Here is a 288358-nt window from a genome sequence, read left to right as displayed (position 1 = left end):
GCACTTTTCCAATGTGATTGTTCTCACTCAGTCTGCCAGTGACCTACTCTACTGCCTTCCCCAGGAACACGCAAGTGAATGCATTTCCTTTCCTAGGACAAAATCCACTGCAACTTTTCCGAAGAACCTACACCTCCCATTATATAAGTTGACCTCCACACCTGCCCATCCTGTCAGCTCTAAGATAGAAGAACCAGAGGTCTCTCCCCTCCTTGCTTGCAACCCTTCATTGTCACTACTGGTTTTTCTTTTTTTCCCCTTCGTATTCACCACCGACAGTCAGTGAAATCTGCCTCTTCCATCTCCTTGAGCTACAGCACAATGCAAGTTCAGAAAGTCAGTATGTACATTCTGTCCATACAATAGGTAATTACTTCCTTTTTTCGTCCTTTTCTTCCCACTCCTGCTATATCCTTCCATACCAGCTTTCTAGCCCTGTGTCTGGTGCTGGTCTTTGTCAGAAACAGCAGGGCAGACTAGATTAATCATGGCTGATCCCTAGCTGAGGCAATTTCATGTTTCTTTTGAATTTTTTTTTTGTTGCTTTTTTTGTTAGAAGACTACATTTCTTCCAGTGGAGGTGCTCCTACCAGGTGAACTTGGACTTAACTGATAATAGTTTTGCTGTTCATAGTTAGAGATGGCTTAGAAACAACTCCAGAATGAAAGAGTTTGCAGAAAATTTGAGAACCAAAGGCACAAAAAATACATTTGTGTTTGTGCCTAATCCTAGAGAAAACTCCCATTAAGCTCACCTGATTGGAAGATTATCCCCCATCAAATTTTATAGGAAGTCTAACCCCACCCAGAAATAGAAAGTGTTTCCAGTCTTTGTTTCATATAATTATTTCTATCTGTCCTCTAGAACATGTGTGCTTCTTATGACTACAGTATATTCAGTCTTAGTTTAAACAGTGATAAGTATATTTATAGATCTGTGTAAAACAAAATATTACTAGCATGTCAGCATTTGGTTGATCTTCACATTCTTGGCTTCAGAATGGTTTAAAATAAAACATACACTCAAAGCAGGGATGTTTTTTTGGCTCTGGTTTCCTCGTTTTTGCCCACAACAGACCTGGCAGATGTGGGATAGCTGGAATGTGCATATCTAACAATTCTCTTCTGTGCCATCATTTGAAGCTGTAGGAGTGCAGCTATTTGGCTGTAGCACGGAACAGAGTGATGAACGTGATGAAATACAGATTTCATTTATGACCAGGGGATAAATGCTGTTCAGGTCACGAAAACAGATTAGTGCATGGGGACAAAAAGTTCATGAAGAATTCCTTTTTGGAGGTGGAAGGATGGGTACTAAAGAACTGCAGCAATTATACTGAAATTACTAGGTAGTTACTGGGAGTATATAAAAATAAATACAAAACAGGAACCACAAATGGATGCAAGTTTCTTAATTGCTCTGGCCTTGGGGTGGCCTTGCTGGAGAATCATAATCTGATTAATCACAGTAACAGAGAAAATTGATTACTTCACAGAAAATTTACATTAATAGTTTTGTGGAGAAGTTTAAAATTATTTCAGGAGCCTCATACCCTAGATAAACCCCAAATAAATGAAATCAGATAGCTGTAAAAATGAGTTATGAATGAAGACTTTTTCAGATAACTATTAAGCCTTGATCAGTTTATAACAGATCAAAGGAAGTCCTTCCCAGTGTAGGCAGGACTATTATAACAGAAACTTTACTCTTATGAGCCAAACCCTTATCCTGAATTCAGATGTAGATGCAAGCTTGATAAATGAATCCGTTTTTAAAGCTGACTGCTCACAAATATAAACGTGAGCATAGGTGTTTTAAAGATGGATCCTTGGCATATAATGTCCTGCATCTGTGTGCTGGATCAACTTTAAAAATAAGACTAAAAAGATACAGGCCTATATAAGGTTCAAAAAACCAGAAAAACTCCCTACTATTTTAGGAATAGTGGGGTATTCTGCATTTTTCATGAAAGTAAATTTATGACAGTTTTTCTTTGGTAAGAGTAAAGAAAAGTCTGATAGAGCAGTTATAAACACTCATTACCACTGAGGTTTTTATTTAAAAACAAACTTCTCTTCTAGTCTGTGTTTTGTGGGTGGGTTTTTTTGTTTGGTCGGTTGGGTTATTTTAAATCTTGGCTATTTCTTCCAGTAAGATATATCCATACAGCATTTTCCATAGAACAGGCCTCAGTGGCTAGCAAGTCAATGAAATTACAACTATCCAAGTCAGAAGAAGGAAAAGAGGAAATACTTTCCAAAAAAAAACCCCTTTACGGTATCCCACATAGTTCCAAAAGGGTGTGTCTGACCAAAAAGTCTTTCATATGAGTGAGCAACCTGATTGTGTGAGGTCCTTCTCACAGATACCCAGGTGGAGAATAGGCTTGTCAGTTAATACTGTAATGATATGACCCAGTAAAACTGGGAGACAGAGATTTTCCTTCCACACTGGAAAGTTTAAATATTGTTTTGCTTCTAGTAAAAAATGTAGTTGATCTGGGAGGGAAAGAGAGCAAACCTGCAGTTATTGCAGGCATGTGGATGTGCGTGCGAAGAAGAGAGCAGAGGACAAGTAGAAGTGGAGGACTTTCAGCCTGTTCTGAACTTGCTTCCTACTTTGTCCTGCCTTGGGGGATGCTATGTTTATCCCTATGATATTCAGAGCACTCTAGCAACTTCTCTGGTCTCACTGGTCCCCTTCCCTGAGACAGCTCTTCTATCAGGACCACTAGCCATAGGCCACCATTCTGAGAGCGGAGCACTTTAGACAGGGAATATTGTCCAGTGACAGGTCTCACTAGTATTATGGCCACACCTAGTATTATTTCCACACCTCCAGAGACCATCAGAGTGTGCAGAAATCACTCAAGTCATAAAAAGACAGTTTTTCAAAGCATAGAGATGTGCTATCTTGCTATTTCAGTGTCACCTAATGTACCAGAAGGCCATGACTCTGGACCAAAGGAACTCCATTAGCTCCTAATTTCTCCACTGGTTTTGATGGAGTTAGTCCAGTTTTAAACTGACCAGTGTTCAGTATCTGGCACAGGTTGCAGATCTTGCCTAATCAGATCCACTCAGATTTGCTGTTTTCAACAGCTGAGACCTTAAAGCATTTCACCACAGTCACTAGTTCCAGGACTCATAAATAGGGAGTGAAGACATCACTAGTTCTATAAGGTCACATTTCCCATGGGGAAATATAAGCCTTTCTCTCTTTTTCCCTCAGTTCCTTAAACTGTCCTATGACCTGCACTCTGTAGTCAAAGAGTTTGGCATGTATTTGTTGCACCACTTCTGAGCCTCAGCTTTTTTAATCATCTAATGATGATGGTTGTCCTCCTCCAAAAACCCTTAAATACAATCTGATCCAATTGGTTGGCTTCATTGCAGTGCTGAGGCAGCATGTTGTTTGAGTGCCAAGAGTCAATGAAGCCAAAAATCAGGGTCAAAAGTTGCTATTAGTTGGCACATACCTCTGGCAGGCTTTATAGAATATCCTGATTAAAGCACTTGTTAAGCCTTAACTGAATTCTTTTTCCTCTTATAAATACAGTTTTGTCAGATTCCATTTTTTACTCTCCACATGCTTTTGTGAAGAGGCCTGTGAGCAGGATGATGGAGTAGCAACCTGAAGCAAAAAGCAGGATTTCTGCCGTACCAGAGGGATTTGTGTCATTCTAGATTATTAACTATTCTGGTGACAGGTGCTACCTTCTGCCTTATCCCAAGATCATTTGCAAGGCAAGCTGTGAGCTGCTGCGATCACCGCTGCATCACTGAGTGAGGCAATTTTGGAAACTCCTGTTGCACTTAGTCTAAAGCACCACCAGATGGTGCAAAGAAATAAATCACCCTCAGATGTAAACCTTACAGCCCACCCCTTCCAGCCTGGTCCAGGTCTCAGCCACCGCGAGGTGCAGCTTCCCCTCAGTTTTCGTGGAGATAGAAGAGAGCTCTGAGAGAACCCAGATGTGTTTTTGTGGGCTTTTAAGGTAATTTACCTATTTTTAAGGTATTTTTCCAACCACTACAATTCTGGGATTCTGTGGTCATCCCAGGTAGATTGGTAGCTAAGATTAGTTTTCAGGGGTTTAGATACAAAATTCAGGTACAGATACAAAAATGAGCAATTGCTTCAAATTTCTGCAGAATTCTGGAGTTCATTGCATGTTGAAATGTGGGAGGCAGGGAAATAAATGCACAATCCAGCCATGTTTGGTTATCTTTCAAAGTTCAAATCTATGGTGAATCCAGGGTTAATTGGTGGGTGAACTTTCTGTATCCCAATGGTGAAAATCCTGCTGGTTATTCAGGTCTTGTGGAGTTTCTGTTTCCTTGGGTTGGTTCTGGAAAAAATCTGGCAACTTCATTTTTTTCTTGCTTGTGTTTGGCCCAGAATCAAAAGTTTGGAGTGAAGTTTCAGTCCTTAGGTGCAAATCTAACCTCTCATCTAGGCATTTGGCATTTGGCTTTTAAGAGTTATTTGGACTCATTGCTAATACAAATATGATACAGTACAGCTGAGCATGTGCCATTCCATCACAAGAGGAGGTAATCCAACCGTATGTGCCTTCAGAATCCTCCCAGTGAACCAGAACACCATTAAAAGTATCATTGATATGGCCTGTCTTCTCAGAAAGAGGCTTAATAAATAACAATGTATTCATTGTTATTTGCCTCGTGTGTTTTACATTTGGATTTTTTACCTGTGGGATGAACTAGGACTGCAGTTCATTATACAGCCTTGGCTTAGGAATGTTCTCCTTGTGCACAGGAACTCTGAAGTATGGTATTGTGAATGCTTATTATCACAGGAGAGGGAAGTAAGCGGAATCCACTCACTGCCTGTGACAAAATCTAAACTTCATAAACTTATTGAACATCCTTTTAATACTCACATTTTGGAATTTGTAAGGTCCTACCACAGAGCACAACTCTTTCTATATAAAGAAGACAAATCCCTGTACAGATTTTGATAGTTATCTTTTACTATTTGTGTAATGTTTGGCCTGTTGTGGTTGCTCCTTCATAATGGATTTTTGGTATAGTTACAGTTAATGCAATGGCAGCAGCATTAGTAGTAGTAATAGTACATTTTGGTGCCACAGGACGCAGAAACTAGGACTGTAGCCTGACAAACCTGCCCACAATCACATTTGTCCACCTGACCAAAACAGATATCTCTAGAATGGAGCAGCAACACAACCTGTAGCGAGGATTAGAACTAGCTATGAAAACTCTGTGTTATCATAATTCAGGCTTTTATGGACCGAGGTCCAATTCAGGAAAAAGACAAACAAGAAGCCAGGGAGCACACGTTCACCAACATGCAGGCAGCTAATACTGCACTCTTTCTTCACCAAATGGAGAAATAAAGGACCTGCAGGGATTTGGACTGCTTTAGCCAGACCCTTCTTAAGGATGGCTCCCACAGGGTTCCTACCTCTGCCTGACTCTCCTGGATCTCAAAGATTTGCCTCTTCTTTTAGGCACCCTGGTAAGGTCTCCTGTATGACTAGCATGAATACCTCCTATGATACACATTTTCTTCCAATGGTTTGAACTTTTCCATATTCTGTGTAATGTAATAAAAGGGAATACAAGCTATTTTCTTTTGGGAAGAGTCCTTCTTGATAGAAAGAAGAAATGTTGAATTACAGTGACTAGGATTTTTGGTTTTCTATAGAAATTTGGAGGGTAAAAATATTCATACAGTAACCAACTAAGGATGTATTGCTCCCTCTTTCAGGACAGTTCATCCCAGATAAGAATAATTTTTATATTCCATCTTTCCTTTGATGCTTTGTTCAGATACATATTTGCGTGCCTCCTTTGGAAGAACCAAAGGGCAATCAGCACTGCCTGGCCTTTTCCTGTTCCAGCAGCATTTTACTGATTTATACTCTTCCTAAGAATTAAGCTCACTTCCCACAAACACTGACTGCAGTAGTCTTGAAAATTCACGAGTTTAAAAGTCTGGGCATTTATCTGACTAGTGATATTTAAAGGACACAATTTAAATGTCATCATTTCCAAAGCAAATTACAGATGTAAAAGTGCCTGTGTAATTAAAAGTACAAGAAAACAAGCCGTCTGCTTGTGCAGACTCTGCATTTAGGAAGAAGAGGTGAAATTTGTGGTAAAATAATCTCTTTAGCCCTAGTCTTTAGAAAGTTTTTGTCCACTTAGATATTTGAATAGGCTCAGCCCTGGGTAGAAACTCCAACAATCCTGGATGTAAAACTCCTCTTTTCATTCTTTCCTGGGAAGAATTAATTCAGAACTGCATTCTTAATGCCAAGAAAAAATCAGAAAATATTTGCTGATCAACATTTCAGTTCTCTCTAAATATATTTATTAAATATGTCTTACTGTAGCAGGGGGGGAAAAAAGAAAGAAAAAAAAAGAAAGAAAGAAGTAAGCACTTTGAGTCAACAACATATCTGAATGCTATTGAACCTGATTCTGAAAACCAGAAAAATACAAACACTTACAAATGAGAATATGAAACAAGTCTGATGAGAGATGATGTCACTTCTGGCATAACTGCATCATATGAAATGCAAATGGGTCATGTTCTCTGGACCCAAATGAATGACAGGAGAGCAAGAGTGGATAAGCAAATCGCTTATGATGCTACTGGGAAGCAATTAGTCTCACAAACTGTGAGACTGTGTTTCTGTCATGAATGTGAGAAAATTCATTCCTCATCAGGAGGCAACTGCAAGTCGACATTGAATTCAACTTAGACCTCAGTTTGTGAATTACTTGTGCATACAAGCAGTACCAGGCAATGAAAATATTTCATGAGTTTATTATTTGTCAAGGGAAAATGAAGAAAGGAATATATGTGATGGGGTCACTCAAGTTCTGTTACTATGTTACTGAAAAATTTTCCTGAAGTCTCTTCATTCTATCATGGAGCAGCCAAAGATCTGAAGCCCTAGTGTCCTGCTTATGTCCCACCTGACAAAAGTCTCAGAAAGGAAGACTTAGGTTTTGCACAAGAACTATATTCAAAAGAGTGAGATGAAAGGCACTTGAAAAATTACTTTTAACTCCATTATTTACTGGAGACCGTAAGGAGAACCAGAAAGACAGCATCATGCCAGGCTCTGATCCAAAGTTTCTTACTAAATTAATAACAAACAGGTGTTTTACCGTGAACATCCTTGTTTACTTACTCTGTGGAAGTTAAATTTCCAGGGAGTGTCTTGGATCAAGACCAGTTTCATAAAAAAATGAAGTTATTGCAGCAATATAGCCACACTGGGTTTTAGAGGAGTCTCAAGCTAAGCAAATGCTCAAACCTTAAGGTGATTGTGAGGGTCAGTATTTTATACACTCTGTCCCTAAATCTGTATGGAAGCAGAAGAGCTTAGTCACACAAGGAGTTCCTTTACTCTACTTTCCAGTGAGAACCTGCCTAAATGTCTCAGCCCTGCTTGCCAGGTGGCTCCAAAGTGCCATGGGTGAGAATACCCATCTGGTGCCCACCCCAAAACTCTAGCTGTCTGAAGCATCACATTTTTTTCTAAACCCAGAGGGTACGTCTGAACAGAGGGAGCACTCTGATGGACTGGAATGGATATTAGGCTCTTAAATGGTATCTTGAATGGATCTTAGGCTCACTGTGCAAAATGCTGAGTCCAAACAAAGGATTAACCACTCTAAAATTCCAATGCCATTATTTATTTTTCACTATCAAAGTGCAAACACTCCCCCTGTAAAAGAAAGACAGAGGGAACTCCATTATCATACGGCAATCACTCTCTCAGCCCTTTGGCTGAAATTAATGCCTCCCAGTGCTCAAGGGCTGTGATGATCTCACGGAATCTGTACTTTTATGTTTCCTGCTTCTTCTACATCATTTAATAAGTGGCAAAGATCTATTTCAAGATTTTGTTTATATGCCACATGATCAGCACTTAAAGACTACAGGACAGGTTCTCAGCTGGTACAGCACCTTACAGACTTCTGCAGTACCACGGTGATTCATATTTCGTGGGGATACAGCCTGCTTACTGGAAACATTTTGCAGAAGGAAGCCTTATTTCCCTAAGGTTCTAAGTTTAAATTATTCAGCCAGAAGAATCCTTTGACTGTACTGTATTATCTTGTAGAAAGGTATACTCTTATTAAAAAAATATGTGTAATCTAATTAAAAGTGATCTTCTGTAGCTCCACCCAGCTGGGATGTACATCCTCAGAAGGACTGGTGAACCACTGTCAGTATCTACCAAAACCACAAATGATGTGCTAAAGGAAAGTAACTGGTGAAAATGTACAAAGAACTGACTTCAAATTATAAACAGAGAAATACACAAAACTACAGATGACTCCAGGGCTTAGGGCCCAGCTCAGCTCCTATTGGTGAATGCAACAAAATTACAAAAGCACCAGGATTGTGTTCCTAAATTTCTAGCTTTTAAATAAGCTGTTCCCACTCCCCACTATGTATTACATACATCTGGAGAGTTCATATGGTATAACATGATTTAATGAAGTGGTGACTACCCATGCATATAACAGAAAAATTCTGAGCAGGTTCTCAGCAGAGAAATGGTGTTTGCAAAGGAACTTCCCTGGCTGCTCAATTGCCTAAGTAATACTGTGGCTTCCTGTAAATTGTTTGGCCTGCTAGAAACTTCCTCAGCTTAGTAAGAATGGATATGTGCTCTGATTGCAGAATGGAGGGAAATTTTTTGTATATGGTATTAAAGAGCTACAATCTGTAGGATCTGGCTGAAAAACAATGGTTTTGTGAACATCCAGCTAGTCCAACCCTCAGCATAACATAAGAGGAAGAGGTACAGGAGACAGCTGGTCTCACACAGGATTGATGTTAATAGGATTAAGAAAAATGTATGCCATTGATAAGACCAAGAAAGAGCAGTGCCACTGAAGTAAAAGTTGGGTCAAGATAGATAATTCTTCAAAGACCAGAGACTGTAATCCGAAAGATAAAGGACACTTGGTGTTCTCCACATGATAATGAAAGAAGTACACAATTGCTCAGGAGAGCAGTCTGGCTCCACTGCCAGTGACTTGGTTAGCCACCAGACAGCATGGTGGGCAGCTGAGACTGGTGAGTTGTAGAGACTAAGGGAGCATATGCTTGTTCCTGCAAGCAGTTTTAGCTAAAAAGAGGCTCTTCCCCTTGTGATCTTGCTTAATTAGGACACAATGACTACTTATCCTAAGAACTGTTGGCACCTGTCATTGTATTCAAAAGTGATTGTGTAATTTGGCACTGTGCATGCACCTCTCTTCTTCATGGTCAAACTCCCTTCATTCCAGATACTTTCAGAATTTTTGCCTATGGAACTGCAATAAAAATTACAACCTGATCTGAGTGTTTTATTTTTGCCAAATGCTAACCATTATTCATTTCAACTAAAGACAATATTTGACACATTTGCATTTTGTGATCTGACTGGAAAACTATTAAACATATATTAAGTTATATTCATGGAAGTGTAGTCTGGAGAAAGGATGCCAAAATCAATTGTTTGTTTCTCTTACTGTGACAATAGCCATCTGTAGCTACCACTATTTACAAAGTCTTTTGCAAACAAATAGGAGCTTTTTCTCCATGTCCCCTCAAGGCTGCATTAGTGTGGCACTGAACCCCAGCTAATAGGCAGGGTATTTTAGTATTGGCTTAGGGATACATTTAGTATGGCTACATAATTCTTGGTCAGTAGGCAGCGTGAGTTCATGTCTGTCCTCAAATGATTGTGCAGACATCCTTCCTGTTTTTCTGTTGTCCTTTTCAGATAAGCATTTTGGCAGTTAGTGTTTGATTTAATAATTTTTATTATTAGCACGGAATGAATCCCTCAACACACTTAAACAAGTAAATGAGAAACAAATAATTCAGCACATCTGTGCAATTAGTTACCCTGATATGTTGCAATAAAAATAAAACAAATGAAGTCTTGTTTCCTATGGATTCATTTACTACATGCCTTAACTTACTCAGCCCTCTCTCTGTACTGCAACTCCTTTGCTACAAGAACTCGCAGGATGCCTTGGTCAAATGGATGCTGCACCACAGAGCAAAAACACAGCTATGTTAAAAATTACTTTAATTGGTAGAAGAAATACTTTGGTCTTTCTATACCCCTTCAGATTTTCATAAGTTTACAAAGACTAAATGTGTTGAAAGTTTCTCTTTCTCTGATAAAAATACTTGAAGTATTTATCCTTTTTTTTTTTTTCAATTCTCCACCTTTTGGTCAAAAAAAACACAAGGCATGGACTAACAGGCAAGGTGTGCAAGTCTTGCTTCTTTGAAAAGCCTGACAAAATGCACCCATTTTCACAGGAAACTGCATTAATATTTCTCCTAGGTTCTCATGCATTTTGTTTAAACTGTCTTCCAAATATACCTTGGACTTGTCAGAAAAGTTCTCTTCATTTATTTGTGCAATGCTGGACAAACACATATCAACATTTAACACCTCAGTCTGAATCACTCGGGAGACTTCTGTCCACTTGTTATTTCCAAATCAAAACTGGCACAAATATATTCCTACTGTTCAGTGTAAAAAAGGCAATTCAAATTAAATGCAGTGCCAGTGAAAGATGTTCCATAATTTATGACAACAAAATTATTTGCTAATATTTTTGGCCACAGTCTTGTGATTATGTTCAGCTTCAGCCTGGCCAAATCCTGGAGGACTGCCTCATAAAAGTTAGCCCAGGACTGCAGTAGGAAAACCCTCAGTGGTTCCATGTCATTTTCAAATATTAAATTAAGAAGTTTGTGCTGTCAGTTTTCTAGTAATTGATTTTCCAGAATTAGGGGAGAGCCTTCTGCTGCTGGCAAAGCAGTACAGAAATTGACATATTTTGAGGAAAAAGAACACAACTGTCTGCTATGTTGCTCTGGGAAGGAGTGGGGCTATAGAAAATCTTCTAAGAAAAAAGTGGACTATTGCTAAGCCCACACTTACCTTGACTGAGCACTTCTTTCCAAAGGTACCACTAGAATCAAACATGGTGGAAATGTTTTGCCCTTTTCTAAGACTTGCAGGAACCATTCACTGTTGCCGGAAGGCATTTGCCTCTGGGCTAAGAGCATTCATGCATATCAGCTGGGTCCAGGACACTTTGTAACAAAAGAATATGCTAAAATAAGGTTGAAGAAAAGATGTTAATTGCTATCCAGCAGACAAAAAGTGACACTACTGGCACAGAAAAGCATATTTCAGGAGGTGGTCTGGCATCTGATTTGCAGTCTACTTGAATGCCATTTCTTTGTGAGAAGGGATCATGTTGGATTTTTTCTTCATATGAAGGGCATGTGTTAAATATAACATGAACTCTCAGCTTCAAATTCCTTCATACGAATGGAAGCCTAGAGTTAACTCCTCAGCCTTCTGAATCTGCTTTGTAGAGCTTAGTGAAGAGAGCTCCATAGCTCTTCTCATGTATTTAAGAGGATTGCAGCAGAAATGAAGGAAAAAGTGGGTCACAACTTTGGCAACCCTTTTTCCTTTCCTCTATTTTTGGTCTCAGAGTTAAAGCCTTCAACATTTCCTTGTACGGATGAAACAATTAATAGAAAAACAAACCTTGCCGAGGAGGCAACCATACAACTAAAATGGCTTTACCAGTGAGGAAAATACATAAAATGTGCAACAGCCTTTAAAAGCCCCAATATCATACCACATATGGTGTGAACTGATAAAATTAGCCTAGGTGATCTGCAGATAATGTCTGGGAAATGTTAACAGTAAAACTGTATGTGTTGAAGGCCTCCAAAGTTTAAATAAATATTCCAAGTAAATGTTATGAAAACCTCTAGTCCTTCCATGAGAACCTGTTCCAAAAAGGCTAAATGAGATATAGTTTATTTACATGAATCCCATTTTGATCTTCAATAAAAATAAAGTACAGGCTGTGTTGGACAGGATGGTATTGGACACCAGGATAGGCACAAATCCCGTTCATCTTTTAGATATGTCCAGCCTGTGGAAACAGGAGATACCGTTCTCCTAGGAAAGCAGGCAAAATTTTGTTTTATACATGCTCTAGTTTTGCAGCTTCTACAGTGCTTAAAATGCAGATTCAGTTGAACCTCCTGTAAGAGGGAATCCAATTCACTTTATTCCCTTTAGGATAGCTCTAAAAAGCTAAAAGGAAAGGAACCTGTTCTGAAGTGCTGTGTCCACACCCTAGGCAAATAACACTACTGGGTCAGTGGGATGGCCGAAGAGTTGCCCTGATCCTAACTCAGTAGGGCATTGCTCTTTGCTTTGCAGACCTAATGCTTGCCTTGGGTTAAGCAGAGCCTGGCTTAGAAGCAAGAGCAGAGGTTTAGTGGGATGAAGAGAAGGTGGAGTTGGGACTCTGAATCAGGTCCATGATGTTTCTGGGGCTGATGGACCAAACAAAGCTTTGGGGATAGGGATAAGAAGAGGTTTCAGGCACTAGAAATGGGAAAATGTTTTTTGAGAAACAACAGGAACAAGGTTTCTTTCTTCTTCTCCCATCTTCCCAGGAACTCTCTCCATCACACAAATTGCCCTGCCACCCTCTTGCACCTTCACACTTTCACAGCATGTGCAGCCAAAGAAAAGGGCAGGGTTAAGGACAATTTTCCCTCATCAAGGAAGGGACAGAAATGCAACTGGGGTAGAGAGCCAGCAGGAGAGCCCCAGGAGGATGTGCTTGCTGCTCTCCCTGTGCTGGTGAACTACTTACAGAGGGCAAAACCAGCTGGAAGAGGGAGAGGCAGAGAAGAAGGCTTGTTGCCAGGCTGGGGTGGGCTGCCTGGAGGTTGGCATGGCAGTGCCTCTGTAAGCAGGGTGGCACGGCCAACCTTGATGAGTGAGAAGTCCTACTGGGACATCAGCTTGGGAGATGCCAGAAGACTTCAGCAAGATGAACCCAAAGGCTGGCTGAAGGATTGTTTCCACTTGAAAGTCAGGAATTACTGAAACTTTGGTTCAGAACCTACAAGGAATTTGTTGCAAAAGGAATTTTTGAAGTAACAGTAAAACATGTTCAGAATACCAGTGTTTCACTTATGGCTTCTGGCTTGTGCTCATGCCTGTTGTGTGCCTAATCCAGTTTTTAAAACTCGAATGCTAAAGAGAACACAAACTGTACATTGTGTCCACACACATCAATATATGGTAATATAATTCTGAGGATTTTTCTTTCAATATTAACATACCAGTGGCTTTATTTTCTATAAGTAGGGTAATATTTTATTTATCTGCATTGTTACATTTTGTATTCCCAGATGATTCACTGAATATGGAAATTTTACTATCACATTATCTTTGTATTTTTGCATCAGATTATCAGTATCTTTGACAGAACAAACAGCAACATTTAACTTTTGGAAAGTTGGTAGTTGCCAAACAGTCCTTTGTAGTACTTACACATTGCCAACCTCAATGACCTAGGGTTAAAACAATATTAAGCTGGAATAAACTAAAAATAACAACAAGTTGGGTATTACTCAAACATCATGCTTCCCTTGACACAAAAGCAATTTAATTCATCTGCACCATTTCCTTTCATTTTTATCAGCTGTCCAAATCTTGGAGGCAGCTCTGCAAATCCCAGTCCTACTTTTTTCAATTTGATAGGTCGCACTGAAAACTGATAAAAGATGTTTATGTTTTTTCCTGCTACATTTGCAGTGCTGCCAACCACAAACGTAAAGAAAACAAGAATATAATCCCCATAGTGTTGAAATGGCATAAAAGTCATGGAGAAGTAAAAGAAAAGTGGGTTATAAATATCTGACTTGTAATTCTTCAGCTCTGAAACTATAAATGTCTCACAACCTTCATACTTTGTCTGCAAGCAAAAAAGATAGAAGCTTTGCTTTTAATGCATGGGGAGACTCTTATGAAAAAGAAAAGTTTTAGCTTTCTCTTAGCCAGAATCTTGAAGCTTTAAGAAAAAATGTAAGTAGTAAGACTTGTGATGAAATTGAGAGAGCTGGCAACACCTCAATCAAGCTTGTTCTCTATTTCCATTGAAGTTAAAAGGAAAACTGCAAAAAACATTCTTCTGGCGAAAAAAAGAAAAAAAAAAAAAGAAAAAAAGAAAAAAAGTGATAAACCAGCAGGAAACAGTCTTGCCCAGACAGCTCTTCCCCTGAAATGAAAGATGAACATCTTGTAAAAGGTCTGCTCAGAGTTCCAATGAAGTAAAATTGCAAAATCAGCTCTCATGGACTCCAGCATTGAAGTAGGGTGCTCAGTTAAGGGGTTGTTTAAGGGAAGAGAGGATGCTCTGATACTAAATTGAAATTCAGACATTCTTGGACTCGATAAGCCCACAGCTCTTTAGAAGTCAGCTGACATAGACGTATCTTTTTCTTATTGCCTCCTTACTGAGATGAACTTCTGCTACTGGCTTTGCTGTGAAATATTCAAATGTGACACTGAATAATCTGCTTCTATTTATGTTTAAGAGAAGCTGAATTTATTGAGCTAAACTAGATGTTTAACAGAAGTTAAAATTAGAGAGCTAAATCAATTTTTTGCAACTTATTCAGGGAAGTGAGTTTATTGAGTAAGGGTTACAAACCTAATAGGATGAGGTAAGGTAAAATAGTTAGGTTTAATGGTAGATACCTGATGAGTAGCACATAGGGCTGTATCCTCATCATCTTTAAAACGTGATGGCACTGCTAGCACGAAGTTGTATTCAACATGTCAGTATCCTTTCTACAGATGGTGTCTTAATACAATGCAAGGTCCTGTTGCCTTCAAAGATGCCTGTGCTATATGGTCTGTGCTCCAGTTGTGTGTGCCCACCACAGCTTTCTCATTAGCACTGGCCATTATGCAATCTGAGAGCTGTTGGATCAGTTTGCACAGGAGCCTGAAGATCAGCTTGACAAAAAAAAAGACCAAAAAAAGGAAAAAAAAATAAAGGAAAAAAAGTTGGTGTTTAGCTGAATCAGTAAGCTGATCTGGCTTTCTCTTCATCCCAGTGTCAGACATGGGTGGTAGCAGAAATACCCATGAAGTGACAAAGGTACGACTACCCATTCTGCAGAAATATGTTGTTCGCAAAGCCTTTCCACATCCTTTCACTTTAGGAAGCCCTTCCAACCTGTGCAAATTTGGCTTTAAAAAGAATGTAGATGAACTGACAGTTCTCTGTTGGCACAGCTTTCTATCTGCTTCCTGCACGTGTAAATCACTCCACCAGATGCTAAGCAAAAAGCCCAAAGGCTGGATTAGTTTTTCTTCCTTAAGAATGCTCTGTACTACTGTAGTAAAAATGAATGTGATTGTAGCAAAAACTGTTTGCAAGGCATGATAGTATCTAGCTCAGCATCAGCTTCTTGATGCTACTGGAGTGCAGAATTTAAATTTGCATTTATACCTACAGATATTTAAGGTGTTCTTTTAGTCTTATTTCCACCTGCCTAAAAATTCTGAATTTTACGTTAAAGACAAGATTTCCATTAGAATGAAATTAACAGGCTGAAATAGCTACCAACACAAGGTTTTGTTACTGTAACAGAGAGTTGTATATACTTCACTGAAAATCTTAAGCCATCGATCTAAGAGCTTATATGACACAAAGCAAATTCCTTGCTACCTTCCTTGAAAAGCAAGAAAAGAATCAGTGCTTCAAAAATTAAGGAACAAGAAAATCAAGGTTTTCACAGTACAACATGAAAATATATCGTGGGACAGAAAGGGCATTGATCTGTTAGTGTGGACAAATGCCTAATGAGTTTTACTGTGTCTTTTACTTTGGCACTCTAAAGGAACAAAATGGGAGCAGTGAAGTCAAAATTAACTGTTTATTGTGTGTAAGTGATTTTTCAAGTTCAGTTACACCACTGCCTGTTGATGGGAGCATTGTTTTTTACTGTCAATAATAATTCAGTCCTATTAAGAAAAAAACTATCTACACTACATTGTGGCGTCAGGGCGCAACCAGAAGGTGAGACTGCCTTGTGCCATGTTTTCTCAGTGTGTACTGCAGGGTACCAGTCTTAGTCCCACTGCTTTAACTGAGCTGGGTAGGTCAGGACTGATCTCATAAATCTGATGATGTATAAAGAAGCAGAATAAACTTTTGTCATTTTGGGGGATCAAATTCCTAGCTGAGAGGGCCTCTTAATTTTAGTGGAGTCATAGAAGTTATTCATCTGCTTTTTGTGTACAGTAAGTCCTGTACTGTAGACAAATGAAAACCTATTAAAAGGAAGTGTTCAAAATCTTACCAAGACATTTCCAGAGGGGATGGGAGTCAATTTGTAAGAAGGTCAAGAAACCAAGTAAGACAGCTAAGAAACATTCTTTATTTTTCCCTTAGCTACCTGCAGAAAAGAGGACAGAGGCTCTCTTAGGCACGTCAGGCTGAAAAATCCCCATTTAAAAAATATATTTTTTGTCTAGAAAAACTGTAGAAAAATCTGCTTAAAGCCTCATGTTTTGCAGCACAATCATCTGCTGTCTGTGACATCACTTCCAAGACACTTTTCTTTTCCGCATAAATAATCAAGTCCATTTTGTTTGAAGTATTTTACATCCTGTGCTAAGGTGCTCATCTCATACACACATTTAAACATGCACACAGAGGAATACACTTTTTCTTTTCTCCAATGCCAAGACAGGGAAGTGGTGGAGGCCAAGTCTGAAGTCTCTTGCTGTCAGTGGTAGAGATCCAAAGATTACTGGATAAGCTTTGAGCCTCTGTGTGAACATCTTAGATCAACTGAGAAAATGTCAAGGTCTATAATGTTACCTAGAAACTTTTAAACCTCTGTGGATTAGGAAAACCTTTCCCACAGTTTCCTTTGCACTTTGGGCAAACATTTTCATCACAAAATGGGATAACTTATGGGACATTACAAGACTAGGAACATGAGGCTATTTTCTTTTGACAATGCAGTTTGGTCCTCATGAGGTATTAGATTATTTTTTTTATTTCATTCCTAGCTTCACCTTCATCATCAGTCTTGCAAAATAAGAAAATGAGACAGATCAGTTTTGTTATACTTGTCTGCTGGTGCCCCAATAATTCTAGAAGATAGAGTTAATTTGGGCAGAAGACATACTCTTTTCCAGCAATTGCACTCCATGTGCAAAACATGGATTTCCTTTAAGCCTGAGCAGAAATAAGTAAGAGAGAAAAGAGGGGTAATTCTGTTAACAGTTAGAATTTTTTTTCCCAGTAGTTTGGAATGTGGGAGAAATAAAAATGGGAATAGATAATCCTGATACAGCAGTGATTGCAAACATAGCCAGTGTTGAACTTCAGGTCAAGTGGGATTACAGAAATGAAGGAAAAAGCAAGTAGGTTAAGAAACACAGAACAAAATATACAGACATAAGATATACCTAAGTTGGAAAAAGCCTTTTTGTATGAGCTCTTTTGTAAAGTTGATGCACTACCCATCTCAGACAAACTGCTGATTATTTTTCCAATTCCAGACTCTCTGATCACTTACCCTGGGAGAAAACCTTTGCTGGAACTTGCTGCATTTCTTCCAGACAACTTTTAATTATTCCACTGGGATGCTACAGCATTTTAGGGCGAGTCTTGGAGGTGCAGTTCCCATTAACATTAATGATGTGAGCATGCTGTGAAGATAACTATAATCCCTTTGTAGATTAAACACTCGATGCTGTCAAACTTTTCCCTAACACTGTAAATCTGAAGGCATTCAAAATGGATGTAGGGCTTTTATTATTTTTATTTTTATTTTTCTCAATAGGAGTGATTGCAGTATTTTTGTCTGCTTTGGATGTCTCCAAGACTGATGTTGTCTGCCAGAAAGCATAGTTATGAATGGGTGGCCTGGTTAGCGTAGGTGTTCAGGATCTTCAAAAGTCACATGAAAGATTCTCGACAGTATACTCTTCTTGGAGCTAATGCAGTTAGAGTGTATAGAAACTTATGAATTTTAATTCTTTAATTTAATTTAAATCCACTGTCAGATTGCTGGCAGCCCATTCTGCATTGATATACATGCAGTGCAGCAGGAGGACAGTTCTGAGAATTTCATGAGTTGTGGATAAAACCAGGATGTGATCCCATAAGAAAAGTAATTACTCTTCTTTCGGAAATATAAGCTTCTACATGCACTAAGTGCAGCATATCTTGTTTTGATGTCCACGGATATGTTCTAGTTTTAGCAGAACACAAAACTGCTGCAAGCCATTTCAACACCAAACTTGTAGACACATTGTACTGGACTGCAATCAAATTAATGTGTAGATAATTGTAGTAGGAATTGATAAACATGCTTCAGACAGAGGCCTAGCTTCTGGTATCCTCTGCCCTGGAGACCTCTGCTTTGTAACTATGTTGATATGGGAATCCAGAGAGCGACAGAAATACAGCTGAAGGACTCACATCTTCAATCTAGATAGTAAAACAAGGCATTTAAGAGAAAGTTATAAACAAACTGAGACACAATGTAGCACTAAAATCAATTACCTCTTTAATGTTATGCAGTTGCACATATAATATCTACATTTAAAGACAGATACTGAAATTCAGGCCCATGGATAACTGGGTTTCCTGGCTGGGAAAAGACATTGCACTTGTTGGCACTAGCTAAGGAGATGTCTCTTCTGCTTCATCTGCTACAGGCAAAGCTGAACTGGCTCCTGTTGACTTCAGGACTCTACCTGCCTTTGCCATCTATTCATCTCTCACGGAATGTAAAGCCAAGCCACATTTCTCGCCTGCATGGACATTGCCTCTTTCTGCTTCCACCCATGCAGTGGTAGCAAATATTTAACTAATCCTTACGGGTAATAAAAAGATTTATCTCATTAAAACAGCCCCAAATTCCTTGTAGTTATTCAGGGAGGTTATCTGGCCTACCCAATGTCTCAAGAAAAATTCAGTGGGCATGGAAAGGAAATGTACCGGGAGAGTCTAGGAGTTACTTACTACCATTTTAGATCCCATCTGAAGTACCCTTGAAGGAAATGATGTGTCACCCATTCACATCCAAATTACAATCTGCAGTTGTGTGACATTAAGGACAGAAGTTTCAAAAATGGCACAATAGTAAATTCGTGTTAGGCAGAGTATGTCTCAGGCTGCAAAAGTTGCTCATGCTCTTCAACACTGTTCAATACTTTAGGAACCTGTTGTACACTCTAGCTAGTCTCCATTTTAGGAATGTGTAGGACAAGGGTAAAAAAGATGTGCCCAGGCTTCATGTGTGTGGGCTAGGCTGGGTGCTGTTACTAATGAAGCTGCGGTCAAAAGTGCTTCCATTCTGTGTCCAGAGTCTGGACTGGGAGAAAACTCAGCAGATTATTTCTCACTGGTTGTCTCGAGTCATTGCCCTCATTCCTTCACTGCTTGCAGCTGCACCATCTGGAAAGAAGGGTCCTCCAAACCTCTTCAATAGTATTTGAAAATGCCTACTGAAAAGGGGAGAGGAAATACAGGTATTAGACATCAGGAAGAACACCAGCAAAAAACCCAAATTCATTCAGAGCCATTCTGTGAAATGCAGAGCACTCTGAGAATTTCTGAGTACATGAACTGGGAGAAACAAGGAAGGGCAGATCTATGTGTAATGCTACGTATTTCCAAGTATGTCATGTGGGGTAATGCCAGATTAGAGTAGGGATTGACCTCTTCTTTAAAGTTTACATTATTTATCTTTAAAACAATACACAGATTTATTAAGTGGAACTGCAAAGCACTCAAAAATATTTACACTGCAGCAAGAGGGACTTTTGACTCTGTGACCATAGCTTCTGCCTGCAGTTCTAGTTAGTGTTTCTATAAATAAGGAAGTATCCGTTACTGATAGTCCGAAAAAGGAAGTCCATAATGGTCCTCTCAGCAGGGTAAGTGCTAAAAAAACACCAATGCTCTCCCAGGCCTCTCACATGCACACCTCTGCAAGTTCAAGAGAGGCCACTTACCTCCTCAAGGAAGGACTTCAAACCTGGAGGTGGGGGTATACGAGGCAATAAGTCATTCAGAGTCTCTGTGGAAAATTTTGCCTAATTCAGCAGGCTGCCTGCACCTGTGTGGCACAAACTTTCAGGTACTGCAAGTGCAGTGAGCACAAAGGGCACTGGGCAGCACCTGGCCATGCTGCAGACAGAAAGTGCAATGTGGAAAAGGTGGCAGGAGGGAGAAGCAAGTCATGTTTGGTGGGTGATGCAGTCCTCAAGACACCTGAGAGGCCTTGAAGGTCATGGTGGCAAAGGAGTGATCTTCCTAGACTAGATCCTCCACTTCATGTAAGTCTGCAAGGTTAATTGGTTTCTTTGCTTTAGATGATGGGGCTCATTTTCTACCACATGCATGTATTGTGGTTCTCTAGCAGCTTAGTCAAAGGATATTGCTATCAAGACAGATTTTAAACACAAGAAGAAAGTGATAACCATTGGACTAACTGCATGCTTCTGAGCTTCCCTCCCCTGCAGAGCTGGAAGGAAGCTACCTATTCCCTGAGGACTGTGATACTTTCAGGTAGAAGAATATACTCAAAATACTGTGGTGTTGAAAGACCAGAGTGGGCCATGGTGGGCCTAAAGCAGACACTCCAACAAAGCCAAGCACCAGGGCTCACCCCTCAACCTCTCTTCTGTTTGACATCCAGCTGTGTTCCATACTGGCTAAAAGTCACTAGTAGGTTACAGCAGTTTGGTAGTTACCTTGCTGGCAGGATCCAGGGGAGGGAGACTGAACACATATGAAAACATGGCTGTTTGGTTTACTTTAGGATCTGGTGACTTATCCATTATTTACAGTCTCTAAACCAATGCCTGATTTCTTCCTGAAAGTGATTGTCTGCTTCAGTGGTTATCAGCTTGTGATCTCTGAGGCTCTTCTATGGGTTAGTTAGGAAACTAATTTTTGTATGCTAGATATTTTAGGTTTTCTGTGGAGGTCAGTGCATCTCATGAAACATTTTAGGGACCTATAACCTGGAAAAGGTTAAAAATGCCTGTTGCTTTAAAACAGAGCTACTTTAAACGTAAGTCAACTGCCTCTGCATGGGAATTACCTGGTGAAGTGTTAAAAGCCTGCATTGCACTGGCAGATGCCAGAGGACTGGAGAGAATATTTTTTTCTCTCTTTTTGAAATACTTAATTTCTTTTCCTGAAAATAATACCAGGACCCATTTAATATATGCAGCTGGGAACTGCCCTAAACTTGACATGTGTTGCTTTTCTTGTCACCCTAGTATTGGATAACCCTCCACAGGTTTAACAGCATGAGTGATATTTGTGGTGTTGTTTTTGTTTTAACAGGAAAAGTGTACACATTGGAGTGACTTGTTTTGATAGGTTTTGGTAAACACATACACTTCTTTTCATTTAGGCAAGAACAAAGAATGAGGCAATACCCAGCGTACAGAAGGTGCTTGGTTCTTTGGGAGAGCTCTTAATCTCTGGGAAATTCCTCCATGGGTTTCCATTATAGATACTATTTCCACGCAGATAAGCTCTTCCTTGGTAATGAAGCCCTCACTGTGTTGGAGGAATTTAATGCTTGACTAGAGGAGAGGCACAGTGTGGAACTGAACTTTGGGCAACCATGAAGAAAAGGATCAAGACTCTGAGCTGGATTTGAAATTCTACAGGAAATGGGTATGACAGGACTCCATGTCTTGCCTCTCTGCTGAGGCTGTTACATATGGAAAAGCCTTTTCTGTTTCCTTCAGGCTGAACTAGGGCTCACAAAATCTCACTGCACCTTTATCTGCATGGTGCACACACAGGCACGTACACTCAGGGGTAGAACTCAAGGTAGTGTCCAGTCTGCCTACGATGCAGGGACTCTTAAGATCTCCACAGGGTTGATTAGATGAATTATAAAGAGGAGCCTTACAAAAAATCACGTGCCTAAGTCCATCATCTGACTGAAAAGCTTTGTTCACTGTTCTGCTCTTAAACAGCACGATATGTATGGAATTTGGATGGACAAAATAATTCAGAATATTCTAGATGCTGCAGGTGCTAGCTGTTTGTGGTTCTCAATACTTCTCTGCAGCCTGAGTGCCAAAATCTGCCCTGCACACTGACACAATTACACTTACTTACTCCAAGTGACATGGCTGTACCTAATTGGGCTAAGCACGCAAACTTTCACTTCACATAGCCAAAGACAAACTCTGTCTCAAAATGTTTTTCTCTGAGTGCATTTTCATGGTACCTAGCCTTGTTTTAGGCTGAACAATACGTTTTTGTCTACAGGGACTAAAAATAGTTCATGTACTAATTAAAAAAAAACACATGCTGTGACAGAAAACAATAAAGGCAAGGAAATGGAAAAGCATTTTTCCATAGCCAGCAGCTTCCCTGGCACCATTACTAGCTATGAAGAGGGTTATTAGCAAGAGTAGAATTATATAAACAGTTTCCTCTGCCAGCCAGCATACACCAGAATTGTCATTTACTTTCTAATTATTCAAGTCAGCAAAATCCACCTTTTCATCAGACCAGTGGAAAGATTGGCAGAGGTTTTTAGAAGTGGGATTATGATTAGAAAAATTACTCTCTTTCTTAACAGCTCAGTGCACTAATTTCATAAACTCATTGTTATTCCTGCTTTCTTCATTGACAAAAAAAAACGGTGTTTATTCCTGCTAGCACAGTGTGCTCATCGGCTGCAGGAGGGGGAGTTGCATTCTTCTCTGCAAAATGCACTATCATCAAAATCATCCACTAACTCCAAGATGCTGAAACTTTGCTACTGGACATGGTATCTGAGAAACACATAAACAGACTGAGTTTTGGGCTATGATAATACTAGTTATAGTTTGAAACAGCAGGGCAGATCTGATCTGGAGTTAATGAGAAGTAAACAGTGTTAAAGAGTTTTTGCACAAATTTAAATGACAAATTTGAGGATAAGCTATTCATCTCTTTGGCTTTATATCCTGATGAAAAAAGCAGCTGACTAGACCTAAATCAGTGCTAATGTTTGCTCTAGATCTGGCAGAATAGTGTGGATGCTCTGAGGCTGTGCAAGGAGAGTCTGGTGGCCGCAGCGCAGCTCAGAGTGAGGGAGCTGTGTCTCAGGGAGCCCTCAAGCACAGCAGGAGGCTCCGGTTGGATAAAACCTCCAAGGTTGCATAACTTGGAACAGGTGAACAGTCCTACAGTGGGGTTATTATGTGCCTTGGGTTATGCAAGTTCTTAAGTGTTTTGCTGGATGGGGGCCCTAATCTCTCAGTATCATTTTCTCCTATATTTAGAAAGGTAATAATTATTCCTCCATCAGGAAGGGAAGTAATTGATTTAGTAAAGATTACAGATAGAAGGGGGTCTGTAACTACCAAACAAAATAATCCAAAAGCATGAGAAACAAGCAAGTATGTGGAATAATATCCTGGGATGCTTATTTTATAAGAGGCAGTTCTGTTTTGGAAAGTGCTTATGTTAGACTGCCACCTTCTCTTACACAGGCCAATCATATGCATTTAAATAAACACTGCAGGAAGATAGCTAACAAACATGAGTCAAGTGGATTGCGTTCCTCCCACATCACGAATAGATGCCTTCACATCTGAGCAAAGCCTCTGAAATCACGAATGTCCTTGAAAACCCATCACTTTACACATCACTGGTTATGCTATAAATGTTCTTCGTCAAACACTGCCAGGTGCTCAACACGCTTCCTTTTGAGTGATGCTTGGGGAATATTGCTCTCAATGTTGCTAAGACAAATGTAAATTGGAAAGACATAATAATGACATTTCTAGATTCTAATTACATTTAAAATTAAAATAAAATAAGAACTAACATGATAAAATGTACTTCTGACTGTGATACTATTATTCCATAAACCATAAGCTGTTTATTCAGACAAAAAAAGTAGTTGCAGCCTGATCAACTAAGAGGGATCTTCCACCATGTTCACTGGCTGAGCCAGTCTCCCTGTTAATTGCTGCTGCTGGAGGCAGTGCTTCTGCCCTCTGCTCCCCTGCCCTGGGCTACCTCCCCTTCTGCTTGCTAGTTCAGGAGTGTCATTTCAGTTCAGCTCCCCGAATCTGTAAAAAAGAAACTCAGGGAAAATCTGATCTGCTTAGGTCAGGCATACAGATTTGCCTGATTTTTTTCTGCATGGAAGCTTGACAGCAGCTCTGTGTTCATCTTGGTGCTTTGACATTACTTCATTAACTTACAGGGAGGGTGAAGGACTTTAAAAATAATATAAAAATATCCTGATAGATAGCTCTGCTATATTTCCACTAACCCCTAGAATTCAAGCAATTTCATGCATCATTACCAACTGCAACCAAAATCAATGGCTGTAATTGAGACACAGCAAGCCAATGTGTCTCCCATGGCAGGGTTGCACCCAACAGGACTGCCAGGCCAACGTGGGTGGAGAGGGAACAGCAAATGACCTCTCTCAAATATAGCCACGTACTCAGAATGCTCTCTTATCATCATGAGCAATTCAATGTAGCTCGAGCTATTCTTTATGCTTTCTGAATAACAGCACAGGCTGTGAACCTACAGAAATCTTATTTTATGTATCATCTACTGTGTTCATATACAGGCTGATCTTTAGTGAAGACAAATTAGTCCCCATTTTTCTTACATACAAAATGCTGCTATTGCTTTAGGCTGTCAGCTACACTAGCAAACACCCTGGTTTGGCTATTCACCTTAGTAGGGATTATTTCTTATCAGGAGAATGTCTACTTTTTCAGAACAAAGGAAACCAGGGACTCCTAGGGCAAAGTCAAGTGGACTGTGGTGCTCCCAGGAAGTGTGATCGTGTGTAGCAGGATGGAGACAGCCTATAGCCTTTGTAGTCACATCAGTCACCATGTTGTCTCAGTATAAAAAGTAAGCAGGTTGCTTTCAGAGGGGTATTTATGTAAAATAAATATAGCTGTGTGCAAACATAGGTCTAAAAGAAAAAGAAATGCCCTGCAGGATCTTTGAAGTCTTCTCATTTTGTTGCCATTGGATTAACCTCCTAGCAGCAAACAAAAATGAGCTCTATTTGTGCAGGTTAGGGCCTTCCAGAGAGTTTGCTCATGAGGAGATGTGGGCATGTGGAATGCTGTAGGCTGATGGATAATGTATTTGAAAAAAGACTTTGAAGTGGAGCTGAATAGTCCTTGTATCAGGTCCACAAAGTCACTGTGGCTGCAAGATAAACTAGAAAAATAAAAGGGAGGTATTTTACTATAAAACATGTATTTTCTTTCCAGACAGAAGCATTTCCCAGTTATAGATGTTTTCAGTCTTCTGCCTGATATTGTGGGTAGATGAGCACCACAGGAATGGACAGAGAGAGATTTTTGCTCAGCTTTACATGCTTTGTGGAGAACATAAATAACCATGGTAAATAATAGAGTTGGCAGCCATGGTAAAGAATACAGACTAGTTCTCTTTCTAATTTACTTTTGGGGCTCATTTGGCTCAGATTTGTCTTTGTTGTATTAAAAACGAAGGAAAACTCCATGTAAGGCAACAGACACTTTGGTTGGAAATAGGAAAACAATGGAACAAGACTCATTGGAACTATTTACATGTTGGAGACATTAGCTGAAAAACATGTTTCACAGTCTTGGTTTCTTATTCCCTCCTACCATATTATAAAGCAGTTATGTTCTAGTTTGGGAATTGGAGTTTTGAGTACCTAAAGCTAAAATAGGGCAGGAATGGCACAAAAGTATAAAAATGGCTGGCAACTTGAGCTAGACTGGTTTTCAAAATCTGAGCCAGGAACAACACCTGCTTTTTAGAGGATTATTACAACACAATCCTGAGATTCCTTCTCACCTCTGGGATTAAGGTATTTTGGCACTGAGGACACATGTGAAACAGATTAATAATGACCTCTGTTCCATGCAGTGCTTCTCCACGGTTTATGAGGAAGATGGAGCAAGGTCTCTGCCCATTCCCTAAGCTTACTTACACATGCCTTTCATAGCAACCTTGCCCAAAGCCTCTTTTCCTCATGAAGTTATCTGCATGACAAAAAGACAACCAGTAGCAGGGCCTGAGAAACACCTACTTCCTGTGAACCATCTCATGTCAAACGAGAAGGAAATCTCTGCCTATTTTGCTGGAATTGCCTGTGAGGGTTTCAGTGCTGCCTCATTGCCTGAGAACCCATTATGTTTCCTTGTCCTTCTTCCTCACAAGTTACCTAGTGCTACTCCTAATAGTGATGAACTAACCTAAAAGGGAAAAAAACAAAGTATTTTCTGGAACAATACTAGGTGAGCTTGTTCTCTCCTTTAACTAAGATTGTTTTTTTCTGGTGAAGAATCTGCTTTACTGCATCTTATTGAAATGTTAACATGTTTCATTTGTATTATGTTTTTCTTTTACTAGACCATTGCAGACATAGTTTCTTGTTCTGTAAACATAACCACTAAGAGAAAGGCACTCTTTAATCTGCTCCAAACTCATCCAAGTTTTACAGGCTTGTCCCTTTATTGTAAGTCATCCGCACATGATTTAGCTACTTAAAAAAGTAGTTTCTGCATTGATTTGCTAATATTTTGCCTTTCAGGTGAACCACAGGAATCCAATAAAGGAAAGGAAAACATAAAGAGGCATTCCTGTTCTCACATTGCCTTTCACCAAGACGGGCTGGAAGTCCTGTTCACCTCTGTCCCAACACAGGAACTCCCCTGATGTTTGCTATTCATGGGTTCAAGTTTTAGGCTGGCAAAGTGCCAGTAAATTCATTAGTGGCACACTGGATAACAGCACAGACCCAGTCATCTGGGATTGAAACAACATTTTAACAGCCACGTTGTGATGGCTAGAAGAAATAAAACTCTGGCTAGCCTGAGCTGTCTCAGGAGGTCAGAGTACCCACATGTAGCAGATAATACAATAGACTGTTACCTCCCATCTGTAGGCAGCTTTGGGAAACCATCCTGCCTTAGTAGCTAACTAGCTGCAAATTGAAGTCTGCAAAGCTAACATATTTTTGCAGTCACCTCACTACTTTTGGGATTTGATTTTTGGCTAAAATGATTGGGTCTCATTAATCCTGAAAACTTCTTAGGACTGGAGATAACTGGAAAAACACACTCTAAATCTTACTTGAGGATCCATCCTGCTTTCCTTGTGCACCTGCAAGTGCAGGTTCTTTTGTTTGTTCTGGAAACAAAGACCAAAAAAAACAAACCAAAACAAAAAAATAAAAGAAAGAAAATGAAAAGCATGACACAAGCAAATGCTCCTGGCTGTGTGGGATGTGCCCTGAAATGAGAAAGTGCCTGTACCAATAAAACCATGTCCGGTGGCCCGAGGCTCTCCCTACCCGCTGGGCTGTGTGGAGGTGGATGGGGATGCTCTGGGACACCTGTGTGGGTCACTGCTATGTGAGTCACTGCTGGTCGGAGTACAGCTGTGCAGGGCACTGCTGCGTGGGGCATTGCCATGCAGATCAGTCCTGTGAGGATCACTGCTGTGCAACACATGGCTGTGTGGCACTGTTCTGTGGCTCACCACTGTCTGAGACACTGCTGAGCAGGACATTGTTATGTGGGAGGGACATCACTGTGGGGGACATTGCTGTGAGGATCATGACTATGTCAGACTTTACTGTGAGGAGTCATAACCATGATAGACACTGCTGTCAGGGACAACACAGGCCACTGGGACACTACTGTGTGGGTTATTGCTCTGTGGGACATGGCTGTGTGGGTCACTGCCGTGCAAGACATCACTGCATGGAACATGGATATGTGGGGCATAGCAGAGCAGGACATCCTTGTGCAGGACATCACTGTGTGGGTCATGGCTGGGCAGGATATCACTGTACAGGACATCACTGGGTGGGCTGTGGCTGTGTCAGTCACTGATGTGAGGGACATCCCTGTGTAGGTCACCACTGTGCAGTACATCCCTGTAAAACACATGATTGGGTGGGACATCACTGAGGGGACACTACCATGTGGATCCTGCGTTCCATGTGGAACACCCCTGTGGAGGACACCGCCTTGCAGGATTTTCCCAGGCACACACCCTTTCCTCATCTCCCCCCCCAAGCTTTTCCATGACAGCTTTCCTACACAATCATAGAAATGTCTGGGTTGGAAGGAACCTTAAAGATCACGTAGTCCCAACCCCCCTGCCATAGGCAGGGACACCTCCCACTAGACCAGGTCACTCAAAGCCCCATCTAACCTTATTCTGAACACTTCCAGGAAGGGATATCCACAACTTCCCGAGGAAACCTGTTCCAGTGTCTCACCACCCTCACAGTAAATAATTTATTCCTAATAGCTAATCTGAATCTGCTCTCTTTCATCTTAAAACCATCCCCCTTTGTCCTATCGTGACACGCCTTTGTAAAAGTCCCTCCCCGGCTTTCTTGTAGCCCCTTCAGGTACTGGAAGGCGGCTGTAAAGTCTCCCCAGAGCCTTCTCTTCTCCAGGCTGAACAACCCCACCCCTCAGCCTGTCTCCAGAGGAGAGGTGCTCCCGCCCTGTGATCATCTTCATAGCCCTCCTCTGGAGTTTCCCCAGGAGCTCCGTGTCCTTCCTCTGTTGGGGGCTCCAGAACTGGACACGAGACTCCAGGTGGGGTTCCACGAGAAGGGAGCAGAGGGGCAGAATCACTTCCTTTGACCTGCTGGTGTCCCGTTTACCGCTGCCAGGGGCCGCTCGGGTTAGGGAGCGGCCGAGGGGTGGTGGCCGGCGCGGTCCTGCCCTGTCCTCCCTGCTGGGCCGGGCAGGGCTGTGTCCACCCGCCCCCCGCCCCCGCTCTCTGCCCGCCCCGCTCCGCCGGGTGCCGGTGTCGGCGGGAGCGCGGAGGGGTGTGGGGATCCTCCCGTCGGGGCAGCGCGGTGATGGGCGGCGCGGCACTGTCGGGAGCGCTGTGGCTGGGGCTGCTGTGGGCCGGGAGCGGGGCCGGAGGGAGCTGCTCGGGGAAGTGCTGCGAGGGCCGGGACGCCGCCTGTGTCGGCGAAGGATGGAGGGAGGGAGGGGGCTACGGCACTTGCTACTGCGACGGAGGATGCCGGCGAGCCGGGGACTGCTGCCACGACCACAGCCAGGCGTGCCCGGGTAGGTGCGTCCCCCGCCTCGGCCCCCTCCCGGCCGAGCCCACCAGGAGGGGCGTGGGTGGGGGGCAGGCTGATCCCCTGGGCACCCCTGACCCTTTCTTCAGGTGTAGTTCGCTGGATGGTTGCCGGTGCTTCGCAGGCTGGAGATTTTCCTGGGGTTTGGAGATGAGGCGTGCGGTAAGGGTCGCAGGTGTGAGGGGGGTTCTGCAAGGCCGAATTCTGCCCGGGTATCAGCATCCTCGGTGCGAGGGCATGAGGAGGGACCAGGCTGGGGCTGTGTGAGGGGAGCAGCAGGCACGGGAGTGGGAAGAGGAGCGACTTTTCCCACACTAGGCATTTGCTAGGTTTCTGGATCAGGTTTGCCTATCTGCAGTTATTTTCCTTCTAAAACATGCTGTTACTTACTTTTCACTCACGCTTATCCCAAATACACATCAATCACTCTGGGAATGTAGGATTACAGACACAACAGGGAGATTAATTTAGCACTGTCTGTGTCCCTGAGCTGGTTCCTCACGTCTTGCCTAATATCAGTGAAGTAATTTGGTACATCACCGGGCTGAGGTTTTGTCCTCATTTCTAGGGGAAGGAATCAGCAAGGACCCATTGTGAGGGCAAGGACTTCAAAATGAGCATAGGGGAATGAGTGAGAGGGTCCTTTGCCAGGATGCAGGGAAAGGCAGGGAGCAGTGCAAGGAGGGAAAAGTGGCCTGGTTCTACCAAACTAGACCCAGCAGCCTTGAAAGTGTTGTCACTCCCTCTTGCTGTGGTATTTTTACCCATTGTGGTCTTCACAGTTTGTCCCCCCTCTCTCTGTCTGTGATGTGGGACGCTGGCGTTGCTTTACAGGTACTAGCACTCAGCCTCATCCCAGTTGCCTGGATGCAGGCCAGCTTACGGCCAAAAAGTCATGAGTCCCCACTGTACAGTCCTGCTAATTAGGGCGTATTTAGCAGGCTCAGCGCCGTGCTGACATAGCCACATAGCTTTGGGACCCAAGTTGGCTTGCGCTTGCCTGGTTTGGGAATGGGGGGTATGACTGTCAGACAGTGTGAACCTGTCCTAGGAATTGTAAAGCTGCACAGAAACATTCAGCAGAGCAGAACTCTGACACAAGGCCTCCAGAGCAAACACTGTCAGTTGTCTGACTGCTAAATAATCTCTCCAGAAGAACAGATGGGAAAAAAACATGCACCACGAGGTCTGACAGAAGGCAGCATCTTTAAAATTAGCATTTTTTAATATATTTATCTTTCATTCAGGAAAATGAAGAGAAGGAGAACTGACAAGATACTTGCTTATCATATCATTACAGCCTACTGACCCTTCAGTAAATACATTTTTTAAAAAAAAATATTCAACAGGAGACAGCTAATAAAGGTGCATAGTGTTAGCATTAAAACAGAGTTGTGATCTGTTAAAAATGTCTATGGTCTTCAGAAAGAAGGGCAAATTTGTGCTTGAAAAGTTCTATTTTAGACACTTTTCTTATAATGACTTCTGGCACCTGATGATACGTTATTGTTATCAAGACGGTATTCTTGGTCTCAGGCTCAGTGGTAGTTGGCTGGAAAGGTATGGTATGTTTGTGCTGTCTGGCCTGTACCCTGGTGAACTATGGGTGTGCTTGATCCAGGCAGAAAGGTGGAATTTTAGTGAAGTCTCTCTCTCTTCTCTCCTGCACCAGAGCTGGAATTTTACAGTCTCTGGTTGCCCACTGCAGGGAGCTAAACCCTGTTTCTGTGTCCTGTATTGCCCATTTCTGCCTGGTTTGACTCCCTGCAGTGCCTCACTGCCCAGTTGTGTGAGCACCAATGTTAGTGCAAGCAAAGAGAGCAGAACATTTTGCATGGGTGTAGCACGGGCGGACAGGACTTTGGCAGTCTGGCAGGCGAGGTGGCCCTATAGCTCATAGATCCAAAACTACAAAATACATCACAAGAAGTCATTCTTTTAAAGGCAAAAGATATATGTACTTTCTATATGCAAGCAGCCATATTTTGCATAAGCAGTAATTCTAAACAGTTCCAGTGGGAGTTTGTATCAACTTTGATGGCAGTTTTGAAAGTTGGTGTTGTTCCTTTTGGACGTTGAAGTCTCACTATTGAATGTTTCTAAATTCTGCCCATGAGTTTAATGACACCAAGGGTGTTTATTGCACGATTCACTCTGAAATACTGTTTTGAATGTAGAGTTCAAAAACTGATGACAAACATGTTAAGAAAGGTGACCAATGGTTCTTGTGGTACATCCTGTTCACCACTCATTATTTCAGCACCAACTTAGATGCTATTTCATCCTTTTATAAATATTTAACAAATCAAAGTATTTGGGGAACTTGTAAAGTACCTCAAGTATATGTAATCAAGAAATGTGTTAGGAATAATATGAAAACAATCACAGAATCACATAATCTTAGGGGTCGGAAGGGACCTCAAAAGATCATCTAGTCCAACCCCCCTGCCAGAGCAGGATCACCTACAGTACACATAGAGAGCATATAGAGTACAGTACTCCAATATAACAGAAACCACTGAAAGGAGGGGTGTCCTAAAGCTGCTAATGCCATGGTTAAATTCTGTCCTGCCTAACAATCACAGTAGCTTTGGCACTTCATGAAAAGATGGCTCAGTGGTAAGACTACGGTTTGTTTTTTTTTTTAAATCCCTACAGATCTTTAAAAATAAATGTCCTTATAGTTCTAACAATTAAGAATATTTTTGTACTTAGAGAACATTTTAAATAGAAACTATTGTACAATGAGGAAGCCTGGAAAAAGAATGACTTTGTCATTTGAATAGAAGTGTTTGCTCTGAAAAAATCTGCAGATCCTTATACATTACAACATACATTGTGCAGTAATTCAGTTAAGATACTGTGATCCTCTTTTTTCAGGGATGGAAAAAAAAATTAAGTAGTGTGACTCAGAAAGAAATCTATGATTCACAGTCCTGTAAATGGAAAAAAAAAATAGTTCTGACGACTCAAGTTGTGTTTCATAGGATAACAATGTAATTTTTCTGCGTATTTTTGAATTTCCAAGTGTCTCATTAGCTTCCACATTTTGGTAGGTACGTGTGTACAAATCCTGTTCTTCAGGTTCCTTTGACTTGCATGCTTCTCATTGTTTCAATGAATTGTCATCTACTATCATTGTGTTAAATAATCTGGACCAAGAGCAACATAGGCAGAGACCATGAAGATGTAGCTATGGGTCCCTGATACTTCTTTTTGTATTTCAAGAGATGGCACCATTCCCTTTATGTCAGCTCTGAGACCCATTCTCTGTCCTGCTGGGGAATTTGACATCTTTCCAATGAGGCACAAAACTGTTGCACTGTCCCTTAGTAGTCGCTGGGTATTGACTGCAAGAGCGACATTATTATCCCACTAGCTAAATTCCATTCTAGCAACCCAATATTCTTATTATTCCACATGACTAAGGCAATTCATACTTCTTGTTCTAAGTCTTGATGACCATAAAATTGCCATGTATTTCTGCAGATGACCAATATTTAACTGTCAGTTTGGTTTAGTTCCAGTAAGATGTGAAGTAATCGCTTCAATTTGTGTGCAGCTGCTGTCTCTTGCAGTTTTCTGTATGGAAAATGTGAGGTTAGACATTGTGTTGTCTGCATATCAAAGTGCTAACAGGAGATATAAATGATGTAGAAATTCTTACTTTTGCAGGTCATTCATACAGCCAACTTGGAAGAGAGTCAACAGATAAGGAAACTGGTCTAGATGACATTTTCTGTCTTTTGTGTACTTCAGATGGAACTAAGATGTGTGATCAGGCATTGATGTCTATGTCTGTATTATTAAATAAAGTGGGGCCAATAACTGTTTTCTGGCCCTGCAGCCAGGCTGGAAAGACTTTTATGTTCATACTGCATTTAGCACTTGTCAGCTGTCTCATGGTGGGATCTAAGACATCTTTGCTATTACTGGTTTTCTTTTTTTCTAGTTCACAATGCTTGAAACAAATGTTTGAGGTTTGTGCTGCAGCATATTAGAGTGGTGCCTTTACAGCCACCACTTCACAGAGACTGTGTCATGTCCCCTGGGTGCCCCTACGTGTCTGAAGGCAGTGCCTGGTGATGCAGTGTCAAACCATGTGCTTTTTCCGTGCTGTTTTCCAGTGCTGTTCTACAAATCATACCCAGGAGCTGTCTGGGAAGATGTGTTTAGGTAGAAGAAAATGCAAGAGAATGCTAACTGGTAAGCACGATGGAAAGTCAGTGACCCAATGCCCAGGGCTGCTCTGTGGTTCTGTTGCACTGGAGTTCCTTAGGGTGTGGGATGTGGCATCGTTGGCCACATGTACGCCTGGTGCTGTTGGGCCACTCAAAAGTGAGCAAGTTTGGTCAGAACAGGTGCAAAGTGAGAGGAAAGGAGGAGAATTGTAATAGTGCGATAAGGACATCTGCCAGGCAGCCTCTGTCAGGGGTTTTATCTGCTTTATGATGTCTGCAGTGCTCCAAGACCTTAGAGATACAGCGACACGGCAAACCCAGCAATTTCTGTCTTATGAAGTGTTACAAACAGAAGTTGTCACATTCTAGTCCCAATGTCTTGTATTGGCAGAATCCTAGAAGGCAAAAAGTATTTTCCTGAAAGACTAGTTTGTTCCCATCACTTTTCTTCAACATTGATACAAGTACTTAATTAGTGGCTATGCTATAAAACTTCCTGTGGATTTAAATTGTAATCAGGAAATACAGAACAAAAAAAAATAATCAAAACCTTGTATCTTCCATTACAAGCTAACGGGAAACAGCATCCATGGGAAAGGGAAAAGCTTCATTTAGCTTTTTTTTTTTTTTTTTTGTAAGACACTATGTGCTAGTATTTCAGTTACATGACATTAATTATAACTTTACTGAAAAAGCAAACCCATCAAGGACTAAAAGCAGATAAAGTGCTGCAGTGCTTTGATTGCATGTCTCATTTTTTGGTGAAGGACAGCTGCAGACGTGGCCATTCACTGCTTCCCCAGCAGCAAACCATGGGTGCATGTGAAGGATGGTCCTGCTCCTGGTGTCCAGGCAGAGGACATTCTCTCTAGACACACAGCTGTAGAGAGGGGAGGTGGCCCAGAGGAATATGGCTACCCAACCAAGAACACCTGCCAGGTGGCCTCCAGGAGAAGATGCTGGTGGGGAATGGACCACTAATCAAATAAAATGTCCTTGTAGACCACAGGTTGAAGACTATTCATGAAAGGAAATGATTATTCCTCTTGATGGATGCCTGTGTGTGAGCCATTTTTCTTACCTGTTCTTTCACTGCTCTGCCTGCTGAGACTGAAGTTCCTTGTTGGAGGGGTTGTGTTTGTTCCATCAGTAAGCACCCAGAGACGATCCTCATGACCTCTTAGAGGTCAGCACTCAGTGCAGTTTTGAAGAGCTGTGAACTTGCTGGGCCACAGAGTTTTCAAAACCTGAGGCTTGGTGCTCCTGTAGATGAGGCTAAGGAAAGTTCAGTTTCATGGAGACGTGAAATAGTTGTGTGTTTTTTCCTGTTGTGTATTGTGTTAATGGACAAATAAAGTGAAGAGCAATGCATTATGTATCTTCCTACTCAGAGATAATGTGTCCATCCTCTGTTTCTGTATTCTGGGAACCCAGCAGCTAAACCTTTTTATCCCAGCGTAGATTATTTGTATCCACCTGGAAGATATCTGGCAGAGTATGCATGAGGAATGCAAGAGAAGGGACAATTACAGATCAGAAAAATGCTTATCATGCTTCATATGAGAACTATAAGGAACATGCCAGTTAGATGCACTATAGAGAATAAAACAAGGAAGGAAGTGGCCAGTGGATAGCAGATATGGTAGAACCGAGCATTTCTGAGTTTCAAGACAACAGATGTTTATAGTCTATCATTTACATCTCTCCTGGAAAGGTTACAAAAAGTGACAAACACAAAATAAGGGCTCATTCTTGATGATTTAGTTTTTTTCTAAAGAACTTGCATGTTAATCAAAAAAGGTGCCAAAGGCCATAAAATAGGCTAAAAGTTTCAACAGTTACCAGAAAAATACCATAGAATACAAAACAAAGGATTTCTTTTTCTTCATCTGATACCTTTATTTGAGACCCTCACCTAATATATATTAATTTAACAGATAAAGGGGGAAGTTCCTTGCACCTGAATATTAGGCTGGGTTAGGAGAAACCAAAAGTAGAAGTGTATGGTACCTGTGCTATTGATCCTCTGCCTGAGGGAAATTCAGTTTCTTATGATTCAAAGTTTACTCTCAAAATAATTGCACTTTCCCCAGAATGTTCTGGTCGAGTTCAGAGGAAGTTTGTGATCCATGAGAACTGGAAGTCGAATATCCAGTGGACTATTCTGTAGATGGGAATAGGCAGAACAGGGATTTTAAATGACATTTTTACATTTTATGTAGTATGTTTAAAGATCTGCATTGTTGTAAAGCTTTATCTGTATCAGTAGCTGTACAGACACAGACACACAGCTCTACACACATCCCCTGTTGTGAGACTAAACAAAGCCAAAATTGTGACCAAAAATTGTCTTTGCAGTGAGGACTGAAGGGCAGGATGTCCTGTGCAAAGCTGTGGCAGTGGAACTTCCTTCAGTGTTGAAGAAAAGGGGTTAGGAATCAGTCTGAGGGGAACCAAGAAGGCTGAAAGGCTTCCTGATTTCTGCTACTTTATTTTTTTGTCTCTTAAGAAAATCTAGTGGTGTAGGAACTGCCAAGGTAGGTTAGACCATTCACTGGTCTGGATAATCCATGAGCTGGTGTCCTTTGGGGCTAATGCTTCAGAAGAGGGTACAGAAGAACCCCACAGCTGTAGTCAAAGGCTTCCATGAGGAGCTCTTTCTTTCTGGACAAGGGATGGAATAGGGAGGCAAGCACTGCAGCCAGGTTTGAATGCTAAATCTGAAGATGCAAACTCCTAGAAGAGCATTTAAAACCCAATAAATAGAAGTATGTAAGAAAGAAAAAAACAGACACAGTCTTATTACTCAAGCTTCTGAGAGTAATTAGGATAAAACAGAAGCCTTGACTACCAGTAATATTTTAATGCTGCTTTGCAGCTCTTCCATGCGTTGTGGGGGAGTGGAGTCACTGGAGTGGCTGTGCAGAACAGTGTCAACCCAATCTGCGGATACGCAGGCGCTACGTACAACAGGAACCGAAAAATGGTGGGGAACCTTGTCCTGCTGTAGAGGAGAAGGCTGGCTGCCTGGAATACCTGACTTACCAGGGAGAGGACTGCGGCCATGAACACGGTATTCTCCCTTTGCTTTATCTGTACATTGTGCCCATTAGAGCCTTCATAAATTTTACTGATGTCAATAAGCATAAAAAGTAAATCTATCTGCAGCTAGCTGGTTAAAAATACAATTTAAAACCTTAGTTTCTATCATTGTATCATATATATATATAAAAATAACATCCTATTTCCTCACTGACTAGATGGCATGGATTTGTAGATATATTTCTTCTGAGTAAGTAGAGAGCTTAGCTGTAAGGAATGGAGTTGAGGTCTGATGTTGCCAACATTTTATCAGTTTTTCAGTAGTCAGCATCACCATCCACAAGCTCCTGATTCATTCACCCACTGTTACAGGAATTGAAATATGACTCAGCTGTGTCTTGCTGCCTTATTGTAACTGTTTTCTTCCTCAGTCCCTGCTTTCATAACTACCTCTGAATACGGTAAACAAAGAAAACGACAAGCAGCATCTTCTCTCTGGCCTTCAGATAAAGAAGACACTGGGTAAACTATTTATCATAAGCATGTGTGTCACCTTGTTCAATAGAACATAGCCTGCTACAGGGAAAAATGTAATTGAATTTGCAATAATTAAACAATAAGCTATAGCTTGTGCTGTTTTTTCTCTCCTGCAGTTCATTTGCACGCTCTAGATGTTTTTTATTACTTGCTAATTGTCCTGAATTAGACATTGGGGTCATGGCAAACGTGAGGATAGCTGCTTTTGAAACCAAACAGTAAATAATGCTAAACCAAGGCTGAATAAATGTAAGTCTGAGAAACCAGGTCTCTGAAAAAACAAAATGGACTGAACATGATCAGTCTCAAGAGACCTTTTTTTTTCTTTAATTGACACAAGCAGTAAAAAAAAATTTTTAGTTACCAGTACAGATGGTTATGGTGTTTAAATTAGCCTATTATTTGGTCTGTAATGCTCATAATGATTTGCCCAATGCTACTTTCACCAGAACAATAAAGCCCATTGGTATTCTTGAAGCTTCTTTTCCATTTTCTTTTAGCAGCATATGAGAAAAAATACAGAATCATAGAATGGTTAGGGTTAGAAGGAACTTTAAAGATCATCTAGTTCCACCCCCCCCTGCGTCAGTAGGGACATCTCCGACTAGACCAGGTTACTCAAAGCCCCATCCAACCTGGTCATGAACACTTCCAGGGAGGGGGCATTCACAGCTTCCCTGGGCAACCTGTTCCAGTGTCTCATCACCTTCACAGTACCCTCTTTCAGTTTTAAACCATTCCCCTTTGTCCTATCACTACATGCCCTTGTAAAATGTCCTTTCCCAGCTTTCCGGTAGGCCCCTTCAGAAGGGAAGGTCACTATAACATCTCTCTGGAGCCTTCTCCAGGCCGAACAACCCCAGCTTTCTCAGCCTTTGACACAATTTGTTTTTCAACATAATTTAAGAATACAGAACACATCCAGAAAGTGAGATTATACATAAGACACAGGACTGAGGCATGGAATGAGAAACAGTTTGTGTAATGCTTTTAGGGTTAGTCAGAAACAGACTTGCTAGCAATGATGATGTCTAACTTGAACTTGACAAATACCACCCACATTTAAAGTTTATACCTAGCTTGTGCTTCATCTGTTGTAACTAATTAAATTATTTTCCTGCTGAGCAGATATTGTGTGGAATTCAAAACAGAATCACTTTCACACCACTGTGCTTTGGAAAATCGGCCATACGCTCGATGGATGCAGTACCTACGAGAAGGACATACTGTGTGTGTGGCTTGCCAGCCTCCAGCTATGAACGCTGACACGCATCGTTGCTCTGGAGATGGCCATAATGCAGAGGGGTAAGGAAAGCCATTTTTCTGCTGTCACTTCTGTAGCAAAATCCAGTACAGAAGGTAAAGACTTCTCCAGGCCTCATTAAAAGCTGCATTATTACACCTAAAAAGGAAGTGGCTCATATCGCTCTAGAGCTCGGAAGATGTACCCTTTCAATTTTCACATAAATTTCTTCTAAAACTTAGGTAAAATTGTGAAATAATTCCTATATAAGAGTTCAGTGAGTGCTTTATTTACTATTATGAATGGATGATGCAGTGTCTGTAGTGCAAGAGGTCTTCTTACAGCTACGGACACTTTCACTTAAGAACAGTATTCCCTGGCTACTCCAAATCTGATTTCAGGTTTAAAATAGTGTATCAGTACTCTTAAACCTAGACACCTGGTTTCTAGAACAGTAGTGTTGAAAGTAAACATTTAATATTGGGAACAGATTTTTATTTGATCTATACATTTAATAATATGCATACTACTTAATACCTGTACAACCAGCTACTCAATCCATCACCCTGTATGCTATACTTAGGAAAGCATTTTAAGAGCCAGATGAGCTAATTAAACTCTTACATTAATAAGCAAATATAATCTTGACATGTTATACAATACAACCTTGTAACACAAAACACAGTTTTCAGTGTTTTAATTCCTCATTTACTGTCACATTTCAGTGGTAAAATCTTACACTGGGAAGCAGTTGGCAACTCTCAGTGCCAAGGAACCTGGAAGAAGATTCGGCAGCTGGAGCACTGTTCATGTCCCCTTGTGCATAGCTTTATTTTTACATAAAAGTTTAGAAGACCTTTAAAACAGCAAAACCAAAAGGATTATGAAAATTAATGCCAATGCTAAGAAACCTACATATTCCTACTGCATTTTCTGGAGCCTAAACAAATTTTGAAGGAGTCAGAAGCCTTTTGTGAAATTCTCTCTGCCTCAATACAAAACCCTAAACCCGATCATTTTATTAGAACACTAGAAGCACATTCCTGTATTTCTCTTTTGTAATTAAAGAGTTAATGTTTCTAATTGTAATAGCTTCTTTTCCTAAAGTTCTTGTTCTTTCCTGGCTGCAGTCCTGTCTACAGGCACTGCTCCTAATCAGCAGTAAGCCAACCAAACATTCTCAAGTGAGAATAGTTGTCATAATTAAATAGCAAGGGTGAATAAAAATGAAAGTTGGAGAGTTAAAACCACATTTCAGTTTAGATCCTTTGTTCATACTACAAGTGGGTATTCTTCCACATGGCAGTTTTCATGTTCAGCCACCTTCATCAAGACATAAAGCTAGCCAGCATCGTTCAGGAAGTAGCCCTGCTCAGATCTTCATGTCACTAATACAAAGTGTGAACTTCGTGACAGATGAACCTAAACAAGACTTTGTTACTAAAGCTTTGGCTAACATTAAAAAAGTTACTTATTACTAGTTAAAACTGCTCATGTACAATGATTAACAGAGAAGCCTGCAATATTAGAGCACTGGCAAGACTGTTACGCAGGTAGGTCAAATCCTTGTTTTGTTACCTATTACTTACCTTGAATTATTGTCACAGCATTAAAGAGGCTGCATACTGCACTTGATCATTTACCAGATACCTGCTATAGTACAGTTAACAGCTCCTTAGCATTCCTTGCTAAAGGAAAAAGCCTGTATTTTATCAAGATCCTGAAACTTGCACTGTTTGCTGAGAAGAAATTATGCCTTAAGGTTGAGAAAATTTACTGCTAAGACAGGCAGCATCTCCGTGGAACCTGAAGACTACTGCTTGGTGCTGTTTCTAGCAGCTGCAAGAAGAAACTGTAGTGTCTGGTGGCAAGAATGAGGAAGGTGACCTGGCTGAAGTTCTGTCCACAGTAAGAGTGTGAAACAAACCTTTGTAACTGTACTTTACTATTTTATCTTAATGGAAGCAGGCCTTAAATACAGAAAGCAGAGAGATTATCTTAATTCTTCCTAAACATTTCATCTTTCAAGAATATGTATCTTCCTTTGTAGACAGGAAAAATATCGCAGAGGGGTTTATTTTATTATGACCAGTTTGGACAGATGCTTTTCCTTGTCAGGTTCTAGTAAATTAAAAACCTTATCCAAGGACAAAAGGTACAGAAAACATCTGAATTTAAGAGCTTTCACTTCACAAGAGTGCTGTGATATATTAGTTCAAGTCACTAGATTCACATGAATATGACAGTGGAAAGTATGGGTTTTCTGAGGATGAGGAACTCCTTTCCACACAATTTGAACCAAGAGAGAAAGAGTAGTACATCATTAATCTTTTACAGTCTCTCATGAGCAGGGCATTTACAGTGACCAACTGACACCCTGACAGATGGTTACCCCCATCAGAGATTATCTTTGCTTGCAATCACTGCAGACAGAGACAGAGGAGAGCATAGATGAAACATGTCTCATGAGCTGTGCTCTCTGTCAGAGCCCCATTTTGGCCATATGATTTTGAGCTTTCCCTTTCCTGCCCCTCTAGGAGAAGCCACTTCTCAAGACAAGGTAGGTAGCACAATATAATAGATGCTAAGACCTAGTATCATACTGTTATTTTCCATGTTTTCCATCTCTTCCTTGAGATAAAAAGTGCTATTATGCCAATATATAATATGGTTCAACTTAATCTGCCACCTAGAATTTAACCCTTTAAAAAAAACCCCAAACAACAAAACCCAGCAGCATTACTACTTATAAGTACAAAATTACATGGAGCATCACTTTTTTAACTGAAAAAAATAAAGGAACCTGACTGTATAATTAGCTATACTAATACATACATATTTTTTTGAATAGCTTACTGACAAAGATGACAAGTCTGACCAAAATTTCAAATAAAAGCAAACCACATTCGAATGGATTATACGGAAGGAAATAATGTGATAAAAAAGCTCAATCTGACTCGAGATACAACCCTTTAAAAATGGAGAACACATGACTCTGTATTAGCCTTTATCAAGTTAAACATGTTTACAGTAATTTAATACCCCTGTGTATAAAACTGATCTTTCTTAAATCACTGCAGGCATTTTCCCATTTCAGAAATTAGATCATGCCATGCGAGTCAAGAAAAGGCCAGGCTTCACATTTAAGTCATCATTACGCAAACAACTGAGCTTACATGAATGTTTTACAACTACTACTGTTCTGTTTCATGTTTTAGGACAGACACACTGCTAGACATTCTGAGACTAAGATAAGCTATTATACCAAAAATGCTAAACTAGATCCTTACGTAGGAAAAGGTCAAGCTGAGCTGATTCCTGTAGTCCAAATTAGCCTTGGTCATTCCTGCACAGTGTTCTCCATCGGTCCTTTAACATGACACTAGTTCTGTTGTTAAAGTCACCATGAACCAAAATTTTAGCCCAGTTACCCACTCCAAACTCCTTTACTCCTGATTTCAGTTCCAAGTCTTCTTTGTAAGTCCATCTCTAGGGGAAGAACAGAGAAAATACTGGATATATGAAAAGAGAAAGATACTAATGTAAAAGCTAAGTTTATAGCAAATATAATGTTTTTATACAGCTCTTCAGTTACTACAGAGCTCAGATATCCGAGGGCCAGTAGGGTCATTCTGATTTCTTTTAAGCACCAAAACTTGACATTAAATACTACAACACATGTTACCAACTCAAGTGTTACAACACAGTAGCAGAAATCACCTGGAACCAGACCCATGTGCTTTGAATTTCACAAGTTACAAGAGGAAAAAAAAAGCCATTGGATAAAGACTGGCTTCATTCAAAACATGCTTTCCAAAAATCTACTTCATTAACTGAGCCAAGACAAACCTTGATTGATCCTAGTGTGAATCACTAAAGAGAAAGCATTTTGTGACACATTAACGTAGGGACTGAGAATCAAGACACCATTTACCAACAACAAAGGAATTTCAGTGCACCGAGGAAAACCAAATCCCAATATTTAAAATGCTGAAAGAAGGAAAATTATACATACTGCATTTGAAAGTGAGATTAGCCATATCCTCAGGTAACAGCTATGCATTTTTTAGCCATTTGTTGAGCCCACTACTTAAGTTTCCTTTTCATGACGTACAAGCTTTTTGATCTTTAAGGGATGACATTTCTCTCATAAAAGGAGAGAAAATTACTTGCAGCTATACATCTGTAAGCAATCCCTTCCAAAGTTCTCCAGTGTACCAGTTCTTCCTTAGCTCCTTCTCAATTCAAATATCTCAAAACGATTTTAAGACTGCACATGAAGTGAAACAAAACTTAATTTTTTTAAAAAAATCAAATAGTTGATTTTTTAAAACTTACCTTTACAGTATAGTGTGAGGAGGAACTGAGTACCAACTTTCTTTTATTGTAACTTTACAGATATATGTATGAAATATGTATACATAAAAGTTTACAGATCCTATATATTCCATCATGCCTACTTTTTGATCACTGCATTTTTAATACAGGTGTATTACATATGGTCATTTTTTCACTTTGGAATAGCAATTGGCAACTTTAATGAGAAATTATTTAAAAAAAAATTATTCTGCTAGAATCTGATGCTCCACAAAGGTCTTAAAATCCTTGCTTCTTAATACACAACTAATCATACTAATCTACAACCAGTACCCCTCTTTAGGCAAACTAAACAGCTTATCTATGCAAATACAAGACAGGATTGTCAGTTGAAACAATTGTGTAGGAAAACTTATTTCTAAAATGTAACAGTTTCTATTTCAAATAGCAGTTTGATAACATGTTCTTTCTAAATTTATTCCCCAAAATCTGAAGTGTAAAGACTTAACTTCAAGAAAAAATGTAAACTTAAAAATGTTGATGAAATTTAAGATGTACAGAGAATTGTACTGTGTAGCTGTTCCATTTGTGTTAATTTCCGCTTCTTGCCCTGGGGATGTCCTGCTGCTTCTGATGGTCTCATGGACCACAGTGAAGTTATGAAAGGAGAAAAACAGTCAACTTGCTCTGGTCTTTGGAGGTCTCAGGAGTTAAGAAGCACTTAAACAGAATAAATTAATTGTATTGAACCTGGATGTGTTCAAGGCCAGGTTGGATTGGACATTTGAGCAACCTGGTCTAGTGGGAGGGGTCCCTGCCCGTGCAGGGGGAATGGAACTAAATGATCTTTAAGGTCCCTTCCAATCCTAGCCATTCTATGATTCTATAAAAGAACGTACTGCCTAGAGCTGTCTGATGAATTTCATTCACTGTTACATATCATATGCTGCTTATCTGACATAGTTTTTTTGAAAAATGGGTTGTAGAAGTTACAGAAACTCTGTAGCTGCCCCCGCTGGGCAGAGTTCGCATCAGCAGAGGCTGTCCCTCTGCTGCTCCCTATCATCTCCTTTAGCCATAGAAATAAATTGCTTGTGCTCTGACCTAAATTGCAATTCAGATTATTTCCACAACAACATCTGGTGCTGTGACTGGGATTCCCACATCCTTTCACACAGGAGGACCATGGGCTGTTCCCTGCCAAACTCCTGGTGCTGCCCAAAAAAGTACAGGACCTTCCGAAATCCCTGCGGTGGCTTCAGCCAAGGGTTGTTTCTAGGCTCCTATGGAGTGCAGAGACTGCTGAATACAGGTCAGTCCAGCACCCCACTGCTAGCTAAAAGATGGAAAGGTAACTGTAATTCTGGTCTGGTGAAGGCAATTGTACTTCTGGTATCTGGCAAAATTTAGGAGAGGTTGGTCAGGGAAGTCTAGGCTGGTTTCAGGTATTCACATGGTACAAACATGGGATGAAAAAAGTGGGTTCAGGACAGGGCTGAAGCCACATGCAGCTACGCTGGCAAGAACTTGTGTTAGACCAATTGCAAGGGCAAGGGGTGGAGGTTTGATCCTGCATTGCCAGTTACCCCCTCCCCTTCCCCATCTCCAGTACAAGCTTCCTCAGGACCTGATGTTAACAGTCCCAACCAGCACAGTGGGCTCAGGATAGACTTTGTGACCAGAAGCCTTTGTATGTCTTGTTGCTTTTCCTTTGAGTCTCTAGTTATCCATGGGCTGGAGAATCAGCCCAGGAGCAGAGTCTGCAACATGACACGGCTGCACAGGCCCCCTCTGCCTTTCCTTTGTCTCCTTGAACGAGTGAAAATTTTCCCTTTTGTCCAAAAGGGAGACATCTTGCAAATGGACTCTGGAGTACAAGAAAAACAGAGTGCCCATGGGCTGCATGTGTGAGAGCTTGTGTTTGGTGCATTCAGCTGCACCAGCTGGCAATTAAAGGAGCCTTGAAGCAGGTGTGAGGGCCAGGACAGAGGCAGGAGTACCAGGCAGGCAGAGCACCTGTGCCCATACTTAGGCACCTGCAAACATTGAAAGATTCTGCACTTAACAGCAACAGCAGTTGAGGCACCAGGGATAAGCCAGGTGACAATATTGAATGCCTTTCTGCACGGTTCCTTTTTCCCTTAAATTTAAGCTGCTAAAAGTGGCAGCAGCATTCAAAGGTGAATGGGTGGCAGGGGTGCATGTGTGTGTGACTCTGGGTGGGGAGGGAGCTTGGATAACATTTAGCCTGATCAAAATTGTATTCTGGTTATTCTGCAACAAGGAAAAGTTTGGCATCTACACAAAGTGCAATCTGAGGTATGTGAAGATCAAACTTCACAGCTGAAAGTTGGACTTACTCCAGCTTAATGCAAACTATCAATGCCTCTTCAAAAAACCATGATCACTGATAAACCTCACTAAGCAGAGTAAGACTTAGTAGTAGTTCAGCTGTGTTTAAAAACAGCTAGAAAGCTAAAACTTCGCTAAAGTAGCCTACCTTTTATTAAAAATACTTCATTTTCCTGTGCTGCCTGTTCCACAGATTTTTGCAACATTAGCAGTGAATGGCGGCTTTTTACTATTATTAAAAGGTCAGAGATTCCATTGGAACCATCTAGTTCACCTCCTTTCAGGGCATGCCAGAAAACTTACCTAAATTAAATCTTTATTCAAGTAACAGTTATACTTGACCTACAACACCAGATAATTCAAATACTTCCAGGAGCACAGACAATTACAACTCTAGCAATGATTTATTACACTTGCTGTTAAAAGCTTTTTTTGTTTTTTTGGTCACTTTGATTTTAAATTGCTTATACTGAGCTTTTTTAAGGAAAAAAAAATGTTCTCAGTTTCACATATAAATGAGGAGTCTGCCTTATAGGTAAACCAGAGTTTGGGCTCATTTTCTTTTCACTGAGGAACTGCATAGAGCAGTAACCTGCTCTCCCCCACCAAACCACCATCCCAGAGGGCCCAGGCAGTTATGTAGCCATCAGCACTGCACTGGTACAAGCGAGTAAGACTGGTTGAGAGAGTGGACATAATACCCCCTATGCTTCAGCTAATACAATCAGTGCCTAGTCCACAGCAATATGACATTTGGCTGGCTCAGAACATTGGCAGACCAATCTGAGTTTGCCAGACAGACTCTGCGGACATACCATCATATCTAAAGATCTTGTTATTCCTTAGAGCCATTTCTTCTCTACACTAAAGTGCCTTCCTTTGGCTGTGTTCTGGGACTCTGCTCAGATATTTTTTTCTCCTCCAAATTTAAATATGGATTTTTTTCCATATAAATCTGACTCAATTGTTAGCACCGAATTTTTGGGCACATTCTTTTACATTCAGTAAAAAGCAATCAGATTTTAGACAATTCATAGAACTTGCCATACACACAGGATATAAAGTTGAGTACAGTTCTCTAAATTCTGTGACACTTGCATCCCCTAATTTAGGGATGAGAAAATAAAGTACACTTCCTTTCAATAGCACTGCAGACTGTTGCATGCAGCTAACTGAAAACACAGCAATGAAAGGCTGAAAATGGGCACTGAACCATTGCAATTGAAATGCCATTTACAAAACAAGAGCAAACAATGCCAACATTGAAAGAAGAACTACATAGAAAAGGAAGTTCTAGAAGTCAACAGCTCTGACATTCACTGCATTCTTTCATGCATGCAGACAATTTTATAACCCAGATTATTATAAGCAGAGGAGCAGATTTAATGTTTTAGAGTCCAGTATAACTTGCTTTTCAGGCAGTATGAGAGGTCTCACTGTCAGGCAGTATCACAAGTATCACACAGAGAGCAAATACCTAGTTTTCCAAGTGTTTAAATAAACATGGTTCTGAATTTTAATTTCTTTCAAGTTTATAAAATTTTCAATTAGTTCTTTGCTATGTAGTTTTCTATAACTTTAGTCTCTACATTTCAATTCAGGTTGAACTATAAGAGGATTAAGAAAGACATCTATTTTTTTCTAGCAAACTGTGTGCACAAGCCCTAGATCTGGGCATTGTGCTTGTAGCTGACCCCATAACAGAAAATAGGTCAATGTAAAACTGTCAATAGCTCTATCAGTTGTGGTACAACTAGTTTAAATCGATGTTGAAAAGATTTATGGAAGTGTACATGCTAACCAACAACTGGCTGACAAAGTACCTATCCAGTATAAGTTGGAATAAAGTAATTTATTATGTTTTTGAAGGCAACAGGCCTTCAAATCCAGGAAGTGCTGATTTATTAAAGCTTGTATTTGCATCTTTTAAGGAAGCTCTCAATTATTTGACTATTCCTGAGATTTGTGAGAAAGTGAAAAACCGTTTATATGTAGCGGGGGGCTTCGCCTCCAAGGACAGATGGTGGTATGCTGTCTCAACAACAACTCTCATTAGGACCCTAACTGATTTGAGGACAGCATGTAACTGGACATTCAACCAGTACTTCAAATTCCATAAAAATGCTTACAGAACTAGGAATAAGTTAACTGCTTCTCAAGAACAGTCTGAGAAAACAGAGGCAGGTTTGTCTTTCCCTGTTATACAAAAATTAAATTGTCAAAATGATCAGAAAAATGGATGTAAGTTGATAACTTGCACTGTTATCCAAACAGAAAGACTACATATTGCTTCATAATAGATATTTGTAATAGGAGTTCAACATTGGGAATGCATTTAATTTCATTCAGAAATGTTTTATCATTTTATCATAACTGAAGAAAAATTGTCACCACACAAAAATCAGCTCACCCCAACATATCAAATTCTCTTCTATTAAGGCATAACCTTCTGTACTTCCCACCAATAGAGAATTCTAATATTAGTGAACACAGTAGAATTATTTAAAAATAATTCAAGATAGTAAGTAGGCTTACTCATGAGGAGAATGTAGCATTATAAAAAGACCCTATTATTTATAAAAACTAGAATAGTTTTTCAAGTAAATATATATGTTTTCACCTCATATGAACTAAGTATTGAATTATAAAATTGCTAAATCTCTAGCCTTCTAAGTGGGAAAACAAGAAGTCTTTGATGCCTAAAACTCTTAGGGGCAAATGACAACCTGAATTCTTTAATCCAAACAGTAGCAAGGGTTTTTTTTAATGTTTTAAAAAGACTCAGACTAAGCTTTATTAAACAGTTTTTTCAACAAATTAAATGCTCGTGAGCATTAGCAACAATACTTGAGACAGGAATTGGAACTTAAAAGCCAGTCTCAGGGCAGTGGAGAATCTTAAACCCAGGCATCTTGGAGGCAGGGTCAAGTGAGTTGGGGGTAAAAAGAAATATCTATGCAGTGAAAACTATTTTCATTTAGAGTAGACAACGGGCACAAACCTGTCTTTTTCGGGCACAAGCCGAAGCATCTCCCTGTTTCTCCACATTTTGCAAGTTGTTCAGACCTAGAAGACAATCAATATATATCCAAGGAGTCAACATGAAGGCAGTAGTTTTGCATTTTACCATTTACATGAGAGAAGAACGTACATGATTTTTATATGCTTTGGCAGACTGGGAAGATGTCAGTGTCTGATTATCTATTTATATACTTTTATATCCATATACATGTGAATTTCACCTTAATCCAAGGACTCATAGAATCCAAGGATTCTATGCTGTAGAGCTCACAGAAAACTTGTATTTTTAAAAAAATTAGGTAAAAATTGGTACATAGTAATAAAGTATTGTTATTTCATGTTGATAAAAATATTTTTACTACACATACTGCTCTCATTTTTCCATTCTCACAGTGTAACTAACCAGCTATCAGAGCTATGATACTTTTTACACAGGTTCCATCATTTCCACAGAACATGTGTCAGGTCCTAATTGTGGCAAGCATCCAGGCCATCTTAAGAGTTTGTCCACAGCATGGCCACCTGCAGAGGCTATAATGCCATCTCTTTGTGGTGAGAGTAAGAGGGTGCTAATGGTTTTCAGAATAATACATATTTTATAACTCATGCTGTACATTTTAAAGAAGTACTATCAGGAAGATGTATGAACATCTTAATTTTACACAATGATTGATTTTCCTATCAGCCAATCTCTGCAGTTCCTCTCTCCTGCAGTTATCTAGGTCTGAAGCCAGAAAGAGACAAGTTTCAGTACTCACAAAAACACAAGCAAAGCAGAAAATAGCGAATGATTTTGCAAAATGAGTTGCCAGGGAACCTTATGCCATTTCATAGTTTCCTAAATGCAGCAAACCACAAATCTGCATTTGTGCAGAAACTACACACAATCAGCAGGGTTTTTTAATCGTAATAATTTTTATATTAATCCAATCACATCGAATAGCAGTTATCAAACCACCAACCAATTTATTGGGTGAGAGGGTGAATTGTTTGATGTGAAATTGTTTTGAAAGTATAAAAATAGCTAATACTCACTCTGTAGAACACAACGTGCTCTGTGTTTCCATCCTGAACGAGGCCTGCAAGGAGCACAGAACTTAAGTAAAAAACCACAGAACTTCATGAAGCGCCTATGACCAAAAGCAACAAAAAATAATGTTTACCTTACTGAAGGTTTTTTTATGTCTCCAGGTGACTCACTCTGTTCCTTTGTCATTGATCTTAAAAAAAAAAAGCAAAAAAATAATCCATAAACCTAGAATATTAGAATTTTTCAAAATAAAGTCAAAGGAGGGGGGAAGGAACTGGGCTTCAAGTTCCACCAGCGTTTCCTAGAAGTGTGTCTAATTGTTTTGAGGGTTCTGATTGCCAGAGCCATTAAGCACCAGAACTATTTTCCGTAACACTAGTATCAAGGGAACCTTGTTTAGCTATAAAGGAAAAAGTAATAAAGTAATCCCCTTTCCTTAGCCTCTTTCTTTTCCAGATGACCTACAGCCTAAAATTAGGAGGGCAGGACTAAAAAGAGCTCAGTCAAGAACAGAGAAAAATAAGTATCCCTATGTTTTTATTGTTATACAAGACTGACAGCTGTTTAAACTGAAAAATGTGCATCTTCAGCAAATACTTAGCACCAAGCCACTTGATGTAAATGCCAAGAGTAACAACCACAGAAAAGCCAAAACTTAAAAATAGAGTATGTACTTGCAGTTAATTTTCTGTTAGACAACAGTTTGGAATTTTACATCCTTCCTTCTACCTACCTAGTTCTACAAGTTTCAAGTTACTGTCCAAACACATGCCTCAGCAGTATAATGCTGAATACAAACCTTTGTTTTGTTTCCAAATTACTTCCATCATTTTTGTTGACATAGATAGTTTTGCTTTCCAGTGCTTTTGCTTCCAGTCCTTTAGACTCTACCTGTTTTGTGGCTGCCTGTGAGAAATGGAATCAATACTTTAAAATTAAAGGCAGTCAGTACCCAGATAGTAGTTGCATGAAGATTAATGTGTGTTCTCCCTATCAGAACTAACAGTGCTGATTTCACAGTACCCCTCCACAGGGTAATTAAAAAAAAAACCTGTAGTGTGTTAAGTTGAAATTCATCAAGACTGCGAATACTATCAAAGTACTCCAAAGTCTGTTTTTTAATAACTAGCTTAGAAACTGAAAACTGACAGGCCTCACAAGTTCACCTAATTCTGCAGCGCATGGCAGGTTCAGAAATATCTATAAACACTTTCAAAAGGCATCTGTCTAATCAGACTTTAGGTTTGTAATGTAACCTCTCCTGCACCAGCAAAAGAATCTTGTAACACCCTGCTTAAACTTTTAGTCATAAAGTAAGATTATTTCTCATTTATTCCCAAGAGGATGGAACAGTTCATCCTTTTATAAAAAGGGTCTAGGGAATCATAAGATTGGTACTTTTCCTGATTCCTCCCATCTACTTGCTCTAGTAAGTAATACCTTCAAAAAACCCAAAGAAGAAAACAAACCAAATACCTTAGCCCACAATAGAAATTAGTTATGAAAGGAAAAGTATTCAGATAAATGCTTTCTTGGTATAGGTCCTTTTCCAGTGTAATGCGTTATCTGCAGACTGCTCTTCTTACAGCTAACCTGTAAGAGTTTATTGAAGTGCAAGAACTTAATCAACTATAGGACATGCAATCTTGCAGATTCCAAGCTCGACAATTATCTAGAAAAAGGCACCTACAAAACGGTCCAGCAATGTTGACCACCTCATGCTCCTACATAAGGCACCAGAAGACAGAAAGGAGATGAACAGTTAAAGCTGGGTGTTTATTTTCTGTCAGGAACACAGGGTACTCTGCAGGAAACAGCTGCATGCATTGCACAGCAAAAATGGGAAGTCTTCACAGTGGTCTCCTCCATGTTCCCAGATAACTCAGTTCAAGTAAAAAGACTTCAGAAATATTTGAAACATGGGTGCATACAGCAGGATGGATGTGCAGGCAGTGGGGGTGCAAAACAGAGAGCCTAGGTATGCTAGTATGGAGTTTTGGGCCTTGTCCGACAGCTCCAAGCCTCCAGCTCCTCTTACACACAAAGAAATAGCCTTGAAAACTAAGCTTTAAAACTGACAGCTGAATGAAAGCGTTAAAAGGTATTCCTTGTACTACACTCTGAATAAATTTAATAACTTCTCCAGTCTCTTTCTGCTAAGAAAATGAAAACCCCAGAGGAACTTGAGATTTGTTTATTTAAAATTTGCTTCTTATTGCCTTTAGATGTTTGTGCTTTTGCAATTGAATAGTTCAATATTCTTTTATAGGAAGTAAACATAAGAGAAATTCTTCACAATCCTCTTGAAGATAAGCTGCAGGAGGAATATGGTTCTTGCCAGTTTTAAATTACTTTTGAGCAAGAAGCTTTTTTGTTTGCAGGAAAACAGCAATAATAGTCTCCTAGCTCCTGGCTAAAGCTTTGAGCAAAATTAACAGTTCTTGATCTTTTAGTTTTAGTATGAGAAGTCAGACTCATACAGTAAGAAACATTCAAGATATAGATTTATTTTAAGGAGTCTCAGATCAGAACTGCTTCTCTTAAATACAAACTAATGACAGACCTTGTTTTAATTATGCTTTTTCCCTAACTATTTTTCAAATCACACTTTCCACAGTTTTTCACAGTTGTGGAAAGAAACATTTTAGGAGTCTTAGTCCTACTAACTTTTCTTCTAAACATATATTCAACTTTTTTTTTTTCATAGGACAATCCAGAGGAAGATAAAGCTTCATCTAGTAAAATAACTGAACATTGTCTGAACAATTCGCTTGAAAGTATAAATCTGTTTAATCTTATCAGGAATCTCTTTTGAAATAAGATTTGAAAACAGTTTTGACATACCTGTATTAAGAAGTTAGTTTCATTTTCTTTCATGAAAAGTTCAATATAAGACTTGATTTTACTTATCAAAAGATTGTAATTGAAGCTTTGGAGAAGGGGAACATATGGATCCTTGCTTTTAATTACAGTTGCCAGCTTCACCCTTAAACGCTAAGAAAAACACAGCTTTATACAACACAAGAATATATCCTGCAGTAAACTTGACACCTATGTTAAAGAGGACATACACAAACCTAAACAAGATGATTATACCGTTTTCTAACTATGCCTATACAACCTCATGCTACAGTTCAAGACGGTTCTGAAGTTAACTAGGCATAATAGCAGTTACCATTTACTGAGCTAATAAAGTGTAACTTTTCAAATATGCTAATTTTCATTCGCTTTAGAAATAATACTAAAAGCAGGGTTGTCAATGGAATAAAAAGGCTCAGAAAAGTCCACTTATTACTGGGTTCTCTTTTCTCATTTGCTGCCTCAAAAAGATTGGGGGTTACAGCGTGCAGGAAAAGGACTACTTAGTACAGCAGCATTAAGGACACATCGATATGGATAATCACAACTTCAGATTTTGTCTACCAATGACTGAGTCTTAGAGAGAAAAATATAACCAAGAATTAACTTGTGTACAGGCTGCCTTCTTATTCATGAATCTGAATACTACTGCCACAGCCCACACTTTCCGAACATTTGAATGAAGAGTGTATCTGAACACTAAATTGTACACGTGCTACACTTTACATAGAACATGTGTCCTAATATACCAGAGGAAGACACAGGCAACTTTCTGCCTTTTTTCTTTTGGCCTTGTAGTTTCCCTCTTGTTCTTTTCTCCACCCCAGCAAACTTAAGTTTGCGCACTAGCTATTATTTTAAATAGACATGGCACTCGAATTTGCATCTTTCTGAATGATTTCAGAGTCAATGTCAAACCAGGAAGTGGCCTGATACATGTTATCTTCTCCAAACAGAAGCATAATAATATCCACTCTGTACTACAGATGCTAATGAGCTTTCCTTCCCTGCAATGCTTCAGTCTGTAGAACACTACTCAAGAGATATGACAAAGTGCACTGCAATGGTTCAAAAAAATTCAGCAGACATTATTAGAAGGTTACTCTATCTCTACCACCATGTTTATACTGTCTTTACTCTGAGAAAATAGCAATATCGAATCCCCAGAATCTGTAGTGACATCTCCCTCCTCAAACGAAATGGGAAAGGGAACGAAGTTTGCGCTGCTGCTACTAGAACCATTTTATTCCTCTAAATCTCTCATTATTTCTATCAATACCATAGTCACTAATTTCCTTTTTTATTTACAAGTGCCATGGGTGTGTAACTGACTACATAAGCAGCAATTAGGACAAAGCCATGGAAGTAGCATTTGCTAGCTTTTGAAACCCACTCCCCTCTTCTCTGAGAATGAGTTAAATGCAAGTTAAGCGAGTTACTACCTTATCTGATTCGGAGTCCAAAAATATCCTTTCAAGAACTTCAGCAGCTGCCTTGAAATACCCTTTTTCCATATATACTGCTACAATCTACAAACAGTATAATTAAAAGATATACTGAAATACATTGAGATTCATAAAAAACAAGAGCAGTCACATTTCTACAGTTTTGTAAGACTTAAATATATAATCCTCTGGATTTTTGAAGAGTTACCAACAGTTATCTTGTTACAGCTGTTAGTTTTGAAACAATACTAAATCTTATGTATGCCTAAAACCTCTTCATCTGGCATTTAAAAGGACTCTTGTTGATGCAAAATGTCCCATACTTAGTAATTAAGTATTGCTTTCGTCTTTCTCTGAAATAATTTCAGAGTTACAATAGCTGTCATAATGCTTGTGCATGTTTCTCATTGAAATAAAGTCTTATAAAATAAATATTTTAAGAAAAAAAAAAAGCAGCTACTTATATTTTAAGGCTCAAAATACTAGTGTTTTAAAAATCGATCTCTCAATTGATACCTTTTTTTTTTTCAGATGGACAGCTTTTGAAATACTTTTGAACTGGTACATAAAAAAAACAATTTAAATAGGATCCCTATACAGATCTATTAACTCGAAAATACAAACTAGAAAATTTAGTTCAGCCTGCTAGTAGCCTAGACTTTTTGCAAAAGGAGCCCTGTTTTAGCAGAATGAGTAGGTAGTATCCCAAAGCATTTTGATTAAGTCGCACAGACCTGAATTTGAATCAAGCGACGAATATCTTCATGTAGCTTTTCCAGCTTAATTTCTTCCTTTTCAAGTAAAGTCCAGAAAGACAGAGCAGATTCCAAAGGTGAAATTCTTTGATCATCTTCAAAATGGCATTCTTGGGAGAGAGGTGCAGGGAGGAAGGAAAAGGTATTAAAAAACTTAAAGGATAAAGCTAACATTACATTATGTATATACAGTAAAGTAATATGTACTATACGTACTGTTCATTCCTTTTTTATCAAATAACTTCTAGTGTCTCTTCAGGTGCTAAGAGACCTGAAGTAATTGCCTTCTCTTTAGAGAGACTGGTTCTTCCTGCCCTTGCTAATATTACTGTTGCATTTTTAGGGCAGATTGTATGCTAATTATTGTTCAGTTAAAAAGCTACTTGCAAAAATGCTAAGTTCAACATCATGTATTTGGGCTGGCATTAATAATACTTGTACATTAAGTTGGGCATCAGATAAGAAAACATATGGTCCTAACAATGTTAATTTTTTTTAATGTAACTACTAACCTAAGTTGTTTTGTTTTGTTTTCCCTCTCTTCTGAGTCTTTCTATATTTCCATACCTTATCTTCAGTTATATTTTAAGGGGTTAAATAGACAGCTTAACACAGGAGTGTTACTGCTTTTCAGTGTCACTGAAAAAACAGAAGCAACCTCCCCTGTCTTTGTACTGCCGTGCCAACAGCAAAGTTTGTGCCAACTCCCAGCAACCAGGATCAGTGACCAGTTCTAGCAGAAATCTAGCTCAGCCAAATAACCACCTCCTCAACACTCTAGAAACAGTTTCCCAGCCTGGTCAGTGCAGATCTGCACAAGTGAGTGTGCCAACACAACAGATGCAGGAGGAGCTGGCAGGTGCACAAGACTGCTTTGTTCACATGGTACTGCCAGCTTAGCTCAAGATGTTCACTGAGCTACAGCCTCACTTATTCTTTCATTTTATATGACAGCATAGCAGAATCTCTCTTAGTATCTTCTTGTTCCTTATAGTTAGTATTTTTCAGGAAGAAGGTAAAAAAATTAATACTAAAAAAATTGATTCCTGCTACAGTAAAAGACACACTGAATATTTTAGTATTATATGTATATATACACAGTAAAATAATAACACTTATATGCTTCTCTAATAATATAACATTTCAAATTAGGTTTATTCTAATATTTTAAAAACAAAGTGTTAAACTCTTAAAGAGTTGGCATCCAAAGTAGCCTACTCTGCATTAAGGCTATTTTTTAATAACTGGAAAATAATTAGCAAAGCTACAATAAAATATATTAGCTTTCCATGTACACTGTGCAACTACATTTGATGTAATACCTACTAGGCACATGCAGTCTTCCTCAAACTGGTCATTCTCTACATTGACAGCTAAAAACACACATTAAAGTCATATTCAAGTGCTACACATGACAATATAGTTTTGGAGCATTATCAGAAAAGTTTCATAATTTGTATATGATAGACTACTTAAATATTAGAATCTGATTCTCAAGTTGAATATTGTTCTTACCTGACAAGCAACCTAAGAATTTTCATTTTATAAAAACAAGCCTTTGTGGCACTGCTGGGCTAGAATACACTTTTTTCTTCCATGCTTAAGCTGGCAAGGCTGCTTTTTAAGTCCTTACATTCCAAAGAGTTTTTTCAAGCAGCAAAACCTTTCAGCAAAAGTCTTCCAGAAACTTGAGCACAGAAGCAAAATTAGTTTGGCTAAACCAGTAAGTTGTGAATACAGCCAAACAGGAGACATGGTAGTGAATAATAGTCCCAGGGACCTGCTGCCAGCTGAAAGTCTTGCAGTCTTCTGTAAGAACCAAGGGCAGTCATCCTTTACATTGATATTCTTATAACTCTAGAGGTCAAAGTAGGACAGGAATATGTGCAGAAAGAAAAACACATTCAGTGCTTGCAGTTATTGCTCACTAAGAGCTAGTCCCTCTTTTCCAGTGTCTCTTTTGTTGATGCTACTCTGACAATCAGTCAGCACAGAATAACACTGGTCCTGCAAACAGCTCAGTCACCTGTGCAATAAAACAGTCTAAAATGCAGAGTTCAGTAATTTTATTTATATATACACATACAGTAAAGGTTATGTGAAAGCATACTTAACTTATGCAAGTTTATGTAAATTTATTTAAACAAGTGATAAAAAAAACTAATCAGAGTATTTACCAAGATTTTTTCCTTTTGAAATTCTTATCAAAAGCTGACAGAGATACACCGTTTTTATCTGATGCGTAGGTGTTTTGGAGAGGCCATTAATAAGAGCTGGAAAAGAAGAGAAAAGTTGTTAGTGTTGCTCCAGCACTGCCACAGTGTGGCTAGAATTATACTAGACACTTAATCAGATTTTAATAATCTACTAAATTTGTAATTTATTAGAAAACTGATGAAGCACATTTAGTTAATATTCTTCCATGTTAAAAGAACTTAAATAAAATTTAAGTATTTGACCAGAAAAACCTGTCCCTCTTGCAGTTCACAACAGTAACCTACAAGTGGCAAGATGCATCACAAGCATTAGAAGACAGTATCTCACATAAATAAATGAAGTTTTGTTTTGCTCATAGCTGACTATGATAGACAATCGTCTGCTCCTGAGAACATTTTTGTGGAATGCCAGCAAAACACGAGGCACATGCAGACTGGTAACACATTGCTATAGCAACCAGCAGACCAAAAGCAGTAAAAACTATACAGAGAGCTTAGTCAGAAGTGTACATTTACAAGGGAAATCCTCCTACCAAGGTTGCAAGGACTGTTACATATTTTAGAATGAAAGCTATCAAAAGACTCTTTGCATAATGCTGGTTACTGTGAAATTCATATTTTAATGTGCTGGATATAGTAATTGGTGTTCACAATATAACACAGAAATGATCACAATGAAAAATGAAGAATGTGTCAAATGACTTGTCTAAGCTGCCAATGGAACATCCCAGTTCAGCAAGTATTTTATGTAGACATTTCAGTGTCAGCCTAGCAAAAAACAGGATTCTGGAACATGGGACCCCGAGTTTCACAATTACACAACTAGAGCACATAACATATTGTTTTACTTGGAAGTACTCAGCTTACTTGCTTATTAGTGTATGATTGTCTCCTATGAACAATGGATAAGCATGAAATTACAAAGTAATTAGATAGCCCCGAATGACTACCTAAGCTAGCATCAAGCGGGATATTGTCTTTTGGGCTTGGAAGAACACGTTTACAACTCCTTCAGTGAGGACAGGTGATAAAAGAGCTTTTCATTCCTCTAGCCAAAACAGTAAGTAAGAAAAGAACATTGCTTAAAACAGCAGTAAAGTGCCATTCGTTATAGCCAGAAAGTCATGCATCTTCCATAGCAGACAATCGAGTTGAATTTCAGAAAGTTTGGATTAGTACAATGATAGAAATAAACACCATCCTCATGCCCTGAAGATGGAGCCAGAGCTTGGAAATTTTGGAAAGAGGCAGAATACTGTAGCTGAAGAATTCCCACAGAACAAAAAGGGTCATCTTAGCAAGTAGCTTAAGATCTTTTGGATTTCTTTTTTCTTTTAAGGTACATCTACATTAGTGCTTTAATTCAGAGCAGGGCTGTGTTTTTAAAGCAAACTTCCCATGCTTGGTTTGTACAAGGGAGCAGTCTTGAGTACACAAATTGAATTCCTTTAGAGCTATTCCAATGAAAAGGAACTGTGTGGACACCAGGACCTTAGCAGCAATTACTCACAACTAATGCAGACAAACAGAAAGAGACATAGCTGTAATAATCTTTTCTAGCCTCTTCTCTTTCCCTATCCCCAAGGTACTTTTGCTTTGAATTCTTTCATTAAGAGTGCCCTAAATAATAAATTGCTTTCCTCTCTACAACCACTCAAATATGTTTGTCAGCCTTTCATTACAAATTCTGGAAATTCAGTTCCTTGCCACACAGATACCTACACAAGCTAGCTCAGGTATTTAGACCATAATATCCTGATCCTGCCAAGACATGATAAGGTAGGCAAGACATGTAACCTTGTCATGCTGTCTTTAAATCCTTAATCCCAGGTAACCTAATTATTTCTATATGGTAGTGTACTGAACTGTACAAAAATATTGTTTATCTCATAATAAAATGAGTCATCTTGTTCCCTTGGCCTTTCTACAGTTCCTTCAGTTTGGACTGACCTTCTTACTGACAGCCAATCATTATTTCAGTAGGGTCTCACTTTGCCATATACAAGAATAGTTCTGTATTTCTGTATAAAAAAACCCAAACAAACACCACCCACTTTTCTAATGCAAGCTTATACCTGTGCTTAGCTTTTTCAATAGACTTTTAGACTTCTGACTTTGTAATCATATAGCATCAATTTGTCCAACTCTTTCCTCTGTTGCTGAACAGAACAGGAACAAATTCCAAATTTCCTATTAGTTCCCAGTTGTCTATGAACCTTGCATTCTCTAAAAATTACTTAATTTTTAATACTAATACAGTCCTCAAAAGGTCTTGTTATCTAACTACATCTTCACCAAATTTCTGTATGTCTTCTCCTTGAGATACAGTCCCAAGGCCAAACACCGAGAAGCACCATTACTGATGTAATCTAGCAGCTCATCACACAATGGATGTCAGTACGTTATCTTTAGATTTATTACCTCTTACAAGTTCTCATATCGATCTCCTTACTAATAATTCTACACAGCATTACATTCCATTCTTTGCAGAAGTTTAAACAAGTGATGCTATCACATTTTCTTGAGTCAAGAACCTAATATCCTCAGGAAAATTATTGGCGCAGAAAAACCATCATAAATCCATCAAGTTTATCTGAGACCTAGATGTTTTCTTCCAGCTGTTAACTACTCTTGCTCTTCAATATTTTAAATACATGTTTTTCCATTCACAATCCCACCGCTAGACTTCATTCTATCTTTACCTGCTAGACTATAGTTCCTTAAAATACTTCTGGCATTCTAGGCAAACCCTGAATACAAACCCAAGAAACTTTAAGTTATTCTACAACGATTTCTACCACATTCACATATCTCTTCACTAAAGCCTCTTCAAGTTTTCAGTAGCCTTGAATTCTCAGTATCTAAGGCCACAGCTTCAGTGACCACTGGTGGTATATAGGCAACCACATTATATATTCAAGCTTCATGGAATCAAGATGACAGACTAACACCAATGCTTGCATTCACATAATCAATCACATAAAAGATCTCACCCCCAATCCATCAGTAACAACTCTTTTATGTGTCAGTCCAGTGTGCTCCCCTCCCTAGTCTTATTTAACTAAAACAGCATATTTTCCCCAAACTGATTATCTTAAAATACTCCAGCAAAGTTGCCACTGCATTCTAAACTCAAACACCAGTGGACTGAGAAGAAATACATATATCAACCCCCCCCCGCACTGCTTTAATAGAACCACAGAATGGCTTGGGTTGGAAGGAACCGAGAAGATCATAGTTCCAACCCCCCTGGATGGGCAGAGCCACCTCCCACTAGCCCCATCCAACCTAGCCTTGAACACTTCCAGGGAGGGGGCAATTTTTATTTGCACCGCACGCAAATGCCGCGGATACTGTTAAATCTCCCCACAGACTACCCTGTATCATTCTAGAAGTCTTCTTAAGTCCTCAGAAGTCCTGAAAACCTCCTCAACAAGAGTGACGACGACCATCAGACGGCTAAAGGCACGTACGTAAAGAAAAGTTTACACAGAACGAGAAGTAAGGGCAGAGGCACTTCTAGTGCTCTAGCTCACTCCTTAGTGTGCTTAAGAGAGCTGCCCCTCAAACTCGCAGGACCCGCTGCCCCCAGAGCCCTCCGGAGCGCTACCGGCCTCACCCTGCGCCACAGCCCCCCACCGCCGGAGCCCCGCCGCGCAGTCCTCCCTGAAGTGCCGACACAGGCAGTGGCAGGCGAACTCCAGCATCCAGTCCGCGGCCACGGCCTCCACCTCAGCCGGCGGGGGCGGACGGGCCGAGCTGCCGCCGCCCGCCTCTCCCAAAGGCCTCCCGGCCGCCACGGCCATCTTCAAGCCGCGCGCCAACGGCTGCCGGCCGCGCCCCCGCCAACGGCCCGGCTCGCGCTCCGCCGGCCCCGCCCCTTCGCCCGCGACAGCCAGTCAGTGCGGCCGTCTCCTGCCGGGCCCCGTGACGTCACCTCCGGCGGTGGGCGGGGCCGCGCCCCTGCGTCACGCGGGGCCGTTGGCGGCGGTTTCGTGGCCGTGAACCCCGGGCTGGGCCGTGGGCCCCGGCTGGGCATCTGCCGGGGGTCCCTCTGCAGGGCAGCGCCTCACCGCGACCTGGGTGAACGCCGTGAGGCGGCCCGCGCAGGTGTGAGCCGCTGGCAGCGCCCTGTGCCCTGACGGGAAAGCTGTGGAAGGCCTGGGCTGCGCCCTAGCTGGCCGCTCGTGATTTGAGAGCTTTGCCCTGCTGCTAGCTGCGTTCTGAGGAGCGTCGGTGTAGCGGTGTGAATACAGAGGCTTGAGAAACGACAGGAGTGTCCAGCTTGCGGCAGGTGGCTGTGAGAGCCGGTGTGTCCTGCGGTTTCTGGGATGCTAAAAGGCAAAACACGGGTGTTTTGTGCATGTGTGGTACAGAGAGCTTGACGTAAAAAAACCCGAACAAACATGTCTTCTTGGGGTTCAGAAAGGAGAAGGCTGCTGGAGAAAGGAGGGAGAATATGTCAGTGTCAGAGCCTGGAAACTGACAAGTGAGAACCTTGGCTTGGCAACGAAGCCCAGGATGGAACATGAAGAGGGACTGAATTCATTGGACCGTGGAGGGCATTTGTCTGAGAAGGCAATCATTTTTATATGTAAAAATGCAAAATCTAAGACGAAAGAATGTAGTCTATGAAGAGGTGAATTTAAGGCCAATGCTGAAGGGCAGAACAGTTTTCCTGAGACTAGGTGGAAAGTGGTACATATAGTCTTTTGGTAGATCTGGTGAAAGATTTGAGCTCTGCTTCTGAGATGAACATCACTGGAATGAGTGAACTGGTAGGCATATGCTGCCTTTGACTCCTGTGGCCATGTTAAATTCACCTGCAGCAGTCTTGCTGTGGCATAAATAAATTGAGGTCAAACAGAGAAGAATATACATAATTTAACTTAAAAAATCATCTTTTTGGACATCTTTATGAATAGAATTTAAGATTTCAGGTTTCTCTTTGAAAGAGACTTAATGTTTGGCAATAGTTGTAAACTTGTGTTGTAAGTTTTCAGATCTATGTTTGCATGTGTATGTATAATAACAACTACAAGGACATGAATTCGTTAGACTGGGCAAATTTGCTGCTATTTGACATATTGCTTGATAGCAGTTCAGGAAAATGGCAAGCCTGAAACTGTGACAAGGTTTGTCAGGCTGCTGCTAATCTCAGGAATCAAAATTCTTGAAGTATTTTGTCTAACGTGTTAGGTGTAAGATGTCTAATCTGTTAGATGAAGTCCTTATGCATGTATCTTTAATTGAGCATGCATTTGGGAGGTTTAGTAGTCAAAACTGTGGTTTTACCATAATCAAACAACAGCATGAACAGATCTGCAAACTGTTGGCTTTTTGGCAGCAGTCCTCTTCTGGTCCTGCTTCAGGGGATTCTGACTGCAGTGGTTCAAGTGGAGATAAGATAGTTTTTTGAAAATGTACTTTGGAAAAGCGATGGTGGTCGCTATGCCCTGTTCAGCCTCATCAAATACCCCCAAACAGGGCAGTATCTCTACATTACATTCTGTGACAAACACTTGAGTGTGGTATCTGACACTCCTTTAGTTGTAGTTTTTATTTATGAGTGGATTTTTGTATTTCGATTGTCTGCACTGTTAAAACCTGAAAAGTCCCAAGATGCCTGTGCACCTTAGAAACAATAGTACCTGATTTGTGGGCAGCATCAGAGGACATTGTTTCAAAAACTAGGTTGTCATTGCCATCTGAAAACAATGTGTGAAGATGCTTCTAGTGCAATTTTCAGCTAAGTACAAAGTTAACGTAATTTTCAAATTCCTTCCTGCAGACTGCACTTTTCTGTTGTTTTAAGGTACTCTGTGTTAAATTGTATGTGACAGGTTGTCTGCACACCCACAAGGAAGCACTGAGAGACAGTAATGAGGGAGGGAAAGCCCAAATAATCCCCTGCCCTGGATACTCCCAAGCCTATCAGAGTCCCATCTCCACAAGCTCAGAGAAGTACAGGACACCAAGGCAGGCAGGAACCCAAACTGCAGGCTCCCAGAAATGAAAACACTGTATCTGGGCCCATCCTAGGGCTGCCCCAGGAGACTGTCAAGCCTCCATGTCAGATGTGAAACCCATCACCATAAGTCATCAGGAGCAGCTCACTGAATCACCTTTCAAGTGTTGCCAAGGGGGAGGACACATGGTAACATGGTATAGTGGGAAGAGCACTTCCAATTGCATTGCGCAGGACTTGTAGGAACCAAAGGGAGGAAAAGGGAGGGATTAGGGGATGCGGAGAAGGGCAAGTGTTGGAAAATAGAGGGACAAGAGGATAAAAAGGTTTAATTAAAATAGTTTGCTGGTTGGTGTGTTTGTGTGCACCTGACCAGTGCAGTCTGTCCTGTCTTCTTATGAAATTCATTTCTAACTCTTTCCTGGGCAAGGGCTCCATCAGTGTGCATCTGAGCCCAGTGGACTTCCTCCCTCCTCATCAAGAGAGGGGAGCAGGATGAGGCATTGGCTCTGGCGCCAGTGTTTAAGTTTTCTGAGTGTCTCTGAGTGATCTGTATGGCCAGCTGTGTGTATGTGTGTGTATCTATGTATAGATGTGGTATAGATGTGCTCTGTGTGCCTATGCCTACTGAGAAAATATCTTCTGCTTATTTATAAAGTGAGCATTAACTATTAGCATAGCAGAAATGCATGTTTTACAGTTATTTTTTTGATTTTATAAGAAAACAAATACAGAGACTGAAGGATATAAGACATGGGTAGCCTGAATTTGTTTTACATGGGCCTGGCAGAATTCCCTGCCGGAATGCAGAGGTTCTTGAGCTGGCATGACGGGTTGGTCAAAGTTTATAAACCACAACAGTGTTAGATTAAGTTGGGGTTTTTATTTCTTGGAAAATGTTCTGAGATCCAGTGGTATTTCTTGCTACTGTTTGCCTCAGTAATCAGTATTTTGCACTGTTACTCCAAATGTAGTGTTTTGGAATACAATGTAGCACTTAATCAGTTTTAGAGTCCCCCTAAAATATCCCATGCTTTTTCCATAGATAATACAAAATGCAGCAAATTTCATGTTCTACAGACCTTCCTTTTACGTCTTTGTGTGAATTCCTCTTCTATTATTTTTCTCTTGCCTCAACCAGAATCCAGAATCGTATTAAAATATATTTATTGGAAAAGCCAGTGAGGTGGAAAAATGAACTTGTGCACTGACAACCCCAAGGTCCTTTTCATTTATAGAAGTTTTTGTAGTGTTAGTCCAGTTTGTCCCTTAGTTGCCTTTTCTGCCTAAAAGGCACACTTTAAAAGCTGCTGAGCTTTTCAGGCATGTTGTACTTACAGGTGTCTTTCGTTGCATGACAAAGCTGCTTCTTGGCTCACAAACTGTAATTACTCCTGAGTGGTACAGCATAGGTTGTTTTGTTTTGTTTTGTTTTAATATTACTGGCAGTGCTGAGCCATGAGACTGATTGAACCAGCAGACTTTAGAATGAGATACTGTAAAATCCTCACAACCATGAAATACACCTTTATTTATAATAGTGGTTATATAGTATAATATGCAGTTACTTCAGAACAAAGATGAAAGAGATGGTTTAATACTCTTGATACACATTTAATCAACTGAAATGCTGCTCTACTGTAATATACCCTATTAAATTAGTTCAATGGTAAAAATTATGCAATACAGAATGATGGAAAAATCAAAGTAACAGAGCCTCAAAAGTTCTGTTAAAAGTATTACGGAATCGTTCTGGTTGTAAAAGACCTTTAGGATCATCAAGTGCAACCATGATCACCAAGTGCAATCACTAACCTAACTCTACCAAGTCCAGTCCTAAACCATGTTTCAAAGCACCAAATCTACACATATTTTAAACACCTGCAGGGATGGTGATTCAGCCACCTGATGGTGAGCTGCCTGTTCCGGTGTGTTTAATAACCCTTTCAGTGATGAAGTTTCTTCTAATATCCAATCTAAACCTCCCCTGGCACAACTTGAGATCATTTCCTCTTATCCTGTTGCTTCTTACTAGGGAGAAGAGACCAACACCCCCTCACTACAACCTCCTTTCAGGTAGTTGTAGTGAGCGATGAGGTCTCCCTCAGCCTCCTATTCTCCAGACTAAACCCCAGTTTCCTCAGATGCTCAGGTCTTTTTCTGTCAGGCAGCTTTCTAGTCAATCTTTCCCAAGCCTGTATTGTTGCCTGGTGGTGTTGTGACTGCAGTGCAGAACAAGGCCAAGGCACTTGGCCTTGTTAAACCTTATGCAATTAGACCCAACCAATTAATTGCTCCGTAACCTTTCCCAGCACCAAGGGCAGACTGACCTTAGCCAGAACTGCTGGTTAAAATATGGAAAGTGGATTAGTGAGCACTTCCATCAGCTCCTTCAATACACTTGGATGTATCTCATCTGGACCCATAGACTTTTGTATGTCTAAGTGGTGCAGCAGGTCTGTAACCTTCTCCTCTTGGATTATGGGTGCTTCAGACAGCTCTTAATCCCTGTCTTGCAGTTCAAGAAGCTGGGTGCCCCCAGTACATTTGTCTAGAAATTACTGATAGTAACTTTCCATTTGGTGAAGGATTTTGTTTATGAACATGCCAAGATTTTGTAAGGATAATACCATGTAGACATTTCACAGATTTATGGGTACTGGTCCTGAGACAATCATAGGCCACATGAGTTGCTGGGGAGTTTCCATGGTGAAGTCCAAACCCCAAGCTTCTATATGAAAGCCTGTCTGGAAGGTCTGGAGGTCACTGCAAATGACCTTGTGGATACTGTTGCTTCCAAGGGGACAGATTCCTTATGGAATGCTGATCATTGGAAAAATAAGAAGTTTCTGGTAAATTAACTAGAGAATATGTAAGAGAACATGAGTGGAATTTCCTGGGACCTGATCAGGAGCAGCATATTATCCCAAATATATGTTCCCATTTTGCCTTTTCTAACTTAGATTACTTGATTAAGAATTTCAGGTTTCACCTGCTTTCTTTGTAAATAAATGCATTTTATGGAATAGAATTAAAGGGGAATTTAAAGATAAATAAAAGGCTAGATTTCTCCTGTTGAGAGTCCTATTGGCACTTGCAAGATATTTAAATGATTACTGAAGCTTGAACTGTGGATATCCTCATTGCATGCTTTAAATACTAGACATTTTAATGGCTCATTAAGCGAATATATGTATGAAAGAATAAAGGTCGCATTATTCTCAGTAAATGTCATGCAGTTTTAGAGAAAAACGTATAGTATTGAATATAATGAACTCAGCAGGAATTCCTCCCCTTTGCCAAGATTAATTTGAAAAGGGATTGACAGCTATTTTATTCTGGTCAGCTGCATGAGAGACTCAAGTAGAGTTAAAGACAGTGTAGCTGATTACATTATCACCAGCCATCTCCACTGGCACATTCACACCTCAGTGTCAAACCAGTGTTTTACCATAGTGCCTGAGGCTCCTCTTACCAAGAAGAGCAGTAACTTGGCTGTGTAACACTGATCCTAGTCCAGCTTGCTACCAGAAGCAAATACTTCTCATGTTTTGACTTTACTAGATGTCTCTTGTTTTAACCAGGGACATGCGCTTACAGCCCATATGCCAAACTCCTGATGAAGTGATATGGAATTCTTCTTGGCAAAGATCAAGGCATTTAAATAAATTTTTAAAATCCATGATATTTGCATGCTTTTATGAAATTAAATTATATTTATGGATTACATTTTATGTAAATGAAAATGGCCTGCTAAAGATAGGCAGAATGAGTCCCTGAGTTACCAGTAAGATACTGATGACTGGTATTCTGAGTAATGAGTGACATTTGGCACCATTTTCTGTAGAATTATTCCTGAGATACACAGCTTAGGTAACTATATTTTCACAAAATAATGTTAGAGACCTCTTGGCAACTTTGCTTATTTAGAAGTAATAATTTATTTATGTGTTTATTTATTTTGCTTAGTGTGCCAGGCACTAGGAACTAACAGTTTTGAAACTCTTTACAGTGTGAAAATAAGGTCTTGGAAATATAATTCTCTGGCTCCAGTGATTAGCTAAACATTATTTGTGTTTAGCAGACTGGGAGAAAGAGAATGTACTTTCAACTACTTTAATACTGTAAAAACACTGAAACCAGACATACTTTCCAGTACATGATAGGAAGAGTGACAGAGAAGATGAGTTGTATTTAATACTAGAAAACCAGAAAATTTGAGATTCAATTGAGTGGGTGAAACTGAATCTGGTGCTGTTATTAAACCAACCTTCCAAATGAAAGGGGAATAATTTACTGTTGATAAGGATTTAAGTGGGAGGTTGGTAGACTTCCTTAGGTTTCTAACACTGTTTTAAATAGCTGTTGTGACAGGCAGTACCTCTGAACATATGCATGATAGCAAAGCAGTTTGTCCTGATCAGATGTATTGCAATGAATGTCAAATTAATTTGCAACATTAATACATTCCTGGAATTGCAATTTTATTCATTCAGAGCTCTAGATACATTGCTGGCAGTGCCTATGATATAATTCCTTACTAGAAATTACAAGGAGAACAAGGCATACTAATTATCCAAAAGTCACTTTCATTGTTAACTGTGGGGAAATACTGAAGTCAAACTTATCTTACAAAAAGCAGAGGTAGCTGCATATTTATGCAGTGGTGCCTCTCTACATTAGTTTTTTCTTTGTTCATTTTTGTGGGTGAGAATGAGGGCTCAGACATGAAAAATGGTAGCTACTCTTTTCTGTTACTATTTCTATTTTTTTTTTATTATTATTTTTTTTTAGTATGTACTAAGCTCTTTATTTCTTTTGGTAACTGGAAATCTTTTTTTGTCCTCCTGAAGAAATGCTGGTAATTTTGATTTAGTTTTGAAATATTTAATAGAAAAATTGGAGCTTTTCTCCAGTCCTTACTAAAATAAACATACTTGTGGAACTTGGCTTTAAGTGGTTAAACGGGGCTTGCTTATGTGATCCTGATAAGAGGTTTCAGGCAAGCAAGAGTGGGGAATAATTAAAGTAGTAGTTCTATTGCCAGAATTAAACTATTCTAGTCTACATATGCTTTAATTTATGCCTCGTAGCATAATATAGTATAGAAGTCTCATAGCAATCATAGTGATAGGCAGGTTTTAATGCTTCCATTTTTCTGTGTGTATGGAAATGAGGTCCTGGTATACAACTTCTTCTGGTTCAACTGTGAGTTAGAGCTGTGAGAGCTGGGAGATCCTCTGTTCTGCTGTGCCTTGGTGAACTGCAACATCTCTTTAGATTGCAGCTATATGGTAGCACATATGTGAGGTATTGCAGGGTTTTGGTTTGCAAACTACTGTGCTAAAGCAGTGGCAAATTCCGAATGTGCTCTACATGTCTATGGGTGTTTGCATGTGTATGTATAGGGATACATTCACTCAAGAGGGCATCAGACTTGCCATTGGAAGATGAGTCACAAATATAAGATGTTTCTATCAGGTGGCATCCTAGTGAGGGACTGGAAAACTGAAGACACCTTTCTTTCTAAGAGTGGTACAATTATGCTGGCTTCTTTATATAGTTTAATGATTTCATTAAATTAATAACGGGAAAAGATTAGAATGGAAAAGGTGGTAAATATGGGCAGTTGCTTGAGTGGCTGAGCTAATGAATTCTACTTATTTATGGATCTGTGTTTTATGGTTGGATGCCTTAGTGTTTAATAAGGTAGAAACATTTCCTGCAGTTGAGACATTCATAATGGCTCTATTTGCTGAGGATTATCCAGAGTTTAATCAGAGTACAGTTCACTTTGAACCCTTTTCCTTAATGAAAGCACTAAGTTGTAATAATCTCTTAAGAAGCTTTTTTAACTTCAATAGCCTGAACATGGGTATTGTACTGGTACTTCACCACTGACAGCTGATCTCTTGCCATCTAGTAGAAAACAAATCAACATGGGAAGAGATTATGAAGACTAACTGCAAAATGCTATTTGAAAACTGTAACATAAGAGGGCAAATCATAAAAATAGATTTATTTTGTGAAGTAATACAATAGTTTAACTAGTAGTTTAAATAACAGGGAGTGGTAATGTAACTCAACATTAATTTTTTGCAGTAGGAATACCTAAAAGGTAATTTAGTAGTAATTAGCAATAAATTGGTGCTGTTGTGCTTTCTGGTGTGGAAGAGATGGTGATCTGTCAAAAACATGAGGATGAAGAGTGAGAAATAACAAAACAAATAATGCTTATTTATTTTAGTTTTGAAATGTCTTCTTTTTTTGTGATGTTCATGTTTGATTTGTCTTTACTTCCTGTAAATAAGATGTATTTTGTAGTTTTAGTAGTTCAGCATCATTAAATGCTTTCTTAGGTCCAGATTGATGCTTTTGAAGGTACATTGGTGACTAACAAATATTTTGGTCTGTCTGGCCTTGCTACTTGTCATCATGTCTTCATAAGGAAGAAGAAAATACGTGTTTAACTACACCTCAGTTCACCTGTGGCAACTAATATGAGCTAAAATCCTCATTAAGACAAAGTCAGTTTGTCATTTTAAGCCAAGTTAGCAGCTTTGAGTAAACTCTTGTTCCCTCTGGGCCCTCTGATGATGGCTATAAAGTGAAAGATAAATTAGTTACCATGAGTCAATAATGCATTTATTTTCTACTTTCATGGGGAGTATGCAGCTTTCCTGTTTGTGCATACTTGTTCCCAAAAAGCTGAAAAAAAAATTTGTAAATGTGGAATTCAACTTTGGATCATTTAGGTACTTAAAACTTGCCTTAACGCAGGTTCTCAGTCTTCATTGGGTCATTTTGCCTTGTTCAGTAGTAGGATTTTATTAATATATAATGTAAAAATATGAAAAGTCCTAGTGTGGATAAGGCAGCTATAGTTTATGTAGATACTGAGTCATCACGATTGGATCTCAGGTCGATCAGGGATTCTTGTATAATGCTGCTTGTCTATAGGTGATGTCTTTGGGAGGACTGAGTAGAATTCAGTCTTAAAACTTTCAACTTTAAAAGCAAGCACTGCAAAGTGCCCAAGTGCCAGATCTGTGCTGAGGTCAGGCTGTGTTTCCCTCTGGTTGAAGGATCGCACTGCAGAGTTATAGTTACAGGACCCAAATGAGGGCCACATCCCCTGAGGTAATCCATGAGGGCAAAATAATAGGCTCAGGCCCTTCCAACCCCAGCTAACAGCCAGGGAAGCCCTTGAAGGAAGGGCATTAATTGCAGATAGCTTTTGAAGCCTGATCTATGGGCTTTCAGTAACAATGTCAAAATTCCCATGTTTTGTTCTAGTGCAGAACAAAAATATGAGTCAAAACCTTTGTGTTTCTTGCAAGATGCAGTTATGATTTTGATTAGTTGAACTGATGAAGAGAAAATAACTTTACATTTTACAATTCTGCTGTCATTTCAGGCATGACTGAGGAGAACACAATGCTGAAATAATGAAAAGTGGCTGCTTACTTACATAAAACTGATTTGAAAATTCAGTGCCTATATATGAAGGTAATTTCAGCTGTGGATTCTCTGGCACCCATAGATCAGGTCTGCTGGTACTTCAGTGTTTGAAAACTTAAGTACTAACAGTGCTATTTGAAAGGTAATTTGAGTTATTTTACTGGGGGAAAGTGTAAAAAAAGTGGGCTGACAATGTAAAAATGAGTCAGCTTTATTAACAACTGTATTTGAATATATCCATCAAAAGTTGATAATTAATTTGGAGAAGGCCACAGTTCAGAGTTAAGTATGCAGACTCTTTCCAGAAAACCAGTGCCTGGAAATTGGCTTGGTGTCAACACAGATAAGTAAGGATTTTTTGTAGACACTTTCATCATTTTCTTATGCAGGCAATTGAGGTCTGTGGCCCATGGTCTGTGAGGTACCCTGAAACTTTTAAAAAACCACCCAACCCACTACATAATACAATATAGTCTAATTCAGTACCATCAGCACCCCCATCCCCTGCTGCCCTGCCCCAATATCTATTTTTTTTACAAGATAGAATAATGGACATGGGTTTCTAGAGACTAGAAAAAGGCCTGAACAATTTTTACTCAACTTCTGATTTAGGTTTTTCCACACTCAATGAATATTTCATTCAGAGAGTCAGCAAAAACATTACTTAAGCCTATACAGTATATTAACAAAATGATATCCTGACTATTTAATTTTTTTTTCCTAATATTTATATTAGAAATGCTTGAAGTTTTCCTCTGAATAGATTAGAGGAGCATACTTTTATGTTAACCTACTGGCATCTTAGTACTTTGGCAATATGATCCCTGTGACCTGCTTTGTTCCTGGTCTGCCAGCAATATTTCTTTCTTTAGGACCTAATCCTGACCACATTTCACATTTGCAGCTTTGCATAAAATAGTTTGCCTGCTTTCTAGCTGCATTTGTGTTCAGCTGCAGGTCAGATTGCACCAATAAAATAGTGCAGATTTTCTGCATTTTTATTTTCTTGATAGCATCAAGTACATTCCTTTTTTTAGGTTGCTGTGTTGGGATAAGATGCTAGGGTGCTAGATTTTTTTTTTTTTTTTTTTTTTTTCCATGAGCTCCACAAGAAAGAATAGAGGGAGAGGAAGAGATGGAAAAAAAGATGAAATAGTTAGAACAGAAAGATCTCATAATCTTATGGCAAAACTGAAGCTACTTAGTTGTATCTGAACTAGAGTGGTGTATTCTGCTCCTACTCAGTTTCTCCGGTGTGGCTTGATGTCCTTTATGTGCAGCCAAAATCTGGAGGGTCAGAGGGCTCTCACAAGCCCGGGTCTTGCTGCAGGGTGGAACTATGGGGCAGCTGGAATATGCATGCACCTAGAACTGCTGTTTGGGAAGATATTTTTGGGTACCATGGGTAGATGTGTGGGCTGCAGACTAATTGGTAATTGAACAATATCTAAAGCTGAAAATCCTTTCTTTCAAATGCAATTACTCAGATCAATGCCAAGAAAAAGAGATTGGGAGAAGCAATGTGAAAGACATGGGGTTTGCTTTTAAGCAAAAAAGAGTTGGGAATGTGTTTGAGGTAGAACAGAAGATGGAACAAATTTAGATTTATGTACAGTACTACATATTCAGAAAAGAAATCCTTAGATTAAAAGCTGAAAGGGGAGAAGTTCTGCAGTGCAATGAACTGTGTCTTGAGGTATGTATAGTACAATGGGGTTGTGGAACTAAAGCATGTCTCTGAGATCTCTAATAATAACTATAATCAGCATGCTCCTCACCAAAGGGCTCAGTTTGGTCCTCCTACGATTTTTATTCAATTGTAGTACTGTTCAGATGTATACATTTAAAACCTAGCATTCTATTTTGAAGAAATAATATTCCCCACTTTTGAAATGGTAGAGATGCACTATTATAATGGCATTTGCAGTGAAACTTTGCCTGTAAAAAAAAATAATTAAAAAATCAGTTATTTCAATAACTCATTTTGGAGGAAAAAAATAATTCCCAGTACAACTTACTCTTTCTCTCCCAGTTTTTGGGGTATAAAAAATTGGTCCACTTTAGGCAGAAATCTGCTGGGGTCCAAGCTAAGTTGAACCAGAGGTTGGTTTATTTACCACCTCTGAATAGTAGGCTGGGGTACCTAGGCTTGACTATCCAAAAAATGCTGCTAAATCTTTCCATGCTTCTGCAATCCATCCTCCAGGCAGTAATGTTTACTCACCCTTGTAAAACCATTTGAGGTCTTGTCTCTAATGACAGTGCAAGTAGTAATTAGCAGTAATGCTGAAGAGAGATGAAAATAAAAAGGCTTAGAAGCACTGTATTTTATTTAAAAAAAAATAATGGATTCTGACTTTATTTGCATAGCCAAATGATTTATTTCTGTACACATTGTCTGCCAGAGATCCCTGTATAATATTGTCAAGTAATGAAATCTAAAGACACTATGGATTATTGTTTTGGTATAAATGCAATGTTGAATGCAAAGTGGTTTCATGCAGAGAACTGAAATGAGACACGGATGATTCATTTACACATTTATTTACTATCCTGCTTATTCTATCAGACTGAAATGGAGAACAATGCATTTATTTTACAGACATTTGACATAAATTAAACAGATATTTTGATGTTGAACAACTGTACAGACTAGAACATGCATATTAATATGTAGATTGGTGCAGAAATATTTAGTTGATCAGCAAAATCTAGTATGACAAAAATAATAATCACATTTCCTTTTTAATGAAGTTAAAATGCAGCTGATATGGAGACATTGATACAAGTACCACTAAATGTGAGAATTTATTAATCTAATGGAATCAGATGGTTAGCTGAAAAGATAAAGCTATTGTCGAACAGTCTTATCTACAAAAAGAAATTAAACCGAAATGTTTCTAACAAATACAATAATAATGGAAAAAAGCATGTTTGATGCAATTACCAGTGCAAAATGCCCTATTATTCCCCTGCCTCAACCCCAAATACAAACAATGCATGAAGCAAAAGCAGCATATTGTCCCACAAAATGTCTGGGGCATTTTGTAAAGGCAGATGAATGAGGTTAGACAAGACTTATCACATATGCTTTTATCTCCTAGTGACAGTTATTTTAAAGAAAGATATGTTGTTAATATAGGATTTTATGATGAAATGTTGCTAATTCTGTAAAATTGAACAATAGTGTAATCACTGCTATCGCGGCAAGAGAACTTGAAAAAATACTGTTGTGCTTTTTTTGTTTGCAGCATTCAGAGCATTCACAGAGGAATAAAAAGTAAAGTTCATTTAACTCAATAAAACTAATATTAGTCATGCTACTGTATCTATGAAACTAACACAGTAATAACTTATAAACATGAATTAGTACATATTTTTAGTTGATATTTACAGTGATCTTAAAGCAATAGGCTATGTATTCAGCTCTCAGGTTCTTTATACACTAATCCCTCCATGTTTCAGCTTATGAGCATGGCTCCTTTGACTTTTGAAAGACTTACATAGGTAAACTCTGCATAACTTTGAAAATTTAGAGGTATAAATCCAGAACTCTGCATCCTAGCAGAAGTACCCATGATTGTCCCCAACAGTGTTGTTTGTTTTTTTTTTTTCCCATTTTGTAATATCTGTTAGAAACTCTTCCTTTTGCCTAAAGCTATAATATATTGCTCCATCCTTCAGCTTTATATAGGCAGAATTCCCACTGGCTTTCTGCTTAAGGACTTCAAGAACAGGCATAAATGTTTCATATTCTGAACCTCCTCTGAGAGATGCTATCTGAGCAAAACTTAAGAGCAAAAATATTAGTGCAAGACATATGTCCTTCACCTTCCAATTGTTAAAAATAATTAAGATAAAAAATAGACTTTATGTTTCTTGCATTGCCTTTTACAGGCTATGTCCTAGTCATCAGAGCAACTGAGCACACAGTCAAAACCCTAATAACCCCCCTAATTTAAATAAATTCAACTGATGATCCAAATGGAAAGATAACCTAGACATGGTAGATCAGCACAAAATACACAAGCTGGGCTTCTGGTCCTCCCCCAGTGCTTAGCCATTTGCACAGCCATTTGCTTTTATTCATCCCAGGATAAACTAAGAGTTAAGTTAAATAGAGTTACTTGCAGTCAGTTTAATCATTTCACTGATTTAATGATTTTGGAGTGAGAGTCAATGTAGGGCTGTCTTAATTGAATGTAACACCAACTTTAGAGTAAATTGACTATAGAAATATGCAGCATTTAAGAGTGTGTCCAAACTGCAAACCACAGCTATCCAGTGGTTATAAATAATTTACTGTTTAGATGATTCCACCTGGGTTAAGTTGGAGGATACGCTGGGGACAATTTAATCTGTGGCTATATATTGCTGTTTTTATGAAATACCACTGATGACAATGGTGAATATTTTTGAGTAAGGGATTTAGACAAGACTACATGGACTGGAGTTAATAACTGTAGTAACGATAGTCTATGTCTACATTAGCAAGTAGCATGACACAAAGCAGATTTGTTGAGGAAATCCGTTTCTGCTGATGATTCATGCTGTGTATCAGGGGTAGTATTTTCAACCAGCTGTAATCTGGTACCAAAACCTGAATGATTTGTACTGGTTGCAGCACAGGAGGTGCCCACATAGAAGTTGTTTTCTGGTTCAGCTTCATGGAAAAGTAATCCAGTTTTTGTGATCCAGGACTGCTCTGTGATGTGAACCAAAGCATGAGAAGTGGGGATACCTGAGAGATTCACGTCAAGAGAGCTTTCCTGATTTCCACTAAGCTGCTAGTGTAAACATAGCCATAGACTTCCAGATTTAGAAGTGTACATTACTCCTACTGATGTTAAATACATATTTAAATACTGATTTGAAGTAAAAATTTAACCTAATGAAATTAATTACCCCAACCACTCTTAGATTCAGGGTTTACATTAACCACAGAACTACAGTCAATGTCTAAGGTAATGACATGTCACCATTCTGTTTGGTTCATAAGTACAGTTAGGATAATATTTTCTTTTTGAATTAAATGTTAGCTAATAGCATGTTCTTTATCTACTTTTAATTTAAAAGAGCAATAATATTTGTGAGCTACTTCCTTGTTCTACAATGGGATCCATCTGGATCTGTGGTAGGTGTCATAAAAGAAAATTAAATAGCAATCAATAATAATATAGGACTATAAGGTAACACTGTTGTATTGGAAGGAATCTCCATTGCACTAAAGGCTAATATTTCTTAATTATTATAACACAACATTGAAAAAAATTCTTTAAACCTGCAACAGGACATATACAAAGACAAGTATGTTACTCCACCTGCGAATGTCACATGGTGTGTGATTACTGAACAAGAAACAGTCACACAATGCAAACAATTTTGTCTCTACTGCCAGTCACCTAACCTTTCTTCATTAAAGAAACTGACAGAGTAGCTGTGAAGGATGCAGTCAAATGCATTGAAACAGCTTGCAGGTTGAGGGGGGCACTGGGAGAATCAGAGCATTTTAAAACTACAAACGTGAAGCTGTGAGGTGATAGTGATGCAACAATGACAGAGAGAAATGACAATCGGTTGGTTCTTCTTGCTCCTTGGTTCAAACGCAATAGTGCCCATCTGGCTATTTGCACCAGACTACCAAAATGCTTTCCTGATAAACAAGATACACCTATCATCTTGTTTGTTCCCAACTGTTCCCAAAAAGAAGAGGAGCCTGGTGTTTGGAGGACAATGGGAAGAGATCCGAAGATCAACAAAGATAATAACACACAGTATCTTCTTTTTCAGGAAAGTTTTCTGAAAGAAACAATTACAGATCAGATGTTCATGTAGCGGGCAAATGGAGAATAACATCACTGAAAACCTCAGTAGAGACCTGTTGGGGAATAAAATCTGGAATAAATTTCTTTGCTACTTGCAATTTTACCTAATTAAGTGTGAATGAGGACTATTTTCTATATGTTTTATTAGAGCTCATGTTTATATACTATATTAAAACATGCCTTATTTACTTGGAGTTTTCTGCCTTTCTTCCTCTTGTGCTGTATTTGCATTTCTTCCTTGATCTGTGCTGGCTACTTAAAAAAAACATATTTCTTGCTTTTTTTTCTTTTAAAATATTTTTTGCATGATCAAAATGTTAAACTTTATTTGCTATCCAAATTATTAGAAAATTATATTATTGAAAAAATCAAACCAGTCAGGTAGGCCCTGGACATTTTTACCAGGCTGACTATTTGCAGTAGGGCTTGAAAAAGACAACTTGGACTCTAGTTCAGAGTTGAGGTTGAAGGAGTTAAATAATTTCAAGGTAAACCTTGTTTCAAATACATCTAAGGAAACAGAAGCTCAGCCTACATGTAGAGGAAGAGGCCTACTTGCTTTTCAAGAAATAAAAAGATGTTGCCCAGTGTTACATGTTAGGAAAAGGCTCAAGAAGTCAATATTAATTTTGATTTACGTATGTTACAGGCAAAAATACAGGTTTTGTACACACTTTCAGTTACAAAATATTGTGCTAAAAAGTTCTTCAAGTCAGTTGCTCTAGAGTTAGATCAGATATCACCTCTCTAACATCACTAATGTTCGAATTTTGAGACCAATTTTGAAGTCAGGACACAGTGCATTAGATCCCTCTGTATTACCACAGAGGCTCCTATGTTCTATACAATGAAGAATTAAAAGGCCTTTTGTGTTTTGTTTAAAAAAATGTATTTTATATAAATTCTTTAGTGCAATAACTTCCTACACCAAACTACATTCTTTACACTTTTATGCTTCCCCTGTAAACAACTTTCCTTTATGAACTTTGCAGTTTGTGCGATATATTATTCCTCCCCCCCCCTAGACTTGGATTAGTGTGACTATTTGCTCAAAAATCATTCTGATTGCTCTGTGAGTATCTTTTAAGTGTGCACATTTGGTTTCATCATTGAAAAGGAATTAAAACTTTGATTCAGGATTCTGCAGCTAGTATAAAATATAAAAAATATATTGATTGCAAAGCTATCTCCCTGAACAATCTTCATTTTCCAGTGATATGACAAGTCAGACCCCTTTCAGGTGCACAGGAGAGTACCTTCATCTTAAGACTCCTTAAGTTGTTTTAAAATTCCACAACTGTTGGAGAATGACTCCGGAACTCAGAAACAACCCTCCCCTTACTGTGGTGAATGGGTAATATCTCTGAAATGGCTTCAAAGTTTTACAAAAACAGAAAAATATACTCAGGTAATTTTGCATAATTTGCTACATAGCAATTCATGATGAATGAAGTGATTCTGGACTGTACTTCTTACACCTGCTGTATTGGAATGATGGCCAGGTCCAGTCCTGCAACTGCTCAAACAAAGGTTTTCATCAGGAATTATACATGAGCTGGGTATTCAGGAGCAGATCCTGTGCATGCAGTCGAGATTGAAAAAAACATATGTCTAAACCTGTGCTTCTGGAAATAATATTCAGTATAGTCAAGGGTATATAATGAAATTACACTAAAATAACTTCTAAAGCTTGATCATTTTGCTTCCAAGATTTTAAAAAATACAGCATCTGTTAATAAAGAGAATTGCATTTCCTTTGGTTATACAATTTCAAAATAAATGTGCTTCTCTGAAAACATTTAAAACACAGCAGTCAATAAGGGCCTAGTTTTCTCATCTAATTTATATAGTTAAAGCTCCTGTTGATTTCCATCAACAAAGACTGTTGTCATCCTCGTGTATATTTCAGTCAGTCCTGTTTTTTATCAGACTCCCATTGGTTTCAGGAGAAGTTCTTCTGCACAGGGACCAAGGCTTTGGCTTTACCACTACTGAGTTTTTAGTGATTTTACTAGGGCAGAATCAGATTTGCAGTTTAGCTCAGGAGAGCTTAAGAACTCAGACCTCTGCTCCTGCAATACACTCCCTATCAGGAGGCTGGACTCCTCTCTTTCCACCACATGGCTCAGATCTGAGGGGGCTTTTCCAAAGTGTAAGGGTCACCTGGGAGAAAAAGCACATGGTAGGAACACAACACAGACCTCAGTCTTGCCAGAACATCATCATTATCTTGAATGGGATTTTTCTGTGGATCCACAGCATGAGATCAGATCTCATCTGGATTTAATTTGGTCTTCATTAGTTCTTTAGAATGTAAAAGCAGATCAAACAGGTCCATGTCATTTCATAAAACTGCACATCAAAAATACAGACCAACACTTTAGGCATGTAAAAATTGACTGGCATTTAGTTTTAGTCACTGAAAATGTCTAGGAAGAAAATAAAAATAAAAATAGAAAATTACTGACTATAAAACACTCAAGAATTTTGGAACAGTGAGACTCAACATGATTGGAAAATGTTACGCAGAATGTCATAGAAACTGGTAGAACTGAATGCAGCAAAAAGTTGCAGTCAACTGCAATTAAGGACAGAAAACTTCATTTTTATTTTGAGAATTAATGACCAGACATTATTTGGAAAAGATAACATTATATTCCCAGTTTTTCAAATGACTGAAGAGATACCTTATATTTATCTTTTTGGAAATCAGAAAACCTATGGAAATGTAGAAAACATTTTTTTTTTTTAATTTTCTCTTTTTTTTTTTTTTTTAGCTAAAGGATTGTGCTGTGCTCACTATTTAGTCCGGACACCAGAATCCATATTTTGGAGCTTTCAAACTTGCCTCTTTTCCACGGGCCAGGCCTGAGTGAGGTCTGTGGCATCGGCCCAGTGATTTCAAGCAGAGGGCAATATTGCAACATAAATAATTGCTCTTTTATATTAAATGCATGAGGTGCCTGATTTTCACTCATTTAAGTGACAGAAAATGACACATAAAAAAAAATTAACTTACATCCACTATGAGTAGAAACTTGCTGTTAAAAACCACATCTTGGTGGGTCTTAAGTGCCTTTAAGGCTTTCATTCTTGCTGTCTCATGTTCTTTGCAGCATTTGCTCTTACAGCACTGACCTGGAAGAAGCATTTGCTCCCTTCTGGGCATGGGGAAGTGAGAGGCCCAATCTCAGGCAACAAGCCCGTCGAACAGCAAGGAACTGATGCTAGAGTTTCTAAACATCTCCTCAGACTTTAAACTGCTGGACCGTCTGGCTATTAGCTGCAAGGCTGTTCTTATAAACTGTTGTAAGGGAGTATCCAATTTCAGCAGAAATCGGATATCAAAACCCCCCTGTATTCTGTTTTTCTAAAAAACACCAAACACATTTTGTAGGACACGCCTGTGTAGTGCCATACTTTTGCTGATGATTAGGATTAACAAACTGAATAATTTTTTTTATTTAAGGAATGAAAGTAATCTATAGGCTTTCTTATAGCATAGGAAGCTATTTGGCCTGGATAAGAAATTAATAGCTTATTTCAGACAGTGGTTAGATGGGTATTTGCAATGAAGGCCTTGGTGCAGCATCTTTCTTCTATGAAGCTGGAGAATGTCAGAGAAACCAAAGATGCTTTGGCAGTTGTCAACGGAACGTTTGACATTTCCCTTTGTTTCAGCGTAGGGGAAAGCCTATACTCCACATTTGGAACAGCCCTGGGAGTATGGGTTGAGACAAAGCTGGTGAGTCCGTTGGTTTCTTCTGTGGGTCCAAATGATTGAATTGAAAATCACAGGCAGGCTATGGGGAATGGAAGACCTGGGGCAAGTCAAAAGTACTTGAAGCCTGTTTTTTCCAGCTATATGATTTGGAACAATAAAAGATGCTACCTCCCCCTACAAAGCTTGTCTCTTCTGTCATTGCAACATGATGGCTTCAACAATGTTGCCATTATTGAAGTATGGGCACTGCATGTAAAGAAAAAGAGAGCTCAAAGATCAGGTTAAAGCAAATATTGTTACGACAAAGGAAAAAAAAAGAATGTGGGTAGTATTTTTTAATACCAAGGTAAAATAAATATTCTAAGAGATTGAGGACTTTTGGATATGTCTGTATAGCCATTTGGCACTATTTATTGCCACAGAAATAACGTCTTTTAAAAAAAATTTGAAATGGAATTTATTTCTTCTGAGTTATGAAATGTTGGCATTTTTCTACAAAAAAATCAAATACTTCAAGTTCTGGTCATTAACTCTTTGCTTTTCCTCACAGGATCATTAATTAAACTGACAAATGCAATAAGTAAAGTTATGCAAATGAAAAAAACCTATCATGATTTACAGCACAGATAAACTAAAATACTGTAGTCCTTAATTAACAGATATATTAATGAGCTTTTTAACAGAAAGCAAGATACTTGAGATGCTTTAAGTAGAAGTTGCAATTTTGCAACATAAGTCTGTACAAAACCTCCAGGCAGCACGCTGTGAAGGAAGTACCTGTGTCCCAGGAAATGCTTTTTCCATAAATCCTTGTTAACAGTAGCTTTCCCCCAACCCCAAACTATTTACAAATATATGCATTTTGCAAGCCCAAAGCACCTTGTTTCACATCTTTATGAATGCATGCATTGACATTTCATCCTTTCATGTGCAAATTCTAAAATTCATTGTAACCAAGAAAACAAAAAAAGTTAAGAGTTCCAAATCTGTCTACAATCATAAGTGAAAGGATCAAAAATGTCAGATGTTGCAGAACACTGGCTCCTAACAGAGCTCTTTATTTTATTCACTGTTCTTGAGTCATTCCCCCCACACCTTTTTTTTTTTTTCAGTTTGTTACAAAAAGCAGTCTTTTTTTTTTTTAATTAAAATGGTATTTAAACTAAACAACTCTTCATGCCATGCAAAAATAACTTTTTATGCACTTCTTTGTTGAGGCTTTCCATGTTTTAGTTCATAGGCATTACTAACCATGTGTTAAGAAAAGGTATTTTTATTGCTTTTGTCATTAATCACATGCTAGTTTCGCGTGTGGGACAGTAACCAGTTTCTCCTGGACTTGAATGAATTTCTGGAGCGAATAAATGGTTTTCCATTTTGTGAGCTTCTTGGTTATTGTCTTTCTTCACCTCACCCACAGCATGGTAAATGTCTTGGGTGCAGTTGTGGCTCATGCTTTTGGGTGAAGAGCTGATCTGTGGCTCCTCTGTTAAATGGTTGCCATCACTGTCTTTATCCCCACAGCAATTTGTCTTCATATCCTGTTGTTTTTCATGTTTTATACCATGTAGCTCCATAAACTCTTCTTCTTCTCCAGTGTCTATTTCAGTGAAGCTCCTCCTCTCTTTTGCAGGGAAACTGAAAATTTTTTCTTTGGGAAAAAGAGGGGAAGATTTTTTAACAGGTCCCTGACAAAGTGCTGATGCGTGAGCACCAAGTAAAGGTCGTTCACCCTGGGGTGAATTTTCTTCTAGGAGGATGGTGCTGATGTGCTGAGGGGTGGCCTGTGTGATGTCTGCTCCTGCCGTTACTGGCAGTGGCCTTGCTGTGCTTGGTGGGGTTTGTGGAGCACCACCTTTATTGTCTTTAAAATTAACTTTAAGGGATCTAGATTTTAATGAGTTTCCACCTTTCAGGGAACTTCTGGGGCTTTCCATGGCATTGTCTATATGCAGATGACCATGCAACACAGTTTGGGGTCCACTGCCGTCACTGGTCACAGCTCTGTCAATTGGATTATAGTCAAAGGTGACATCAGCTGGAGAAAACATTCTGTCTTTTGTGGACGGTATAAACTGAGAACTCCTTACTCTTTGGTTGTCTCCCAGGTTAACAGCATCAGCTGGAAACCTCATTTGCAAGTGAGAGCCAGGAAACAGAGAAAGGGGAGACCTCTCTGTTTCCGTGAAGTCAGTTGCACAGCTGGCAAAACTGTCGATACTGGATGTGCTTCTCATATCTGTTATGAAGTCCATAGGTCCGGTTTGCAACGGATCTCTCTGACCTGTAACTTCTTCCATTTCTATTTCTTCTTCATACATAGGTGGCTTTGCTGATTCATCTTGGTAGCCAGCATTAAGATTAGGCTGAGACTGAGTTTTAGTAATTTCATTATACAACATCTCCAGTTTTTGGGCACTGAGGTGTTGCGGGCTGGAGGATGCTGCAGCGTTGTTTAATTGCTCGTGGGAATCTTGTTGACTAACTTCTTGGTATTTGTTCTCATAAGACTTGTTTGAGCTTGTTTCAGACATTGTTCTTCGGGCCCATTTCCACCGGCTTGGGGACAGGTGGTTGTCATCAGGTGTCTGCTTTGGATTTGCTGTTTCTCCAGGCTTACCTGAATCTACTGCTACATCTATCATTTCCATACTGCGAGCAAAGGCATCTTTCAGGTTCATGGAGACAATACTGCCATTTCTTTTAGCTCTCTCGAGTGCTTCTCGTCTCTTAATTGCCTTCTCCTGTCTTTTCTGCTCCTTATAAAACTCTGAGAAATTGTTCACAATAATTGGTATGGGCAAGGCTATGACCAGCACTCCAGCAATACAGCAAAGTCCTCCAACTATTTTACCTAATAACGTCTTAGGATAAATGTCACCGTATCCTACAGTAGTCATAGTGATTGTTGCCCACCAGAACGATGCAGGGATACTGGTAAATTTTGTAGCATCCTCATCCTTTTCAGCAAAGAATACAAGACTTGAAAATATCATTATTCCCATGGCTAAAAATAGTATCAACAAGCCCAATTCATTGTAGCTCCGCCTGAGCGTAAAACCTAAAGACTGAAGGCCTGTTGAATGCCTGGCAAGCTTAAGAATCCTTAGGATCCTCATAATACGGAATATCTGAACCACACGTCTGACGTTTTGGAACTGCAGGACACTTTTATTGGACTCCGTGAGGAAAATGGTGACATAGTATGGCAAAATAGCCAGTAAGTCAATGACATTTAATGGGCCTTTGAAGAACTTCCACTTATTTGGTGAGGACAGAAAACGCAAAAGGTACTCCATGGTAAACCAAGCAATACAGACAGCTTCAACATGTGCTAGCTGAGGGTTGTCATTTGGCTGCCCAAATTCATCTATTTCTTGAAGCTCTGGCAGTGTGTTAAGAGACAAAGCAATAGTGGACAGTACGATGAACAGAATGGACACAATGGCCAAAATCTGTAAAACAAAATAAACAATGCTTTGGTTAGACTGATACAAGTGTATTTTTTCAGGGCTTGTGCTTAAATCCTTTCAGATGTGCTTATGTCAAATAAACTCAGATCAGTGGAAGCTGCTTTGGGTGATGCTGCATTCTTTATTTTCTTTTATTTTCATGTTTTGATTTTTGCACAGCGAAAAACATTAGCATCATTTTAGATGTGGTCAAAACCTGATGCTTTTACTGCATGCAGTAAGCCAATTAATTTCAGAAAGCAAGTCATGACTGTTCTTAACATTTTTCAGTTACAATGGGAGGTGGTATTTATTATTGTAAGATACCAAGTGAAGGATATAAAGTTCCTTCTAAGTGCACAACTTCATTGATTTTATGCATTAAATGTAATTATCTAAAACTTTACACAGTGTGGATTGGGAACTACCATGTGTATACTGTCAATTTAGTACTACATAGTGCACACCTTTCTACCCATGGGTTAAATCATGAGCCAAAAGTCTGTCAAGAATAAACAAAAAGCATTGTTCAGCATAGTCCTGTTGAATTGTCATGTCTAGACAAATGTCAGGTGCTACAAGAATTGAAGCTATTGACCTTGAATTAGGTTGAGAGAAAGATGTTAAAAAGTAAGCAGTAGTATGAAGGTGAACCCAGTTTCTCATCATGATTAAAATGTGTAAGTAGATGAATTCTTCCTAGAAATAATGTTTCAATTTCTGTCTCAGGAGATAGGTTTTTTGAAATATTTTTTCATTCATTTTGGTAAAGTTCAGGCACCTGTGTACCTCATAGCTTTCCATTTTGCCTGGATAGCTGGTCATTCTCATTTACAGAACCAGTATTACGAGAAAAGAAATCAATCTATCAGACAACCTAGTGAATGAAGTTTAGTTATCCATACTCAAAGGAATCTGGGCAGCTTTAGGATAGTGTGCAAAGTGTTAAAGTGATGCAAAAAATATTCGAACAATTTACTTAGAAAAAAAATGATATTGTTTTGAATAGAAGTCCTAAGTAAATCCAAGTTTCTATTAGAAATGCTAAACCAAATTGTTTTGTGTTTTAAAATTCAGTTTAAACTCATTCATAAAAGCATTTGCTCTCATTTCTCAGAAATAGTACTGTTAATTTGGTAATGTTTGGTATACTTCCAGGGACACACTAAGTCTGACAAAATTGCTGTAATACCCAAGAAGAGTGGAATGCAGCTAAGCAGAATGCAAGTGTGATGAGTATATAGGTAGAGATTGATCACAGTGATGCTAGCTCCTTCAGAGAAAGAAAGGCCACCTCACTCTAACTTTGAGGAAGATAGCAGTAAGCCTACTTCATCTAGTGGTTACTAAGCACAAATTCAGCTTTCTAAGCACAAACTGAAATTGCTCATGGTGTGGGGGTGCGTCTTCAGTGTCATTTTGTACTTAGGTGCTCTCTTCGGCCTTTTGCAGATTATGAGAGTACAGAGCAGCTTTCATATTTTGAAGTGTTCCAAACAGATTTGTGACTGTCCCTACCAGTGCTGCTTCTGCCTTTTTTTTGGCCACAATTATAGGAGGAATAAGAAAAATTTATTTCTCCTGCCAAGTGAGTTGCAGACCATCTGCTTCATCCTTCATAAAGCCCATACAGAAAATATACCTCGGTTAATCTATGCTATTTAGAAGGGTCATACATCCCTTTAAAACATCCACACAATAAACCAGTGTTAGTAAAGAATGAAGGCAATAACACTGCATACCTAGGCAGGGCTGAATAATGAAATTTGTGAGGTCCTGCAGCTAGGACAGAGGTAGACAAAAGGCCACAAACTATAGAGCAATAAGTACCTTTCAAACTGTGCAAGTCGCATGTATCAGATTTCACTGTGAAAAAAGTTTGAAGCATAAATGAGGTATACTAGGTTCTCCACTTGACTAAAATTACTGTGAGGTAACTAATGCATGTTCGAGTTCTCCAACATACTCAGTAACATAATTATGCTTTCAGAATTCAAAGAACAAATAAACATGGCACAGATCTGAATTGTTGACCTTGCAATTTCTGTCAAGCTGATTGCTTCCTTGTTGGGGCCAGCATTACAATGTAAATAATAATGTAGGGAAAAGCTGTACAATCAAGGACACAATTACTTGATATGCATTGTTCTTAAAACATAAAATCATGAGAATATATCTGCCTGATTGACATCAAACTGGTTTTAATTAGGAAACATTGGCATTTCAGTCTGTCATAGGGAATTCAGTTAATGCCTAAATATTCACCAGCATACAAAAGTTCCTAGAAAAGAGGACAGTCAATGTATAGCACCCCTTCTGACACTGTGTGACAGTGCTAAAACTGAGTGCATTATATAGGTCTTGAATACAAACCTTTCCTGTTCAGTTGTCTCCCACAGTGTTTTAATGACAACAACCACCTATCTATTTGTTTCAGCCATCTATTCAGACTTTGGTAACACACAAGCCTGGACTCTGCCACCTATTTGGATAAACTCTACAGAATAGCAGGCCTGGAATTGTTAGTGTTTTATACATATCATCTACAAACATGAGTCTGTTCTTGATGAAAAAGATTACAGCAAAAGAAAGTGTTTTGGTTTATTCCAAATAAGAAGAATCCCAAGCTTTTGTTTGTCTGTCTTGTTGTGTAATTAAAGTTGTGCATCATTCCACAAATGGTATGTTTTAATTATTGCAATTGACTACATTTTACAGCTCATTAGGAAAAGAATGTCAGGGGATCACTAGGAAGAACAATAACACCTATGAGAAAAAGAACAAGAAAAAAAAGGGCCTCCATATCCTGAGTTTATGTAAAGAACACTTTGCAGATTATAGAACCCTGGTAAATCCTCATAGATCACATGTAGCTTATATTAACAAAAGCACTGAGTTTGTAAGAAGGGCCTGTAGCAATCTGCTTGGCTAGCTATGCTGATGCTGAAGAGTACATAAAGCCTCTGCTAACTGAATCTTTACCAGCAAAGCTTCCTGTGTTCTGGGCATGTTTCTGGAACTGTATTCTGGACTGAAATGCCTGGAAAATTTTGTGTACTACAAGTAATCCATCCATGACCACCGTCTAGCTATATAATCCTTGACATAGTATATTTAATCTGCATTTCAGAATATAAACAATATTCAGTTTAAAAGAGAGGTTCTGGCAGTTTATGTCATTTAGCTATGGTTCTACAAAACCACATAAAAAAATCCAACCCTTTAAAAATATTTCCTTATAAATTGCAAAATGCTTCTAAAATAATGGACATATTTAATTTCCTTTCTAACGTGCTGTGGATGCAATGAATAGTAAAACATTCCAGAATTTAACTATACAGTCTTACAGGCTGCTCCAAATACTGTTTCTGATTTTTGTGGGGGTAAGAACTGATAGCAGTCTGAAAATGTAGTGGTTTCCTAGTATCAAATTGCCACTGAAAAATGGCTTTTTTCCCCCTTGTGCTTTCATCTCATTATTCATTATTGCCAGTACTGTGAGGATCCCTCCACAGAATGAGCATACAAACTGAGACAGAGAAGAAAGGTGTAATGGAATAGGCTTCAAATTGCTCCTTGCAGTTTGGCAACAAATGACAGTGTGTGAAAGGCTCTTGACATAACTGACATACCAGTATCATTGTTATATAAAGCAGAGAAAAAGTTGACATTCAAGTATAGCTGCTCAGGGAAAGTTCAGTTGAGCCACTACTGCAGTATACTTGATTAACAGAGGTTTCAATCTGTAAACAGGTAAAACTATTAGCAATGTTGTTTCCTCAGTTTATGTTCCAGAGTGGGATCTAGGGTAGGATCTATACCATTTCAATAACAGGCAGCAATATAGTCTTACTACTTTACAAATCTCTATCTTCCATAGGCACTGAAATTTATCAGACTGTTGCATATTCTTCTCTTTCATCATGTAAATGTATGATACTATCTTCAAATAAAGTGCACTGGCAGTCTCCTTAGCTCTGGCTTTAGGAAAAAATGAGGAAAAAGTAGTTATTGTTCAGCTTTTGACAGATTTCTGATAACAGTTTCTGGAGAACTGTATCAGGTTTCTTTAGCACTTGGCTATATGCACTCAGAAGCATCTGCTCTTGGGAAAGAGGTGCCTAGTTCTAGGTTTGGGCAGATAGATAGCTGGAGTTGGTCTAGGTTCTTCAGAGAGACCCGAGAGCTACCAAGTGCTATAGGCAGGCCATGGTGTATCTTAGATAAAAGTGTTCTTAGCCTGTAGTCCAGAGCTCCCAGCTTGTGCCCAGACAATCCACCGACTCAGAGCCACATTGGCAGAAGCAGAAGGTCAGATCATGGAGGTTTTCATTTGTCTGAGGGAGTAAGCCCATGAAAGGGGAAGACACCTTTGGATGCTTGATGTGAAGTTTATGGAAATTAGTTTAAATAAGCAGCATCCTTTTTTAGCAACAGTCTTCAGATTGTGGTACTGAGCTTGTAGCCAAATGGAAGAAAAACTTTTGTTCAGCAGGAGCACTGTCTTGTACATCTGCCTAAATCTGTGCATGTCCTGTTCGTGGTACCTGGGACTACCCTAATGAGATGATCATTGGAGCAGCAAAGACAGCACTACAAATCAGCAAGCCTTCCAACTATGCACATTATTAAATGAGGAATTTCAAGAATAGTCAGGACATCAGCCTGCAGATATTTAGGGGAAGGGTCTATTTTACTTTCTTTCAGCAGTGCAAAAGAGAAGCACATTTTTCTGTTTGTACAAACTGGATAAGTACAAGGGTATTTTACCAGCTCTTAAAAGCACTTATCAGGACCACACCATGCACTGCCTTCAGCTGTTGCCACCACTGTTCCTTGCTAGACACTGCAGAACAAGATAATGAGACAGCATGTCTGTCCCTGATCTTTTCATTGTCTCCTTTTATTGTGACTCTGGGACTTGCAGTTACAAGCATCACCACTTGCTTCTGGCCCAAGATTCTAATTGTGCTGCTCTGCAGAGAGGACTGTGTTCAGCTCACAACTTCTTGCTGGCAATTCTGCACTTAAATTGTATACTGGTCTGTCACAGCTCACACCATGGACAGTCTGGCAGACTTAGAAGTCTGTTGCTTTGAATCTGAGGTTTCAACAGGCCTCACTGAAAAGTTCAGCAAAGGCAAGACATTTTGCTACCAATAACAGGATATGGCCCTTACTGCCTAATGCTCGTTATTAACATAGGGTCCTTGGCCAGGACACATGACAAAGGAGACTAACAGGGACAAATCCTACTTGGATTTGGTCCAAACTGGAACACGATGGAGTTACGGCATCCTTTGTAGTTATCTTACTGAGTCTGCAAACCATCATTACCAAATTGCCACTGCTTATGCACATCTACCTCTTCAGAGTACACTGTTCATCTCTTTTTACCTCTCTAGAATAACCTCGGATTGCAGACTCCTGCAGATTGCAGTCTAACGGCTCCACATAGAACAGTGTGTTTAATTTTTGAAAAAATAAGATAGAGGAGAGGGGAATAATTTAACAGAATAATATAAATTTAGTTCAGCTTACAGCTCTATCACAGTTGCCCTTTCAGGAACACATCTGATAATGGCTCTGGCAGCTTGTTTAATCACTGAACAGCTTTTCCCTGCTACACTTGATCTCCTTCTTCGATGACATTATTTAGAATTCTGACCTTTCATTTCCACTTTTTCCTAGATCATTATTATTAATATTTTTAAGGACTCAATTTGAATGTTCTTCATTGATCTTTTAGGGATATTCAGTAAGCCTGACGTTAACCTCCATACGTGAAGGTTAAGCTCTTAGTGTTTTACTTATCTGGTGCCTAAGAAATGCACAGTCGTTTTGTCACTGAGACATCATCACCCTCTACAACTACCTGACAGGAGGTTGTAAAGAGGTCTGATCTGGTCTCTTCTCACATGTAACTGGTGATAGAACAAGAGGAAATGGCCTCAAGCTGCACCGGGGGAGGTTTAGACTAGGCATTAGGACGAGCTTTTTCACTGAAAGGGTTGTCAGACATTGAAATGTGCTGCCCAGGGAGATGGTTGAGCATTTATGGCTGAAGATGGAGGTGGCTTGGTATAAGGCAATCTTCCAGTGGATAGTATGGGAAAATGGGACCCCTGGGAATGTGTACTGCCTCCAGGAATGTGAACACAGGGACCATTAAAATCTGTTAGAACACTCGTGGCACATTAGCTACACAGTAGTAAAAATTAAGTACAACATTGTTAACATTTGCAGGATGTATTTACTGAATATTGTGACCAAAAATTGGTGACAGGAATCTTGGAGACCAGAGAAATTGTGCTAGGCACAAGTAATAGGCCATGGATTGCAGGTGCAACTATTAGCTGGTTCTGTAGCACAGCCCTGGAGAAAACTGCTGTAATTACTTATGAGTAAAAGTTGAGGATGATACTGGACATATCTGTTAGACTAGCAAAGACGGGAGAGCTTAAGTGATCACAGATGAAGGCAGTTTTCATAGTTTGGGAAGAGGCACTTGTATTCATTTCAACATCAATGGAGACAACTCTGAATACTGTTTAGCACAAAGCTAATGAGCAGTACTTTGGGCTCATTAACAGATTAAAATCCATATCGAGTCTGTCCTAATAATATTTTTGTTCAACCACAAAAAGCTATTTCAGCTGGAGACAAAAAATCAATTATTTAATGATAAATAGCAAACTGCCCTGTAGGACATAATATAGAAAAAACAGCATGTCCAGTGCCAGCATAAGTGAATTGCTGTTATTTTTTCACTAGGAATTGGATAAGTCTGTGAATTTGTCTGTCATATTAGTGACAGGCATTGAGCTAGTACCTGCTTGCAATGGTAGTGTAAGTAGTTTAATCAATTAAATAATTTAATGTAATGTAGATCACAATGAAAATAAAAAGTACATTTAGCTGAAGCTTTCTTTGGTATCTAAGAATGGAAGAGATTTAGCTCACTATTACAGATCAACACACAAAAAAATAACTTCAAGAGTCACGTGAAGAGCTCTATTTATAATATTGTTTTGTGTCTGCAGAGCTTTTTAACCTCCCTAAATATTATTTTTTGATGAAACAATTTGTCCATTCATGTAAGAAAAGTCAGCTACATTTATAAAAAATGAATGAGATGTCTTTATTAAAGTCCCTGCATGTCCTCGTGCAAAAGTTTTCCAAACCTTTTGATGATCACAGCTGGCATGTTTCTTATGTTTAGGTTGTATTTTGTACTAGATGTCTAATTTTTGGGTAGTGAAAGTAGAGTATTATTTCTTAGCTGAATGTACCAGAATCTTCAGAATTTCCATCTAAGTCAGGACAAAGAGTTTGCAGTTTCCAACTCGTTTGCATAGCAGACCATATGCAAGATCTGTTCTGTGTTCCTGCATGTGAAAAACATCGGCTTCATTGCCAGGAATTTCATTTTCAAAAAAACCCCAAACAAACACCCCTCCTCCCCCCAAAACAAAACCCAGGCGGTTATTTCCAGCAAGCAGCTGGGCTGACGGTCAGACGCAGAGGAGGCGTGGCGGTGGGACCCAGAGGGGTGATGGGAGGCAGCGGGGGTGGGGGTGCGATCCCGTTTGGGGGGCAATGGGGCCCCCTGAGGCGGCGGGACCCGCGGCGGGGGCGGCGGGACCCGGCGGGGTGGCGGGGGTGGGGCCGGGAGCTGTCCCCTGCCCCGGTGCTGAACGTGCGCTGCCCTGGGGCACCCGCAGTCACTGCAGAGCCCTCTGACCCTCTCGCCTAAAACACACGAAGTTATGGAAACGATACCATTTATAAAGATAATATTGGCGAAATGAAGACAGTACTGAGACGATATTTTTTTCTCAAACACTAATGCCATTGAGGTAGGCTGGAATCTCACCGGAGGTGAGAGATTTCTTTTTACTGCTTGCCATTAAGTAAGTTATTAAAAATACCTAGGAAATAATGGTGGAGCTACACAAGGAGGAGTAATGACAAATGGAAATCCCAATAGTTTACTTTTGAGAAGTTCTAGTATAGGCTGTTGAATAAATACAATGGAGGAAATTAACACGTGATGCATAGATTTATTCTAATGCTACTGATTTCACTATTAAAATTCACCTTAAAACAGAAAGCTGGATGCAACTGATGTCAAAAATAAATGCTGTGGAAATTAGAAATTAAATTTCTTGGTTCTTCCTGTTTGTGTTTTCTAAGTAGTTTTAATGGCATTTGTTTACAGCTAAGACATCAGGTTATTAACCAGGGCTGTATGCTTGAGTCTAATTTGCTGACAACCATATTAAGATTTTTGTTTAAACTATTCTCATTTTATCATTTTTTTTTTAATTATTGACTGAGACTGCCTTTTAGTGATATTATACAGTGAGTAGGGATGACCTACACCTGAAGACTGCTCTTATCTCTTAAAGAGATTTGCTACTCAGCCTTATTTGAAATTACAACAGGCACAAAATTCAGACAGAATCGTTACTCATACTTTAAAAATATTTTTTCTATCTTGGCTCCATGTCAGTTTCTATATATATTTCAGAACTGTAGCTCTGTATAAAACATCTACATCAATCTATAGGCTTTTATAAAGCTTATGCCAATATTTCTCACACTTCTGGAATCAGAGAAATCGTTAGGGAAGAGAATCCAGTCTGTTGAATCTAGTCTGTTGTTTCCTCTTTTGCAATACAATTATAGTTGTTAAATTTCTTTTCCTAAGTAAAAATCTCTTAACTTCTAGTAAAGGCCTGTATATCTGAAGTGTCTTCTTTTTTTACTAACTTTCTCCCTTTTCCCTCATAACCAATTTATTCTTCTGCTGGAAATATATGTGAGATGATACTTTTTCTCATTACTGCATAGACTTGCATTTATGACATTTAAAATATTAACTATAGCTTCAACAGAAATATATGAACCTTTCATATCACATCTTGTGTTTTAGTATGCTACCAAATTCCAGCAGACATTGATTTATTAGTTTAACTCATTTCATGCTTTAAAGACCATGCCCATAACCATGGGGACTATGGACTTAACATAAGGAAGGATGTTTTTTGCCACCGATAGCTAAAATGGTACTCCAGAGCATTAGACAGCTTGGTGGAAAACAGGATACTTTACAGAAGGCTTAAACTAGACACATATTCACTGAGCTTCTCTAGGTGCAATAAATATTCAAGCTGCACACCCCGACCCTATCAGCTAAAGTAAGCAGGTAATAAAATCAGAGCTTATTGCTGTTACTGGTAGTTAATCAAGTGATTATTAACTTCTAATCTTTCAACTTCAGCACTTCCCAGAATTCCAAACATTCAGGAAAAGATGGAGACAGATTCTTCAAAAGCTCATGCAGAGGATGGCCAGCCTTTATTGGGGTGCTTCTATTTTGGACTTTTTTTTTTTTAACCCATGGGAACACACTGTTGGTAGGGCTACCATGACAAGACAGGATGGGATGGACCTGGAAACAGAGCTACCTATTTTGAGTAGACTTCCTTACCCTCCTTTTCAAGCTTGTCTTTCATGTGGTATGAATGTCTGTTTTCTCCAGAGACTTTGAAAACTATGCTGCTAGAATTTTTACCTTCTGCTGTGGTTACACAGCCAACATTTGCAAAGGTACACATTACATTGAGAACAGTTCTTTGGCCAGGTTGGATGCTGAGCAACAGAGTTCAGATTCAGCATTTGGGTTAGGAACTTTTCCTTATGTAAGATTTCCCTCCAGAAGTACTCTTGGAACTTGTAATACTCCAGTACTCTTGTAATACTCCAATTTCAAGCCTTTTTTAAGGTGTAATGTATTCTGTAACACACCCACAGCATACTAGTGCTCTTCAAACAAATACATAAATGTCCTCACATCATAATTTGAAAAGTCAAATTGTAATTGCATAAAGATCTGATGCACAAAATATATTATGTATTATTAAAATATTATTAAAAGGTACTGCTCATGCTGCTGTGAGCTACTAGGTAGGAAAATGCCTGTAAATTATGTGATCCTTCCAATTTAGGGCTGTAGTTCTGCTTATAGCACAAATAACTTGAGCAGGTGCTCAATAAGGAGTTCAAGGAAAGAATGTTCTCTCCTAAACTGTGGATTGGCTGGGGGCTGAATCTTCACTGCTCTACAGAAAAGACTGTTTTTTTTTTCCAGTCACATATGAATGTCTGTTAGGCTTTGCTTGTGGTCTACCTGTGCCACTCGCCCAGGTTTTTTTCTCAGGAAATCAAAGGGAAATTTGCTGTTGCCTGTGACCAGAGTACATAAGTGGAGTTTGAATATTTTTGTAAGCTTTATTGGAAATGTGCTGATCATCAAAGGAAGAACGATGTCTGTGTGAAGAAGAGCAGGCCTGGACCTCAGCAGTGGAGTAAGGAAGCAAAGGAAGGAAGACTGACCAGCCTTAGTCTAGGGTTCCACAAAAGATGGTTGGTATTTGTCCTATTTCGTATTTTAACCAGTAGAGGTCTCTGTCTTATCATGCAGTTGTTGACAAGGACACAATATTCCTGTTGTCACAACACATATTTAGTAAAAACCCCTTTATTTCCCATGGAATGAGTGTAAGTGAATGTAAAAATGCCGACTTAATGCTCTTAGCATACCTTGCTGATTTCTGACCAACCTAAGTGTCTGGGAACTTTTAGAACTCTGGCTGCTAAGCAACTTTGAAAGTACTTCTTATGGAAATACCCTATAGGATTTTAAGGGGACAGAAGAGGAATTGGAGATATTCTATGGACATACATCTAAAAAATTAATAATTTTAGTACAGCTTTCTTTATGACATGGGAAGGCTCTCCGAAGCATCTTACAGAACAGTATGGTGTATTCGATTTCCACACAATGCCTCAGGTAATTCCAAGTTGTAATAGATGAATGACCTGTTCTGCTTCATAAATGTATAAGATAATATTATTTCTGTATCTCTAGCTATCAAGAGTAATAATGTAGATTATTTGAAACATTCACACCTAACTGAAAATATAAATATGATGTAATTCTATTCAGACTGTTGTATTTTCCTCATCATTTGAGAAACATATAGGATACATATATATAGTTATTCTAAAATATTGACAGAAGAGATCAGCAGTTTTGAAATTATATTAAAATTCAATTATTTTAATATACGTATAAAATACGTATAAGATGCAAAATTTCAAAAATTATAACTTTTTGAATTTTAATAATTATCTAAGAATGTAATAGGTTTCTATTGTTTTTTTTGGCTTAATATTTGAGATTATTATCTTAATATTTACCAAGTATTATCTGAATATTTGAGATCCTGGACTAGCTCCTCAGAGAGAAAAAACTCTAGACTGAGACCTGGAAGTCCATCAGAGCTTTTTGTTTTCAGGTTGTTCCATCCTAGTCAGGTGCTCCCTTGGTAGATAAACTCTACAGAAACCATTAGGATTTATGTCTGTGTCTCATGGTAGTTAAACTGTGTAAATATATTATGTTAATAAAGAAAAATGTTGCCTAGTTTAGAGGATACCTATGCCCACATGAACCAAAGTGATACGTTGGGGCTTTTATTTGCCATTGAGACCCAAATCTATGCTGGAAACAGAACTTTTCCAGCTGGAGGGAGCACTGCCTCAAGGACAAATAGGTGTTACGGAGTTTCCCTGCGTGTTCACGCTTCCATACGCTGTAGCTGTTTTCCTACTGTTAAGTGTAGCCGTAGGTGAACTACTTTTCAGTCCACCTTTGTGCTCCAAATGCACTGTGATGAGAGGTGCAGACAGCCAGTCCGTAAGAGTCATTAGCCCTGCGTCATCAGTTCCACCTCCTCAGAGGGCAACCATTCCTAGGAGCCAAGCAGAACATGAAGTAATAGAAGGAAGTATCAGGCCTTACCCTCAAAAGACTTATTGTTAGACACAGCTGTTTCACAAATGCATGGACAAAGAGTAGCTGATTGTAGAAGGCGAAATCAGTGTTGAATAGTTGCAAAAAAATAAGCAAACTGGTCAAATCTTTCTGATTGTCAAACTGATGGCTAGGGCACAGAAACCCTAGAGCTTTCCATTACTGCTGCTGTACAGCAGAGTTTCTACAGCCCACTCAAGCTTAAGACAAGAAATAAACCTGAAAAAAAAATTGTCAGGTATGAGCAGCTATAATACAGGTATTTGCAGCAAGGTTATGGACAATAAAATACATCTTCAAAGAACCCTTGAACTTGGAACAAATACATTATACTCTGGCTATGCCTCAGGAAGTATCTTTCATAGCTGACAATTTCATAATATATATTTTTTTCTTTTAACTCCCAGCATCTGGAAATTTACAATAAAGACTCAGAATGAAGGCTTTGAGGTATTTACAGCTGCTTCTAGCTACACACTGATTACATGTATTTCTACATAAAAAGCCCCACCATCACCAGAAAATGAAAAATTCGCTGCAAGGCCAACATGACTCTTTTCCTTGCATGATTCTTATTACAAGGGATAACACTGCATGAGAAAGTAATAAAGCAAAAAATCTGTGTTAATAGTCAGATGTGCTAATCAAAACAAAGTAAATATTTTTGAAAAATCTTTTGCTGCGGAATATATATGACAAAACCATGTGACTTCTAGTAGTGTACTGTTGAAGAATGGCTTGAGCAGCAGGGCCATGGGCCCTTGCTATCTCCTCGAGAGGCCTTGAGAGTGTAACACAAATAGCAGCTGTACAAGCAATCTCTTTTTTAGCCTAACACAAGTATAAACAATCTCTCTGCTAGCTTAAACTAACTCAAGGACAAGGTAGAGAAGTAGAATAATAGAAAACAAGGAAGAACCCTGGAACTCAGTGTGTATGTTACTATCCAGTAAAATCACTGCAAGTAGTTACCATCCAGTGAAATCACTACAAGTAGTTACTATCCAATGAATTCACTACAAGTAGGTTTGGAAAAGGGTATAAAAGTAACACTGTGTATTCAATAAATCGAAGCTTGCTTTATCAATCACATTGATTCTGGACTGCTTGCTTCCCTCGCCGCCGGCAGTGTACAAAGAATCATGGCAGTACTTGAAGAGGACAGTATTATTCAGGCATTGGTCAGTTACACTTGGAAGAAACTGGAACCATTCTGTATAAGGAATATATGTAAAAATGCTATAGATTGTTACGAATGGCTTATCTGCGATGCAAACATAAAGCTAAATTCTTTCAAAAGGATTATTTCTTATTGATCTTGCAGATCATAATTGCTTCTGCTTTATTCTAGGTCCTTCATGACCAATTATTTTTCTGTGAATAACCTAATGAGAAACACATTTTTATGGGAAAATACGGGTTTCACTATACATAGAGCTAACTGACATTGATGTATTTTCCTGCTATTAATAGAAACATGGTAATGGCACCATGGCTGCAGTTTTGTTTTTTTTGCAAAACAATTTCTCTTAGTAGTCACGGAAGTGCATGTTCCTAAATTGTCCCATGCTCCCTTGAAGGGTAAGAAGTGGGAGAGAGGTGATTTGTTGTCGTCCATACAATACATTTGACATTACCACAGAAAATTTTATGTTAGTCTTAAAGCAAATAAGGGGCAGTACTGCTGCTGTTGTCATAAAAGATGCAGAAATGCATGTGATGTGGAGAACAAGGAGTTAAAGCACAGGAATATTTGAGGTTCTTTTCAAAATCTGGGTTCTTGAGTTGTCAGCTGAATTTTTCAGTGTCTAAGAAAACAATCATCTTTGACGGTCTGTTTATATTAACCTCTAACAGAAGCCATAATATCTCATCTTCTGTCTTGATGGTAATATTTCAAAAGGAGTCTAGTTTGACGTGAGACTGGGATTATTTAAAAATATGGTACTATGTTAACTCACAATGACTGAGGAAAGATACCATCCTCAATCAGCTCTAGCATCACCCTTTTGTGGATACATTTATGCTCAAATGATTAGCTCTTCGTTTTCAAATCCTGGTTCACTTCCAGGCTTTTTCCAGAGGTAGGTAATCCCTTCCCTCAATATTGTTGATAATATACTCCAGGAGAGCAATATGGACAAGACATTCAAGTTGAAAAGCAGGAACAAGGATGTCTAGACCAGATTTGCCCATGACCTCCACCTCTGCATAGGGACCTTTTGCTGTCGGTGCCCCTACTGACACTTCCAAAATGGGAGGGACACCTGAGTGACCTATGTGCTCAGGCTGAGCCAGGACAGACATTTTCATCACTGTCATAAACTTGTTTTCAAACATACATATTATAGCTACAATATGACACCGAATCTGATTTATGAGAGAAAACCCTCCTATAGCAACTGTGTGATGGTACTGTGCATTATTAATGCATCTGTTGGGGGAAGCATGCTATACATAACTCAATAAGATAAAAAACAAATTCCATGGATTTTTATCAGCAGGAGGCTTTTTTTCAGAGCAGCATGATTTGGGTAAGAAATTCCCTTAACGGCATGTGAAATCGTAAAAGAGGAATACAGTTTCCAAATCTCTCTCAGTGGAAATCAGAGTTCCAAACTGTAAAATGGTGCCAGTGAAGAAAGTGAATAACAGATGCATTTTCATTGTCTGATCCTTCCTCTTACAGCTAGTCTTTCAACATGATGAACAGCATTGCTAACATAAAAATGTGGAAATAAAATAGTTCTGAAAGTGTTAAACATCAGCATTGTTAATAAAGTTACTAACTGCAAACCAAATCTGGAAGCCAGAATGAAAGGGATTAGGTTTTTCTTCTTTACATGAAAGGAAAACATGCCTGCTCCTAAATATCTTGTCAAAGAGAAAAATCTGCAGTCCCCTCTCCATTACAAAGCCCTATTCTTTTATTAAAATTCATTTAGTTTCTAACTCTGTAGCTGGAAAGAAAAGCAGTATTTGTTTTAGAATTCCCAATTGCTTTTGAATTTGAAAAATGACTGAAATTATTTGCTTATCAGATTTAATTTAGGAATTAATTGTGTATTTTTTTTCCAGAGGGTGTTAAAATTGCTAAAGAGTTTAATCAATTTTCCATTAATGTGTAAGTCAGTCTTATAGAGAATTACTAAAGCAGAGGCATCATAGTAACCTCTTGGTACCAGAAGTTGGGATTAGGATATTAGCACTTAAGCAACATAAACATTGGCCCATTGGTGACAAGAGATTAAATTGCAGCATGCTCTGCCTGCTGTGAATGAAGTTACTATACCTGGTCTAATAGATTTTTGCAGTGTTCAAATCCTTATCCAGGTCCACAGAATTCAGCTGGAATATCCTCACTAAGTTTAGAAGTCAAAGGCCCCCATAAACAGGTGTCAGGCATCAAAATCCTGCCTCAATTTGATGTATCTTAAACCAGCTCGAAAGGTGACACGTTACCTGTTTCGTAAGTTTTCTTTTTCTGCACTCAATACAGTAATTACTGTTTTTTTTGCCGGAGGTGGTAAATGTCAAGTTATTTATATGCACTGAAGCATTTAAGTTAGAAGTAGGTAAGACCAACATGTGGAATGCTGGTCTGATAATGTCTTGTAAATTAATATGCCTTTTGCTGGGTGACAATGCTGGAATTGACAAAATTGCTAAAACAAGAATGTATTTGTGTGGCTGTAACATTATCGACTTAATATATGCATGTCTGATTAATAACTTGTACATCAAGATATGCTTCAAAATCTGATCACCACAGCAATCCTAGTTATAAGAGTGTTCTGGTTTGGTTTGGTAGGATTTTTGGTAGTGGGGAAGTGCCCCAGGAGTGGCCCTGGTAAGAAGCTGAAAAGCTCCCCCTGCTCCAAAACGGCCAAGGAGATATTAAAGGGACAATAGATGTGCCTCTGTGATTAACATATGAAAGAACTAAAATGAGACCTGAGCAGAGCAAGCACTTAAATTAAAAAAAAAACAACAACAAAAAAACAAGAGCTGTGCTGAAGAGGCAGAGCCATGCTGGTGGTTGCTGAGGGAGAAGAGGGAGAAGGTGCCGTAGCAGAAGTTTCCCTGCAACCCATGGTGAGATGGTAGGCTATCACAGGAGGGGTGAATTTGGTCAGTGGACTTGGACTCTGGGGCCAGAGGATTTGCTGCCCATGGACTCTGATTACGCAGCTTTGGAAGACCCCGGTGCCAGGGGAGTTTGTTCCCGAAGCAGCCTGTGACTCTGTGGGAAGCCCAGGCTGGAGCAGCTCCAGACCTCATGGGAAAGACTCATGAAGGAGGGGTTCATGGACGACTCTCTCCCATGGGAGGGACCCTGTGGGGCAGCAGGGAAGGACTGTAAGGAATCCTTCTTCCTGAGAAGGATGGCACGGCAGGAACCATCAGCCCATGAACTGGCTCTAATCCCCATCCCCTGTCCCCCCGTGCCACTGGGGGGAAGGAGGGAGAGAAACTGGGAACAAAGTGATCTGGGCCCAGGAAGAAGGGAAAGGTAGGGTAATATATGGAAGCCCTGCTCTTTGTGTTGTCTGTGTCCTCTGTGTGTTTGATTAGAGTGAAATTAAGTTATTTTTTCCCCAAGTTGAGTCTGTTTTGCCTGGAACCTTAATCGGTGAAGAACCCTCCTTGTCCTTTGTCTCAACCAGTGAGCTTTGTCCTCCTCATCCCAGAGTGTGTGTGTGTGTGGGGGGGGAATTGAGAGAGCGGCTATGGGGCTGCTCCTTTGTTGTCATGTTGGGCCCAAACCATGACAAAGAGTCCCATTGCTTTAAATTAAATTTTAAAAAAACCCACCAAAACAAACAAAAAGAAACCTTTAAAAATTGACTTGGTAAATTATGGTAGTAGCAGTACAATTTTAAATTCAGTGACTGAATGATTTTTTTTCAGTGAAATACCTGGTTAAACTATTATCACTTATTTTTTCTTTAAATAGTATTTAGCCATTACAAGTTAGAAACGAAGCAGCAAATATATGAACATAGATACCTTTTACAAATGGCATTTTTCATTATTTCTTAAACATGTCAGAAGTTTCATAGGAATTAAGTTATGAAAGGAATTTGTTGTTCTGCATCACTATTGCCTTAAGCTTTGATGACTTGTGAGTTTCAGGACAGCTAGGTCCTGAAATTGAAAACTAGGTGGCCTTTCTAGATATGAGCTGTTTAATTTTCAAGAGAATCAAGTGCAAAGAGCTCCTGGGGAAGGCTGTGGAATGTCATGTCTATGGTCTCATTTTTCCTAGCTATAAATTTCCTATTATATAAAAATTCTACATAAAAGCTACTGTATAGTATCTGCCAATGTTTCATTGGTCTTTTGAAGATCAATTAATAATTTTTGGCATTCAATAAACTTTCAGAGATCAGTTCCCTTTTAAATCACAGCATCTTGCTGGCTGTCTTTCTTATGCAGGAATGAAAGATGGGGTTATTGTTCATGTCCTTCCACACAAGCACTCAGAGGTGCCTAAGGACCTGCGCTGATATTCTTGCTATCCATTTTTAAATGTCTCTGGAGATGATACCACACTGAATCAACAGCACTCACCACAACTGTGCTATCTCTCTGAAGTGCTGGGTTGCATGACATGGTTTTGGGGCATTGGACAGCTTGTTTTCTTTAGAATTCATAATTTAATCCTATTTAAATTGCATTGCTGGAAGAATGCAGTTCACTTTGAAGCAGGCTCTTTACACACAATTGGCAGACCCTTGTCTGAACCTCGATTAAACTTGATACTGAATGAACACAATAAATGGAATGGGAAGATAGGAAGATGGGGACTCTGATCTTTACTGGAAAAAGCTCACTACTACATACTATCCACTTTTTATGGTTTCTATATTAGTGCCTTTAGAGACAATGAAGGCTTTAATGAATTTTGCACACAATGTAGCAGTAAGTGCTCTTTAGATGGTTAAGAAATACAATTTATTATTCTATTGGCTTAAGATGGGTGAGCTAGTCTAGGGTTCCAGGCTTCATGTAGTTCAATTGGTTAGAATGGCTTATATTAATTCTGCTTGCTTTCTCCCATATGTCTAACAAGTATCAAATAATATTTAAAAAAAATAGTTTCCTTTCCTTCTTTTACCTCCTGGAAGGCCCTTTCTTCCATGGCAGAAAGAAGCTTAAGAATCCCATTTGAAGAAAAACCTATTAATTAACTGGAAATTAAGAAAAACCAACCACCAAAAAACAAAAACCACAAACAAAAACCCATCCCCTTTGCTTTCCACTAGCCTATCAAGCTGGAAGACTGCCATTATTATGCTCACTGGATAACATTTTCACTACATTTTGCTCCTTAAAATTCCTATTTAACAATTTATAAGCTTCCCCTTCAGAACTTTATGTGAAGGAATAATCTGTATGTGCATGTATCTGTGTGTGGTTATCTGTCTTAACTACAGCATCTATAAAAGCAAAAAATGAAATCAAGGAAGGAACTTCGGAATCATTTCAGTACAAATGCCTTACTAATGGTTTTTACAGCTGATCTGCAGAATGCTGAGTTGAAACACAGGAGAACAGTTGATATTATGTTGATGGACAAGAGGTCAACTCCCTACAAGGTCACATACGTCACTGCTGAAAGCTTAAGCAATTGCTTGCATGCATGGCTATTTATAGTGTTAAAAAGTGAACCAGGAGCATTCGTATCTGATCCATATCTCAGATACACAGAGCAGACTGAATGCCAACTGAGGGAACAACAGATGCCCATGAAGCTTGTCTGGTTAACAGATGTCATTTGAATAAAGTTTATTAAATATTAATGGCCACTTAAGAGGATTTCCTCAACTACTTTCTCTCTGGAACAGTAATCAAATCACAAATGATCTGGGCTGCATTGTAGTCCATGAAATATGCCTATGCTACTTCAAGGTCTACGGTAGGTGAAGAACCTCCTCTCTAAGTTTTCACAGGTGTGGAACTTAACTCACACTTGGAGCAGGAAGGGATCCTGAGTAGCTGTGGAACAGAGATTGTTGGCTGTAAGAATAAAAACCTCATGGTAAGAATAAAACCAGCTCTAGACCATCAGAGGTTCTGGTTAGATCAGAAATTTGATTTTGTGCATCGTACTGGTTTCCTTTTAGCACATTTTTAGTTTGATTATCCTATTTTAAAAGTGCTTCTTGGATGCAAACGTTTTGTGGTAGCATCTTGTAATAGAGTAGAATAAATCCCCAGTGTAAGCTTAATTTTAAAAGACATCTCCTTATGACTTTAAGTGATAATACTTTGCAGTGATAGGGAACACTCAAATCACAAGCAAGAGACTGGAGTATGGGCTGTGGCTACCTGCAATTCCATTTCAAGTCTGTCTTATGGAGACTTCATTCCGTATCTCCTCAGCTGTTCATATATTCATATACTGTACAGATGAGGAATACAAATATATCCACTCAGACTAACCACTCACAGTTTTTTAGGTACTTAGAGTGATCTACAATGTCCAAAATGTACATCTAAAACAGCTGAAGATTGTCTCAAAATTACAGACTGCAACAAACTCTAAATCTCAGATTTACTCTTACACAAAACTGCCCTTTACAAATCCCTAGATTTCATGAGAGCAGCAGATGGTGAAACTACATTTCTAACTCATTTATGTTCTATGCAGTGGGGTGAATTCTTTTTGCTCTCCTCGTACAGATCCTTGCAATGCAATTCTAACATTACTTCCAAAAGCTGAAATTGATTACGAGATTGGTTTTTTTCCTCAGTTTCATTGTGTCTTGTTTTTGAAGTAAAGAACAAGCAAAGCTTATTGTCACTTGTACTTCAAATGCAGCACCTGTCAGCAATCATATATACAACATACATATACACACACATCTACATATACACACATATACGTACATATGTATGTATGTACACTAATACACAGAGAGATCCCTGTTAAACATCTTCAAATCTGAAAGACAAAGGCTTAATTTAGCAGCATTTAGAGTTGTGGGCTACACTGCTGGCATGGTGCTAAAAGCAATTTACTAAGCCCTTCTTGCAATGTTTTATTATACAAAAAATACCAGATGCCCCAGAAGTAACAAAGCAGATTGGTTTGGAAGATCTAATGAATTTATGTCAGCTCTGAAAGCCTGAGTCAAACATCATATTCCTGGGGCTTAATTTGGATTGCTTTTTAAAGTAATTAAGAGCATACAGTTAGGACACATTTGGGTTGGAAATACTCTACTGGAAAATACAGTTTTGTTACATGTCTTTTTTTGCATTGTATCATTGAATCGTTTTGGTTGGAAAAGGCCCCTAAGATGAAGCCCAGCCGTTAACCCAGCACTGCCAAGTCCACCACTAAACCATGTCCCTAAGCACCACATCTACACATCTTTTGAATACCTCCAGGGATGGTGACTCCACCACTTCCCTGGGCAGCCTGTTCCAGTGTCTGACAACACTTTCAGAAGAAATAATTTTCTAAGTTTTTCCACTATCCAATCTAAACCTCCTCTGGTGCAATGTTGGGGTGTGATACTCTGTGTTCCTTTCTTTTTTACTGAGTACTGCTTTGCCCAAGACTTGCACTTCCTGTAATGTCAATGTTCTCAACCCTCACTGATTTCTGTGAGAACCTCACCTATGGGAGAATGGTGAGAAAGAAAACCTCAAAAATAACAATGAAAATGCACATGTTCCATGTTAAAAATTCATGGGCTCTGAGGATTTTCAGGAACTTGTATAATAATTGCATACAGGGTGATTCTTTGTTAATTTAATATGATGAAATACCCAGAACACCACCTTGCCCCAGGGTTTGGTTGTGTTTTTCCAAAAAAAATCAATTCACAGTATTTCCTGATTTTCTTCACCAACCTGATCTCATTTCAACAGTTCTCTTTGCAAGGAAGATGGAATAGAGATCTTCTAACACAGTCAGTTCAGCTCCAAATTCAGTTATAGAGTAATGTTTTTAATGCAATATTGTACTGTGATTTATACCCACTTAGCAAAGCCAAGCATTAACAGAATCAAGAGAAAGAAGAAAATAATAAAATTATTACTAGAACGTACACTAGACCTTTTCTTCAGAAAAAAACCCAAAACACACCAAAAAACAAAAAAGCCCGCCACCACCATCACAACAACAAAAACCACAAAAGAAAAGCGTCTCAAGTATCACTTGTATATTAGAACAGTTATCTACGTATTATTAATATGTCAAAATTAGGGTTATCTACAGAATATTGAATGAAGCCTGGAAGTACTTCACCAGTGCTTCAGTGTTCATTATGTATCATAAATATTGATCTCTAGAAAGAAGGGCAAGCATTTACTCAGGAAAATATTGAGTGAAATGAAAATGAAATAAGTATTTTCTCCATGCTTTTTCTTCTGTCTTAATGGTAAAAAAAGAAAAAGAAAAAGATATTTTTTAGAAACCAAATGTCTCAGATATCCATTACAATTGTGAAGATTTTAATTTAGACGGAAAAGCTTTTCCAAGGATAGAGATTCTACAACCTCCTTGGGCAACCTGTTCCAGTGTTTGACCACTCTCACTGCGAAAAAGTTTTTTTCTTGTATTTAAAGGGACTATACTGGTTTTAAACTAGTGCTAATTGCCTCTTGTCCTGTCACTCGCCACCACTGAGAAGAGTCAGGCTCCATCTTCTTTATCTACTCCCCCAGTCAGATATTTGTAAACATTAATAAGATTCGCCCTTAACCTTCTCTTCTCCAGGCTGCAGAGCCCCAGCTCCCATCCTCTCCCTGTACTAAAGATGCTGTAATCCCTCAGTCATCTTTGTGGCCTTTGAAGGACTCATTCTAGTCTGTCTCTCTCTTTCAATGGGGAGCCCAGAACTGGATAAATGACTCCATGTGTGGCCTCACCAGTGCTGAGCAGATGGGAAGAAACACCTCCCTTGACCTGCTGGCGACACTCATACTAACAAAGTCCAGATGCTGTTGGCCGCCTTTGCTGCAAAGGAACATTGTTGGCTCATGTTCAGCTTGGTGTCCCCCAGGATCCCAAGTTCCTTTTATGCAAAGCTGCTTTCCAGAGAGACAGCCACCAGCATGTACTGGAGTCTGGGGTTGTTTCCCCCCTTGTGCAGGTATTCACATTTTTGTTTTGTTGAAGTTTCTGTTGGCTCATTTCTCCCACCTGCCAAGGTCTCTCTGAATGACAGCACAACCCTCTGGTGTATAAAACACTCAAGCACAAGGGTGGATTCTGAGGGTGTGCTCTTTCCTGTCATCCAAGTCATTGACGAAGATGTGAAACAGCATTTGCCCTGGTATTGACTCCTGGGGTACACCACTTGTGACTGGCCTCCAGCTGGACTTTGTGCTGCTGATAACAACCCTTTGAGTCTGGCAGTTCAACCAGTGTTCAGTCCATCTCACTGCCCACTTAACTAGCTTGTATTTTATTGGTTTGTCAGTGAGGATGTTATGGTAGACAGTGTCAAAAGCCTTATTAACATCCACTAATCTCCTCGCAACCACCAAGATAGTCATGTCATTGTAAAAAGCTATCAGGTGAGTTAAGCATGATTTCCCCTTTGTAAATCCATCTCTCAGTCATCTTCATGTTAATATAGTTGAAAACAGCTTCCAGGGTTATTTGTTCCATAACCCTTCCAGGGACTGAGGTGAGGCTGAACAGTCTGCATTTTCTCCTTCTTGCCCTTCGTGAATAGAGTGATGTTTGCTTTCTTCCAGTCCACAGGAACTTCTCCTGATCACCACAACTTTTCAAAGATAATTGAGAGTAGCCTTGTGGTTACATCACCTGGGTCCCTCAGCACTTGTGGTTTTATCCTATCAGTTCCCATTGACTTGTGTATGTCCAGTTTGTTTAAATATTCCTTAATTTGATCCTCCTCCACCGAGGGTAAGTACTTGCTCTAGACTTTCCTGGATTCTTGCAGATCTCAGACTGCTAATGGCTGACCATATCAATAAAGATCCTCTGTGCTGGCTCAGTCTGTAGCTTCAACACTGCTAATGCGAATTGCACAATCTTTCACTAGTAGTGGATGGGTTAGAAATATGTTTTCTTGATGTTTAAGTTCTAGGCTCATTTTTATAGCCATTAGGCAGAAACTCCTTATTTTTCTCTACCAGCAGTGATTTACATGTAAAACTCCAAAGCACTGTGCTGAAGATGTGGAGCTGGAAACATCATCATATCCAGCAACTTTGAAGGATTAGTTCTTTGATAAACCTGATCCTATGCTCCCACATCTTCAATGCTATTAGTTCTGAACAACCTAGATTAAAACCAGCAATTTCTATACATCTGATGATAAATTCTACTACTTTTCAGAATTCCCCCAATACACTGATAAAGGGAGGAGGGGGGCTCATAAAGAAACAATGTAGCATCTGGAAAGCAAGTTACCTTGATTTTGATTTTATTTTACTGCTGAAAAATTTCCCCTCTGAAGACCAGTGTTATGTTCCAGGTAGAAGAACATCTTGTTACCACAGAACATTGAAAGTCACACCTTCTGACTTGCTAGATATGTCAGAAATTGATTTTAGCACAGAAAGTAAAAAGCCATAGCAAAATAATCTTGAATATAATTTGTATCTGAAGACCACCATTTCTTTTTTTGTGTGCCAAGTGGTAATACAGGTAATAAATTCAAACACACTTTGGAATGAAACATTTTAGCAAATAAGCTGAATAACTATTGAAAGAGTTTCCTGGAACTGAGAATGGCCAGAATGAAAATAAGAATGAAACACTATTATAATAAAAAGACCACTCATTTCTACTGTTTGGAATTTTCTGAGACTTTCTTAAAGCTTTTTCTGTGCTGTACTAGGCTCATTGCTGACAAATTTTTTCTTTTTCTTACAGACACCTTTCTCTCAGTATTGTTACCTGAAAACTGATAAGGAGAATATATTATATCAGGTAATGAAAAGTCTTTTTAATAAAACAGTATGTTAGGGGTTGGAAGGGACCTTGAAAGATCATCTAGTCCAAGCCCCTTGCCAGAGCAGGATCACCTAGAGTAGGTAACAGGGGAATGTGTCCAGGTAGGTTTTGAATATCTCCAGAGAAGGAGACTCCAGAACCTCTCTGGGCAGCCTGTTCCAGTGCTCTGTCACCCTCACAGTGAAAAAGTTTTTCCTTATGTTTACATGGAACCTCTTATGCTCCAGCTTGCACCCATTGCCCCTCATCCTATCATTGGACATCACTGAGAAAAGCCTGGCTCTGTCCTCCTGATACTCACCCTGAACATATTTGTAAACATTGATGAGGTCACCCCTCAGTCTCCTCTTCTCCAAGCTAAACAGACCCAGCTCCCTCAGCCTTTCCTCATAAGGGAGATGTTCCACTCCCTTAATCATCTTTGTGGCTCTGTGCTGGGCTCTTTCAAGTAGTTCCTTGTCCTTCTTGAACCGGGGGGCCCAGAACCAGATACAGTATTTCCCACACATTTGTTCTGTGCCTTTCTACATTTAAACAAGAGAACTAAGTCCCACCATAAAAAAATAAATGTTTGCATGCTCATTTTTCATAAGTTTTATAGATATGGTGGAAATAAATCAGTGGTAGGCAAACCTCAGAAGGCCATATCCAAAAGGATACTTCAAAAGTCATGAGGAAATCAAGTAATTGCAGACTTTTCCAATATGCAGACCTGTGGCAGGGATCTGGGGGAAGTGGGCTGACAGTGCTTGTGCAGCAGGGTCGTCTGAGCAAGTAGGCAGGAAAGGAGGGAAACCGGTGCACAGCTTCTGCAGAGCCACAGAAAACTTTTTCCTTCCAGCTCTGCTGGCTGGCAGCAGTGGTTAATGCCAGGAGATAACAGCTATTAATGCAGCCTGGGGTGAGCTGAGGGATTGAGTGTGTTTGCAGAAGGGCAGAGACAAGTATGAGCCAGGAACAGATGAGAGTTAAAAGACAAAAGAATAGGAAGAGATATGCTGGGGCAGACAGATGGAATCTTTTAGAACAATATGCTGTTTTTCTTTGGGATACAGGCAAAGAGAACCTGCTGGAAAAATTGGAGGCTTGATTAAAGAACCTTCTGTTTGAAGCAAGGCTAAAAGCTACTTGATTTCCATTGTATTCACTAAACAGCTCATTTGAGCAACTTCTGGTTAGAAGAATAAATAACTGACATTTCTGAACTGTCATTAGTGCAGTGCAATATTTCACCAAGGCATATGGACTTAAAAATGAGCTTGGTTGCCATTGGCTGGAGCATACAATTAATTTTCTGAGCCTTTGAATATATTTACATTGTAGGATTGTCATTCTACAGCACATATCTAAAGCCCTGAGGTCACTAATCATCTCATATGAAACATACAAAGTTACTGTAATAGAACATTGTCACCAGACAAATTACAGTATATTTCTGACCTTATATCTTAAACACGTCATTGCTGTAAGTAGATTTGTTGGGTTGCTCTTTTTGAGAATGTGAAGAAAGCTTCAATGAAGGGAAGCTTGTCCCTTGTTCTATGAATAAACAGAGTGCTTCATGATCCACCAATACAATACCTTCCCAAAGCAATAAATTCAGCTTCAAAAGGAAAAACTATTCCACCTTCAGTTGCAGATTGAATTTGTCACCATTGTACAGGTATGTTTGGTTTGTTGTTTAGAAACAACTTCTTAGTGAGATAATTTGGCAGTCAAAACATTAAAAAATACATTTACAAAATATAATGCTGTGCTTCACTTTGAAATCTATGTTGTTATGCTCACATCTATTTCCAGACTTTGTTAGGGCAAATGGTAGACAAATCCCATCAAATCAATCAAAACATTTGAGGATAGGTTTATTACAGTTGTCATTCATCCTGCCTGGTTCTGACTCTGTTTCTTATACTCCAGATAAAACCCCTTTATCCCAGTGAAAATATCCTCACCCTTTTCCTCTTGGTTGCTTCTTTCAGTACAGGAGGTATCTCATACTTGCATATCCTGTAGAACACCTCAGATATGAAAGACAACTATGTCATGAGACAGTACACTGCAGAGGTCAGTCCCCATGGGAAGGGAGTGGTAAAGTAATTACAAATTATATAGGTTGGGTTTTGTTCGTTTTTTGCAAGGTAATGTCTGCAAGAAAGCCAAGTCTAAGATGAATCCTTGAGATACTTGGAAACCTCCTCATAGGCTTGATAGCTATTTGGACTGCTATTTGTAGCACGTTAACATTTGCCAAAAGACAAATGCTTAGAAAACCTTCTTGCTGGCATGAAAAGTTGGAATAGGCTGTTACTGACACAGGCTCTGCTCTCAGTCATACTGGAAGCTTCAGCACAAGGGCTGTGGATATTAACAGAAGCAAAACTTGGTTCCTCAATAATTTAAAAAACAATTTGTAGCTTTCTTTAAATGAGAGCTCCGTATGGCTCAATGCCTTTGAAAAATACAGGTCCAAAATGTGTCACATCAGCCATCATGAAAGAATGCGGATAGGAAAAGAGGAAAGGCAGGAGAGAAAGTGATGTCAGGCAGCCAGTGAAGAGGGTGCAAAATAGAGGGTATGTGTGTGTGAGTGACTTTGTGAGATTATTGATCAGGAGAAGAGAAGACCATAGCTACTTCATTTTTTTAAAGTCTCTTATCAGTTGTGATTATAAGCCAAAACGAGCAGTCCTGAATGGAAATTTATCCTCACAACTTTGCCTGATGACCTGGCTTCTCTATGCATTTCAGAGCACAGGCACAGCTTGCACCCCTGCACTGGCAGCTACCTGTTCTGCAGGAAGACCTGTGCTGAGTGGCAGGTGGCATTCAATGTAACCCCATGGTCCTGTGAACATCTGAAAGTGAAGCTTGACTGGATACAAATGTGACAACACAGGACAGAGAAGCTGGTATGGAATATTACAACTCACACCAAAGAGGCAATTTGTGTAATTTATGTGTACCTGATAGAGCACATTCTATTTTGATAGCCCACGCAAATCAAATGTATCTTCTTATGTCACATAGTTTGCTACTTAAAAGCACAAATAAATAATGCAGCAGCCACGGAAAGGATAGACATGCACAGTCAATATAAGACACTTTAACAGGGTATCTTTGCCATTCAATAGCATGTATATTTGCTGGGATCAGACTTCATTTCCTCCAGGCTTGCACTAAGCACAGCTGCATCAAGGAGTTAGATGCCAAACTGGTAAACTATGTTTTTAACATCTTGCAGAATCAGAAATATCTTCCACTATAATAAATTATAATACAATGACAGATTCCCACCCCACATGTCTTTTGAGTACTCCAGTACCCCACAATGCTGAGTAGCACTGACAAGCACATTAGTGATGCATTTTTGCGTGTGGCTGTGTAAAAAGGCAGTCAGGAAGCTGTATCTACTGTGCACTGGCATCATCAGTGAAACTCTTGTTCTCCTGTGCTTTATCATGGCTTTAAGGTGCTATGCCTCATTACAATTTTAGCCTCTTCAGATCAGCAGTTGACCTCTTCCTTTGTCACAGATAACTCCATGAATATTCCTGGAGCTATACAAATGATAAAGAAAAATCACCCAGTCCCTATGTGGTGCACAGCAGAAACTCCACGCCAAATTTTCTACAATCATTATCTGACCCTAAGTATTAATTAACAGGCTATAACCTGGATAAGTTTTGTGGAAGGATACATTTTAAACAATTGAGAGCAAATACAGAAATAACTTAATCTGCAGGTCTGGGTAATAGTCTGTACAGAAATCTTGTTTTACCTCACTAGGTCTACCTCCATCTCTAGTCTTTTAGACTCTATTTCATGAACTTTTAAATTCAGCCTCATATCTGTGCTCTGTGTTTGTTTTAATGGCCTAGTATCTAATGCATGACATTTAATAAAGTAATAACCTAATAAAGCCTTAAAATTACCCTGTTCTAAAATGCTGTTGGAGAAACATCAGATGGTTTGTCATCCTGTACCAGGAAAGAATGAGTGAGTGCTAAAAGTGGCTTCACATCCTTACTATATATAGAAATCCTATTACAATTACCCTTAACTGTCCTTTGCCTTTCCTGTAGTAGTTTCCTCTGTGTCCTCTGTAACTCCATAGGTAAATACAGCAAGATGCCAGGGTTTTTCTGTGTATATAGAAAGCAGAAGCAAACCCAATCCACTTTTAGTGTACTGTTAAATTTTCAAGCAAAGGCGTAATACCCTCATCCTCATCTTCACCTTTGTTTCACAGTTTGTGTGTGCAGTAACAGTTCTTTGTGTTGTACCTATTTTTACATTTCGTCAACAAAACTGTTGCTCAGAGTATCCTTCATTGACACATCTTGTATTTGGAGTACGAAGTATTTGGAAAAGAGTCAGGTAGCATTAATACCTTCAGAAAGTAAATCTGTGCAGAATTCATGGCCTGCATAAGGAATGAATGTGGATTTTCTTGAAGGAATGTGAGCACATGCCACAGATGGACATTGGTTATAATAATCATCAGTGCATCTAATGACATTTTTAGCAGTTCTTTAAAAGCCTTCTTTGTTGCTGGATTTTTTTCTTGCCCTCTCTGTAAGTGCAGAGCCTGTTACTTTCCTTCTGAAGATTAATGGTCAGTTAACTGCTCATGGCTGAGAAAGGCTCATTAAAGCAGTATTCTCTAATCATCCACAACACTGTCATTCTCTCCTTATTCTAAGCATACAATTTTGTAGAAACAGGATCAGAGATTAATTGAGTCAATTAGCAGCCAGATTTGCTCCCCAGTTGGGGAGACCTGAGATTTCCCACTTACTGTATTGATTTGTGTGCAAAATGGCATCTAATTTTCCACGCTTCTAGGTCTGGCAGGCATCCAGTCTGTTCCTTTTCCATCCTAATGGCTAAGAAAATGTCATGTGATCTTTGTCAATAAATTGCGTTTTTAAAATCTTCCTTCTTAATTCAGTCATTCTGCTTGGGAGTTTCTTTAATAGATTTTGCAAAAATCAAGCTCTGTTGCTAAAATAAAAGCCTGGTCAAGCTTGAATCTAAGACATTAACCATAAAGCAGCAAGTTTGGTTTTCCAACTGAAAATAGGCCAAAATTTGTACTAATTGACAGCCTCTACACTTCTGCTGAATTGTTGCTTTTTGCAGTAGAGGATTAACTAACATAAAATTCATCAGTATGTATATATATTTTTAAAGTTTTGGCTTGGAGAAAATGTGCTGTTCTTTTTCCAAGCTTCCCTCTGCTCTGTCTCCTCAGATTTGATCTCTATTGTTCCTCAAGACAGAGCTGACACAACTGATGGACAGCTTTCAGCCATTACACAGGGGTCAGGATCTAGGACTGGGTTCCAAGCATCCAGGAAAGCACTGCTACCATATTTCTGGTGTGTTTAGATGTATCTAAAAACAATTTAATGAAGCTAAACACTGCTGCTTTAAGGGTGAAAACTGCAGTGGAGAAAGTCCTTTCTATGCAGTCTTTTATCTTCCATCCCAACAGTGCCTAAGTACTTCCCAATCACTGACAGGAAAACACTCTTGCTAAATCTTTACAGAATGCAGCAGAAATCAACCATTTAACTTGGCCTGTTTGTGAAAATAAATTATGGGGAATTTTCACTTGGCAGACTAAATAGTTCTTCTCTTATGGGCTTGATCTTCCTGGGCTGTGTGGGGCCTTCATCTATTGGACCTCTTCTTCCTGGCCAGTGCCAACTCGGGGTGGTGGCTGCAGAAGAAGGTCAGGGATCCACACGCAGAGCTTATCCTTGATTCAAAGTAGAAATGAGACCATGAAAATACTGGTGATCTGGCACAGCACCCTGTTAAACTGCTCCTGCTGAACTATATGGCTTCCCATATTACTTCCTCCCTTCTTCAGGCATACATCTGGGATGCTCTGTTGTCCCATCATGCCAGGCAAGCCCTGATGCTTGCTTTTCCTTTGCACTGGGAATCAGTTGCTCTTTTTACCCTCCTCTGGGGTCCTGTTGCTTTTTCCTGCTGGAATTCAGGTACTCTCCTCATATCTACTGCTGTCTCCACATGATATGTAAGGAAGAGTTGCTACTTCCTTCCTTCTTGCCTTTCCTCTCCTCACTTCCCCCTTTTCTCCACTCTCCCACATGCTTTATGAATGCTTAATTTGCTGTGTCACATAACCAGCCACTGCAGGACAGCTGAAGGACCCCTTCCGACCTCTCCATAATCCAACCCCATGTTGTCTCAGGAACTCTGTTAACACTGTTGTGCATAACCTACTAACAGGCAAGATGAGACTTCCTCTCTGCTGAGGAAGATACGAATACAGGCTGGGGGAGGTGACACTTAAGAGCAGCCCTGTGGAAAAGGACCTGGGGGTACTAGTGGATCAAAAGTTGGACATGAGCCACCAATGTGCAGTTGCAGCCCAGAAGACCAAATCCATCCTGGGCTGTATCAAAAGAAATGTGGTCAGATGACTGAGAGATAGCATTTAAGAGAATTGAGAAGCAAGTGAGAAGTGGCCGACTGATTTGAATGGATTTCACAGAGGTCAAAGAACCTCAGCTACAGAACGGAAACAACCCCAAAGTCAGAGAGTACGATCACCTGCTACACCTACAAATGGGACTATGCTTCATTGAGGTGATCAGGCTTCACCTACACCAGGCCATATTCTTTGTGACTGTTCCTGCTGGGAGGATATTTCTCAGCATTACAGCTCTGATAGAAATGTTCCTCTAAACTTCAGTTTAAGTTCAATGACACAAGGGTATAGCAATTCATTCTTGTGCCAATATAGTTAAAGCAGCTGTCTTCCTCCCTGACATTTACTTCTAATATTTGCTTATAGATAGTCTTCTATTTGGAAGGCTAAGCAAGCCTTTCTGAAACTAGGAAAGTATTTTATTCTTCTGAAGTAGAACAGGCTCTCTATTGCTCAGATTATAATAATAACCCTTCCTTGCCTTTCCTTCCATTATTATTGCTTAAGCAAGGAATCAGATTCTCAGTGTCCAACATTTTCATCTAGAAGCTTTTTGCTATTCCCCTATCTAAAAAAAAAAAGAGAATTTTAATCTAGTTGTTTCATAAAGTTCCTTAACAGCCTTATTATCCACCTCCACAGTTTTCCAGTGGCAGGTAATACTATTCAGTAGAATGGAGAATGAACAGAGCTAATTGCTTGAAAGACAAAACCCACAAATAATGCAAGATTGCATGAGTTGGTTCATTAGTGAGTTTCCTCTTCACTGCCAAAGTGTAATTCAAAGCTCTGGACCAGTAAATTTTTTATTCCTGGGGATTATTTAGTAAAGGTTGTGGGAAATATGCTACTGTAAGAAAATAGTTTAGTTTACTTAGTGAGTATAACAGATTCTCAGCTACTTTATATCAGATTTGCTTCTTTAGCTAAAACATGATATCACATTAGCTTTTTTAAAAAAAAAAAAAAAAGAAAAAAAAAAAAGAGAAAAAAAGTGAAACCTTGTTTCTAGCCTCAGCAGCTTTCTGCTTTCTCCTCATCTGTTAGATTACATGCTTGCCATTTTCCTCTGAGGCCTTCCATAGGAAAGCATCTTCTGTGCTGGTGTCTTTGAAAAAAAGCTTTTGTAACTGACTCTTTCTTCTCTTATTGCCCCATCTTTTCTCATATAGCCCATCAACTGCCCTTGTGCTCTACGGCAGGCAGGTATTCTTCAAGGTAAGGAAGTCCTGTAAGAGGAGCCCTGGGGACATGGGAAAGTTTCAGTGGGGTGAATGAACCTGAAACAGGTGCAGAAGTAGTTCTGGTGAAGGCTGACCCCATAATTGCCATAGGACAGATAGCTGAGTAGCCACTTATTAAAAATAGCACAATTAGCCTCTGACTTTCTCAAAAGAGAATCAACAGCTATATGAAGAAGGTATCTGAAGTCTTGACACATTACTGAGAAACAGTAAAAAGCAAACCTTTCCCAAACTATGCATCTCGGAATGGAAATAAGTTTCTTACTCTTTGTAACCTCCCATGTCAATATTATATTTTTCAGTACACAAGAAAAGTTAACAGTTTTCTATTCAGTAAGCTGACTGGAAGCTGACTTAACAAAAGATTAAGGGTTCTAAGGATAAAGAATAATAAATTCTATTTTGTATAACATTCCAGTCACAGCTGATATTCAATATTACAGGCAAAGAAGAGAAGACCCTTTAGGGAAAAGACCTCAGTGTATGAATAGAGGTTCTAAACAAGGTGAAAATTCCCCTTTCAGCCTCTTTAAACTATTCACACTCTCCAAAGTTGTAGCAAAGACCATAAGCCTCAGGTTTATAGTAACCTCTGGAAGTCTTATTTGTCTTTTATTTCTAAGCTAATCTTTGCTATTGTGCTTCACTACTAATGGGGTGACAATTCAGTAATATGCTTGAGAGTTAGCGAGGTACATAAACCTCTCAAATCAGTGGGATGTAAGTATTTTTCAGAAGTGAAACAACTTTGGGAGGTTTGCTCAATTGCACTGTATGAGAGTGGATATTTGGGTGAATCCGATCACATGGCCAGAGCCAAAAAAACCCCAACCTGCAACTGCATTTAGGTCCCAGAATACTTAAAAAATACACTGCTTAACAAACTACTTGGAGATACCCAAACTCTTCCACTGCCTTCCCTTCCACTTCACAGTCTCCTTGGAGAGACTGTACATGGGCAGAATGACTCTGTGTAAACCACTACACTAAGCTGCCTCTAAAGAAACTAAGCAGACCAAAGCTTAAGACCAGCAAGACCAGGATGAGAGTGTCACAATGTGCCCTGATGTCCTGCCACTCTGCAGGAGAGAGGAATTCCTACTGGAATTTTTCTTCTGGTAGAAATCAAGGCACAGGGGACCTGTGACACAAGAGGAGGGAAGGCTGCAGGCATCCAGTCTCATCCTGATATGTAGCCAGGCTGTAGCTGGGATGCACACCCAACTCTGAGGACAGGACACAGCTGAGATGCAGTCTGAGGTCCAGAGCTGCCAGGCAGCTTTTCTTTAACAAAAGGCATCTGCTCTGATGTACAAACCCTACAAAGCAACAAATGTGTGTCCCTTGTTGTGACCTCTCAGTTTAAGGTCCTCCTGTTTAGAAGCCAATGAAATGGTTTGGGGTTGCTTGTTATAGCTCTGACTTTCTAATCTGAACCAACCTCTTTGTGGCACAAGGAATTAAAAATTCAGCTGCACTTCTTTGCCCATCTTAAAAAGCATGCTGCTAAATACACTGTAATGTAAATGAGAGGACAAATTAGCATATCTGACCACAGATAGTCATTCTCCACAGAGTAGTGTGTTTAGATACAGATGATTACTCAGTAAAGAAATAGCAGCAGTAGAGACGAACCTATTTCCTCAGCTGTCATTACATAGGCTCCAAAAGTGTAAGTGATGTTCCCTGAAAAGCTAATTATTCTAGCAAGAGGACTTCTGCATTACAAATAATCCTTACAGCAACAACTGATTAGAAAGAAATATGACAATGTTTTTCCATAGGGAAAGGCATTTGCTCCAGAATTTTCAACTATTCAAATACTGGAAAAGTTCATTTCCCCCCCTTCAAAGTAACCACATTTAGATAAATGGTTCAGATTTTGCAGTGTTCTTGACTTCTCTCTATTTAGTTATTCACTACAAGGACCATTTTAATCTCTTTCACATTTTTCTGAGGCCATTGCTTCTGATGTTCTATCTAACGTTAGTTGCTCATTACCTTTATAAATGCTTTAATATCAATTATAAAAGGACTTAAGAAAAAAGGAGTCCTAAAACTGCAACAGGTACTGGACTGAACAGTCCTTCATATAACCTTAATGTAGTAATAAAAATTAATAAAATAAAAATGATCTCAAGTACATTGCTCTGTTCTAGCCTACTGCCTAGAAGTAAAGGAAATGCTTACCAAGACCTCAAATGGTCTCAAAGTCAAGAGGTACAAAGTGGAAAAAGATGCTTGTTTTCTGAGCTCTCTGTTTAGAGGCACACTGCACAAGGCTGGGCAAAGTTTAAGACTGCTACTTTACAAATGCTACTAAAAGGCAGGATGTTGAAGAGGGTGATGTGTCTGGGGTCCTATGGAAGACAATGACAAATCAAAGTCTACTGAAATTAAAGATTTTTGTCCCAGCTTGCTTCACTTTTGAATGCTAAAATAAGATGTAATTGATTTTATTTATAAAGATATCCTCCCTCTTTCATCTCACATGCTCTATCCCAGGCACTGAAGTGACTGGACAAAGTGTCATTATGTGAAGAGCCTGAGTACCCTTGTGGGTACATGCTGAGACATCCCAGCAGCCTCTTCCAGACACAGACCACAGTTATATATAAACCATCACCACGTCCAAATTCTTAGAAGAGATGCCTGCCAGCCTACTGAGTGAAGTTAACAGCTACCAGAGAGGGAAAGAGAAATATTTTCTAGTTGTGTGAGCTCAGCATGAGAGAGAAACCATATTAAACTCATTGAGTAGCTGCCACCAACCAAAGCCTCCAGGTATTATTCTGTTTCTCTCTGGCATTAACTCTCTGGTTTTCAACAAGCTACTCAAACTTTCTGTTTTCCACTCTGCAAAGCACAGATAGATACTCTTTTGTCAATATTGCAGAGATGTAAAAGGAGTAATTAATAAAACTGTTTACCAATCAAATATTTTTAAGGTGAAGATCACAAGGAGCCCTTATTCACCCTCTCAGCTATATGTGTTCTTAAATTGTCTGTTTAGTTTATATTGCAAATTATGAGTAGAGGCTACTTTAAAATAAGCAAAATAGCTTGTCTGCAGCTTTTCTTCTTGGGGTACTTACCATGTATCTTTTCTCCTCCTCATCTCTTCCTGAGACTAGCAGCAATGCAGGTGGAAATGGAAGGAAGGGGCAAAGTCCTTGATTCTCGCAGTTCCTTAAATTTCCACCTGAAGTCCTACTTTGTTGTCATGTATCTAAATGGAGACGCCAAAAAAAACCAAACAAGGGTTCTAATTTCTATTTCCTTTGTTTCTCACCTATGTGTATGGAAGAAACTCACCAACTCTGGAGTGAAGTATGACAGACACAGATACTGCCTTCTTGTATCTGAAGAGCTAGCTTATCTTAAGAAAAGCTTAAAAAAATTCTTGAGACAAATAACCACCAACCCACCCTGCAGCTAAAAGGAAAGGAGTGAGCAAGATGCTCTTTTGGCTTTTTAAGAACCATGGAAAAGCAGACCCATCTAAAGTAGCACTGTACTGCATTAGTTGCCCACTACAAAGTTGCCATAATATATTTTAAATTGGCAAGTTATAATATGATCAGAATGGTAACTGGACTAAAATATTTAAGTATCAACTGGCAGATCGAGGGAGAGGGCTTATACTCACTGGATGTGAATGTTTTATAATACCTGATTTTCATACGTAGCATTATAAAAAGCATTGATAGAACTAATCAAAACTCTTCGCATACAATTAAACAATGTGGAAGTGAGATACCATTTATAAATTATGAAATTACGATTAAGGTTAGAGGGTTGTGCCTAGTGTAATAAGCACAAGAAATACTTTATTTCAAACAAAAGGGACAAATGATAATGAAAATAGTTGGGAAAAGAGTTTGGGGCACCTTTGTTCCTCCAACGTATAGTTCTTATGGATCCATATGGGATATTTGAGTTAACTGTCCATGATAAAGAAAATAAAGAGCAGTTACTTGGGAGATTATAGCCTTTCATAACACTGGTGTGCTGCACATTGTTTTTAGTATGGCAATTAGACCAACACAAAACATCAAATGAGATGGATGAGGTTTTAATTTCGTTTTCTCTTTTACAATCCGGTCCCTATTTCTTAACTGAAAACCAGGAAAAATAAAGAAAACCAGAACAATGTAATAGCTTTGCAATACATTGGATGAATAAATATGCATGTCCTTTGCTAGGTAACAGATTTCTGGGAACTAATGAATACCCAGGATGCAGTCTGGTGGTGATGCAGCATGGGGATACAGCAAGGAGAGAAAACACTAAATGCAATGTGGAAATCAAAGACTTGAGACAAAAGCAGAGGGAATTTTAAAAACAATGAATATGTTAGTGGGATGGTAGATGCAGCCTCCTGTAAAAACAAACTTTCACTGCTTAAATTTAAGACTGTATTTTAAAATTGCTTTACTTAGAACAGTGAAAACCTACTTCACATGAAAACATACTTCAATGTGATTCAGGCTTAAGCCAACAAGCTGTTTAGGTAAATCAGTGCAAGTTTTTAAGCAGACCTAAGTGCCATGCTTATAGTTTACAGTCCACCTGCAGCTTTTGCTCCCCACTGGCCCTGATTACAGAAACATCTAATACCTCCACAACAAGATTTAGCACTGAAGGATGCCAGCTAAAGCAGGGTACAGAGGCATGTTTTCCTCATCATCACGGCCACTGCAAATATGTGAAGGCCTGGCTGCTGTGCTTTATACTGTTCTCTATACTACACAGAAACAAGTGAAGGTCAAAGTCCTCATCTGCAAGGCATCTCCTCACTGGAACTGAGTATTCAAAAGCTGACTTAAGGCATAAGGATGAGGCCACAGCTGACAACTCTTATGGTTAAAGGCATCTCTACAGAGAATAGGGCTGGCACGTTCAGACATTTAAATAAGAGTATAAAACAACTCCATCCTGAAATAGAAAGCAAATTTCTTTTACCTTTTCTTCTTACATGGGTATTAATGAAGTATTTAATGAATGTATATGAGTTTTCAAAACAAAACTCTCAAGTACTCACTTCTATCTGTGGGGAAAGGATAGGAGAACACTGCCTGTCAGGTATTAAATACAGTGCTTATGCAAGATAATAAGGTATTTCAAGACAATTATAAACATAGTACGAAAACCTACACACAGCCAACAGAGAGGAGGATAAGATGTAAAAAACTTGGAAGAAAATAACATGCAAAATTGCATTTGCCTACACAGAACATGGAATGGGAGGAATTAAAAGAAGTGCCTTTAAACCACACTCAGCTGCAAAAATCACCTATGTCTGTCTTCTGTTTTCCAGTATCCATTTCCAAGAACATGTAGGTAGCTTATGCCATCTCTGGTTAGGCAGTTACATTAAAAATGGCTTATTCCTTTCATAATACATTGTTCACTTGCTATAAGAAAGGGCCAGATGGCTCTGGACAGTGAGCAATTTCATACTAACCTGACTGTGTTACTAGGGTGAGGTAGATTGCTAGTCCAGCACTACAGGCAAAAACTTGTTTGACAAAATAAGTCACCTCTTTTCCATAGTACTTACAAGAGTCCAGCCTTAATTATTAACAAGATGGCAATTTTCCCTACCCCCAGAGCTACTGGCAGAATTCCTCGCAAAGCCTTCGCTTCTGCATGGCCATCCAACAGCATCTCCAGGGGCTGGGAGCTGCTCATCTATGGATGGCACCAGATCATAATCCTTGCTATGAGAGCAAGTAAGCTGATCTTTGGCTTTAGCAGTGCAGACTTAGAAACTGAATCTGTTATTATCAACAGAGAAATTATCGGGAATGCACATAAGAGTAATTGCATGTCATTAATTCACTTATATATGACTGTGAAGAAAGGTAATCAACATCTTTTAGGAAAAGAACAGTTATCAAACCATTTGGGAAGATCTACAGCATTACACTGCATCTCTGAAGACTGGACAGATGAATTCTAAAGTGATGAATATTTCCCAACAAGCATTTATCACCTTAAACAACATTTACTGAAGAACAAATGAGGAAAGAGAGAAAATGATACTGATTCATGAAGCAACTTCTTTGGAGGAACTTGTGACTCTTTAGAGGTTAAATCAGTCAAATGACAAGGATCATAGTAAAATATTTATTACAAGTCCTTACTCCCACCAAACTGTGATAAAAATGTGATAGTTAAAAGATTTACAGAATTACTTTAATGGAAGAGCAGCCTTTCCTCTGATGATTTCACATTTTAAATTCAAGTTCAACAGCATACAAGACGGAAAACAGTTTTTTCCCCAGACTTCAATAAGCTTACATTATACTTTCAGGATGAACAAGATGACAGTCTAGCTGTGGCAGATAAGATTGTGGCTAACCTCAACCAGGTTTAGCAAACTTTTCAATTCAAGGCTTTCCAAGAAAGTAGAGGCAGAACTGAGGTGAAATGAAAGTAGGAGAAATACTTACTGAGCATAACTGTTAAGTATTTCAGTTTCTTGATTACGATGCTGGAAAAACATGGAAGCCATACATTTGAGGTAAAAGAATAAACTATGGAGTTGCTAGAAAATAATAATTTCTGATGCTAAAATGTCTTACATTGCCTCCCTTGCAATTCTAGCACATACAGGCTTTCTACTGTAGTAGCCAGTTCTTTGCTTTGATTGCGGTACTAAAAACTGAGCCAAGAACTTTTCCTCAGATAACTGAACTTACCACTTCAGAGTGCATCCATCTAGGCATGTCCTGCTCCTTTTTTTTTCAGAGAGCAGCTGCAGCCATGTTGTCTGGGCACGTTTCTGCCCAGAGCATCCTGCTTTGGCGGTTCTGCTGGCTGCATCTCTCTCTTGGCCTCCTCACCCACCACTGGAGTCTCCCCAGGAAATTCCCCAAGCATCCCTGCTAGTACCAGCTGCTGGAGAACCAAACATATCCAAGCAATCTGTTCCATTACCAGAGATTATGATTAACTTAAAAGCATGAGGGTGAAAGGCAGTTAGTATCAGTGGTGACATTAAAGTGAAATTCTTCTGGAGAGGGAACACCAGGAGAGAGAAACATATTTATCTGATGTTTTTCAGCTAGCAAAATTATTTCTAGACAGGAATAAGTGACTCACCCTAAGCATTTTTGTCACTTGTTATTTAAAGGGAATTATTGTGGCTTGGCATTAGTTTTGAGGTATAATTCACAAATTTAAACATAATAAATGTGTAAGATCCTCTTGGAAAACAGATCCATAGAAAGGGCAGGCAGATGGAAGTCTGCATGCTGTTTTGTTAGATGCCCTGCATTTGACACTATCCTACATGATATCCTTGACTCTAAATTGGAGAGAGGTGGATTTGACAGATGGATCACTTGCTGGATAAGGAACTGGCTGGATGGAATGGTCACACTCAAAGAGCTGTGGTCAATAGTTCAATGTCTAAGTGGAGATCTGTGATGAGTGGCATTCTTCAGTGGCCAGTACTGACACAGATGCTGTTTAACATCTTTGTTGGTGACATAGACAGTGGGATTGAGTGCACCCTCAGCAAGCTTGCTGATGACACCAAGCTGTGCGGTGTGGTCAAAATGCTGGAGGGAAGGGATGCCATCCAGAGGAACCTTGACAGGCTTGAGAGGTGGGGGAAACCGCATGAAGTTCAACGAGGTCAAGAGCAAGGTCCTGCATCTAGGTTGGGGCAATCCCAACCATGGGTTCAGGCTGTGAGGAGAACAGATTGAGAGAAGACCTGAGGTAAAGGACTAGAGTGTGTTGGTGGATGAAAAACTCAACATGAGCTGGCAACGTGTGCTAGCAGCCCAGAACGCCAGCTGTGCACTGGACTGCATCAAAAGAAGCATGGCCAGCAGGTCAAGGGAGGTGATTTTCCCCCTCTGTTCCACTCTTGTGAGACCTCATCTGGAGTACTGCCTCCATTTTGGGAGGAAGGAAGGATATGGAGCTCCTGGGGAAAGTCCAGGTTTTGAAGATGATCAGAGGGCTGGAGCGCCTTTTCTGTGGAGACAGACCGAGACTTGGGGTTTGTTCATCCTGGAGAAGAGAAGGCTCTGGGGAGAACTTGTAGTGGCCTTCCAGTACCTGAAGGGGCCTACAGGAAAGCTGGGGAGGTGCTTTTTACCAGGGCTTGTTGTGATAGGATGAGGGGTAATGGCTTTAGACTGAAAGAGGGCAGATTTAAGTTAGATATCAGGAAGAAATTCTCCACTATGAGGGTGATGAGACCCTGGACCAGGTTGCTCAGGGAAGTTGTGGAGGTCCCCTCACTGGAAGGCTTCAAGGCCAGGTTTGATGGGACTTTGAGCAACCTGGTCTAGTGGAAGATGTCCCTGCCCATGGCTGGAACTAGATGATCCTTAAGGCCCCTTCCAACCCAAACTGTTCTATGACTCTGTGACTTACATTCAGTAACTCCTGAAACCATTAGGCTTTTTTTACTCTTTTAGAAAATACTGTGAGATTAGTAGGGCTGCACTAATCAAGTGCCAGTATTTAAAAGACAAATACCCTTGTGAAGCATCTCATGAGGGCTAAGTGAAAAATGAAGGAATTGCCCCAAATTCTCAAGGACAAATGTTAAGTATATTTTCTCTGGTTAACATGATTTCTAAAATATCAATGTAAAGGTGTTTCTCTGTACCTCAGCAACTGCTTCACAGGAGATAGTGTATTAGTTAACATGAACAAAGAGACACGTTTTATCTCTTCAGAGTCTGTGGGATTCACTCTTGGATTATCTAAAATGCATTGTGAAAACAAATATTTCTTTCATTTTTTTAAAGCTTTTGCATCTTAAGAGCTGGGGTGGATTAAGTCACCTGTGTGTAGATGCACAAATAAAAAGAAAATTGCAGATGGATCTTTAATTGTCCAAGGTATCTATTACAATTGCAATTGTCAGTTGGTAGCATAACTTTTTTCACACTACTTTAAACATCTCAAAGTGTTTATCTGCACCCTTCTGTGCCTAAAAATCTTAGCCACTTTTATTATTTCCAAGAAATACAGAAACGGGCCTATTGAAATTTTTAGAGTTGTACTGGTTTTGTAAAAAAATAAGTTTTAATTTGTGAAAATTTTTCTTCCTGATATTTTATTAATGAAATGCTTTAATTTGGTATTTGGAAGTTATATTGTAAAATAATCACAAAAATGAGGTGCATCTTTTTAAGCTGAACAAGCATCTCTTTCATTCAAGATTACTTATTTTACTTTGATATTTTCCAACATGAAACTGAAAAACCTATAGCTGCTAAATATATGTAAATGTATATATGCATAGAGTCTTTACTGCTAATTACGTTTCTAACTTGCTTGGCTTAGTGGAAAATCTATACCCTCTTTCTAAGTTCCCTAGATATAAAGTATTGCTTAGAGAAGTGCTAATGTTAGTTCATTGGAGTCTCGTGACTGAGGGCCTGAAGCTGAATATGTGGTACATTCTACTCTTAAAAAGATTACCCCCATGTTAATAGAATTTCCTAAACATCCTTCAAGGAATATCAGTTCTATCAGTATTACCTTACCTCTTACTATTGAAGGCAAAGCCCATGAGTGTTTATAATGAGGTAAATTTTGCTACATTAAGAATAATGATTATCAGCTATACTGAGGATAAGACTATGCCACCTTATATTAGCTGTTTGAGAACAAGGCTGCTTTTTCTCTCAGCCTAATTATGTCAATATAATACAATTTGATTTAAAGTTATTATTTCATTTATCTATTTTTTAAAATCTTATGAGCCACAGGCTGTCTGGGTTGCTGGAATTTGAAAGAAAAAACGTTTGTGTGATATATTTGCCATAAATGGGATGTGCTTAAGCCAACAAGAACTCTGTAACAGAGTCAGCTGAGAAGTATGTATGCTCCAAATGTGAATGAAGTTCACCTCTTAGCCAGGTAGTAAACACAAGCTGGATTCTGCCATGTAGCAGGCCGTAACATTTAGAATATTGCAGAAGTCATCAAGGAAAAGGAGCACAGCACAGAATCAGTCACTGACTAAATGTTCATTTCAGTTTTGGTTTAAGCATGAGCATGATTAAGATATAATTATCAGACTGAACAACTAGAAATGGAAACCAAAGATCTCGAGCCCTCCTCATTGTTCGCTTGTGCTCCCCTCACTACAAAATGTTCTGGGGCTGGAAGTCAGAGACAAGCAAATGTCGCAAAGCAAGAACTGTTTTGTGGGTTGTGTTTTGTTTGTTTGTTTGTTTTCATGTGAATAATCATCAAGATAATGGAGAAATAACAACAATAGCTCCACCCCCAGGATACTAATTTCAGAAGAACACCAGAGGACTAATGGAAGATGGAAGTGAATGAGTTGGTAAACTCACTATGGATTTTCTTATGTCTTTTACAAAAGTTGAAATATAATTTAAAGCAAACTGCAAAAGCCAAGAATCATCTAAAAGTCTGAGATTTTGAAGGTAGGAGTATCCATACAGTACAGTATTTTAGAACCTGGAAGTATAAAAGCATATTTTCAGTCCCCCAAAGAAAACACTAATTTTTGGAGGTACAAGCACTCTCATCTTGCCCCTGCACTTAACAGACCTTGGTACCTCTGAAATTAAGAAGAAAGGGATTTTATCTTGGGCATGAAACATAAAAGAAATGAACATTTAAAACACAAGTTCAGAAAAAGGTCATAGCAGGGCTGGATTTGAAACACATTTACATTAATTCCTGGTTTAGAAACACATCTGTAAGACTGTTCTCTCATTTAAAAGCAAGGACTTAGAAGAGTGTGATGGGTATAGCACACAGTTACATATATAGGTATTACATAATACATTATGTATATATATAAACGTAAAGTTACAGGATGCTTTCCAGAGAGCTCAGCTTTTGGGTCTAGCAGTCTTGAAACTGTTGCTTTGAGCAGCAGGGATTATCAAACATCTCAAGATATTCAGTGTAAAGTTACAGCTTTCAATGCCAGTCAAATATATGCAAGTGCCACCTTTCATTGGTTTTTAACCTTCACAATTATAATGAACAGTTTGGAAATGTGACAGTTTGAGCATGATTCAGTGACCTAAACACAGGCTTCCAGTGTCGTTTTGGATGCCCTACAGTACCCTGACTGGCCTCCAGCTACTGCTCTACAAGGGCACTGGGCAACTTCTGTTGCTCCCATGTCACATCTGTGAGATTCATACAGATGCAACAGATAACTCCCAGGGCATTTCAAACACTACCAGATATCTATATTTAGGCAACTGAATGGAGTCCTTTGTGTGAAAAGAATGCAAGCAAAAGGATCCAAACAGATTCCTCAGTTCCATAATTATTTTTATTTTTTTTCTAATTATGGGAAGCTCACCAGTGATTTCAGAATGCTTCAGCTGGCAATACTGGAGTATGCAAAGTGATTTTTCAGATGTCTGCAATTAATTAGGTACTGGAAGTATTCAAAAAAGTCTTCCCTCTGATGAGCATTTACAGAGACGATATAATTTTGGTGTAATTCTTCCACTAACTGGCTGCTTAGGAAACTGCAATGTTTTGTGAAAATTTTGGACTGACTGCTTCAAAACCTTGACAATATGTTTAGTCTGCATAAATGAGGGTTAACATATTTTGTTTTGTTCATCACGCTCTGAACTTTCACAGTTACATAATTATCTGCTCAGATGGTCCCACAGTCTTATTTTGACTGAAAGGGAAATTGGAAATGTAGATAAAATAAACCCAGGCTGGAAGCTTGGCAGCTCTGCCATTTGTTAAAAAGACCAAGGTTCAGGACTTTCTTTAGCGTGGGATGTTTTTCACTGCAAGCCATTCCTTCACACAGTGACAGCCGCTATAAGCATTTAAGAAATGGCTGGATTATGCTTTTCTGGTCTTCTCTTGAAGAGAGATATTATGAGAGGGTTGAGTCGCATCCTGTGGGGCATGCTGAGATGCTGGCATTTCACAACGCCCAGAATCAGAATCAAGGTGGTTGATCTGCCTTTTGAAATGAAACTTCCCAGGGCTTTGTTTCAAAACTTTAAATCTCAGAAACTCTCATCTTCTCTTTCACTGTACCTTGTATGTAATACTTTGGTGACAAGGATTTCCTTTGCAAAGCACTTAGGTGATACTAATGTTACGGGATGTTTAAGAGACAGGTAACATGAGTCAAAAGGGGCAGGTCTGATTTGAGTCAAAACAAAATGATAAAAATAAAACTGAATGAAAAATTTCAAATTCTTTCTTGACAAATATTTTGACAAAACCAGTCCATGCCCATGAAATGGATTTCACAGCTGTCCAGTGGGAAACTTTCTGCTGGGAATTATCTGAAAACTATTGTCACTCATTTGTTCTGCACAAGCCCATATATTAGAGTGTAGCGTAGAGAGTCTCCAGCTCTTTCCCTCAAGACTGGGTTACAGCAGAGGTGTCTAGTTTTATACCAGCCAAAACAAACATGGACCAAAAGTGTAACTGCCTTACATCTGTAGTAATTTCATACCCTAGCAAAGAGTGAAATGTGCTTTGAAACTCTGGTTGTAGAAGCATTATTTTACATCCCTTGTCCCTATGTGTAAATGCCATCATGGTGCCCAAGGCAGCTGAGGCTTGGATCATTTATTTTTTAGGTGTGCACCAACATGTCTAGTCTTGCCGCTTACAGTTTCACTGATGGGCTCTTGGTGGACAATTTATTCACAGAAAAATCTAAACCATCTCCTGCAGAAGAAGCAACCCTAAGATAGTCTTTAGGCAACTGCAGAAGGGACTGCACAGGCTGTATTTTCTCTTGCAGATACGCAGTGGTGTGACTGCTCAGTATTCATAGGTGTGGAAAGTGAGATTAGATACAGACTTCTTCACTTCTAGGACTGCTAAACAAATGCATTGATTTTGGCTCCTCACATCTTAAGTTTCACAGTGAAACTTCTCTGCTTCCTTCAGATTCTGCTGGTTTTATGCTTTCTTCCTCAACAGATAGGCTGCATAAAATTGTTAAGGCCATGAGGCCCTGCCAGCCCTGACTGTACTCCTGCCCTTAGCCCAGGACACCATTTCATCCCCCAGGGTTGCCTCCATCCTGCCCAGGGCCCAAGACCCCATGTCAGCCCCCTGGGGCCATCAGTCCCTGCCCCTGCAGCAGGGCTGGTCTCCAGCTCCCCACAGCCCTGCCACAGGCTCCTCTGAGCCAGGCCCACCTGTGGACCCATGGCCCAGCCTGGTCTTGGCCCATCACCATCCCAGGGAGCTTTGATATCTGGGGCTGGAGGTGCTCCTGTGTCCCCAGAGCTGCCACAAGCTGCTGGATGGGGTGGGATAGGACAAGCTCCCCAGCCCTGACCTGCCACCCTTGTGGTGCCCTGACAAAAACCTCTAAACTATTATTAATAACTGAAATCAGAACAGAGTGAATCAACACCTTCACATGTTATTTACTTAGGAACAGCTCATTCTGAAAATGGTTAACATGTAGTGGTCCCAGTGGATAGTCACTTCAGTCATGTCATTGGAGTACCAAGCTTTTGTACTACCACTCCATGTCATTTAACTGAGGCCAGGAGATAAAGTTCATTTTCTCACAAAAGCCCCAGTGCAGCCAGGGTCTCAAAATAACACTAAAACTTTGTTTAAAGCTACAATGTTCCTGTATAAAGAAAATTAAAATTAGGGGAACAGAGATACAAGCTGAACATGGATTTTCAGAGGCTGGCAGCCAGGTGTATATATGGTGAACCTCTCTGTGGCTTTCTCTGGTGTATTGATTCTTGGATTAAGCTTAGGACAAGAGGCTGTGCCTACCCTGGGCATGGGATCTATCTGTGATGGGGAGACCCTGCCCTTCAAGATGCAGCCAGGCACAGGATGTGTCTTAGACTGTGCTGACCACCCCATGGTACCCACCAGTAGATTTCCATCCTCCTACAACCCTCTTGTGTAGAGTTCTTATATTTTTATAGACCTGTGCATTTAATACTAAGAGAAAGCTTAAAAGCTTTTCAGCAATAGAAGCTTGAATATTTTCCAAGCCATACATCTAGAACCATACCTCTTCCTTTCTGATGATCAAAACAGTTAACCTTAAAGACTAGAATGGATGAAATTTTTTATTACCAAGAAGAATTCTGTGCTCTTTCTGTATCCCAGATAGAAGCCAGCAGTGGGGCTATACTTCCTTGCAGATACCTAGTGCTAAGTTGATTATAATCCTGGTGGACTAGGGAACCTTATTAAATCTTTCCCTATCTCAGTGCAGCCTGCAAACTGCCCTCAGTGACTTCTTTATGCCAGATATCCTGCAAGTCCAGAGATAGTGTTTCTGGATTAAAGACACTATTTTTCTTACATGGGCCTGGATATAAGGGACGAGTGCTTTAAATTTCTCATCCAGAAGTTTTTTTTTGTCAGTGGGACACAAACATCAGGACTGCAGAAACACATCAGGACATGATTTTTCACAGGACACCGCCCACTCCTCAGAGCAGGATAAAGTTAACTTTAAAAATGCAATGTGTTTTCATACTGCATAATACTCGTGATTAAACATGAATTGCTCATAGCTGTTAGAGCCTGGGGCAGTCGCCAAGCCCTAGGTGATAAACGACATTTTCTTGTTATGCTCCTGGCAATTAAGTAATGATGTGGACAAAACCCTGGTGGGGCTATTGCCAGACCCTACAGACTTTCAAATAGCATTTTTTTTTTTTTCAAATGGCAGGATAACAATAGATCAAATAACTGATTTTCGTCCCAGAATTATATCCCACAAGGATAAAGCTCATTTTTTCTTAACTTCTACATGACACTGAAAAATTTTCTCTTTGATTTTGAAAAGCATACCAAGAACACACAGAGCTGAAGTAAGAAGTAGATATATAGACTCTGATATATGGCAAGCCTGATGAGCCATTTTGTTTTGTGAAAATGCCTCAGGGCTTCTGATGGGACTGGGTCCTGTGCTGCATGGTGCTATGAGCATGTAGCAATATAATCACATCTATTCAAAGACATTTCAGTTAGAAAAGGAGTTTGCAGCACAAACCACAGTATAATCCCTCTTCTACATCCTGATGAATTAGGCCTAATAAGAGCCTTGGGTAAGGGTGAGAGGGGAATAACTTATTTCACTTTTGTGAATGCTCTAGAATTATAATTACATTATAAAAGCCATGTCATGACACAGGATACTACGTAGGCGAGTTTGCTCATATATCCAGTTGCTGGAGCTGGGAAAACTCTTCTTGATGAGTAAGTTAAATTCTTTAGCAGTTTTAACTTTTAGTATTAATCACAGTGATTTATTATTAATGATAATAAAGTTCATGCTAATAGCAGCATTCTATAATTTAGGGATCTAAACATAGCAATTTCCTGAGGCTTTGACAGTGTGAGGTATTAGTCTTTCCTGACTGGTGTACTGAATGGGACTTTCTGCTGGGAGCAGGATGAATCATGGATTCAACATATGTAAATTCTTGAGTGTAAAATCTTTTCATGGTTTACAACCTGGCTGCTTAGACTCACAATCCACATTTGATGCAACCATAGTAAGGAGTTATGCAGTATGTTTTATGGTGGTGTATCATAAAGGGAAAGAGGGTTGTTACATGTTGCAGGGGAAAGGTAGATGTTACACTTTCCTTTTTGTAATATGATATTAATAAAAATGAAAAACAAATGCAATCTCTATAGCACTATCATTTTAAATTTTGGAGTCATTAGCTTTCTAGTACAATAAGAAATAAACATCATTTAATAGGCAAAGCACAACAAAGGGATCTTGCTGATACATGTTTAAGTGATTAAACAGCAGCAATCAACAGTTTCATAATGAGAAATAATTTTAAGTAATAATTTAAACAGAATTGCTTCATTTATTAGCCTAAAATTTCTACTCCCAAGGAATTATGTCTCACTTCCCAAAGAAGACATATTTAGAGAAGATACACATGCTGTTTCTGCCATGGTGAAAACTGGGAAAAGGGAGATGCCCAAACCTCTGCCTTATATAAAGGCTATTGCTTAGCAAAAAACCCCCCACAAAACAAACAAAAAAACAAAAACAAAAACCAAAACAAAAACAAACAAACAAAACAACAGCACCAAGGAAAAAGAAAACAAAACAAACCCAACCAACCAAACATAAAACAAAACCAAAAGAAGAACACACTGTTTCAGTTACAGCTATGAACTGCTATTCCCAAAGAGGTTACAGAAACATGTTTGCAGAACAACACAGCACGCCTGTGGAAAACAATAATCCCCTTTGCTTCTTAATCTTAGGGAGAAAGTCTAGAGCTAAGAAGGCAGACCTCAATTTAACCAGACTCAAGAATTTAATCAAATTTGGGTACATTTAGGTCTCCCTCCATGTAATCTGATGGCAGGGTAGTTGAGACAGCAGTCATATGAAAGGACACTGACTACTGAAGTAATGAGTTGGTGACCACAACCTGACCTCAGATTGCTTCTAAATAAGTGACATTCTCTCCTGGATGCTGGTTTCTGTAACACAGAAATGAATCCAACAAATCTCACCTCCAACCTGCTGTTCCCAGTTCCTAGAGTGCATCACAGGGCTTCTTGCCCTTCAGTTCCAGGAAGGGACGCAGGCACCACTGGAGCATTGCCCCCTGCACTGCTACCCAGAAGCCACTCAGAGGCACTGAGTTCCTCAATGTGTGGAGAACATTGACCAGTTCCAGGGCCTGGCTAAAAACAAACTTAAGGAATCAGCTCTGGAACTGCATGGCTTCTTTCTCATGGTTACATGCAGAGGACAATTTCTTCATTCCACTATAAGCTTTTTTGAAGAACCTGACCCATCTTCATGGAGTATTTATGGAAGTAAAACCAGCAGGCATTAGCAGCTTTGCCTGGATGCTCTCTGGATAACAAACAGTGTATGCTGCTAGGCTTTTACTCCTTACCCAAGCTGAGTTTGTTTTCAGTAGTCTAGAGACAGCAAAGACATGACTCCCCAACTAGCAGCATGAATGCTAGCTGAGATTCCAGCAAAGCACAGACCCTACAGCTTGGTCAACTAGTGGCATTTTGATACTCCGTCCATGAAGCATTAACACAGAGGATAGAGGAGCAGAGGAAGAATAAATGTTACTAGTGTGAATATATGGATAAAATCTAGAAAACTGTCCATTACTAGCTGGGGAAAGATGGACAATGCCAAAAATATATTTATTACTGTATGTGCATACGAGAGTGCATCCTGGTATCCCAGCTGCTCTCCAAGACTCCAAAGGTCTGTGGGTGATTACAGTACACATAGAAGTGTCACCTTAATTACAGGTCCCATAAATTACCCTGTTGCAACAGCTTGATTCATTTTTTCTTTATATTTCAAATATATATACTACATGCAAAATTATAGAAAATGTATTTATCTTAAGCCAGCATTTTACTAGTAGAAAGAGCAGAAAAAGAATTTGAAAAATAAAATTAAGATCAGGAACAATTATTTTTGTTACAAATGCTTTTGCCATATTTACCTATCGCTCTACTTAAACTTAAAACAATTTGCATTACACTGCATCAATGTACCTGTTTCTTTGCTTCTCTGTAAGTTAGATAATCTAAACAATGAAATTCCAAAGCATTTTTACTTCTGAATAGGTGTGGATCAAGTGAAAAGTTTAAACATTATTTTAAAGTGATCAAAAAAAAATGTAGAGCTGGACTTCTGCAAATTATCAAATCTGAAGAAATATGATCTATCAAGACTCCCGATCTAGAGCTGAGTTTTGAGTTATAAGCCAATTTATATAAATTTTTATTTCTCATCACCATAAGTAAATTAAAAATTACCTTTTCTTTTAAAAAGGTCTTTTTTTTGAGAGAGATAGAAAGTAGAAGTAGCACAAAGTGCTTTTATTCCTCCTTTCCTATAAATTTACCAGAAGTTACAGAGAACGACAGTTTAGGTGGAACTGCATTATCACGAAAAACCTTTTCTTTATAATAATTATTATCCTCCCCATAAAATACAGTCCTTTGTATCCTTCTGAGTATTATGGGAAGTTTGCAGGACATAACAGTGCTACATCAGTCATAACCTCAATACAAACCCAGGAACTCAGTTTGGTTTAATTTGTCTACTCTAACAACACAGCCGGTGGCATTTTGCCTGAGCTACTCTAGGAATATGTGTTCTTTATGATTCAATAACAAACTGGTGTTTTTTATCTTCTTTTGTCAGTGATGGGCTAAAGTGCTTGATAAATAAAATAGAAAGCAGTCTCTTAAGTACTTCTGTGATGGGAGTTGACAAATACAGCTATGGAAAGGAGTCAAGAGCTAGTGAAGAGTCTATATACCCAGTAGATTTCCCATTTCATATTAAAAACTGTCCACAGATGAGGACTAGCACACCTTCAGAAACAGGGAAGCTTTGTCTGTAGGCAGAAAATGTGTGGGAAGTGAGCACCTAAGATAATGTGTTCTGGAGAAATAAGGTGGAGAAAGTAGGAGGTTTGGGACAATGAAACAGCTGACTACCTAACTCAGGAAGGAAGCTCAAAGTACAAATATTCAGTTTGAAGTCAGCCTCCAACTACCACTTTGAAAATGGTTTGAGCTTTACTATATTCTTTAATCTGTTTTATGCAAAACCCTATCAAAGTCTTCCCAGCAGCTGTGCGGATGTAATTTAAAGTAGCCGAGTCATGTGAAACAAGGACTTGGTATTCCATTAAGAATATGTACTGCTGCCCTGTGATCTAGTGCATCATCAAACATGTCATCTTTCACTTTTCCAATGCTGGTTTTAAGTTTTAATAGAAATATAATTAAAATTTTAATGTAATTTACTTCAAATATTCTTAGTAGCAACCTCCCCTTTGGATCTAACAACAGTAACTTTATCACATTTTCTTTTAGGAAGACAAAAAGGAAGTTTCAGAGAACGAGCTTTGGAAGGAAGTGGTGCTGCCTGCTGAAAAGAAAAAAGTCAGGAAGAATTGGCACCTCCAGCCATTAAGCCCAGATGTTCTTCTACCCAGTAAATAATTCATGACCTGCATGTTACTGCTATAGATTCCTAGCAAGAAAAAAAACAGAACACTCACTCACTCACCTCCTACCACCCCCTCAAATTCCACACCACTACCTCACTTTTTGTCTTGGCACAGTTTATTCTGGGGTATTACAGGCATGCAAATATTAATGTATTATCTGATGAAGCAGTGATGCTACTGAAGCTGTGACAGTCTAAAGATACATGGCCTAGGGTTTGCAGGGAGGGACGGTATCTTCTACAAGATCAACCAACACAGAGTGAAAAAAAGATACTGAGCAAAAAAATGTGGGTGTTGTTTGTTTTTGTTTTGTTTTGTTTTGTTTTGTTTTTTTTCTGATGGCTTGATATAACCTTTTTTAAGCATCTAAGACCTGCTACAATTTAAAAGTATCTGCCTAAGAATAACCATAATTTTTTGATATTTCATTTATTATCCTGTGGTCATATGATAGTTATTTCTACAGATCATTTAGCAATGCATCATGTTATAGTGACAAAGACAGGAACAAACATTTTTAATGAAACATTACAAATCAAAGGTTGTCCTGCCATTTATCCTTCTATTGCCAAGATTTGATCCGCTTTTCCACTGTCCTTACTAGTTCCAAAGGATTTTCTCAATTCTTTATTATTCTCTTATCTCTGATTGTGGTTCATGATTGAAAGATCATGAAAAGAATAGAAGAACAAAAGTGGGAAAATAATCTTTGGAACAGCGATCAGTTATTCATTTGGGTCAGCTGTTGTAATAAATGATGTCATGTCACTTAGCAACACAATACAAATAACAAATATTGTTCCGTTGAGTGCAAAATACTGTAAATTGTGCAGATAATGAGGTTTTAATGACTAAGTTCACTTGGTACAGAGTCTTAGAAATGTTCCAGTAAATGTTGCTTACATCACAAAAAGTGCACATTAAGCACAGTGCAGTTTACCACTCTGTACTCACTCCTGGCACTTACAGGAACACCATTAGAGAAGAGATTTGAAGAGGTTTGAATTACCTCACATGAAAGAGAAGATTTATATTAATACCCAGTGAGAAGAGATATTTTGGTAACAACGTAAAGTTAAAGTGCTACAAAAGAGCCTAGAATTTCTTAAGTGTTTTGTCTTGCGCTTGAATATAATAAACTACAATTTAATTCCAGGTTAAATCTGGAATTGCAGCTATATAACAAAAAAAGAATTCCATTTGGCTTGACCTTCCATTTGGTGTTATAGAGCTATTCATGAACACTTACAACATTTTTTTTTTTTTTAGAAAGGAAAAAAAAAATAACATATATACAGAAATATGCATTTTGTTAAGAATAAGACAGAAACAGGGAGAATAATTGTCAAATTTTGAGTCACCTCACTATGACAGTACCTTTTAACCAGTTCAGTCAAGTTGACATATGTTGTGCATCCAAATCAGCTTTCTTTGGAAATCAGGAGCATTTTGTTATGTTATTTCAACATTTCATTAAATCTTCCATTCTGAAAATGTTGAGTACAGCCTGAACACATGGTGATTTGTATAACTTAAATTCCTTATTTCCAGAAAGTATCTGCTGATGAAGCAAATTGTAAAAATGTATCAATTTCAGCAACGGCCAGGCTTAAGTACTAATAATGCCCTTGACTACTATATAGTGACTTAATAATTGCACACTGATAAATACAGCAGTATCGTTTGAAATGTTTGATTTAGACAGAATTAAACAATAGTGTTTTCATTTCTGCTTCTTTATAATTTATTGAATACAATTTGAAAATAATAATAAATTCATTTTGAAATATATTTTTTCCCCCATTATTCGAAAAGAGTAAATTCAGGTTTGTTGGTTTTGTTTTGTTTTGTTTTTTTTGTTAAATCTGTATTTTTCAGTGGAAAAATGTTCTGTCTGAAATTTCTTAATGAGCTCCAGTGGTAGGCACAGCACATGAAAAATTGCACAGCTATTAATACTCTTTTTCTATGGAAATTTTGCACGGCATGACTACTTTTCAGAGGAAAAAAACCCAGAGGACACGTTTAATCCTAAATATATTTCTGCCAGTAAATTATCTGAAAGTTTACACATCTCTTTGTCTTGTTTCATTTTTGCAATGCCCATCCTTCATTAAATGGTTGAACTTCTTCCCAATGTCTTGGCTTCCTGATCCTGGTTTCCAAAATTTGCTGTTAGTCTATTTTCATATAGCCTTGTTATCTAGTGATCACAAGTTGCCTTTGCTGTGATTTTTCTCCACTTTCCCAGCAAGGATGCTTATCCTTAGACCAACACTTCACCAGTGCTCATTGCCACTTTGTCAGCAATTTGCAAATTCCCATTCAAGCACTAAAAAGAAATCCAGAGAGTCTAAAATTTTGAATGACATTTTCTCAAGTAGCTTAAAATGAGCAGCAGGGTGCCTATGCTGGCTCCATAAAAGAAACTGAGGATTAACTCTTTATTGATTAACTCTTTATTGATTGCTAACATGTTGATTAAATGTTTGATAGCTGTCCTTTCACCTCCACTCCATCCCTTTGGCCATGGCTGATTTCTTACTCATCAACCTTTTGAACCCAATCAGCCACCACAGTAATTATCAGCAGTCCTCATAAACCCCACTAACTCTGTAACAATACACTGGGGCCACTTATTATAGATCTTGCAATGATGAGCAATACACACAGTGATTCCACCCCACACTTGAAGCGTTTCTTTTTGAATACAGGCAATCTGAGCCACAAAAACAATTTTGCAAACAAAATGCTGGTACTGCCTAGCTTGTGTGGAGAGCCAGGGCTGCAGTGGGGGTGTCATCTCTGGGCCTCTGGGTGACCTGGAAATCACCACATTCCTGCAACAGCAAACTCAAATCTTGATCTATTTTATGCCAGCTGCTGTGAAGTCCAGTAGGTTGAGAAATTACAACTTTGTATTGATTTTCTACTCCTTTTAAAAGGCTCTAGCAGGAGTATTAGTGTTATACCATCTTTAAATTAATAGCATACTAGTTTTTATAGCCTGTTTCTATCTCCCATATAAAAACCCAAGACCACAGAAAGAGCAAGACCATTTGTTCTATACTTCAGAAGAGACTGTAGTCAATATTTTGACTAGGGCCCTGAAAAATAACACCAACAAGATTATACAAAAGGCAAAGATGCAGTCAAATTCCTTGGAAGAAAAGGAAGTCACAAGAATCATCTAGGGTGAAGACTTAATAGCATTCATAAATTAGCTGAGGCTTAAAAATGTTTTTCATTATGCTCTATTTAACAGCTTGTGAAGGCTCTCATTTTAATTTACAATAGCACTCCACAGTCATCATCCTTCTGACTACTTTCATTAGATTAGAAAATTCAGTTTTGTATACCCTGTTCTCCCACAGAAAAACAATTTTATTTTCCTTCTCACCTTTTGACTACAATGTGAAATCTTGCCTTTTCGTAGTGTAATAATTTACTGGACAACTCCCCACCACCTCAAGGATGTGCCCATGAACATTGTACTGCATCTTGATTTTCCTTCCTGACAGTAGAATCATTAAATCAATTTCAAAGATAAAAATGCCATCTAATTTGATTCATCAAGAGGAATAAAGCCCTCTTGCTGAGAAAGCCATTTGAATGTGGGTTAACTGTGACCTGTGCTCCTCCACAGTCCTTGGAACATCTGGCCATATGGGCTTAGCAGATTAATCCAGTGCTTTGCACTCTCCCCTGTTAAACAGCTTAAAGGTTGCTGTTTAAATAGCACGCAATTTTTTTTTAAAAAAAGATCAGCAAATACGTAAAATAACTGGGACCAGATGAATAACCCCTCTCCACAGGAAATTTTCAGAAGACCTGAAGAGGCAAAATATTTGAAAATGACTTGGTTTTGTTGTGGTTTTGTGTTTTAACTTGACATATCTAAAATGGAATCTTTGCCAAAGTTGTCAAATCCCATCTAGCTTACATGATTGAACCCGACATACAACTTCCACTGTTCCTGCTTCTGGCAATTGTAAGAGACAGTTTTAAAGTCTGGCTAACCAGGGAGCTGTGGGTAAGAGGGACCTATAGCAACACCAACCTGTCTGCATGAAGCCTTCATGCCTAGATGAAGCATCCCTCCTAGGGTGCTGGTAGCCATGTACTTGTAACTTCAGCTGTAGCTCCAAAAAGCTGTAAAGTACACCCTGACAGCACTGACCATCCAGCTGGTGCCTGTGAGTGCCCAGAGCTATGTAAGCATCTCACTTGACAGATCCTCTTGGAGCAAGCAGGGAGACTGGGCTCTGGCTACTTTCCTCACACTTAGGGATGGTTTTGGCAGCAGGAGCGATTGCGACCGGATTGTGCTGATGCGCCAGAGGTCATGTGGAGGACACTCATGCAGAGAGGGGTTTTTTTACTACTTTTTTCACAACAGCAGAATAAATACAGTGGTTGCTGAAATAACTTGTATTTATTAAAATTTGTGATTTCTTCTTTTTTCCACTGAAAATGGCAAGCTCCCTGCAGGCGGAATTTAGATATATTTGTTTTTTTTTTAAATGGTAAAATAAAATCAATTTTATTTTATTAAAATTTTTATTTTAGAGCCTTTTCTAAGGTTTTCTACAGAAAGAATTATTTTAAAAACATGTCAGGTTGAGGGCAAGTTCCAATAAATGGGGTGTCAATACCAGCCACCTTTTAACCCCATCTTTGTTTCTAGGATTTTATTTGGTATAAGCAGAAACTAAACCCTGCCAGTGCCAAATTTTTAATTTGTTTAACATTGTACTTAAAGGTTGTGTATTGCATTTGAATTAATTTTTGTCTGTTTTTTTTCCAAGCATTTGATCTCTCAGCTGCTGTACTTCATAACTACCTCACTGGTGATATAGCCTCAGATGACCATGCTTTAAGTGTGGCAAGTTAAGTCCTGGCCAGAACAACGGTTTGTTTAAGTGAGTCTGAAGAAGATGTCTTCAGAGGTGCTGGTGATAGTTGCTGCTCTGCAGACAAGCTGAAGTCTTATTATCTTTAATTTGGAGAGCTACTAATTTTAATATTGCCCATCCAGATTAGTTCTGGAACTAAATCCTGTCAGTTATCAGTCAGGGTGAATTCAAGAGTTTCTCTCCCAGCCTTCAAGAGAGGAACATCCTTGTATAATGATAGCTACCAAGAAGAAACCCTACTGATACACTTTGAAACAATACTAGAAAACAGCTTGTAAAGTTGAAAATCTTATTAACATGCAGAGTAGCACATTGCCTATTAATCTGCATTCCTAGTTAATGGGGAAATTATTAGCAGACAGCACTAAATTAAGAAAAGGAATGATATTTTGATTTAGTTATTGAATTGGCTCTATTAAAGAAGACTCCATCATTACACTGACAATCCCTGCTCCTCATTCTGTTGTGCATCTTCTAGGAAGGGACCTGAATGAGAGCTGAGCGCCAAAGTGTCCATCTGAAGCAGATTAAAAGAGCATTACCACAGCTAAGGTAGCTTTTTAGGGTCTAGATTTCACCTCTTGCATGGTGTACATCAGAAGGCCAGCTTGAATCAGAAAACTGGCAGCAATTCACAATCTTTTAGCCTGATCCTGCTGCTGCTGATACTCCACCAGACAGTTCAGGTTAGTTGAGTGTGACATGCATGATCTTTGTTGATAATTAATAGTGGACTTTGTGAAACACTGAAGGAGTGACCAATTCTTTCTTTGAATAAAACATCTGCGGCATTGACATATGAAATGTCTATTCCCTTATAATTCGATTATGATTATTCCTAGGGCATTTTTTCTAAAGGAATTTTCTATTCCTTTAAAAGTTTCTGATTTTACATTTTTCCCATTCCATCTGGGTGGAAACTAAGACCTTTCTAGTGAGAGTCCAAATCTCAGGATATCATAAGAGGGCAGGATTCTCCTCTAAAATGGAAGATATCCTGCATGAACTTTCTTCAACTCCCACTTTCTGCCAGAGATTTCTATTTTAGTAACTCAGTTGGGATTCCTGACTACTAGATTACAGACTTGGTATCTCTAGCTGTGTCCTAGTAACTACTCAATTATTTAAAAGTGGAATAGCTCCAACAGATACTATTGCAAGAAACACACTCCATAATGGCACAGTCAGGGCATTCCCTTGGCACATTGGAAACCAAGGGTCAAATCCTTGTAACAGAGTTTTAAAATGTTTATAAAAAGAATTAAATTTATGCTAGATAAACAAAAATATCACTGGGTCAGGGGATCCAGTTTAAATGCCTGTTCTGGGCTACATCCTATCCTAGCATGGAACCAACTCCAACTCTGGTTATTGGGACAACAATTTATCTATTGGATTTTGGCAGAAATGCACTCTTACATCTTGTATGACTGCATCCTATGAAGCAACAGAGATCCTCCCAGCTCAGTAATTTAAAAATAAAATTTGCAGTATTAGATGGGGTATGAAAACCAGCTATTCTATGGAAGTATAGAAATTCCATTAAAATGCTAAAATATTAAAGTGAAGTTCAGAGTTGTTGCCAATAGTTCATTTCCTCTGCAACTGAAGAAGAAGCTTCACAGTGCAAGTTAAAGAGAAAGCTGCCTTGGAGCTGGGATTAAACCAAATGTTCCAATTGGGGAAGAGAATACTCAGCAGATACAGGTCCAGAAAAGGTTCATGTAGGTCAGTGGAGCTTTGTGGTTTGACACCATTTAGGAACTCAGCACATGACGGAATAGAATAGTTCTGTTGGAGAGTACCTACAATGATCACCTAGTCCAACTACCTAAATTCCTTGCCTGGTCCACTCCTTGCCAGAGAAGGGTTGCAGGTGTGATCCCCCTTTTCCTCCCTTTCATTTCTGGCACACAAGAAGTTTAGCAGAACCAAGCAATGACCATGGTTTCTATAGGAAAACCCATGAGCAAGAGCCTTTCTACATGCCACTCACACCATTACCTCTGCAATAACTATAAATATTGAGACTTATCAGTCCTAGGAGCAGACACTGACTGAAAAACATGTTGTTAATTAAGTGCAGTTAATTAGAAGAGACTTAACTGAAGAGTAAAATTGCTAAAAAAAGAATTGGTTCTGAAAGCAACCAAAATCAACATCCTTGAAATTCAGCTGCAGTCGAAGTATCTTTGACTGGGCATGAGACTGGGGGAAAGGCATGAACCTTCAGCTCATCATATGACTGCCACCATACTTCCAAGGCTGCTAGGACGTAAACTGTTTTGTGGTGTAACTCCCCTCACTTTGGCAGACTTTCATCAAGATCTGCAGGCTATAGACTGCATATGGCTCTCATGGTTGGATGTGTGGGGGTAGCACTGCGAGGGGCTGGCCCAGCATTCAGGGAGCTGCTGACCATTGGTGCAGCCACTGCCTGTCCCAGCACAATGGGGCTGCACATGTGCCTGGTCACACCTGGAGACCCTGAAATCTGCACCAGCTTAGCAGAGCCGGGGGATGGAAAACACAGGATTATCCCACATGAAAAGCAAAGATTCACAACAATTGCTGGTAATTTCCTCTTTCTGAAACTCTGTGATTTTGTGGTATGAATAATTCTCTCACTGCTGCTAAGGTAATGTCTTTGTTCGAAGTGATATCCTGCCATAATTTATATAAACACTGTAAATTGCATATTTGCACTGTATATCAATTTTATGTCTGTGCCTACTGATTTCTCTCATAAAACAGAGAAACAAAACACACTTCAGATACATCAACAGCTGCCTGCCTGATTTCTTAAAAGTGTACAAAAACAGTGTAGGTGACAGTCAAGACAGGCAAACTCAGGCACTCCCAAATAATATCTACCTTCCATCACAGCCTTTTCTTTTCTGATTCATCTATAATGAATATCCTCCTCTCTTCACTAGATCAGTTACTGTTTCTTTGCCCACAGTAACATAATCTGCATGGTTTAAAAACATAGTTCATCTCCCTATTCCTTTCCTCTTACCATTAGTATAATTGGGATGAAACTTTGCCCACAAGACCTACGGATAGACTTGCAAGTAATAAGGTGTCAGAGGAGGTTAAAAAGTAAGAGACCTGTAAGGCAGAAAGAAAGCTACCACAGCAGCTGTTCAGCAAACAAGCCTGGGTTTTATGTGGCTCTGAGTGCTGCTGCTGCTGCATTACACATGAGGAACTAAATGTGATGCCCAGAGGCAGAGCATGTGCATTTGATAAAGTAAGATGCCTCCCCCCCACTGCTCCTTGCTGGGTGCTTCCAGATAGAGCAGGAGTGGGGCCAGCTCCTAAAGGCCATGGTGCAGCAGCTCCTCAGCCACTGCTGCTCCTGCCACTGGTTTTCAGGAGGGGAACACAGCACTCAGTGAGCTCCTCACCACTGCAAGCTACCTGGGTGCCACAAGAAAGACAGAAAAAGATTTGTGCAAGAGGCAAATTGTGCTATTTCTGTACTCTTTAAAATAAATCTCTCCCTCTGCACAACAATTTATCTTTTCCGGGATTATATTTGCAGCCACGGATTTCCCTCATTTCTTCCATAAGTGAATATCCCAAGTAAGACTTTAGCCCTAAGACATATGGAAATAAAAAAATCAAGATTCATATAAGCTGATGTCCTCTGGTTAGCCTGTCATGTGCAGAAAGCAGTTTAATCCTCAGACTTTGGAGAGCATCCAGTTTATAAAAATGTGGACTGGGAGGAGCAGATGGGGAGGCAGGACGAGCTGTAACAGGCAGCAGGTGCTGCTGCTCAGCAGTGCCCTCAAAGAGCTAAAACCTTGCAAGTCTGTGGGGTGCATCCTTCTTGGGTGCTGCTTCTGTCTGGGTCTGCGTGTAACAGAGAAAGCCTTACAACAAAAAGAGCAACCCCGTGTGCTGAGATTACAACTGCCACAGCCTATTGAACTGGCTTAGCAGTACAGTGCAACCCTCAGGTCTTGTCTCTCACACTGAGGGTTAGAGATGGCAGAACAGCACTCCAGCACATGTTCAGGTGTTTGCTTCTGCCAGAAGCGCTCTGTTTTGTATTTGGGGGAAAAAAAGAGCAAGCTTCTAACCGGAGTTTTTTTGAGTTCCCTTGCCTTTCTACTTTCTGGGGCAGACCCTGCTACCTGACCTGCAGCCGGTGCTGCATTAGCAGAGAGCTGATGAGGTAGTGAGGGAGGAGGAATACAGCTTGAACAACTTGGTTCTCCTCTGCTACACCTACCATTGCTCACGGGGAGCTGGAACTTGCAAATTTTTGCCAGCAAGCAGATGAGATCTTTTTCTTTTCTGGAATGCTAAAGCTCATTTTCACAATGATTACCACAGGATTTTAGGACCATGATCAGAAAGCTGGAAGGAGGCTGACGGTAAAGCAACATGGCCGAAGTGTTCCATAGGAAGGGAAGGCTGGGTGGACAGTGGCCAAGGAGAGCAAGCTGGCCTGCACCACCACCCCCAGCTCCTGCCCCCTTGCTCCACAGCCCTGCAGCGCAGTGAGCGGCTCCCCTTGGAAATGGGACTGTTGGTACAATGGCCTCTTCAATGAGGCCACATTGCAATTAGCTTTCAGAAAAACATACCAGTGTGCAGACCACTAGCATACAAACATGTGAGAACCTGCCTTTAAAAAAAAACCAAACAAAACCCACCTCAGTCAAACTCACCTATCTTTTTTTGCCTCTTGGTACCTAACAAAGCTCACAGGCTTCTTTAAACCCTTATTCCTGGTCTCGTAAGTAATATTCTCCGTAGAAAGAGCACAGGAAGGAAAAGAATCCTTTGTTACAGAAATCCTGCATAAATTGCACTTTAAATAGGTTTTTGGTAAGTTATTAACATGGCTGAAAATATCTAAATTATATAAGCTCTAGTATAAGATTTTTCACATTTCATGGAAACACAAATACAAAAAAGCACATTCGTTATTCATGATATGAATCTCCATAAAACCCCAGTCTTGTAGAATGTAATGTCAGGAAAAATCTGATTAAATGGCACTGTTCTCCCTCAGGGAAAACCTACTTCAATTAGAAGAAATTGTGTTAAAGTATGCTTTTCCTGCTCCATTTCATTTTATTTATCATTTCAATAACTTCCTTTAGGTCGGCTAAAAAAAAAAGGCAAAAATCAGTGACTGGCATGGGAACATTAAAAATATATATGCATTTATTATATTCACTCATTTAGACTTAATGTTATTAAGTTGTCTAGTTTCAAAGCTTAAGTACTTTATTTGGTTTTAGTTTTGTCAGCTTGACATATTTAATAATCTGAATATTTAGCTGCATCTGTCTCTGGAATAACTGGAGCTAACTGCTTTTACTGGTCAAGAATAGCTCTTGAACTGGATTGTCAAGGCTATTTTGAAACTACATCTAAGATTTCTAAGGTATCAAGTGAGGGATCTGACTCTTGATTAATAAAAATATTTGTTGAGGCTTCCTATTGTTTGAATCATGATTCATTTAAATTATTTAGGAAGACAGTTGTTGTATTGTGAGTGACTAGATTACTGATATCTGAAGAGTATAGTCTATAATGGATATTTTGTCTTTTCCTGCCTCTGATTTCAGTTTCTGTCTATTAACATAGCTGTGAATTCCAGTGATTATATTCTTATTATTCAAGTGAATATAATTGCTACTGTTTGTCAACATACAACCAGCTTAAAAAAGACTAGCTAAATTCATATCTTTGACCACTGACACATGGCAGAATCACTGACAGATGAAGCGTGATACTCAGGCTCCTTCAAATACTGATGTTCACTGTATTTTGCATCACATATGCTTGACTATGAGGAAATATATTGCACTGTATGAAGTGCATGACATCTGCTACAGCTAACAGATATTAATGAGCTTGCACATCTGTTCTTCAATTCACTGGCATCCCAGCTAAACTGTAAAGGCTGATGAAAAGGCAGCTTTCACTGACTCCTTCATCTCCTACGTACTGGAGACAGGTAGGGGCTGATACTGCAGGAGTTCAGGGAAAACTTGAGTGGATTGTCTTCTGATGGGGTAGGAGACACTATGCAGCCAGGTGCCACTCATCATATTTGTGTAGCAGTCTCACTCATCACTGACCTTCCTGATTACTTCAAACTTTGTTCATGTTTTATTCGTGACATTTTTGGTTGCTTTCTAGACTATATGATGAATCAGCTGCAGAGAGGGACAAGGCCAAGTAATACTTATGTTGATGCAAGTAAGACCTGTTTTGCAGCTTTAAGTGAAATCCAGAATACACACTTAAAGGCAGTGATTTTCATTCTTAGAATAACTTCTTGCTTTGATGAGTTTTTGATAGATTACCAGTTTCTTTTCTATATTTTTGAACAGCAGGGATGGATCATCTGAAAAAGGGCAGTTTTGTAAAAGGCCAAGATGTGGTTTATTCAAACACTTCTCTTTTCATGGGATTATTCAACAAACAAAAAACTCCAAAAAGAAAAAATACATATTCACTTTTCTATTTGCTGATTCATAAATATAGGAATTCAATAGGAAAGAAAAAAAAAATATTCCTCACTTCTGACTTTTCAGAAATTAACTTTCAGCATGTACAGAGGACATGGTGTTTAGCAGAACTTCACAATGCAAAGACTTGGTGCTGATGCTCCTACATCCTTGCAAGATGCAGCTCAAGGAATTTACTTTTGTCTGGTTCCTGAGACTGAAAGTCTCCAGCATGCTGGGGCTCAAAGCTGTTCAAGAGCAGTCATTGTTCTGGACTATTCCCTCAGAGCTGGCATGCCTCAATGAGGACTTAGAGGCATTTTTCAATATAGCTTCCTCCAAAAGAAATTTAAAATCCAAAACTGTTTTCCTGACTTAAATGGAGATGATACAGGTATTTGCTTCAAATCAACCAAAACCTTTGCTATAAATGTAAGCATTCATCTGCAGTAACAGAATAAGGGCAAAAAGTTCCTTGCTGTGTCATCATCGGTGTCTAACCTCTACTAGTTCTGCCTAAACCCTCTCCTGTACTTAAGAGGGATAATTCATAACACAACCAAAGTGTTGCAAGGAAAAAAAAATAAATCAATCAAGTTACATCACTGTATGTCTCCTCTGAAGTTCTCCAGAGGGTTAACTCTCGTTTTGTCAGTGTTAGTTCCAGTTAGCACCCTGTCAGCTGGTAGGCTGAATAAGCAGTTGTGAAGGTATCATGTGGCATGTCTTCTTCTGCAGCTAACTAATCTATCTCAAGGGGAGAGTAAAAGCTAGGAATTATTTTGTAAGGTTATAGTACCAGAATTATGGCCACTGTTGGAAAACATTACATCCTGAGAAAAAAGCAGGGCATGAAAGAATGAAAAGCAGGAACTTACACAGCTTCTTCAGGGCTAAAATGATGTATCATATTTAGGAGCTCTTGTCATCAAGTATCCTTAGTTACCCATGGAAACTAGGCTTGTGTGAGTAAAAAATGCACTGCTGAACAAAACAAACACAAGTAAAAACTTTCATTTGAGTTGATGCAATAATTTTTCAACGTGTTTTCTTTGATAAATTGAGAAAAATATTCCACAATTGTAATAATTTTTGGGCACTTTTGATAAAAGTAAGAAAAGTAAACAAATTCTGGACTACTTTCATGGCAAGGTGCAATTGCGTTTCAAACACCAAGGAAGATGCACCTATGCAAACCATGCATGGCACCACTGTGCTCTGTAATTCAAGCTCCACAACAATGAGCAAGGTATTCCCCTGGCAGATAGGAGCCTTCTGCTCAAATCTTACCTGACCAATTCAGCACAATTGTTGGAACTTAAATCTCTCCTGTCCTGAAGACAGAACTCTAGCTATCAGACTGTATGTTTACTATGGGCAATGAAGAGTGTTGCTCCATCTTTCCTTTGAAGCTGCCTAATTCTGGCTAAATTATTGCAAATCAATCTAAACTGAGTGTCAGTTATCATGGAGAAAGAGTGATGCTGAGTGTGTTGCTCATGTGCAAATAAGGAGGGGCCACCATATTTCCACTTAAATCTAAAGTTTTCCTACCAGCTTTTAATGAAAGTAAGTTTTCAGTGATGAGAAAGTAAGATTTTTTTTTTTTTTAATAGGAAATGCTCATTGTGTCTTCCACATCATCTGACTATTCCATATAGGGCATGGATGTCAGCTTCTTTTGCATCTGCATAACAAAATCAGGATCAAGTCCCTTCTGTGAGTAAAGTCATCAAATAGATGCCTACAAAATTACAAACTGAACATCTGTAAGTTAATAATTTGGTGAACTGAAGAAAAACTCAGGAAAACACAAGAGTTTTGGTTAAATTATTCTGAGCTGCAGTAATTTATACTGGAAAATAAATGGTCTCTTGGATTTCTTTGTATGTGTGTACATATAAATAGACACACACATCACAACCCCAGTTCTAGCGAGGTGAATATGCAGATCTTGTCTCATTACTCAGTGTTACATTAATAAAACCAGAAAAAAGAAATACATGTCGCATTCCATTTTATGCCTTGCCTAAAGTATGTTTAATTACATCCCAGAATGGAGTATCTTTGAATCCTGGTCTGGAAGGAATACCCATCTTTGTAAATTCTTACCTTTTTAACCTCTTTTCAGGTTAATAGCTTTCAATTCCCCTTCACACAAGGAGTACAGTATAAGGAACAATTTGGCAGTCTATGGGAAAATGTTCTTATACAAAGAAAGCTTCAAGATGCAGCATGAAGGCAACTGGATCAGCACTCAAGACTTCTTTTGCATGTGACATTAATGGCTTGACTTGCCTGCACCTTCCATTTTAGAGACTGTAAATCATGGCATGTTTATTGCTTATTGTTTGTAAGAAGCACGTATTAGGATCTTTTAAGACATTTTATCCTGTGTATACTTTACATAAGGAAAACAACCTTAGGTACAACTTAGCCTTCCTATTTAGTCCCACATACTTTTAATACAGGATGGTCTGGCATATTTTTCTTCAACCCTATGAAATTTCGTGTTATGACTTGCCAGGTTATTTTAAAGAGATTTATTTTAAAGATATTTTAAAGACAGCTCATGCAATCTTCAGAGGCTGAAAACCTGTTATATCTGTAGGAGGAAAGGAAAGAGAATCTGAAAACCATTTTCCAGAAGAGGCTAATGGCTGAGAGCATGAGGAGAACCTGAGAACAATTACAATGATAGTTACAAGAATGCATTTTTCATTTAGCTCTTGGAAGAGGCTCTCACACAGGTCAAATCTGTCTGGGAAATTTGTCAGTACAATGCAATTTGAGTTTGAAGCACTCTGAATTAAGGTTTCCAAAGTCTCAGTTTTGGCCTGAGGAGGAAGCTTTTATTTCAGTATCTGTAGGTCTGGTTCTCTACCTCCTTTCTTAAACCACTAACCTCACTGATGCAGTGACTACACTCCCAAAGCAATATATAAGAATCAGTTTCTTAATGTCAATACAAGGGCAGCTGTTGCCAGGACAGCATCACAGAAAAATGGGAGGAAAAGGTGGCTGAATTTCTGTCATGTCTACATATGGTAAAGAACACAGACAAAAGCAGAGATACTGTGAAACCCCTAACTGTGGCCTAGACCATTTTGCTCAGTTTCAGGTTAGTCTCCAAAGGCAGCTAAATTTGGTGGCTGAATAATCTGTGCTGGCTGGTCAGAAGAGTCCCCCACCTAACTGGCTGTACTAAGTAATGACCAGAAATAACAACTAATGAAGCTGCTAGGGACATTAGGCTGGATCAAATCCAGAAGCATTTAAACGCTGACAGGAAATAAAACCTTAAAAAAAATCCCTGCTCACAAAGATGATAAATCTCTTTACAAACTGCATGACAGTTGTAAGGTGCCATTGTTTTATTTCTTAAGTAGAAAGAAATAAAAGTTAATCCTGGTTCGAAGAAAGAGCACGTAATAAAGTATAGTTTCTAGTAAGAGAGTATGGTGTTTAAGTCTTCTTGATTCCAACAATATGAAAGAACAATAACAAAGACTCCATGAAAGACATGGTATGTTTTCATTTCCATATAACAATCCTTATGAAACTGAAAATGATTTTGCACTGTTGTTGAAAATGAGAGTAGGCTGCCTAAACCTCAGGCCCTTAAGAAAAAATAACTATGAAGTGGAAAGGAGGTTAACGGAGTTAAAAACACTGTATTGGATAATGCATTTACATAAGGATAACACATTTTAAAAGCTATTGTTTAAGAGAAAGACAATCTTTGTTAAAGAAGAAAAAATGCCTCTGAATGTTGCTATGCTACTCTGTAGACAATTGGTGAAGAAAAGAACTATTACTGCAAGTCTCAGTCAAGCACCCTGAGTAAATACATCATTACATGGAATACTGCAATTACACAGAACAGTGACTTCCACAAAACTCATTTTAGACTGGTCAATTCTAGTAATTTATGCCTACCATCATCATAAGCAAATAAGATGAAGAACTCATTTTGTGATTGCTAGCTGAAAGAAGATACAGCAGTATAGGAAGTAATTGCCTGGATCAATATTTTATTTATTTTTTCCTCATTTATAAAATGGGTCTGCTAGTCCATCTGTAAGAACATAAAAATGGAATAACACAGTGCATTGACTACCCAACGTTGGCAAATGCTATGTTATAAAAGGATTCTATAATTGTCTATGTATCTCCAAGTGGTTAACTGATAAAATGCCAATAGAAAGCACTAAGAATAAGTAGCAGATTTTCTGTTTTGTAAAATCAATAAAACACCTGATTGCATACTACAAATGGGTTCTACCTTGAAATCCTTGACCTAGAACTCTTCTCATGCTCTGTATAGAAATTAATGGTTCATCCAAGCTTAGCCACAGATCACACTTAGAAAAGCAAGGCCTTCAACGGGATTTGGAAAGGTCAACAGCTCAATTTCTAACTAATGTATTGCTTAAAGTCAGGAAGTCTTTAAAGACTGTTGAGTTAGTGAGATGCAGGGAGTTACACAAATAGCAAATAATTAGTGTGTAATTATTAAGGCAAGAAAATTTTACTTGATTAGACTCCCATATGGGTATCCCTTTCTCTGGAAATCATAGAATCATGGAATAGTTAAGGTTGGAATGGACTTCAAAGGTCATCAGGTTCCAACCTCCCTGCCCTGAGCAGGGACACCTCCCACTAGACCAGGCTGCACAAAGCCCATGCAACCTGGCCTTAAACACCTCCAGGGAGGGGGCTTCCACAACCTCCCTGGGTAACATATTCCAGTGCCTTACTACACCTCATGGTGAAATGGTGAATAGTGAAATGCTGAAATGAAATCTTCCCAGGAGTAATGCAGACAAGCATACCTACTTTGAACATGACCAACACTGCAGAACTGGTTAGAGAAGAAGGAAAGAAAAATATTAGATTATTCAGATAAAACTCCAGAGGGAATTTCATAGATGGGATGTAGGAAAGGCAGTTGATTAGTATCAAGTAACCTTTTTGACCAATTCTACAATACTTTTGAAAACTTCTTGCCATCACATGCCCAGCTTAGAGACCTAGCTCAGTCACTCACAAATACATTTCTGAATATGTTCTTCAATGTGTTCCATGACATTTTAAGTAAAATGTACAATGAATACATTAGTCCAGTTCTCAGATAATTCAAGTAATTAAACGAAATTGGGATTTGGCCAAGACATGGGGTCTAACAAAATTACTCTTACAAAAAATGTCATGGGATTTTTTAATGACCCTAGAATTATAATACACCTTCCACACTGCTTTCTGGACTCCTGGGGGAAGGTTAATTGGGTACAGACAGAGAGAACATGGTCTAGTGAATGAGCAGAAGTACTGTCTGGTTAATTACTGGTAATCTCAATCTAAGCTGCAATACAACTACTTTAAAGTGGGAGAGCTGGTGGGATATCAATGTGATGGATCAGCAAGGAATATGAGGCAGGATAGGAAATTCAGAATGTGGTAAGTAGGCATGCCTGCACACTCACTCCTGATTTCATTGAAAAAATTAAATAAATATAAAGATATCAAGCACTGAGAGCTTCAGAAATACTAGAATTGGTCATTTCTATTAAACATATGCCCTTATTTACCCTTCCCCCTCAAGCATTAGAATAGTTTTTAATGACTTGAGCACATACGATTTTTTTCCATATGCCTCCTATCTCATTCAGCACATGCATTAAATGGAACTTGATGTTCTGCTTTTTCCTTGCTTAATATACTGTGTACACTTTGCTGGAGAAGCTTTCTGCTGAATATAATAGCTGCATTCCTGGGCTGTTCTGTGGTATACACAGAACCATCCAGTGATTTGAAAATATACGTTTTCTTGACCGGTAGGGTAAGGGGCTAGGCATCAGCACCATTTTACAGATGTGGTACAGGGACAAACAGATTACCTAAGAGTACCTACTAGTTTCAAGTGCTCGATTTGAGATGCAGCAGGACTGACTTTTCACCACAGGCAACATTTGTATAGTGGTTAACATATTCTGAGAAGACCTCTCTTAAGTTCAGCTGTGGCTGGTATCACCCACACTTCTCCAAATTAGAACCATGCTGCTCTCAGGCTAGGCAATAATGTACTGAGAAACCTACAATTAGAGACAGTCCAAAGTCCTGTTTTTGTGACTTGCTTACTAAGGGATAGGAAGCAGAAGAACTAAGGAAATTATCCTGTTTTATTGGACCAGAGTCATCTTAACTTTAAGAGTATCCTACCTCCTCTAGCAGTCCCCATGCACAGCAAATCTCAGCTTTTGCAGTGACAGAAGCAGTGATCTACAAACAGCAACCCTGCTTGAGACTCCATTTGAGTAACTGGCAACATAAAGTAACATTCCGTTATGACAGCCCAAAAGGATCCTCTTCCAAAGGTCATGAATTTAGCAGGACTAGTTTGACAAAAACTACAAAACTGTTTTCATTAGTAATATAAAATAAAAATAATTGGAACATGGTATTCTAAATCTTGTATTAAACAGAATTAATATAGGGTCTGACTATCTTATGCAGTTCATGGTGCATAGAGAAGAGGAACAAAGTGGCAGATATTTGCACTAAACAAGGGATGTGTGGTTGATACATCTATTTTAATATCCATCTTTAGCTTCCAAGTATCATCTCCAATATATGTGGAAGCAAGCCTTACCCAGGTGAGTTCATTAGTCCAGAGCATTTGAACTGACATTCATACCCAGATTTATAATGACATGAAGCAGTTGCAGTTTACCATTCACTTCTACATATTGCACTATTTAGAAAGCAAAATATTTTTTAAACTTTGTTATATAGACTCAATAGAACACAGAGGTTATCTTTTCCCATTTACAATAACTTAGAGAAGTTGAAGACTGATGCCAGCCTGGCTCCCTGTTTCTCACAAAGCATTAATAGAGCTATTTCCTGAGCCTCATACTTCCCTAGCCTTAACAGCATAAATCAAATTATAAGCTCAAGAATCACAATCACAGGTATGGTATGCAGCCTAGTTAATTTTCTGTGATATCTTGCTGAGAACATTGTGTTTTCCTAAATATACTGGTAGCTTATTAGACTTATCAGGTAAAAGATCTTTTACCCCATGAGGTGAGTATTGTTCTGGAAGTAAATCAATACCAAGCCTTGTGTAGGCACCAACAAAGATACTGGAGTATTGCTATTTATTTATTTATTTATTTATTTATTTATTTTCTTTCTGAAGCATTTTATTCTGAAATCAGTGCAATAACTTTCACAGGTAATGGACTGGGCTGGTGAACATTACTCTGTTCCTGTACAGATCCATGCATAAGGCACTGCAAATCGGGCTGAGAACAGGTGAGGTTTGTCAAGGGCAACTCTCTTTTCATTTGACATTGTATTCTGGTGATGACAGCTGAAGGCTAAAGCTCTGATTAATTCATTTTCTTTTCACTAGAAACATTTTCTTTTCCCCCTGAAGGTCCATTCAGTCTAGAAAACCAATGGTTGTTGGCAGCACGGGTTATCCTTCTGTGGTCACTAAATATGCAAGAGGGCTTTGACTTAAAACTCCTTAATTTTCAGATCTGTCTGGACTCCACTCAATGAGTGAGCAAAAGCACACAGTTTCAGCAAGCCAATAACTGACATATATACAGGGATGGACAATCCCGTTCTCTGATCTGTTTTTTTGGTCTCTGCACAGGCCAACAAATAACTTAAGTGGAAGTTTTGCCTGTGTAATGAATCTAGAAAGCCTTCCAGAGTAGGAACAGTATGTGTGGATAGCAACAATGTGACAGCCAACTTTTTTTTCCCCCTAACTATCTGCAGAGAAAGAACAGAGGTAGGACTGAGAAACAGAATTTGGATCCAGATTTAATTTGATGTTTAAATCTGGACACTGAACAACACCACCATTGCTATGGTGCCTTAGCGAACAGGAATTCAATCTAACTGAAGAAATTTTGATGTTGTTTGATGCCACTGTATCTCTGGTGCTGCCAGTGAGGTAAGGATGTCAACCCTAACCATCTCAAGCTAGTGCTTTCATGCTGTTATATGCTATGAAGAGGCTGAGGTAAAGAACCCAAGAAAGAGAACAAGAGGAAATGGCCTCAAATTGTGCCAGAGAGGTTTAGATTTGATATTAGGAAAAATCTCTTCACTGAAGGTGTTGTCAGGAACTGAAACAGACTGTCCAGGGAAACGGTGGAGTTACCATCCCTGGAAGTGTTTAAAAGATGTGGATGTGGTGCTTAAGGACATTGCTTAGTTGTGGACTTGGCAGTACTAGGCTAGTGGTTGGATTTGATGGTCTTAAAGGTCTTTTCCAACCAATGATTCTATGATTCTATGAATGTAGATATCTGATCCTGGCCCCAGGTGAAGCTGTCAGTGCTGTGCCACATGGACAAGCCCTCCAGGCTGGATTTGAACACCCACATGCACGTGCTCTTCAGCTAGTACCTTCCTTTCCCCATGATGAACTTCGTAAGGTATTCCACAGTGTGTGACAAGGCTGCACATGCCAGCCCTTAATGGAATGGCTGCTTAAAGCAAGAATTTGATTGTCTGGAACAAAGGTTTTTGGCCCAAACTGTATAACTCTGTCTATTTATGTCATGAAATGCTATGTTCAATCTAAGATCATGTTATCTTACCCATCAAGCAGTAGTCTGGTAAGTATAATCCATTAACTACTTGGAAATACATTTGAAATAATGACACTGTAAATGGATCAGGCCTTAATTTTACACAGTCCTGAGGGACATCTGCCATCTCTCTGAGGTCAACATTCTACACAAATACTGATTTCAGTGTAACTTATGGAAATAAAACCTCATATGAGCTCTGCTTAAAGGACAGATTGGAGTATTTGGGACCTGTACATTTGGTGTTTATCTGCCCAAATACAAATGACAGTGGCAAGTGTGACAAGTGCTAAAAAGAGTTTAGGAAGTAGGCATCCTTTTATCTTTTCCAGTCACATGTTCTTGAGCTGGCTGTGCAAAACACTAACGTGCTGTCTAGACATTTATATAGAAGCTGATTCGGTTTGTACGATGGTGAGTTACATAAATGACTAATTACTCTTAATCTTACATGAGCCATCTTTGACTGCCATATATTTTACTGCCATGAGTATATTGAGAGACGTAAATTCTGCATGGTAATTCCTGAAAAGTCTCATGTAACTTAATTTTCACAGATAAGAAGTGCAAAACAGCCTTTCCAGCGTACCATGATTTTCTTCAGGAAGTAAATCCATTAGGAAAAAAGAGAGCTTTCTAATGCAATGACAGGGAGCACAGTCTAGTCATCTGCAAGTGGGACTGGGACTCAGAAATTATTGTTCCAGCTGCCACCAAGCAGCTCTCTTTATTAGATCTAATTTTCCCTTTATCAATCCATGTGAGAGACATCTTAGTTATGAAGGGATGTATTCATCCTACCTAACCGTCAGCTGTTTGAAATCAGGCAGATGGTACCACCTAGTCCTCAAGATGACGCTTACAGTCAGCAGAGAGGGGCACCTCCTAGATATACCTGTTGTTGGAATGGGTCAGTGACCCTCTGGAGCCTCTCATCTCTTGCTGCTGACTATCACGAGACCATAGACATCTGGCTTAGACCTTGTTTTTAGCTTCCTGAAGTGGGGTGGGCTGAATCCTGTATTTCCCTCACATAATGTTAATGACAGAGGTGAATCAATACTTTAAAATTAAGATCTGGAGACTACATTTTTTTCCCCAAATCAGGGTTATGTGATGGCTTTGTTTTTTTCTCCATCCATTACAGAGGATCTCAAAAGCATTTAGACTGGTACTAAGCTCAGTGAGAACAAACTGAAGAAAATTCCCTGTGAAATATAAACCACCTGGCTGATATGACTGACTGATCCTGAAGGCAGCTGAAAACACGAGACACCCACACAAGGTCTGCAGTTTTGCTGTTCCAACAGCTGGTAAGCACAAAACCTGGCATAAGAACAATGGTACTGTGTATCAGCATGAGGTATTCCAGACTAGAGACCTCATATGTATCTGATGCTCTGCAACACCATTTTGAATCCATATAGTCTGAAATAATAGTAATATGAAGACCTTCAGATAGTTGCCTAGATCATGGTGGCTAGCTAAGAGTCAGCTGATATAATGAAGAAATAATTGGGTAAGAACATGAAAAAATGTTTAGTTTACAAATTAGATATGATTTTTCTATAAGAACTTGTTGAAAACACATTTTCATTTGGCCTTCCTTAGTCTCCTACTTGAACTTTGTTGTGGCCTTGAAACCAAAATGGTTGAAAGCTTCCTTAAAATGCAAAGAACCAACAGCACTCAGAGATGCTATGGTTAAGATGGAAAGCAGTACATGGTACATAATCACCAGCCTGAATTGTTAAATACTCGTTAATACACATACAAAAATATAAGGTTCTATTCTATAATACTAGTTAGGCTAAATGTATTGAGATCAGATTTTAGTATTCCCAAATATAAAGCTTTGTGTATTAATAGAAAAGTAAATGTGTGCATTTTACCAAAATATATTTGGGAGTATACTGATCAGCTTCAGTAAAAGAGACTGACCTTCAGATTACAGAGATTGACCTCGATGTGAGTCAAGCTGTCTACACAAAATGTTCTTTTCTTATATTTTCTATTTTCCTTTCTTGTAAATTAAGTTAATACAAATATAAATAGTGTAAAATAGAATAACTGCTGAGAGTTCAGAAGTGAGTTGAAGATGAATAAAGAAAAACTAATCTGAAGACCAATGGCCACTGAATTTCAGATACACAGTTTTAAAGGTGGAGGAACTCTATAAAAAATCTAAGTGAAACTTGACAGGCTAAGGCTGCTAAGACTGACATCCTTTTCTGGCCATCACAATCTGAATTCAGTTTGCTGCTATGTGTGTCCACCTGTGTGAGAAACACTACTGAAGTGAAAACACAACATGCTATATGGGAATTGATTTATTGTCATCATCCACAAGAAATAACTCATCCAATGGAGTTAGTTTAATTCAGGTTCAGCCAGTGATTTGCCTTAGTTTTCTGGGCTAGGTAGTAGTCTCACTTCATTAGAATATGCCAGAAAAGTACATCCAAATATCACATATCTGTACAAAGATTGATGTAACCTAATCTAGTTTCAAGTAATTGGTACAGCTATTTTTAATACAGTGGCAGGACATACAACTGCTTTTACACATATCAGTATCAGGAATCCCTAATATGATTAATCTGCAAAATGTAGTTCTAAACTTTAATGACTTCAATTATGGAGGAAATGAGCACATTAGAGGTAATGCTGGTCTGGCTAATACAGCCTCTTCTTCCTCAAGAAGGCATTCAATTGACTTTCAGTACTCTGAGATTTTTTAAGAGTTGATGTCCTGTACTTTACCTGACAAGTCATTGTAGTAGATGAGATCTTCTAGATCCCCTATAAGCAGCTACTGTAAGTTTTGTGTCTATCACAAGACAATTTCACAAACATCTACTTTTCTACCTTCCCTTGCTGTGTAGCAAGCTGAACTGCAATCACATTAAGGTCAAATCCAGAGAAAGCTATTTCTTCTGCTTGATTTTAAACTCTCAGGTTTCAGAAGCTTGGCCACCAATCCAAATTTATTGGTAATAGATGCTGATAATCAGCCCTTAAAATGAAGCCCTGGATGAATGAACTTCAGCACACAAGTACTGGAACATCATGTGACAGATTGACTACTTCAGAACTGTGGCCTGATGTTATTCCTCGGCTGGGGCATCTGTCAAGAATACTCTTCCTTTTTGTAGCTGAGATGATCCTGTCCATTTGGAAGGTCCTTCTAGCACTGAAAGAGAGCAGTCATGGGTAAAGCACAGGGTACCCCCATTGTCCGAAGGGGAAGACCTGGTGTTTTTTTGGCAGAAGACATCCAACAGTGGAGATACCAGCCAGACCCTTCCCAGAGACATTTATTAGCTTCTCAGTAAAGTACTACCAGGCACAGCTCTAAACTGGCTTCAGGGCTGCTGCTGGCTCCTTTTTAGCCAGTGTCTCTCTCAGACTGAGATTCCTCTGTTCAAGCTGTGAGAAAGAACCAGGATTTTGTCCGCAATTTTATATACTTCAGATTACTGGACTGGATCCTCAGTTGGTAAAAATAAACATTGACCAAGATTATATTTTTTTGTCAATGTACACCACTTGAGTATGTGATCCCTTGTATTTTACAGTGTTGAAACATCTTAAGTAAAAGGATTAAAGTATTTGTTATCTTGGTGTCTCAGTTCAATTTGCTGCAGACTTCTGACAAAGTTATAGAGAAACTTCTCTTTGATCATTAGTTGACAGACATAAAAGCAAGTGTAATTTTGAAAGTCAAGATGAAAATATAAACTATACAATTTCTGTGAATGTATATTGTGCCACCAAACATTTCTCCTGAATTTCTATTTAGGAATTAGGGTTTGCTATGGTGAGTGAGCCCAGGTGCACAGGCTGACATCCATTTGAGTAATTACATTCATCTCAATATGAAGTTCTCTTTTCAGAGGAGCAATATATCCTCTCTTTATCCTGACAAATTGTACAGTGGTGGTGCCTATTCTTTCAAAGCTGCACCCAGCCTGAGAGACAGCTGCACTTCACTGATAGCTGAAACAATCCTTGCTCCTGTAGTTCATCTTCTCTTTCAGACTCCGCTCTGCTTCACAGAACAGCCTTGCATATTGCACGTCTCATGTAAAAGTGCTTACCTTCTTTTGGAAACAGCTTTGAGAGGCACAAAAGATCAAGTGAGTCATTGGGTGAAAGCTAGTCCCTCCATGATTGTAGGGAATGAGAAAGCATAAGTGGGGAAGGAAATAGCTCAAGATCGTAACAGCCAGCTCCTGTGTTGAGAGATACCACTGTAACATCCCTCTGCAAGCTTGCCTGAAAAAGCAGAGAATAGCTCACATCTGCCCCAGCCACCAGTCAGTGAGATGTGGACAGAACTTTAAAATACATTATTTTTCCCAAACATAACAACTTTCCCTCAGTCCTTTTTAATGTCTAATATCCCACTTGGGACTAAGTACAAGGTAGCATCCTTATTACTCAGCCAACACCTGCATTAGGCAAACTATGTTGACACAAAGTACTGGCTAGCACCTCTAACTAAAGTGTGAGTACATGCAGAGACTGGACCTGAGGGAAGTCAAGGGGTAAAACAAGAGTATGATACAAGAATAATCTTAAAATTCATCACCATTCTGTTTTTCAGTCTTTCACTTCGAGTTGCCATCCTCCTTTCCCTTTTTCCTTCCTCAGCAAGAGATTTCTGTCTGAAAGCTGCAATTTCCTAACTTGGTTTTATTACTAAGGGAAGTTTCCTTCATTAAGTGTTTAGCCACAAGGTGTGGAAAAGGACATTTTGTTTCACCATAGAAGTGGTAGCACTGCACTGGGGTCTAATGCCATGCCATTTAAAACAATGGGCATGCCTCCATCCTCTTCTTTAAATCACTGCCTTCCACTTTTTAGTGTTTTCTTTTTATTTTTTTTTCTTTTATCTTAATTTACATCTGAAGCTCATTGGACATCTTAATGTTACCAAGACAGAGTCAAATTCAATTCTTATACATGACTGGCTGCCAGTAAATTGTGACATACCTAATTTTTACTTCCCTAGGATGTTCTAGACAAGCTATTATGAACCATGATAGCATCACAAGGCAACAAAAGGGGTTTTTTTTATTAAATAGCATACAGAAAGAGCTGCTCCCACACAGAAAAAGCAGTAGCAGATACACTTCTCTTACTACCATTCAACATATGGGAGGGGGATACAAACACAACAACGTATTTGCCAAATGGAGAAGGACCAAGCTGGTTAGAGGGGAAAAAATATTTTTGAACTTCTGACAAGATTTTACAATTAACAAAGAAATGTGAAATTAAATTAAGCAAACTACAAAAAAAGCATAATTGTGCTCTTTTTACCGTCATTGTTTATTCCTCCTAATAGTCCTGTTTACTCCTTTTCTGCCTCTTTTGATCTGACTCGATCAAGTCACCACCCCCTTCTCTGGTTTTCATTGTATTCTCACACTTGTTGAAAGAACAGAGAAACAGAACAAAGCTGTTGATATGTAAATAACAGCTTTGAAGATAGAAGTACCAGATTGTTCCTAAAGAGAAAAAAATGCAATTGCTTTTATTTATTTTTTTGACAGATTTAAAAAAAATAAAATCCTGATGTATAATTCAAATGGTGCCTGAAATCAAAGTTTCCATTATCTCTGAAGAGTAATCATTTTAGTCAAACCAGGTATTTCCAGAGAGCTGTGGAAATAGTATTAAGAGAGGAAAATGTTACATTCTAAATGTTGTGGACAAAATTGCTTATTTCAACCCTATTTCAGTTTCCATGTATTTCATTACAAGTACCTTTTGATACGACATTTTAAGAGATGGGATGATTTTCCCCTGCATGAAAACAACTGAAGGCCAGATTCTGATGCTTTGGCTCCTGCTGGCAGGTATCTGAATCACTCAGTCACCCTCACAGTGAAAAAGTGTTTCCTGATGTTCAGAGGGAACCTCCTGTATTTCAGTTTATGCCCATATGTGGTTCCTCTGATCCTCATGAGACTCTCCCGTGGATCACAGAATTTATGATAGGTAGACTCCAAAATCACTGAAGTCATTGGCCAGTAACTTTGAACTTCTGGGCTTTGAAGACCCTGAATAACTAACTAGGAGGATAAAGTTATGTCCATCCTCCTGCACTGCTAGTCTAGAGTGCATTATTGTGGTCATTTTCCTGTATGTAATCTGTTCATGAAACGACTTACAGGGGTAACAGCTTTCACTTTTCAGTGAGATACCCAAACACTTTATTCCAAATACGCCATTGATGGTGTGCAGATAACCTGCAGGTCATGAGTTGCACTTGCACAAATGTCATAGAATGAGCCAGATTGTTGAATGTGACAGGCAAAAAGCTGATGCAGATGTTGGGATCAACTGCAGTAGGACTGGAGAGTGTCAAGAGTCATTTATCCAAGTTGGTTTAAATACACAGTATATAGCACTTGCCACTTTTAGACCAACTCATGTTGAACAGTCTCCTTGCATAGACAAGGAACAAAGGCAGGGCTCTCAAGAGGGCCACGAGAAGCAGAACTGTTCCTGCTCCCACTGATGAACTGTAAACCTTGGGGATCAAACCTTGATGGGAATCTAGTTGTGTTAGGTTCTTTCTTTCTGGGATTGCATATATTCCCATGCTCCTATGTTTGTGGCTCCGAGGGTAAAAATGAGAACCTACTTTCTTTTCTTAACTTGCTAGGCACAGCCTGGCACCCAGGGACTCCCACACTGCCCTGTGCCCCTACTCTACCATAAACATTGGTTGCTTTCCTCCCCTTGTACTTGGCACTGGTGAGGCCACTCCTCATGAGATGACACTATGTTCAGTTTTGGATACCTCATTATAAGAAGAACATCCAGCTGTTAGAGTGTGTCCAGATGAAGGCAACCAAGATGGTGATTGGCCTTAAGGGCAAGATTTATGAGGAACAACTGAGTTCACTTGGTTTGTTTGGTTTGGAGAAGAAAAGGCTGAGGAGTGACCTCATCAGTCTACAACTTGCTGAAGGGGGACTGCAGAAGGTGAGGCACTAGTCTCTTCTCTCTGTTGACTAGATAGGACGTGAGGAAATGGAATGAAGCTGCATCAGGGCAAGTTCAGATTGGACACTAGGAAAAGGTTCTTCACTGAAAGGGTCATTGGTCCCTGGAACAGGCTCCTCAGGGAAGTGTCCATGGCATCAAGCCTGGTAAGGAGCATCTGGACAACATTCTTAGTCATGTGGTTTAGTTTTAGTCCTGTGAGGAACAGGGAGTTTGACTTGATCACCCTTATGGACCCCTTCCAACTGCAGCTATTCTATTATTCTTTGGGTGTACTGTTGTTCACCCACTGAAGGAGCTCATAAGGACATTCCACCCCAAGGTAGGGGACAAATGCAAAGTGGAAACCACCATGTGCATATACTGCAGGAGACTGTTTGGACCAGAGCATCAGATTACACTTCTGTCTGAAGCTGCTGCAAAACTATGTGCTCAAATGCCAGACTGAATCAGTGCCTGAAATAATTCTCCATCTGAAGCAATTCAGCAACTCTCTAGTGGGGTGTTGGGTTTTCTCATTTTGTCCTTGTGCTATAAGAATGCCCTTGGCCACTGCTAAGCTGTTTAGAAAGAAACAAACCACTTCTCACAGTATTCATTTGACTGAAAACAGAATTAAATGCTGTTCTTCCCATTTCACAACTCTCCCGTTGTGTCCAACCCCGGAGTAAGGATAAAGAGTCTGAAGTTTATGCTCTTCAGTGCAGACCACTGTGAAAAAAAATGGGAGGTTTGAAAAATTTCAACTTACTTTCTTCCAACACGAGCTGAGTTAAAATAGGCTTAAATCTATGGGCTTTAAAGCCATCCACTCCTAGATTTAATGGTATATATGAATGGTATATAGTAACGATATTCCCATTCACCTCTGAGTAGACTGCTAATCTACTGAGCAGTCAGGCTGGAGCATCATATATGCCCTTTGTATATTCCAAGGTAAACAGAGCTTGCTTTTAATTAAAGCACAACTTGGACAAATGCCTTATGGAGCCAGTTATCAGTCACACATTAGGTTGCCCCCAGAAACTACACAAATTAACCTGAAAAAACAGTGGGTTAATTAAACAGAAGTTATGCAACCTTAGGCACAGCCTGTATTTTTAATGTCTGTGGATACACAACACAAGTCTCTCAATCCTGATGTGGCCTTCCATGCTACTTTGAGATATACATTTACTACTACTATGAACATAATTTTACATGCTTTTATTTTGATTAATCTCAAAACTATTTCTGTTACGAAGGCTGGGGTCTGGATTGTCAACAATTAGCACCATCCCAGTGTTACCATGTACAGAGAATACATAAATTTGCATCAAAGAATCTCAAAATACTTTAATCAGAAACCTTTAAGTGTTTTTAACTCCTTATTTGCAGCTGCACATCTCTAAGATTTTTAGCTTTGATTAGATGGATTTTCTAGCATATCTGTCATTCTTTAATTGAGAGAAATATGTGAGGGATTCTAGACATTATCCTTGTGCTTTGAACTTTATATTTCACAGGAAATCCTAACAAGGATCAAAAACGTGACTTCTTAGTTATATAATCTGATCCTAGTAAGTGCAAAAAAATGGGTGCAAGCCCACTAGTGCCACTTAACATTTGAAAAGACCCTTTTGTGAACCTTGCTATTAAAATGGCCATGATAGTAGGAAGCAAATATAATTTGGCTGTGCATCACGGAGCTATTCACAGGAAGGCTCTCAGCAAAGACAAAGGCCCTGCTGTCCATTATAAACCCATGAATTGCCTTCAGATAAATGCAGCTTGTCCTTCAATGTAAAGCTACTCATCGCAATGTGCTCAGCAGCCTCCATTGTTCACCCTAATGAAAATGCACTCTGTAACAGAGAAGCTGGCTAATTCATTACAGCAGAGACTGTTTTCTCAACCAACTGCTTTGTACTGAAAACCATAAAAATCCCCAAAGCAAGCAGAAACAGATTTTTTTCTACACAAAATGTAACCTTCACTTGCAAACGGCAAAAATTCCTTTTTCTTTAGAAAGAAGTAAACAATAACAGTGTTCCTTTTGTGTGTATTTAGCAGAAAGGCAAATCTCAAAGAGCTTTCCTCTATACCATCTTTAAAAAGAATCTCTTATTTCTGTGTTTTATGTGTCTACAGAGGCTTTGAACAAGAGGAGGCAATTTCTTTGGTTGCATTTATCTTCCTCCTGGCTCCTTTCAGTTAATATTTGTCTAATATCTGTTAATAGCTACTAAAGATGCTCTATCAGGTAATGCATTTAATTTACCTACTGAGCCTGAAACCACAGGATGGAAAGTGTTATCTATGGATATGCCACTGTAGAGTAGTAACAGTGCTTTGGGCAACAGCTGCTAAAAATAACTTGCTCTGTGCTACAACTCAGGTATGAAAGATTCAGATCATTCATAAGAAATGCAATTAAAAGCATTAAATGGGATGGAAATACCCTCCTCCATCACTCTGGTGATTCATTTTTGATGAGTGCGGTGAAGTTTTTTCTCCTGTTTTGCTTGTTTTGTTTATCATGAAAGGCACAATATTTCTTTTGATTCCTTTCCTGGGAACCTGTATTTTTAAATAGAAGTGGGCATTTTAATATTTCACAGCAGGGAAGAAAAGATAATTTTAAAAAGCAAAAACAATGTTAGACTGTTGGCATTTTTTAACAAGGCAGTAAAGACAGTAGCCCTCATAATAAATAAATCTCTTTAGCATTTATACAGTATGTGGTCTCCTGTATAGATTTAATTAGGATATTTTCCTTTGCATAGTCTCTAGGGGCAAGATTGATCTACTCTTACTCTTAGTCGCACTGAGGTTGAAGAGATTGGTCATACAAATAAACCTCTCATCAGTTGGCCTTCTTAATAAATGCTTCAAAGTGACAAATGCTGCAAAGTGACAAATGCTACAAAGTCCAGTGAAGAGCTGAAACCCTGCCTGACAATCTTTCTGTAGAACTGGCCTTTAGGAAATCACTGAATCACAGACTGCTTTGGGCTGGAAGGGACCTTAAAGATCATCTACTTCCAACCCCTCTGCCATGGGCAGGGACACCTCCCACTAGACCAGGTTGCTCAAAGACCCATCCAATCTGGCCTTGAACACTTGCAAGAAAGGGGCATCCACAACTCCTCTGGGCAACCTGTGCCATGTCTTACCAACCCTCACAGTAAAGAATTCATCCCTGATGTCTAATCTAAATCTAACCTCTCAGTTTTAAACCATTCCCCCTTGTCCTGTAACTACATACCCTTGTAAAAATCAAGTTAATTTAAAAGGAGTAACTTATATCACACACTCATACGCTCCTGGAGCTGGGGATAGTGGTTCTGACAAGCTGAACAGCTGCCCTTTGGCAGCAGAGGGGTTTCCTCAGCTTCCTGCTTTATCAAAACAGCGATCCCAAAAGGCATATGTCTAACATGGCTGGAGCAGCCGCTGACTTGCAGCAGCTTTGGCTATTGACTGTCCAAGGGGAGGTGAACAGAGCTTGGCCATTTTCCCATATTTTGAAAAGCATGGGCAGTCGTGCTAGAGGAGGTTACTCTCCTCATACCACAGGCAGAAGCATGCCAGGAAAGCTGCTAGTGGGGATTGTGCTGGCACTGTGGGGAGCTCAGGCCAGCGTTCCACGCACAGGCAGGTGGAGAACATCCCTGCAGCCCAGGTTGTGTCCCCCTGCTCTGTGCTGCAAGGAAGTGGCTTAAATCAGCTCCATCCTTGCACAAGTGATCTGCCCCAGTGCTCAGTCTCCTCTTGGTCTCTTTTACGAATGATTTGTACTCTCTCTGCCACTCAGGAAGGGGACAGAGCACCTGGAGGTGGGCAGCTATCACTACTGTCTTCTTTCTCAGAGTATTCACTCTGTTAAGGGGGAAGTGATCTACTCTGCTCCATGTTAAGCAGCAGCAGCACAGACACAGGCTAAGCTGTCTCATTAAAACTAATGATCTACACTAGGATTAAGATTGCAAATAAAAAAAATCAAAACTTTCTCTCTTCCAGTTAGAACAAACTGACCGATATGTCTTTTTACGCTCATTTTCTTCGGCCAAAGTAAAACAAAGCAGTTTTCTTATTAGAGTGTTTTTGCATCAGAACATCACTTTATTCCGCAGCAAAAGGTTTCATCTTGAGGCAGACATTCAAGAAACAAAAGGGCATGAAGACCCAGCTGCATTTATGTTGGCTTCCTCCATCCCCCAGAACAGGCAGTGACAGGGACAATTCTAGGACCTGCACTCAAGCCCCATCTCTGCCTGAAGGGCTGAGAATTTGCATCCCCTGAAAAATGAGCTAGCCACTGTGCTGTGTCATTTTCTTACTCTTTACAGCTGATCTTTTACTGTTTATAAAAATGTGTTTCAAAGCTGCAAATATCAAGGAGACACGTCTTGGGATTTTTATTTTTACCCCGATATTTGAGGCATTCTGTTGAGGTGAGAGAATTATAGTTCAAACCAATGCAGGCAGCAGAAGACTGAATATAACTCTCCCATGTTTTCCTTGACAACATTAATCACGGGACTCTGAAAAAGCAAAAGGGACATTATCTGTCCCTCTGTCAATATGTGTCTCCTCCTCAACAGCATGAACATGTTTGCAGCTGTAAGTACTTGACAAATTTGATCCAAGTCTCAGTAAATTTTGAGCTGTATGAAACCATGTTTTGGCAATTTTTCTATCTGTACTACTTGTAAATTTAAATCCTGTTTTGCTCTACTGTTGTGGAAGAACAATTATTTTCAAGGAGTCATTAAAAAATAAGCAGCATATTTATTCAGATTTTTGTGAAAATGGAACATATGGACATGTGAAATATTTCCTGTGTTAAATTAATTCCCACAATACTGTTTTTGACTGAAGATTCTCCATACTAATCAGTGCCCAGAATATTCAGCACACTCAGACTGATATATACAAGATGATAGTGGTTTAGTACAACTACTAAATTATTCATTTGAAAACATATGTTGCACTAACACTGCCAAAGTATTTACAAAAGATGTGTCTGGCAAAAAAAAAAAAAAAAAAGAGGAGAGAAAAGGATGCTCCATAAATTAAAGTGTAAATAAATTTTAAATTATCATTAATAAATTTGACATAAGATGGAGCAGTGTGCTAATGAAAACTGCTGATTCCATCAAAATATGAGGCAATGTCCAATAGGTAAGAATGAAAATATCATATTAGAGGAAAGAACTGAGCATTGTTAAAAAAACCAAGGATTGGACAAAAGGAACATGGCAAAGCTGAAGATTATGTTTACAGGTTGTCTATACAGCCAAATAAAACAAGGGGCAGGTATAAGAGCCTGTGATTTACACCGACAAGAGAAACAGAGGACAGAAGCAGCGGCGCCAAGAAATGAAGTGACACATTCAAGCTTGCATCCTAAGTCAGGGGAAGCACCAAGACCACAGATCTATGCAGCCTCAGGCCAGTTAGGTAGGATCTCAAAGTGGTGCCTTTTCTGGTGATCATGTTGCTAGGATAGGACAAACAGACACTCTTGTCAATGGCACCATGTAGCCATGAGTTTCCTGCTCAGGAATTGTTCTTGGACAGGCATATTTTAGTTAACTTCAAGAGCAAATGCACAGCCAGGGTCACCTTTTTTTTCATAGCTATCATGTAGTCAGGGGTCACTCCTGAGATTATTTTGTGCCACTTCTAAACTCTCTGGTCCATCTTTTCCAAGAACTTCTAAGGTCAGCGGAGAGCAACACGTGCAGCATGCAGATTTAGTGGGCAGATTAGCAAAGTGACCTCAGAAAGGGAACAAAGTGAGCTGCTCTTTCAATCAGCATCTTCGTAAATCTCCATTAACACTGAAGTATTTGCTTTGACACGAGAGTTTGCTGCAAGAGTTTCCATGGTAATTCTTGGGCTCTTGACTGTGGGGATAATTTCAGCTACCTCCAGTGGGCAGGATGGGCTGCAGGATGTCTTCCCAGATAGCCTCCAGACTATTTGCTGCACAGACACTGGGAAGAGCTGCGGTACAGATTAGGATGGGGCAGAAGGTACTCAGCAAGCTCAGCAGACTGCAAGCCACAGGATGTCCTGTGTTGCTAAGGGCAAGGGGTGCAAGTGTTCCTTCCCATTGGTAGATCTATCCCCAAACTGGATGTTGCTGAGATTAAAGATGGGAGATGCAGGGCAGTGTTTCTCCCAGATTATCGTGAGGTCTGTGCAGCTGGAGCACAGCTCTCACTTAGCACAGCAGCTGCCTGCTGGCTCCAGCTGTGGGCTTGCAGCCTGCTCTTCACAGGTCTCCTGGGACCTGGTAAAACCACTGCTCTTGGACAGCCTTCTCCTACAGACAGCAGGAAGGTTTCAGGCCATGTGAGCAAAATCCTTTCTTCTAATCACTGACTGCCAGTTGCTCTTACAATGAAAACTCTTCTCCACCTTTCTAATCAGTTGAACTGCATTTACTAGCATTTTTCCTTGAAATACTCTACAGTACAGCTATATACTAATGACATCTGGTCACTGGTTTGTGCAACTATCTGATTATATATCACATACATTTTTAACATTACAATGTTTTCCTTTCCTGTAATTTGGAAGAATTACAAATACACAAACAGCATGTCTATAAATATTATGCATATAATAGTACTACAACGTAAATATGACATTTATTTTGCAAAGCATTATATATGCTATATATGATATTATACATCATTGGGACAACTATACACACATATAAAGATGTACAAGCCTGTGTACGTCTATAGAAGCCTATTATGGAATAGGCTGTGAGTGCAGAAATTCTTGTTTGCTTTAATAATGAAGCAAGCAAATACTCCCTTAATAACATCTATGATGCAGAGTGGCACAGGAATAAGGATCATCCTTAACAAGTCTGTATGTATTAATGAGATGAACCTTCTCTGTTGCACCACTGAGTAGTTTTATAGCAGCATGCCATTGTGACATGCAGCACCTCCAAATTCCTATAATTGTATTTCATACTGAACTTGCTTCTACATCCATCCATTTCTGGAGTGTAGTACTTGCTCCTTCTTTTTTATTCCATTGTTTTGACTAGAGTGAAAGAAACTCAGAACAAAAGGCCAGGGTGAAGTTCACACAAATATTGAGTGTGTGCTGCAAAGAGCATTCCCATTTTGCTATTCTCAGGCTGCTGTCAGTGAGCACAAAAGCACACTGCATGGTGCTTATAATGCCCATGCCAAGCAGGCTTTACATGTGACCTTTTTAGGTCCTTTACAGCTCGGACAGGTTCAAACCACAATTGTGTGTTATGCGTTGCTCCTCTTTGTGGCGTTATTCACACCCTCCACCTTTGTGAGGGGTAATGAGAAGTGCCATGCAGCAGGGAACAGGTAGGAATTCACACCAGACCCCCTCCAAAGCAAAATCTGTCCTGATATATTTACCAGCCTGAGCAGAACCTCAGTGTCATCAAACAGGATAACTAATTGCTATGAGGCTAATAACCCATGCCATGTGGCTACAACTCCAAGAACAGCCAAGCAGTCCCTGCTGCTCTCAAATTCCATGGCAATGCTGGTCCCCAGGATCATGGGGCAAGTGCCACGCACTCTGTCTGTCCCTGAGAAAGCTGCTCAGGATCCTCAGGGCTGTGAGCAGGGGAGCACCCACTTGGCTCCCATGGACCACAGAAATGTTTGGGGTTCTCAGGAAGAGGCGATGCAGGGCAGGCCAAAACTGCCCCTTGTATACCTGTGACTAATAAAAGCAAAGGAGGTGGTTTCCAAAATTCTGTCTCTCTCTGAGATTCTTTTTTCTGATACCTTTAATTCTACTGGAAGTGCATGAGCTGTGATTTGCTTGTGACCTTCACAGACTGCGTTAAACAGCATATTTATCTGAGATGTAATCAAATGCGGCACCCAACAGGACTCTCTTGCTCTGTAACAACTTGGTCTGGATTTAATTTGTTTCATCCACGAGGGAAATGGTTTATTTGGGTTCTTTTCTTGAAAGAAAGATATTTTTTTGTTACTTATCACCAAACATGAGCTACCACTTATTAAATAAATACTGAGTCTTAGTCTTCTCTGAGACAAATGTCTTGTAGGCTTCAGTAAGAGCTTTGTATAACTCCTACAGACTTATTAATGTACTTGGACACTGAGTTTTATCTCTGTTTCTAGCCCTCCTATTTAATTTAACTACTTACATAAAACAAAGATGAAACTTGCAATGATCTTCAACTGAAAGTCTGAAACCTTACCACCATGCCAACAGAGCTGTCTAAGATAAAGCTGAAGCAATCAGAGGAAATAGGAAAATAAATGTCTAACACACCCTTGAAGGATGATTATATCTAGAGAAACGGATATGAGGAAAAACAGCATCATTTTTCAGTACATTATGCACTAAGAAGAGCTATTACAGACAAAATGACTTGTTTATTTTGTTTTTATTCCTGTTCGGAAATAAACAAGAATATTTCTATTTTTGAGATGTACCATCATTTTCTACCAGGACTGTTCTTTACTAATATCTTTTAAATACAAAATAATTATTGTTTCTTGCTTGAGAAATATTTTTTCTTAGTTTTGCTTTGCTCTCCTTTGTGTTTTCAAGACAATAAAGAAATATGACAATGAATTTAGCTAACCTATCTTGTATGACGTTGTCCATCAATAAAAGACAGACAACAGGAATAACCACACCAGATTCTAGTCATTAATCACACTGCTTTTAATCCTTTTATCTTATAATTTCTTTGTTTTCTTCTTAGATTTTGCAGTTTACAGCAGAAATATGGTTTTCCTTCCACTTGCTAGTTTCAGGCTGACAGACTCACTGAAGCTACTATAACAACAGTTGTGTTTAATTAGAACATTTCTGTCAGCTGAGGAAGATGGGACAGAAATTCTTGGGTAAAGTTTCCATATAACATCTCCCTGGTGGAGGTAAGTGCTAATAAAAATTCCCTGCCCTAATTCTCTCTGCCTATGCTTGTTTACCACTGCGAAGGAACTCAAAAAACAACACAACTGGTTGTCTGGGAAAGCACCAGGAGAGCATCAATCTGAGGATGTGCCAAGAAGAGGATCTGGGCTCTTTTCTACCAGTTACTCTGCGCTGCTGATGTGGCTGACAGGCTCCTGGGAGGACCAGCTGTGTTACAGTGTTATCTGGGGTGCAGAAAATTGTGTTATTTCTGAAGACGCCAAACCTGTATCTTCTGGGGGTTGCAAATTAAAAACTGTCCATGTGCCTCTATATTACATTCCAGTACATATACTATACATTAATACTGGTTAAATTCTTACTAGATCACATCCAGCACTGTATGGGAAAATCATTCAGCTTGTACTACTCACACCTTCACGAAGATAGAAACTGATTTAAGATACATACATGTGTAGCTGTGTGTATAGATAAAAGTGTTCTCTAATCATCCTGTTTAAAGAGATACAAAGGTATATGTGTGAGTATGCATGCACTGGAACATATTCATGTGTTTGTATGTAACACAGAATCACAGAATAGTCATGTCACAACACACACCACCTTAAAAAAACAACTCACACAACAACCCCCCAAACACAAACACCACACACACTCAACCAAGTAATACCCACAAAAAACCCCCCTACAACCTCAGTCACCCTGCATGTCCTGAAGGTCCACATCTACATGTTTCTTGAATACCTCCAAGGATGGTGACTCCACCACCTCCTTGGGCAGGCTGTTCGGTGCCTGATCATTCTTTCAGTAAAGAAATTCTTCCTAAATATCCCATCTAAACCTTCCCTGCCACAACTTCAGCCATTTCCTCTTGGTTCTGTTGTTATTTACTTGGGAGAAGAGGCCAACACCCACCTCCCTACAACCTCCTTTCAGGTAGTTAAAGAGGGTGATAAGGTCTCCCTTCAGCCTCCTCTTCTCCAAGCTAAACAGAATATGATAAACACAGTACATAATGTGCTCACAAATACACATGAAAGATACAATGATTTAAAAAAGTGAGTACTTGGACCTAATTTTGCCTTTCACTGATGATTTCAATTTTGTTTTGTAACTGAGCAGTGAGGAATCGTCTCAGCTCTGGGTAAAAAAATCACATCTACTTTCAAGTTCTTGTAATACGAGAAAGGATCTAATACTGCTTTGGAGGGATGGGAAGTCTGAAGGGGCAGCCAGTATGATGAGAATGATTAAAATAAAGGTAACAGGGAAGACTGAGAGGAGGATGGTATGAACACAAAAAAGCCCCTCTCCCTTTCTCAGGAGCTGCAGTATCTCTGTGTAAGATACATGGCTCACTGAATTCATGGGACTGAGAGCCAGAGATAATTCCCTGGAAATGGAAAGAGAAGACTGTATGATGAAAAAGATTTGACAAGAAAATAAATAAAAAATCTGTCCCTCAAAATATCACAAGCTTAAACAGTTCCATGTGTAAATATCATGTGTACTATTTGTCCAAGATTATTTGAGTTTTCATGGGAGAATTAATCCTCAGGCTTTTCAGTTCAGATCCCTGAAAGCTCAGTCAACATGTGTTATTAGGGAGAACTTGGTTTAGATTCAGGTATGTCTTCCTGGAGACATAAAAACTTTCTGCAAACTTTTCAAATAAGGGTGAAGAAAGCACCCTTACTTAGGATGAAAGGAAGCCCTATTTAGTCGTGGACTATTTCTAACATAAGATAGAATAAGATTTAATGAATGAACACAGGATTTATTTTTTTCCCTGAAATGTTTAATTTTGGGGCTCTGTTTTGACTTTGAACACAACAAATGATTAATCTTGGTGTAGGATTTAAAAAATCTACTTTTAGCCATAGAATACATTCAAAACAGAGTGAAATATGGCTTGTGCTAAACTTAGCACCTTTGACAGTTAATCAACTTTATGAATTGATTTAGTCAAGTGACATAGTTTGTATAGGAATTGTTATTGCAATTTTGAATACTAATATGTATCCAGCCAAATGGGCTTTAGAATAAAGAGGTCAGTGTAATTTATTTGTAATCCCTTTAGTTGCTTTTTTCTTTGTTCTTTCAGATTGCAGAGACTAAAGAATATGATACTTAACCAAACCCTTGGATTATTTCCATGCAGAAGATTTGATCTTAATGCTCAGTTTACGTGTGTAATAAAATGGGTTTGAATGATCCTGGCACAGTGATGCATTCTTGGTACTGTCTACTTGTTTGCAGCAAGCAAGTGTGGGAACTGGCGCCCACTCTTTCTCTGCATGTGATTGGGCTCATGTTAACCTTTAAATAAAGGACAACATTATGACAAGTCCTGTTTATCCTGGGAGCACATTCAGCAGGGGAGTAAATTGCTCAAGCTCCCTTTCACTGCTCCCAGGGTGTCTTAGCTACACGTTTATTTCAACATCTGCCTCCAGGTGTACTTCAATTAAGCCGAAGTGAGGAAGGGACCTTAGAATCCCACATAATTGGGAAAATAGTTGGACTTTGTGATCTTAAAGGTCTTTTCCAACCAAAATGATCCTATGGATCTATGATTCTATTCTATCATACATTCTTCACCAAGGAGGAATCCAAATTTCAATATCCCACTGGGAACAGTCTCCAGCCCAATGCAATCCCTAAATGAGCTGTAAACATCAGAAGGAGATCTCTGATGATACCACACTGAGGAAATATGCACTCCCAGTTGCTACTCTCATTCCTCTCTTCAGTTTGGGGTGTGTGTGTAAAGTACCTATTGAGTACTCAGGGCTTTGAAATGAATTTCAAGCAGAACGGAGCCTGAGGTTTTTGAGGAGAGGGAATATAAAGTAGATGGTTGAAAAGAATATTGAAGGTATGACATCTTATTTTATATGTTAAGGATGAGGATGTGAATGAAAATACTTTATGAATGTGAATGTACACTGAATGGAGCACTGAATATGATATTTTACTTTAAAACCAAGTTTTAGCAGAAGTAAACAAAGACTCTGAGGTCTTTTTTTGGAATCCCAGGCAAGACAGGCATAATTTCCCCAAGTCTTCCACAGCATCATATACTGAAAACACAATTCTCTATTTCAAAATACACTTTTCACCAGTGGCTTTTAAACTATTTTACAAAGCACATCAGCTCATGCTATATTGAGAATATATGGGACCAGAAAATGAAATTATTTGCTGAAAGCCACTTCAGGTGAGCACCTTATGCAGGGGATTTATCGTGTCTCCCCTGCTTGTGAGATCATGGTAACATTGTTTATTATTACCTTCTGCTGCATTCTGCTGTTCTTCTCATCCCATAACGTAATGTGCAAAGATGTACTGAAAAACAAATGAAATGGTGAGGGTTACCTGGCCATGAGGCTGAGCAGCAAGTACTTATGCATAAGAATGAAATGAATGGCTGTCTGGCAGTACACGCAGACTGATTTAGCAGATTAACAGTTATTCAAACTTACTTCTGATGTGAAAATGCTCAGAACAAGTCCAGATGCAAAAGCCAGTCAGGGGTATACCTAACATCAGCTGCACGATGAAGACTGTCATCATTCTCAAACACTGGAATAAAAATACCTGGCAGGAAAATCAGAAACAATGGGTAACTTTGGCTCAGGTCTTACAGTCTTAATGTACCTCAGCAATTCCACCTTGATCTTCGCAGAAACTTAGATACCAGAGGTGTTGTGTTCAAACGTGAATCCCTATTTCTTTTGTTTTCCTTTTCCAAATTAAAAGGAGCTTTCAAGAGCAGTAATTAGATAGAACCAAGAAATACAGCACTTTGAACTCCACTGTTAAAAAATGATGTTAACTTTTTGACTGAACATTTTTATTCTTCTCTTCTTAATTTTATTATATTGAGGCCTGCACTTTTTTTTTGAATTATAGAACTACACATAGCAGTCCTGCACATAGCACAGTTCTGCTCTTCCCTCCTTTTGGGCTAATATTTATATATGATTGTAAAGCATTACTAATTAGAGACCTGTATCCTGGCTCCGCATACTAAGGTCATAAGGTTTCTTTTCAGATTCTATGCCTCAAATTAGTATTCTTTTTATACTAGATAAAAAACCAAACTCTTTTCAAGGTTTACCACTAAAAAGAAAAAAAACTATTTGTTGTAAAAACCAAAATTAGTAAGCTATATAGCAGGAAGTACAGCATGAGCCAAAAGCACCGTTGTTTCTTATGAGAAAAAAGTCTTCAACAACCAGTAAGCCACACTTGCTTAGGCAGAACAAAGGAAAGACGAAGATGAAGACAAAGACAAATTCTGTAAGAAGATGGAAATCAGTCAAATTAAGCAGTTTATTCAAGATTTTTCCTCTCTCTGAACGCTACTATTATTCTTGCACGTGATTAAACATGGAACAGCTGCAGCCCAGGTCACTATAAACCTAAACAAAATTGCAGAGGTCATTTAAAGTAATCTGTATAAATATTACAAGGAATTACTATTTCAGCAGCAAGTGGTACTTGCCATTGGTTTAAAGAAATACCCTGTTAATGTTGTATTCTCTTTGGCTTAATGTTTTTCTAGTGAAGCTGTGGGCATCTAAAGTTGCTCATTTCTCATGACACTCACTAGCAAATGCACATTTTGAATAATTCAGAAGTGATCATTTCACTTCCTCCATTGCAGGGGTTTGCTTGTTGAGGTTTTCTAAATATTACCTAACGTTACTGCACAAGGCCACATGGATCAAAACTAGTCTCAGTAATTTCCCTCAAAAATTGTCCTTGTGTCTCCCAAAGGATTACAAGACAAATAGATGAAGCTCCCTCCCATTCAGGTAGCTCTCTTCTGACTTATAGCAACATACATATACTGGTCTGCTTAATTGTTGCATGGAGGTAGATTAAATTTTGGGCATGGTAGTTTGCTTGGGCACTTTCTGGGGTAGATTTGCCAGCTGAGACTTTTCTGAAGCAACAGAAGGAAGTGCACAGATTTTTGGGTCTGATGCAAGTACAGCTAAAATCAGCAAAAAGGTTCCTTGTTCATGAAATTTGGCTGAAAATCTGCTAAACGCCTGTGGAAGGTGATAGCCATGGGAGTCCATTCTCTCCATTTTTTTGGTGCCATTCTGAGTGTCTGCACACAGAGCAGCATGGGCTGGTGGGAATTCCAGTTGGGACATACCTGCCACCAAAGTCATCTGGCATGGCTGTCTCCACCTTCTCGCTCCTGGGACTCAGCCTTTCCTTGCTGCTGGGAGACGAGTCTAGCTTCCAGCTCTGCCATAGGGCATTTAGTGCCCTGTGGCCAGTGCTTGTGATAAGTCTGCTCCACAAGCTGGTGTTTCATCACACAAGTCTAAGCTAGGTAAGGGATTAAAGAATTGAGGTTATATAATTTAACGAGTTCCTAAGTATAACCCAAGCCTCAGGCCTAGGAAAATGAGGCAGCTACTTCTGAATTGAGCAGAGAAAACACTTTGCTGTTTGAAGACAGATCAGTCTCATGTAAGGAAAACATAGGATAGTTCCTGGATATCGTGGAACAACTTATCAAAATAAATTACAGCACTGTTAGGAGCTTTAGAAAACCACGCAAAACATTGAATACTAATGGAGTACATTTATAGAAACTTTAAATCAGTGTCACATTTAAGATACATGATCTATGAAAAATAGACTTACAAAATCTCTTTTCCTCAAGGCAACTTTCAGGACCCATGGATACTGCAACTTGGAGAAATGCAGTTACATAATATAAAATGCTAATGTTAATTATAATATTCTTTCCCAAATATTCAAAGAAGCAAGGTAATCCCAGATATTTCAGTATGTTACTATTTAAGCATCCCAAATCAAGTTAATCTGCTTCTCTGACTTCTCAGGCTTGCATCAGAGAATAAAATGGTCCACTGTAGTACATAAAACCTCTTATAATTAAACAGTAACCACCCTTCTTAAAAATTCTTCTAAAGCAGCTACATCAAATTCAAGAGGTGAAATTGTCCTAGAACAGAACTTCAGGCTATAAAAATAAATTTACAATGTAATTATTTTGGAGAACAACTGCCAATTAGAAAATATTAAAGTCAAGGACACAGTGAGGCATTTTATGACTTTGCTAAAAGTCAGAGGTATGATTTACTTTTTCTGTTTGATTAGGTCATCAGAAAAATAGCATAATTACGAATAATAATAAAAACCTTGAAGTTCAGTAGAGACACCAGCCAACTTTCTCTCACAAAGAGAAAACATATGTGCCTTTGAACAACCCATAACATAAAATATGTTTCAGGTGCCATACTCTATAATTCTTTGGATCCCATCATGGAACTATAAACCCTAAAAAGCTTTCTTCAACAATTGCTTCATTGCATCAGTCATACTCACATTTTTTCAGCTGTAAATTTGCATTTTGGACATTTTTTTTGGTCAGACATGACAGGGTCATAAAACCAATTCCAATGAGCTGTGCAAAATTAGCAGACGAAATGGTGCGTTAGGTTTGTTTTCACCAGCACGATCATTAAGTACAAGGCTGGCTCATTATGGGGAGACAATGTTTAATCATCCTCCAAATTTTGCAGATGGATTTACGTCTGTTCACATCCTCTTCTGTGATGCTCAACAGCCAGGCACAGTCTGTTCCAACCGTCTGTAAACAGGACCCAGTTCAGCAGGCTGCTCTGATCTAGCAAAGCATTTCAAAGTGTGTTTGTGTCTTCTTGGTTTCAAAGGCATTTAAGCCCATACTTAAAGCTAACAAACCCACACCAAGGCCACATGGTAATGGAGATCGGCCTTGTGCATGTGCACTGACGCTGTTGTGAGCTGGAGTTCACCATGAGCTATGAGTGCTATACCAAAGTGAAGCAATCCTGACAACTGCATCTTGATTAGCCAGTGCTGCTACTGCAGATGAATGGATGGGAAGAACCAAACTTGGAAGAATCCCCAGAGTACTAAAAAGCAGGAATAAACATGGAATAGCCATTTTCTTCACAACATTAGAAGACATTCTGAGAAGAATTAAAAATATATATCAGCCTATGCTTACCATTTCTTGTCACATTCCTGGCGAGAACTTGGGGTTAAATTATGCTTAAGGGAATCTTATTTTGGTCTAATTTCTCAGCTTAATTATTTCCCTCCCAAAGGCATGACACACTGGGGAGGCACTGCAGTGCTTTGAGGTGCCTTTCCTCAAATGAGACAAATGAGCAATAATGCCCAGGATTTAGCCAGTGGGACTCTGTTCCAGCCCTGGCCCTCAGCTTCTCAGCTGAAGGAATTTTGAGAAGCATAACCTGGCTTCTCACAAAGAGGAGCCTCAGTGATGCTAAATCTAGCACCAAAGCTAGATTTAAGTTTTCACTTACTGGGAGCAGATTGAAAGAGTTACTTTAGGGAAACATATGCAACTCATTAGACAATATTTTTAGCTAGTATAATAATTCTACTGTTGCAATTGGAGGTATACAGATCATGGGGTTAGTTTACTTTATTTGATTGTATTATTTATTAAAAAATTATTTTTTTCCCTTAAATAGTCCAGAAAGAGTATCAAGATTAAGATTCTCTCTATTATTGTGTGCTTGACATGAATCAGATCTATTGCATGGCTAAGAAGAAAAGCACAGCAGCTGCCTGATGTCATGGCAGGAAGAGGACATCTGGCATATGGTTACCACTGGCTACAAAGAAGCAACCAGAAAACATAAGCTGTCCAGAGACCAGAAAAACCACAACAAGGCAAGAGATGCAGGTTCAGTTTCAGTCCTCAATGGGCCTGTTGATTTTAAGGCCAGTGAGGTCTAGGCAGTGCTCATACAACATTTGGGCCATGCATCACACAACTAATTGCTCAAATGTTTTTTACTGGCAAAGCTATTTACTGAAAGTTAATGCTTTCTTAGACAAACATTAAGATGTGACACCATAGATTCGGAAAGAGATGATAAAAGGTGAGATAACAACAATTCATGATGACAGCAAAACAAGAATAGATCAATACAGTGACCTGATCCAAGACTCACCATGAAGAAAAATGACTCAGATGAAATAATGCAAGGTCCTTTTGCTGTGTATTAACTGAGAAATAAAGACTGATCCATTTTTTTTAAAGCAGAAACAAAAGTTGTTTCAGAAACTGGGCTACAATGTTATCGGAGCTCACTAGAAACCAGGGATGTAGAATACGATGTCATTGGTGCCAATAAACAAAACAAATACAGACAGGTGTGGATCAAAGATTAAATTTTTTTCCTAAATAAAAAAAGTAGGAAAACCATTCAAGACAGAGTGCAAATAAATGATACACTATTGTTTGTATCCTCTAGCAGAGGCATATGGCAGATAAGGAACATCCCAATATAAACACAGAAATTGCAGACGAATGATAGTAAGATGATCAGGGCAATCCTGAAACTGGTCCCGTTAATGAGGCTTCCTGCTCACTACCCTTGCATAAATTTAGTGACAGAACTATGAAACAAAGCACCTTTCTCCTCAAATTAGTATTATAAAGCAAACAAGTTGTTAGTCTTAATTTTCCCAGACTTTTAAACAAATAATCTACCATGTATTACAAAGAGAAAACTTTAATGGGATTATTTTTTAACACTCCTAAATAACACTTTGGGGGCTTTTTCTACAAGGATAAAATTAAAAGAAATTATTCAAGCTTTCTCCAGTTGAGCAATCTTCTAACAGCTTGCTGTCTCATCTCTTTCCCTGTATTCTTTAGGAAAGAGCTAGATCTATTTCATTCAGGTTTTAAAACAGCAGAGACTGCACCTTACCTTTACTTCGCATTTAAAAGACTTGTAGATTCATAGTCATGATCTAAATACAAATCAGCCAATACATAAATAATGATGCATTATTATTTTATTATCATTAATAAATAATAGCAGCAACAAGAAATTTTGCCTGAGACAGAACTCAGTTTGACTCCAAGACTGGAATTTATTCTCTGATGGGAAGAGAACCAGTAATGATGGGACGATATGGACCAGAGTATGAGAAACACCCATTTCATATTTATAAGCCCATTTTTCCCTGGAGAGTGTTTCAGTATGAGAAATTACTTGAAGCAGGAAAGTTGTAGGCTTATGTGAATATACCTGTGCTGTAGGTTCAGTCTTCTGGATGTGCAGAAAAAGCATGAATGCAAGTTACATGGAAATAAATGCACTTTTCTACTCTCTGTCTCTTCCCAGGGAAAAGATGGTCTTTTAAACAGAATTGAAAGCAAGGGTTTTTCATGCTGAGGGCAAATTCACAACAGGCAGACACTAGTTAATAACGCAGGCATCTGGAAGAAAGGCCTTGTAACTTAGTTACAAATAGAAGCTGGGGATGGGCAACTTCAGTCTGGTTGTGAGGAAGTAACAAGAAAGACTACTGGCCACAGCACAAGCTATGAGCTGAAAAGAGAATTAATGTGATGTTTTCCAGCTGCTTTTTTCCCCAAGCTCTAGAAAATGAACACTAAAAGTAATCTAAGTGTTTACTTCAAACAGTGCCAGAAGAAACTTTCACAGCCAAACATCCATTTCTTCTGCCCTAGAGTTTACTGAAGAGGCTCGTATTGCTTCCCTACATGGCACTGTCTACTGCTTTGCAAAACAAATACTAGGTTATCAGATAGGGACAATAACCAGAGTTATTTCTTAAAACCACCATATTTAACGATGGGATTTGGAGGAGTACCTACTGTTGTAACAAGGCAGGAGAGTGCTGCCAATTCTACAGCTGCTCCCACTGGCAGCAGCAGTGCTCAGGGGTGGCACAGGCAGAATTTAGAATCATAGAATCATTTTGATTGGAAATGACCTTTAAGATCATCAGCTGTTAACCTGCACAATGTAAAGTTCACCACATCCACACGTCTTTTAAGTACTTGAAGGGAAAGTGAATCCAACACTTCCCTGGGCAGCCTGTTCTAGTGTTTGACCATCCTTTCAGTGAAGACATTTCTCCTAATATCCGAGCTAAACCTTCCCTGTTGCTGGATTTTGTATAAAAACAAAAGCATCATGTGTGGCTCAGGGTGATGGCCAGAGGTCAGATGCAGCTGCCCAAGTGTGTGCCAAGGCCACGTGTCAAGTGTTTCAAGACAAAAGTATCTTATTCAACTTTCACACAAATTTGCAGGCTTTGTCAGGGGAGCTCAGATTTCACGAAGGATGCTTCTTTACCACTAATGTTAACAGCAACATGACACATATGGGACAGTCAATGAGACCATCAGGGAACACCAGGCTTCCACCTCAGGCTTCCCTTACCATTGGAATTGTTCACCTGAAGAGCATCCAACGTGAAACAGTGGTTGAGAAAAAGAATCTGTCTTCCTCTGGACAGATGTCCCTTCTCCAAAATTCACCCCAATTCGGTCCAATTCCACAGATAAAATGACCACTGAAGACCACTGCTTCTTCCACTGCATGACTAGGGAATTACAGAAGTATTACAGAATTGTCAGGGTTGGAAGGGACCTCTAGAGATCATTTAGTCCAACTCCACTGCTAAAGCAGGGTCCCCTAGAGCACATTACCCAAGGCTGCATCCAGGCGGGTCTTGAATATCTCCAGAGGGGAGTCCACAACCCCCCAGGGCAGCCTGTTCCAGTGCTCTGTCACCCTCATAGTAAAGAAGTTTTTCCTCATATTTCACTGGAACTTTCTGTGTTCCAGTTTGTGCCCATTGCTCCTCATCCTGTCACTGGGAACTACTGAAAAGAGTCGGCTCCATCCTCCTTGAACCCACCCTTTAGATACTTACAGGCATTAATAAGGTCTCCCCTCAGCCTTCTCTTCTCCAGGCTAAACAGTCCCAGCTCTCTCAGCCTCTCCTCATAAGTGACATGCTCCAGTCCCCCAGTCATCTTTGTTGCCCTCCTCTGGACTTTCTCTAGCAGTTCCTTGTCTCTCTTGAAGTGGGGAGCCCAGAACTGGATGCAGTATTCCAGATGTGGCCTCGCCAGGGCAGAGTAGAGGGGGAGAATGACCTCTCTTGACCTACTGGCCACACTTTTCCTTATTATGCATCCCAGGATTCCATTGGCCCTCTTGGCAACACGGGCACATTGCTGGCTCATGGATAATTTACTAGCTACCAGGACTCCCAGATCCTTCTCCTCAGAACTGCTTTCCAGCAGGTCCACCCCTAACCTACATTGGTGCCTGGGGTTCTTCTTCCCCAGGTGCAGGATCCTACACTTGCTCTTGTTGAACCTCATTGGGTTCTTCTCTGTCCAGCTCTCCAGCCTGTTTAGGTCATGCTGGATGGCAGCACAGCCCTCTGGAGTGTCAGCCATCCCTCCCAGTTTGGTATCATCAGTGAACTTCCTGAGGATAAACTCTGTCCCCTCGGCCTGCTCATTCACCAATACATTGAACAAGACCAGACTGAGTATTGAGCCCTGGCTACAGGCCTCCAACTCGACCCTGCTCCATTGATCGTGACCCTCTGAGGTCTGTCACACAGCCATGATACTGAGGCTGCTGATAAGGCTGCTAGCACTGATGAAGATGTGCCATGTATACAGGACTCCTTGTAAGAAGACTATGAATTGGGCCTGTTCCCAGGCAAGTGCATAGTGAGGAGCTTAACAATAGCCAAAAGGAAGAAGGACTCAAAATAACATGATTTAGGAGATCTGAGCTCTGGGAGTTTTGAACTGAATTCCAAACTCTGAGTCAGAATACACTGGTGCAGGATCATAGTTTGCTGACAAGTACAGACAATGTATTTATACAGAATGAATTTGTTTCCTGCATCCAGAGAGTTGGGGTTTGTTTGGTTGGTTGGTTGGTTGGTTTTTTCGTTTTTTTTAAAGAGAAGGAAAGAAAGAAAACTGAACATACTGTGGAGCTTAGGGGAAGCTTAAAGGGGTTTCAAACATGTTTGCACTACCATATTTTCATTTTGTTCAGAGCAAAACACGAGAACAGATACAACCCATCAAAGCAATTGAGAAAATACATGTAGGAAGGAAAAGGGAACATAAAGGAATACCTATAAAGTTAAATTGATTATAAAACTGTACACTGATTTTGGAGGTTATTTACATAATAAGCACAGGTTGAATGCAACAACCTATGCTCCAGTCATCTCATACTGTCCATGCAGTAATATCATACTATACATAAAGATTAACCTTAAGGACATGGATCCAACAGAATGATCATATTACTAGTGACATAAAACATAAGTAGTAACTTTGTCTGTGTTAGAGGACATGATTTAGCAACAGTAGGCATGAAAGTCAAATGCAGACTGGTTCTGAAATGTTGAAAACTCATGCAGTATCTCTTAATCGGATGTTTTAGATGGTGAAATTTCAGTGAACTGTCAAGACTTTAAAAAGTAACCACACTGTCTGATTGTAACAGAAAACAAGGGACCACCACTGAACTACTGTCCAGTTTATACAAGCAAATGTCACACTTGAGTCTCAGACAGGTTTATCTCACAGTGACAAACAAAACCTCTTCAGACATCATGTTCAAATGAAAGAAATGGCAGGTCAAGATTGAAACTGTCCTAAATATAACATTGCAGCAAAAAAAGCGAGGGGAAGAATAGTAACACACATTAGGACGGTCTGCTTTCTATTGTATTTTTTCTCTGGGGCTGTTACCAGTGTTAGACCTCCAGTGACATCCAATGATATATCTCAGAGGAAATCCTCCCATGCTCCATGGCTCTGGTACTGTCCTGGCAACCTGTCACCAAAATGCTGAGGGATGTGTAAGGGAAGGCTTCCTTTCAACCAGCCTTCACAGTTCAGCCTTCCTTCGCTGTTCTGTATTGTCACCAGGCATTGACAATGAATATCTGCTGAGGCTTACAGACCATTTCATACCTCTATTTAGCCTCTTCGTTATAACGTTTTGATAGACCATATGATCTTAAGGCAGATGAAATAGCCATGGTTCTTCCAACTTGGCTCCAATGAGCAATGTGGCAGGGCAGCTTCTTCTGTTTGCCTTTTGCTGCCTTGTGTGTGACTGATGCTGTCAGGCAGAGGAATGTTCCTCGTATATGTGAAGTAAAATTAAAGGGCTTTTACAGAAGACTGCTTCTTGAGAACAATTTTCTTCTCCAAAACATGGACCTAATTTTATAAATGTGTTAATTTTCTTCTTTAAAATGCAAAGATCCTGCTATGATATAAGGATATATATTCTAGGTCTTCCAAAGTTTAATACCAGAATTATTCCACCAGATTCCTGTAATTGACTTAACATTATTTCATAATTTCCTGTCCTGACTTGTTTTAGCACAGTAAAAAAATTGCTTCTGTTCAGGAAGGCTCTTTCCTTTATTTGGATGTTATAGATCTAAAAAACATTAAAGGTGGAGTATTAAAAGTGCAGGAATATTCTGGCCAAGAGACCCATGGCCAGATTCGGATCTTTTTACTCAGAAAAGTGAGTCCCTTGACACGAAAGTAGCTACTGTGGGCAAAGTGAATATTAGAGCAGGATTTGGACTCCAGTGTTCATAAGAAATACTAGGACAGCAACCAGCACTCCTGTCGGCACTGGAGTTTATTCAAATTTTGCATTCCAACGTATCTATGAGGTGGCTTTGGCCTGCTGAGGCTGAAGGTCTATAAATGTAAATAGTTAAAGAAATTTAATTTTACATGTTTGAAATGCTTATTTGCAATAAGGCTCTAACTATTGAATCTTCATCTGGTGCTGTGGTTTTCTCTTTCTCGTTCTGAGACCTAATAGAGTCTAACAGGACTTCAAACTTTCCTGAGACCTTCATCCCTAGAAAGCTCTTCGTCTCAATGTCTGTGTGAAATGACTTGCCCTAGATCCTTCAGCTCAGATGCTACTGCTTCTGCTTTGATGGCCTGGAGCTTGCGTTAGGTCCAACAAATGTCTGACAAAGTGTCATTCAGTGGATGTTAATAAAGGCAAGACACTAATAGTAGTCAGGAGGAAGCAAGCCCTTTTAAATACAGAACATAGATCAAAAACTGGCTTGCATCAAGTGGAACTCTTACTTCTTCCAGACTGACAATCCCAGTCCTAATATGAAGCCTTTGTGATCAGAGCTCTCAATGGTTTAGTTAAAGAATGACAAGGTCCTTCTTCTAAAATCATACATGCAATTCTAAGTCTTGGTCATCCTGTTTGGACTCCCCTCACACGTAATATATACTTGTGTACACATTGGGTGCACCATTTCCATAAAGAATCATAGCATAGCATAGCATAGCATAGCATAGCATAGCATAGCATAGAATAGAACCACAGAATGTCTTGGGTTGGAAGGGACCTCTAAAGGTCGTCTAGTCCAATCACCCTACAAGAAGCAGGGACACCTCACACTAGAACAGATTGCTCAGAGCCCCATCAAGACTGACCTTGAACGTCTCCAGGGATGGGGCCCCCACCACCTCTCTAGGCAACCTGTTCCAGTGATCCACCACCCTCATAATAAAGAACCTTTTCCTAATGTCCAACCTAAATCCACCTTTTTCTAGCTTAAAATCATTATCCCATGTCCTGTTGTTACATGTGCTTGTAAAAGGCCCTCCCCAGCTTTCTTGTAGGTGCGCTTCAGATACTGGAAGGCTGCTATGAGGATAATTTTGAGGCTTCTTTTAAAAGAGGACTGCCAACATCTTCCCATGTTTACTGAAAGGTTTGGAGGCTTTCCAGCGTGGGTGGCAACTCAGTTGTGCTAGCTAACAAGTCTTTTACAGAACTTGGCTTCTCTGCTACTAACATGCAGTGTTATGGAAGAAACACTAGTTAAAAATAATTCAGAAACAATGGAAATACTGTACGACATTGTTTGTAAACAACCCTCAGCAGGTAGAAAGTTTGGACTGGAGAAGTCATTCTTGAAAACTGGTAACTAGTGAGAAGACCTGGGGAGAAACAGTGTGAATTTCTGAAGGTTTCTATTCTATGAATGGAGCTTTTTTCAACCTGCAACTCCTCTCCAGTTCACCAGAACAAAATGTTTTTTCTTCAGCTGCCCTCTGTGCTCTCTTCATTTGTCTATGGCTGAAATTCTCTGCTTTCCTTCAGTTCCAGCCTTTTTGCTCCCTTTTCCCACCACAGGCCACTTGGCCATCTTGTCATCACCTGCTCCCTCTGATCTTCACCTGTCATGCCTCTTGTGGGAATCTGAGTTGGACTTCGTCTCACCTGGCTTCTGCTGAAAGACAGGGGTCATCCAGAGCCCTGCCAAAAGCAATGGGAGGTCAGGCATTCCCAGAGTATGGGACAGTCCACCCTAAGAGATGGATTTATCCACATTCTCAGATTAAAGGCAAATCCCACCTGCAGCAACTATGGTTCTACCACCTCCCAGTCCACCACCTCCCAGAGTGCAGCTACAAAGTAACCAAAACTGGTATTGAGGGATGGTCCCCTGGGGCCAGTCTCTTGGGCCATTTTATCCAGGCACTGATTTTCCCAAACTTCCAGGGACTTCTACATCCTTGGCAAATTTGTTCAGAATTTCTCACGGATGCAGGAGAAGACAAATAAGTAATGTGACTGCCTTTAGGCAACCCAGACAAGAAGCATCTGATTAATTTTTTGTAAGCCACTCCTTACTTCCAACTCTACATTCTTAGGTACTTCTTCATCCATACATATGTATCTATACTTTATGTCTTCATAATTTCATATCTCAGCATTACATGTTGGGTTTTTTTTGCCTTTTTGTCCTTGCAAGTCTCTCCTTTTCTGGTAGAAATCACAGTCTTTACTGCAAATAAATGGTTTTCTAACACTTTGGGAATTATTAGTCTGCTCTTAAGGGCGATCCTCTTATTCTTCTTTCTCCAACACATGAAATATAACGTGCTTGAAGTCTTACAGCCCTTTCTCGTCAACTACTAATCCTTTCACATATATGCATGTTCTGGTTTTGTTTGGTGGGTTTTTTGGTAGTGGGGGAAGGGTCCCAGGAGTGGCTCCGGTAAGAAGCTGAGAAGCTCCCCCTGCTTCCAAAACCCAGCCAAAAATCCATTAGAGGGACAAAGATGCGCCTCAGCGATTAACATATGAAAGAACAGCTATAACACCTGAACAGAGAGGCCCTTGGGGGGAGAAGAGTTGTGCTGGAGGAGGAAAGCGGTGCTGCAGAAGGAGAGGGGTGCTGGTGGTTGGTGAGGAAGAAGAGGAAGAAGGTGGCTAAGCAGAGGTTTCCTGGCAACCAATGGTGATATGGCAGCTGTCCCCCTGCACTTGTGGAGGAACGTGGTGGAACATTCTCTGAAGGCACCAGGAGGGGTGAACTTGGCCACTGGACTTGGATTTTGTGGCCAGAAGATTTGCTGCCTGTGGACTCTGATTACGCAGCTTTGGAAGACCTCGGTGCCAGGGGAATTTGTTCCCGAAGCAGCCCATTACTCTGTGGGAAGCCCAGGCTGGAGCAGCTCCGGACCTTGTGGAAAGGACTCATGAAGGAGAGGTTAATGGAGGACTCTTTCCCATGGGAGGGACCCCGTGGGGAAGCAGGGTAGGACTGTAAGGAATCCTTCTTCCTGAGGAGGAAGGAGTGGCAAGAACCACCAGCTTGTGAACTGACCCCCATCCCCTGTCCCCCTGTGCTGCTGTGGGGAAGGAGGGAGATAAACTGGGAACAATGGGATTTGGGCCTGGGAAGAAGGGAGGGGTGGGGTAACATATGCAAGCCCTGCTCTTTGTGTTCTGTGTGTTCTGCGTGTGTTTGATTAGAGTGAAATTAAAGTTATTTATTCCCCAAGTTGAGTCTGTTTTGCCTGGAACCTTAATCAGTGAAGAATCCTCCTTGTCCTTGTCTCAACCCATGAACTTTGTCCTCCTCAACCCAGAGCGTGTGTGTGTGGGGCAGCTGAGTGAGCAGCCATGGGGCTGTTCCATTTTGTCGTGCTGGACCCAAACCACGACAATGCTTCAAATACTGATGCATGTGAAGTCAATGACACCTCACACATCCCGTCTGCTTTCAAAGGGGCATCTTCATTCTGCACCTTTGCATTAAACTGTGGTGTCTGCAGTTGCACAGACCTTTCTTCAGTGCTCTTACTGTGTCCAGTTTTGGGTGCCAGTAGGGAGCAATGCAAATGATCAGCGACAAAAAACATGACCTATGAGGAAAGATGTATTAGTTGCTCAGTCTGAGAGAAGCTATGAGATGTCAGGATGCGATTTACATCAATTAGTGAAAAAGGACTGTTACAATTAGCTCTCCACATCTACTGTGGAGATATAACTGTCTTCAGTTTCAGCAAGGATCATATAGGAAAACTGGAACAGATTGCCTGGGAAGGCTGTGAAGATGCCATCACTGAAGGTGTGTAAGGAAAGATCAGAAGTTTGTCAGAAGCAAAGCAGGTGTATTTGATTCTGTGCCCAGAGGAATTGCTAAGTGCTCTCTTAATGTCTCTAACACTTACTCCATGACTCAAAGATAAACATCTGTTAAGTAACTTCCTTGTGCTTCTTCAAATGTCTCCATACAAACCCCATTAATCATAATCCAGGAGAAAAAAGGACCAGTGCTTATCATAAACTATGCTCTCCTACTTATTCAGGCATATTAACCCACACTATTTTAATCACCTTTCTCTTATCAGCTCACTGACTGTACTACCCATGTTAATAAATACAATTCCCAGCCTTACACTGGACAGTACAAATGGCATTCAAGAAAGACAGCCAAGAGTAGGACAGCAGTTCACCTTGAAGCCAGTCACATACTGTTCACAAAATAGGATGTAGAGTCTGTGGAAGCAGCAAGTCAGTTCAAAACCACTCCCCAAATGCACTCAGAAGTGCTTGCTGTCCTGCAGGCAAGGCTGACTTATGGCAGTAAAGAGGTTCTTTATAATCATAGACTGGTTTTGGTTGGAAGGACCTTAAAGATCAATCAGTTTCAAACCCCTTGGCGTGGGCAGGAACACCTCCCGCTAGATCTGGTTGCTCCAAACCCTCTTCAACACGGCTGTGAACAGCTCCAGGGAGGGGCATCCACAAGTTCTTTGGGTAACCTGTTCCTGTGTTACAGCACTCTTACAGTAAAGAATTTCTTCCTAATACCTCATCTATTTCTATCCTTTTATTTTAAGACTGTTCCCCTTTGTCCTATCACTTACATAACCCTGTAAAAAGTCCCTCCCCAGCTTTCCTGTAGGCCCCCTTCAGGTTCTGGAAGGCCACTTCTGGTCTCAGTCTGGTCTCCTCAGACCCTTCTCCTCTGTAGGCCAAACAGCCCCAACTGTCTCAGCCTGTCTTTACTGGAGAGGTGGTACACCACCCTGATCATCTTCTGGCCCTCCTTTGGACTCACTTCAACAGTCCTTACTTTGGTAGCTCCAGAACTGTACTCCAGGTGGGGTCTCACAAGAGCCTGTTCTTAAGTATTTATTTTTCAAGCATATAACCAAAACTTTGTACCAGAACTGGAGTTGAGAAGAAAGATGTTGTAATTCAGTGAAAGCTTTTTACCACTGACAACAGGACACAGGCTTTTTGGGGACATCTTTCATACTGATTTAGACAAAACAAACTGAAGTGCTCACAAATAATTATTTTAACTGGCATTTCTTACAACACTAAAAGTGCCATTACTCCTACACTGTGTTTTGGGAACAACCGAGGATTTTATCCTTGGTAAAGCTCTGCTGAAGGCTGCCTGGCAGGATACAGTAAATCCCTCAATTGCTGTGCATGTCAGAGGATGCCATGCACCTTTAGCACTGCAGTGAGCTCCTGTAGACACCAAGATGCTCACTGCTGGTTGGGAGGTGGTCAGGAGTCTCTGGCACTGCCTCTCCAGCAGAAGGTCTCTGACAACAGCCTCAGTATGGGGCTTACCCTGATCTTCCTCCTCATGTGGCTGAGCCAGGTCCATTTGTCTCATCTAATCTTTTGCTACAGATAACATCCAGCCTTCTGGTGTTACTACTGTGTCTTCCACCCTGTCACTCCTTTTTTAATAATGAGATGATCTGGAAGAAGGGTGACTGGGTCTGCCAACCAGCTAGGCTTACTGAGATGAAATGGGGTTTATCTCCTCTGCATACCACATGTATTTTCCAGAGAGCACCTTCCTTCAGCTGTCTTTCTTTTTTTTTCATGTCTGTCCATATCTTTGACGCAGCACCTTGGATGAGTGAAAACTATAAATGCCAAACTGACTTTTTTTACAGGACAGACAAAATAATCAGTTAAGATTCATCTTTGTGAAAGGTAGAGAGAACAAGAAGTGAGATGTTCTGGCACTAACATGCCTGATACAGTTGGGCTACATGAAGCAGATGGCAATACCATCCCTGGAGGCTGTTAGCAGTGGATACTTCTTTTGTTATGGTTTATGAACACATTATGCATATTTGTGCTTAAGTGAAGGGTTATGTTACTCATTTTGCTCCTGAAAACCTTATGTTTATAATGTTGGCTCCTTTGGCATTAAACCTGCAGATAAGATGCAATAGAGTGATTTTGGTCCTGAACAGCAGCACATCTGGGCACAATTGCACAGTTGGCTGCATATGGGTTCTGCTTCTCTGCCTGCGACCCCAGCTAGCCAGGGGAACCCAGACAGAACTGGCTGCACAGTTCCATGGGGCTTACCCTTCCCCACATCCACAGACTCTCAGGAATAAGGATATAAGATGAGGATACCCTTGTAAAGCACTAATGTCAGAAGACTGAGCTGCATGGAATTGCCTCTCATTTGCCTTTTCTATTGACTACTTCATTAAAATGTTCAATGTTCAGATCTGAGACAGGGATACAAATTGGAAGATAATGGCTTTGTGCTTGCTGTGATTATGTCCAATCTAGAAAATAAATGGATTGGATTGATGTTATCCATAGAAAAACTGTAAAAAGGTGTTTCAGAGCAAATGCCAAGAAGGTAAAGATGAAAAAGCAGAAATCTGTGCAGGAATGAAAAGAGTAGATGACTGATAGGACATTGATAGTGCAGGTTTGGGTGCATGACTGCTGGGAAGAACAAACTGATAAGCAAATGAAGATGTATGTAAACAGCAGTTGAAACATTTGAAAAGCTTTATCATTCAACATAGCTGAACATCAAACTTTAGCAGGAAGGGAGAGATGTGAGAGATGGAAAGCTTTTTTTGCTTTTTACATATTTTTTCACCAAACAAGTGCTTGTGTAGTGAGAGAATCAATTAAGTTCAACTGGAATTTGAATTCCAGGTTTGATTTTGTACTATTCAGTTTTCCATGCTGTTTATTACATACAGTCAGTGCCAGCAAGAGCAGCACAAAATAAACAAAAATTAGACTACAGGGACATGCCCAGAGATCATCCTCCCAGATATCAGCATGCTAACTTAGACACACTGGAAATGAAATACAGTCTAGTTTTCTCACATAATAAGGGAAATTCAAATATATCCTTATGTATACTAAAAAGTGATACCTTAAATCAGAAAGGATTGAATATGCTGTGTGAATGAGAGAAATCCAGGTCTTCTTGACTAATCCCTACCTGAATCTCAATTAAAGCCACTTCATTTTTTCCCCACAATTATTATGTTCTTATGAGTTTAAAAATGCTGCAGAGGGGTTTCTGTAGGGAAATTAGATCCTTTTCTGTTTGCCTTAGAAATATTTCCTAAATTTGAGTAGAAAAGTTGTTTGATTTCTTTTCACAGAATCATAGAGGTTGATTGTCAGCCACTGAGGTTGACAGAGACCTCCTGAGATCACTTCATCCAACACTTTCCTGTTCAAAGCAGAGTCAGTTAAAGAAGGTTGTGCTTGACCATGTCCAGCTGGTGTTTGAGTTACTCCAGTATCTAATATCTATTTCATCCCTCTTCTTTTTAGCTCTCCTTACCTATAATTCTCTAGCTTTATGGTTTTTAAATTTGCATTCTCTTTTTTTAATTACATCTTGTGACAGCCACATATCAGATACCTGAGAGCTAGTACACAACACAACTGGTAACACAATTAACTACAGGACTGCTCCACTTCTAGTGAGTCCTCTGAAGACTGGGGAGCTGGGACTCTAACCAGTCTCTGACCAGTTATTGTGGCAAGAGAGCTAGTGACACAGCAAACATACATATTCTTCTGTCTCTGAACAATGGGTTTGGTAGCTGAATTGTCATATAAGAGCTTTTGTTGTCTTACACTTACCTTGAAGAGCTCTACCATCCATCCCACAACCTAACCCAACAAAATGTGTCCTTCTTATTCCTCTTATTTAGTCTCAGTCTTGCATATATCAATCAGCATATACTTTACAGTTTAGACACAACATTTCTACATTAAAGATAAGATTTCAAAAGAACAATCTAGTGAAAGAGACTTTGATAAATTCTGAATCAAAATAGCCAAGGGCCAGGTTGACTTTTATTGCTTCTATTTAGGTGCCAGGTAATCTTATTCATCCCTTATATGGAAAGAAACACATCAGTATGGGATGCCCACAAACAGCTTGATTTTATTAAAAAGAAAAAAAAAGAAAAAAAAAGAAAAAAAAAAAGAGAAATTGCTTTTAGTCACTGCACAGGCATTAAAACATATATATTAATCCTTTCAAAAAGACCCAGAAGTCTTTGGATATCTTTCATTTGTATTCCAGTGATTTGGAAACCAGACCTCAATGAATCAGAAGAGAGGGTTTTAGTATATTTTTACTCTGGTTTCCATTTTTAAACATGTGTTTTCTGCACCACTTTGTCACTCCAGTTAAATAATAGATTCCAGTTAAATTAGAGAATAAATCTGACCACAACTATAAAACAAAACCCATTTCAGATTAAGAAAGGTTTATCGTCTCTCCTGAAGGCCTTCACATAATTATTGTGGATTTCAATTACAAAACAATTCAAATAACTGTAGGGACCATTTTATAAGGGAAAATTTAAAAGAGTAAATAGGGCTAGCTTGGCCAAATACAGACTAATTTATTTGTCTTTCAACCACTTCCACTGCAGAAAAATATTTAATGTCTGCTCTCAGAATTAGAATGGAGTGAGTGCTCCTGTGCTTGCAGGTTTGGATCTCAGAATCTAATCCTGCAATTTTTTGATACAAGTATTCTCAAAATCAGTAAAATATTTTCTGCTACATGAGTCTCCAGAACTGTATTCCCTATGAAAACAAAACAAAACAAAAGTGGTAACAGCAAACAAATACTGATGACTTTGGGAACAAAAGGGGATTTTTAAGAGCTCATGAATAAAAATTGTGAATAATATTTCATGAACACCAGAACACACATGTACACACTTAAATGGAGATAAAGTTCCATTAAAATGCGGGTACCTGTACAACCATTTCTGTGATGTGATTCTAAATTATATGTCATCTCAATTGTACCAGGTCATCAGCTTTTATTTTGCTGTTGGTGCTTTTATAAGAAATGTAACAACCCAGTGCTAACTCAGTAAGACTGGAGTTTTAATGGCAATATAAGAATAAAAAATGACAACGTTTATATAAATTGCATGAAGTTCAAACCAGCATAACTGTGAAAATGAATAAGAATTATTAACAATTTGTTAGTTTGGGTAATCTGAGGTTTAATGGTAAAGAATTGCTTGAAGTTTTTATGTTGAAAAAAAATAGAGTTTTGATGGCATCTAGTTGATGCTATGTGAATGTTTCTGTTCAGAGACTGAAATACCAGAATTCTGTCTGTAATAAGCCTTTCTTACTCTTCTAATGTCTGCTTAATAATAAATGGTAACACGTTTGCCTAAACTGGAAAAACAGACAGAACAAAAGCTAAATTCTGTTTGTGTCAGGTCAATGTATAATGAAGTTTTGAAGCCTACATAATGCCTTTTGTTTGACCTCCTATTTTTGACTGCAGAAAATTACAAGCACAATAGAGACAGACTAGAGGTTTCTAATGCATGTACAGAAATAGCCTGTATATATGGAAATAGCACCTACACACATACATAAAGCTTTAGTCAGGTTTCCTGCATCAGTGTTGACTTAATGAAGTCCTAAAAATAATCTTGCAAAAGCTTTCTTCTTAGAACATAAACAATACTATGACTGTTCTATTATGGGCAGTGGTAGGCCGATGCACTTCAACAAGTCTAAAAGGAACTGATGTAGCCTTTGATATTTTTTACTCTAAAGAACCTAAAACCAGTAATTAATTTGCAAAATGGTTATCTCGAGGAAAATAAAAACTAATAAAGTTATTTCACCCTTAGAACACTGGACCTCTCCAGGCTGCCAGCAAAATCAGTGCTTTGGAAAATATATGTTGATATCTACACCACATACTTACTCTCCAAAGGTTATTTTAAGTATTATTAAGCAAAACTGTCATTTTGAATGATTGCAACGTTAACAAACAGGTCCTCCTTGGAAATGGGGAGGCCTTATATTTCATTCCATTATGACATCTGCCATTTATAATTGCTTGAAAAAGACAAAGAATCTCCACTGCAGTGCTGTAAACTCATGTATTGTATTTTTTATTCTGCTATCCTCCACTTCGAGCTTCAGAGCTATTCACTTTCAAAACATACAGAAATAACCAACTCTAGAATCGACAGATATACCTTGGCAAGGTGACAGTGATATTTAGTTCTTGCTCTTTTGCTACCATTTGCTACATTTTTAGGCACAAAAGACTCTCAGGATGGAAACTCTCATTAGAAAATTATGTCTTCCAGCCAACAAAATGGCTCTATGAACACTTCCTTAGTATGCTGCCAAAATAGCTGGGATCTAACAAGCTCTGACAACACATGGAATATTGTCTTGTCTTCCATTTGATGTCTGTTGATCAGAAATAGCTCACAAAAAGAAATAATTTGGCCTGAAGCCATTCTAGCAAATCAAAAAGAGAAAGATACCGGGAAGTATCCATTAAAAATAAGTGCTGTGTCTACAGAAAGTGGATGAAAAGGAAACCTCTCTTCAAAATTTCCTTACGTATTGATGTCTGTGGCTCCCATTAGCTTTGGAAGCCTCTGCAGTACAGGTGAGAGCTCACCCATGTACAAATTAGAGAAGCCTCAGTTGCTTCTTTCACGCTCACTTCTATCAGTAGGTATAACAATAGCTAAGCATACAGCCCCATGCATAGTGTCTTTACATCCCCTCCCAGGCATAGAACTTCCTCCAGCTGCTGTGTTGCCTCAAGGAGGCACATTTATTCTGAAGATCACAATGGAGCACTTATTCTGATTCTCTGTATGCTACAGACATATATAAAAACTCATGCTACTTGTCCTAAGAAGTGTTAGGACCAGACTAGAACAAATAAGTATATGATAGAAATTCATACATAATACATATTTCTGTACACCTTTGCTGAATAACTGCATGTTAAATGCATCATTTCATACTGGATTTTTCTGTAGGTGCTTGACTCGTGTTCTCATTGCATTTTTCTCTGCTCTGTTGTGCAAGGTTCCCTTACAATTAAAAACTTTTCCATGGTCTATTTGGGAGCGCAGTGTGATCACATGCAGTGTGACAATATATGAAAATTTCCATTACACAACATGTATGACAATTTGTTCTTGGCATGACTTTCCCAAGGATAATTGGCTGCTGCTATGCCCGTTGGACTCTAATACTCTGAGGGACTGTCACAGAAGTGATCTTCACAACTCTTTTGCTGTCTTCTTTGGTAGGGGTTTTCCTGCTCTGAGAATATTGGAAGTATGAATTAACAAGCTTGGTACTGACTGTCACTCTGTGTTTTTATGTACCTGCTGGTCTGAAACTGATGGGCTGCGGGAAGAACTGGTTATGAAGTTAGATTCTGAGTGCTATCTGATTAAGGAATTGCTCTTAACAGAGGTTTAGATTTAGAGCTGTGTCTGGCTGAGAGGTAAACAGACACCTTGGAAGTGGCTGCAACTGTTTTTTTTCATTCAGTTCAGTCATTGCTTTTAAGGGAAAGCCTGTTAGCTAATTTGCAAAAAGAAGGGGTAATCCTGCTTTATGTGACAGCAAATTTGTTTTGAAATTACCATAAAAAGCAGCCCCAGACTGACTTCTCAAGGATTTTTAATTTAATTATAAGATCTGAGATCTACTGAACTTCCCTGCAGCTTCCACACAGCTGATAATTCATTTCTATTCCTACTTGATCTCTTAACAGCATGGGATATGTGAGCATGCAGGGAAGATCTACAGTTGCTGGAAGCTTGTACACAGCCTGAATTCTTATAAAATAATAACAACAAATGAAAAATGCATTAAAAGACATGACATGGCTTTTACTAGCTAAATCTAATTTATAATCCAAAAGCTTCCTTTAATATAAAATCTCATCACAGGAAAGACGTGGTTATAAATCGAATAGCAAATGCAATGAAAGGGAAAAGAATACAGAGATATATTGTTTAGGTCTTGCTAGTCACTTATTCTCCCCATAGAACCATAGTGCCGAATACAATTAATATTTGCCTTAGCTTTGCTCATGTTATGGGAAATGAAAAAAAAAGGATGATTTTAAAGGCGGATTTTTGGCCCATTTTTATGGAAGTCCACAGTTGTATTAGCAAGAGGACGGATTCGTCTTGGTACCAGCTCACACTTTGCAGAGCTGCTGCAGCCACAGAAAGTGAGGAGCCAGGTCTTGAGAAGAACGCAAGTGCCTTAAACAGGATGTAGATAGATTTCACTTATCACAATCCAAACTGGCAATGCAAAAATTTCTGTCTCATGGGCTTTACAGGAAACTGTACTTACTAGGCACCCTCCCCTCTTGCAAACACCTAGTGCTGCCTCTTTCTGAGCAATCCCTGCAGCAGTGCAGACACAAGGTGATGCACAGAAATAATATGCACCAGCCTCCCTCAGCTCCTCTGAAATTATCACCCAGAAGTGACATTTTCTCATGCAAAAAATGCTCAAACCCACTTCTCCTGCCCCACAGAGCTACCCTCCTGTGCGCTGAAGAAGATACAAGACCTAAGACTCTGGCTCCACAACTATTGACTAGGCTGGGCTAAAATGTGAAGACCATCTCCTAAGACTGTTTTTTTTAAAAGCAGGAATAAAGTTTTTGTTTTGTTTTGTTGTTTGTTTTGTTTTGTTTTTCTGAATACCATGCAGAGATGCCTCTCCTCAGGGGAGAAGCTTGGACTCTGGCTCCTACACAGAGAGTGAGCCCTGACTCAGACACAGAAGCTCCACAGAGGACCATGACTGATACTCATGTCCAGAGTTTCCGGCTGGTGAGCTCCAAATAATCTGTTGTTCACAGTGGGGACATTTTGCACTACTTTTTCAGATGTCTCACTCTCTCTACTAATTCCATATGGACTTCAGGGACACTACTTTTTTGGAGCCCAGGAATTTTAGGATGAGATAAAATCTTGTAGTCTACTTAGTGGACTAAGCTGGATACACAGCCTCCTTGCAGGCACAGGATCTGTTATGGAGGCAATCTCCTTGGAGGACTCAAGAGGCTTTGGAGCTTGTGAGTCATCACTGTAAGTTCTACAATTATTCTGTGCCTCAGTTTCTCATCTGTGGAAAGAGGTCAGGTATATTTCTCTTTTCCTACTTGTTCTCTGTTTATCTATTTTGTGCAAAATTGAGAGACTTTTATTCAGAAGAGTGAATTGCACTTTAAAAATCACTGATTTTACAGAAACTACACATCAAAATCCTCATCAACCTAAGACAGGGTTACTTATAGTCTATCAACCCCCTAGAGGTTAGGGATAGTCTGTTCTTAGGGGTTTAATTAATATTTCACAAAATAAAGACCTACTTTTAATAGGTTTGTTTCCTGTGATCAAAACACTAACAAACGCTTCCCAGGTTTTTACCCCAGGCACTCTTTTTTCTGCTCAGTCTGTGCATGTGACTAGCCCTTGAATATAGCTTTCTATAGAGTCATTTTAATGATTTAGTGTAGCAGATTAAATCAACAATCAGTTCTGCAGAAATGCAGATACTCGACTGGAGGCACTCTAACAGAGGTATTTCAGACTCGCGAAGAGAGTATCCAGTAGAATTTATATGTCAGCAACATTCATGCCTTCTGCCAAAACACGGCAGAATTGTTGTTTTTATCCTGCGGCCAAATCACCAGGCAGTTGCTGTTTTTATACCACTGGCTTGTGCAGCACAGAGATGTCTTGATTGGCTTCAGCAGGCACTAAGGTACTATGGATTGCAAAATTAAGGAGTCTTTAACAGTGGGGGATTAACGAGAAATGCTAGTACTGGATGGTAAATACCTCAATCCACAGTTCCCTTTCAAATTCAAAGCTTTAGTATTCTGACTTCCCTGGAAGTGAAATGTAAATTTTGGAAAGTTTCCCAAAAGCAACATACTTTCCCTTTCTTTTATTAAGTTTCTTCTAAACAGACATCTTTGCTATGTATTAAGTTATGAACCTCTAAATTGGAGAATGAATGAGAGCTAAACAAAAGATCTAGCCTTAAGCGCTCACATTCTCCAGAAGAATGAAAAGAAACATCAAAGCAGAGAGGAATATCTTGACTCAGAGGTAAACATCAATCTCTCATTTTTGCTTTGTATTTCAGAATGACCACTGTGAACCACAAGATGCTGCTCCCCAACTGCTTCTGCTAGTCTCATGTCATAAATATTCTAAGCTGATGGAAGCAGATGTTCATTTTCACACAGAAGTCATATATAGTGTTTGTCTGCAAGGCAAAATAATCTGTTTTGTTATATAAACAAAATTGTATTTTATTGCTGGGTGTTCTTGTCACATAACCAGAGCTCAGGTACACACCAAGCTGTAAGTTATCTATCCAGACATATCTGGGAATTAGATCAGGCTATAAATATGACCCTGCACATCAACTAACCTTTTGGAAGCCCCCACAAAATGGAGAAATAGCAATGAATTTCAGGAAACAGCATTATGAAGTGGGGGTACAGTAAAATAACATAAACAAGATAAAATACTGTATTTTAAAGCCATTGATTTGGGTTTTTTTGTTGTGATGAGTTTTTTTGTTGGTTTGTTTGTTGTCGGGTTTTTTTGCATGTCAGCTGTGATAATCTCCAAAAACAGGGCCCTGAATAATAAATGTTAAGAATTGTATGGTACATGGAATATATGTAATAGGGAGGGGGTGGAGATGCATTTACTGATAACTACTTTGAGACTGTACAGAATGCAGAGTGCAGGCTATTTGGGTACTTTGCCATGACTCTGAGTTAGCACTAAAGTTTTGCTAGTAAACCATGACAACCACTGTTTTTATTAGGTTTAGCAGCAATGGAAATCTATCAGTTTGCCACACAGTATTAGGATGCAGAGCACTTGGAAATCTGGGATGCTACTGCAGCCTGAGGGTGAGATTAAATAGCTGGAAGGAAGAATTGGTGCTACAGGGAAGGAGCCTATACCACCCTTGGAGAATTTTTAACACACTGGTCAAGTTGCATGAATTAGCAATGGTCATTTGGTCCCCCTCTGAACTTGCAACATCTGCAACTTCTACCCTGGCAGCACAGCACTGGCACCTCTGTTCTCCTGGGGCCATACACACACAGCAGAACTGAGAGGCCCAACCCAACAACTGCAGCTGGCCCAGGGGAACCAGGTTGAAGGCAAAGAGATCTACACTCTTGCCAGGATGCCTGCCCATTGCACAGAGGCTCCACGTTCAGAGACACCAGAGTTGATGGTGCTCCTCTAACTCATTCCCTAGCACGTGATCCCATGGAACACGGCCACTGGGAGGCCCTGTCTTGTAAGCCAATGCATGGGCATCTCCACCTCAAGTTCTCCACGTCTCTTCTTCAGCCCGCACCCCTAGGGGAACTCCCACAGGTTTATCCAGCCACACTGCTGGATAACTGAAAGCACTTAAGCATTTCCAGCCTGACTGGAATAGGCAACCCTGAACTACTTTCATTTTTTACCTGTTGGACATAAATTGAGCTCTTGCTTCCTAAGGAAAAAAACAGATTCTGAAAAGAAAAACTACTGAGACTAAGTTGCACTGTGAAATATTTCCCACTGAACTACACATGAACTAGGAAGTACAGTAACCAGTCTCATACTAAATACTCAGTAAGCTATATCATTATGAGAGTTTAATTAGCATACATCCAGCTGATTACTGTACAGGAGCAGACTTTTCTCAGTCGGCATGTGTCAATTAGAACAAAATTCACTAGATAAATGACTGTTCTAATTAGAATCTGAACAAAATTAGCCACCACAAGCAAACGAATCACCAAGCAACACACCATTTTGGGAAAGAGTAACCAAAGATGACCCAGTGACTTTTTTAAGCAACAATGAATTCTCAAAAGTTTCTGCAAAGCAGGAGCCAACAGCTCACCGGAGACAAAAGATGAAATATTGCTCACTTTCACTCCCAAAACAACTGGCAATTCTGTCAAAGTATTAAAGTCAACTTATCCCTGCAGCAGGGGATAGCTAGATACTCTCCAGCTCCGTTTCTGAATATGATAGCACACCCCAAGGGAAGGAGATAGATACTGACAGTCTGTATTTCTGCATTTTCCCAGACAGAGACATGCCAGACAAGGTGATCTAACAGCTTGCTATCACAAAAGCAGAGTCCCAATACATGCTATTCCCACCTCTTCTGCTCCTGAATGCAAGCTTCTGCTGTTTCTTTTTACAATGCCTGATGCTCAGTTGACCTCACTGTAAGCTGATTTAATTAATTATTTTTGGAGGAAGCAGGAATAACAGGGCAAAAGAAAATTTACAGTTTTCTTTCAGGCTGGGTAGTTATATTGTCTCTCTGTAAGGTCTTACAAGGGCTATAACACAAAAAGCAGAATTGCATGGCCAGAAACAGGCATATAACGAGAGGAGGAAGAGGGTCAGAGAAATGGGATTGCCCGTTCCAGCAGCAACCAGCCACCAGAGCAGATGCCATCAAACCTCCAGCTACATGTTCAGTGTCTCTTCAGCCTAAAGCTCTGCTCCTGCAGCAGGACTGAAAACTTGCAGCAATTACTGACAGAGTATTCCCACTAACCAGTGAACCACTACCTACCTTTAATTGCTGGCAGAAGTTCAAGTATCAATAATCCCAGAGCAGAGGACCAAGAACAGATACCTGAAACAGTAGCTTGCTAAGGTTTCACTCCCCCAGGCTGATGAAGCTCTGCTAACTCAGGTGGTCATGCACGTGCATGCCAAAAGAGGTTTGTGTTTCAGTCTGGGAAACATGCTCTCAAGCACACATGGCTCTAAGGCACAGAGGCAAAGTCAATTCTAGCACTCCCAGTACAGCCACTTTTTATTTCATTACTTGCTTGAAATAAACAATTCACAGCCAAGCTGTGCACACAGTGATAAAGCCTTGTAAAAATGACTCAAAGCACAGCTTTCAGTTGCTTTATGGGGCCAGGGAAGCTGCACAAGCCAAGTCTGGAGTTTATGCCACACATGCACTCAAAGGACATTTGGAAGAACCTGCAATGGAGGGGAGTAAATTGTGTCACCTACGTGCCTTCAGCTAGTGAAACAAGTGGCATTGACTCCAGTTATTTCTAAGGACCCTTGCACTTTTTATCATGATATCAGTAACACGCATCCATCTGTGTGCACCCGTGTGCTGTGAGGTGTTCAGGGTGGAGTGGTCATAACCAGCTTCTTGCCAAATAAAATCTGTACTTAGATAACTGAGTGCACTGCCTACATATGCCTATTTCAAGTGTTTCCTAAGATTAAAAAGGGATGCATTTTATCATCTCAGATTAGAAAAATAATAGATACCCAACCTGAAAATACAACTGCACTATTTTTTGTTTCATAGTTTAATTTGGAAGGTGAAATTAAGAAGTTATTACTTTGTATTACTTTGCTATGTACCACAAACACTATTCAACAGAAATACTGACACTAATTCCAGACTGTAAAGATCTAATAGAGACATTATACAACTTGCATTGAACAGCATCTATCCCTTTGACTAAGCCATTAATAATAAGGAAGTTAAGTCCTGCAGTTACAATATTTAGATCACAATTAATTGCTTAAGGGTGTATGTAAAATTTTGGAGTGTCATCTAGAATATGGCTTCCATCCAGAAGAACAGTTCCACTTGTTCAACTCAGGGTGAAACTCAAAATGAAGAAAACTACAAGGTTTTTAGGGAAAGATAATTCCAGCAACAACTTCACAAAATGAAGACACAAAATAAGGGCTGCCACGCAGCAAAGTTTCACTGGAGCCAAGAATGCCTTGCATTGCACATTAAGTAAGGGCAGAAACATTCTGAAATGTAAGGTCTTTTCCACCCAGGATAGACAAGTGAGTGTAATAGCACATTCTTCTCTTAATGAGGATGTGTGTAATCAGGATGTTGCCTTATTAGGATACATCCCAGAGAACCTGTTTAGCTTAATGATAGTGAATGGTAATGACAACTGCTTAACTGGGACAGTATTATCAAAAATTTCACTTAATGGGATACATGCAGATCGTGTTAGGGGGTTAAGTGGTGTTTAACTAAGTGTGAAATTCTAAGCCCATGTTCCTTAATAAAGAAATTGTCAAATAATAATTAAAAGAAGAAACGGAAATGAACTGTATTGAATAAAATTTGTAGCCTTGTGTTTATAGACACCACTAGAGTGCTATGTACAAAAAAAATGTACTTCAGAATAATAATGTCTTTTTTCCTTTCTGAACAGATTGCTATTTTTCAACTGGTTTCATTATTTGAAGTAATTGCTAGACAGTTTTGCAAAATAACTCTTTATCTGAGGCTAATCTGAAGCTGTTCACTGCAAGGGTTAGCTCTTCTACTTGTGAATGATTTTACCTGGATTAAAAGACCACATGACAGGTTGCTGGTCTTTGGCTGAATGGACATAATAGAATTGCATTCACAACAAGAAAAGCCGATATATGAATTTCATTATCTGATGATGCTCTCCAGTATTGGCTTAAGCCTTAAAGTTCAGTGAACGTTTGTCAGTAAATCCATTTGCCAAGAACCCTGATGATGTGAAATAAGCAAAGCTGCACTGTCAGGCATGAGGCATTGTATTTTACACATCAGTGGCATTTCAAAGAAAACTGTTTCTAATAATAACTCAGGGGTCGTTGCTACCTCGTGACTGAGGTAATAGTTAGGCTCCACACTAGGGAGGGCAGATCCGGCATGTGTCATCCCCCTGCCCTCATCCTCTGCAGGCAGACACCCACAGGGGGAAGACCCATAGCTGCTTACTGTCTCATCACATGTGGGTGCAAGGTATCACCGCCCTCAGTATAAAGCCAGTCCTGAGCATGCCCTGAAGCCAGGCACCTTCCCACTGAAGGGTGAGAAAGGTGGAAACAAACCGTGACTGCTGCATCTGGGGTAGTGATGCAATGCCCTTCCTCACTAATGGGGCTCAAGGGAAGCTGCAAATGAGCCCTTCATCTTAGCTAACATAATATTTATATGACTTGGCATCTTTAAAACTTCTTATTTTATGGCTGCTTCAAGTCAGGACAGCTTAATGAGGGACAATAAAAGGCCGATAGATGCCCTCACTAATGAAAATTTAGTATACTATTTCTACTGTGATATGCCTTGATTTGGTATTTTGGAAAAAGCTGGCATTTAAGATTGGCTGCTGAGTTGAAGACTCTGAAGATTCCTCAGAAAACTCCCCATATTAATATTACTGGGGTGTGTGAGGGATAGACTGCAAACTATGTGGTCAGATATTTCTTAGCTGAAGTTTTGTTGGACCAGATGATCCTCGAGGTCCCTTCCAACCTGGCATTCTATGATTTGCTGTTCAGCCTGTATGACTGCTCCCATCCACTTGAGAAATGTTTCCATGCCATGAAATGAGTTGCACAGTATAATATAGAATCAATTTACACAGGTGAAAGCATACTTTTTCTAGACTGAATTCCACATCTGCGAGGGGTTTTACTACTATAGGTGCAGTGTTCAAGGACAGACACCCCTGAACAACACAGGGACTTGAAGCAGGGGCTAAGCTGTAGTCAGGCATCTGTCATGAGGCACTGCTTAACTGAATGACTAAACATATCAATGCAAGATCAAGGCTTGGACAAGTTACCTTTTAAACACCAACATAAGTATCTGTACACTGTTCTGTTTGTTCGTTCGTTTGCTTGTTTTTTCAATTCCATGAGACCCCTTTGATCAAGGATTACTGGTAAAAAATAACTAAAGAGCTTGCTAATGCTACTGAAGAAAACAAAAGAAGTTTGTGGGTTTTTCTGAATAAATCTTGAAAACAAGTTTGCTAGTATTATTTATGCCCTAGTTATTATCATTAGCAAAGTAAATTGCAATATTATTTATTGATAAGGAATACAAGGACATTTACTTGGATCAAAAAATGCAGTCTTTATTATAAAATTTATTTTCACTGAGGAATTTGCAGATTTATATCAATGCAAATAATATGTTGGTTGTTGTGCATTATTCCTGTTTTTTATCCTTAAATGGATAAAAATACCTGGATGAGATAAAACTGTTTTGTTCCAATCCATTCAAGCCCAATTATTTTATGTGAACTTTCTAATTCTATCAGAATATAAACAAATTGTGTATAATGATAAATGACACATAAGTTACAAAATATATCAAATTATAGAAATTTATAATTGAATACAATTTGATAATGATGTATCAATGCAGTTTTTCTGCTTTTGTTCATTTGCTTGCTCTTAGTTTTTGTTCAGAAATAAACTGTTTTCTTTATTCATTTCATTCTGGTTCACAACTTGAGAAATGACACTTGATTTGTCTGACTGTCTCTTCAAACTGTACAGCAGCAGATTTATTTCTGATTTACCAAGCAGAAAATCAAGAGATGTGATGAAAAGGTCTAGCTGTGGAACTACTCCTCATGCAGCAGCAGATCTGGATATGGCTCATTCATCACTGGGCATTATTTGTCCCTCTGTGCTCTGGCACATGGTGGATTTGAGTTTGCAGTAGCCCTAGATATGAACATATTGAGCCTCTGACACAAAGCCCGTGGCTTTAGTGGGCAGCTGCAAAGATTAAGACTAATAGCTCTGGGAGTGTCCAGCTCCCACTGTTAGCTCGGATAGCAGACATCACAAAAGTGGCAGCTCAGCCAGGAGTGAAATGCATTTACTATGTAAAAATATAAATTATATATGTGAAAACTAACACAGATATTAGAAAAACATTGCTTAAAATAATAATTGACTGCAAACAAATCTGTGAATCCATGTGAATCCAATTATTCCTTCTCCTGTACTTATTGCATTTTATTGGCCTGACCAAGGTAAAAGCACTGCCGGTTTTATTGGCATTATTGTAGGCAGAGCATCTTCAAATCAGCTATGGTACGACTATACATTGTCATGTTACTTTATTGAGTATGAAATTGCAGCAAACAGATTCAGTCTGTCATATTTACAAATGTATATAACAAGAAAAAGACTTCTTAAGCCTCTGGTAGGATAAATGCAGTAAGTCACAGTCAAACTGTGGGTAACCCTGTGGATTATTCAAGCATCCAGTGTATTTTCCCATGACATTTCCTATTGTAATGAGTTTCCCCAACGAATTAAGCAAGACACATGCTTCTTTCAGTTTAGATATTTCTGAGGCATATTTTAAACTGCTTCTGGATTGCACGGGGAAAAAAACCAACCCAACAGCACCAAAGAGGAGACAGGAATGACGGAAAGGCACACGCATCACAGCTGTGCAAACTCCAGAGCCTTGTAATCTACAAGGGTTCTCCTCCATGCTGGTAATCTGTGTTATGTGCTGGCGGGGTTGCTCAATCCTTGGATAAACCAGCCGGCCTAGGACTGCGCCCGCAGAGGCAGGCGCTGCCGGGGCGGCAGGGGAGGGATTGATTCAGCAGCCAACTCGTAAAGTCTGATTAAGTGAGCTGCTGCTGGTGAAGTCCTTCAGTGACCTGCCTGCTATTTCTGTGCCTAAGTCATTTGTGAAACAGCCCCAGCATGTGATGCCTTTGCTGACGCATGCACACAAACTGGGCAAGGTGGCCACTGGCTTTTAGCTTTCAGATAGAAAAAAAGCCTTCCCACACCTATTTCCTCTCATTTGTTTTTAATCCAGGGATTGAGAATGTCATGTTAGTTTGGAATGGGAGCTTCATGAACAAAAAAAACCCAATAAATTTAAAGAAAAATTAAAGAGACTTCAAACTAGTTTTTCAGATTCTTTGATTAATTTGAAAGAATCTCTTTCCTATGGCAAAACTGTCAGCCCATTTAAGAGACTTGACTTAACTTAACATTGCACTCAAACTCTCCAATTTTTCACTGCTTTCTTGTGTACATTTATTGGAAATAGAATGACAAAAAAACAAGCAACCTGTAGAGCAACTAAGATGTCTGTACTTCCATGAGGAAAATGTTTTAGAAGGAGAGGTAAAAAACTTAAGTTAATGAAAACTTCTGTCACTGTCAAACTAAAAACCTGTCCTTTCATTCTCAGCAATGTGTCTTCTTCCACTCCAGATGATTCAGTATCTTGCACTGCCTTATATTTTCTTTGAGAAGCATTTATCTATTTCGGTATCAGAGGTGTAGTTCTGTTAGACATCACTAAACCAGAACCAGCACATACAGAGTAATTCTTCAATTAAGGTTCTCACACTTGAAAGTACTGACATTTTTTTTTTTTTTTTTCCTTCAGAGAAAGGGAAAACAAATGCATTTCTTGAGTGGTTTTAATTATGTAACGAGATTAACATGATTCATGAAAAAAAAAAAAAGTGCTTTTGCTTATCTGAGTAAGTCACTAGCACCACAAGAAAACCTTCCCAGCAAAGATGAGTAGGCTGATTTTCATTATTCAGTGCACTCCTGTGCCTGGTACCTATCTCTGTGCCTTACACGATTCAGCATTTAGGATTGTTTCCCTTTGCTAGCTAGGCTGGGGACACGCTTGTGACAGCGACGCCAGAAGTACACGTTGACTACACTGTGCTGATGTCATTCCCGCCTCAACTTGCCAGAACCACTGACTATGATTGGCAGTGGTAACAGGAGCAGCAGTGGCTGTAAGCAGTAGGGTTGGCCTGTGCATCCACTACTACATACTGGAAATCCTTCCTCATGGGATAATCTGGTGGGCAAATTAAATACCCTTGTATTTACTGGAGAAAACACTGGGGGGAAAACATGATCCCTCATGCTGTTTTGCTTTGGCATTGCTGTAGCTGTGCCTTTTTTGGTACTCTAATATATATATTGCTTGCTACCAGATTTTGGGAAGTCTCTTGTAACCTTTGGAAAGGGTGGGGAGAATCCTTCTCCACAAATAGTCTCCTGCTCTACATTGTCTACATTCAGTTAGTATTAGATTGGGTGGATTTCAAGGAATTGCAAAAATGGGAAACTTCTTTACTTCTGGTGTCAGTGCCATTGCAAGGTAGGTCTCACAATGAATCCCTTTCAATGGGATTTCCAAGCACTGAGCAGTAGCTGGGGACACATATCCAGTATTTTTTTTTTTGTGCAAAATCAGAGGCTGTGGAACATTTGATTCTGAAATTTGAACTTTAAGTACAAAATCACAAAAAAACCTACACGGTGCTACCCTTTTGGGACAATAAAAGGCTGATCCTCATTACCACTATGCCCCTCAAGTAACTACAGTCAGCGGAAAACATGTTTCTCTCTCAGAGTACTGAGAAGCATACTCTTGGAGCCATCACACGGCCAGCTTGAAATAAAGGAACTACATTATCAAGATTAGGTTTGTATACAGATTGAAACATCAATTCAGATCTGACAGAGCATCTCTCAGAACTGCTTGTTCATGGCAGTTTAAAGCTGACAGACACAGGCAATGCTCATGCAGCCAGGGCTATCAGGAACACACTTTTTTATAGAAGAGACCTGAGATGCTTATTGACTTCCTGAGATCTTACTCCACTCACACTAATACAGGAATAGACATCTGTGTACAAAATCATCACTAGCCTTTTGGAAAAGCAAGACTATTGTGGAGCATGTTTTCATTATCAGCAACTTGGAAATGGTTATCAGGAGATGCTCTCTAGGATACTTTGGCAACTGGAACCTGGTTCAGCCTTAACAGAGGTTAATTAAAAGGTACTCACACACATAGGTGGCTCTAGACCAAGTTCCCCCTGAACTGAAGAGAGTGCTCATTGCTAGCAGGAGGGTGGTAAGATATCCTGTAGGAAACCAAGCTTCGAGAAAAGGAGGCTGAGGGGAGACCTTATTGCTTTCTACAACTACCTGGAAGGAGGTTGTAGTGAGGTGGGGGTTGGTCTCTTCTCCCAGGTAACAAATGATGAGACCAGAGGAAATGGCCTCAAGTTGTGCCAGGGGAGGCTTAGATATTAGAAAAAAATTTCTTCACTGAAAGGGTAATTAAGCACTGGAAAAAGCTGCCCAGGGAGGTGGTTGAATCATTATCCCTGGAGGTGTTTGAAAGACATAAAGATATGCTGCTTAGAAACATGGCTTAAGCATTGGACTTGGTAGAGTTAGGCTAATGTTTGGAAGAGTTAGGTTATGGATGGACTGGATGGTCTTAAAGGTCTTTTCCAACCAGAGCAATGCTGTGATTCTGTGACTAACAATACTTGTCATAAGGCTTTTCTTACCACACAACTATCAATAAATTCATACAACAGAAAACAGTAAGTATTTTGGAAAGTGAAATGAGAGGCAGGAGACATTTTTTGCTGAATAACGAAAATCAGCTCTTCAACTCTGCTTTTCTGTTTGCATTAAAACAGTAGGTTCAGAAGCTTATTTCAAGCACAGAGTGGAAAAATGAAACAAGCTACAACACCAACTACAACATAAAGAATTGCTGTCCTCCCAGACAAACACACTGTCCTCACTCCTGGAGGGTAGTGTGGAGAAAGCAGATGCCTGGAGCCAGACTTCTTGACTGGCTGTGGCTATAAAACACCTCCTTCCAAGTAAGCTCCTCTGCAAAGGTAATTGTTGCCCCTGCAAATTTCTGTACAGGCTGATGATGGCAGACTGATATATTAAAAAAGCAGCATTACACACAGTGTCACTCAAACTACCTGACCAACACAGAAAGCCATGACACAATTATATAAATTTTTCACAGACCACACCCTGAATAATTAATTAGATACACCAATTCCATTAATTATTGCTTAAATGACTTGCATTCCTAATTTTCTGCACACCAATAGAAAATGTATTCAAGACAGAAAATGACAATTATGTCTTCTGGTATTTACCACAGTGTCAGTATTAATGCTCAGTTTGATATTTATATAACTATGAAACGTAATCCTACAGGCTCCTATAGTAGTTTAGTACGAACTAATACCCACTTCAAGGCAAGTACTCCTTGACTACTGAGGGTAGACCTGAGGTCAGATCACTCAGAATGATCAGTTAAAAATGAGGGAAGGGTTAGGAACCAGGCTGTGAAAGGCTGAAATTGGTTTTTCTAGCAATCACTTTTTAAAAAATCTGCATGCTTTCACAGTCTGACTTCTACCTGCTGCTGCAACTTTGTATTCTCCATCTCTACAAGAAAACACCTGTAACATCTATTGCAGATCAAGTTTGCAATGCAGTGTTTGCAGACATCACCATCTCAGAATAGTTTTAAACACCCTGTGAATAGTGGCACCACCAAATCAGACAAGCTCATCTAGAAACAAACCCTCTGTCTTGAACTTGCCCATATTTTTCCTTGCCAATCGATTCCAGGTCTATGAGGCCACAAGCAGCTGAAGGAGACAGAGCTGGAGAAAAATTATGTTAATCCATTTCACATAATACTAATCCTTTGAGGAGTAAGCACCTACTTGTCTAGGCTTCTCTATAGCTAGTAATGATACTTCCAAAGGGTATTTTACCCCTATTTCAGAAAAAAACCACAACCCAAGCCCTTTACAGTGGACCACTGAATATGAGGCAACAAATTGTTTTACTTCCTCCTTAATCCAGAAGGAGATAAAATACCAGAATTCCAAGATCTCTGCTTCATTCTGCCTGGCTCTTTTGAAAACTCAACAACTTCCATTCCCAGGCTACTTACGAAGCACAAAGAAGTTATTATGAATGTTTTGCATGAATGCAGAAACCTTCTTCAGGAAAATGGAATTAAAAACCACCTTCCCCAGATTTTTTGTTTAACTGTGCTAATGTAGAATAGGCTATAAACAGTATTAGGAGGATTGACAACTAGTTGAAAACATAAAGAAAAAGTGATGATGAATTACAATGTATCAAGTAGTGAGAATGTGCCTACTGAGGACTGCAAGAATCAGAGCAAGGCATGGTTATTGCTCACTATCTCCATTAGAGAAAGGAAATACTTAAAGTAATGAAATTTGAACACAACGCAAAACAGAGGGAAGCTGAGTATCCAAGCATTGATAATACAGTAACACAAAGAGGTCTTTCAAAAATTTGAAACATTAAGAGACTGATGGTGAATTATTATTTACTCTGGGAAAATGCAGAGCCATACCTGAATAGGAATGTGCTTTAAGGTTTGTCTATATGTGCAAAGTTGCCTATTCAGCCATATAGAACAATTACACTGGTAAAACTGCCAGGATATGTCCCTTGTGCAGCCATTCCTCTCTGGAATAAAAAGGACTTCTTTACTCTTAACTCAAGTCCCTTTTATTCCAGAAAATCACTTCCCAAGGGAAGTTATGCTGAAGTAACTGGATGCAGCTGTGCTGTGCATTGGGCTGAGTGAGAGGGTTACACAGCAGCACTGCCACAGCATAAACACTGCACCAGCATCAGCAGGTGCTGCAGTCCCCAGGAACCTCTGTATGGTGGACTCTGTGTTCTCCTTAGCTATGCTGGCAGGTCTTCCCTCTTTAGAGAGCCCGCACAACCCAGCAGGAGAGAAAGCCAGGAAGGCAGGAATACTAAGGGTGCTGCAAATGCCTTAGGTGGTAGCTCTGACATGATTTTGCAATGCAAAATAGCAGCAAAACTGCATTGGGACTGCAGAGGAATGGCAGCAGGAGAACAGGAGCTGGCCTGATGCTCCCCATGGTGTTCTTTTTATGTAAGCCACCTAACATTGCTGTCCCAACAAGGTGGCATCAAAATTTGCTGGCTGTCAGAAATACTCAGTGCAATGGAGGGACATTTGAACAGAAATGGTGGAAAGTGATGACTCACGAGGAGAGACCAGGGAGTCTAACCAGTGTAGCTGGTTAAAAGCAGGCTGAGTGAGGAACCCTGTAGTACTTTATAAATATATGACTCTCGAGATGATTTTTTTGGGAGCGACACTAGAAATCATAGCATGCAGCTAAGAAAGGAAACATTCACAGTAAAAGCTAGATAAAACTTCCTGACAAGGAACAACATTTGCCTTGGAAACCCCAAAGGGGAGAGGAAGAGATGAAAACCCATATAATAGGTGGGAGACCATGTAATCTGGTTTTCCTGACTTAAAGGAAAGGTGAATTCACAGCAGGAATCATACCAAATGCAAAGCAGAAATGTATAGTATTTGATTTTTACCATGAAGAGGTCAAAACTAAGGTGCTAGTCCTTTATCTTTAGTCTAATTGGGCCATGCAGACACTGAGAGTTTGAGGACTCCCTTCCCCAGCAATGCCATAGTGTACCTGGACATCTCCTGCAGCAGAGGGAGCACCCAGGGCACAGCCCTGCAACAAAGCCTCAAGCAGAGGAATTTCATTCCCTCTGCCTTGCATTATTTAATGTCAGATACCTGGTATGGAAGACAGTACTAGGATGCTCAAATAAATTGAAAAGGATCAAAGTGTAGACACTAGCTGCCGTTTCTTAACTGGAAACCCAGCTGCCTCTTGAGGCAGCATTATCAGTGTCATGAGATAAATCGTGAGCACAAAATCCTTCCTCCACCCCTCAGCCTTAACGTAAGGCAGACACGCCAAGGGGAATGGCCCTCTGCCATGGCAGGGGGATTACACTTACCTGGCTGAGAAAGTGGCACTTCGCTCAATTTGTCTTGCTAATATTCCACGCTGCAGCATGGAAACTGTTCTCAAAATAGGTTTCTAATTTCTGTGCAGATTAAATACAAGCAAGCTACTTTACTTGCTGATAATTTATCTAATGCCTCTTAGCTGTGCCGTCACATTTACTCCAATGAATTGGTCAAGGAGATATCAGGTGTCCTGTAGAAATTCAGAGAGTTACTAATAAAGGAGCAGCCTGCTTGGTTTAGCAATACATTAGTACTGCTCTTCCAGGCTGGTACCTATAAATCTTTATTTTCTTGCTGTAGCAGCTACATCCTGCCATCCTGTCAGCATCCAACTCGTGCTTGATAAGTTCCTGTGGCAGGTCATAGCTTAGCTTAGTCCCCTTGTGAGAAAGAACAAAATTAATCTTGAAGATTCAGGGTTCATGTCACCATGAAGGAAGTGAAGTCTACTCCAACCTTCCCAAGGAACTAGCTGAAGTATTAACTAAAGTTAAGCAACAGGGATCACCAGGAATATTTCCAGCAGAAAATAACAGAGAAATAACATTTTGTATGACTCATTCAGTAGATCCATGATATTGTATGACTGAAATCCTTATTTTTTGGGGAGTGCTGAACCCTCTAGGCTCGCAGATCAGAACAGGATATGCTTTGAAAATCTCCCAGAATTTCCTTGCAGACATTTCTACAAGGAAGAATGCTCCTGTCTTTAGGTTTAAAACCTGTAAAACAGAAATAATTCTTTACTAGTTTCCATTTTCAAGTACATTTGTGTAAATGAGAGAAGTAGAAATCATTTACTTCAAAGCCTTTACTCTGAACTTACACAAAAGCAACCGGGCTCAGAAACAAGCTGCAAAGAACTCAGGAAGTTAAAAGTGAGACAGATTCAGTAGGTTTTATATTTTATTTCAGACAGTAAGGAGCATCCCCACAAGAGAAGTACCTATCTCAATATCTCAAGTATATGCTTCATGTCTCTACCACTGAGAAATAAAACCCAGAAAAGAAAATTCAGGCAAACAGCTACCTCTGGTTTGCCTTGCAAAATAAATGTGTCTTGTATGGTTTTAAATGACCTGTTGGCAAATTCTGGAAATCAAGGATCATCACAGAAAAAAATGCATGAATAACAAATAATTAAGTCCAAAAACTAATTACAAAGTTAATTTCCTGCAATAAAATAACTCAGCCACTGATTGCCATTACATTGCTGGAAGGACTTTGAGAGACTATTAAAGCTACTTGGTCAAGCCCTTCCTGCCCCAGCTCCTGCTGGTGGGGAATCTCTGCAGCTGGGGCAGAGGAGAGAAACAGCAGGTAGAACCAGAAGCCCTAGACAGTCTTCTGCAAGTCCTTAAGTGGAGGTGGCAACTGGTCAGAAAACCACAGTTTTTTCCTTTTTTATTAAAAGCACTATGAATACTGCTACTAATTTTCCTCTGAATCCTCCTCACTCTCCTACCTCACTCACGATGGAAATTTTCTATTTAGTTAGTATGTTACTTTCTGCAAGAAGTGACTGAAGTTAATGGGGTTTAGTGTAGCAGAAGTTGCTTCTAAGTCACCTACTTGTGTAGGGCAAGGCAGGTATAGATAAAGGGGAGATGTGAAGTAATGCAGACTGTGAGAAATCCATGTGGCTCACAAATATCTATCCCTTATAAACAGCTGACCATATCGTCTTTTAAATCTATTTTTTCTGTTCTAACCTATTTATTATGGTGGTCTTTAATATAGTAGGCATTTCACAAAATGAGCAAATACATTCTCCCAGTAAGCATTCCTTTTTGCTAATTAGGAAACAGTGATTATTTCAAGTGAAGATGGTGCTATTAGGGATTTAAAGAAATGTGAGTATTGCTGCCCAATGCCTGCCTGTACAGTAATGCCAGGAAGATATGATGGTCTGGTGATAAACACAGCTTGCTGAAGGTCTGCCTGTTTAAAGAATAACAAAAGAAATATTAGAGGGTTAGATGGGTGGCTGGAAGCTAACACATGCTATGAACAGACGCTTGCTAGTAAGGACTGTTATTTCATTCATTTTTAAATTAAACTGTAAATCAAGGAACTATGGAAGTGTGGGAAGAGTGGATAAAAAAATTAACGAAAAGGCTTTCGGTTTTTTAATTCCATGATCTGTCACATTCCTCCATCTGTGCAAAATGCGTGGGTGTTGTAGAAAAAAACTGAAAGGCTGGGATGTTAAAATGGTTTACACTGAGGCTCCCGTGCAGCGTGGCTGGCTTCTACACTTCCCAAACGGCACCATTTCAGAACACCTCTGCTCTTCTACAGAATCAAGCCAGACATGTTTCTTATCAGTCAGACAAAAAGTGATTTAAATAGCTGGACTGAAAATGGAAGTAAAGGCTTACCATGCTTGAAAAATGCCTTTTACTTTAAAGAGTTTTTCTAATTTTTTAGCATTAATTTTAGTAATACTGGAAAACAATACAAGATTCTGTTGTTTGCATTCCAAGGCAAAAAAACAAACAAACATGCTTTGAGAACAACAAGAAAGACAGATTACACAAGAGGTGTCTGAAAGAAAAATGACAAATGACTCCAAGGTCTCATTTTTAGTTCTACTCCAAGAATGGAATTGTTTTTTCTAAGTTTCAAGTATTGATTGCTACACATTTCAAAAAGCGATACAGGGAGGCTGGTCCTGAGATGTGCTGCCTGACAGTGAAGTACAGTGCCCAGAACCTGACAAAATTAACTGAAAAGTTAATGTGTCAAAGGAATAGTTTAAGTGCAAACTCCTGAAATAATATCATATAATTCAGTCTTCCTAAATTGATGTATCTGTTACTTATTTTAGCTGTTGCATACTCAAGCACAGAGGCACACATCTGAAAATTCTAAGTAGTTCATCCCTAACTATAGTGCTAGTCTGTGTGCTGGGAAAGACCACAGGAAAACTTCTCTCAGCTTTGAACACAGCATGTCTTGATGCAAAGTGACTGGCAGCAACACAGCTGGCTAGAACAACAGAAAATAGTACCAGCCGACTGTGTAACTCAACAGGTTCCTGCTTACTGCTCTACTTCTGTCATGCATAATCATTTCTACATCCTGAATAACAGTCCAGCTAGATTAAAAGAAGAGGGGAGTAAACATCATTGGTGTCCTAAAACAGCGCAAAGCACAACCAAACTGATTCATAAATTCTCCCTAGTACACAGGGATCAAAGTAGGTTGAAGAGTCCTCTCTTGCTTCAGAGCGTATGTATCTCCCTACGAATAAAGAAAGGTATTATTAATAATGATCTCCCCCTTCTCCTAGGTCAGATAATTAAAAATTCCCATCTGGCTCGTGTTTAGGAAGTTTCATTACAGGGCTTTCAGATTTCTGGTGTCTCATCTCTGGAGGAGTTTCTTACACTATTGGCAGCCATTCCAGCTTTTCTCTGACTGTGAGACTACTCACAGCATCAAGGAGAGAGAAAAATAAAATAAAAACCCACTCAGCAGAAGTGAATGATGACAACTGGAAGAAGCCTACACTGAAAATGAGAAAAGGAAAAGTCATTCAAGACATGGGCTGTCTGTGGGAAAACCTGGTCTCTGGGAACCTAAATGGCTGGCTGAAGTGAAGGGTGGGGAACCACAAAAAGATACCTGCAAGAATAATGCAGGAATAATTAAATGAGAGAGATTTTCATGAAAAGGGAAATGCAGCCATTAATGCAGGTAATTCCATCCAATCTCCACCTCTCCCTTTTCTCCATACTCAGTGTTGAAAATGCTGTCTTAACTCCACAGATATATTTGCCTTTCTGTTTTACTGAGTCAAATAGTGTCTAGAATCTGATGACCCTGTTTTGTGGGAAAATCTGGTCCAATCTCATGAGCTCTCAGAAAAGAAGGAATGGAGCCAAAGAGCCCACCATCCTTTTCCTCTTGCTACATGACATAGTGAGCAAACATGTAGTTCCCTTTAGTGCTGACTGTATAGACAAAGATCTAAGAAGATCCATGGAGATATGCAGAAATTACTAATAAGGTTACTCTACAGTCTCTGTTAACTGGCAGGGACTAATCTGAACTGACTTTTGCAGTGTATCTGGAGAAGCACAAAAATCATCCCAGAGTGCAAAGCACAGAAATACATAATCACAGAATAGCTGAGGTTAGAGGGAACCTCTGGAGGTCATCTGGTTGAATCCCCCTGCGGCCCACCTGCAGGCTGCCCAGGACCATGTCCAGATGGTTTTTGAATACCTTCCTCACAGTGAAAGTGTTCTCTGATATTCTGAGAGAACCTCCTGTGTTTTAGTGTGTGCTTATTGCCTCTGATCCTGGCACTGGACACAAAATGAGGAAAACCCACTCAAGATGATCCTGCCACTCTACTCTGCACTTTCATTCCCTCAAGCAGGAAGTCAGATCAAAACCATATTTCTTGTGATAGTTATGGTACGTCAGCTCAGTATTGTAGATAACACTGCCCCCAAAAGTTACCTTTCCGTTGCAGATGTGTTGCAGTCAGACCTGCATAGTCAAAAAGTATCATGTAATAACACTATCTATGAGAAGACTCCTACATATTTATACTGCATATCTGTGAGGCCCTGGCCCTTTCAGCTATCTTTGACCATAACAGCAACAGTTTTAAAAGAAACATGTTTACATTTTTATTTAATTCATTACTTTGTTTTCCATTATGTTTGTAGTTTTAGGCTTGCTGTATCTTGTAACTAAAATATTCTTAATAGGAGCAGTCCGGGAATATTTACATTTTAATTTATAAATATTTCAAGAAACTGGAGCTTGTTATCGGCAAAAAACAAGGAAGGAACAGCAAGTTATTGCTATTCAATTTAATGTCACCAATCAGCTTCTTTCATTGTGGCTTTTCTACAAACAATTTACTGTGCATAAGTATTTTTTTGTCATGCAAATAATTCTGAACTAATATTACACAAATTTATTCATGAAAGACTGCAAGTGCTTTTCAGAACAATAATAAACTTTAAGTGGTTTATATCAGAAATGGCTTTTTCAAGCTTGGAAACCACAGAATGGAGAAAGGATGCTCAGAAAAATTTCAGTTCAACAAGATCCCAATCTGAACAAAATCAGTCTAATTCTCATCACTTTCCACTACTATGGATGGCATAGTATGGATGGCAGCGTTAGGGATTCTTCTAGCATTATTATAAGCTATGTCTCCAGGCTCTGTGAGGCTGCATTTATAGTGATGCTGGGTAAAACAGTCAAAACAAACAGCAAATCTCTTTCTCCATGTTTGTAAATTCCTACTAAGAGCCATTCACTGAGAAAGAAAGAAGAAAATGGAAATCCCAGTATGGTGCTTCTGAATGCTTCTGTTCCAAAGAAGAAAATGGAGGTTAAACTGGTAGAGGTAGCACACATCAGGTTTGAATGATGGAAGGAGGGAAAGGCCTCTCAAGAAAAGTCATCTTACAATATTGATTGGTAAAAATATCTTGCAGGGTAGCATTTGATGCCTAGTTCTGATATATGATATATGGATGCAAAATGTGCAAGCCAAGCCAAGTGTCTGAAACTGTCTAACATAGCACATAAAGCAGAGCCGAGAAACTCAGAAGGCTGTGAGAGCTCTGAGGGCCTCTGGATGCCAGGAGATCCCCCCTCAGCCCAACAGCTGTAAGAAGTACTAACTCTTCATTCTGAAGGAGCTTGCAGCTCAGCAGGAGGCAAGAGCAGGGACCTTGCCTTTCTCCAAGGACCAAGTTTCTCACTTGTTTTGTTCTTGTGCACCATGAAAAATGAGCCAGTGTGCTGCCACTGGAACCTGGGCTGAAAGATTTACAGTGAACAAGTGGACTCAAGACCTGCAGGCTAATCCTGTACTGTCATCACATTGTCATGGGAAACAACACAATAAGCAACTATCTCAGCCCACCAACAGCTGCTTCAACCTGGAAAAAGGGAAATGCAGGGATGATGTTGGACAGGAAATCAAGTTCCAGACAAACCTCTCAAGCTTCCAAAATGACTAGCCAGAGAAGGATGACACAAGGAAATCAAGCAGATCTTAAATCACATTAATTTCATTTCTTTCTGTGTACACTTCCCATTATTCCCACAAGAAACTTTAACTGATGTCCCATATGCTGAGTGTTACTCAGAAGTAGCCTGGAAACCACTGGGGTAAGAATTGTACAGACATTAATGGCTGTAATTCCAGGACCAAGCCTATTTTGGTAGAAAAGAGGTAGGAAACCTACCTAAAGGAGCAGATAAGCCCCACTCAGAATATGAGATGCAAGACACATACAAGAATTTAAACACATCTGAGATCATTACTATCATATTTTTCTGCTCAAATCTAGGTTTAGAACAGACATTTTTTTCCCAATTAATTAAATAAACTTTAAAGTCAACCTCCAGCCCTCCCAGAAAATGTAAAATGAGTTTAAAAAGAAAATAATAGCATGGTTTAAAGAAAATGGATTAGCCTTCTGACTTCTGTGCATTTGGTCCACATGTTTAAGATTCTTCCCACTAACATGACAGCTAGAAAACCACTTAAAATTACAGCTGAGATTCTAAGAGTCACTTTTTTTTCTAAGCTTTGCAGATTGAGCATCATCAGATCTGCAACCACCTGTGAAGATGTGACAACTCTGTATGGAACACAACTTTTGGATTTCCAACTCCCCTCACGTGTCTACAGATTCTTTGGTTCATTCCCTGAAGGTGCAATAGGCTGCCTAGATCTGCATGTAGATTACAGCCAGCTGGCTACACCCTCCAAAATGCTTTTGTTGTTCAGTGCCCAGAGAAAGTTGCTGCTTCCCTAACTGCAAACGAGGAATGAGAGAACAATCCACCACTCCAGCTTGGTACCATGCAAAGCAGTTTATATCTTCCAAAAGCATCACCTCAGAGCTTTGAACTTGAAAACAACCTATGTGGAAATCAGGATTTTATTTACCCATCTTTCATAACTTTGACCCAGGGACCATGTTTTTCTTTCATGGCATCTGATACTGCTGTTTACACTATAGCAAGGTAAAATGACTGACTTGAAATATTTTCGGCTGTCATGATGTATTGCAAGAAAAACCTTGAAATTTTTTAGAAGAAAATTAAGCTCTTTATATATACTTGGAGGACTGTCATTTATGTATATTTGGGGAAATACAGTAGTCACCAAGAACAGAACTTTATTGCAGATTCAGTCATATTACTTCTTGGTTATTAAGAGACAATAAAATACAATGTCAGCATAAGCTCACAGGAGACTGTGGATTTGATTCAAATTCCACCAGAGTCAATGGAGAAATCGCCCTAGGGCTCAAGGAAGCTTTGAGTCAGATTTTGCAGCATGAGTGCACAGTTCCTCCATGTGTGGGCCTGAGTGGGAGATGGAGAATGGTGCTCAGCAGCACAAGCATGGTGCATCATGCATTGGTGCATCATGCATCTCTGCATCAGCATCACAGCAAGGTCAACGTGCGGCTGTGGGGATGCACGTGGTGCTCCTATTTCCCTTGTGCTGCAAAACTCATAGTATTGAGCTGTTTGGAAAGGAATCCACCTGTCTGCTTGATGTCAGCTAAACTGTGCTGCCTCAAGGCGCTGGCAAATCTGTGGCGTGCATGACACAGCTGGCCCATACGTGCTGCATGTAGGGCTAAATGAAAACAGGGACTCGTGTCTCACCTCTCATGTGGTGTCAGTACACCTAAGACCTCCTTCTGTGAGGTTGGGCTTGCATTCACAGAGGAGACCCGCAGACAAACCTGGCACTAAATGCAGAATCAAGCCAACACCAACGTTTGCCTTGTAAATGTGATGCATACTCTGCATTGCTGGGCAAGGTGGCAGTGAGCAGACTCCCAGCAGCTTTTCAAACATGTTAAGATCCTGCTTTTCAAAAAGAACAGCATGAGGTGTGTTAAGTGGGAAGAAAAGGACGCTATTTATCTCTTTTTTTTTACACTCCCCTATACACACTTCTGTACTACTTTGTCTTTCTTTTTTTCCCTGCCAGCTCTCATCTCCTGGGTCCATAGTAAGAGTTCATTTAAACAAACAGAATGTATGTAAAAGGTCATAAATAACAAGTTTTCTTTCCAGTTAAAAATATAAAACAGCAAAACTTGACATTAAAGGGTCATCCAAAACCAGCAATTGATTTTTAGATGGTAGATGGGAGTTCTGCAGTCAGAAAAATGGCAGCAAAATGACCACGGAAATATAAATGTGATATTGAAAGAGTTTTGCTATTTTCTCTAGATTATTAAGCAGGTTTGGAAACTGATGTTGCCTTTCTTAAAACAGCAGGAAACAGGTTAGTCTGCCTTTCAGTTTTCAAACTCTTCTGCTACACTAAACAATTTTCAAATATTTTGGCAGCTTTTGCAGAATTCTGTGGCACTTCAATAATTTTTCTTTTTTATAGAATTCACAGAATTTCCTGTTTCCATTGAATACACAAGCCGTTTTTAAAAGATGAATGACCATTTAAAAATATTTTTACTGACGAACTATAAAAAACAGAGTCTGAAAGAGCTCTGACATTTTGCATCTCCCTTTTTTTCTTTCCAACATTTTTGGCTAGCTCTGATGATATTACAGTACTTAAGACATTGTAAAGTTTATTAATTAATGATTTAATATGGCTACATGTAAAGAGTTAGGGTGAGTGAAAATAATTATTAATTAGATGTTTTATCTCTTTTTTTATTATTTTTTTCCCCCTATGCTTTTTTCCCTCTATTGCTTGAATCTTTGGGTCCTTTTAAACTCTCCTGTCGCACATGCTGCATACTTCTCTTGCACTAGTAAGGAGACCGTCCAAAAAATATTACTCTGCACTTTCTGGAATTCCTGATGAGGTGACATCAGAAGATGATACACTTCATGAGATGCTTTCCATGGAGACTGGGTAAGGTCGACATCTTTAGCTCTATTTGTATAAGCCTAGAGGAGAGTAAGGTAAAAATATGCAGCCTCCATTAACTGCCAAACACCCTGTGATCCCACACAGCTCTCTTGGGCCATGAAAAGGAAAAAAACCAACTTTGTCAGTAGCCAGGCTCCTGACCTTCAGACAGAGCTGTTGGCCCTTCACACCTCACTGCTCTGACTTCCCCACCGGGGCTGTAGGTGAGGAAGAAATGCCCTTCAGTCCTCCAATTTGGGCTGGCTGGAATCAGTCTCCACATGACTGCCTGCTCCCCAGAGGCTTAAAATACTGGCTAGTGATAGCTCACTTCTTTTGCAACACTAATTACTTCCATGCCTGCCTTAAAATATGTCCAAATGTAGCCCAAAAAAATCTAATATCCAAACGTCCTAGTGCCTCTGGACTCTTGATATCATGAACCTAGAATAATGACAAAATGATGAATAGCTGCATCTTGCAATTCAAATTTCTATTACAAATCAATTTTTGAAACAATACCCTAGTAACAGTCCCTTCTTTTATACTGTCTGCTTTAAGTCAGCTTCTAAATGGTTCTCATAAAACTGCAAAAAGGCCAGTTTTACCACATAATCTTAAAAAGGTCACATATATTTTGAGCAGAGGTTGGGAAATTATTTATAAAGTACATGTATCTATTTGGTTTAATGAGTTTTAAAAAATATACTTGCATTGCAGACCTTTTAAAATGAACATTTTGATTATTTTTCCCTAACAGAAAATATCCTTCCAAATCGGATTGCAGTCATCTGTGGCATATAAAGAGGAGATGAGCACATTTGCAAGGCAGGTTGGAAGAAAGTTAAGGGAGACACAGAAAATTTCTGAAGGCTTGACAGAGTCTTAGTTTAGCAAGAGAATTGAGTTGATAGTTACTGAAGAAACATTTTAGTTATGACTCGAGAATTATGTGGCACTTAGAAACGCTGAAAATAGCAAAGTTTGTTTTATGGGCATTATGCAATTACTGTCCTAAACCACATCTTTCGCTTTTACTGCATTATTTACTATGCTGGTTGTAAGCTCTGCAATCTCTATTTGTGTGGATTATATTTAAAACTTACAAACTTAATTTGGCTGTAAAATCAACATCACTTTGCTAGTAGTGAAGATGGAGATTCACCCCCATCAAGGAAGTCTCTGAAGTCCATGCGTACAGGAAAACTGCTGCCAGAAGGGGCACCAGCTGGGTACTACAATGTCTGAAGTCCATTTTTCTTGCCCAGATAGAGTGACTGACAATGCTGGGGTTCAGGGTCCAGCTGAACCCCTTTTCACAGGGATTTGGGTGCTCCCAAAAGGCAGGTGAAAGAGAAGGCACACACAGCCAGCCCATAGCATTCAGGTTTATCTGTACCAGTGCTGCAGACAGTGGGCATTTAACTACATCTCTGGGTTTATAATATAATGTAGAATCATAGAATGGTTTGGGCTGGAAGGGACATTAAAGATCATTTAGTTCCACCCTCCCTTCATGGGCAGGAACACCTCCCCTTAGACCAGGTTTCTGAAAGCCCCATTTAGGTTAGCCTTGAACACTTTAAGGGATGGGGCACCCACAACCCCTCTGGGCAACCTGTTCCAGTGTCTCACCACAGTAAAGATTTTTTTTTTCCTAGTAGCTTATCTCAGTCTACTCTCTTTCAGTTTGAAACTGTTACTCCTCCTCCTATCACTACATGATCTGGAAAAAAGCTCCTCCCAGCTTTCATGCAGGTCCCTTCAGGAACTGGTTGTAAGCCATCTTATTGAGCACGCTGCCCAGTAAGTTTATAGGCTTCCTGGGCCAGGTGCTTGCTGATGTGTCAGCGTTCTGGGCATCCTAAGCAGCAAATTTCCACTTTTGCCCCTAGAATAAATGCTCTTGGTTTGCAGAGACCCAGCTCCTGAGCTGCAGATTGGGCTGCCAGGCCTTTGCTGCTCTCACCTTCCCACCTGGAGCTGCAGGTGAGAAGCAGAAGCAGAAATGATCCCAAAGCAGAAATGATGAGCGTTTCTATCTGTGTGCATGTTGGATGCATTGTTTTCTTAATAAAGACATAAATGTATTTATTTATGAAATATTTCTACATCTAAAAATTATAAATATTTTAAAATGTGTAATATATGGATTTATACATGAAATACATATGTCTATATACATGTAATTTTATCATATTTTTTTTCATACTGCATTCTTGTCATGAGAAAAGGTATTTAATATTTTCCTGGGATTTTTCTGATCTCTAATAACGTATGCACACCTGACAGGCTGCGTCTCTCACTGTATTACAATCTTTGAAGACTCTACAGTGCTTTAGGCTTCACACAAATATAAGGATTTTGAGGCTGGGTAAGAGCTGCAACATGCAAGCAATGATGATATTTTTTTCTTCTTTTGGCTATGAGTTCTTCTCAGCAAGGATTTTTTTCCCCCCCATAGCTTTTAATTTGCAATATTTTCAAGTATAATTACTTCAGATTGTGACCTGTCATATCAAGAATTTATTTACATATGAAGCAGACAGTAATGCACTTGCTGAAGAGCAAGAACCCATCACTGTTTCCTCAAAGTCAAGACAACTTAAATTTCTTCCTGAAAATTTGCACATAGGTCACAGCTCAAGGGCTGTCAGGCTCAGAGCAAGTTTTTACATATTTTTTGTTATAATGTAGAGACTTAAACAGACTAGAGTATTTTGAAGCGGGGCAAACGCCCTTTTTGCAAACCACTGAGTCAGCTGGGTACCCTATGATGAAACCTGTGACAAAACCCTATAGTGGAAGTGGAAATCCAACAGGCTTCACCAACAGAAAAAAATCAAATCCCTTTGAGAACATGATGTAACCAGAGGCAGAGCAGGCCAACAGTCCAGGGAAAAGCTCATCAGGCCTTGGATTGGGAAATCTCGGTGCTTCCATTTGTCCTGGAGGTGGCTGGGAAGTCCCTGGAAAGTACTGAGGGTCAGATTACTCACTGCTGATGTTGATCATGAACAGCGCAGTGACTTCAGTAAAATCACTTGTGTAAGCAAGAGCTGCTATGTGGGAACAGGGCTACACCACTCAGCCTGGCATCAAACATGATGACATGCTGCACCTTTACAGCATCCTCTATCTCCGGTTCTCAGGCTCAGATTCTTGTAACATTCCTGTTAACATTAGCCACTTGACACCTAGGAATAAAATCACAGCTGATACCTCTTCCTTTCATTTATTATAAGCAGCCTCTTATTAAGTTGCAAGACTGCAAGCCTGGAAGGAAATTTCAGACACTATGTGTAAGGTAAGGAAGTGGGCAATTTTTCCAGCAAACACTTTCCAACAGGGAAACTGAGTCATGGGAAGTGAACCATTTCCTACAGACAAATAGTGAGCCAATGAAGGGGCCAGGAGAAGTTTGCAGAGTTGTATGTATGCCTTGAAACAGCAATGAGTGCAGTGTTCCGGACTACGTTGGATGGGGCTTTGAGCAACCTGGTCTAGTGGGAGGTGTCCCTGCCCATGGCAGTGGGGTTGGAACTAGATGATCCTTTCCAACCCAAGCCATTCATTGATTCTGTGATGGTCCCCTGCGACACCACTGGCCAATATCACAGAGGCTGATACCTGCACTCCAGTTTGTGCACTTGAATTTATGTCATTATGACCAGAATCTCAAAGATGTGACTGCACCACCTTTCACTAGCTTCACAGGCACTCAGATGTGTATGCTGTTTAGCAAAGCCAAGCCTTAGCATCTTGTTGTTTAATTTTTTGCAAAGCAGGGCTCTTTTCTGGTCTTGTTTTTGGGACTACTGCACAGTCTCAGCTGCTGGGTGGGCAGTTACTAAGTTGTAGGGTAGGAGTCATAGATCAGCTGGATTTGTTGACCCTCCATCACCACCAGCAAGATTTTAAATGTCTCACTCTGAAAAGTATGACAGATGTCAATGACAATACACTTTCACTTGGTGAGACATGGGATAGAGAAGAGTGGGGAAATCCAGCAGTAGTGGGATGTGTGTGCCCGCTGCTTCTTCAGAGATAAGTCAGTCATCAGAAGCCCTTTTATGCTATCAAAGTGGAGTGTCTAATACATCATGCTCCAACTAGGTTGGTGTTGGCATTACTCTTTTCTGTGGCACCCTCCATCCTGCCTGTGTACTGGCATCAACTTCTTGGGGTGCTGTGCAGCAGCCACTTGCTCACAGGGGATGATGGGCACCCAGCTCAGGGCAGGGGTGGCCAGAGTCGTGAGGCTGAATCCACTGCATGGGGCACACCTTCTGCCTGGGGGATGCCATGGAGAGACACAGCATGGTGACCACCTGCTGTATGCTCCTAAAGGTAAACCTGGGCCAGGTTTGGGTAAGGTCTGAAGCATCTCAGCCAACCTGTGGCTGATTCTGAGACCAGAGCTTTGCACTGAGCAATTGAATAGCCCTTCCTTGGTGCCAAACCAGTTGGAAGAGTTTCAACTTAGATGCCACTTAGATATTTTTATGGTTCCTTCAAACACAGACCACGTCAGAGGGCCAACCCACTCACAGGGACCAGAACCATATGCAGAACTTACACGGGTCCTTGTGAGGAGGTACTGTAGACCTCCTTGCAGTACTGCTCTTCCCAATTATAAATACACATCATCACATGCTCTCTTTAAGCAAGTATTTCTCAAACACCTGCTGAAGGTTAGATCTAAAGTGATGTGAACTGATTAGAAATGTCATGTAGGTTTTTTTTTAAATCATATGATGTTGCCAGAGAAATGGCTGCATGATGAGGCAGTGACTTAATATAAAGTAAAAATTATCAATAATTACTTGTGCTGAACACAAGCTACTTCTTGAAATATGATAGATTTTCTCCTGCATATAAAAACAGCTAGCAAGGTCAGACTGGTCATGTACCTTCATGATGGGGACAGGTCACATATGTGTCCTTCTAAGGACTCCTGTCACCATCAAACAGCCAACATAATCTTTCCCCTGCACCAGGGCAAGTTTAGGAATGAGAAGACTGCATAATCTCTTAGTATATCTACTGACGTGATAGAGATGTAGAGACAGGAACAAAAGAAATTAGACAGAGTATAAGACATAAATGACAGAGAAGTTATGGAAAGAAAAAATCTGAGCAATGTGTTGGGAGGAAAATTTCTTGGAGGAAGACAAAGAGAAGAGGACTTGCAGTGCTGGGGGGAAGACAAGAAACTTGGCTGGCAGAGGACAATAGAAAAAGGAGAAAGAGGGAAAAAGATGAAGCATCGGGAGATAGGATAAAAAGAAAAATAGGAAAAAATAGGAAAAATAGGGAGAAATTATATTGACAAATTCCTGCTACTCCAGAGTATGCCTCCGTGACTCCTCAGTGAATGCAACTGCTTTCTGAGTGCATGCTAGACTTAATTTGCCATGAATGATAGGTTTCAGAAGAACTTTAGATTTCAATATGTGCTGTGAAATGTTCCCTGCTCAGCCGTTCCCACAGAGTGGGGAAACTGGCAGGAAATCATTGTGAACAACAGTGAGTGTTATTTTGAGGGAGACATAATGGCTTGTTTGGTTTGACATCCAAAACAGATATAAGGGTGAGAAAAGCATTTAAATGCTAATCTGTTATTTACAGCGGGTAAACAAAAACTAACACGCATAAAATCTGTGGTGCTTGTGAGGCAAGTGCTCTAGAAGCCTGAAATACTGCTAAATTTACAGAAGACAGGCATCTCTTTGCAGGCAGAATTTATACCTGAAATACATGAAGGTCAAGAGAAAAAATTAGGTACTCAGACCTCTGTTTCCTAGTGGCGGATTTGGATCATACAGTTCAGGTCACAGAAGGAGTGATTTTTCATTTTCAGTGTATTTCTCAGAGATGGAAATACGCAGGCAAATATTTTCCTGGAGCAGTTAACACCTGCACAGTCCAGTCAAAATACACGTAACCAAATTGGATAGATTACATAGAGATGTTAAATTCATCACACTTTTCTGCCTTTTATGTAACCTCATGCCAACAAAACAATGGTAACTCTGACCAAGACCCTAGGAAGTAAAAGTTGGCTCCGGGTGAGTGTGGAAGAAATGTTCTTCCTTGATAACAAGCCAACCTGTTTCCTAAGACACTTGAGCAACCGAGAAAAACTTGGAGAACATTTCTAAAAATCACAGTGCCTGCCACTGGCCTCCAAAGTGTCACAAACACAGCCAGAGGTCACCAGGAATGGTGCTGCTGTCAAATGGCTCACCCTACTGCAGTGATGGAAAGGTAGGTTTCTTTCCACCCTGGGATGAGTCTCCTTATCAGCAGCTCTGGTATCAGCCTCCAGCCATACCACAGAGCTGCAGGTCTAGGTCGTCAGACATAATCTTTCTATAAATAAAAAGAATGGACCTGAGATTTATGTTAGCATCACAGGATTTCTCTCTGTTGCAAGGAGGTCTCTATGGATTTAGTTTTATTAAAGCTTAAAAAAAGAAGAGGAGAATAGAAAGGCAAGAGTAATTTATTGCAACATATAAAAAAAATACCTAGAAGTCCTTATTCGGAGAGGATTTCCATTAACTACTACCAGGGCTGCCATGCTGTGTGGATACACAGACAAAGAGGGGAAAACCTCAGAGTGTGCTGTGCACAAACAGTGCTTGAGAAGGAAATAAACAAGTGAAGATTCATCTAGTAGTTTAATATTTACTTGAAAACTGTGTTTGTCTTGCTGCCCTTCCAGCCTTCCTTTTTATAAAGTTTCTTAATTATTCTGTTCTGCCTAAGTTTGTAATTATACAATATATATTTTAATATACTTTTCTTTCTATTATGTCTGCTTGTTCATGGAAGTCTTCAATACACACATAGACAAATCATGAAAAGGTCTCTACAATGGACAAAATGTGGTCATGTAAGCAGACAAATGACTGGAACAGAGAAAAACTCAGTCACCTGCTCCTTCTCCCTGTAATATAGTCTGGTTTATCTGCTTATTATCTACTCACGTGGCTTTTTGTCACGCAAGTCTCTGAGCTCCTGATAACTGCTGAGTAACTTGTACAGAAAATATACTTTTATAGAAATAGAAAAAAATATTTTAATTTCCAGCTGATGAGAGGCTGCCAAACACAAAAATAAATCCTAGTGCAATTAATAGGATGTTCTGTAATAATTTATCTCGATCTAACCTTGGCATGGTCAGACTATCTGTGGCAGAGCTGATTTTAGCCCTGGGCCTTCACTTCTCAACTTTCCTTTGCATTTTCCCCATATAGGCCTTCTGTAATACAGGCCTTCTGTAATACAGGCAACAGCTATGTGTCATCTTTGTTTGAAGAACTGCACTTTCTTGTGATCTTAACATGTCCTGTTTTAGAAGTATGTAATGTAAGGCCCTGGAGTATAAATGTGTAACTTTTGTTGGGCTGGAAACTCCCCCAAGCCCCTCTACTGGACAGTCATTTGCTCTATGCCATAGGGAGGTACTGGTTCATGGAAGGTCTCCTTTTGAACATCACTTGTCCACTGATTGCTGTTTGTTCTGGGACTGAAAACAGTACAGAAGCAAAGGCTATGTCTTTACTACACAGAGCCTGTGTCAAAACGCACATTAAAGACATTTCGCAGAAATCTTAAATCATAGCTGACAAGTTCAGAATCAAATCATCCTCCACTTGTCTTGAAACACTTATCCATGGGAGAAAATGTAGTCATTCATTTGACAATAATCACCATAATCTGATGTTCTTTGTGATATTCTATTTGTGTTTATTTTATGCATTTGAAAGCACTGATAGGATAAAAATCTGCAGAAACTTTCCAAGGAAGTTTCTAGGTAAATTTCAAATACAGTTTCAAGGTATTCTGGAACTGTCTTATTACTATTCTCTAGGATAAAGAAGCCAACACAGTGTTCATTTCTACATTTTGAGAGTTTGTGAAATTATGATATTGCTTCAAAATGTTTAATTATGCCTGGAGGAGCTTTGAGATTGCTCTTTCAACTGACAAACATAATCTTATAGTGTGTCTAAGGCTCTCCACACAGATCTTACAAGCTTTACTCTGTTGTCAGTATCCTGCCTTGGGTTTCATGACCTAGGTTCAACGGATACTTGAGGACACCCAGCACATGGCATCAGACATCTTGATGACACCAAACCTTGCACACTGCTGTATAATGACCTCTTGTATTATTTTTGTCTGTTGACTTTCTAAACCCATCAAAGCAGATTACAGCCACTTACAGTGTTCATGTCTTCTGAGTCCTCTGCTCAGCTTAATTCAGCAAGGAAATCACCTTATCTGTCAGATATTCACTGTACCCCAAAATCTCTCTAAAATACATCATAATCCTTCAGGTGGACTAAGAAAGGATCCCTTTACAAACATAATTACACAATCTGTTTTAAACGTCTTTTTCATTCTGATGTACATAAAGGACCAGATTTTACTTCTCATTCTATTCTGTGAATGGCTCACTGATGTCAATGATGTAAGGTATGAATGCAGATGGCAGGCTATCATTTTTAGTTAAAGACTTGTTTTAAGTCCCACATTTGTAAAATTACTCCAAAGCAATACAACATAATAATATACAGAAACTGAGCTCAGGTGACACAGGTACAGGTACTTCTCAGCCATGATTCTCAACAGTTTTGCATACTCATATCTAGGACAAAATTTGCTGTGTTGACTACAAACGTTTGTCTTTCTTTAGACAGCCACTTCATTTTACTTGGAAAGGCAATTACAACAGGTTTTGCTGAGAGCCGTTGTTGCCCCTCCATCTTCCGTTGTTGCCCCCCATCCTCTGTTGTTGCCCCCCCATCCTCTGTTGTTGCCCCTTCTCAGGTGAAGAAAAATGAATAGGAATAGATATGTAAAGGTGATAGCAAAGTCAATGTTCCACCACTGCCAAGTATTATTTCAGAGTATGAGATCAGGACTGAATGAGATGGGGGTAAAATACAAGAAATAACTTTTTTCAACAGTTTTCCTTGAACATAACTTTGCTTTGGATGTATAATATGTAACCACCAATTCATACTTGTGAATAGAGACTGAAGCTGAAGAAAAGGAGAAGTTCTACATTAACAAAGAGGTTAATGTGAGCTGTATATTTAGTTGTTTTGTTTCCTCCTCAAAAAAGGATGACATGCTGCATTTATGCAGGAAAATTTACTGCCACATGACTAAAATTAGAGAGTCCACATTTATGCTTTGAGTTTATGTCATTATCCCGAGAATGGTGTGGGAGTTTAAACCTATAATCTCTGCATACACAAGGAATAGATGAGGACTACTCTGAATAAATACAACAACCTCAGAAATTCAGCTCTTAACATTTGACTCAATTTTTAATTAACTTAAATAGGTGCTGGAAAGCAGAAGTGGAGGGGAGAAGGACAAGTAACCAAGCATAACATCTGGGTATTTAATGTATCTGCCAGCCTGCTGTTTAACCACTCTGGAGTCCTGTAATAGTATTAGCTGACACAGACGTGTGACTGTGCTTGTCAGACGTCACTGATGGGCTAAGAGACATGCTGCAGCAGTAAGCCCCGGCACTCCAGTTTACAACACATGCTGCAGCTGATCTGCCTTCTGCTAGTCATACTTTCAGATAGCCTGCTCCTCCATAGATAACTAAACACTGCCAGGTGTGACAACTCCGGAGAGGTTTTCTGATTTTCCTGAACTTCTGTTGACAGCTTCTTCTTCACTGTGTTGATAGTTTTGGGTTGTTTTTTTATAAAGCAAGCTCAGAGCGCAGAGCCTTTGCAGTCTGCCATAGGCAAACTGTGTGGGGTGGGGAGGAGGCAACAGTAGCTCTCAGTAAATGGCACCAGTAAATGACACCAGCAAATAACAGCAGTTCTTAGTAATTTAGTTGTGTAAATTTGTCAGACAGTGACATCTTTCAGTTCTAGCTCTCAGATCTGTCTTTCCATGGCAGCTTTGCATATTGCAGCATGTTGTATACTATCTCTGCTTTCTACAATAGGCTGTAAAATGATAAAGGTGGGAGGTAAACACCTAATCCAAACCTAGCATCAGTGTCATTTTGTTTGAATGCTACCTCACTTTACTCAGCTGCACCATGTCTTTCCAGAACCAAACTCAAACAGTGAGCTCTTGTTATAAAAATGGGTGCAAGAAAGTATTAAAATGTAAAGGAAAAGATTGCTGTTTCCTTCAGATTGCTATTCCCCATCAACCTGAAAAATTACAGTACCTTGTCACTTATCTGACATGTAAACCTATCTGTAAACCTGATTCCTATGTTCCAGATCTATCATAAGCATGCTGGTGACACAAATCCATAATGATTAAGATATCCTTTGAATAGCCTTAAGAGTAACTCATGAGCCTATTGTAAACTACCTGCTCTTTTCATTTGCTCAAACCTCTGCTAAATTCTCTTAAGACAGACTTCAATGTATGTAAGTAGGTTTCCAGAAATTCCTGAGAGGCCAGATCACATCTTGTAAAAGGAAAAGCAACTATTATTCCAGAGATCAAATAAACAGAAACTATTCATCTAAAAGTCAGAATACAGCAAGACTCCATTATGAGGACGATTTTGGATTAGTAAAGCCCTAGTTTTTCCTTATTCTATGTTATTTCTTCATTATCTTTCAGTCAATACAAAGCCAGAGTAGACCAGACACAGTGGTTCCCTTGTTCTTCCATGAAACGATTAACTAAGCAAGCAAAACAACCATTATGAATGATTTCTGTACATATCTACAGTCACACATGTTCATCTTTGTGCATGGGTAGATACGTGTATATAAACTCATAGAATCATAGAATCTTAGGGGTTGGAAGGGACCTCGAAAGATCATCTAGTCCAACCCCCCCTGCTAGAGCAGGGTCACCTAGAGCACATCACACAAGAACGCATCCAGGTGGGTTTTGAATGTCTCCAGTGAAGGAGACTCCACAACCTCCCTGGGCAGCCTGTTCCAGTGCTCTGTCACTCTCACAGTAAAAAATTTTTTTCGCATATTCACCTTGAACCTCCTATGCTCCAATTTCCACCCATTACCCCTTGTCCTATCACTGGTCATCACTGAGAAAAGCCTAACTCCATCTCCCTGACACTCACCCCTTACGTATTTGTAAACATTGATGAGGTCACCCCTCAGTCTCCTTTTCTCCAAGCTAAAGAGACCCAGCTCCCTCAGCCTCTCCTCATAAGGGAGATGTTCTACTCCCTTAATCATCTTTGTAGCTCTGCGCTGGACTCTCTCAAGCAGATCCCTGTCCTTCTTGAACTGAGGGGCCCAGAACTGGACACAATACTCCAGATGCAGCCTCACCAATGCAGAATAGAGGGGGAGGAGAAGCTCTCTTGACCTACTAACCACACCCTTTCTAATGCACCCCAGGATGCCGTTGGCCTTCTTGGCCACAAGGGCACATTGCTGGCTCATGGTCATCCTCCAACTCATGACAATGGGTTTTCAGGGAAATGAATGAGGTAAGCCCTACAGGGCTGACTAGTTTTTCTTGCACAAAACTTGGCAGAAATTTCTCAGTTCCTCCCATTTAACAGCTTGGGCTTGAATGGGATCCATTTCTGTCCAAGTAATAATCTAGCTTTAGTGTTTGCAGCCACAATGGGAATGTCAGTCCACTTTGAAGAGGATTTCTCTGATTGACTGGCTCAGTGCCTTGGATGCATCTTTTACTGTGGAGCTGCTGTAAGGTCAGAACAACACACTTGGGTTCAGTGGCCAGTTCTTATCTAGTCAGAACAGCAAGGAATAAGACAACTTGCAAAATGTAGTAATTTTTAAGTTTTGTCCCAAAATATATAACAACACAATTTCTAGGATTCTTCTGCTGCCAAACAATTGTCATTCTCTCCTTCTGTCAGATGTCCTTTGGTCTTTGTCCACCATTCTGCCATTTCCCTTAGCACAGTCATTTTTTTTTCTCAGGTTAGATGTCAATATGAAAAGCAGACCAAGGTTTTCTAGTTGTAGTAAAACAGTGTCTTCTATGTGCCTTATACTGCCAGTTCAATATACAACACATGTAAGTCCTGAGAATACATCTGACCTGAACTAACTCACGGCAAATAAAATAAACTTATAGCAATATGATTCACTTGAGAAAAATACAGAACACTGTCTGTCCCTGTGTTGCTCAACAGAAACAGTAATAGAAAACTATATGCAGACTAGGAAATTAGTCTCACAGCAGAAGATGCATTTAGCTCTGAATTAAAACTCTGAATTAAAAATGAGCACATATGCTTATATTCCTGGAAGCGTGACATCCACACTATTGGCAGTTTGGGACCCAGTGTAACAGATTCTTAAGCAGTTTCCACCCTTCTGGAGTACCAGATTAATTCTCCACAGATGAAGATGATGTAAATATGAAACACTTGGCTCCAGCATGAAGCAGTCAAAAGTGATTTGCTGACTATCCCACCAGCATTTCACCAGGTTCTGAGCTACCTTATTATTCCTGTCAGCAAAAGCCAAAAGCTTCGGCTCCCTTCCCAACAATGCTGCAACTGCCATTGAGGTACTCAGGCAGCGAAAAACGGAACCCCCCCATATCAATTAAATATAGCAGTTTAATTTCAGATTATGTGACACTGACTCAAAGTCAGTGACCTGAGGGGATGGAGGACCTGGCTGTACTCTCAAAGTATTTCAAGTGCTGCATCAACTGTGACAAAGAGCTTTGAGAACAGCTGTAATCAGCAACAATACTGTGCAGGTGTGCTGCTTATGTGAGGAATGTGCAATGTAAATTCTGAGCAGTAACTGGTGAGAAGAAAATAGTATTTTCTACATTTCCATTGCCCAGCCATGCCTTGATCTATAAAAACACCTAGCTGGTTCTAGATAGGGCAGATTAATTTTCTAAGTTCATTATACAACATAAAGCTTGGATATTACTCTCCTGATACAAAAGAAACACTGCAAAATGACCAGATCATATTTCACCAGTCTTACTAGAGACCATTCATATATATAAAGATGTATTTTGGCATTTTTTCCCTTACAAATAACATGTACAATATTACAGCATCACAATGTCTTTGAATCTATAATGCTGTGATAAAACTTTTTGACTTATTTTCTATTTCTGTTTCTGTGCCTATAAAGCAGGCCAATTAACAGCACTAGTCTCCTGTAAATTAATTCAGTGTGTTTTGACTTAGTTGAAATTTGAAACATTTTTATCTTAAAGGTTTTTTATCTTTTTATCTTTAATGACAAAATCTACTACATGTATATGAAACTATCAACAGAACCAAGTCTGACCTGAGTAAGAATTTGAGGATTTACAAAAAAAGTGGTTAACTGTTGCTTTTTTTACAGAACGTGGCTCACAAGACAAAAAAGTTCTGTATCTCATTTCTATTTCACCAAACCAACCACTGTATTCAAATGCTGAATTTTAAGGGATGACATGCAGCTAGGCACATGCCTAATTAAGTTCAGACTAAATAATATGAACAAAATGCAATCCACAACATGATGAAAAGAACTAGGCATTCCCTATTTGTTGTGTAAACAATGTGGTAATTCATTTTAATATTAACTGTTAGGGTTTCAACTATGACAGTCTCTAACAAGTGGTGTGTTGGATGCATGTCTCCAAATGTAGTGCTTTGTTGGTATAAAGCAATGGAGCAGGTCTTGGGAAGGAGCATGCCTTTGTGTGACTAGCTGCAAACTTTTTGTTCAGTTGCTAATGACAGTTGAAAATAAAAAAAAAAGACATGGCATAAATATTTCTTTTGCTGTCTTCCAATACCTGGCTAAGTTTGTAGCTGTGCACTTAAGTAAGACATTGTAGCTCATTAGATGATGGATAATCACTGAGACAAATTTAGGTCTCATTTTTTTCAGCACAAATTGAACATGCTGTTTGCAAAGAATTCTCAAAGCTTTGTGCCAAATCCAGCTCTTTCCTATCAGTATTTTGAAAAAGCTGCAGCTTCCATCCAAAGAGAAGAGGATGGGAGAAGCTACGCAGACAACTGACCTTGCTGCCTTGCAGTATGGGAAAACTGAGAGGTCTCTTGAACTAATATGGTGAAAGCAGGACACCAAAGCCTGTTTTGTCTTCCCTTTCTGGGTCTGGAGAGCCAGTTCAGTTCCAAGTAACTCCAAGGACTCCTACTGATGGAAAGGAGAACTGAATTAGATCTGAGGCTGCTGCAGATTCTGTATTTAGCAATGTTGCAGAGTAATCAAACTAAGCCAGTATTTTCTAAAATGTTTGGAATGTCTCAAAATTCAAGCTCAGTATCTAAATGATTTAGACACGTAAGTAATGTTAATGTAAAACAGTTCAAGGTGAATTTAGATGGTCTACCTCTTCCTCTTCCATTTTTTATGCTTTTTTGCAAGTGAAAAAAACAAACCTTGCAAGAAACCTTCAGACCTGTTCAATATATTCATCAATGACCAGGATGAGGGGACAGAGTGTATGCTCAGCAAGTGATGAGGGGTGACTGACACTCCAGAGGGCTGTGCTGCCATCCAGTGTGATCTGGACAGGCTGGAGAGCTGGACAGAGAAGAACCTAATGAAGTTCAACAAGGGGAAATATAGGGTCCTGTACCTGGGGAGGAAGAATGCAATGCACCACTATAGGTTAGGGGTGAACCTGCTGGAAAGCAGTTCTGAGGAAAAGGATCTGAGAGCCCTGGTAAATAGTAAATCATCCATGAGCCAGCAATGTACCCTTGTCACCAAGAGGGCCAATGGAATCCTGGGGTTCATAAGGAAGTGTGTGACTAGTAGGTTGAGAGAGGTCATTCTCCCCCTCTACTCTGCTCTGGTGAGGCCACAGTTGGAATACTGCATCCAGTTCTGGGATCCACAGTTCAAGAGAGACAGGGAACTACTAGAGAGAGTCCCGCGGAGGGCAACGAAGATGACTGGGGGATTGGAGCATCTCCCTTATGAGGTGTCCTGGTTTGAGCCAGGATGAAGCCACTTTTACTGGTTTTTTGGGGTTTTTTTGGGTTTTTTTTTTTGTTTGTTTCTTTTTGGTTTTGTTTTGGTTTTTTTTGTTTGTTTGTTTTCCCCTTCAGTAAGCTTTCTTTTAACTAGTAGCAAAGTGTTCCAACTAAGACTGATAACAGCTGGAATGTTTTTGTAACTGCTGGGACTCCAAGGTTACATCTTTGCTCTGCCAGCTCAGACACTACAGGGAGATCTGTGACCCCCTGTAGGAGGCTGAGTTAGACAGACAGCAAAATTGGCCAGAGATATTCCATTCCATATATCTACACAAGCTCAGAGGAAGGTCAGAGATCAGAGAAGACAACCTCCTTCCTTCTTCTTCTTCCCTTCTCTTCCGTCCATGGCCAGCATCCGGGGAGGACTCCATCCATCCATCACCATCAACCCCCAGGCTCAAGCTCTCCTGACCCTCATCACTCTCTGCTTTCTCCAGCAGCTCCAGGTTTTTTTGGGACTGTTTGCAGCTCAGGAGATGCTGTGGGAGTTGCTGGGGGTGGGGGGAGGCAAGAGGCTTTTGCACATATCTGAACATATTTGTATATAATCGTATATATTTTCTTTTATCATTAGTGTTTGAAGCTGTGTAGTTTAGTTTTTAATCCAGTAAAGTCTCCCTCTTTTGCTCTCTCTCCTTCCCTACCTGGGAAGGCTGAGAGAGCTGGGACTCTTTAGCCTGGAGAAGAGAAGGCTGAGTGGAAACATTATTAATGCCTACAAGTATCTGAAGGTGGGTGCAAGGAGGATGGAGCCAGACTCTTTTCAGTACTTCCCAGTGACAGGATGAGGGGCAACAGGCACAAGCTGGAACACAGGAAGTTCCATTTAAATACGAGAAAAAACTTCTTTACTATGAGGGTGACAGAGCACTGGAACAGGCTACCCAGGGAAGTTGTGGAGTCTCCTTCTCTGGAGATATTAAAAGGCTGGCTGGATGCAGTCCTGAGTAATGTGCTCTAGGTGATCCTGCTTTGGCAGGTGAGTTGGACTAGATGATCTCTGGAGGGCCCTTCCAACTCTGACAATTCCATGATTCTGTGAATCACTCCTTCTACAGACTGCTTTTCAGGAGCAGCTGAAAAAGCCGGAGTAGCAGGAGTTCAGCTACCAAGCACTTAAGGAAAAATATTACAAAGGGGAGGATTTCTGTAAAAAAAAAATTTCTGAAGAAACTGTTTATGTTTTTTTCCTCTTCTCCATACGGTAAGTGCTGGAAACTGCTGCCAAGGGTTATATCTCAATATACACAAATACATACATATAAGCACATACATATGTATAGAAAGACAGAACTCATGGTTTTAAAGCTGGACCTAATGGAAACAGAGAGTTTGCATCAGGGCAGGGCTGTGGCTTCTCTCCTGGGCTGGGACTCCAGAGGCCACCAGCGAGATGTGTCTTAGGGTCTTGGTCAGGGCACCCACCCTGGCAACACTGCTGCAGAACTGAGACCATGTCACTGCTCAGCCTCTGGACTCACTGGAGGAAACCTCTCATGCCTTCTATAGCTCTTTTGTCTCCTGAAATTATATGTAAGATCTCATCGAGGGTTTTGCTGGCTTTATACAAAGTTTCTAGGTATTGTGAGACTGTAAAATATTGGTGAATGAGATTACTCCCTATCACATAACCTGCTGACACTTGAAATATTCTTTTGATTCCCCTTTTATTCACACAAGTTGATAGACTAAAGAGCCAGACACCATATCATTTTCCCTAACACAGATCACCTTATTTCCTATTGTAGAGAAGCCAAACCACCACATATTATATGAGGTGACACTTCTTAAATACCGTAGGATATAGGAAAAAACCTGTTCTTTTATGCTTTAGATTGATACCTTGACTACTCTTTCATTTCACTGCACTGAAATACTTAAAGTCTACTGGCTAATAAATATTCCCTTACTAACCCTTATAAAAATCTCTACACAGGAATGAAAATTTGCTCCAAAGATATTTGATTCTAAAGGACAAACAATGGGGAGATTATTTTTCTTTTGCAGATTCCCTAATTACATATTGCCTTTGCTTTACTAGCTGAGTATCTAATGAAGTCCTCTACTGTGCCATATTTCAGCACCTCTAGATTCCTGGAATGGAATTTTAATGAAATCAGTGGCAAGAAGGAAAATTTAAAACACAAAACTTCAGATACAAACACTATGAGCTCCACTTACTGTACAGTATTTCAAGTGTTGCCATATTTCTACTGACAGGATTTCTTCTATTCTAAATGCAGTAAAAAATTTGCAAATTTTATTGACTAAATAATTTTGAAAAATGCAGGGTGTACATCATGGTACAGGGAGTGAGGGAGGAAATTACTGGACTGTAATATTCTCTCTAGTCTTGAACTTGCTCTCTATGGTTTTCAACTTTTATCCATCTGTATAAGAACCTGCAGGGATGGAGGCAAAGGGGGTAATTGCCTTCCAAATGAATCCTGATTTTTAGCTAACCCCTAATGAAGTCAGCATCCATCGGACAGAACAAGCACTCCTGCGGAGTATGACAAGGAAGGCTTCCACATCAGCCTTGCCTGAAAGCAGATCTGGCATAAGACACTCTGTAATGTGAGCCTGCTCAATATTTGCTTTCCACAAGGATTGTTATGATTAATGAGGGCTCATTTCTTTGCTATTTGTCAGTGATTCACACTAGCATTCAAAGGAAAAAAACATTCTCCTTTATTTCTCAATGCAGACATTTTATGACCCTGAGAAATCCTAGTAGCTAAATGCTTTCAAGCCACAAAAAAAACCTGCCCTGAAAACACAACAGACTCAAAAGATCAAATCCTGGCTTTACCAAAGAAAAACAACAGTATCCTGTGTAGGTCCAATGATGCAGCAGAGATGCTAGCCAGCTGTCAGGGAGCAGCACCGTCTTCTGTGCTGCTGGAAGTGGGCCCCAGCTGTGCTTTGTCACTGGCCTCATAACAAGGGGAATTGCTGTGATTTGGCAGGGAACTGTGCATTTTTCTTGACATTTCCCTTGGGTGTCTTTCTCAAACTATGGTTTCTGCTAATTAACCTCACCTCTGAGCTGCACAGGGCAACTGCTTCCCCTTTTAGGTGACAAAAAGCCCCTACAGTTGTGCCTTGTTTGACCCACTGTTTGGCTGTGAACAGCACAAGGATTGACTAAATGAGCAATTGAAACAACATGGATAATCAGAAACAAGCAAACAAACCTAAAACACAGCTCAGGGGCCATGTCACCTTGAAACACGCAAAATGAGCTCAGTGATGCCCTTACACACTGCAGTGGTGGTATGTGAAAAGGAGGATGAGCTTTCCCATACAAACGTACATGAAATTGGCCATGCTGGGTCAAAGCAATGGCTCACCTGGCTCTTTATCACACATCTGAAAGCACCCAGTAACAGGGAGAAAGCATAGAAGGGAAGAGCTCAGGGGAATATTTTCCCATACGCTCCCAACCTCAGCAAATCGTGGCTGGGGACATAAAGAGATGGAGGTTGAACCAGTCTCACTGCCTATAGCAGCACTTGAGGTATCTTTCCTTCTTCTTATGTTCTCTGCTTTCTGTGTTTGGACATGAGTCCCACTTGCTGAAGGCTTATTTATTTGCAATAAAACCCTTTGAATATCTGTTTCACCATGCCAGCTTGTAAGCTTGTTTGCTTTTCATAAATGCTTCCTCCACAACCACCATGTTTGGCTTCTTTAAAGTTGCTTCCAGTATACCTCCTCAGCTTTGAGGAACCTTTTATTTCCAAATTACTTATTTCCATAGTGGGTCCTTTTTATTATTGACTTTTAGATTATGACAAATTTCTAAAGAGCCCACTCATTTTTAAAAGGTTTTCTATGGATATATTTTGAAACACACCTTTATGGGATCTAAACATCTTCTCTTTGTATCACACCTTATGTGTTTTTGCCATGTAGTCTCTTTGGTTTCCTTCAGATTTTCCCCATTCCTGTCTTCATCCAGACAAAGTAGCAGGTAGTACAGCTGCAGGATTTCATTCTTTCTGTTTATATCTGGGTATCTGGGATCCTTCTAATACTGTGAACTCTTCACTCCTAATGTATAGCAGCGTTCCTCCAGCGGTGGGACTTTCTCTGCCACTCATTTGTACTTTTTAAGTTGTTATTGCAGGTTGATGGGTTTCCTTTTATCAAGGCTCTGAAATACATATTTGGCTAATATCCTCAAATAAAACTAGGCATTTCACCCCATTTGCCTTATTTTTTTAGAGTTGTATGATTTACATAGCATATATTAATATATATTGGTCTGTCCTTACATATCTGGCTTAATCAGGACTTTGCCTGCATGTTTGTTTTTTTTTATCTTTGTTTTATTTTTAATTAAGGAGAGAGCTTTTTTTTTGCTTTTTAAATTTTATTTTCTCTTTAGTGGATGATCACTGATTCTATGTGCTTCTTCAATTGCCATATTTTCCCTACTTTTTGTTCGAAAAAAGTTTCTGTAATGTCTGAATTTCACTTTTTGTGATATAGAAAAATTACTAAATGCAATGTTAGGTTTATCCAAGCTCACCTACTGCGTTGCTTTTGCCTTTCAGCAGGCCCAGCTCTGTGTTTTTCTGAGCCATGCAAGAGTGAGAAATTGGAACAGGGTTAAGAGAAAACAAAGGAAAGTTAACTCCATTGAAAGGAGATTTATATACATTGTCTAAGAGAACGTTAGGTGTTACTGAACCCCCCAAGGCCCAGCTGCCATGTTGTAACAGCACTGGCTATTGTAACCACGTCCCTAGTTTGCTGGGGACTCCATTTGTCGCATGCACAAGTTTTTCCTCCTGCCCATCCCCTACTCAGCCTACAGGCTCTGTGAGATTTGCGTGGTGTACACAGAGATTGATTCTCTACTGGCTGCTGCAGCACTAGTGTAATGAAGACTAAATGTGACCACAAGTCACAGTGGAAAAAAATATCCCATCCAGAAAGCAGTTGTAGGATAGGTCTGACAAATTGTTTACTGTTCCGAACGTCAAAAATGTTGTCTTGACTCAAGTGCAGTAAATTTATTGTTTCTTCTAATTTACAAACGTTAAACAAAACCTTGGAAGACACTGATCTGATAGGATGAAACTTAGTGCTGAAATCAAGTCTCACTGAGCCTGCTGGTCCATCCACAATTCACAGCAACACTGTGGCTGGCCTTGTGGCCCTGCATCTAAGTTAGTAAATCTTGCCTCTGACGAAGGTGAATTAACATGAGGGTAGCACCACAGGGTGAGCAGCAATCCAACTGCCAGTCCTGGAGCAGGCCAGCTGGAGTTAGCATAGGAATTTTTGCCCTGCAACCCATTTCAGAATCCAGAGGAAGCTGACTGGATCAATTATGAATTCAGCTTGTCTGAAGCATACTGGAAGAGTAAGCAGGTTGCAGCATCTCATAGGGGATGCTTCACATCTGCTTACCAAAGAAATGGAATTTTCAAGCCAAAACACCAGGACAGAGCTAAGAATCAGTAACTGTGGACAAATATCTAAAGCAAAATCTGGATGCACCTGAAGACTTTCTTACTCTTTTATCTCTGCTCTTAGCATTCCTTTTTGTGTTCCCACCTATAAAGTCCTTTGTGTTAACTATAAATTAATTATTAATTCACTTTTCAAGCTACACTGTAGAAATCTGATCAAAGGCAAATGGTTACTACGATAAGTAGCAGTTAAATTCTGTAAATATAGTGCATTTTATAAATTTTCTTTTAAACAAAAGCACTGAACTAAACACGTCAGAAGACTCTGAGATCAACTGACATGGAATCATTGAATCGTTTTGGTTGGAAAAGACCTATAAGATCATGTACACCATTACAAACATACATCCGCAATATATTGGCTAAAATAGCTTATTTCTCATTAAAAGGAGTAGAAACAAGACATCTGAGTCCCTTAGGCTTCTGAAAATTTCTGCCTGCATTATTAAATGAGAACATTGTTTCATTAGTAATGGTAAGGGAGGATAAACTTTGCCTACCTGAAGTCTAAAACATGTAAGACCAGATTTCCACAGAAAGAAAAGAAGGCCCAGATATATGGGGCTGTGCAGGACATGAAAGATTCGCATTCAGCTCCCTGCTTTGTCATGAACTTCCTGTGTGACCTTACAGCAGCTGCAGTGTACCTCAGGTCCACATTAGTACAACAGGGCTGCTCTGCTCTGCCAAACAACTGTAAATCTCAAATCACTCAATATCGCAAGGCACTCAGTACTAAACCAATGACATTAGGGACAGATGAGAACATACATCTACTTGTCTGCAGTTAATTGGTAAGCAAGGCTCATTAACTTTACTCCCCAAATACTACAAAATGTTCATGTTTTCTTTAATAGACGTGTTTCCACCACCGAGGTGAGCTTGTGACACAAAATCTGTACTATGAGTGATTTACACAACAAAAAACTGGTAATATCATATTAAATTTTCCTCAAGCACTACATAAACCCCTCTCTGGGGTACCTTAATTTTGGGCCAGTGTGGTGACATGCTTATATGACTGAGCACAGCTGCAAAGCACCTCCCTTTGCACTGTAACTTCTGAATACACATGTGTAAAACATACACATGAGCTGTCAGTAAAGATGAGGGAACAGCTGCCCCCTGCTTCGTTTAAAATTCTGTCCTACACAGTTGGAGAAAACACTGCTTTGCTTTCATGGAAGGAATACTCTCACTCCCAAGGAGGTTAGCCATCAGACCTTCTCTTCAGTAGACAGCAGTCACTATGTTCTGTGCTATGGATTAAGATGCATCAAACTGGAGAACCTCTGTATGAAATCCACTACCTTCTATTTTTGACCAAAAGGTCTGATAATAGAAACAAAAAGTTACATAAGATATCAAGCTAAGGGTTTTTAAGAAGAATTGAGTAATATTGCCATGGTTTTTAGGTGCCAAAACCCTAATATGCACTAGGACTTCAGCACATTTAGAAACTTGCTGATTATTTTTCTCTTACTCCCTACCTTGTCCTTGGTCTTCTTTTCTGCTGATCTTTTCTAGCCTTAGGGAAATTATCTGATGACTTAGGCTGCCTATTCCTGTTTTCTTGAACCCCCACACTAAGAGACAATGTCAGCTCTATAGCACAAATATTAGGTTACTTATACAGAATGCAAACGTAGTTATCTAATTGCATGTGCCATTCCAAACAACATGCATCCTGCTGCTGATACAGGTTTCCTTCCTTTGAAACATGACAAGCTGGCTGGAGCACTGACACCCCACTCTCTCCTGAGGGCAGCTTGTCTCCAAAATGGGCTGCAGAAGGAACAGCATTCACTGGCATAACTGTGACTACAAATTTTTACATGGAAGGGGAAGAAAAGACAGCTTTGGTTGTTCAGACATAGCCTGGCCCTGTGTTTTACTTCTTAATTTTGATCTACTATCTCCCATTTTTTTAGAGTACTGTAAATCTCCTTGAACAGCAACTGCATTTCAAAATAGCACCTTCATTTCAAGCTGCATTTCAAAATAAGCTTAGGAAATCTACCTTATTTGTGACAACTCAGCAAACAATGAATGCTAAAGTATTTGACATCACTGTATAAGTTTGTCAGGGTCTTTCATCCACTGAAAAAGGCATCTTCTTTTCTTCTTACATGCTAGATCAATGTTACAGCAGTGCACACCAAAGACAATGGATGTCTGCATTTCTGCTATAAACACCTGGGGACACTAAGGTGAACATCTCTCTGAAGGGGAGGTTTCACTTTAGAGAACTTTTAACACAACAGTTATGGAAATTTTAAAATAAAAACATTTTAGGGAAAATAGTACAAGTGCTGTGAGAGTCTTTTATATAGACCTTAAGAAATTGAAGGAGAGCACTGTGGGTTTTTGCTTGTCTCCTAATTGACTCCTTCATGCACATACAACAGGGAAAAGAAAACTGCAATCATACAAGCATGGGAAATAGAAAGAGGAAACCCAGCTAAAAACCTCTATTCTTCTTTTCAGTTTTACTCATCTACCTCTGTGCAGGTTGTGTCATTTCAGTGCCCATAGGTGCTGTTTGCCCATGACAGAGCAGTGGAGAAAGTGTGGGAGGGAACTACTTCTTCCATCCATCACCACACAGATGAAGGAATGGTTACCATGGGTACTCCTGTAAGCAAACTGACCTGCCCCCGGGATTCCCTGGTTAGTGTATGTTTTTCAGACATTGCTTCTCCTAGAAAGACCACTCTTGAGTTCAGCTTAGTTCTCAATGGATAACACTTCTTTTCACATAACTGGAACATGGGGAAGGGCTCATAGCTTTTGAAAGTTTTCTTCCCAACTTCCCTTTTAAAAAGGAAGGGGTAAGAGGTATCAACCAGATTTACAGTCATGCCTCCTGCTTGCAGTGACTGTCACAGGTGCTCCTGCAGCTTGCACGCTGACTTTCAGCTTGACTTATCAAGCAGAAGACATCTGTGCCTGCACTGTGCCCTTTCAAGCTGCACCTACCAGAGAAGCCCCTGGGGAGGATGCCTCAATGAAAGGTTGGCAGCAATAAAACCTTGCTAGCAACTGTGCTCAGTTAACCACATCTCTCTCACACACAACCTCCTTTTCAGGAACCTGGGCTTAGGTAAGGGTTAGGTTTTGGTATTAAATCAAATTAGGGTGGAAACAGATAATGCCAGAGTTATAAATGCTGAAGTTACATTAACGTGAATACTGTTTTGCTGAAACATATCAGACATGTTATCAGGGATCCGTGCAATAATTGATATTTCCAAGATTAGGTTTATGTTGTCCTCCTTCCTAAACGAAAACATTTGTTTTCAAATAATGACAGAAATCAGTCTAAGAGAAAAGGACATCTGTGAGTCAGACACACCAGCTCTCTTCAGAGGAAACTAATTTGCTTTCAGAAAAGAAAAGTATTCCAGAATGCTTACAAGTACATAACAAACTGAAATTGGCTATTCCTGAATTCAATAGACTGAAGAAGCTACTGAAAAGCTAAGAGGAACTATTCACCATTTCACTGTTACTGCACCAGCTACAGCATTTTGAGTTAATTTTCCATATGTACTTTATCCCACATCAACTTCACCAGCAGGTAGCAGAATACACCAACCTAAAATTCGGGTTACAACAGACTAATATCAGATTTACTGAAGCACATGTAAGGATTAACCTGAGGGTCAAATGTTGGCTAGCAAAAGTACTTATAAAATGCAATATTTACCATAAGAAACTAAATGCAACTAGCAATTAAGAAATTGCTCCTATCTGTATGTCAGTGACCCTAGGCTGAATTTTCCCACTTAAAAATAGTACAACAGAACCACAACAAATGTGAGTGCTTTGATCAAGATCACATTAGAGCAGACTTTGGGCTGATTGAAATTTGCTATGGATTTATTTTTTTTTAGCCAAACAAGTTGTTTTCCATTAAAAGTATCTTCTTTTTTTCTTTCTTCCTCATCTACTGTTTTTTCAGACCTTCACATTTCCATTTTCCTCTTTGGGTGAGATTCCCTCATTTCATATTTCATGGTGTACCCACCTCCTCTCATGAGCCACCTGTGCTCAGTGTGAAGGGTTGTTGAGTGTTCTGCCAGGACACGGGAAAACAATAGAAGCATCTCAAAATGAATCCAGGATTTTGGTCTTCGTTTTGGATTCAGGAGTATGGCCTGCCCATTCCCAGAGTTTTAAGAGGCTTTCCAGCCATCTGAGTTGGAGATGCAGAAGTGGCTAGTTACAATTCCTGCCATGGTATTGCAAGGGCTTTCCGTTCCTGCAATTACCTCTGTATTGCCAGTAAAGAGACTAAAATGTGCCTGAGAGGCTGCCGAGTACAGAACAGACATGATACAGCTGGAACTAACAGCCTCAGTTCTAAATAATGTCTGAGTAATTTGCCCCTCCTGCTTGAATTCTAAAAACATCTGTAGGGTTCAGTCAAACAGGACTGACCATATACCTATCAACTCTTCTCATATGAGATGCTTGGGCTTTTTGTGCTAAATGCTGGTAGGAAATGTCTAAAGTGCTTTGAAGTCAATGTTAGTGTTTCAACAGAACTCAGGGCCACTAGGCAAGTTTTTCTGTGCTATAAAGTCCCAAAACGTATTTGCATACATACGTAGACCACAGACCAAGATGCTTTTGGAACAGTTTGTCTTTTTTCAAATAGCATTACATTCAAAAAATAATTTGTATCAAATTAAAAAAAGAAAATATGCAAAATATAAAAGCTTTGTTGAAAAGAATAGAAATGGAAATGAGTTCATAGTTCTCAGAACAAGCCTGTAACACTTTTAGGTGATGTCTTTTAGTCTGCAAAAAAACTACCTTAACTAATTTAGCAACAGGCACTGTTCTCCAGAAAAACTTGCCCCAAAGTCAAACACAGTGGTAGATGTTTCAGTAAAGCAGAACAGATAAGTTACCCAGAAGCCTTCAGGAAACAACCCAAAAGGAGATTAAAGTGCTTGGGAAAAATCTACATGAACATGAGTTCATAAAAAAAACCCTGAGGACAAAGTTGTCTGTCACAGAAGTCTGACTGAAGAAGTACAAATAAATGGGATCATCTCAGGAGTTCACCAAAAACATCACCTTTAACAATACATTAAATCAAGGCAAGCTGGACTGTCCCAAAGCATGCCCACAGCCACCTGTTTCCAATGGGGCATTCTGCAAGTGGCCAGTGACATCTGAAACTGTCACTGCAACTTGGCTGTCCTTGGGATAGCTCTGGTGTGTGCCACACCTGAGCTATTTAAAGCAATGTCTAACCCTTGTGGTTGCATCAGAAGGGACCCAATCAAAGATGAGTGAAGATACTGAGCTCCAGGTAAGAAATGTGCCTTCTGAAGTCAAGCTGATTATGCCCTTAGCAAAAAAAAATTTCCTTTAAGGGCCATTTAATGAAGCACAAGGTTTTTTATAAGAGGAGTGAAGTGCTAGTTTTTAGACAGGAACTTAGGGGAACACAATATCATTTCCCAAAAGCAGCAGGCATAAAGTGTTCTCAGTGAAGAATGGACCTGAGCGTCAGAGACCAGGTAAGACTTGCCCAACCTCAGGAGTTCACCTTGTTATTCAGACAAAAATTTCCTCAGACTTCAGGTTTGCATCCAGTGCTCTGGCACCTGCCTTTCTCTATATTTTAGAATAAATAGTGTATGAATATTTATAACAAGTAGCTATAAGAGGACTTAAAAATTCAGCAAATATGATTCAGGCAGTTTGCAGGATCTTAAGTACGAAGGGAAAATGACGGCTCTGATTGCCTCCACCATCTCATTTTCTCACTGTGCAATATTATGAGATAAAAAAAAAGGTTCATCTGTTAACATTTTATATGTATATATATATATACATATATATATACACTTACACATAGGATATGCATGTCTAAAGGCTCCAATACCACCAAATACACTTTCTGGAACGGAAGGCTAGTTTGTTAATGTGTAGACTTCATGGCTACAGCGTCTAAACTTTTCAAAGACAACTTACATTTTTCCACTGTTGCTGAAAAACACTAGAAGACCTGTTTCAGGTATGGTGTGTGGAGTAGATATTCACTCATTCATCACTGCCACACATTGACATGGAAAGGACACTACATTTAACCAAATAACTTCACATGCAGGGCTGTTGTCTGGGTCCCAACCAGCACAAATCACATCCACTTAAATGGAAATACACCTACTTATCCTACCTGGAAACCTGGCCTGACTGTATGCCTCTCCAAAGACAGAGTTACCAAGGCATGTAAAGAGCACAGCCTTTTTAAAAAGATGCTACCAGGATACTTTTTTGATCTCAGTGGTTTTGAAACAGCTGTGCCAGTGTCACATGCTTGTTTTCGATACTCCCTCAAAGGACCCGGGGTTCAGTGCTACGCATCAAATATTCAAATATCTTCATCAAACAGAAAACTCATGAGTCTGCCATATGTCATGATAAATACCATGAGTTGTTGTTTTTTTCTGAAATAAGTCACATGTGGAAATCTCTTTGGCTTCCTGGTCACTGGGGAGCAGTTTTTTTCTCTTCTACAGCTTGTAACAAAATCAGGGACTCAAACAGAAAGGCCAGCTTGCAGGTTACCACATAGATTTGTTATGTTCTCAGCTTTACAAAAGCAAAACAAGAGACTGTTCATCCAGACAGTAAGTGCAGTCCTTTTGCTTCCAACAGATTTGGTCTGGATCTTCCTCCAAATAACATCACCTCACATAATTTAATTTCTTAGTGTAGCTCCCTGACATCTGAATGTTTCCAAATATCTTAAGTGAGATAACACAACATGCTGGCAGCTGCTTATGAAAACACAGAACGGAAATGCACCATTTTTAGGACATATGATCTGCCTCTGGATGAAGGGAAAGGCACAACACCCCTGTCTGTCCACTCAGGCATGGCACAGCTTAAGTGACATGTCACAGCTGAAAATTCAACTCATGAGATGCCTCTGATGTTACAGAGGGGCATGCTGTAATGCATAAAACATTGCCATCCTAATCAGAAATACTGCAGTACATATTTTAAAAGCTATATGCAATTGATGCTGGTCTATACTCGATTTATGGTAACAGTTATAAAAGGCCTGATATGAGAGTAGTAAAAAAAGCAGTCATCGTAAAGTTAAATTTCTCTCCTAACTTAAGAAGGACATATCAGGCTGGGATAAATTGGAATCATGCTCTCTATCCATAACAGCAAAGGATAGCTGTCCTCATGTAGATTGTACCTGCATGTAATTCACTGTAATCTTGTATATCCTAAATCCCAGGATGTTTCCCTGTGCAAGAGCTACTGTATGTTTCTGTGAATGGTGTCACAAGTGCAAGCACACTCTAGTCATGACTTTAAAACTTTGTCTTGCAAAAGGTTACCAATTAGATCTTATTCCCAAACAAGAAGAATGGATTTCTACAAATTTAAAAATAATTATTCTTGACTTTTCCCCCCCTTTAACAGGACTTATCATGAACCCACTTTATTTTTCCTTAATGTACCCATAAAACCAGAGTCAGTGAAGCCCCTTCTCACAGCTTAAGGAAGGAAAGATCCCTTTCCTCTGTTCCTACAATGAATGGGGATATTTCCTGGTGCCAGTACCTGAAGACAGTGATAGACAGTCTAAATACGAGTCACTGCATCTCTGCTCCTGGTACTGCTTCCAAAATTCCAGCATCTGAATTATTGAGAATTAAGTGTCAAAAATAAACAGGTCAGTTCAATGGACGTTTTATTAATTTTATTCCAATAGTAGTTTTTACTAAGTTATTTTAATAAGTTTACAGCAAGACCTCTCAGCAGACCCCTGAGATAAGATCTCAGGGCTGGAGGGAACCCATAGGTAACTGAGGCATTAAACACTTCTGGAACCAGACAGATCAGATGGTAGCTCTATTCCCATGATACTTAGGCTGACCAAAAATGCTGAATCACGGGTTACATGACATGTCATACAAGAAGTATAAAGAAGGTAAATAATCTTTTAATGACCAACTCGGCAGAGAGCATACACAAGCTCTTAAAACAAAATCAATTAACTACTGCCAGTCTGCTGTGTTGCTTGATATAATATCTATTGAAAAAACAATATATTCACTTATCTTTCAGGACATTAAAACACTTTAGTTATTAAATATGAATGACTAGGATCAAATAGAATCTCTTTGTCTTACAGTCACATTGACTGACTTTATCGTTTGGCACAAAAAATGACTTTACCTTAAAAGCAAAGAGTGGTAATGAGTGTCCTTGCCAGAAACAATGGTGAGATGAAGATACATACTTATTACCAGTGGCCATCCTCTGTGATTTACCATAACTTAGCTTTGGCAGACAAATGTTTTTTAAAGTATTGGGAGTCACAATGCAAAGTATGTTCCAGATAAAGGCTCATAACAGGATTCTTCCCACCCTCAAAGTAAGGTGAAATCAGAGATCAAACAGAAGTTCAACACACATATCAGCTAGAAAACACCTCTCTTCCATGACTGTTACCATGCTCTGAGGCATACTAGGTATACTATATACAATAGAAAAACTTGTGGGAGTTAAAATAGTACCAAAGCCTTTCCTCACACTTTAAAAAATAAACGCTTGTCTTAATTCCCTGTCATCTTCATCCCTGGTCTACAGTTAGGTGGAAAGCACAAAGACTGTAATGTTTTGTAGGGAGAAATGTTAACAAAATCAGATGGCACATGACATGTAAACTTAAACTAAGAAGAGGACATAAGCAAGAAAAGTGTTCTGTTCATATAGCATAACAAAGGATGCAAACACAACAAAGGATGTAAACATAACAAACAATATTTATTTCACTTGAAAACACTAATATTCTTAGTGCAATCATTCAGCTGTTGACAGACACTTTTCTTATGTTGAGATAACCCTTATTTGCAATACAACCAAGGAGATGAAAGTTTTCCTAAGTCCTCTGAGCATATATGATGTGACCTTCAACCCAAAAAGAACCAGTAGTGTACCATTAATTAGGGTTTGCCCCTGAATGAACACTGTGTGACAATCTAGGAGATAATTTATAAGGACTTGCAAATAAATATTTAAATGTATTTTATGACACTTAGCTCTGTCCTAAAGTCATGCATAATGAGTCTGCTAATTTGCATTTACCCCAAGACTACTCTAAAGCTGCTCTACAATGTAGCTAACTAAATATCCATAGCCCGAATCTCCTCTTTCATCCTGCTTTTATTTTTTTTCCCCCAAAGGAATTTTTTCACCTAGGGGATAAGTTACTTAATGCAGCACGTAAACTCCTCACAATTTCCACTCAGGCTTGGGATAATTATACCTTCTGTAATCCACAATCCACTAGTTAGCTGATAAATTAGTGTGCTTTCCACAATGGAGGAATACTCATGTTACAGTCAATAGTGCAAAGCAAAAAAGCCCCCAAAACACCCACAACAAACCAACCCATAAAACAAACCCCAAGAGAAAACAAAATGAACCAAAAAAATAAGGACAAATGAGCCATGCAGTGAAACAAACAGCATTAACAGAGAACGCTTTTACCCCCATCAAGTTTCACATAACTTCAAGTAAGGTAAATCCCATGCTGCAGAGACACAAAGGCCAATATTTTACTTTTCTGTGTATGTACATCAACAGGGCTGATATAAAAAAAAGTCAAAGACAGAGTGTGACTGACTAGTAATTTTTTTCAATTCACTTATTTACACTGCCTTTTATACTTAATCAAGTAACAGTCACACTGAGCTTTAACAAAATATTCATGTGATTAAGAATAACTTGCACAAGAAAGACCTCTAGAATCAATCCCAAGCAATTACTCTGTAGTTGTAGCCAAAGGGCCAACATGTGATATAAAACACCAAATGGAAAATCTGAGTGCTATTTATTGGTAACACTGTAAGGTACTTAAAATACTCCTGTAGCTGAAAGGTGATGGAGTCAGTACCAGATATCTTTAGGCAGATGTAGGTACTCCTTTTCTCCTAGATATTCCACTTATTTCTGCCCTTATTCCCTCTATATTTATAGTATACCATCTGCTCTAGAAACATCCCGTATTTATTAATGATTTAGACTGAATGAGTTTCAATAATATAAAACAAGTGTGAGGAAAGAACCAGGCTTCTGGATTCTACAAACAAGAATGAAAGGAAGAGCTTGTGCACTAACACTTTGAAAGAAATATCAACTTTATGGGTTCATTCGATTCACAGTCATTGCAAAGGAAGGCTCCTCTGATTTTAAGCACACTGCACAAAACAATATGGGCATAGTTAAAATTACATCAGTTCAGCTAGGTTCACTCTTAATATCTCAGCAAGGTGCTGAGCTGGAAGCACTTATGCAATCCAACTGCAGTCAGTTCACATCCACTGAAATAAATGCTCATCTGTTGAGGACTTTCAAACTACTGATAGGTTGGTGAGAGCTGCTACTGCTCTACGAAGGCTGTTATAGGTCTAGCAACTGTAATCAGAAGACGAAATTATGACTGCTTTTTACTTCCTGGCCAAAAATTCCCAAGGTGAAAGACAAGACTTTTCTGGAGAAAAATGGAAGCACTATCACCTCACTCCAGAAAAGGTCTGTTCTGCTTCAAGCACCTTTGCCATTAAGTTTCAACATATGTTTTGATTTGTGTTTTGCTTCATTATGCATTAGCAAAATAACTTTTTTTCAAATGGAGTTTTCACAAAATACTGGTTACACAATAAGTATAAATAAATGCCTGGTCTAAAAACTCAGATGTTACCCTGAATTGAAGAATGCCAGACTCCTGTGAAACTCTGTGCCTTGGTGACCAGGCTTTGGGACTTCTCTGGGATGTAGAACATACGAAATTCCCATTCTTCCTAATTCCCAGCACTGCATGTCTGAAATGTCTGAACTTCTGAACATCTTTGTCTTAATCCTACTTTAAAAGCTTAAAACTGAGAATACAGGAAAATGGAGGCAAATCCTGCATTCCTCAGTTAAAACCTCTCCTGAACTCACAGAGAGCTTTGCTGGGGTGAGGACTAAGCAAAAATTGCTGTGCCTAGAATATATTAACTGGTGACTGAGATGAGATGCACCCCTGCATTTACTGAAATTTAAAAAATTCACAAGAGTAAAGCGTGCGTGTATTTGACCTATGGTATTCCTTTCTTACTAGATAAACATGGTTTTCATTTCTTGCCACATGTATTTTTCCTATTCATTGTCACAGATGCTGTAAAATATCTGCTGCTCATCCACTGTCACCCTGTTGTGTCTCACCTTACTAAAGTCAATGGCAAACCTCCATTGACCTCCGAAGGAGCAGGATTTGTCCTGACATGACTAATCCAAAGCGGGACTCCCCCTTAATTCGGTAAGCCTTGGATCAGACCTAGAAGAGATCTTAGCAGAATCAAGAAGTGACAAGACACAGCCCTGTATCAAAACCACACCTGAGTGTTTATCTTGCATTTCTAATCTTTTACGTGAAAGGGATTAAAAAGCAAGCTGTTCCTGTCAACTGCTTGGGTGCTATGCAGGATCTGGATGACTGAACAGGCATTTGTAGGATAGCTGTGCACATTGACATGTTCACAAGGGAGCAAATATTGGAATTTCAGGCTTCAAGGTAGTATTTCCTCATTTGGTTCCTAACTTTCCACTCTCGAAACTCCACCATCCTTCCTACCACTACAGAGCAAAGAAGATGGTTCTGTCTCTTGTTTCAGAACAAACCAGCAACTTACCATATAAAGGAGTAAAAGATGAGAAATCTGAACGTGGTGTTATCCACACACTACAGTCTGTTGCCACAGAGCTTAACAGCCTGTGATGGCTCCAGATTGCTCAGAAGTACCTCCAAATGATTCCAGCATTGTCTTATTTTAAATGCAACTCTTGCTTGTTTGCTTATATTCCCCATGCCTGAATGTCCTGCAACAGTTTTTGCTCTCCTTTATGTCATTCAGCCAAGTTTCTACAGATGTCTTTGAGATGTCATGGGTGAATCTGACTAGAATTTGGCTCATATATTTACAGACTGAGGGTTGCTAGAAAGAGAAACAATGGTGACTTTTAGCTGCTAGAATCACAGAAATCACATCAAACGGCATTAATTCAGACAGAAGACAAATAAAATAATGCAAACCATTGCAACACATATACAAGTGAAATGTGGAACTCCTTGTAGCAAGAAAACATGGAACTGTAACATTCAATGAAAACAGAAGATGAGGGAAAAGGGGAATAAAAAGCTAAAAAATAAATACTTAGGCATCTTGGAAAATTAAAGAAATGGCCACTTTCATTTGCAAAACCTGAGAAGAAATCTTGCCTGATTGGCTAGAGGGAGATATTCTTAAAAGTTCACAGCTGGCCTAACTCCTTTCAAGCAAATCCATGACAGGGCACTGTTAAGTCAAGAGAAAGATTTGGTCAATGATAAGCACTCATGCAAGTTTTACAATCCTATATCTCTACTTTATCCACCAAGCAAAAGAACAAATGCAAATCACAGGCAAAGGACCCAAGAAACAGTATTTTAGTTTCACCCTATTCACCTGGTCCATCTTGCTGTGTTTACTCCTACCTAGTCTTAGGAAAACAGAATTAAGTATGTGTCTCAAGTCCTATACGCAATTGCCTCCTTTTCTATGCTAAAAAAAGAAAAGATTCCACAAACAGACACTCAGTTTTCTCTCCCCTCGAATCTGCCTGCTGGGTAGGGTGTGGGATGTAATGGAGGCGGCACCTTTGGCTGGGCGACATCTCAGCTCACATGCAGCAGGAGGAGAGGTCTGTTAAAGACAGATGTTTCAAGTGATGTTTCAAACAGTGATGTTTCAAGCTGTGCAGGACTGAGAAGCTGGTCCCTGACTCCTGTGTAGCAGCTGTGTCACAAATGTGCTGGGTGGAGGCTGATGGATGCTGGCTTGTACCAGGGGATCGTGGTGTGTAACAAGGCCTCCCTGAACCCTTTTTGGCACAACTTATGTCTATCTGCTTCCCCTCTGCTCCTTCTCCTGAAGAGGAACATATGGCCCAGAATATGTATCTCAGAAGAAGAAAATGTATTCATATAATTTTCTATATTATTCTGAATATCTTCTTTTTTCTTCTATACATTTTTATTCCAGTTATGAACCTTATATTCTGTCACAACAAATATTTTTTTACAAAAGTAAGTCCTTGCTTAAACAGTAAGGGAGCCCACAATGACAAATTAAAAAATAATAAAAAAACTTGTATATTGTTACTGCAAGAAAAATCTTTGCCAGGATTCTGGTTTTTGTCCATTCCACCACTGTATTTTGATACTTACCTTAGTCCAATAGTGTTGCATCCAGTAACAAATCAACAACAGAAGAAAATAAAGCCACAAGTAAGCTTAACATCTAAACACCAAACTTTTCTGCTGTGAGTGGTTTAAATAAGCTTCCACCATTTTCTTTACATTAAATAGTACCTCACATCACAAATAGAACAATGAAGCACCTCAAGAAGCATGAAAATCTTTCTTTTAAACAGCAGTACCAACATCTGTGTGTGCAGTCCTGCTTCCCCAACAAAGGTAAATGTTTTCACTGTATCTGTGAGACTTTTGCCAGTTTGCCTGCAGTACTGGAACTTCATCTGAAAGTTCCCTCATTTCTGCCTGAATATATACGAATTTTACATATCTATATATATGTACACGTGTGTGTGTGTGTGTATACAAACGTATGTAATATATACCTGTTTATATATATGCATGTGTATATCTATATATGCTTTAGTATTTTAAGACTTCTATACAGAACACTCTAATTCTTCACTGCAAAAATGTATAAGAGAAAATACACTGCAATCCTTGCCCAATGGGGCTGTTCACACTATTCTTTGATAACCTGTCCAGCATACCTTATAAGACACAGATAACACACCTGTGCAAAGCCTGGAATAGGACAAGGAGTAGTACTGAAGTGTATGTTTCACATAACCAAATGTTTTTCTAACAAAAAAGAGGGTCGTGTTCTCCAGCTGTCTTTTCATCGAAGCATTTAATATGAAGTTCATTAAGAATCACACAGATGTTCCTGATTACATACAACAAAAGTAAAGTGGAGCAGTTGCCTAAAATCAAGTGAAGTCAGCAGGATTCCTTCTGCTGATTTCTGTGGGGTTTAGGGCAGATTTGGGTGTATTCACTTCATGATATGTAGACTTTGTAGATCCTTCTTATCTCTAAGTATTTTAGTAAACATCGTTGATTCCTGCATGTCAGACACAGGGTCACAAAACCATTTTCTACTGTCTGTGCGTTAAGTCTAGTGCTTATCCTACCTTTGCTGCCACAGATGAGTTGGGTTTCTCCAGCAAGTCCCAGAGCTTCTTCCGTTTCTCTGGGCAACAGGTATTATCAAACTCTTCCCCTTCTCTCTCTCGCAATGTCTCTGCCTCTCTCCTCAGCTCCTCATTCATCTGCTCTTTCTTTTGATGGTATCTTGCCTGGCAGCAAGATTCTAAATATATCTCATCAATCCCCCAGTAATCAAGCTCCTGGCCAAAAGAAAGAGCACACATTTCTTCCATCATATGTAGTTTCCCTGTCCTGTAGAAATTCAAAATGGAAGTGAAAGCCCCTGGGTGTCGATCAAAAAAATACTCATTTTCATTTAGATTATAGTCATCACATACTTCTAGCAGAGATTCATGAGTATTGCAGTCTCTGAGCTTTCCTAATCGTGTCCTTGGAAGTCTGTCCAAAGTCCTCCACAGCACTTCATGGTTGAGACCACCAACATTTAGTTTAACTCTCCGTGAGCAGGTTTTGCTCCTAATGATCTCCACCGGTTCTGGAGGCAGAGAAAGGGTAGACCTTGACTTTTTGTTGATCCCTGGTGAAGCCTTCTCAGCCATTCTGGAAAGGATGCAGTTGTAACACCAGAGTCCTTAGGAGAATAAGCTTGGAGACTACAAATATTTGGGCAGAGTCCTCTTCAGACAGACAGCTCCATTCCTGAAGCTAAAAAAGACAAAAAATTAGAATATTGCAATGTAAAATATATTCCCCAATCTCTCTCTGTCTCTCTCCTTCCACGCTTTCATATGCAGATGAAAATTTAATGTTGGCAATTTGCTCTCTCTACAGTGAGATGCTTTTGTGGTAGAATACAGAACCACTGGAATAACTGGAATGGTTAAGAGCACTATGTTTAAGCAAAGGAAGAATTCTTGGAATTTCTGTATTCATGGAAATCAACTGTGACAGTTTGTACAGAGTTTTTTTTTTTAAAAAAACAGTTTCTGATGCAGTCATGTCAGCTTAATCTGATTTACCAATTAATTTGTGAGGTATGTCAATAGAAAGATTGTAGGGATACCTATCACAAAAAAGCAAGACAGAGGCTAGCTTCCCTGTTACTGAAAAATTCAAAATTGGGAGATACTGAAACTGAATAAAACAACAGAACATGTCAATATCTCTTATAAAACCAAACTACCTTCTTCCTTTCCCAACTCAAATCTTGATTTGCTGTACTATTTAATGATGAAATGTTTCTAATGGATTGAGAACAGCCCAGAGGAAAAGGGTTTTGGGGGTTTGGTTGATGAGAAGCTCAACATGAGCCAGCAAATGTGCACTTGCAGCCCAGAAAGCCAACCTTGTCCTGAACTGCATCAAAAGCAGTGTGGCCAGCTGAGCAAGGAAGGTGACTTTCCCCTTTGCTCTCATGAGACCCCACTTGGAGTACTGTGTTCAGTTCTGGAGCCCCCAACATAAGAAGGACACAGAGCAGTTGAGCGTGTCCAGAGGAGGGCCACAAAGATGATTGGAGTGATGGAGCACCTCTCCTATGAAGACAGGCTGAGAGAGTTAGTGTTGTTCAGCCTGGAGAAGAGAAGGCTCCAGGGACACCTTACAGCAACCATCCAGTACCTGAAGGGGCCTACTGGAAAGCTGGGGAGGGACTTTTTATAAGGGCTTGTAACAACAGGACAAGGGGTAATGGCTTTAAACTGAAAGAGGGCAGATTTAGGTTAGACATTAGGAGAAAATTCTTCGTAAGGGTGGTGAGACACTGGAACAAGGAAGTTGTAGATGCCTCTGGAGAACTTCCCATGCCTGCAAGTGTTCAAGGCCAAGTTGGATGGGATCTTGAGCAGCCTGGTCTAGTGAGACAAGTCCTGGCACATGCACAGGGGGTGGGACTAGATTGTCTTAAAGGTCCCTTCCAACCCAAACCATTCTATGATTCTGTAAGGCAATTAAATTGGCATCCTGACAAGTCAAGTTTTTTAGCACCAGATAGTGTTGATTTCTTTACTAACAGGTCACAAGAATCCTGACTCTTCTGCAGCCAACTGAAGAGTAATACATGTTGTATAGTGAAGGACTGTACATACATTCCCTGGCTCTTCAGAAAGGCTCTTCTTTGCCTCATTTATCCACCTGTTGAGTTGCTGCAGGGACATGATTACACAACAGCAATCAGCAATCTAAGTTTTAATAATCCACAAGAACATCCTCACTCACTGTGCCTAGTGCTTCTGTGAACTCTGAAATGCAGCTGTTGGTCACCAAATTTAGACTACCAGTATCCAACAGGAAGGAAACTCAGCCACCACCTCTACTATGGTCAGTCATCTGATACAGTGCTTAAATAATAACCTAGCAATGCTATCATGGCCCAAAGGGTAGAATATTAAGAATGCTTAAACAAACTTCTCTTCTGAAGTAGGAAAGTCCTCCTTAATAATTTCCCTGAGCTGACAGTGCCTCCTCCCATTCTCTGCAAATCAACAGTTCAACAGTCTTGTCTCTCATTTTTTTTTTTTAAATGAATGAACTCCAGCTTTAAAAACACATTTGATAAGAACAAGAATTTGATCCTCTTTCCTGAGTAAGCATGAAGGTTGTGAAGGGAGGAACTGTTAGCTATAAATACATTAGGATAAACACCAGGGAGGGAGAACTATTTGTACTAAAGGACCATGAGGGCACAAGAAAAAATGGGTACAAACTCACCATGAAAAAAGGTGGCAATTTGGAAGGGAATTAGAAAGTTACAAAGACAAGGTCCTCACTAGTGCAGTGTGTATCTATAAAAATCCTTTACTACTGGTATGAGGAAAAACAAAGAACTATTTCAGTGTGTCATCTGATATGCTTATGACAGTGTTGACTATGTTGCTAGTATAAAATTAAAATCACTAGACAACGTTAGATGTAAACTTTAAAAGTTCCTCCACCAACAGATAAATTTATAATAAGGCTCAGCAATGTATGCTACAGGCATTAACAGACTTCCATATACAAAAACATGAGGGAAAAGGAAAGTTACACATTAGAGTAATACTGATATTTACTGATTTTCTTTTTTTTTTTTTTGGTTATAACTCAGTGTCTTGTGAACCTCCATAATGGCAACAGCTCAAAACACCACCATGTCAGCCATTTCACAGTCAAGCTGAACCTACTGCAAAAACACAAGGGCCAAAATATTCTGCCTCTTCCCATCCTGCCTCCAGCACTGCACTGTGAAGCTCTGTCCTGGTCCAAGTGCAACCCGGAGCAATTCTGTTCCTATTTATGTAAGGGACAAAGACTGTAATATTTACCTTCACTCACGAAAAAGGTAATCTGATAACTTCACTTGCAAAGATAAATGTAATCTCAAAGACAAAGTCCTGACATCTGAAGTTTTCCAAAATATATATCCCTTTCACTGAATCACAGAATAACAGAATTGTCATGGTTGGAAAGGACCTCTGAGATCACCAAGTCCAACCATCACCACAAAAAAACCCAAACAAACACAACTACACACACTCCACCAAAAAACACCCACAAAAAACCCCATAACTTCAGTCACTAGAGCATGCCTGAAGTGCCACATCTACACATTTCTTGAATACCTCCAAGGATGGTGACTCAACCACCTCCCTGGGCAGGCTGTTCCCGTGCCTGATCACTCTTTCAGTATAGAAATTCTTGCTGATATCCAATCTAAACCTTCCTGGCTGCAACTTCCAGCCATTTCCTCTGGTCCTATCACTATTTGCTTTGGAGAAGAGGCCAACACTCACCTCCCTACAACCTCTTTTCAGGAAGTATAGAGGGTGATGAGATCTCCCCTCAGCCTCCTCTTCTTCAACTAAACAATCCCAGTTCCCTTAGCCTCTCCTCATAGGACTTGTTCTCTAGACCCTTCACCAGCTCGGTAGCTCTGCTCTGGACATGGTCTATACCTCAATGTCCTTCTAATAGTGAGGGGACCAGAACTGAACATGGTACTCGAGGTGTGGCCTCACCAATACAGGGGCACTTTTCTGGCCACACCACGCTATTCCTGATATAGACAAGGATGCTACTGGTCTTCTAGGCCACCTGGGCACACTGCTGGCTCATGTTCATCTGGCTGTCTACCAGCACCTCCAGGTCCTTTTCTGTTAGACAGCTTTCCAGCAACTCTTCCTCAAGCCTGCAGCATTGCCTGAGGTTGTTGTGGTCGAAATGCAGGACCCAACATTTGGCCCTACTGAACATCATGCAATTGGCCTTGGCCCATCGATCCAGCCTGTCCAGGTCCCTCTGTAGAGCCTTCCTACTCTCAAGCAGATCAACACTTCTACCCAATTTGATGTAGTCTGCAAACTTACTGAGGTCCACTCAATCCCCTCACCCAGACCATTGCTAAAGATATTGAACAAGACTGGCCCCAAAACTGAGCCCTGAGGGACACCACTGGTGACCAGCCTCCAACTAGATTTGACCTCATTTACCACAACTCTCTGGGCCCGGCCATCCAGCCAGTTTTTTACCCAGTGAAGAATACACTTGTCTATGCCATGATTCACCAGCTACTCCAGGAGAATGATGTGGGAGACGGTGCCAAAGGCCTTATCAAACTCCAGGTAGACAACATTGACAGCCTTCCCCTCATCCAGTAGGCAGGTCACATGTTCATAGAAAGAGATCAGGTTGGTCAGGCAGGACTTCCCTTTCATAAACCCACACTGGCTGGCCCTGATCCCCTGGCTGCCCTGCACTTGCTGTGTGAGATCACTCAAGATGAGCCTCTCAATGACCTTTCCCAGCACTGAGGTCAGGCTCACAGGCCTGTAGTTCCCTGGATCCTCCTTCCGGCCCTTATTGCAGATGGGCATCACATTAGCCAGCCTCCAGTCATCTGGGACCCCCCCCTGTTGACCAGCATTGTTGATAAATGATGGAGAGAGGCTTAGTGAGCTCCCCTGCCAGCTCCTTCAGCACTCTAGGTTGGATCCCCTCAGACCTCATAGACCTGTGTATGTCTAGGTGCAGAAGCAGATCATTAACTACTTCCTTGTGGAGGGTTGTTCTGTTCTGTCCTTATCTTCTAGCTCAGGAGGCTGAACACCCTGGGGATGGCAAAGAAGGCATTAAGTATCTTGGCCTTTTCCTCATCCTTGGTTCCAATGTTTCCCCCACATTCAGTAAGTGATGGGGATTCTCCCTGGCTCTTTTTTTATTGTTGATACATTTGTAAAAGCTTTTATTTTTGTCCCTTAGTTCAGTGGCCATGTTGAGCTCCAGCTGGGCTTTTGCCCTCCTAATTTTTTCTCTGTATGACCTAATGAGATCTCTGTCCTCCTCTTGAGTTGTCTGTCCCTTCTTCCAAAGGGAGTAAACCCTCTTTTTTTCCTAAGTCCAAGAAAAAGCTCCCTGATCAACCAGGATGGTCATCTTCCCTGCCCTTTCATTTTACAACACATGGGAACACCTGCTACTGGGCCTTAAAGATTTCCTTCTTGAAGAGCGTCCAGCCTTTCCGGACCCCTTTGCCCCTCAGGACTGTCTCCCAAGGGACTCTCTCAACCAGTGTCCTGAACAGGCCAAAGTCAGCCCTCTGGATGTCCAAGGTGGATGTCCATCCTTATATCACTAAGAACTGAAAACTTCACCATTTCTTCATCACTAAGCCCAAGACTACCTCCTACCATCACATCTCCCACTAGTCCTTCTCTGTGAACAGGAGGTCCAGTGAAGCACCTTGCCCTGTAGGCTTACTTACCACTTATGTCAGGAAGTTATCCTCCACACACTCAAGGAACCTCCTAGACTGTTTCTTCTCTGCTGTGTTATAATTCCAGTACACATCCAGTCTTGAGAAGTTCCCCACCAGGACAAGGGTTGGTGATTGTGAGACTTCAGTGAGCCACGTGTAGGATATTTAATCTGCCTCCTCATCCCTGGTTCAGTGGTCTATAACAGACTCCCAGAACAATATCTGCCTTCTTTGCCTTCCCCTTCATCCTTACCATAAACATGCAACTTTATCATCACTCTAATCAAGCTCTATATAATCAAAACACTCCCTAATGTATAGAGCCACAACACTGCTTCTCCTACCTTGCCTCTCCCTTTTGAAGAGCTTATATCCATTCATTGCAGCATTCCACTCATGACAGTCATCCCACCATGTTTCCATGATGGCATCTATATCACAGTCGTCCTGCTGCACAATGGCTTCCAGCTCATCCTGTTTGCTGCCCATGCTATGTGCATTAGTGTTATGCATTTGAGCTGGGCTATTGATTTCACCCCCATCCTTGGTACTTCACCCCTAGACTCCTCTCTGGTGGGCCTGGTTTTATTCCCCCCACCCCCCAAAGAAAAAAGTCTAGTTTAAAGCCCTGTCCATGAGCCCTGCTAATTCTTGCCCTATAACCCTTTTCCCCCTGAGAGACAGGGTTTTTCCATCCGTTGCGAGCAGGCCCGGTGTCCTGTAAATTAAAACCATGGTCAAAAAACCCAAAGACCTGCTGGCAGCACCAGGTTTGGAACCAGGCATGGATCTGATGGGTCTTCATGTTTACCCATTCATCATTCCCCAGAACTAGAGAGATTTCTGTTGTGTTTGTTTTTTGTTTTGCTAGGCTTTTTTCTACTTCAGCTTAGGCTGATTTTTTCCTGGTTTTATCCTCCTCCTCATTGTCTTAGATGCAGGGGGTTGATGGGGAGGCTTCTAAGAAGGAGGGACACAAGTCTTTGCAAGGTCTTCTCACTTAAGCATCTCCTAGTGGTCTGTGATGCATTTATCAGTCTTCTGACACAGAGACAGACACATAAACAGTGTTTGCAGTTATGAGAGAATATTTCTTCACAGAGGAAATATTTACCACATTTTTTTTAAAAAGCCTTTCAGACTTTAATGCACAATGATCCTTCTCCTTCAAAGGATGTCTTGAATAACAAAACCCTAGAATTTGAGAAATTCATAGATTCTGTCATTCTCAATGAAATAAGCCAAGTCTTCAGGCAATTTCTACAAAGGTTCACAAGTTTATTCCCTATTGAATCTCAGGGGGTTTTTTTTGTTTGTTTGTTTGTTTTTTTCCCATAAATATGTATACCTTAATGTTAACAATACCCAGTAAAATGCAGTAGAAATCAAACAGTTGATCTTTAATCTTAGGTTAACAATACCCTCATTTGCTTTTCTGCTTACAAAAAAGATCTGCAAAGACTATGCATTGTTTTAGCTTCTGTGCAGAGCAGTTACCACACACATTGGTTAAACAATGCAAAATTATCGTGTCACCAAGGCCGCTCTAATGCTGATAAAACATTTTCTGATTTGTTGGAGTAATTATTGGTTGCATCTTCTTACTTGATGAAATATGTCTTTTCTAAAAAGCTTTAAAAGTCCTGGTTAGCTGTCATACTAAAGTCAACAGTGAAACACAATTAAGTTTAGTATTCAGATCCCAGGTGCTATCTATGTTTGTATGTACCAAGGGCTGAACCAGCATTCACAACAAAAGATCAAAAATAGAAAGCACTTTCCCAAATCCCAAGTCTTGAAATGTGAGGGCTATTTTTGCCTTTTTTTATAATTCCTTTCATTGAAATATATGCAAGCAGCAGACTACACAACTTGAATTTTAGTTTGCTTCCTAAGTGCCCTTCTTCAGTCCTTTTGTTTTAAAATGATAATTTAAAAAAAATTATTTCTGTGCAGCTTTTCCCCAAGCCTGGACTAGAGAGACTGTATTTATCTGTGCCTTTAAAAAAATGTAATCAATAGTCTCTACTTTAACTATGTAACATTTTTATCATCCACATAGAAAGTGTCACACAAAATCACCAGAACTTTTATTCTAACAAAATTACGCAACTGAGGTTACCTTTACAAGTCACTAAATAACCCTTCTGGATTTAGCTACTGCAACTAACTCTTCTGACACTGCAATTTTTATCCTGAGAATGTTTAACATATTTTTCAGTTTACTGCTTTAGCCTTTGGCCGTGTTCACGTCACTTTGTCCACCATGGGCAAGCAAGAAATGTGACTACTCCTTGGCAGGCAGGCAAGGCCTATCCACTGCTCATCAGCACTGCTTAGAAATCAGTAGGGAAAGACACAAATTCTAAGCACGGTCAAATAAACCCTCTATTATTTCCTTGCAATAATAAACCTGCTTTGTAGTAAGATACCTGTAGTACTGAATAAAACTCTTCCAAATCCAAGCCAATTTTTTTTTGCATCAAATAAAAGCTAAACCTGCAAAGACCCAAAGAGCTAGGGAAAGGCAGAAGGCTAAATGTCTTCCCCAGCACTGTATGCATGCAGCTTTTAATGGTGTGATTCCCCCCACACCAATCCCTTCTGCTTTCAGTGAATGGGTAATTGGTTTACTGTATCTTTTCATCTTCCTCATTCAGTATCTGGTCTATGACGTTATATAGCAAATAGTACTGCAAATCCAACACAACACACAAAGTGATTAACTTCCCTCAGGGACATTAGGAAAAGGTTCTTCACTGAGAGGGTGCTCACTACCTGGAACAGGCTCCCCAGTGAAATGGTCACAGCACCAAGCCTGTCAGAGTTCATGGAGTGTCTGGACAACATTCTCACTTTAGATTTAGTTTTAGGTAGTCCTGCAAAGACCTGGGTGTTGACCTTGATGATCCTTAGGTGTCCCTTCCAACTGGGATATTCTATTATTCTAAAAAGCCCTAGCTTGTGCTCACCTCAGTGTCTGAACCTCAGTGCCTGTAACCAGGATACAGTAAGTTAGTCAAGAAAAGATAGAGCAAGTTAGAAGTTACAAACTAATATACTGCTACTGAGTAAACAAATTCATAGAGCTTTATATGCCAACTTATTTGATTGTGTGATTCTACTTTTTCCAACTTCTGCTTTGCTGTGGTATCTTTGCTACCACATCTCAGCTATCAAATGTCTGTTCTTTGTTCCAAAATATGAAGACCTGTAGTTTCTTAATTGTGAGTGGTGAGATCTGTATTAATAACTTTTTCCCTTACTTTCAGGTTGGCTTGTTTTTAACGGCTGAGATGACAGCTAAAACTCTGAATGAAAATATCCTGCTCAAATGAGGTGCTCGTTATTTCCATTTCCCACCTTTACGGACTTCACATCTCACACAGTTAAGGATTGGCAAGCTGAAGGCAGGAAGTGTCAGGAAAACATGTCAAAGTAATTCTGAGCATCGTGTCTATGTCTCAGATTCATCTCCACATGCAGGAACACATGTGCGCAGGCACAGTAGGGAAGAAGCTGAGTTTTGATTGTCCAAACCACCAGTGAAAGCATTTGGGGTCAAATTCTCAGAGGCAAGTACTGGAAACCACTTGAAGCTACATGGCTTGCAGGGACAAAGATGGAGTCTGAGCCTTTCTCCCCTCTGACAGAGCTTCCCAGTGGGCAATGGCTGGCTCATGCCAGACCACAACCATGGTCAGAGCCATCGCTGGTGGGCAGTGGGGACTGTAAGAGAGATGCATCCTTCTATGAGCTAAGGTGAAATTGCACCTGCAGCCTTAAGAACTTTGCTTGCAGCTATGGATGTGTTTTTCTATGGAAAGTAGTATTTTGCTTTGAGAATAAATCCTGCAAAACCAGCTCTTGAGGCATTACTATGGCTAACTGGTCTAAAATGAAGATTATTTTTATTTCATAATAGATCTCACACATGATTTATTTCTGGTATATGAAAAATTTAACGGTGGGTGCACAAAGTCTCACAGATCTGCAGTAAACACTTGAAAAAGATGAGGCCTTATATAGACAAACTTTCCAAATCAACTAAATCAGTCTGTCTGGTAGCTCCCTGTTCTCACCATCTTGAGCACAGAAGTGTCTTTTAGATGGATGAGCAGAACTTCAAGGAGAAGCAGCAGACTCAGAGGCTTTATATATTCCTGAAGAGTCTTGGATAAGAAAAGCCAGACAGAAGTATGTAAGGAGTCAGGAGACAGAAAAAGGGGGAGAGTATAACTGATAAAATGTTTGTAAAATCTTACAGTCACACAAGCTTAGCAGTTCTGGCCTGAGTTTTCTAACTACCCAAACAGCACTTTCAGTTACTTACTAGAGCTCTTACTCAAAGCCTAGGATGGACCTTAGACTCCACTACAGGTGATATGGACAACTTCACACCAAAAGGCTGAGAGCTCTTGATAGCACTCAGTGTAATTTTACCTCAAGACTTGTCTGGAATTTAAGACTCAAACGGCCTTTTGGAGCAGCACTCACCACAACTCTGGAACTGAGACCTGGGTTTGGAGCAGGCCCTCAGACTGCACTGAGGTCTCAAGAAAGCAATGAACGTGGCTTTGCAGACAATTACCAACCTTTATTCTAGACCAGCTCTGGTTCTCTCCCTTTCCTTATTAGCAATGCTTTGCTGCTGGTGCTTGTGACAAGTGTGGCTACATGATCCTTACAAAACAACCCTGATGTGTTTCTGCTCAGTTTACGAAAACAGTTGTGTTTCCATTGCAGTCCAAGTTGAAGAATCTCTTGTTTTAGGATGTGATTGTCTGTCCTGTCTGCAATTTGCTATTTATGTTTACAGTAGGTTGCTAAGAGCTGAGTTATTGCTTTCAACAAAGATACTGTCTTTCACTGCATATTTAGCCTTCCCTGGAAATTTCAGATGGGATGAGCTTCTGATGTGAAAAGCACAAGGCTGAATGGCAGATAATTTTCTTTTGTTTCAAACCACTAGATATTACAGAAATATGGTTATGTAAGATCTTTACTTCAAGGCTAAATCAAACAACATATTAGTATTCTGGCTAGCACTCTGGATCCACAGTTTTGATTGATGCTTCCATACAATTATTTGAGCATGCACAGATATTACATACACAGGATACAGTAATAATAGTAAATACATTAATATTAATAAATTAGATCTTTGAATTGCAATTTATTCATTCACTACTTGATTTGGTTTTGTAATTGCACTGTGGTGCATTAAGATGATGGAGGAGATTGTCAACATATAATTTGTTCTTTGAGAAGGCAGTATTGTAACAAGTTGTCCTAAAACAATTTGTTTTAGGGCTATTCTAAACATGTTATCTTCTATAACCCTTCAATTTTCCACTGCTCCCTACCAATAACAGTGTTGCCAATCAGCTGAAAGCACTGGAATACCTCACAGATGTCTTTTTGTTCTCCTGAAGAAAACCCTGCACAAGGCAGTACTGAATGATGATTTTAGGTTTCTAGGCAGGGAAGTATAACACAACATATATATAACATTACCCTATATACACAGGGAAAGATGTCTGAAACAATGAGACACATTAAGAAGAGTCAAATTTTATCCCTCTTTGAATGAAACTGCACCCAAAACTCTGGCTGTGGCGCTTTGTCCAGAATCTTAGTATAATGTTTAAAATTTCTAAAAGAGGATACAAGTACGATGTCACCACCCTAGATGTACAATTAAGGAGCACATGGTTGTATTCCTAAGAGACTTATTTGGAAATGAAAACATTTTGGTTCAATTGCTGCCCCTGTCAAAAATTTCATTTTGAACAATTTCTAGCTGGACCATTCCCTGATTCAGTCAAGGAAAATGGTAGGCCTAGGCCTACCTAATCAACAGATAGGAAGAGACGTGGCCAAAGATTTCAGTTTGAGAAGGGCAACTTTCTTCAGGAGATGTTTGTTTCAACTCAGTCACTCTATCCAGCAGGAGTACAAACTACATTCCTATCTCTTATGCTTCACAGAAGCACTGAAGATAGAAGGAATTAATCAAGGCTTTGATTTTTGTGTGACTCCATTCTGACAAGCACCTTCGTCCTTTTCTGGAAATGTCTCCAAGATCATAGCATCAGCAAGTCTTCACAAAAAGCTTTTATCATTAAAAATTAAGACAAATTTCAGCCTAGGCTTGGTTCCGGAGGATCCATCCTTCAACATTCTGATGTCTTAAACTATGGAATGGCTTGAAAAAACACCCCAAACTACTACTAAAAATCGTAGTTCAGGGCCTATGACAAGCTGTCATCTTATTTTGCTCATCTAAGAGGAGCAGCCACACAGCAAGCAGAAAACTTTGTTTTCTGGCCTTATCTAAAGTGTTTTGGTTCCACATACTGCACAAAAGTACAGCTGATTTGGGGACTGGGTAAGGAAGAGCTGTTCTTAAGAATTCCACATTAACACTGCAGAGAAAAAGCTACACTTGATTTTCATACTGGCTTTCCTGCCATGAATGGAGAAAGCATAAGTTTTGGAAAGCAGAATGTCAAGCTTAAAGGCAACTGATACCAGAAGCATTGTTATTTTTTTACCCTCAAATTGTCCCGACAATAGAAAAATGTGAGGACTCACTGTCATGCACAATTCCATGCTACTGTTGACGTAATTCTGAAATCAAGACAGGCTAAAAGGAACATTTTTTAAAACTGCCAGTATAAATTAATTTATTTACCTCTACCAAGCTAAAATGCATTTTTAAAAGCCACAGCATCCTCTTAAAAATATGCTTCATCAGAGCCATTAGTTCAGGGTTTCTGATATTAAGTGTGCAAGACCAGAGTTTAAAGAAGGGAGTGGGAACCTCTAACGCAGGACCAACACAATACTTCACAGTTAGAAAGAAGATACTCTGAACTCCCAACCAGGTCCAGTACATAAGCAGTATCAAAAGCAACACAACTCACCCACATGATACTCTAAGCCTGGAAACCTTCTCTTGTAAGAGGCGTATAAAACACAGCCCTTCAAAAACACTGCACAAGTTCCACTCTTTTCAAAACACACCTTGAGGGAGTGGTAGCAACCTACTGATGTAATTGTGTGGTTATTAAACATTCACCCACAGACCATGTTCATCCCTGGTGACTCAAACCTTTGGTTTATATTTTATAGGCTAGTGCTGCTACCAGCAATCGCCAGGATGGCTGCAGGAATGGAGAGCACCCTGCCTGTTCCTACCGAGTAAGAATGAGACAGCCTGCGCTCGAAAGGCAGCAGGCATGAGTCTGTACCTGAGGGGTGTGAGAAGTCCTTTGACTGGGGGAAGCTTGGATTACAAGAGGTGAAATATTTCTTGGCTTCATGTTAATCTAAGAAAGGCCTAAAAGCTTGATTTTTCTGGGTGAGTACCCTAACCAAAAGGCTACTGAACAAAAGCCGGACATCTTTTGCTTCTGCTAGGCGATCTATAAATATGTTGGAGCAGCCAAACATTTTCATCCCTTCTTTAGTTCAAGAGTAGCAGAAGATACCCACCACTGCTAATGCTACTTTAATGACATGCCTAAGCAGGGACTAAAGTGACTATAAGTAGCCAGGCCTGCCCAGTTGAGAAGTTTGCTCTATGTCAACAACAAAGAGAATGAAGAAAGCTTGAGATGGAAATATTCTAGAAGGCAAGAACTAGATGGCACTACTGTCAAGGTAGATCAACTCTGTGTGCTATTAATCTCAGCAGCCACTGGATAAGCATGTACAATAGTGTCATGCATAGCTTTGTGGTTTCAAGGCTAATTGGGCTGGTTCACTGTTTTGAGTCTGCTGAAATATATTAGTGGGATACTTCTAGCTGCTGCAGCCTGCCAGCACTTTCTGCTCAAACTGTCTCAGGAGCTCTCTGATATATGCAAACTTACATTGAACGTATGGCCATAATTTATAGCTGGATTATTCAGTCACCTGACAGTACATACAGCTGAGACGAGGTGATCAACCTTGTAGGTAAATCAAAACCTCAGACTTTAAGAGGAAAAAAGACACAATTGGAAACTCTGTAGAATGCAGCATTATGGACTCATTTCGAGTTGTTGAATTTGGTTGTAATTTTTATATCTGTATATATAACAAACTACAGCTAATTTTCTAAAAGTTAACTATTGATGAGGTACTGTGAAAAACTATTTTATGAACTGCCTTGAGATGTCTTATTAATGCTCTGAGGCAAATTTATTCTGTATTTGGACGGTACTGCCGTAATTGATTTCTATTTCTTAACTTGTTAGGCAATCGGGGGAGAAGCTAATTTCCAGTGTCATCAAAGCAGATTACGTTTGAGAGCTTTGTTCAGTTAATTACCAGCACAGCTTTGCATTCATTTCCTCGTTACACGATTTTACCTAAAGGGCCGATATTTATTTCCTAGCAAGCTGATACCTGAATATGATGGCAGCACGAAGAACACCCTGCAATAGTAAGCATGGCTTTCCAGGGAGAAGCAATGACCAGCACAGAAGCCTCTCCTGTGTCACCTGCTGGTGCTGTGCCAAGTGAGCTGCTCAGCCCCTCCATCCAGACTCAGGCTGTGTCTGTCCCTGCACAGTTTCTCAGTGTACCGCCGTCCCCCTGTCATGGCATTATGAGAGGTAAATTGGTAGATTGCCATTGTTCCTTGTAACAACTACAATTGCTGCTTATCACAGCCTACTCCTAAATACTCAGAGCTGCATTACGCCAGCCTGACATATATTATTTATTAGCTAATAGGTTGTTGGTTCTGACTGTCTTGCAGCTGCCAGCAGTGATGCTACTGACTACTCCTCATAGTCATCCGGAGGAGGAACAGGGCCATACATAAGCCAGACACCTCAGCCACAGCTGATCTACCATTACGGCTAAATATAGATTTCCTGTGTTAGAAACAAATAAACTAAAACGCCCCTAATTTTAGTGGCCTAAGACTTGTGCATTACTGTTTCCATATTGCTCATGCAGCCAATGTAACTCATGAACAAATAGGTTAAAAATAATATTCATTATTTATTGATGTTACAGCTAACATAATGATACTGGTGAAAAAAAAAAAAAGTAGGTCCTCAGTTTAAAAACTCTTCAGTTTACTCCAGCCCTCCAACCTTGGAAGAAAGTGATGTATTGCACAGTAAACAGGTGAAACTTCAGGAGGATGCCAATGTGCAACCTGCACTGAAGTTTCTGCATGGGCTGTAATAAGCAGCAGGAAGGACAAAAAGCAGAATAGCCTTTGCAGTCCTTCCAGCTTTAATGGAGAATACAGACAGTTTTAAGCTTAATAGATTTTAAATGTCTTGTCTGATGCATATTCTATCTAAGGCTTTTATGTTATTTAGTGATCTGGGAAACTATACTGGGACTGTCTAATTAACCAAGATAAAAAAATTGAGTTGTTCAGCTTCTCTGTTCACTTTCTACATTTAATACTACAATTTAATAGATATGTATTTTGCTTAGATTGAATTTGAGCATCAATTAACTATTTATTATACCATGCAACATGATATCTAAAATTGCATAACACTCAAATAAAAAAATTTTAAAATTAAATTCCTTCAAAATCCTTTCCATAATTCCAGAGAATTATAGATAAAATAATCATAGGAAGCTATGGGATTGCATAAAAATCTACATTTAAAGTAGGGAAAAATCTTGTTTATAATATCCCAAACAATTTCTTTTCATAGTATCCCACAGAACACTGTTGTATATCTTAGAGATCTCTTCAATTAAAAACTGGAAATTTTATTTTGATTTACAGTTAAAATAATTGTTAGGAAGTAGACACTCATTTCTACCTGCTAAAAGTGTGACTTAAAACAATATGTCCCAAAGATTTATTATAAAATCCCAGAAATTAAATAACCAGTGCTACTACCTCAGCAAGAGAAAGATGCAAGCTAGTTATGAGAAATCAAAAATGCTTTATTTCAATGTGTTCATATCCTGGTAAGAGTAGAAATAGCACAACTCAACAAAGTAAACAACAAGCTGTTTTTATCGTACATCCCAGTTTATAATATTCAGACATCTACTAGGTAAACAAACTTATTTCTAAAAATGAAAAAAAAATTCTCTAGCAATGCTAAAGGAAAAAGGAAAGTCTTTTCAGAGGCCATTATTATTAAACTCCAAGAGATGTAAGCTTATTGTTGCTGGCCCAGAAGATATTATGCAGTAACACTACGAGTTAGTAGAAATGACTGCTGAAAACATAAAAACATTCATTTTTAGAATGTGTGTATGTCTACCCTGATGAAGCTGAAGTGGCTAGCAACTTTAAGTGCTTCCCTTTCTAGCTCTCAGCTTTCTCTCCTGGGCTCTGCCAGTCAGGAACAGCAGGTCTGTACATTGAAAGAACAGACACCTTCAGAGGGGTCTGAAGAAGGGTCCCACAGCACTGACATGCTCCCAAGTCACTGCCCCCTTCATCAGATACCTCATCCACTAAGACTCCTTTCCTCCAAACCATGCAGAGCTGAGACCAGACAGCCCCTCCCCAATGTGCTGTTTATATCAGAACAACATACAGAGTAAACACTGCCTGAAACGTCTTCCAGCAGGTAGCTTTAAATATAGTAGCACCATGAAAAATATTTTACCTGCACTTGGAGTGACATGAAGCTCAAGGAAATCACATAAGATCAAGATTTTCTTCTAAAAGTCACAGCAGCAAGCTGTTTGGCAAAATCCCAAATGTTGGCAAGAAAGATATTGCGAGTCCCAACTCCTTGCCTGGCCTTCAATGGCAAGCCAGAATTTGCCAATTAACTTGCACTTAGAAGAAAAGGCTGAGCATGAATAAATAAATACATGATATAGCATCGTTATGGCAATGGGACATTTCAAAATGCTGAAGCCAATGGAAACCCTCAGACTGAAGCGTGCTGCTCCAAACAGCACTTCTCCCTCATCTCGAGCTGAAGATGTTTTCATTTTTACTGTCTGCATATGCCTGAACGAGGCCAACCTGCTGAGCCCCAGTGACAGCGTCCAGCTGAGAAAGAAGGAGGTGAGAGCAATTTGAACGCTGCTGTGAGAGCTGCCTGTGGAAGCATCATTTTTTTAAAAAAAAAAACAAAACACAACAAGGCAGCTGCAAGTTCCAGTAAGCCTGAGCGAAGAGTCAGTTTATCAGTTGTTGTTTGAATGGAAAAGACAGCAGCGTTAAGAACCAGCCACAAACTTTTCTTGTGTACAGCATCTATCCAGGAAACATTTCCAGAGCTTTGCCAGTACATCTCAGGTGATCACAGTGCAAACAAATCTCACAAGCAGCATGCACTGACTGACTCTGCTCCCCTGCAAGTTTCTAGTAAAACTCCCTGGGAGGGGGATCATGTGCCAGGCTTGGTAGGATGTTTAGTTTCTCAGACCTTGCCCAGCCTCTAAGGCTCAGTGCTAGCTCTGCACTAGCTTAGATACAACTCGCCAGCTGAGCAAACTTGGAGTGTTTTTAAAGCAAAACCTCACCAGACAGACTCTTCCCACTTGCAAGCCTATCCAGCCTGGCTACTACCCTTCCTCTTCTAAACCAATCCTGGCAGCTCCTCAGAGCTATAGGATGGGGTCAATGAAATCCCTCGCCTAGGTGTCCTTTTAATAACAAGGTCTTAATGACTGTGTATTTGCTAGGGAATGTTACCTCCACCTGATGATATTGACACTTTCCTTTTTACACAACCATTTGAAACAGTGACAGTTTTGGCAGTGATGCCAGAGATGGTCTCATTTGCAATGAACTACAATGTCCAAGAAAATGTGAATAGATTGCTTATTTATATCTTAATCATTATGTAACTTGAGTCCAAGACCTACTATAAATATGCACGGTACATACATAGGGTATATACAAAGGTATACCTTCACCCGGGCAGGGAAATTCTGATGTAAGAAACACACTGAATGGTTTGCAGAAACCATGCAGTGAACATGTCTATTTAGAAAGCACTTAGGGTTTTAAATCCAGGGGACTGACAGCATATTATGTATCTACAGAATGCATATATGCCAGTATATTTTGGACTAGCACAATTCTACAGTTCTTCTTTGATATAGAGGGGCTTTTTCAATCCCCGGGTATACGGGGTAATTCAAATGACATCTGTCTACCGAGAACGCGGAGGTTTTGTATCACCAGCTTCCACAAGCGCTATTAGAGCATCGGAAACAAATGACGAGCCTTTATCTTTAAAGCTCACCCACGGCAGGAGGTAGAATACTACGACATGTCATTTCCCCCACCCTCCCTTTAGCAGCTCTGAAGGAACAAAAATACAAGCCACGGTTTCCAAAGCGCTCCAGCATGAGGGCTGCATTCTTCTCCCTCAAACTGATCCCGGCAGCCGGAGACGAAACCTGTGTCCGTCCAGACCCGCCGAGCACACCCCCTCTCCCGAGGGGTGCTCCCGGCCCCGGAGCCGCCGCTGCCCAGCGGAGCAGAGCGGATCGCGGCCGGAGCACCCCGGGGGTCCCCGCGGGAGACCCGCGCTCCTCCCTGGCCCGGGCGCCGCGCAGCCTGCCGGGGACTAGCCGGCAGTTTTTGCCTCCCTTGCAACTCCCATCAGCGCGGGAGGCGTGGATGTCTTTTAAAAAACAATCCAAAACCAAATAAAACAGAGCTGCAGCCCTGGGCGGAGGAGAGATGCCCGTCCGCTTACCTGGCTCCGCGGGCGCCCGGGGCACCGCCGGGGGATGGAGGAGGGATTCCCCGGAGCTGGCAGGGGCTGCTCGGGCTTCCCCGGGCACTGCGCGGCCGCCAAAGCCACGGCGAGAGGTTTGTTTTGGTCGCTCCTTCCCGGGGAGGGTTTTGCTCTACATTCCCGGCTCCACATCACCGCCCCCCCCGGCACGGAGAGGACTGGGGGTGGAAAACCACGGCAAAGGCATCTCTCTCCTCCCCGCAGAGATGAGAAGCCGGCGAACAAGCAGCGCGGCGAGCGGCTGGGGTGGCGGGGCGGAGGAAGGGGGTGGCGGGGCGGGGGGGGTGGATAAAAGGCGAGCCCGCGCTGCCCTCTCCTCGCTGTAATCCCCGGCTGCATGCGAGCTGCCGGCTGCCGGCGCGGCCGCCCGTGTGTGGGGGCGGCGGGGGAGGCACAGCCGCTCCCGGCCGGGGCACGCGGGGCGCCCCCGGCCCCCCCGCAGCCCCCCCCCCCGCGCCGCCCCCCGCCCGGCTGCGCGCACACCCGCGCCCGCGCCTCCCGCCCCAGGCTTGGGGGGGGAGTTGGGGGTGCGCGCACACGCACAGCCCCCGTTCTCCCCAGGCAGGGGTGCACACCCCCCCCACTCCACCCCTGCATGAACTCCAGGCGGGGCATGTACATACACACCCCGCACCCCTGCCCAGGCAGAGGATGCGCACACAAGCCATCAAGCACACACGTGTTCGCGGGCACACACAGGCACGGTATCAATGCCACAGGCAGGGGATGAACACCCACACACAGATGCACACACACACGCCACGGCCCACACTAACCCCTGCAGGCAGGGCTGCACCCCCCTCCCACCTCCCCGTGCACACACACCCCTTCACACACATGCACACACACAACCCACGCTACCCGTCCCGCCCCCCAAAGGCGAGTGGTGCACGCACACACACATATGCAGCCCACATTAACACCCGCAGGCAGGGATCCCGCTCTCACACAAGGGTGCACCCACAGTAACACTCCCATTCTGGGGATGAGCACACCCCGTGAGACCTCCCCACACACCTCCCTTCCAGACAGGGAATACACACACACGCGCACACACACATACACTTCTGTGTACTACCCCTCTCCCATACACATACAGGTACCCTCACCTGGGTACCACCAGGTCAGTGGTACACCCACAACACTGTCACTCTCCTCTTTTCCACTTCCTCAGCCCAGGGAATGGGCACGCAATGTGTAAGCATTCCCCAAATCCAACTGGCAACCTGGCAGCCCCGGCCCAGCCGCACTGTTGGCATACTGGGGCCTGATGAGGGACAAATCCCATGGCAGGGATTCTGGGGAGTCAGGGCCCCTCTAGGGATGGGGACTCACTCACTTCTGTCATCAGGTCTTGATGAGGTAGCTATGATCAAGACTTCTGCCACTTCTGCTCTTCCTCCATCTCATAGTGTAGAATAGCTCTTCTTTACTGCTTTTTAATGGAAAGTCTTTCATCATTCACAATAATGGGAGGAAGTCTCTGTCCCTCATTCCGTGATGCCTCTAAGTTGTATTTATTGGGGGTAGAAAGCTGTTCTAATTTTCAAGTGTTTTTCTCTTTCTCTGGTCAAATAACAGTTCCTCTGTAACTTTGCCCTCTGCGTTGCCTTGCTCAGGCTTCATCTCATCCTGTAGCTCTGAGATTCTGCCTTCAGTGTTGCACATTGCACTGCTGGGTTGAAGGCTTTCCAACACAACATTTATTAGCTTTTTTTTTAAAATTTTTGTTAATTGGAAGACCTCCTAATTCTTTTGAAAGCCATCCAAGAAACAGTATTGGGCAGTATGATTTAAGTTACAACCAACTAAAAATTAGGTTAAACTTTGAATACTCATTTTCTGTGTTAATTTATCCCTCATTTTATTTGCTTCCTTGCATAGCAGCTTGAGAATATATAGATGTGTGATTTTTAAAAAAGGTTGACCAGGTCTGCCTTCCAAAGCTTTCTAAATGGGTACCACAGTAGTGGAAGTCCTACATGATGCTGATTTCAAGGTTACTTTTTCATAGAAATAATTATTTATGTTGAAACCATAAGCAACGATGCCCTTTGAACTCTGGACATCCGTCTCCCACAGCATCCTTGTAGATAAGTTGATCAAGAATGGGTTTGGTGATCAGGTAGTGAGGTGGATCAAGAACTGGTTGAAAGGAAGGAGGCAGAGAGTTGTAGTCAATGGGGCGGAATCTGGTTGGAGGTGTGTGACCAGTGGAGTCCCTCAGGGGTCGGTACTGGGACCGGTGTTGTTCAACATCTTCATCAGCGACCTGGATGAGGGTACAGAATGTACTCTCAGCAAGTTTGCTGATGACACAAAGCTGGGAGGAGTGGCTGACACACTGGAGGGCTGTGCTGCCATTCAGAGGGACTTGGACAGGCTGGAGAGTTGGGCAGGGAGAAATCTGATGAAGTTCAACAAGGACAAGTGTAGAGTTTTGCATTTGGGGAAGAGAAACCCCATGTACCAGTACAGGTTGGGGGCTGACCTGCTGGAGGGCAGTGTAGGTGAAAGGGACCTGGGGGTCCTGGTAGACAGGAGGATGACCATGAGCCAGCAATGTGCCCTTGTGGCTAAGAAGGCCAATGGCATCCTGGGGTGCATTAGAAAGGGTGTGGTTAGTCAGTCAAGAGAGGTTCTCCTCCCCCTCTATTCTGCATTGGTGAGGCCGCATCTGGAGTATTGTGTCCAGTTCTGGGCCCCTCAGTTCAAGAAGGACAGGGAACTGCTTGAAAGAGTCCAGTGCAGAGCTACAAAGATGATTAAGGGAGTGGAACATCTCCCTTATGAGGAAAGGCTGAGGGAGCTGGGTCTCTTTAGCTTGGAGAAAAGGAGACTGAGGGGTGACCTCGTCAGTGTTTACAAATATGTAAGGGGTGAGTGTCAGGGAGATGGAGTTAGGCTTTTCTCAGTGTTGACCAGTGATAGGACAAGGGGTAATGGGATCAAATTGGAGCATAGGAGGTTCAAGGTGAATATTTGGAAAAAATTCTTTACTGTGAGAGTGACAGAGCACTGGGACAGGCTGCCCAGAGAGGTTGTGGAGTCTCCTTCTCTGGAGACATTCAAAACACACCTGGATGCGTTCCTGTGTGATGTGCTCTAGATGACCCTGCTCTGGCAGGGGGGTTGGATTAGATGATCTTTTGAAGTCCCTTCCAACCCCTAGGATTCTACGATTCTATGATTCTATGATCTGTGTCATAGACATCTGTGTCTGTACTAGTCAGTCTACTCTATCCTAATGGCTAATCAGGGAAATACTCTTCCATACATGTTAAATGAAGATCCATTGCTACCTATTCCTTGCCCCGACTCCAGTGGACTGAGTTCAATTGAAATGTAGTTGTCTGTGTATTTCATATGTTCCACGTCTCCTATATGCATGTGTCTATGTGTCTCACTCCTAATTTTTGAACTCACTAATCAGTTTCACCTGAATGTGAGAGGTGGGTAAAATGATCAAAGAAAATTAAATTCCTGCAACTTTAAGAAAAAGAATGTGGTTGAGTGAAGAGTCTAGTCTCACTATGTATCCCTTTGTGCTAAGAGCATGGCAGAAGTGGCTTTAGGAGTTCATGCATTGTTACATACCTCAGGCTCTGTGTATTTGTGTATGTCACATCTGGGAGCAAAATTCAGCTGGAGCTTGTGTCTTCTTAGGCACTGTGGTCAATGAAGCCCATAAAACAAAGCCACAGCAAACCAGTTCATTCATTTGAATGCTCATGAAATAATGGGTTCTCAAAAGCTCCAGTGCTCCACTACTGCTTTTCATGATGCAGTGAGTGGTTTTGAAGGCTGTAAGTATTTTATAGAAGTAGACTATATTTTGGTGAGATTTTAATATTTGGCTTTTTGGTATTTTTGATAAAGGGATACTCTCTTATTTCTCTCTCATACACACACATATGGACACTGCTAGGACTTGCTTATTGGGAAAACTGAGCAGTCAGTTGGTGAGCTCCTGCAGTCTTCCAGCTACACAGGCATACATGCTGTGTAGACACTTCTCTAGAATAAACAATTGGTCTGCTTTCAAAAATGGGGAGTCAGTCGCTACCCTGAGCTAGTGACTCCACAGCAAAAAATAACTTTACTCTGGGAAATAATCTTTGCACAGACGTATATTGTCATACCTGGATATATGTTTACTACACTATCTACATTAATCAGTTTTCCTTCATAAACCAATTGCTAACTGTTTTTGGCTCGCTCCTTTTCTAGGCATGGGGATTTTATCTTCAAAAACACTCATCTTTCACTTAACACCAGTGTGCTTGGAAGTTAAAGGAAAGGCTTTGTGGTTCCTATATTTACCAGAAAAAGTTGCAAAATGTATTTTCATGCTGACGACAAGTGGCTTGCAGACCGTGTGGGACCAATTTCCTTCAGAGGAGTTTTGTTTCAGTTGGTCAGATAAGGGCAAGGAAGACACATCTTGGATGAAAGAGAAACCTCTTTCCTGCCGAGCTTTTGGTTGAAGGATTTTTCTCCCTCACGACAATGGTATTCTTCAGAGCACTGTTCAAGACCGGCCTTGTAAACACGCTGGACCTCTTCATTCTCCCTTCATGCATGGTTTACATGGTCAAGCTCACAAAGGTCTCTGTGAGGCTCCCCAAACACCTCCCTGGAGTGAGAAGAGCTGGGGGCAAGGAAGACATGGATGGGGGAAGATGGGTAAACTTTTGGAAAGGCATAGTTAGATGTTTATCTGCAGCAGGAGAATCATTCAAAATCACAGTCTAACTGTTGCAAGAAATAATTGTCTTCTTTTCTGCTGACCTTCTCAACCACACCAGTGATGTAATGTGACCCACACATTTGCTTCATTTTGAAGAAAGAAGAATGGATTTGTGTTTGTCAGGGACCTGAAGGCACTCCTAGGGCTGCTGGCCCCTCTCCTGGGGGCTTCCCCAACCCCTGCCCATGTCCCCAGATCCCATTTCAGCTCAACTCAGGGCTTTCAGTTCCTGCCTCAGCAGTACTAGAGACACTCCACTGTGGAGAAGGGAGTGATCATCTTACAGGCAGGCTTCATGTCTATTTCTCACTTGTAGGAGCAGATATTACAATAAGCACCAGCAACAGGAGGACTGATGTCATCAGCATCAAAGCTGGTCTATCTGTCTAAATAAGGAGTTGATAATTTTCTTGACTATAATCATCTTAGCTACTGCAATGCCAAAATGTAATGTCAGGTGGTCTGGAAATATCTTCTAATTTCCCAGTGATGAGTACAACAAAAGGGAAAAAGAATAAGGTTCCATTCTAGAAGAATCACCCCATCCCACTGTCCTTACTATCACTCAGGATCTCCAGATAAAAACAAGTCAAACAAAGTCAGTTTCTTGGCCAAGTCTAACATTGTCTTAAAATAAATTGTGTCTGAAATAGCATCTGGCAATAGCATAGCCCACCATAGTTCAGAGGAAGTCTGAGCTGGATTAGGGATTTCCTGAATTATGGAATAGCTTTCCGTGCTTCCTAATGAGTGGTTTGGATGTTGTTGTTGTTTTGGGCTTTTTTCCCCCCTTCTTTTCAGGTTTTTGTTTCCTTTTATAGATTTCTCCATTTTGGAATAATGTTTTCTATTCCTCTTGTCACAGATCAGACTCCAACACACTGTCTTCAAGTCTTGGCTTCTAGTAGAGCTCCTGGAAGGGTCTTAAGCTCTTCCACGGGATGCAGTGGGATAGCAGTCTCACTAGTGTTTAAAGGTAATCTTGTACATGTGTCTAGGAATGATATGCTGCTGCACACTGGGGCAATAGTGGCAGCTTTTTCCTCTCTAGCACAGTAAGTGGAAACTTATAAGACTGGGTATCACAAAACCAGCAATGGAGCAGAGCAAGAGCATAGCCAGGAAGGACAGATCATGGGCAAAATGCCATTGTCAAATTAGCCGCAGCTTGGATGGGTTTTGAGGTTTGTGTTGTTGTTTTGTGTTTTTTTTTTTTTTGCCATTGGTAAAAAATGATTCATTGTTCCTTTCTTCTTTGAGTGGAATTTTTTATTAGTAGTATTATGATTATGATGGACAATACTGCACAATAATATAGTAATTGCTGTCAGAGCTAGAATCAGTTGTAGACATAACATAACAAAAATAGAAAACAAACTAAACAAAGGCTTATCAATATGATTACAGTTGAGTCCAAATTGAACAAATTGATTTATTTCAAATTTGTGCATTTCCTCATATGTAGAAGTCAAATAGATAAGATTTACTGGTTAGCTTATATGTCAAGCAGACAGAATGCCTGCTGAGTGGCTACTGGAGCTCCAGCCTGCAACATTTCAATATAGGGCTCTCTTTTGTGTAACATGAGATGGCGATGATTTCCAGAAAGTCAAGTCTTTTTTTAACCTTCTGTAACGGGTTCCTCTAGTTTATGTTTTGATTTAAAAAGCAATCATATTTTGTAACATGATCTTCATCGTTGTTTTTTATTAAACATGGTCTGAATGCTAATCCTCTCTGTCAATTAAAATATTATCAGGTGTTATTCACAGACCTTTAAATGGAGATCCCTTCTTTTGGCTCCAAGCCAAGTCACAATCTGAGAAATGATTCAGCTTTGCTTATGAGTCCCAGTAGAGTATATCCCAGGTTTAAACTTGCTCTGCTGTTGCTTTCCAGAAGTTGCAGTAGCTTGGTCCAAGTTTATGACAAAAAAAGCAGTTGAATAAAACCCAGTCCTGTCATTCTTAACAACATGGCATTTCCTGGTTATATTATACAGGGAGAGCCAGCGGACACTTACAGGCAAAGGACTACTTTACATGAGGCTTATCTAGGTGATCAGACATTACCTTCTAGCTTTGAACTCTGCAAGGTCTGCAGCGCAAAAATATGTTGCCTTAAATACCATCTCTGAGAAGGTGGCTCTTACGTCTTCAGAAACATCCACAGCCTCTTTTGCAGTCAGTCAGTGCTCCAGCGTGTAGCGCTGAGCAGGCAGGTAGGGCTGAGAGCACTGGCTTCTTCCCCATCCCAATGGAGGCACAGCCACACAAGCAGGGCTGTCCCTTCCCAGGAGGGCTATTGTGGAAGACATCCTTTCTGAGCTCCTTTCAAGGTCTGTGTTACCTGCTTGGGTTCTATGTAGCATGCAGCCATTCGTCTGCCTTTTGCGAGTCTGGTGAAATGGGAGTCAGAATTTTTAGGCTTTTCATTTCAGATTATTTCTGTTCTGTGTCAAATATGATTTAACGGTAGATTAATTAAAAGTAATCTGTCACAATAACTTAGGCATAAGAAGAAGGCATTTTCTGTGCAGGTTGAAGCTGAAGAACAGAAAGGACTGGAAGAAGGGATATTCAGTAGCCACTCAGAATTACTGGCTAAATACCGTTTTCTATTAGCAAGGGAGAATGAAACATCCAGAAGCAGAGGATTTTGCAATGGGAAAAAGCCAATTGCAGAGAGAGGAGGATCAGACTGTGATTAGTTGTGAGAGGTATGAAGCTTCTAATTATAAGGGCAATCCCCATGCTCCTCCCCTACAGCCGGGTAGGAAAGGATAGAGACTCCGAGTGGAAAGATAGGGCCTGGCCTGTTGGCGGAGAGCTTTCTCTGTATCTTGTACTCTAACAGGCTCCTGGGAGAACTCCAGGGAGATTAACTTTTCTGAAACACAGTTTGAAGCTTTCCGTGAGCAGGGCAGTTCTGCAGTACTCAGGCACTGAGCTGATCACGGGCAGCGTAGTCCTGCTCTGATGTTGTGACAGGAACTGAGGAGTGAAATTCCCAGGGATTAGACTGAAGCTCTTGTTGACACATCTGGTAAACTTCTGCTGCCAATAAATACAGTAAATCAAATGTGGATAATTTGTTTAAAACTTACTGTGTTCACAAATGAAGTGATAGACCTTTGAACTCTCATTCCTAATCAGTTTTCATTTTTATCTCGTTCCCCATGGATTAAACCTCAGGACAGAAATACAGAAAGCAACCAGCCATTGCCTTTTTTAATGAAATATCTTGATATCACCGGCTAATCCTGACCCAATATTAAGCCCATGTTTTTCCAGCTGTGGATAGATACCACATTGTGTACAATGTAGTTCTGCTCCTGGCTTGCAGCACAAAACAATGTAAAACACTCCACAAGTTACTTTCAGCTATTTTTCAGGGTTTATGCAGATATTTTTTTTTCTCTCTATGAGATTGTTATTTAATCTGGTGGAATAATAAGTTAACCTACTTGCTTTCTTCTCTGACCTTCACCCACAGCAGTTTCCTACAGCCTTTTTAATCTTTTGTAATGTCTGAAAGAGAGTATTGTGGTGATGTGTAAATAGGACACTTAGCTCAAGTGGAACCTGCTTGAAGACAAACAAGTTACCAGCTAATGGTTTCAATTTGTAAATTCTTTCTGGAAAAGAACCATATCTTTTCTTAAAGCTTTCTGAAAAGCAGAGTTTTCTGTTCATGAGAACTCTTGCTTTTTTCAACCAGAGTGGCAGCAGATCAGCTAACAAAAATGCCAGCCAAATTCCCTAACAAGTGTCAGATGAATTTGGTTGTGGAGGGTGAGCCCTGCCCAGGTAACAGCACAGTGAGCCCATGTGAGGTCTTCCAGGTTTCAAGCCCATGCAAGCTTGAAAGCTTGGGGAGTGAGGGCTCTTCCTGGCTTCCATCTTGCTGCAAAACTAGAGGAAAGCCCTGATTAGGTGAACGGTTCCCAGGTTTCCAGGGTCCTGTCTCAGAAACATCTGAATGTCAACCAATGTATGGGGGTCAGCTCTAGCGTAAGGTACTCCAGAGACGTACCAAGTAGATTGCATGAGACATGGCAAGCCAGGTTCCTGAGCAGGTTAGATGGTCTTTGTATGAAATGGTCCCTGAAAACCAACAAGGTTCCCTGTTCCAAGGCAGCTTGCCAGGAAGCAGAGTTGGTTTGGAGTTGGGCTCTGGGATTATGAAAGTTCACCAAACCAAAGTAAATTCAGATGAGCAACTTGATACTAACACACTGGCTTTCCTGGAACATTTCAGGCTGCTTTATGTTCGTAATTAACTTCAGAAGTAACAACCAGAAAAGGACTGGCTTTTTGAAATAATTTCTCAAGAGTGATGCACAATTTTAGAGATTCTTATTGCTCAAGTATGTGTTGCTGATCTGCTTTAGACTCTGCAAACCTGAAGATGTTGGCTTTGTGGGTTTTGATTAATACCACAGGGTGCTATTTAAGTCAAGGAAATCTAACTTTTTTTAAATTACATGTCAAGTCCTCAGACCTCCCTGCAGTATATCAAATCTCAATTGGCAGGTTACATGCCATGATCTCTTCTGAAATATTTAATTAGACATTTTTATACTTACTGTAGCTCCTTTTGAAAAACCTGCAGAGTAGGATAAATGGCATTATGCTTAAGAAACTTGAAGGCGTAAATTTATGTATTTGAATTTTCTAAATTGGCTAGAACACATTTCTTGTTGCTTCCATACAAAAAAAATTAAAAATTAAAATAAAAACAAACAACAAACCAAAACCACAACAAAACCCACACAAAAAAAAGCAACAAACAAGAAAACCTAAAACTCTTATTCTTGAATTGCTTATGTAAGTCCCTTACCAATCAGTGGAAGCAATAAAATACTGGATAGGTACCACAATGAAACACACTGTTTTGAGGAGTTTGAACTGACATGGTGACCTTAATGTGGACGCTGATTAGGACTGGAAGTGAAGTTATTAAACTTTGTATTCTTACTGTAGGTTGAACAGGTTGGTTTGGGGTGGCTTTTCTTTTAAGTTTTAGTGACCCCTAACTACCTTCAGTAATACTTGGAAATTTATTCCCTCAAGCTTTGCAATTTCACTCTCCTGAAATGCTCATCTGGCACAGGTACACTCAGTTCCTCCATCCGCTGTTTGCCGTTCCCTAGCTGCTAGTGGCATATGCTGTGGGTGATTTGGAGCTGTATGAGCTGAGATGCCAGTGTTTCCACTAAATTAAGCAAATAACATTAAAAGTGTATTGCAGTCTCAGCAGAGACGTTAATGTGAGTTCCTCTCCTGTCACTATTTTTCATGAAAGTTGATAAGATGTTTTGAAATGGGCTAATGGACTTGGAAGTGATGTGGGAGAAAATGTGGAAAGGAAAATGGACATGAAAGGCAAAGGCATAGATTTTTCCCTAGGAAGCCAGGCTGAGTTGTCATAGGCAGAGCGGAGCAGGCAGAAGTGTTCAGTGGACCCTCTTGCTCACTGCCATCTGAATACTTGCTTGTGTCCCTGCAAAGTGACTTTGAAGAAGGCAAATCCTACAAAGTCAGATTTGAATAATATTACATTCATTTCACATGGATAGAAATGACAGCTGACGACGCAAGTATCAGGAAATCAGGCCCCATACTTTCCTAGTGACCTATGAACAGACCGACATGTGATTGCTATTAATTTGCTTAGCAATGTAATTTACCTGCAAATGGCTTAGGCAAATATCACAGTTTTTAAACTCTTTGCTTAGTGCACAGTTCTTGCTTTAAATGTTTGTTATTCACACTTACTACTTGCATTGTATTCTGGGATCATGGCAGTGTACTGGGTCTCTTGATATTATTTCACTCTCTCACTAGGCAATTCTCAAATCTGCAAAAGACTCAGGATGACAACATGAACCCTACACTGTAACACCCTGTTTTCTGCCACTTTTCTGTCCATAATTATGATGTTTTGTTGTTGCTCATTCAATAGACTGCTCTGCTAACTCTTGTCATTATCCCACTTTTCCATCCTTCAATTTTCCTTCACCGATTTTCCATCAAAACCTCCCCATCATATTGAAATGTGCCCAGTCAGCCGTAGATGACCTAGAATCATAGATTCACAGAATGGTTTGGGTTGCAAGGAACCATGCCATGGGCAGGGACACCTCCCACTAGACAAGGTTGCTCAAAGCCCCATCCAACCTGGCCTTGAACATTTCCAGGGAGGGGGCATCCACAACTCCTCTGGGAAACCTGTTCCATTGGCTTACCATCCAACATCATGGAACTGCTTTAATGCAAGGATGGCACATGAGTATTCACATGTTTATGGCCTTTTCCATATGTTTTGGCAAATGCATGTTTTGTTCCAGCATAGCATTTATGCAAAAATAAGTGCTGCAAATGGAAATACAGTAGTCTGCAGCACCATAATTTTGACCCTTCAATAACAGTACTCAGGTGTCACACATGCTAGTAGAAATGCACAGGGCATACGACGTGTAGATAAGAAGCCGCAATCCTCTTGCCTTTGCTTTGCATTCACACCCTTGATAACTCACCTCCACTGTCCCTGTGATTTTAAATGAGAAAGCATTTGTGCAAATAAATTACATTGTGAGTTCAAAACATTCCTTGAATTATTCTAGCAAGTCTGTTGCTAAGAGGCTATATAAATATACTTTAAATAAGATGTGCTGTGTTGTATTGGTAGTGAACATGCAATTCATGTTGGACACAGGTAGCTTTGCCTTCAACTGTTGAATGCACTGGTTATAGGAATGAGAACCAGGTTCGTGAGAGTACCAAACATGCCACACCGTGGATGCCGAAGGAAATTATGAGGCAGATAAACACTGTGATAAAGAAAATGGTGCATTTGTTATTGGTCTGGTTTGAAGACCTGAATAATACTATGCCAGTGATTCAGCTCTTCAAGAGAGACAAGACTAAAAGCTTGTGTGTCCACTTGAGGCAGAAAAAGATTGTGACTGTGGAGAAGGAGGAGACTTATGAAAACACACTGCTAGCTTGATCCACCTGCAGAATGTGTTATGGAGGGACAAAAACAATGCACACTCTGTCTTATTCTCAAAGAGAGATATTCATATCAGATGAGCTACATTAAGTGTGTGTGAAGTATTAGAACAGTCTCTTGGACACAAATCTTTAATTTTACAGACAAACAAGAGATCCTGGTAATACATTTTGCTATGGTTTTGCTATGGGTACTGCAAACTAGATACACATCATCTTTACACTGGTTAATATTTGTGACCCTCCAATCAAAAACCATTATGTCATGAACATGTACAATCGAGTTAGGGTATTCAGGGTAAGCTGCCAGCATAAAGTCTCAAATGGACATTTCTGTCTCTCAGAGAAACAATTATTTAGAGAATTTGACCATTAGTCAAAGGAATTCCTGCCATCATTTGAAGATGTTATCATACATTCTATAAACTGAAGATGAATTTATGTTTTTGGTCAATTCTTTAGTACTTTAATCTCTTTCTTCTCTTACATAAACAACTGACTTCATCTGAAATAAAGAATAAATCCAAGGAAATCAAGAAGCAGAGGAATAAAAGCTGTTTCTAAATCTGTTAGCTAGAGGCAATTTTAAAGTCCAGACTTGTTGAAAACAGGGGTGGATTAGCTGCAGTCAAAATCTGCAATACTGGACTTTAGGTTTGGTGCTTCAATAAGTCCTTTTCTCCTCTAGTCTCCTGGTTATTTAGTATGACTAGGAGCAACATTTTAACCTCTTTATAAGGAGAATGCTTCCCAGAAAATAACTTTATCTCTTTCAGTTATTACTGTTGAAAATGCTTAATGGTTCTCACCATCTGAATATTTTAAGCAAGTTCACTCAGAGTAATGCAGATCTGCATTATTCTATTTAGCTCCTTTTAGTAGAATAATCCTTTAGTGAGCGGAAAGCCCTAAGGCAACAGCTGGTTCCAATTTTATAAGAAAATCTTGTGGTTTTCATCAGGTAGTGGAAAAAAAAATCTGTAACTATGGAAAAAACTGCAGTGTGAGCTATTAGGCACTAAAGAATTTACCCAGAGAAGCCCTTATAAATATAAAAGTTACAGAAAAGACTTCTCATGAACATTACAATTTAGATTCAGTACTATCAGACACGGATCTTTAGGAAGCTGGGCTCCATTGGTTCTGGTTTCAAAGTGTATCCATTTGCTATATTATCTGTAAGTAAAAAATGTGCTGAATGCCACTCATGCTTTTCTTTCTCCAGTTGTCTCTAGAAGAGCAGTTACATATCTGCTTTGACTGGTGTGCAGGGATTTGGCATTGAGAACTATGAGACATCTGGTACTGGGCTGTTGTAAAGACTGGGTGCAGCATGGGGAAACCTTTACACCCCTCCACCGCTCATAGCACCTGCATTCACTTGAAATGGGGCTGCAATTTCTCTTACCACACAAAGCATCTAATTTCTACTAGGATTATCTACCTAGTGCAGCAAAAGTACCATGGTGACTGTAGTCACAGTCCTTGTCTGGACAACTTTCAGTCTGGGGCAGAGCTCTAATGTTCTATACACCACGCAGCTATAACCTATAATGTAATTTCAAACTAAGTCTCTGCCTCAGGATACGTATGAGACTCAAAGGTAAAATCTTACTGAACCATAGTTTAAGTGACAATGTATTTATTTAAACTGTTTTTCCGTGAACAAGAATGTCTTCAGCATAATGCACTATGCTTAGGCACCACATACTTTCACACTGTAACTTGGGCTGCCACCAAGTGCTAGTCAGATTTGAGCTGTCAAACCATTTCCCAGAACATGACCAAACTCCTAAATTGGAAGCATTAGTTGCCTGCCTTCCTTTTAACAGTTTTGCAAATTAGATGCTTTAAACATGATGAAAACATGTCATTTTCCTGAATAGTTTTCTTCATAGAATCATAGGATAGCTAAGGTTGGAATGGACATTAAAGATCATCTAGTTCCAACCTCCCTACATGGGCAGGGACACTTTCCACTACATCAGGTTGCTCAGAGCCCCATCCAGCCTGGCCTTGAACACTTCCAGGGAGGGGGCATCCACAACTTCCCTAGGCGACCTGTTCCAGTGTCTCACCACTCTCACACTAATGAATGTCCTCCTAATGTCTAACCTAAATCTCCCCTCTTCCAGTTTTGATCAATTACCTCTCATTCTATAACTACATGCCCTTGAAAGAAGCCCCTCCCCAGCTTTCCAGTAGGCCCTTTCAGGTATTGGAAGGCTGCTATGAGATTCCCCTGGAGCTTTCGCTTCTACAAGCTGAACAACCCCAACTCTATCAGCCCGTCTTCATAGGAGAGGTGCTTCAGCCCATGGATCATCTTCACGGCCCTCCTCTGGACTTTCTGCAGGAGCTCCATGTCCTTCTTATGTTGGGGGTTCCAGAACTGGACACAGTACTGCAGGTGTGGTCTCATGAGAGCTGAGCAAAGGGAAAGAATCACCTCCCTTGACATGCTGGTCATGCTTCCTTTGATGCAGCCCAGGACAGGACTGGCTTTCTGGGCTGCAAGTGTACATTGCTGGCTCATCTTGAGCTTTTCAGCCACCATCAGCCCTAAGTCCTTCTCCTCCAGACTGTTTTCTATCCATTCTCCACCCAACCTGTATTTTTGCTTGGGATTGCCCCGACCCAGGTGCAGGACCTTGCACTTGGCCTTGTTGAGCTTCATGCAGTTTGCATGAGCTCACTTCTGAAGCCTGTCAAGGTCCCTCTGGATGGCATTCCTTCCCTCCAGTGTATCAACCTCACCACACAGTCTGGCATCAGCAAACTTGATGAGAGTTCTTGGATGAACTGTTTTGTTTTTAGAAAGAAGTGAGAATTATAGGAGCAAGACAGAGCATGTAAACTGGAACAAACTAATACCTTAATTAAATACACTTAAGAGTTCACCATCATGATTAATAGTTCTCCAAGCTTCCAAGAGTGCCCCAAAAACATATATTAAACTAAGAATTTAATTTTTTTTCAGTATGTTGTATTGGCAGATGTCCATTAGAAATATCCAACTATTAAGAATGTATGTGTTTTCTCAAGTTCTTTAAAGAGTAATGTTTTCACATATACCTCTACATTTCCACAGAAAACACCTCCTTATCCTGCAGGAGTAAGTACATGTTGGGTAAGCTCAAATTTTTTAGTCTTCTTGTGTTGGTCCAGTCTCATTGCTGGACTTCAACTTACAAAAAAATGTTATGCTTTTCTATATTTAGATAAGCAATTCTGCATAATTTCTCCTAGAATATATACATTTGGACTCTTGAGCTTCCTTACTACACTTACGATTATTAGTCTAGTGAACCATGCCAGTGTATTGGTTCAACTTGACATTAAATCAGTGCAAAAATGTGTTAGTTGGGGCCTGAGCCATTGGCTTTGCTCCACCTGATTTGCATCGTGCTGTGCTACCAGCTCAAAGTCTCTCTGTGAGTGATAGAGGTAGACACAGCCCAGGGACAGCTTCCAGCAAGGTTAAGCTGTCATGCTGGCTCTTAGAGCATCATGACAGGCCATCGAAGGACAGAGAAATTGTGTAGCAGGATGAGTCACAGGTGCCTTGAAGTTTTTGATTAGCTACATAAATGTAGTTATGTCTCACAACTCAGAGACAGTAGAGGATGGAAGCATGGAGGTTTCATGCTGACATGCTTTTCCTAGAGTCATGTAGTGCACTCCTTCAACACAACTGGGAAAAGAGCTCAATATGTTGCACAGGGCATCTACACAAACACTAAAATGTTTTGTGAATAGTAGATTAGAAGAAAGTGCTCACTCAAAACCCATTTTCTGGGATTTTTCTATGATATATGAAACTAATGAGGTATATGAATATAAATTTATGATGCATGATATGGTTTATGATAAATGAAGTACTTGGGTGTCCCAGGAAGGAACTGCAACGGGCCTGTGATCCTTTTAAGTGATTTGTAAGTGTCCTTTAAATTGTTACAGGTACTTTAAAGTTCCTTTTGTGTTCAGGAAAGAGATATGTTAGCACCACTTACAACTTTTGGACCTCTTCTAAGATTTGCACCTTGGTCCCTGCTATTGCACTCGATTATCTGAAAATGGATGAACAGTTTCATGACACAGAAAGAAGCCTTAATTTCAGATAATTTCATTTGTGGAAAGCAGAATAATTTCATTAATTCTACTTTCAATACCGTGGCCTTACATGTGTAATCTACATGCAAATACAGGTGCAGTCTGCAAAATGTCAGATACTGATAAAGATGTCAGCTTCATTAGTCAGACAATCTAAGAGTTCAAGGTTAGTAATTAATCATTTCCACCTTCATCCTTCACATACACTCCGTGGAGTTTAGCAGGAAATTAGTCTCTCCTTGAAACAAAAAGAAAGGAGTCACAAAAATCATCCAGCAAGCATCACCAAAATTCCCTTTTTCCACAGTGATGTGCAGAAGAAGCATCTCCTAATTCTGTTCATATTTATTACCAAGAGGTGGGCATTTATGTGTTGATGGAGAGCTTCTCTTATTGCTTATTTTTTATTTGATTTGGCATTGGGGAATGTATTGTGGCTTTACATAAAGAAGAACCAAGGGCATATGTGTCTTTGCTGCTGCTGGTCTTGTTACATTTTTGTGTCATCCTAATGTCTTGGCTGTTGTTGCAGGCCTAAGGCTTAGATTTTGCTGTGTGTTAGACATATTTTCTCTC

General features: G+C 39.8%; 3 protein-coding genes across 4 annotated transcripts; 1 reads left to right on the top strand and 2 right to left on the bottom strand.

Annotated features, from left to right (window-relative positions):
* Positions 1 to 28780: 28780 nt before the first annotated feature.
* On the top strand, positions 28781 to 38857 carry SBSPON (somatomedin B and thrombospondin type 1 domain containing). The gene is made up of 5 exons (XM_051611643.1): positions 28781 to 28997; positions 36071 to 36265; positions 36666 to 36756; positions 37900 to 38076; positions 38740 to 38857. The coding sequence occupies exons 1-5, from the start codon at positions 28781 to 28783 to the stop codon at positions 38855 to 38857; spliced, it is 798 nt and encodes a 265-aa protein (XP_051467603.1).
* TERF1 (telomeric repeat binding factor 1) lies at positions 38038 to 59815 on the bottom strand. Of its 2 annotated transcripts, none has more exons than XM_051611641.1 (10): positions 59629 to 59815; positions 55971 to 56066; positions 53773 to 53903; positions 53036 to 53122; positions 51579 to 51728; positions 49534 to 49640; positions 48868 to 48924; positions 48740 to 48783; positions 47685 to 47749; positions 38038 to 41503 (listed from the first exon to the last, which is right to left on the bottom strand). In XM_051611641.1, exons 1-10 carry the CDS (start codon positions 59813 to 59815, stop codon positions 41345 to 41347), a joined length of 1083 nt encoding a protein of 360 aa, XP_051467601.1. In that variant the 3' UTR covers positions 38038 to 41344. The 2 variants fall into 2 exon arrangements, with proteins under 2 accessions (XP_051467601.1, XP_051467602.1); XM_051611642.1 differs by lacking the exon at positions 59629 to 59815 and adding an exon at positions 56295 to 56311.
* Positions 59816 to 80217: 20402 nt separating this feature from the next.
* On the bottom strand, positions 80218 to 254116 carry KCNB2 (potassium voltage-gated channel subfamily B member 2). The gene is made up of 2 exons (XM_051610662.1): positions 253501 to 254116; positions 80218 to 82442 (listed from the first exon to the last, which is right to left on the bottom strand). The coding sequence occupies exons 1-2, from the start codon at positions 254074 to 254076 to the stop codon at positions 80280 to 80282; spliced, it is 2739 nt and encodes a 912-aa protein (XP_051466622.1). The 5' UTR covers positions 254077 to 254116; the 3' UTR covers positions 80218 to 80279.
* Positions 254117 to 288358: the final 34242 nt, after the last annotated feature.

The sequence above is a fragment of the Apus apus genome, chromosome 2 (assembly GCF_020740795.1).
Source record: "Apus apus isolate bApuApu2 chromosome 2, bApuApu2.pri.cur, whole genome shotgun sequence".
Classification (NCBI taxonomy): Eukaryota; Metazoa; Chordata; class Aves; order Apodiformes; family Apodidae; genus Apus; species Apus apus.
The sequence above is the reverse complement of the archived record's forward strand: the minus strand, read 5'-3'. Positions and strand labels throughout refer to the sequence as shown.

Excerpts from the sequence above, each read along its gene's own strand:
- SBSPON (XM_051611643.1), top strand. The coding sequence starts at position 28,781 with ATGGGCGGCGCGGCACTGTCGGGAGCGCTGTGGCTGGGGCTGCTGTGG. Across the intron at positions 36,266-36,665 it reads GGACTGCGGCCATGAACACG|TCCCTGCTTTCATAACTACC; the intron begins GTATTCTCCCTT and ends TTTCTTCCTCAG. Across the intron at positions 36,757-37,899 it reads TCAGATAAAGAAGACACTGG|ATATTGTGTGGAATTCAAAA; the intron begins GTAAACTATTTA and ends CCTGCTGAGCAG.
- KCNB2 (XM_051610662.1), bottom strand. The coding sequence starts at position 254,076 with ATGGCTGAGAAGGCTTCACCAGGGATCAACAAAAAGTCAAGGTCTACC. Across the intron at positions 82,443-253,500 it reads ACTCATCTGTGGCAGCAAAG|ATTTTGGCCATTGTGTCCAT; the intron begins GTAGGATAAGCA and ends TTTGTTTTACAG.
- TERF1 (XM_051611641.1), bottom strand. The coding sequence starts at position 59,815 with ATGGCCGTGGCGGCCGGGAGGCCTTTGGGAGAGGCGGGCGGCGGCAGC. Across the intron at positions 53,123-53,772 it reads GTCGCTTGATTCAAATTCAG|ATTGTAGCAGTATATATGGA; the intron begins GTCTGTGCGACT and ends TACTGTTTGTAG. Across the intron at positions 48,784-48,867 it reads ATAAAAAAACCTTCAGTAAG|GCCTCGTTCAGGATGGAAAC; the intron begins GTAAACATTATT and ends TGCTCCTTGCAG.